A 288358-nucleotide genomic window follows, 5' to 3' on the forward strand; every position below is an offset into this window, starting at 1 on the left:
TGATGTCATACAAATTAGTGGATATAATCGGGGATATAATTTGCTAGCCGGGCAGGAATACATCGTAGCAAAATGAATCTGAATAGTTTTCGTTGCCTGTATCGTCCCGTCCCCCCCCCCCCCCCCCCCCCACCCCTGCTGGGGCGGTTCCACTGCTTTCATCAATTATGATAATGTCCGTCCGTGCGTCCGCGAGATGCGCACGCGACTGCTTTCCGAATTCCGTACATTCGGGTTAACGAGGCGCATCTTGACGTTACCATTCTACTAGATCGCATCTGTACATACTTGCCGATTTGATGCTTACGGTCTTGCTATCTAATCTAGGTATTTATTTAGTCTCTCTAAAAGCCGAGCTGAGTCTTTCTGATTCGCAAGGGTAAGCAACGAAATGTATGCCCATTTTTGGACATATCTACTTAAAATATTTATGCTAAGATTACTTATACTTATAGGAGGCGTTACTAAACAAATATTGCATTCGAGATCAAGAAATTGTACTGTATCATATTGTGTGGCATATCACTTATAGGTCTTTCAAAATCAAAATGCTTTTCATGCACTGTTCAACCATAATCTCTGTTTAGGAATCACGCAACGAAAGTAGTGTAGGTAGGATCTCTACTGTATTATTTTTCTTGTTCAGCTAAATGAACATCTAGAATCTAGATGTGATTCAGTACGTAATCAGACTTTTGCATTTTTTTTCCAGGTAAAGTCAAAGACAACGAAATATTTTCCACGGTAGAATCAACAAGCAACGCTTCCGAAGCAATAAAATCTAATACGAATTGAAAACCCATTTGTCGCGTTTGTTCGAAATCAATCAACGGTCTATCATCAGTTATGCATGGATGGACAGGCAGGAATGTGCGTACTGCAGTTTGTATGAAACTCGCTCGGCTAAGCGCTCGACGCTTCCTTCAGCTGAGCGTTGCATGTTTTCACGCCTTGGAAATTGGATGACAGCCATTTAATTGATTGGTCTTTAGCAGGCGTAATGTAAGTTACTCTTGACGGCGGTTACAGCGGCAGGTTAATTAGTTACGTAAATGCTTAGTTCATTTTAGCGTTTAAACTGTTTTTGGGACAGGAGACCAGGTTCAGGATCACAATCACACCTGATAGAATGTGATTATGAGGCAGGAATGAAAAGGCATTTATTCTAGTCAAACGCGTTCCGTTTGACTACCGTGGCGCAGTGATCGTATTAGTGGGAGGTCCCGGGTTCGATTCCCGGCAGGGTTTGGAATTTTATAATTTCTAATTTCTGGTCTGGTCTGGTGGGAGGCTTCAGCCGTGGCTAATTACCACCCTACCGGCAAAGTCGTGCCGCCAAGCGTTCCGGTACGATGCCATGTAGAAACCAAAGGGGTCCGGTTAAATACTCTTACTACTACAATACCCCTTTCAGCCCGCTTTCATCTTAGACTGCGTCATCACTTACCAACAGGTAAGATTGCAGTCAAGAGCTAACTTGTATCTGAATAAAGAATAAGTATATGCCTTTTTATTCCTGCACCTAATTTTAGTTGGCTATAAGGCCCGGTTTCCACCCAAACGGAGCGGAGAGGAGATGTGTTCAGATAACCAATCAAATTAAAAGATGTGATAAGTTTATCACGTCATGCCTCGTAGGCTTGTTTTATGCTGGACCTTCACATAACTGGAGGAATCGGGGTGTTCAGATTTGTTTCAGGATCCAATTTACAATTATTTGCCAAATAACAGTCAAATGCTGTTTAGGCAAATCTAACCGGCTATACTTAGACTAGCCGTGAAGCAGCTTACAACATTGACACACTGCTATGTTTAACCAAATGCTACCGGCCACACCTAACTAGTTAACCGGCTAAAACTGGGTGTAATCGCTCTTCGGCTTTTAGCCGTAAGAAATCGACTTTCAGCTCTTTTCCCATTGGAGCACTCTCTAATCCCTCTCTCCTGTAGAATAACCTAAAGGAACGAAGGATATGATACTCCAGTCTCCAGTTCTAATTGATAGACCTAATTATTTTATAAGAACATTGGAAAAGGATTTTTTTTGTTATCTTAAATAAACCCACAAAGTAACAGTGAGTGAAAAGTACAGTTACCATCATAAAGCGCGTCAAATTGTGATAAAATTATTGTCTAAATAGTCTCGTAGAAACGAGAGAGGGCGCCAGCGAGTGGAACGGCGCTCCTAATTAAACCATTCAGAGCGTGAAGCCCGCGCTGATTTGAGCATTAACATTTTTCATAAGGCGAATTAAAGTGGAATTAAACTGCATCTTTAAGTCTGCTCTCTGGAAAGGCCAGTGGTCTTTCTTTTTGAATTTTATTTGCTTAAAATAGCAATGAAACTTTATGACTTTCTAGTTTCTACGAATTAGAATTTACTGCTTTAACTAATTATATTAATTAGGTAAAAATAATATGAGATTAACGGCCGAATACTGAAAATTATTTTAATGCATAGAGAGAAAGTCCCAGTGCCAAGTTTCTAACAGAATAAACAATATTTATGATGAAATGAATATTGTTTACACTTAGAAGGCATTTCTTTATAAAATATGTTAAAATAGCATTAGTTCATTCTTATTTCGATAATTTAAAATCATTGTTTATAAAAACCTAAAACCCAGTTGTCCGGAGCTTAAAAAAAGCACAGTGACATTGAGGATGAGGATGAAATATGTCAACGTCAACGTCAAACAATCGTAAAATGTCAAAAAAGTGAGGTTATTTTGTTGTGGAAAAATAAAAATCAATAAAATAGAAGTACAAAGTAGAAATTATTTGCAAATTAGTAAAAAACTTCGATTTTAACAATGGCTCTAATGCCTCTACGTATGCAAGTGATGCGGGTGATAGCGCAGTGTGGTAGCTACTCCACACTGCTGCAACGATCCATGGCATACAAAAGTGCTATTTCCTTGGATACTCTGTATCCAAACAGTTCCTTGAAACTCTCTACACCTTCCTTTGTAAGTTAATTTCAAGTTTTAAGTGATAGGAACTCGTTCGCAATGTTCTTTGTTAAATTATAGTAGCAGTCTTTTTGATCTTTGATTTGTGTAGTTTGTACTTGGGAAGCTTGCAACCTTTTTACTAATAAGTACTTCAGATTTATTGCCCTTGGGATTTTAAAACAAACTTAAATCCACGTGGACGAAGTCACAGCCATCATCTAGTATCTTAAAATAGGCAGGTTTATTCAAGGAAAACAAAGAGTTCAAATTTCCCTTGGGTTTCACATAAGCCTTTCATGAAACAAGTAGTAGTAGTATAATTCAGTGAGACTGTACTTTAGATTTTGATGTCTAACCTGTGAAACCTGTAATTTTCCAGACACCAAATCCTAATGAAAAGTTTTCAGGCTACATACCTATGGAGAAACTTGAAATTAAATACAGCGCAAGCTCAGGTCCTGGTGGACAAAATGTCAATAAGGTTGGTAATCAGAAACATTTGAAATCCATATAAATATTGTAATCCATAGTCCATGTATGATTTGATAAGATAATTTCCCTTCCATGACATTAACTTAAATGACATGAAATTATTAGACATCTTATTTGTTCTTTTAAGATAAGACCACTGCATGTAATCCTGCAATAAAATGATTGATTGATTGAAAAAGTGTGTCTATCTGTCAGCTAGCTTTTAGCCCATCTGCCAATCAACCATTTTTGCTGAAAGGTATTGAAATATCCTGCATCCCAGTGAAGGAGAGGACATAAGCTACTTTTTGCCCCAAAAAACAAAAGGAAAAGCCTTCCCATGGTATTCTTAAAAAACCTAAATCACTAAACCTAAATTTTATGACTTCAGGTGCATACGAAAGTTGACTTAAGATTCAAACTTAGTGAAGCGGACTGGATTCCAGCTGAAATTAGAGACAAAATGATTCAACTTGTAAGTGGTACTCAATTTTTTTATAAAGAAAAAGTTAGTTAATGCAGACAGAAAGCAAACAAAAATTGGATTGAATACTTTTACTCATATAGTAATCATCATCCTTTGTGTCCTCTGATGGACTTAGGCACCACCATATGCCTCCATTTTTCACATGCAGACATATGTCAGCATCTTAAAATTGTCATTCAAACAGGCTAAAGTTTTTCCATCTATAAAAAAATCATTGAAATATGTACAAATACTTTTTGTTCAAACAAATTTTCAGAAGTGCTTTTGAATCATCAAAATAATCTCAATCTATCAGCCTGTATCAAGTGGTATGTCAAATGAAAGAGGAGAAAATTTTGAGTTTATGATTATAAATGTACTACAACATTAAAATATACCAGGCAACAGAAAAACAATTTTACTATAATATTTCAGCATTTATTACGATGACCATAGTCGGGTTTAGTTTTCAACTTTATCTTGTTAATTAACAGCACAGTAACAAACTAACCAAGGAAGGCTATCTGATCTTTCGCTCCGACGTGACCAGAACACAGCAGCTCAACTTAGCAGATTGTCTGCAGAAGTTGAGGAACATGATCCGAGATGCTGCAGCCACTAACAGGGAACCCTCCCCGGAGACTGAAGAGAGAATCCGGCAAAGGTAAGGGGTTTGCTGGACTTATTAGTGTAATGTTTCATATCTTTAATCAAAAGTTAAACAAGTAATTTAAAAAGTTTTCAAAAAACCCTGACTACGATTTGCATTGAATCTCTTTCAGCCTGCACATTGCTGTACATAAAATCCGCCATTGAATATTTTTTTAATTTATTGTACCCAGTGACATTCGCGCCATCAAGATGAATGTAATGACGGATAGTTTATCAAAATTGGTTGAGCCGTTGAATGGTTACAAGTAGACTTAGGAATGAAAAATATATATCCTTTTGGGCTTTGCCACAGTCAAGTAAAAATGTAATATTTGTAATTCACATCATGGTCTGTGAGTTTGTCTGTCCTGTCGGTCACAGCCAATTTATTCAGAAACTATTACAGTAACTATGTAGTAAAGATGCAATTTAGGACAAATACAGATTGTGAAATGACTAATACTTTTTATATCCTGAAACGAATTTTTTTTTTTTGTTCTGCATCAGAATAAATTCCATTCCATCAGCCTGTATGCATCCACTGCTGGACATATGCCTTTCCAAGAGCCCGCCACCAAACACTGACCTCCACCTTCCTCAGCCACCCGCTCCCTGCCACCATCGTCATTGGTTAAGCTGGCCAGAGGTCAGAATAAATAGTAATAAGAAATATCTGCATTGGTTCCAGGCATTTGAAGGCGTCCCGCCTGCGCGTGGCGGTCAAACGGGAAGATGCATTGAAGCGCGCTCAGAGGCAAGCACCCACTGTGGTGGACTTATGATTTTTCCCTTAAATTGAGCACTTCCAATCAACTGGGGGACTTTAACGACCAAAATAATATTTTCTCCCACTCCGCTCTTTTCTGTACAGATGCCAGCAATTTCCAAAAGAACGGTTATAGAAATTGCTGGACAGTTTCATACTGGTAACGAGGTTTTTTAGGTATACGTGATTGTTGCAAGGAGATTATAAAGGCTGAATTCGCATATTTTTTTCTAAAGTTTCAAAATACAATAAGACTGCTCACAGTCGAATTGTGCGAATTAAAATTAATATGGATTTTTCCTATTAGTTTATTACAATCTTTAAGTTGTTTAGTTAAAAAGAAGAATTATTATTACATTTTTACTTGGCAACTGCAATGTAAGTGTTTTTTGAATTCATTTGTTTATTGTTTCCTCACAAAAGGGAGAAAAGTACTGTAGGTGTAGCCTTAAATAGCAATCACCAGCCTCGTCGTCTTTAAAGTTCTATGCCCAGTGCACCATTTTGGATACAAAATGGTGAATTCTTTAACAGCTGTTGTTGTTTGATTTTTGCACTGACTACATATTAATGATTGTGATCTCAATAATTACAACAACAGCTGTTAATGTGTGCTCAATTCCAAATTAAATAAGGAAAACTCCTCGTTGATTGAAACTAAGGAGTAAACTTCATATAACTAATTTATCTTCATGTCATGATTAAAGAGTATCAACTAAAGTGAAATATGAAGGTCTGTGTATAGTTAACATAGCATTAAATTAGCTGTAGTAGTTTAATATTCTTACTTAAATTATGTACCCAATAAAACTTAAATTAGAAAGAGTCGTCTTTCATTTAAACATCCTCATATTGATGGTATTGGTCCTATTGGTAAATAATATTCCTATCTATGGTTATAGTATGGTATGTTATCTATGGTACAAAGAGCATTTTTTTGGTAATTTTATGTTTCCATGACAACAGAGTTTGGAAACAAAAATAAATACAAGAATAATTTTCTTTGAGAAAATAGCTCATTGTTCATTCACTGTGTATTATTGAATAAAATTATAATATTTTAACTAACAGTACCAAATATGTCGTACAGGGACCTAAGAAGTAAGTATATAAGTACTTAGAATTCCAATACCTAATAAATTATTTTACTAATCCAATATGAATCCAATCCATTTATACAAAATGAGAATTCACTCGCCATTTTAGCTTTATGTATCAACTAAAAAAGCACGATTTTAATCTTTATTGTAAGGATAAAGCCCATTAAAGCCGGGTAAACTATATTTTTGTCATGACGGTTGATACAGACTACAGAGAGGAAAAAAGAGGAACTTAAAATGTATGCAATATGCATAGTATACAATAGCCTCGATAGCTCAACGGTTGAGGAGCGGACTGAATTCCGAAAGGTCAGTGGTTCAAACCGCACCCGTTGCACTATTGTCGTACCCACTCCTGGCACAAGCTTCACGCTTAATTGGAGGGGAAAGGGGAGTATTAATCATGATTAGCATGGCTACTATTTAAAAAAAAAAAAAAAAAAAGTATGTAGGTACCACAGACAGTAGAATAATATGTCTTTATTGCCTCAGATTTCAGCGAAGCCATGCGTGCCCTCGGCTTTCCCCAGCAAATATCCCTGGAAAGCTTCCGCAACCCTAACTGGGAGCTGGTGGAAACTTGCCTGCGCTGGTTGGCGGCCAGGATCGAGCCTGATGCTGTACTGGCTGGCGGGAAGGATACAGTGGAACAACGGGTTGCTATGGTCACGCATGCTACTGAACTGTTTGTGAGTCGATGACCAAGTTAGGGTCACAGAATTCATCAAAACTATGCAGGCACTAAACTAAACCCAGTAGATATCTTTGAAAAGCGTAGGTACCTATGTATGTAGATTCTTTTTCTTTCTCAATTTTTTTTCATTAGGTTATAGGTAGGCAAGCGCTTGACCACAATCACTCCTGATAGAAAGTGATGATATGGCCTAACATGGGACGTGTTTTTAAGATACCTACCTGGATTGTGATTGATAGGAAACACATCGCGAAAGAGTATTCAAAATCTTAGCCATGCGTATCGCAATTTGTGAACCATTCATTATGGGAAGTCTCAAGAAATAGAAAGTTTGCGGTATCAACTAGAGACATAGGTACTAAAATTCTTATGTTTTACTTCTCTTTGCAATGCGTTACACTAAGTATAAAGACCGATTCACACCAAGCACGTACACGTGACACGTGCGTAGTGATGCGCGTAAACCCCTAACACACCTTGTTACGCACACGTCCACGCTTTACGCAAGCGGTGTGCCATGTTTCATACAGTTCCAACGCAATGGCACGCGCTACGTCTACGCTTACGCAGCCTGTGTGAACGAGCTATTAAGCTTTATAAAGTAATTTTCCCCCTATTTTTCAAAGCATTCCAGGGCAAATCTCAAGCTCAACGGCAAGAAGATCTACGGCGCGGATGGATGGGCGGTACGAGAGCTGCTCAAAGTGGCCAGCCTGCTTCGCTCCGCGTTGGAGACGCCAAGCCAGGACGACCAGCTCGCTGACTCCAACCCTTTGGTTTACGACGTCAGCAACCGCGTGAGTGACTTATTACCCACCAGTTACTTATTATACACTAGTAACTTATTACCCACCAGTTATTTACTATCCACCAGTAACTTACTACACACCAGTTATTTACTATCCACCAGTAACTTACTACACACCAGTTTCTTACTATCCACCAGTAACTTATCACCTATTAGCCAGCAACGGCTGATTTGCAGCGATATCTTCCCTTGGCGTTTAGAGTTAGCCAGTAAACATTCAGCCGCAAATTAATTCTACGGGCCAGTCTGTAAGGCTAAGTCAACTTATCACCAAATCTAAAAAGACGCCTTATCATCTGTTCTCAGCGAATTAAAATTTGCAGGTTAGCGAAATCAAACAAGCACGAGCATTGGCAACTGATATCACAGCGCAAGGGGCGTTCTTGTACGATCTTCTGGCCAAAGAACCGGAGAATAAGGTAACCTCTAAAACCTCGACTCGGCTTCTTAAGCAAATTCACGTGGGAGTGCGAGCGCGAAGTACTTACTTACTTAGTGAGCGAATTATTCGTAGAGATGCGTGCATGCAGTGGCGTGCAGCTCATAGAGGTATAAAAGTAATGCCTACCCTAGTTGTAATAGATCAATGCTTATTTTCCATTATGACCTGCCAGAAAATAAGTTCGTACCTTAATGCTTACCCTGGCTTTAAACTCTATGCACGCCACTACATGCATGTCATCTGAACCGTCGCTCTTCTTCTTACTGACTTTTGAACTGATAGAAAGACGTAATGTTACTGCCGCTGGATGCATTGCTGAATAGTATGGTGTACTTCTCTTTTTTGTTGTAAAAGCTTGGCTGGCTTGCTGGCAATAAAATGTGTTCAAGAATTATTTGAACAGAGTTAAGTTCTCGCCATCTTTTCGGTATAATCTGCATTATGGTATACAAATCTCCATAGGTCTCAAGTTTTTTTAACTATACATATTGTATTCAATCTCCAGGAGCACCGGGACAAGGCTCTATCTCGTCCTTTGGACATGTCGTCTCTGGAGTCAGCGCTGTCCCGTGCCGTGGAGACCCTCTCAGCGCGAGTGAGTGCGGTGCGGGAACAGATCGACAACGTGGCCTCGAGTGAGGCGGCGCTCGACGCTAAGCTGGAGCGACGCCGAGCGGAGCTGCAGCGAGCGGAGAAGCGACTGCACACTGTGCAGAAGATCAAGTAAGAACAATCTTCAATGACATGGCTCTCTATCGTTCGTCCTTCTTTTGAAGTCAGTGCTGTCTCGTGCCCTCTCGGTGCGGTGTTGGAGCGACGCCGAGTGGAGCAGCAGCGAGCGGAGAAGCGACTGCAAACTGTAAGATTAATCTTCAGGAGCAACGCAACAAGGCTTTATCTATTAGGTCTCTGGAATTTTTCGACCTGATTTACCAGAGATTTATGTACAATCAAATAGGTAATTTGTGACTAGCAATCCGTCCCGGCTTCACTCAGGAAGAATGAAAAGAAGAGCAACCGCCGAGTTTCTTGCTGGTTCTTCTCGGTAGGAACGGCATTCCGAACCAGTGGTAAATTATTTGACGATTCAAAAGCACTTGTAAAAGTCTATTTAAATAAAAATCTATTCTATTCTATTCTGTAGCTTTCTATTGGTGAAAGATTTCTCAAAATCGCTTCAGTAGTACCAGAGATTACTTCCTACAAACCAACTTACAAACTTTACCTCTATAATATTGCTGCTGTTTAACTTTGCCTTGTTTAGCATGAATAGTGCACCTTCTTCTGGCCTCTTTTGGTCCACAGGCCAGCGTATCAGAGCGAGCTGAACTCCCTAGAGAGTGAGATCGAGGAGCTGTGGGAGCAGTACGTGCTGCGGTACCGCTGCGTGGAGGCGCTCAAGCACCAGCTGAGTTTGCTCGAGACTGCTCAGGCTGAGGTATGTTTGTGGAACTATAACCTCAATAGCTCAACGGTTATAGGAGTGGACTGAATTCCGAAAGATCGGCGGTTCAAACCCCAGCCGTTGCACTATTGTCGTACCCACTCCTAGCACAAAGCTTTACGCTTAGTTGGAGGGGAAAGGGGAATGTTAGTCATGATTAAAAATGGTTAATATTCTTTAAAAAAAAAAACTACAGGGTTTACCATCAAATCTTTTTTCAATAGAAGAATATTGAATCGTTAATGTGAGAAAAAATGCGCAATTCTGGGACACGTGCTTTGTATGCTTAGGGGAGATTTTAAATCACGCCAACGTTGATAGAATTCGACGATCGAAACACATTAGCGTCAAAGTAAAATAAACCTTAAATACCTTGTTTTAAAGCTCAATTTCGTCAACTAAATTAAATTAAAAATCGACAATCAAATTGAAAATTAAAAATATGGCGAGCCCTTTCTTAAAATTTGTCACTATATGTGTAAGTAGTGACAGATTTGGACTAGTTTTTTATTATTTTGGGTTTCCAGGCCGCAGAAGAGCAACAAGCAGCCATCATGCAGCTAATACACAAATACGAAGCCGAGGATGTGCTGGGGAAACTAAGCGATTCTGGTATACTATATTTTCTTCACATGGGTATTTATTCCCCGACATAAAAAGATGGGCTGTCTTAAGTTTTATTGCTTCGTCTATTATGTCTATGGTGGTCGCCACACGTTGACACGATACGAACCTAAGGCATAAAGCAACTCACAATTATCTCACTAGATGACACCACAGGTAACTTCAGTTTGCAAAATGAAAATAGAAAATCCAGCCTGAATCGCGCTAACGAAGTTTTAATCCCAGAGAACTTTGTTTTTACAACGGTTGGACCAGCTGGACCTCGAGTATAAATCTATTGTTGTAGGCTCGACCGAATCTACTGACGTATTACGGTCGAGCCTAGAACAACGCCTCCAAACATGTCTGATTTTAGCACTCAAATGGGCTTTTCTTCTGTTTTCTCCCGTTTTTAATATAAGTAGGTAAAAACCTTTAAATCAAGTTATCCTAATATTATAATTAAGTATGCGTTCAATGTTTCCCAGATGAAGCGAACTCGAGTGAGGAGGAAAAAGAATCCGTGAAACAGCCGAGACCGGCAACGAGGCCCAAGACCAGACTTCGCATTAAAACTGCTGGTAATTTGTTTCTTATTTTTAGGGTTTCGTACCTCAAAAGGAAAAAAGGAACCCTTATAGGATCACTTTGTTGTTGCCTGTCTGGCCGTCTGTCCATCCGTCCGTCCGTCCGTCTTTCTTTCTTTCTAGTCGACGTGACGCTCAGGCTACACGCTCTGTATTGTCTGTGCAATTAAAACTGCCGAGAACTGCGCAGTCCAATCTTTAGCAGCTTTTGGAACTGCGCGGGATACCGTCTTACGGAGCGTGTCGCCGGAGCTTTAGGTTGCGCTTTTTACGCAAACGAATTTTGTTGATGTGACTTATAAAAGTGGCAGTAATCTAGTGAGGGACATGTATCCTAGTTGTGACAACGCATATCAATCGATTGTGATTGTTAAGCAACGTTGACCCAAGTCGGTAACTGAATGGGTGACCGACTTCAGAGGTCCGAAATTGGGCCTTTTCGTTTCCTCCGGGGCTCGGAGAGTACGTTAAGCCGTCGGTCTCGGTTATTATCACTAACATTTGATAATAACTGTAAATTAACCTAAGAGTTCTCTGTAGTCAAGTTATTAACCCGAAGAGAACTTCTCGTATTATAGGATTAATGGAAATGTGTCACGACCCTCAGTAATGAGGAATACAACTATAGAGGGAGTACTGTATCAAAGTATGTGTTCTTTAGGCGCGGGGCCGGACGCGCGGCGCGCTTTCGGCGCGATGCAGGCGCGCGACGACTCGCGAGACCTCGACGACAGCTCCGACACCGATCTCTCCGACACTCAACTCTACGGCGGTAAGTACCTACCCGTCAATATTGGATATTAGCCATACACGTCGCCAGAGGCCACAGCATACGGATTGATGGTTTAGACCGTCCCATCACCACTACCGGTTTTCCGTGTAACAGAAATTAGGTGAAATCAAATGGAATGAAAATTTATTAATCAAAAAACTTCAAGTACAAGGAGGTCGTGATGTGTTGATGATCTTCCAACGCTCCGGTGCGAGGTCGCCATTCTAGCACCTGGGGACCCCAACTTGACGATGCCTTGCAGTACTATGGTAGAAAGGTGAAGGAGAAACTTGGTCAAAAAGCTCTTGTGCACACTCTCCGAAATATATCTTGTAGAATACCGATAGACTGGCAACTTTGCGCCGATGTTCCAAACTTTGAAGACATCTCAGAGTTAAGAGTTAAAAGTAATCAATTGGTCTCGCCAGGCGGCGACGGCGGCGGGCGCTGGTCGCGGCCGCGGCCGGCCACACGCACGCTGGCGGCCGCTGACGACTACGCCGACCTCATGCATGGTACGTATCCGACGTTTGACAGCTTTGCGTTCAGTTACCGACTCATTTACTTGACAACGTTCCCACACAACACACGCACAACGAATCGAAGTGACCGCTAATTGTCCACGCGATGACAGCTAGCAGCAGCAGTACGGCGTCTTCCTATACCTATCCGTACAACTTTTTTTTTAAATAATAAAATAGCGAGCAAACGAACAGGCGGGGCCACCTGATTTTAAGTGATTACCGCCACCCATGAACATTTGCAGCACCGATGCGTTGTCGGCCTTTCTGGAATTTGTTGGTCCGCCCCTTGAATAACCCCACGATGTAGTTAGTCTAGTGGAATGTACAGAGTACGACTTTTTTCACACGTTTTTTCGCCATACGCCTTCAACGCATCCTTAGTTATGTTGGACATATCGCCCGCGGCAAAAATGAAAGTATTGGGAAGCTGATCATGGTTGGGAACGTGGAAGGCAAGAGACTGCGAGAATCAGTACAGACAACCTGTCTCGCAAGACTGCATAGCAGTTTGTTGGCGAGTTCGCGCTCAGAATGGTAGCAGAACCTGTCGACTCATCATATATTTTTGCTCAACAGCTGCAAAGGCAGAGGGCGAAGAGGGTTCTGAAGGATCCTTGGGCAGTTCCTCCGAGAGTGAGCTGCGCCTCACTAGCGCTCATCCCGGACGGACCTCCGCACTCAGCGACAACGAATTTTAGATACGAAGAGGAAAAAAGGGCGGGAAATTTCGTACTTGGCGGACTTTTCCTAACTTATAAATAACTACATACCTGGCATTTGGTAATCTGTGTAAAGCCAGAAGAAAAAAAAGATACTAAGAGCAATTACGCACCCATCCGATCCGAATCCGTGAAAATAAGGATATTAAAAACTCGGACCGAATTCGGATATTGCTTACGCACTAAACCGATCTCTGATCCAAATCCAATCCATGCTATTGAGTAGACATGTTTGACATAATATCTTTATCTACCTCATTTATGGTCTATTTGAATCCGAGGCACAACCGAGATATTCTCATGGATGACGGAAGTTGGATCTAGTACGTAAGCTACCATACAAATAGTTCTATGACTCCTTCGGAACTATTTTCGTGGACTTGGATCGGATGAGTGCGCAACCGCCCTTACTGATGATTCAGAGGATTATTATACTGGATGTAGACCATTCCTAATGTAAGGACTAATGATTGACCGGCTTACTAATAAAAACTTGAGTAATACTTACACATGGTTTTTTTTAATTTTTTTTATTCGAATCTTAGCCTTTGACTGCTATCTTATCCCACCTGATGGTAAATGATGATGCAGTCTGATGGGAGCGGGCTTACTTGGAAGGGATATGGCATAAATATTTATACGCCTTTCCTCGCTTAAGTTCTAACACCACGTGAAGTACCTATATTTGATCTTTATATCCTTCGAAATAAAGGGTTATTTAAATAAAAAAATGATTAGTTTGTGTAAAAATATAATTTATTCATTTCACAAGCAATATAAACTTGCTTTAAATATTCTAAATTTTAAACTAAATTTAGAGTATCTGCATCTTTTTTTCTTTTTGATACTTATTGCTCAAATAGGACGGAAAATGAATTTTAAATTAACAACTTAAAATTTTAGTGCTACCAAGTATATCAACCTCTACTTTAAACACTATGCGCAAAGCCAATAGTTAAAGTCACGAGGTTTGTCAGTTTTAAATTAAAATAAGTTTGTCTGTCCTTTTCTTATTACATTGGTAAGAAAAAGATGTGAATACTCTCAAATTTGGTTATATATGACGTTCCATTTAGAAAATCTCAATATTTCCTTATTATAACAATTTTATTAAAAGAATACATAAATATAAAAACAAAGTAACTACCTACATTAGGTAATAAAATATTTACATTATTAGCTACCACTAAAATTCGCTTATATGGAAATAATAATCTCAAAAACTACGCTATACATTACTTTAAGCTTTTATACAATATAATAATAACATAGAATATATTTAAAAAAATCTAAATGAACAAACTTGGTAACAAGAATTACAGCTAAGTATATAGAATCAGTGTGATTTAGTATGAGGTTTCAGACCTCATAGCTGTGAGCAGTGACGGATTAACCCTTAATCAAATTAAGCAATTGCCTAGGGCATCACGTCTGAGGGGGCACCAGAAGAAGCACAAAAAAATCCGTCCTTTGGGCATCACGTCTCACTCTCACGTCACCAAAAAAAGTTTCTAGGATTAATTTGAAAATTCGCGCGTTTTAAGTTGACATAGAGTCCGACCTAGAGTCATAACCCCACTCCCGCTTGCCCACTCGCTGCCCGCTTGTGCATTCGATTCGACAATTCGAATGCCACCGAAATCCGCAAGGCGCATTTCAATAAATAAATAAATTATGCTTTGTTAGGGTGCCGTACCTCAAAAGGAAAAACGGAACCCTTAACAAACGGATCACTTTGTTGTCTGTCTGTCGGTCAAGAAACCCATAGGGTACTTCCCGTTGACCTAGAATCATGAAATTTGGTAGGTAGGAAGGTCTTATAGCACAGGTATAGGAATAAATCTGAAAACCGCGAATTTGTGGTTTACATCATTTAAAAAAAAGGGGTTCCATTTTTCAAAATATTAGGGGTTAAAGTATGAAATTGCCGATTTGTACTAAAAATAAAAATTCTTTTTTTTTTAATTTAACATATTTATTTAATCAAAATAGTTACTATTATTATCTATACATTGCTGCCATCTAATAAGAAGCTCATTTATGCCTTTGCGATAGAACTCTGGTGATCTAGATTTGACAAACTGTGTGACAGCATTTTGCACTGCCTCCTGAGAAAAAAACTTTTTATCACGCAGAAAATTGTCCAAATCACAAAAAAAAATGGTAGTCCGTTAGAGCAAGGTCTGGCGAATACGGAGGGTGACGAATGGTTTCTAATTGCAGTTCCTGTAGAGTTAAAACGGTTTCTCGTGCTGTATGAAGTCTCGCGTTATCATGGAGCAATAATGGTGAAGATCGATTCATAAGTCGGGGCTGTTTCACTGCTAGTTTCGCTGTCATTGTTCGGAGTTCGGCGCAGTAGACATCTGCCGTTATTGCTTGACCAGATCAGAGAAAGCTATAGTGAATAACACCACGCTGAGACCACCAAACAGTTACCATTACCTTTTTATTGGTAAGCTTTGCTTTAGGACACTGTTGCGGCGTTTGACCTGGTGTCAGCCAATGCATTTTCCGCTTACGATTATCGTAAAGAATCCATTTTTCATCACATGTCACAATTCGATCCAATATTCCTTCATTTCTGTATCGATTCAACAAGGCAACGCAAGTTTCAACACGCGTTTCTTTCTGCAGATCAGTCAAATCATGAGGTCCCATTTTTCATATTTTTTTATTTTATTGATTTGACGCAAATGAGTCAATATTGTTGGTAAGGTAACGTTAAACCATGCCGCTAATTCCTGGGTAGTTTGGCTCGGATCGGCTTCCACCATCTCTTTCAAATCATTGTTATTCACCTGTCTTCCACGTGGTTCGTTCTTCAAATCGAAGTTTCCATCACGAAAGTGTTTAAACCAAAATCGCACAGTGCGTTCATTAGCAGTCCCCTCTCCAAACGCAACATTTATATTGCGAGCTGTTTCTGCCGCGTTAGTTCCGCGTCGGAACTCGTATTCACAAATCACACGAATTTAAGAAGTATCCATCTTTATTGTCTAAGCTGAATAAAAAAACAACTGAAAGTTGATAATCGAATGTCGCACATTTTTTAAAAGAAGAACTACATAGGTACCGTATGAAAAAAAGTTTCATTCAAAAATTTCAAACAATGAAGGTTCTATGTCAATTCGAAGTACCTATTACAATAAAACGGCAATTTCATACTTTAACCCCTATTAAGATAACTATACCGAGTGGGGTATCATTTGAAAGGGCTTTACCTGTACATCCTAAAACAGATTTTTATGTATAATAGCTTTTGATTTATCGTGCAAAATGTTGGAAAAAATACTCGAGTTCGGAACCCTCAGTGCGCGAGTCTGACTCGCACTTGGCCGGGTTTTTATTGTTGTAGCACCTACTCCACTTCTAAAGTACGTTACGTCTCATCATCTTATTTTACAAAAAACTAATGTTTTTAGGCAGTAAAGTTTTAAAAAGACCGATTCTAGTAAATATATACGGATAGGGGGGCCCACAGGCATAGATTGCTTAGGGCATCAAGTAGTCTTAATCCGTCACTGGCTGTGAGTCATAGCGTCACTGTAAAGTGAACCTAAATTAAGTTGTTTTAAAGTTAAAAATTCAGTAACACCAATTTTAGTTTCATAGTGTTTCCGCTTAGAGACGTACAGACGAACTTGCGCTTTAAATAAATATGTTTTAGGTCCATTTTACTTTAACGCTTAACTGTTTCGACATTCGGATTCTTTCCTTATACTTCGACTACTAAGACTTCTGCTTATGCCCAAAACTTCTCTCAAGAGTGCTTAATTATATTGCAAGAAATACTTACAAAACTCCTTGCAGATTGGTCTTGTAATCAACGATATTTATTATCGAGTAGTAGCACTAGATGAGTCATTCCCAAAAAAAGTTTTTGCGGGTCGCATCTCGCTTTTCTTTATAACTGGATGGCCATCTGATGTTTTTCTCTAAACTTATCTGCATCTTTCTCTTTTTATTAATATTGCTAAAATAGGACTCATCAATTGTATCTGTGTATCTGTCTGTGGCGTCGTAGCTCCTAAACTAATGAAGCGATTTTAATTTAGTTTTTTTTGTTTGAAAGATGGCTTGATCGAGAGTGTTTTTAGCTATAATCAAAGTTGAAAGTTATCAGCTCTTTTCTAGTTACTGTAACCTTCACTTGTCAGAGGTGTTATAAATTTTTAATTTACACTTAACTATGACAGCACGATTTTTGCTAGATCATTGATTGGCCCATCTAGTGCGGAGTATCAGAGAGATCGTTGGTCGTTGAACAAGTGTTTCTTGCAGTCAGTTAGTATTCTTACCTATATTTAAAGATATTTATAGATTTAACTTAAAAAAAATAGAACTAAGTAAAATGAATTGAGCAAATTTAGATGTGTTACATATATACATACCAATCGATATTGTTCTCCCTCGTTTGAGAATTTGGCACCGGTTAGGTACATCGGACTTTGAGTTCTATAATATACAAGCTAAAGACTAAGTTAATATTAGATCAAGTTAAAGCTACCATAACACGGACCACATTTCAAATAACTACCTAGAAAGATTTATAGAGAGTAATTTGACATTGCTCAGACGACAGTTAAACGAGACTGTATACCCCTTTATAAATCTCATTTAGCCGAAATATTGGGTTTTTTTATTTTTTTAAATAAAAATGTACAAAATGCTTGGAAAATCTGGCATTTAGGATCTCCAAAATACTGGCATCTTAAGTATTAATATTCTTACGTTTCAGTTGATAGCAAATGTTGCATAGGCTTTAGGGAAATGCCCTAAATCTAGAGAAGGAGAAAACGATAGCGTCTACGTCTCTTATCTGACATAAAAGTATTGCTTTTAACACATTAAGGGCCGATTTTTCAATCATCAAATAACATTTATCTGAGGACGTTTTGACAGATTTCCTATACAAAAACTGTCAAAACCTCAAATTTATTCCTCAGATAAAAGTTACTAGATCATTAAAAATCGGCCCTAAAACGTTTTTCTTTTGTATAGCTGAGACCTCTGTGGCAATTTACAGTGTAAATAACTATCTGGAATTGAGGAAAAACATTAGGTATTGTTGTTCGTGGTCCGTATTAAGTAGCACCAGACTAAGAATTATGATTAAGGTGGGTAGACGTAAAAAACACACTCTTCAAATATTTTTCTTTACAGAAAATCAGAATGTTTTACATCTACTTAAAAAACTGAGATTCAAAAGCGTACTTTGACTCTGGTCAGGTTTTATTTGGAATTGAAACATGATAGAATATTAATGTCAAAGACATTATCCTGTTTTAACTATGACTCAAGCCAAAGTACGTTCAATACATAAGTCTCTGGTGCATGAGACGGGTCTGCCCGCAAAATTCAAATTTTATTTATTTTTAAAGTAATACCAAAAAGTAGGCTTGCGGTATTTCAATTTCGCCAATGGCAGTATCATCCTTACAGGTTTATATAAAAATCTTTACTTGAAAGGGTCCAGTTTAAGAAATTAGCTATAGTATCGACTAATTTGTGAGTAACTCATATCAAACTCATTATTTTGACTAATTTCTTAAACTGAACACTTTCAAGTGAAGATTTTTATGTAATCCTGTGAAGATGATACTGCCATTGTCGGAATTGGAATGCCATAAGCCTACTTTGTCGTATATTAGTTTATAAATTGCGAAAACCCAAATTAATTTTGAATTTCGCGGGCAGACCCGTCTCATGCATCTTAATTGTAAGTTAAAACTAGATAAATAAAGCTTAAAACGATTCCTATAACACAGATATTTGACGATACAAAACAAGTTTACAAATTGTTCGTGTTAGTAATGTGGGGGTTAATAAGGTGACCATTTTTTGTTACTTGCAATAAACGCCAAAAAAAAAAAATTCTTTTGCTAATCCTGTTAGATACAATCTCTTAAGTAAATTGATGTTCTAAATCTAGTGTTATCCTTTTCTGCAGGGAACGTTGTGAAAGAGATAGCAATACATTTAGACCCAACACTTTATTAGCCACAATAAGGGCAATGTATCGAGTTTGGTGTCAAATAAAAAGGATTCTCACACGTTGGGAGCCGAAGCGTAACATCTTTTTTTTTAAACAACTTAAATTCAGCTTTATGTACTTGGACATATGGTTGAAATTGAAAGATGAACACGAGTCCTCCTATATAATATTAGTTATAGTGCCAGGGTTAGTATCTATCAAGTGAGTTAGTCAATATTTACAACTACCCTCGTAAAGCTATCGCGTTTAGTTTGGTTCGGTCACAGAATTCAAAATACGTTAATAGAAATGACATCCTGCTTTTCTATAATACCGGGATAGCGTATCGGTTTACCCCCGACTCTCCATATAAGCGAACTGATTTAATCACCTAGTACTACTATCGAAACTCCGGCCTAGCCGCACACGATTTGTGTGTGCGGCCACTAGTCATCGGCGCAATTACAAGTTCACGTTCCTTTACCACTTCCATAGGCTCTATTCTGAATTCTGTGGGTTCAATATTCTTACTCTATATTAGGGAAACTGAGTATTATAATATACAACCTAGTTATTATGAAACCCTTAATGATATTCGAAGGTTGTGTTCCTAAAAAAAGCGGTCAAAAATGCCTGGTTACGTCATAAAAGATGCGTCACTGTTCTTTAACTTGCGCCTATGTGCCTTAAGCTTTATTACATAAATTAAAAAAAAAACACGGAATATATTATTAATAAGCATTTGCAAAACTTAAGTACTTAATCATAATTATTATTTATTAATAATATTAATTCTATCTTTAATAATCATTACAAAGTGGGTTTGAGTATGGTTTACCTACGGGTATGTAAAATAGTCTATTGATATGTTATTTTAAGCCTATTATATTACAATTTACTTTGATAACATCATTTGTTGCGATATAAAAATGAAACTACATAATATCTTCACAACGTAAATACATAAAGTGGGGCCGGCGCCCTTTATCGGCGCACACCAATCATGATCATAGTGCGTCCTTTTCACTTCTATACAAATTGTGCAAGAGAGAGCGCCCTATGTTAACTCGACTCCCTGAACAAGGTACACACTAGGTCTCTTTTTCATTTTGGCAACCTTGTTCGTATAACGTCATAATTATAGTGCTTGTATGTAGATCGCCACAATGACTGATGAAGTGATGAAGTGATGGATTATGATAAGTGTGAGTGATGAGTGTGAGTGTGAGTGTGAGTGATGTGAGTGTGAGTGATCAGTGTGAGTGTGAGTGCGAGGTGTCGGTGGCCGAGCTGGCGAGTGAGTCGTGGTGCTCGGCCGCGTGCCGGCTCTCGTCGCACACCGCTATGAACTGCTCCGCGTAAGCCCTGGAAACAGGCAAAGTCAAAAACTAATCATTTAATCTTCATGAGCGATCTCCGAGACTCCCAACATGCACTGAGGGTGGCCAACGCGGAAATTTTACTTGGTATAAATCCTACGTAACTTCACGTCTTTCCTAGGACGTCAAATATCTATCCCCCGTTAGTAAAACAAAGTCAAATGTTTCCAAATAATCTACGTTCTTCTGACTGAATTTCGCACACGACTTCCGATCTCCAGGCAGACTAGCCAATTGAGTAGGAGGTATTAGGCATAGTGACGTTTCTGGAGTGTAGATCGCTTACCAGCAAGCGCAGTGGAGGACCTCCAACCCACTGGACTGACAATCGTAAGAAGATAGCGGGAAGTGGGTGGATGAGGAAGACGGAGGATCGTGTGTGGTGGCGCGCTTTCGGGAGAGCCTATGTCCAGCTGTGGACGCAAACAGGCTGATTGATTGATTGGGGATAGTGCATAAGTGTGTGTGTAAACATACATGCACGACAGAGCCACAGGTCGCTTGTGGTGTATTCGCTCGAGCGATCGCGTCAGTGGCTCATTTTTTTTTTTTTTACAACTACATTGTTAAAATGGTAAAATGCCCTACCTATCTAATCCCGTGTAAGTCCTCTTCAAGTCATCCACAGTAGGGTTCTCTCTGTCCGAGCGTCGCTTGCGATGTATTCGCTCGAGCGAGCGCGTCAGTTGGGAGTCGTCGCGACGTCCGCGGCCGCGCCGCTGGCGCTCCGTGCGCGCTGCCCGCGGCGACCGGCGACGACGGACGCGCTGAAATTTAAAAAAATGTAAATACATAATTTGAGAAAAAAATCAGAACTCTTCCTTTCGGCTTTGCCGTAGTTGTGTAAAAATCACTTACAGAGGCCTTTGCCGTTCAAAATGTATCATGTTATAAACCGAATAAACTTTATAATTAATTTTTAGATACATCACAAAACTTATTTAGCGACGCGGCATTAACCCTGCGTCACTTATCTACCAGCTACGGAACGCTCGTTGACTTTAGCGTCAGTCAGATGTTTTATTTGTAATACATGACTAACTTTAAAAAAAAAGGGGTTTTCCACGTTTTTTTTTGTGGTAGGTACCTAATCAGTAATCATCAGTACTATCACATGTCATCATTTTTGCTATATACATAAGTACATCATGGTGTAAGCGTAGTGTAGGTAAGTAATCACACTAATATTATAAAGGAGAAAGTTTGTATATGTGTGTGTGTGTGTGTGTGTGTGTGTGTGTGTGTGTGTGTGTGTGTGTGTGTGTGTGTGTGTGTGTGTGTGTGTGTGTGTGTGTGTGTGTGTGTATGTTTGTTACTCCTTCACGCAAAAACTACTGGACGGATTTGGCTGAAATTTGGAATGAAGATAGATAATATCCTGGATTACCACATAGGCTACTTTTTATCCCGGAAAATCAAAGAGTTCCCACGGGATTTCAAAAAATCTTGATCCACGCGGGCGAAGTCGCGGGCATCGGGTAGTTAGGTATATTATTTACATACCGCATCAGGCACGGGGTAGTACAGCGGCGGCGGCGCGTACGCGTTGGGCGGTAGAGGTAGCGTGGCGTAGCGGGGAGCGGGGGGCACCACCATGCTCATCGGCATCCGCCCCAGCTGGAAAGAGACAAACGTCACCATAAATACATGCTGAAACGGGCTAGCCTGCAGTGAATGTGAAATATATTTATATATTTTATTTAGGTATAGTATTGCTGTGTACACCTATTAGGGGTTGTCACTTAGATTAGTTAGGATCTTTTGTTTTTATGTTTGGACCATTTTTACTTACAACCTGTTGTGTGTACCTTTGAATAAATAAATAAATAAATAAATAAATAGCACATCCAATATCCATGATCATGATCAACCCAACACCGGCCTACTATTGAGTACGGGTCACCTTTTTCTGAATAAGAAAGATTTATGTCATAGTCCTCCACGCTGGCCGAGTGCCGATTGGCAGACACTGATGATGATGATGAATACAAATATTAACATCAGAGAGCTAAATCAATAAGTTATTCATAAAATCAATACTTTAGCCAGCTAAGGTCGTGCGTCGATTGTAAACAACAGGCGCGTCGGTCACGCCCGCGTGGTGGCATTCTCAACTCTGATGCCAGAACAATGGAATGTAGGCGATCCCACTGCCTAGACTCCGATACTCTAGATTCAGACCCACTTCCTGAATACTATGCTGATAGCAGTGATAGTTTTGGTGATAAGAGGTGATAGGCTAGTGGTTAAGATCTCCGTCAGCCTCCTAAGCCCTTATTTAGGGGGTCTGCCATTGGTCTGTTATTTATTATTGTTGAGTTTCACTCTCAGGAATAAAATCCGAGACGAGGAAATTCCCATAAGGATAAAATAGACCGACATAGCTCAAAGGATTAGCGAGCAAGATGGGACAGACGTGTTCTGGTGACACCGCGCACCGGTAAGCGCAGTGCGGGACCTCCAGCCCGCTGGACTGATGACCTGAAGAAGGTGGCGGAGAGCGGGTGGATGAGGAGGGCGGAGGACCGTGTTTGGTGACGTGCTCTTGGAAAGGCCTATGTCCAGCCGTGGACGCATAGGTACAGGTTGACGAAATGCAATCTAATTATTGTTTGGAGAAAAGAAGGGTTTTTAGCCCAATAGTCCGGCACTATTCGATTCGGATATCTATGAGGATTTTTCCCTCCTACGGAAAAAATCGATCAAATGTCGAAGGGTACAGTACCGTACGATCATCGTATAAAATAGGTACTTAAACATTTTTATGTAGAACACTGCAAGTTAATGACTTCACCATCTACATGTGATTTAGTAAATTATTTTTTTCGTGAACACATTTTAATTTTTTTATTGTGATGTAACCACAAATTCACGACTTTAATGTGCTATAAGACCTACCTACCTGCCAAATTTCATGATTCAAGGACAACGGGAAGTACCCTATAGGTTTTCTTGAAAGACACGACAGACGGACAGACACCAGGATTATCCTTATAGGGTTCCTTTTTAACCCCCGACTCAAAAAGAGGGGTGTTATAAGTTTGACGGGTGTATCTGTGTATCTATCTGTGGCATCGTAGCTCCTAAACTAATGAACTGATTTTAATTTAGTTTGTTTTGTTTGAAAGGTGGCTTGATCGAGCGTGTTCTTAGCTATAATCCAAGAAAATCGGCTCAGCCGTTTGAAAGTTATCAGCTCTTTTCTAGTTACTGTAAGCTTCACTTGTCAGGGGTGTTATAAATTTTTAATTTACACTTGTTTCCTTTTGAGGTACGGAACCCTAAAAAAAGGCAAGATTGCAGTCAAGGGCTAACTTGTCGATCGATAAAAAAAAATGTCATGTAATCCCAGCCCAGTATTTAGCAAGTGTTTGAGGTTGATTCTAGCCGCAAGGCGAGAGGTGAACCACATTCCGAAAGCGTCGTATCACAACATCGTAACTTCACAGCCATTGCTGATATTATTAGCTATTTAACGATCCAATAGATAGACTACTTACATTTCTATTTATAGATTTGTTTTCAAATCATGGTAGGTAATGCAGCTATTAATCATCTTCAGATTACGTTTTACAACACACAGAATTTGGATACAAACATACATACATACATATATACATACATACATACATAGATTGCTAAAACCATAACCCTTCCTTATGACTTTGCCACAGTCGAATATAAAATTGAGTTTGGTCCTTGGCTGATAATATTGAAATGAAAACCAAACCATGTACTGAGGTATTCTTTTAAGTCTATATATTTAATTATCGTCATTTAATCATCTTACAAATTCGACCATCAAAAAGTGTATTAATGTAATTTAAATGTAAATTAATGTAGGCACTAAATGCTTTGAATTTTTTGAGTTTGTGTTTCTTTAGAGCATACTTATGGATAAACTCTTTAAACCGAAGTTGCAAGAACTGATTAGCAAGCTGCAAGAACATTTGAAATGCTCTAGTTTTAGAACTCAATAATCAGGGGCAGTCAATTCTCATGACATTCAGCAGGTGTAAGGCTTGCGCAGACGCAGGTACTGGTAGCGGCGAGTTGCCAAGCCGTCGGGTTTCACCATCCACGCCGCATGCCTAGGCGTTGTGCAACCAAAAATATTGCCTACCCGTTGTTTTCGTCCGTGACAAACTTAGAATAAACTAATGTATTACGTTATTTAAAAGGATAAACTGATTAACTATATCCACGTACCTACCTAACCTAAAATTTTTTTTTTCTCTCGTCTGGCTTTACACTGATTAGCCAATGTCAAGTTTGTAGTTATTTACAAGTTAGGGAAACTATATGGACTTCGTCTGTGCCGGCGCCCGATGACACACACGCGGCGCCCCTTTAGAGTGCTTCCCAGTCAGTTCCACCATCAATAAACACCAGCAGAACACAAAAACCGGCCACTTCTAACAAAAAAACACTCCAAAAAGTCACAACACGCGTGCCAGCAAACGCCACCACAGACGAAGTCCAACCTACAATTACCTTAGCGCTAAAAAATTACGTTTAAAAACATTTAATATGCCTAGCGGTAATTGGTTTTTTAAACTGTACCTACAAAGTTTTATAGTAGTAGAGTAGTAGTTTAATTATATACGTGACTCATCGTTGATTTATGTAGTTTTTTAAATCCCGTGAAAACTTTGATTTTCTGGGATAAAACGTAGCTTATGCCCGTCTCCAGGATCAAGCTATCTTTGCGCCAAATAAAAATGATAATGACTTCGTTCAAAAGATCCAGGGCAAACGCAGTTGGAAGTTTTTTTGAAAACTACTTGTTGTATTGTATGAGATTTATGTCCCGCGACTTCGTCCGCGTGGATCCGCGTTTTTAAAGATCCCGTGGGAACTGTTTGATTTTCCGGGACAAAATGTTGCCTATGTCAATTACAGGGACGCAAGCTACCTCGGTACCTTTAATACAAATCGGTTAAGCGGATGGGTTTTTGGGAATCCCGTGGGAACTCTTTGATTTTCTGGGATAAAAAATAGCCTATGTCCGTCCCCGGGATAATAGCTAACCCTGTACCAAATTTCGGCAGAATCGGTTAAACTGTTAGGCCGTGAAAAGGTAGCAGACAGAAGACAGACACACTTTCGCATTTATAATATTAGTATGGATTTAAATCGAGTAGAAAACAGCTGATGTTCAGTTTCAAGAGCACTATCTTCGATAGCGTTGCGTAACACTTCCGGTTGTTGTCAGCTTTCTCGCCATGGGGAAGAGTTTTTGCCGCCATGCAATGATGCGGTCACGCAAGGTGCAATACACGTCCTATTAGATAACTAACTACCTACCTACTGTCCAATTAGTTTACATTAGTAGCATAAAATATAATGAACTCAAAGGGTTTACATCTATGCTGAAATTAAATTAAATTAAGCTTCTAAAAAGTTAATCTATGCGAATAATTATTACTGAAAGTCAATCCGCCAGGTCTTAAAAAACACGCAAACTTAACTTTTTAATTGACCTAGTATTTTAATCTAACTATTGTACAATTTTTTATTCAAATAGGTATCAAAGTTTGCTGGGCAGTCGACGCTGGTTTCAAGTTTCAACTAACAACTGAACGATTTGAGAAGGCCTAGGCAATAAAATTTAGACAGACAAGCGTTAATTTTTATTGAGATTAATATGTTTTAAAATGATCAAAAATTAGAAAAAACGAAAGCAATCCAATTTATTTATACTAAGGTATAAAAATGAAAGTGGTTAAATTAAAATCAAGTTTACGTTACAGTTGTAGTAGCGGGTAGACATGTAGATATTCAACGCAATCTATACTAATAAATAAAATTAAAGTGTCTGTCTGTAATTTCGAAATAACTACCGCATATTAAGGTCATATGGTTATTTGAACGATACTATAACTGAATCACACGTTTTTAAAAATTTTGTCTGTCTGTCTGTCTGTCTAAGGGAGTTGTGTTTTTCTACCTATGTACACCGAAATCTTCGAGATTTCTGAACCGATTTGCGTCATTTCTTTTTTAATCGATAGAGGAACTTTGCGACATTGTTTCATAAAAAATTTAGAGTCCAACTCTTCAATCCTGATGCTGCAGGGGATCTGACCAATCCACGCGGGCGAAGCTGCGGGCATCAGCTAGTATGTAATATATTAAGGTAATCGCTGACACACTTGACTGATTGGCACTTGGGAGATCGGGGGTTCGATCCCGGTCACTAACTCTATGTTTTTTTTTTACTCTATGTTTCAGAGTTATGTACGTTTTAAGCAACTTAATATCACTTGCTAGGTAAAGGAAAACATCGTGAGGGAACCGGCATGCCTGAGAGTTCTCCATATGTAGTCAAAGGTGTGTGAAGTCTGCCAATCAGCACGCCAGCACCGCACTGGTGGTGGACTATGGCTTAACACCTCATTATGAGAAGAGACCTGTTCTTAGTTATGGACTGGCGATGGGTTGATCATGATGATATAAAAACCGACCAAGTGCGAGTCAGACTCGCGCACCGAGGGTTCCGTACTTGGGTATTTTTCCGACATTTAGCACAATAAATCAAAAACTATTATGCATAAAAATAAATTAAAATCTGTTTTAGAATGTTCAGGTAAAGCCCTAAAGACAGACAACAAAGTGATCCCATAAGGGTTCCGTTTTTCTTTTTGAAGTACGGAACCCTAAAAATGAAAGTGGTTACTTAAATTAAAATCTAGTTAACGTTGGTTAGAGTAATGTAGTGTGTATAACATGCTAAAGATCCGTAGATAATAATAAATCTACGCAATATGGTAATCGCTGGCCCACTTGGCGGCGTGAGAAGTTTGGCGGGTCGCCGGTTCGAGTCTGCGACGTGACGATATTACCGTTATAATCATATTTTTTCGTGTAGGAGTTCTATCTCATACCACATGTAGGTACCTAATTAAAGATTTTTTTTTAAAGAATATTCGCCATGCCATGACTAATACTCCCCTTTCTCCTCCAATTATAAGAGTAGAGCTTGTGCCAGGAGTGGGTACGACAATAGTGCAACGGGTGGGGTTTGAACCGCCGACCTTTCGGAATTCAGTCCGCTCCTCAACCGTTGAGCTATCGAGGCTCTATGTCGAGACTTGCAGCTTAAAATAACAAAAAAAAAATAGAATCCCGATCTGCCGTGCCAAAAACGGACAAAAAATTCCTGAAAAGCCGGCAACGCATCGCAGTTCCTCTGGTGGTGCTGCAAATGTTCATGAGCGGCGGTAATCACTTAACATCTGCAGTGTTAAGTGCCTGGTTGTTTGCTAGCTATGTTTTTCTTTAAAAAAAACATATTTGAAAATTACGTCACACAGCCTCCATATTGTTTTTTTTTAACTCAGAATACTTTAAGGGGAAGGTGCAGGTATAACCTTTTCTTATTCCGTTACAAGTTAGTCCTTAACTGCGAGCTCACCTGGTGGTAAGTGATGATGCAGTCTAAGACGGAAGCGGGCTAACTACGTAAGGCCCGGGTAGGATTAGGTAGATTCTAATATACACAGATTCTGATACCACATTCATACCTATTTCCTCTATGCCGGAATAGATAAGCTCAATGCTGCAGTCTAAGATAGAAGCGGGCTAAGTACGTAAGGCTAAGTTACTGGGTAGGGCTAGGTAGATTCTAATATACATAGATTCTTACACATTCATACCTATGCCAGAATAGGTAGGTTCTCTGTGCGAAGTTGGGCGAGTCAACTAGGTAAAAAATAAATAACGAAAACAAAAAATGGCGGAATTGTTAAAAAATCACGCATCGCTGTGATACATTGGAAAGTTCTGCGTACGAGTGAAAAGGCAACAAATCACCGCATTTCTGCCCGTCTCGTCGGGCTAGTTGGCAAAGCGACTGTCCATCTGTCACTCACGTTTACGTATTCTGTGCTCACGTCTCCATAACTCACGAGGAAATCACCGATCTAAAGATTTTGATCAAATTCTCATTTATTTACGCACGAAGTTGCCTCAAAACTTGCCCTAAAATAGAGATTTTTCAAGGCACGTTTTTAAAATAAATACAATTTCAATACATTGATTAATTTACGGCATAGATAATGGAGAGATAAATCGATATACGGCTTAGTTATAGATCTAGAACAAGAAAGAATAGAATAATAGGCGTAATTATGTTTGTATGGAGTTGCGCGTAAGAAGTTTGTTTCATCCTCCGTCTGCAATCCGTCGTCGCCCTAGTATAGTATAGGTCATCACAGTAATTTTATTTGTTTTTATGGTTCGATGAAATTAAAATGTGTTATTTTCATGTTCATGAAATCAACTTAACAATTAGGTAATCGAAAAAACCCAATTATGTCGACATATAAGTTTACATCAATAATAATTACTTAGTACATAAATTAAGTAAGTACCTATTGCTCTATATTTTATTTTAAGAAACATACCTATTAAGAGTTACATAAAATTAATATTCTTGCAAGGATTGTGTTGAAATATCCAATTAAATTTATCTTTAGCAAGCCCGTAACAACTTATTATTAAATAGAATTTAATTTCTATCGGTTAGCAAGAGTTTATGATATTGTATAATGTTTTAACTACTAGCGAAAACAGAAAGAAATGAAACTAATTATAATTAATTAATGATTACATATAATATATTTGCATTGAATCCATTATTTATTCTACAGTTATATACCTAGATTTTTTATTCGAAGATAAGTTGGCTGCGATTTCACTTGATGGCGAATGACGATGTAAAAAAATCTTCGATGGAAAAAACGATTTATAAAGCTTTCTACAATAATATTACCTATTATGATATAAGCAGCCACTGAACATATTTAGTTACAAAATTATAATTAGGAAGATATTCTAAATACATACATCTATTATTGTAAAATGTACCTCTACGTGTCCCAAAAGCTTGCCATTTTCGAGGTTGAAGAGATCTATCTGACTTGGTAATATATAATTCCCACGAGCCAAGACGTAGTTTAATGCTTAGGCTTTATAACCTAGTTAAGCTGTAAGACAGGGGCGAGGAACCTTTATCGTCGACAAACTCAACAACAAAATAGTACCTAGTAATTGTTTTGAATGGATTAAGCGGGCTCAATAAATTATATCTATAGAAGGAAAAGTTGAATGACTGACTGACTGATCTATCAATGCGCAGCTCGAACTACTGTTCGGATCGGGCTGAAATTTGACATGCAAATAATATAGCTATTATGACGTAGACATGTGTTTAAAAAGGATTTTTGAAAATTTAACCCCCTACGGGTTTTAAAATATGTGTAGCCTTTTTCACGGAGGAATAGGAATCTTCTAGGTAAACTCGTAAGGCCGTACATCATCACTTTCCAACAGGCGTGATTGTGGTCAATCTTTTGCGTATAATATAATGAATAAAATAGTAGTCCATGCGGACGAAGTCACGGGCATAAACAAAGCCTCATCGCTGTAACTCATAGCACTTTCCATAATCAAAAAATAGTACAAGAGGTTTTTTTTCCAACTACTTACTTAATTGTAATTTTGAGACTTGTAAGATCAACTTTGCTTATGTTTTCTTTCGAATGAGACTTAGTTTGAAATTATATGTATATTACCTAGATTTAGACTGTAAAGGTTCTTAAGACTGCTACAAATAAATTAATCATGTTAGCACCAAAGGTTCACAGCCACTGCATGCAACAAGGACGCCAGAATCTGACCAGAATAGTTTGTGGTGTTTGTGGTCTTGTAGTTTGGACCGGAAACTGGAGTTTTTGTAGTATCTAGCTTAAAGTCGACACCTGTATCCGCCGGGGCCGCCATTTTAACTTAAAATAGCGATTTAATTGATCGATTATTATTTTTAATTTACCTTTTTAAAAGCTTTAAGTGCTTTAGAAGCCTTGAAATATTTTTAACTAGACCATGGCGACTTTTTCACAGACTTGTATGACTACGATTACATTAAATATGAATTATTTTCAAGTCGATACAAAATGTAAACAATCTATGCAGTCATGCAGCGGCAAGTGATTGACAGATGAGCAATTGTGCAACTGGCGGCACCAAACCACCTTGATACACTTGCTACATCGCTGTTCAATACACAACTGTTCAATACAACGATGCAAGCTGTCCGCAACGACAACGGCATGCGCTTGCGCAGCTTTATTTGTAAAATGTGACGAAAAGTTTGACTAACTTTACGCCCATACGCCTTAGCATTCCGGTGCGATGCCGTGTAGTAACCAAAGGCGTATGGGTTTGACAAAAACTGGCATGCACCTTAGACTGCACCATCACTTATCAGCAAGTGTGATTGCAGTCCATGACTAACTTGTATCTGAATAAGAAAAACCGCTGTGTATTCACAACATATAGTAGGTAGGTACTGCATCTAGCTACTTTACTGGCTCCACAACCCGCCTTTCTTGCGAGGGCTTACAGATTTTTGCAAGTTTTGTTTAATATACAGTATGATAATGAAATTGTTATGTCGCAGCTTACTTCACGTTTAGCATTTTTGGTAGATTAAATTTAATCTCTTTATAGTATTAAAAATGTATATTGATTGCATAACATTTGCTCTCTAAAATAAACAGGCAGGTATATGTATGATTTACGAACATATACAAACTACATCATATTATATGTCGAAAAGCACTGCTTACATGACACCAATACGCGGTGAAGGCGAAACATATTAAAGTATATTTGCTTTGAATTAAGAAACAAGCATTTCAACGATTTTGTAATTTATTACAGGTTTTAGATGTTAAACATGTGTTAAATCTATATAGTTTAAAAAGAATCGGTCCCGAAGACTTTCCGAAGTTACGCCTGCCTATCTCATTAATTCTCACTACATAAATAAAGCCGGCGATTCAAGCTCTACCCGTTGCACTGTTTTCGTACCTTCGTCTAGCACAAGCTTTACGCTTAGTTGGAGGGGAAAGGGGAATATTAGTTATGATTAACATGGCATTAATAAAAAAATATATAATATCCTATTTGGAATTTGTTCATCTTGGCATATTATTATAAACAAGCTGATGCCCGCGGCTTCGCCCGCGGGGATTGGTCAGATCCCCTACAGCATCAGGATTGCGGAGTTGGACTCCAAATTTTTTATGAAACAATGTCGCAAAGTTCCTCTATCGATTAAAAAAGAAATGACGCAAATCGGTTCAGAAATCTCGGAGATTTCGGTGTACATAGGTAGAAAAACACAACTCCCTTTTTGAAAGTCGGTTAAAAAAGTAGCCTATGTTACTCCCTGGTCCATTCTCTACTTGTCTGTGAAAATCCCGTCAAAATCGGTTCAGCCGTTCCGAAGATTACCCTTTTCAAACAGACAGACAGACAGACAGACAGACAGACAGACAAAAATTTTAAAAACGTGTGATTTGGTGTTGGTATTGTTCAAATAACCATATGAGCTTAATATGAGGTAGTTATTTCGAAATTACAGACAGACACTCCAATTTTATTTATTAGTAGTATAGATTGAATACTTGAAAAGAGCAACCGCTGAGTTTCTTGCTGGTTCTTCTCGGTAGGAATGGCATTCCGAACCAGTGGTAGATTATTTTGACGATTCCAAAGCACTTGTAAAAGTTTAATTGAGTAAAAATATTTTGTACTAGCTGATGCCCGCAGCTTCGCCTGCGTGGATTTAGGTTTTTAGAAATCCCGTGGGAACTTTTGAGTTCCCAGGACAAAAGTAGTTTATGCGTACCGCGCGACAAAGTCTTTACTTGGTAAATATACCTTCAATATCAATTTATAACCGACGACAGTTTCTAAATCCCATCCACTTTGGTGATCAGATCCCCTGCAGCATCAGGATTGAGGAGTTGTAATCCAAATTTTTTATAGCAATGTCGCAAAGTTCCTCTATCGTTAAAAAAAAAAATTACGCAAATCGGTTCAGAAATCTCGGAGATTTCGGTATACATAGGTAGAAAAACACAACTCCTTTTTTGAAAGTCGGTTAAAAAAGTAGCCTATGTTACACCCTGATGAATCCTCTACTTGTCTGTGAAAGTCCCGTTAAAATCGGTTCAGCCGTTCCGAAGATTAGCCTTTTCAAACAGACAGACAGACAGACAGACAGACAAAAATTTTAAAAACGTGTGATTCGGTTATGGTATCGTTCAAATAACCATATGAGCTTAATATGAGGTAGTTATTTCGAAATTACAGACAGACACTCCAATTTTATTTATTAGTAGATATAGATTTTGATTTATTTTTTTAATCTAAATCGAAAAAGCAACATATACTTTAGCAATCGTAATGGACGTGGAATTCGGTTGTTTCTAATGCCCGTGCAATTTGGTGTATGTACATTAGTTCATGCAATATTTGGAAACACGGTAAAGGTCGGTCCGTGGCCAATCGTACAACGATTGCTCGTCGACTTTACCACTTACGCACCCTGTAATACAATATTCATTGCATTTTACAGTCATCAACGAACATTTTGGGATCCCAAAATAAGGGACTACAAGCTTAATCCATATCCATACTACTATTATATGCGAAAGTATGTCTGTCATCCGTTTAGGTAACCGATTTTGACATTTGGTACAGATATATAGCTTGCATCTCGGGGAAAGATATAGATTATTTTATATCCCGGAAAGTCAAAGAGTTCCGATGGGATTCTTAAAAAACCTAAATCCGTGGATGAAGTCGCATGGATAATATATATCTATTATCTATAGATTAAGAAAACTTTGACTTTTGCCTAATACTGCAACATCTCTACTTAGTCCATACGCGCCTAAAAAGATCCCAGTAAATATATTTTCAGTTCTGTTCTGGAGTGTACACCGCGTACCGGTAAGCGCAGTGTGGGACGACCTCCAGCCCGCTGGACCGATGACTTGAAGAAGGTGTTGGGGAGCGGGTGGATGAGGAAGGCGGAGGACCGTGTTTGGTGGCGCGCTCTTGGAAAGGCCTATGTCCAGCAGTGGACGCATACAGGCTGATGGAATGGAGATATTTCAGAACTCGGCTGTTGGGACCTCGTATATATTAGCTTAGTTGGCCTTGTGTGTATGTAAATACCAACTTAAGCTTTCGGTTCACCCTGTAGGTATCCGTGAGAACTGTCATACTATGCCGCGGGCTTCGGCCGACAGTTGGGCAATAGTCTCATTAAGGCATTATTGTTTATTATATTAAATTCCACAGCACTTTGTTGTGAAAATGCATTCGATGTAGCTTTTAAAATTGATGCTTGTTTTTTTCGTTTGGCAGTGTTTAGAAATCGATTATTTCAACATTATAATTTTCAATTAAGTAGGCACATTTTGTAACTAACCCATTAACTAACGTCACTCGTACTGGCAGTAGGATTGGCTAGTATCATGGGCAATAACGGATTTGGGAACGAGCCGCAAGCGCGTTTAACTTTAATAGTCCGTACTCCGTAGTCCATATATAACGCTCTAAACTCTTTTTCATAACTAAATGGGCTTACGCTTGACTGCAATCACACCAAGCAGGAGATGATGCAGCCAAGGTGGAGCGCGTGTCCAGAAGGAATTCCCGCTTTTTTAGAAGGTACCAATATTGTAACTAGCGGAAGGGCATTCCATATTCTAACAGTGCGAATTAGAAACGAGGAAGCAAATCGCTTCGTATGGGTCCGTGGGATTTCGGCTTTGTAGGGAAGATGACCAGGCGATCCCTCGTAGTTTGATTGTAAAATGGCGAGGGGAGAACTAGGTCGAATAGTTCCTTAGCACACTCTCCGAAATATATCTTGTAAAACACCGACAGACAGCCAACATTGCGCCGATTTTACAAACTTTGAAGCTTAGAACTGACCAATGCAACGCTTGGTCGCCAATGAGTCGCCAATACACGTAAAAAGTGTAAGTACTTACCTATAAACCTTGCTGCCAATTCATATAAGTAGCCCGTCATTTGCGGAGACCTAGCGTATCATGGGCATTCATTTCAACGCGTGCGTAATGTGTAATCAACTTTAGAGTAATTTATGTAATTATCAATTAGTAATTACTATATAATTGACATATGACAGGATATATTTAGCGGCTCGGAATGAGCGCCATCCGCCTGGTCGCTAGTCTTGGCCTGTTTCGGTCTAGATTCTAGTCAGTCGGCCCTTCGGCAGGTGAAAGGGACGGTCCTAGCACCTAGCTCGCGGTAGGTACTGAGTACTGACGAATAGATAAATAAAATAATGACGAATAATGCAATGTTCAAAGTTTCAATACCGTTTTAATTACATCATTTATATGTGAACACCATTTTACTTATTCTAATAAAATCTAAATGTATTTAAAAGGAAAAGCTGACTGACTGACTGACTGATTTATCAACGGAAAGGATTGGCCTGAAGAGGAGAAAGATTGGCATGCAGATAGCTATTATGACGTAGACGTCCGTTAAGAAAGGATTTTTGAAAATTCAACTTCTAATGGGGTAGGTAGGGTGTGAAATTTGTGTAGTCCACGCAAACGGAATCGCGGGCATAAATTAGTTTTTAAGGTTCCGTACCTCCAAAGGAAAAAAGGAACCCTTACAGGAACTCTTGATTGTCTGTCTGTCTGTCTGTCCGTCTGTCTGTCGTGTCTGTTAAGAAAACGTATAGGGTACTTCCCGCTGACCTAGAATCATGAAATTTTGAGGATAGGTCTCATAGCATAAGTAAAGGAAATAATCCGAAAACCGTTAATTTGTGATTAAATCACAAAAAAATTAAAATGTGTACCATACAACCTACCTATATACGAAAAAATACATTAATTTGCTAAATCACATATAAATGATGCAGTCCGTCATTAACTTGCAGTGTTCTACATAAAAGTGTTAGGTGTATCTTGTACCACGGTATACGGAGCCCTTTAAGTGTGAATCCGATTCGCACTTGGCCAGTTCTTTTTTCATAAAGAAAATGTTTGGTACACATTCCACAGCCTAATATTCTCAGTTAGTTCAAAGTTTTGTACCCGATGGTACTAAGGTCGCTAGTACTACGGTTTACGAAACGCGAAGTTTCGAGACAGGTACCCACAACAGTTGCCGGCGTAGCAGCACGCACACAGACACACATGCTGAATGAAAGGTCAGGCCGCGACGAGAACCGTATCTAATAGCTGTAAACTTGACGAATAAGTATTGCTATTCGATAATGTTGCCACTCCTAACAGTCGTGATAAATGCAGTAATTTTGACAGCCTCCCTGTGGTAAGTGCTGTGGTCTTATTAGTAGGAGCTCCCGGGTTCGATTCCCAGCAGGGTTTGGAATTTTATAATTTCTAGCCTGGTCTGGTGGGAGGCTTCGGCCGTGGCTAGTTACCACCCTACCGACAAAGCCATGCCGCCAAGCGGTTTAACGTTCCGGTACGATGCCGTGTAGAAACCAAACAGGTGTGGGTTTCATGAAAACTGCCATACCCCGCATACCCCTCCCCACACATGAAAAAGGAGCCGGAAAAAAATTCTTACCCTAGCATGTAGGACGTAGGCCCGTAGGACGTATTCTGTAGAGTTAGAATGTTTTTTTTTAATAAGGAAATGCGGGGCCATCGAAGTTGTTTTAGAACTTTTTTGCACTTTTTTGTGACAGGAGCTACCTCAAAAACGAAACTAGTTAGGAATATGAAATTTCGGTATATTATGTACCATATACTCGTTTTAATCAACACACAAAGATTTATAAAATAGTTTGTAAGCTGTGGCCAAAACTTTGTTTGTAAGCTGCCATTTTTGTCTAGCTCAGAAAAGAAAGATTCCATACCCAAAATAATATGATGTTCATAATTATGTAAGGAACCCTAAAAGAGTGTCAACCGACTCGCACTTCACCGGTTTTAACTATTAACAGTTATTTACAATTTTAAACTAAGTAGATTGAATCGATTAAATGCGAGCTAGAATAATCCAAACAGACATCCTAATGCATAAAGATCCTAATGTATCTTTGATGTATTACAAAGATTTATAGCGCAGCGCAGCGCAGTGCGTACGTTGCGCAAACGCAGTTCACACGGTCGGTTGGCGTTCGCTACTATTCAGAACTGGTTGATTTTGATAACATTAAAGGTTAGTTGTCAAATCAATTTGATTTAAAATTTAAATGTGGTTACAGCATTTTATGTAAAGAAAATAAATGACCATTTTGATATGAAACTTAAGCTTAGGCCCGTTTACACAATTTTTGACACCACAAAAGATGTAAAACAACATGATATTTACGCTGCTTTTTGACCCCCGACCCAAAAAGAGGGGTGTTATAAGTTTGATGTGTGTATCTGTGTATCTGTCTGTGGCATCGTACCTCCTAAACTAATGAACCGATTTTAATTTAGTTTTTTTTTGTTTGAAAGATGGCTGGATCGAAAGTATTCTTAGCTATAATCCAAGAAAATCGGTTCAGCCGTTTGAAAGTTATCAACTCTTTTCTAGTTACCGTAACCTTCACTTGTCGGGGGTGTTATAAATTTTTAATTTACACTTATCATTAACTAAGCTCTGGAGGGAAGAACTTCAATGAAGCTAAGTTTTTTACTCTACATTAGTTGCGAATGTGAGCGAAGGACTCATTTGTTTGCTTTAAGTTTAGTACTACCTAAGCGTGTTATATTACAATAATTTTGCATGCCAGAAATGGCCGATGTGATACAAAATAAATAAATAAAATACCTTTAAATTTTACACCTGTAGTTACATGTTTTTCTGTCGAAATAAATGATTTATGATAAAAGTTTGTGTGATCCGTCAGTTTTCTAGTTATATATCTATGAAAAAAATAATTTAAAATTGGTATTTAGGCATTTGATTAAAAATGAAGAAATTCTTGTACACAAAAACTATTTTAGAGAAATCCGGACGGAAACACTGAAAACGTTTTGTTGGAACAATTATAAACTACTGAAGTAGATATTTCCTTTTGTTTACCTGCATAAGTAAGAAAGGAAATATTTATAGCAAGGATAAGGCTGTATTTGACTACAATTACACCAACGCTATACACTATTATTACGCGAGGATAGAGCGGTATTTATTATTATTACGCCATTTTATCCGCTAGAAGATACTTATTAATGGAATAAGTTTAATTTTATTATAATTCTGAACCTATTCACACTTGTCTTAACAAGATATCGATATACAGCACTAAAACTCGACTACTACCGGGGAACTGCCGATAGATAGCTATAGATATATAATATGAAATAGTTATTTTTGAACTGAATTTTTATTCGTATAAAATGTAGCCTGTCATCCAGACCATAACAACGAATCGATTGACACCTCATTCATCAAAATCGGCTCAGTAAACTACTGTACACTACACACATTTGTATTTATGTGTGTTCACACATATATGCACATAAATACAAACCTACTTCTCTTCTCTCTCTGGGCTGGTTTCCGCACTTAAACGTTTCCGTCTGTTGTGCGTCTTATACTAACACAAACCTACATACATAATAATATATGCATACACGTACATACATGTTACATAGACTGCTAAAATCATAACCCTTCCTTTTGGCTTTGCCGTAGTCTGGTAAAAAAATGAAGAGGGGACAAGATCGAAAAGCTCCTGAACATATTCTCCAAAATATGAGTACCCTGTAAAACACCGATAAGCCAGCAACCTCACGACGGCGATCAATACTCTAAAGTTTCGCCAGGGACCAACGAACCAACACACAAACACATTTCGCATTGTATGGGTAGTGATGGATAGTAATCAATTAGGTACACAGGATATCAATAATTAAACAGTAATTACTATATCAGCAAGCTAATAACAGGGTTGTACAGTCCATTGCTCAGGTTTCGCAAGTGGTCACGCAGGCGTAGCTGCAACCCGCAACCCGCAACCCGTGGCCTGCGGGTGAACGAACGGGTCACCATTTGAATGTCAAAACAGATATTACTTGCTATTTGCTTTGACATTTAGATCTGTCATTAAATTATTACTCCACTAGATAATGCTCGTGATTTCGTCCGCGTGGATTTAGATTTTCATAAATCTTTGATTTTCCCGGAGAAAAAACGGCCAAGTTCGAGTCAGACTCGCGCAACGAGGGTTCCGTGCTACAATCGTATTTTTTCGACATTTAGCACGATGAATCAAGAACTATTGTACATAAAAATACATAAAAATCTCTTTTACAATGTACATGTAAAGCTTTTTTATATGATATCTCACTTGGTAAAATTGAACCACATTAATTTTTTTTGTGATGTAACCACAAATTCACGGTTTTCGAATTTTTTCCTTTACATGTGCTATAAGAACTACCAACCTATGAAATTTCATGAGTCTATGTCAACGGAAAGTACCCTTTAGGTTTTCTTGACAGAAACGAACGGACGGACGAACAGACAGACAGACAACAAAGTGATCCTATAAGGATTCCTTTTTCCTTTTGAAGTACGGAACCCTAAGAATCAAAGAGTTCCCACGGCCCGGTATTTTTATACCTAAATCCACGCACACGAAGTCGCGAGCATTGTCTAGTCAATAAATAGTCTATCTTACTTGTATGAAATGGATACTTGAAGCAATTTTAATCACACAACCCAATTTACTAGAAATGTAACACTAACAGCAAGTGAAGTAAACGATTACTGGAATCGCTTGCAATAATTCATTGTTTCCACCTACTCTACACGGGTACAGCGATATATGCGTGCGCACAATGCATATTTCACTCGCCCTGTCTCTATTGCATGGGAATAGAGATTATTTTTCACTTCAAGTATCACGTGTCATAGAAAAATATGCGATGCGAATAGGGTTGACAAAATTCACTATTTTTCTATACAGGCTGTAATTAGATAGCTAGCAAAAACTTAACGCTATTATTATACTACCTAAACACAACCCCATACCAATAACTATTTTGCTTATGTTATAATACTTGTAGTTTTAGTGATTTACTATTTTTCAAATCCGTAATGTAAGTACTTATAGCTAAAACTCGGGCTCAATGCCTCACTTACCACGCGGCATTGATCCCGCGGCATCTATGTACGCAACGTTCGTTGACCTCTAGCGTCATTCAGATTCTGAATGATTCAGAACAGAACATTTCAGATATTCTATTTGCAATAACTACATTGCAAACTTAACAAAAAAACCAGTTTTTTTTAAAATTTCTAACAATTGTATGCAAAGGCGGCCTTATTGCTCAGAGCAATCTCCACCAGGCAACCTTTGGGGAAAGGTGTGGTAAGCACAGTTTGACGTGGTAGGTGTGGACTGTGGTGTTAGGGTAGTTGAAAGAGTGTAAGTACAATGGTACCCAATTTGAATAAATGATTTCACTTTGACTATGATGATATTGACAGCCCTACGTAGTCGCGAGTTAGCAATCGTAGATAGGCTTTTAGTACGCAATGTCCCGCTGCGGTTTTTCATTACGTCGCTTGCGCAAGCGCAGCGCGGCGCTGACGAAATATCGCATATCGGGTTCACACTTCACGCACTACGCGACCACCGACTATACATATACTGGATCTGTCAAGGATTTGTGGCAAACACCACATACCTACTAGTAACTAGTACCTTCTCAAATGTCAATACCATTCAACTTAATCCTAATAATATCCATATCTGATACAAATACTAGCTAATGCCCGCGACTTCGTCCGCTTGGATTTAGGTTGTTCAAAATCCAGACAGCAGCGCATGTAATGCGTTCCATAGAAAATCATACAATTTTAGCAGTAAGCGCTTCGTGCAGTGTAGGTAAGTATAGGACGCGCGTTTAGAACTCATATTGTTATAACTGGTCCAGGAACGGACGCTGAGTTTGTGGGGCTCTGAGCTAATACTACTTGGGGGCCTGCCTAATTAATCAACTAATTCCTATTTTTAACCCCCGTCCCAAAAAGAGGGGTGTTACAAGTTCTATGTGTGTATCTGTGTATCTGTCTGTGGCATCGTAGCTCCTAAACTAATGAACCGATTTTAATTTAGTTTTTTTTTTGTTTGAAAGGTGGCTTAGTTGAGAGTGTTCTTAGCTATAATCCAAGAAAGTTATCAGCTCTTTCTAGGTACTGTATTCACTTGTCATGGGTGTTATAAATTTTTAATTTACTACACCTGTGTCAAAAAAATTTCAATAATGATGACAGTACACGACTCACCGAAAAGATACAATATGAAGCCCATTCGACATGTGAATGACTGCTTTTGTAAGAAAATACATCGAAAATAAATGGCGAGGAGTATATTATTGTAGAACATTACAGTGGTATAGTATTGTAGGAGAGAAGAGCGTAATAGCGAGAAAATACATCAATTTTCTTAATTCACAATATTGCCCATTTTGTCAAAAGGGAGTTGGGGGCCAATGGTTTACCCAAGATTTAGAGTCAGGGTAGGCATTCAATAGATACTTACTGTGTGGCAACTCATAATAAAAATCAGCACAGAACCGTGACAACTAGGGTAAGCAGTGCTTTTATGCCTCTATGCACGCCACTGCTAGGGGGCCTATCTAGCCATGGGGCTCTTTGCTGTAGCCTTATAAAGATCCGTTCAAGAACTAGTCCCACATGTTGAAACTTGAAACGCAAAGTACGTCAAAGCAGTTGCCACTCGCGGCACGAGCGAAGCGGTAAGGCATGGTGGCCGCACCTGTCGGTCAGCTTTCTGTTTCGACGGCGAGAGTGGCCGACAGTAAATACCACACTTCATTCATAGCTGGACGAGGTACGTAACGGCCGGGTCACATTGTTCCAGTGCCATTCAAAACTCAAAATCTCGAAATATGAATTAATCTTTTGCAATAGCAAAAATTGGCAGTCAGTGGGGATTATCGACAGAAGTGAAAATTTAAAAATATGAATGTTATTATTTAATAATAATGATTTTATCGGCATTATTAGTTTACTTTTTACGCTTAGCAGGCTCCGATTGTTATTATTAACATTAGAAAGAAAGAAGAAAGAAAACTTTTTTATTTGATCACTACATACTTATATGTTAATATTATTATGTGGATGTACTAAAATTAAAATGTCCCATGTGACCAAATATAGGTCTCCCACTCAGCATAATGCTGCAGCAAGCTGCAGCGCTGGTTTTCAGTGGGAGCCTTAAAGAGTGAGGTCACGGACTACGAGTTACCTAATTTCACCTAATTTAATTTAAATATAAAATAATTATAATATAATAAAAAACAAAACAAAAAGACTAACGATATAAAAATTAAGGTACATTAAGACAAGCAAGAAAAATAATGAATGCAATCTAAAATTATAATCTAATAAATTATAAAGTGCGGCTTATGTGCTGTAACGCTACTGTGCTGATTGATCCAAATAGTAAATATGTAATATAATAATTAATTTTAATTTGTAATTTTTTGTTGCAAAAGAAGATATGTTTTCAGTTTAGTTTTAAAAATTCCAAGGGACATTCGCATTTGCCATCTTCTATGTCATAATTTTACTATCGGTTTAGATTTAGCAAGTTTTACTGATAAGAGCCGGCAAGTAATTTAGTAGTTAGTCTTTTTAAAAGGTATAATCTTATAATACGTATGTGTGAATGTGTAATGAGTATGTACCTCGTTAATTCTAATAAGAAATCATAATATTATCTTGTAGGTATCTCAATTCAAAGGTGTCAGCAACTTTCCTACGAATCAAAATAGCACTCTTAATTGATTCGTATGCGATAGGATATAAGATTCCACCGTATTATTATCCCAATATAATTCCTACCGTTATGTGAGGAATATAACGTTGAAAAAAACTAGAAATATCGAGATAATTCGAGACAACGTTAGCTATTTTTATTCAATGAGTGGAGAAAAGTAAAATCCGACTAGAATAATATACATCGGCCATAATTTACCGGCACGCTATGCCACGCAACTTTACGAGTAACTAAAAAATAATACGAAAACAGGAAGCAGTGGTGAAGAGAAGAAAGAAAGTAATACAGGTATGTCCATGGATGAGTGTGATGATGAAAACAAAGGCAATGAGAAGAACAAATTCGAGAGAAAAAAAGGTAGCATAAATTATATGAAATTAATACAAAAATTGAAAGAGATACATTTGTCGGACTGCACTTTCGAAGAAAAGATTAAAGCATATATTGGTTTTATTGAGGAGATTATGAAGTATATTTCGGTTTGGTTTGGGGATAATGACATCTGCACATGGCTGCTTTCTAAATCAAATTATGGGTAGTGAGAAAGACTTATTTTGTTAGGTTAAGAATTTTGTTGTATTGTTGTATTTAATTAGAATATAATAGGGCTGACATGTACTTTTAAATGTATTAAATAAATAAAGAAAAAACTAAAAAACCAACTTTTGAATATACTAATGAAGTTGGAAATGTTCTAGAAATAGAAAAACTAGAGTGGTAATGAGACCAGTGTTGGGAATAAAATGTTATCACACTAATATTATAAAGGCGAAAGTTTGTGTGTATGTTTGTATGTGTGTGTGTGTATGTTTGTAACTCCTTCACGCAAAAACTACTGGACGGATTTGACTGTGGAATGGGGATAGATAAGATCCAAGATTAACACATAGGCTACTTTTTATACCGGAAAATGAAAGAGTTCCCACGGGATTACAAAAAACCTAAATCCACGCGGACGAAGTCGCGGGCATCATCTAGTAATTTATCAGTGGAATTTTTTTTAAGGTGTTGATACTAATGTTTGACATAGACAAGGAATAATATTATTTAAAATAGTATATTGAGAAATTTAAAAATTATAACTAATATTTATGACAGTATTTTTATACATAGTTTATAAATACCATAACATAGGAAAGTTCTGAAAAAACTAATAAGTTTCATAAATATGAGAAATCTCACATTATAGGTAGGTTTTTTATTTTACATTTTTTTAGTTTTTTAAAGAATATTTGCCACGATAATCATGACTTATACTCCTCTCTTGTGCCAGGACTGGGTACGACATTATAGTGCAACGGGTTATAATAAAATAGCGAGCAAACGAGCAGGTGGGTCACCTGATGTTAAGTGATTACCGGTGCCTATGAACGTACTTAATAAACTAGGTAATGATGTAGGTAGGTAAATGGTGTTTTTGTTCGTGCCTGAGACACTTACCACTAACCCCTGCTGCCCCCAATGCCGCGGGTCCATTAACCCCCATACATACGTGTGCTCTTAATGAGCCAGTCATTTGCGTCGTATCAAGTATCAACTTGATACTTAAGCAGACTAGTTAATGTGTGACCTTCACTGCTAACTAACTACTCAGTTCCTCTAAGTAAAGTAAAAAAACCTCACAAAAACTGCAAGCATTGCTCTGTTTGGAGTTTCCCTACGTGATCAAATCTGGAATGAAGAGATCCGTAGGCGGGACCCACAGACCACCCGCTTTTTTTCTATGTTTAGGGGGTTTTCTATGGCGGGACCAGACCAACAATGCTCAACGGGTTGCGAAGCTGAAGTGGCAATGGGCAGGGCACATAGTTCGAAAAACGATAGACGTTGGGGTCCCAAGTTGCTGGGATGGTAACCTCGCACCGGCAAGTGCAGCGTTGGATGACCCTTCACTGGGTGGACAGATGACTTCAAACGTGTAGCAGGAAGCCGCTGGATTCAGGCGGCTCAAGACGTGTGGAAGTCCTACCAAGAGTCCTATGTCCAGCATTGATGTACGTCTCGGTTGATGACGATTATGATTATTGACGATAATTGATAATTGTTCGGAACCCAGTTACCAAGTAAAGTAAACTAATGGGCAGTTGCATGACAGGTAGTTAAAGTAAAGTTACGGTCACCGTTAACTTTAACCGTCAATAAAAGCAATAAAATGTTTCTACAAATAAAGAATCTTGAATCTTGAATTTATGGGTTGCTCAACTTAGGTTTTGTTAATTTTGGACCAAAATTTTATCCTAAACTTTAACCATAGAGGTATGAATAATTGAATAAACAGTTTGCATCATCATTATCTAGGTGCCTGGCACAGTTCAGACATATACGTTGTGCCAGATCCTTCTTTTTCAAGCAAATTGCGAAACGAACTCCCTGTGTGTTCGTTTCGCAACATACACAACAAGCAGTGTTCCTACTGGATTTCAACATGGGATTGCTCATGGGGCAGATCAAAAAATTACTAAAAAATCGGCGACACATTAGCGTTTGTTGACGCTCAAACGTTCATGAGCGGAGGTAATCACTAACATCAGGTGACCCTCCTACTTTTTAGCTATTTTAAATTACAAAAAATACTGATTTAAGCAACGCTGAAGGAAAATATTGAAGGAAACCTGCATGCCTGAAACTTCCCCTTAATATTCTCAAAGGTGAATGAAATCTGGCCATCCCCACAGGCCAACAACCTAAATCCGTCTCATTTGAGATGAGACCTGTGCTCAGTAGTAGGCCGGTGACAGGCTGATTGTGATGATAATGATGCAATCCATTTTTCTTTTTTTATGTTCCAAGTTCACGGTAACCGTAACCTTACTTTAACTGCCTTATATGTAACTGAGCCTTAATCGAATCAATTGAAACGGTAATTTTACTCGCACCTTTACTAAATAAATGACCTATAAAAAGTGTTGCGGCGGCACTCTGCTCTGATGCGGCGGCGCTAAGCATGGGAAACGATAAATTAGAAAAAGATCGTAATTTAACTTTAATAGAGATGGATAGATAGGTAGGAAATCTTTAGCGCCAAGTTATTGCCTCACAGTCAGTGGCATGCCATCATTTACCAGTCTTGTCTCTTTAATAGGTATAGATAGATAGATATTCCATAATCCCTATAAGGTAAGCACACAGTATAAAAACCGGTCAAGTGCGAGTCGGGTCTCGCTCTTTTAGGGTTCCGTCCATAGTCATCATGAACATCATAATTTGCATGTATGAAATATTTCTTTTCCAAGCTAGAACATCGCAGTAAACCTTGAAAGAAAACCCCAAAAAAATGTTCTACACACACAGCTTACAAACTATTTTATAAATCGTTGCTTTCAGTGTTTGTTGTTTAAATACAGTTTATTATGGTACATAATATACCGACATTTCATATTACTAATTAGTTTAGACAGATAGACAGACAGCAAAGTGACATTAATAGAGCCCCGTTTTTACCCTTTGGGTACGGTCACGGGACCCTAAAAAGAGACATAGTAGTTCAACGCCTTTGATCTCGTGGTAAATGACGACCACAACTATCCTTCAACGTGCGTGCTTGGATGAGCGTGCGTGCGATCAGCGTGCCATGGAGTGGACTTTGTTGGTAAGTTCTATCTGTAACGAGGAAATCCGTAGTAGAACCAAAGTGGTCGACATAGCTCACCAATTATCAAGCGCAGACTAAGACGACTTATACTGGAAGATAGCGGGAAGTGCGTGGATGAGGAAGGCGGAAGACCGTGTGTGGTGGTGCGCTCTCGGGAAAGCATATGTCCAGCTGTGGGCATAAGACATCCCGATAACAGGCTGATTGATTAGGGAGCTAACGGGTCATACATTCAGTAGTCAGCCGCATCAGGCATGTCATAAATCGTTCAATGAGCGATCTTTCACCAGTCTAGTCATTTCAATGTACCTATTCCATAAAGGGGAAGTTAGATTTCACAGTAACAATGCTGAATGGGTGAATGGTGATATGAATGGACCGCTAAAAGACAGCTTGAGATAAATGGAGTTCTCTTCATAGATAATTCGACAACCTCCCTGGCACAGTAATGAGCGGTGTGGTCTTGTAAGTGGGAGGTCGCCGATGCGATTCCCGGTAGAGCAATTTTTGAATTCAAATTCAAATTCAAAATATTGACTAGACTTTTGAAAGTACTTTTGAATCGTCAAAAGCATCTACCACTGGTTCGGAATGCTCTTCCTACCGAATAGAACCAGCAAGAAACTCGGTTTATTAACCCCCGACCCAAAAAGAGGGGTGTTATAAGTTTAACGTGTGTATCTGTGTATCTGTCTGTGGCATCGTAGCTCCTAAACTAATGAACCGATTTTAATTTAGTTTTTTTTGTTTGAAAGGTGGCTTGATCGAGAGTGTTCTTAGCTATAATTCAAGAAAATCGGTTCAGCCGTTTGAAAGTTACCAGCTCTTTTCTAGTTACTGTAACCTTCACTTGTCGGGGGTGTTATAAATTTTTAATTTACACTTTTTTTTTTTAATTAACCTACCTCAATGAGTAAAGGCCTTATTTATTTTTAACTAACTCAAGCTTGATATCTGGGTACTACCTACTCATTACGGGACCGGCTGTATAATTAATTACCAGCCTAAAAACAATTTATAATAAGAAACGTTCGTGGAAAAGTTGAAAATTAAAACTTCAGTTTTAATCTTCAGCACGAATTTATTCTGGCCATAGTCTGCCATGCTGGCCCAGTGCGGATTGGCAGACTTCACACACCTTTGAGTACATTATGCAAATTTTCAGGTATGCAGGTAACCACGATGTTTTCATTCACCGTTAAAGCAAGTGATATTTAATTGCTTAGAACGCATAATATAATTCCGAAAAGTTTGAGGTGCGTGCCCGGGATCGAACCTTGATCTCCCGAAGAGACGACTGACATCCTAACCACTAGGCTATAGGCACCGCTTTTCAATATACCTATCCATTCAATAAAGAGTAAAGAGAGACCTCACAACAACAATGGTGGATGGTTAGCGGACATACGGTGGCAAAGACACCCGGCTTTGTTGATTCGCTTTTTGCTGATATGAATGGACCGCAAAAACGACAGCTTGTGATGAATAGGGTGACCATGATACATGCCTGTAAAATGGACTATGCGATGAATGAAATTATTATAATATATTGTACAACAAATGTAATAATTATAATATGCGATGCCCTGTCAGGGCCTCATGTACGAGTATATGTAGCTTTAAGCTTCCACCATGAATTAATGTACATGAAAGCAAATAAGTAAATTCACACCTATTACACCTTATTTAGATAATACTAGAGGATACCCGCGACCTCTTCCGCGTGGATTTAGATTTTTGAAGATCCCTTGGGAACGGTTTGGTTTTCCGGGATAAAAATGTCTATATCAATAACATAAACTCAAGCTACCTCGGTATCAAATTTCATACAAATCGGTTGAGCGGACGGGTCTTTACTCTTTAGAAATCCCGTGGGAACTCTTTGATTTTCCGGGATAAAAGTAGCCTATGTCCGTCCCCGGGATATAAGCTAACTCTGTACCAAATTTCGTCAGATTCGGTTAAACTGTTGGGCCGTGAAAAGGTAGCAGACAGACAGATAGACAGACAGACAGACAGACACACTTTCGAATTTATAATATTAGTAAGTATGGATTAGCATTCATTTCTACCGATTATTTGTAATCTGTGACACAATCGTAGTAATCGTTATGTGTGGCACATCACTAAGGGGGAAGTACCCGTCCATGAAGTACGATATTATTTGTATGAACATTTAACTTAAACAATACGAAACTTCATGGGCGTCAGCTGTCAAAAAACCATTGAAACCGGGAATCTGGAAAACCACAGTCATATATATTAGTTCCCGGAAGGTTTCTACAAAATTCCATTGAGTATGGCTATTTAGTATTCCAATGAGAGACGAATGACGTTTGTATGGAGCGAGTGACGGAGAGACCCCTCTTAAACGCATGGCCACCCTACAGCGCGGCTTTCCCAGCCAGCGGCGACGCGGAGGTCATCGGCCTGCCATTGTTTATTACCACACTGTACTACACTACTGATTGCAGTTTACTTCTTCTTCGCAACCACGTCAGGTATCTACGGATGACTCGTCAAATGCCTATGTCGTAATACTTGAGCGCTAAGTATGAGCAGGCACAAGTAGGTATGTCATAGGTAGCTATAGTGAGCATAATATGCGTAAATCTGTAATCTGACTGACTGACTGATCTATCAACGCACAACTCAAATTACTCGACTGATCGGGCTTAAGAGGGCTCTCTCCATCACTCGTTTCATACAATCGTAGTTCCAATTTCATTTGAATATTAAGCAACCAAAGTCCATGAAATTTTGCAGACATATTCTAGAAACTAAATATAAAATATTCGGTTTCAAAGTTACGCGGTCTTAAGAATTTTCATACAAATCTTTGAGCCCCTGTAATTCTAAAACTACATATTTTTAGAAAAATCTAAAACACCACAGACACAGATATTAGTTTCTAGAATGTGTCTGCAAAATTTCATGGACTTTGGTTGCTTAATATTCAAATGAAATTGGAACTACGATTGTATGTAACGAGTGACGGAGAGAGCCCTGTTAAAGCATGCAGATACGAGTAGGTAGCTATTATGACGTAGACATCGGCTAAGAAAGGATTTTTAATAAAAATTCAGTCCTTAAAGGGGTGAAACAAGTGTTTAAATCTGTGCACTACACAACCTAGTAGGTAAATAATATAATTAACGAAATAAGTACCTACCTCTTATTTGACTTTTTTACTGTTGGCGTCAAATATCGATGAGAACACGAAATCATTGTTTTGCTTTTTTAGTTAAAGCGCGTAATACTTTAGTGATTATTAAGTTTATATTATATTGTTTTTTTTATTATATTACTACTAAGTAGTAAGTAGAAGTACCTTACTGAACTACTTACATAATGCCTTTGTTTTCGCTCACGTGGACCTAGGTTTGAAAATCATATGAGAACTCTTTGATTTTCCGGAGTAAATATAATATACCTACTTAGTAGCCTGTTTCTCTCCAGGTCTTCAACTACCTGTAGAACGCGACAGGTCGACATGGCGATTGGGGCATGAGGCTGGGGGACGGCCAGTACACCCGTGCGTCACCCGCGCTGTCCCGAACCGGGGTTGCGAACCCACGCCGATTGCCATGTCGACCTGTCGCGAACTATAAGTCGGATGTCTATTCAAACAAATCACGTTATGGCGTGACTGAAGAACAAACCAACAATATAATATGTATGTATTTAGTTGTATTTACAAATCGTAGTTCACCTAGGAGTGGAATGTTGCAACAAGCAAGTTAGGTAGGTACCGTTGGTTCAGGTGCCTTCAGCGCGGGTGTGAAATTTTATATCGAGCGACGACGTTTGCGGAGGACATGTTGCGTGTACTTTATGATTGTACATACACTTACTAATGAGCGATAGTTGGGAAACAAAGTTACTAGGAATATGTTCATACTCTATCTTTGTAACCAGAACGCTAGCAAAAACTTAACGATATTATTATACTATCTTAACACAATCCGATGCCAATAACCATTCGGCCTTATATTGTAGTTTTAGCGAATTAGTGTGTTCAAACCCGCATTGTATAGCGTGCAAAATTCGGGTCAATGCCTCACCTACGACGCGGCCATTGATTTCAAGTGGCCTATTCACGGAACGTTCGTTGACCTCTAGCGCCAGTCAGATGTTTTATTTGCAATATTTTATAAATAAAACGCAGGATTTTTAAAAAAACGATTTTATTTTATGGTATTTTATCAGTAATCATCAGTATACTATCACCTGTCTTCGATTTTACTAGCGTTCTGGTCACCCTGTCTAGCTTCGTAAATAGTCTAGATGTATATATATAAACTAGTTTTTGCTCGGTGCGCGAGCTGCTAAAGCAGCTCACGTGACGTGGTAAGGTAAACTTTATTATATAAAACCAAATTGATTTATTAAGATACATAATTCACCCCGAAAAACCCCACAAAATGACAGGCATTTCTATTTTTTGTAGAAAATGTAAGTCCGCCATCTTGGATTTGAAAATAAATGTCAGTATCAAAATCAGCACCCTGAAAAACCCTGAAAACGATATCCATCTTATTTTTTGTAAATTAGGATAATAATTTAGTAGGGTGCGTGGGTGCGCGGACCACTAAAGTGGTCCACGATTATGCAGAGTTTGTTTCACCGAGTAGACCTTCGGATCCTGATCATCTTTTGCCATGAAACCACTCTTCCATCTTTTATAGCCTCCGAGATAGACACCGACGAAATTTGTACGGCGGCCATCTTGTTTTTCCAAAAAATTCAACTTTTTCTATCAATTGTATACTACTTTCTTCAAAGATTGTGAGTTTCAACGAAATCGGTTGGAAAACAAAAGAGTTGCAAAAATCATATAGGCCGCCATCTTGTTTTTCTGAAATGTCATAATTTTTCCCTACTCATATCGCGCACCAAAACATATCTCCCATATATCAATGTATCGTTTTCTGTCTCTTTCTAGGAGAATGAGACATTCAATATTCGCCATACAAAATGTATGTAAAAATAAATTCCGCCATTTTGAATTTTTTTTCTATTCATCGAGTAGACCTTCGGACCCTGATCATCTCTTGCCATAAAACCACACTTCCATCTTTTAAACCCTCCGAGCTGGACACCGGCGAAATTTGTATGGCGGCCATCTTTTCTTCGCCATTTTGATTTTTTTTTCAGCTTTTTGGCAATTGGATGACGTCATGAATGACATTTGCTCAAGCACCCCCCACCTATCTTCAATACCTTAAGCGGGCCCTTCACCCGTCTCCGACATCCTCAATCATCAGTTGTCTCCATAATTTTGGCTTACTAAGTTTTTGTTTTCTATACGACAGCATCAGTGAAAAAAAAAATTTTCATACAAAATTTTACAGGAGTTTCTTAGTTGAAAATCTCGAAAATCTCCCCAAAAGTGGCAACACTGTTTCTATATTTCGATATTGCCGGCTGAGTCACACAATCGATTCATACATATTGACTTTCCAAAATGTTGCCAACTGCCTCAAAAACGTGATCAAAATTTCGAAAAATTAAAAAAAATACAAAATGGCCGCCAACTCGTTTCACAGAAAGATTTTACACGGTTTCATAATTTTCCTATTAACTACAGGATATACTGCTCCCGATGACGTTTCAATCTTTCCTCTCGCTCGCACCCACACGAAAGGGGATACCGTGAAAAAGACCGTGTCGAAAATCACTTTTACTTTGATAAGTTCCAGTGTTGCCAGTCTCCGGTGACAAAAATACCCAAATGTCATTTTTACGAGCAAAACACGTAATCACTCATACTCGGATTTTGCTAAAAGTGCGTATTTCTATTTTTTAGAATTTCCCGAAAATCTTGAAATTTCCCTAAAAGTGGGGTAATTTTTTTCCTCCAATCTATACCCCGAGTCTATACGTACAATCGCTTCATAGAAGCCGAATCGCTCCGATGTTGCCAACTTTGAGATATTCGAATTTTAAAATTGCGTTTTTTCGTACCTCGAACAAAATGGCCGCCATGACAGCCGTTATCTTGAATTTTTAAAAACCATTCCCGTTCTGTCAAAATACAGGATAATCGTGGGTGAAACACGAAAAAATAATTATCCTCGACTACCCCGTTTTGGATCTGTGACGCCGCAGTTTGGGGTCGAAAAATCAAAATTTTGAAAACGCTACAGCTCGGCTGCCATCTTGTTTTTCCAATTTTTTCTACATTTTCTGTTAATCGTTTACTACTTTCTTCAAAGTTTGCAAAATTCAACGAAATCGGTTGGAAAACAACGGAGCTGCAAAAATCACACCGGCCGCCATCTTGTTTTTCTGAAATGTCATAATTTTTCCCCAGAGGGTTCCCGTAACCGAACACAACTCCCTTACATCACTATATCATTTTCCGTCTCCTTCTAGGAGAACAATTATGTCAATGAGTGAGTGAGTCAGTGAGTGGTAATTGAGCTATATATAGTATAATAACTAGTGTTTTGCTCGGTGCGCGAGCTGCTAAAGCAGCTCACGTGACGTGGTAAGGTTAACTTTTATTATATAAAACCAAATTGATTTATTAAGATAATTCACCCCGAAAAACCCCATAAAATGACAGGCATTTCTATTTTTTGTAGAAAATGTAAGTCCGCCATCTTGGATTTGAAAATAAATGTCATTATCAAAATCAGCACCCTGGAAACCCTGAAAACGATATCCATATTATTTTTTGTAAATTAGGATAATAAGTTAGTAGGGTGCGTGGGTGCGCGGACCACTAAAGTGGTCCGCGAGCATGCAGAGTTTGTTCCACCGAGTAGACCTTCGGACCCTGATCATCTTTTGCCAAGAAACCACTCTTCCATCTTTTATAGCCTCCGAGATAGACACCGACGAAATTCGTACGGCGGCCATCTTGTTTTTCCAAAATTTTCCACTTTTTCTATTAATCGTTTACTACATTCTTCAAAGATTGTGAGTTTCAACGAAATCGGTTAGAAAACAAAAGAGTTGCAAAAAACACGTCGGTCGCCATCTTGTTTTTCTGAAATGTCATAATTTTTCCCTACTCGCCTCCCCCACCCGAACACATCTCTCCTACATTATCGTATCGTTTTCCGTCTCTTTCTAGGAGAATGAGACATTCAATATTCGCCATACAAAATGTATGGGAAAAAAAATTCCGCCATTTTGAATTTTTTTTCTATTCATCGAGTAGACCTTCGGATCTTGATCACCTTTTGCCAAGAAACCACACTTTCATCTTTTATACCCTCCGAGCTGGACACCGGCGAAATTTGTATGGCGGCCATCTTTTCTTCGCCATTTTGAATTTTTTTTCAGCTTTTTGGCAATTGGATGACGTCATGAATGACATTTGGTCGAGCACCCCCCACCTATCTTCAATACCTTGAGCGGGCCCTCCACCCGTCTCCGAAACCCTCAATCATCAGCTCTCTCCATAATTTTGGCTTACTAACTTTTTGTTTTCTATACGACACCATCAGTGAAAAAAAAAATTTTCATACAAAATTTTACAGGAGTTTCTTAGTTGAAAATCTCGAAAATCTCCCCAAAAGTGGCAACACCGGTTGCATATCTCCATACTGCCAGCCGAGATACACAATCGATTGATACATGTCGACTTTCCAAAATGTTGCCAACTGCCTCAAAAACATGATCAAAATTTCGGAAAATTTGAAGAAAATACAAAATGGCCACCAACTTTTTTTGCAGAAGCAAATTAGATAATTTTACAACTTTCCCATTAACTACAGGATATGCCGCTCCCGATGACGTTTCAATCTCTCCTCTCGCTCGCACCCACGCGAAACGATCGCCCCTTAAAAAAGACCATGTCGAAAAATCACTTTTTCTTTGATAAATTCCAGTGTTGCCAGTCTCCGGCGACAAAAATACCCAAATGTCATTTGTGCGAGCAAAACACATAATCGCTCATACTCGGATTTTACGAAAAGTCCGTATTTCGATTTGTTACAATTTCCCGAAAATCTTGAAATTTCCCTAAAAAATGGGGTAATTTTTTTCCTCCAATCTATACCTCGAGCCTATACGTACAATCGCTTTATAGAAGCCGAATCGCTCCGATGTTGCCAACTTTGAGATATTTAACTTTTAAAATTGCGTTTTTTCGTACCTCGAACAAAACGGCCGCCATGACAGCCGCCATCTTGAATTTTTAAAAACCACTCCCTTTCTGTCAAAATACAGGATAATCGTGGGCGAAATAGGAAAAACTAATTATCCTCGACTACCCCGTCTTGGATCTGTGGCGCCGCGGTTCGGGGTCGAAAAATCAAAATTTTGAAAACGCTACGGTTCGGCCGCCATCTTGTTTTTTCAATTTTTTCTACCTTTTCTATTAACCGTTTACTACTTTCTTCAAAGATTGCAAAATTCAACGAAATCGGTTGGAAAACAACGGAGCTGCAAAAATCACATCGGCCGCCATCTTGTTTTTCTGAAATGTCATAATTTTTCCCCAGAGGGTTCCCGAATCCAAACACAACTCCCCTACATCACTATATCATTTTCCGTCTCTTTCTAGGAGAACAATTATGTCAATGAGTGAGTCAGTGAGTGGTAATCGAGCTATATATAGTATAACTAGTTTTTGCTCGGTGCGCGAGCTGCTAAAGCAGCTCACGTGACGTGGTAAGGTTAACTTTATTATATGAAACCAAATTGATTTATTAAGATACATAATTCACCCCGAAAAACCCCATAAAATGACAGGCATTTCTATTTTTTGTAGAAAATGTAAGTCCGCCATCTTGGATTTGAAAATAAATGTCATTATCAAAATCAGCACCCTGGAAAACCCTGAAAACGATATCCATATTATTTTTTGTAAATTAGGATAATAATTTAGTAGGGTGCGTGGGTGCGCGGACCACTAAAGTGGTCCGCGAGCATGCAGAGTTTGTTTCACCGAGTAGACCTTCGGACCCTGATCATCTTTTGCCAAGAAACCACTCTTCCATCTTTTATAGCCTCCGAGATAGACACCGACGAAATTTGCACGGCGGCCATCTTGTTTTTCCAAAATTTTCCACTTTTTCTGTTAATCGTTTACTACATTCTTTAAAGATTGCGAGTTTCAACGAAATCGGTTGGAAAACAAAAGAGTTGCAAAAATCATATAGGCCGCCATCTTGTTTTTCTGAAATGTCATAATTTTTCCCTACTCATATCGCGCACCAAAACATATCTCCCATACATCAATGTATCGTTTTCTGTCTCTTTCTAGGAGAATGAGACATTCAATATTCGCCATACAAAATGTATGGAAAATTAAATTCCGCCATTTTGAATTTTTTTTCTATTCATCGAGTAGACCTTTGGGCCCTGATCATCTCTTGCCAAGAAACCACACTTCCATCTTTTATACCCTCCGAGCTGGACGCCGGCGAAATTTGTATGGCGGCCATCTTTTCTTCGCCATTTTGAATTTTTTTTCAGCTTTTTGGCAATTGGATGACGTCATGAATGACATTTGCTCGAGCACCCCCCACCTATCTTCAATACCTTAAGCGGGCCCTTCACTCGTCTCCGATATCCTCAATCATCAGCTCTCTTCATAATTTTGGCTTACTAAGTTTTTGTTTTCTATCTGACACCATCAGTGAAAAAAAAAATTTTCATACAAAATTTTACAGGAGTTTCTTAGTTGAAAATCTCGAAAATCTCCCCAAAAGTGGCAACACCGGTTGCATATCTCCATACTGCAAGCCGAGATACACAATCGATTCATACATATTGACTTTCCAAAATGTTGCCAACTGCCTCAAAAACGTGATCAAAATTTAGAAAAATTAAAAAAAATACAAAATGGCCGCCAACTCGTTTCACAGAAAGATTTTACACGGTTTCATAATTTTCCTATTAACTACAGGATATACCGCGTCCGATGACGTTTCAATCTCTCCTCTCGCTCGCACCCACACGAAAGGGGATACCGTGAAAAAGATCGTGTCGAAAATCACTTTTACTTTGATAAATTCCAGTGTTGCCAGTCTCCGGTGACAAAAGTACCCAAATGTCATTTGTACAATCAAAACACATAATCGCTCATACTCGGATTTTGCTAAAAGTCCGTATTTCGATTTTTTACAATTTCCCGAAAATCTTGAAATTTCCCTAAAAATGGGGTAATTTTTTCCCACCGATCTATACCTCGAGTCTATACGTACAACCGCTTCATAGAAGCCGAATCGCTCCGATGTTGCCAACTTTGAGATATTTAACTTTTAAAATTGCGTTTTTTCGTACCTCGAACAAAACGGCCGCCATGACAGCCGCCATCTTGAATTTTTAAAAATCACTCCCGTTCTGTCAAAATACAGGATAATCGTGGGCGAAACAAGACAAAACAATTATCCTCGATTACCCCGTTTCGGATCTGTGGCGCCGCGGTTCGGGGTCGAAAAATCAAAAATTTTGAAACGCTACGGCTCGGCCGCCATCTTGTTTTTCCAATTTTTTCCACATTTTCTGGTAACCATTTACTTCATTCTTTAATAGTTGCCAGTTTGAACGGAGTCCCTTAAAAAACAACGGAGCTGCAAAAATCACCTCGGCCGCCATCTTGTTTTTCCGAAATGTCATAATTTTTCCCCAGAGGACTCCCGAATCCAACCACATCTCCCCTACATCACTATATCATTTTCCATCTCTTTCTAGGAGAACAATTATGTCAATGAGTCAGTGAGTCAGTCAGTGGTAATTGAGCTATATATAGTATAACTAGTGTTTTGCTCGGTGCGCGAGCTGCTAAAGCAGCTCGCGTGACGTGGTTGGGTTAACTTTATTATACTAAACCAAATTTATTTATTAAGATACAAAATTCACCGCGAAAACACCATAAAACGACACCCATATCGATTTTTTTCTTAAAAAATGCATGTCCGCCATCTTGGATTTCAAAATAAATGTCATTATCATAATCAGCACCCTGGAAAACCCTGAAAACGACATCCATATCATTTTTTGTAAAAACGGGGTAGTGTAGGTTAATAAAGTAGGGTGCGTGGGTGCGCGGACCACTAAAGTGGTCCGCGAGCATGCAGAGTTTGTTCCACCGAGTAGACCTTCGGACCCTGATCATCTTTTGCCAAGAAACCACTCTTCCATCTTTTATAGCCTCCGAGATAGACACTGACGAAATTTGTACGGCGGCCATCTTGTTTTTCCAAAATTTTCCACTATTTCCATTAATCGTTTACTACTTTCTTCAAAGATTGCGAGTTTCAACGAAATCGGTCGAAAACCAATAGAGTTGCAAAAATCATATAGGCCGCCATCTTGTTTTTCTGAAATGTCATAATTTTTCCCTACTTGCTTCCACCAGCCAAACACATCTGTCCTACATTATCGTATCGTTTTCCGTCTCTTTCTAGGAGAATGAGACATTCAATATTCGCCATACATTTTCTATGGGGAAAAAAAATCCGCCATTTTGAATTTTTTTTCTATTCATCGAGTAGACCTTCGGACCCTGATCATCTCTTGCCCAGAAACCACACTTCCATCTTTTATACCCTCCGAGCTGGACACCGGCGAAATTTGTATGGCGGCCATCTTTTCTTCGCCATTTTGAATTTTTTTTCAGCTTTTTGGCAATTGGATGACGTCATGAATGACATTTGCTCGAGCACCCCCCACCTATCTTCAATACCTTAAGCGGGCCCTCCACCCGTCTCCGAAACCCTCAATCATCAGCTGTCTCCATAATTTTGGCTTACTAACTTTTTGTTTTCTATGCGATACCATCAGTGAAAAAAAAATTTTTCATACAAAATTTTACAGGAGTTTCTTAGTTGAAAATCTCGAAAATCTCCGCAAAAGTGGCAACACCGGTTGCATATTTCTATACTGACAGCCAAGATACACAATCGATTCATACATATTGACTTTCCAAAATGTTGCCAACTGCCTCAAAAACGTGATCAAAATTTCGAAAAATGAAAAAAAATACAAAATGGCCGCCAACTCGTTTCACAGAAAAATTTTACACGGTTTCATAATTTTCCTATTAACTACAGGATATACCGCGCCCGATGACGTTTCAATCTTTCGTCTCGCTCGCACCCACTCGAAAGGGGATACCGTGAAAAAGACCGTGTTGAAAATCACTTTTACTTTGATAAATTCCAGTGTTGCCAGTCTCCGGTGACAAAAATACCCAAATGTCATTTGTACGAGCAAAACACGTAATCACTCATACTCGGATTTTGCTTAAAGTGCGTATTTCTATTTTTTACAATTTCCCGAAAATCTTGAAATTTCCCTAAAATTGGGGTAATTTTTTTCCTCCAATCTATACCCCGAGTCTAAACGTACAATCGCTTCATAGAAGCCGAATCGCTCCGATGTTGCCAACTTTGAGATATTCGAATTTTAAAATTGCGTTTTTTCGTACCTCTAACAAAACGGCCGCCACGACAGCCGCCATCTTGAATTTTTAAAAATCACTCCCGTTCTGTCAAAAAACAGGATAATCGTGGGTGAAATCAAAAAAAATAATTATCCTCGATTACCCCGTTTCGGATCTGTGGCGCCGCGGTTCGGGGTCGAAAAATCAAAATTTTGAAAACGCTACGGCTCGGCCGCCATTTTGTTTTTTCAATTTTTTCTACTTTTTTTATTAATTTTTAACCAATTTCTTGAAAGTTTGCAAAATTCTACAAAATCGGTTGGAAAACAACGGAGCTGCAAAAATCACATCGGCCGCCATCTTGTTTTTCTGAAATGTCATAATTTTTCCCCAGAGGGTTCCCGAATCCGAACACAACTCCCCTACATCACTATATCATTTTCCGTCTCCTTCTAGGAGAACAATTATGTCAATGAGTGAGTCAGTCAGTGGTAATCGAGCTATATATAGTATAACTAGCTTTTGCTCGGTGCGCGAGCTGCTAAAGCAGCTCGCGTGACGTGGTAAGGTTAACTTTATTATATAAAATCAAATTGATTTATTAAGATACATAATTCACCCCGAAAAAACCCATAAAATGACAGGCATTTCTATTTTTTGTAGAAAATGTAAGTCCGCCATCTTGGATTTGAAAATGAATGTCGTTATCAAAACCAGCACCCTGGAAAACTCTGAAAACGACATCCATATCATTTTTTGTAAAAACGGGGTAGTTGAGGTTAATAAAGTAGGGTGCGTGGGTGCGCGGACCACTAAAGTGGTCCGCGAGCATGCAGAGTTTGTTCCACCGAGTAGACCTTCGGACCCTGATCATCTTTTGCCAAGAAACCACTCTTCCATCTTTTATAGCCTCCGAGATAGACACCGACGAAATTTGTACGGCGGCCATCTTGTTTTTCCAAAATTTTCCACTTTTCCTATTAATCGTTTACTACATTCTTCAAAGATTGCGAGTTTCAACGAAATCGGTTGGAAAACAAAAGAGTTGCAAAAATCACGTCGGTCGCCATTTTGTTTTTCTGAAATGTTATAATTTTTCCCTACTCGCCTTCCCCACCCAAACACATCTCCCCTACATTATCGTATCGTTTTCTGTCTCTTTCTAGGAGAATGAGACATCCGATATTCACCATACAAAATGTATGGGAAAATAAATTCCGCCATTTTGAATTTTTTTTCTATTCATCGAGTAGACCTTCGGACCCTGATCCTCTTTTGCCAAGAAACAACACTTCCATCTTTTATACTCTCCGAGCTGGACGCCGGCAAAATTTGTATGGCGGCCATCTTTTTTTCGCCATTTTGAATTTTTTTTCAGCTTTTTGGCAATTGGATGACGTCATGAATGACATTTGGTCGAGCACCCCCCACCTATCTTCAATACCTTAAGCGGGCCCTCCACCCGTCTCCGACATCCTCGATCATCAGCTATTTCCAAATTTTTCCTCGATTTTTTTTTTGTTTTCTATACGAAACCATCAGTGGAAAAAAAAATTTTCATACAAAATTTTACAGGAGGAGTTTTTGGGGAGAATCTCGAAAATCTCCCCAAATGTGGCAACACTGTTTACATATTTTGATACTGCTGGTTGAGTCACACAATCGATTGATATATGTCGACTTTCCAAAATGTTGCCAACTGCCTCAAAAACGTGATCAAAATTTCGAAAAATGAAAAAAAATACAAAATGGCCGCCAACTCGTTTCACAGAAAGATTTTACACTGTTTCATAATTTTCCTATTAACTACAGGATATACCGCTCCCGATGACGTTTCAATCTTTCCTCTCGCTCGCACCCACGCGAAAGGGGATACCGTGAAAAAGACCGTGTCGAAAATCACTTTTACTTTGATAAATTCCAGTGTTGTCAGTCTCCGGTGACAAAAATACCCAAATGTCATTTGTAAGAGCAAAACACGTAATCACTCATACTTGGATTTTGCTAAAAGTGCGTATTTCGATTTTTTACAATTTCCCGAAAATCATGAAATTTCCCTAAAAATGGGGTAATTTTTTCCCACCGATCTATACTTCGAGTCTATACGTACAACCGCTTCATAGAAGCCGAATCGCTCCGATGTTGCCAACTTTGAGATATTCGAATTTTAAAATTGCGTTTTTTCGTACCTCGAACAAAACGGCCGCCATGACAGCCGCCATCTTGAATTTTTTTAAACCACTCCCGTTCTGTCAAAATACAGGATAATCGTGGGCGAAACACGAAAAAATAGTTATCCTCGACTACCCCGTTTCGGATCTGTGGCGCCGCGGTTCGGGGTCGAAAAATCAAAATTTTCAAAACGCTACGGCTCGGCCGCCATCTTGTTTTTCCAATTTTTTCCACATTTTCTATTAACCGTTTACTACATTCTTTAATAGTTGCGAGTTTGAACGGAGTCCCTTAAAAAACAAAGGAGCTGCAAAAATCACGACGGCCGCCATCTTGTTTTTCTAAAATGTCATAATTTTTCCCCAGAGGGTTTCCGAATCCAAACACATCTCCCCTACATCACTATATCATTTTCCGTCTCTTTCTAGGAGAACAATTATGTCAATGAGTCAGTGAGTGGTAATCGAGCTATATATAGTATAACTAGTGTTTTGCTCGGTGCGCGAGCTGCTAAAGCAGCTCACGTGACGTGGTAAGATTAACTTTATTATATAAAACCAAATTGATTTATTAAGATACATAATTCACCCCGAAAAACCCCATAAAAATGACAGGCATTTCTATTTTTTGTAGAAAATGTAAGTCCGCCATCTTGGATTTGAAAATAAATGTCATTATCAAAATCAGCACCCTGGAAAACCCTGAAAACGATATCCATATTATTTTGTAAATTAGGATAATTATTTAGTAGGGTGCGTGGGTGCGCGGACCACTAAAGTGGTCCGCGAGCATGTAGAGCTTGTTTCATCGAGTAGACCTTCGGACCCTGATAATCTTTTGCCAAGAAACCACACTCCCATCTTTTATACCCTCCGAGCTGGACGCCGGTGAAATTTGTATGGCGGCCATCTTGTTTTTTCAAAATTTTCCACTTTTTCTATTAATCGTTTACTACATTCTTCATAGGTTGCGAGTTTCAACGAAATCGGTTGGAAAACAAAAGAGTTGCAAAAATCACGTCGGTCGCCATCTTGTTTTTCTGAAATGTCATAATTTTTCCCTTCTCATATCGCGCTTCAAAACATGTCTCCCCTACATTATCGTATCGTTTTCCGTCTCTTTCTAGGAGAATGAGACATTCAATATTCGCCATACAAAATGTATGGGAAAATAAATTCCGCCATTTTGAATTTTTTTTCTATTCATCGAGTAGACCTTTGGATCCTGATCCTCTTTTTCCAAGAAACCACACCTCCATCTTTTATACCCTCCGAGCTGGACGCCGGCGAAATTTGTATGGCGGCCATCTTTTCTTCGCCATTTTGAATTTTTTTTCAGCTTTTTGGCAATTGGATGATGTCATGAATGACATTTGGTCGAGCACCCCCCACCTATCTTCAATACCTTGAGCGGACCCTTCACCCGTCTCCGAAACCCTCAATCATCAGCTCTCTCCATAATTTTGGCTTACTAAGTTTTTGTTTTCTATACGACACCATCAGTGAAAAAAAAATTTTTCATACAAAATTTTACAGGAGTTTTCTAGTTGAAAATCTCGAAAATCTCCCCAAAAGTGGCAACACTGTTTCTATATTTCGATATTACCGGCTGAGTCACACAATCGATTCATACATATTGACTTTCCAAAATGTTGCCAACTGCCTCAAAAACGTGATCAAAATTTCGAAAAATTAAAAAAAATACAAAATGGCCGCCAACTCGTTTCACACAAAGATTTTACACGGTTTCATAATTTTCCTATTAACTACAGGATATACTGCTCCCGATGACGTTTCAATCTTTCCTCTCGCTCGCACCCACACGAAAGGGGATACCGTGAAAAGGACCGTGTCGAAAATCACTTTTACTTTGATTAATTCCAGTGTTGCCAGTCTCCGGTGACAAAAATACCCAAATGTCATTTGTACGAGCAAAACACATAATCGCTCATACTCGGATTTTGCTAAAAGTGCGTATTTCTATTTTTTACAATTTCCCGAAAATCTTGAAATTTCCCTAAAAATGGGGTAATTTTTTCCCACCGATCTATACCTCAAATCAATACGTACAACCGCTTCATAGAAGCCGAATCGCTCCGATGTTGCCAACTTTGAGATATTTAACTTTTAAAATTGCGTTTTTTCGTACCTCGAACAAAACGGCCGCCATGTCAGCCGCCATCTTGAATTTTTAAAAACCACTTCCATTCTGTCAAAATGCAGGATAATCGTGGGCGAAACCAAAAAAAATAATTATCCTCGATTACCCCGTCTCGGATCTGTGGCTCCGCGGTTCGGGGTCGAAAAATGAAAATTTTGAAAACGCTACGGCTCGGCCGCCATCTTGTTTTTCCAATTTTTTCCACATTTTCTGTTAATCATTTACTACTTTCTACAAAGTTTGCAAAATTCAACAAAATCGATTGGAAAACAACGGAGCTGCAAAAATCACATCGGCCGCCATCTTGTTTTTCTGAAATGTCATAATTTTTCCCCAGTCGAATCCCCCATCCGAACACAACTCCCCCACATCACTATATCATTTTCCTTCTCTTTCTAGGAGAACAATTATGTCAATGAGTGAGTCAGTGAGTGGTAATCGAGCTATATATAGTATAATAACTAGTGTTTTGCTCGGTGCGCGAGCTGCTAAAGCAGCTCGCGTGACGTGGTAAGATTAACTTTATTATATTAAACCAAATTTATTTATTAAGAGACACTATTCACCCCGAAAACCCCCATAAAATGACAGGCATTTCTATTTTTTGGAGAAAATGTGAGTCCGCCATCTTGGATTTGAAAATAAATGTCAGTATCAAAATCAGCACCCTGGAAAACCTTGAAAACGATATCCATATTATTTTTTTGTAAATTAGGATAATAATTTAGTAGGGTGCGTGGGTGCGCGGACCACTAAAGTGGTCCGCGAGCATGCAGTGTTTGTTCCACCGAGTAGACCTTCGGATCCTGATCATCTTTTGTCAAGAAACCACTCTTCCATCTTCTATAGCCTCCGAGATAGACACCGACGAAATTTGTACGGCGGCCATCTTGTTTTTCTAAAATTTTCCACTTTTTCTATTAATCGTTTACTACATTCTTCAAAGATTGCGAGTTTCAACGAAATCGGTTGGAAAACAAAAGAGTTGCAAAAATCACGTCGGCCGCCATCTTGTTTTTCTGAAATGTCATAATTTTTCTCTACTCGCCTCCTCCACCCGAACACATCTCCCCTACATTATTGTATCGTTTTTCGTCTCTTTCTAGGAGAATGAGACATTCAATATTCGCCATACAAAATGTATGGGAAAATAAATTTCGCCATTTTGAATTTTTTTTTTATTCATCGAGTAGATCTTCGGACCCTGATCATCTCTTGCCAAGAAACCACACTTCCATCTTTTATACCCTCCGAGCTGGACACCGGCGAAATTTGTATGGCGGCCATCTTTTCTTCGCCATTTTGATTTTTTTTTCAGCTTTTTGGCAATTGGATGACGTCATGAATGACATTTGCTCGAGCACCCCCCACCTATCTTCAATACCTTAAGCGGGCCCTCCACCCGTCTCTGAAACCCTCAATCATCAGCTCTCTCCATAATTTTGGCTTACTAAGTTTTTGTTCTCTATACGACACCATCAGTGAAAAAAAAATTTTTCATACAAAATTTTACAGGAGTTTCTTAGTTGAAATTCTCGAAAATCTCCCCAAAAGTGGCAACACCGGTTGCATATCTCCATACTGCCAGCCGAGATACACAATCGATTCATACATATTGACTTTCCAAAATGTTGCCAACTGCCTCAAAAACGTGATCAAAATTTCGAAAAATTCAAAAAATTACAAAATGGCCGCCAACTCGTTTTGCAGAAATAAATTACATCGTTGTACAACTTTCCCATTAACTACAGGATATACCGCTCCCGATGACGTTTCAATCTCTCATCTCGCTCGCACCCACGCGAAATGATCGTCCCTGAAAAAAGACAATGTCGAAAATCACTTTTGCTTCGATAAATTCCAGTGTTGCCAGTCCTCGGCGACGAAAATACCTAAATGTCATTTGCACGAGCAAAACACGTAATCGCTCATACTCGAATTTTGCTAAAAGTGCGTATTTCTATTTTTTACAATTTCCCGAAAATCTTGAAATTTCCCCAAAAAATGGGGTAATTTTTTTCCTTCAATCTATACCTCGAGTCTATACGTACAATCGCTTCATAGAAGCCGAATCGCTCCGATGTTGCCAACTTTGAGATATTTAACTTTTAAAATTGCGTTTTTTCGTACCTCTAACATAATGGCCGCCACGACAGCCGCCATCTTGAATTTTTAAAAACCACTCCCGTTCCGTCAAAATTCAGGATAATCATAGACGAAACCAGAAAAAAAATATTATTATCGATTTCCCGTTTTGGATCTGTGGCGCCGCGGTTCGGGGTCGAAAAATCAAAATTTTGAAAACGCTACGGTTCGGCCGCCATCTTGTTTTTTCAATTTTTTCGACATTTCCCATTAATCGTTTACTACTTTCTTCAAAGTTTGCAAAATTCGACGAAATCGGTTGGAAAACAACGGAGCTGCAAAAATCACGTCGGCCGCCATCTTGTTTTTCCGAAATGTCATAATTTTTCCCCAGTCGAATTCCCCACCCGAACACATTTCCCCTACATCATTATATCATTTTCCATCTCTTTCTAGGAGAACAATTATGTCAATGAGTGAGTGAGTCAGTGAGTGGTAATCGAGCTATATATAGTATAATGGTATGATGTCTAGTGTGTAGATCACACATAATAGAATCTGCGCGAAACGTTTGCGCAGATTTTGCTTGCACTATAGTTTTCAAAATCCTCAGTCCCTCGAGACGAAAGTCTGCGAACCAAATGAACTAAATGTGTTGCCAATGATAATTAAATAATCTATGACTTCGAAACATAGTCGCTGTCTATGGGTTTGATATTTATTAAGAACACGTTAGACTAGAGTCACTCAGTGGGAGATTGAGACAGAGCTAAGTTCGACGCGATCAAATCAAAATTGAAAAGAAGAAATTCCTTCTGAATCTGGTCTTAGATCTAGAACCACAGTTTAGGTATTAGTTACTTCCCTAAACAACTATCTACGACTCATATTATGAGCACTAAACCTACTTATTGTCCCTACTTAAATACTGAAAGTCTTCAATTAAAAGCAAGTAAAAGATAATTTTTAAACCTTTATTTACGGGCCGAGACGCCGGCTAGTTTGTTAGTCATAAAGAATTCAACATTTACTAGCAATTACGTCTAATGAGCATGGCGACTTGGAAAGCTCTGTAAAAAAGAGGAAATAAAAGGAATGAGTGCTGCAGTAGGGCGATTTCTACACCGGTCCCCGATGTCACTATAATCTATGGTAGTGTGGGGAAAGTCAGGGCTTAGGCAATCTGTGGAACAAATTATTCAAAATCCAAACATACCAGAATCGTTAGATACATAAGTAGTGTAAAAGCTTGTCAAAAGGTAGGTAAAACGCGATCAAACTAATAGAAAGAGAACCATCGCGTGCCAGACCTTAATAATTATGTGCACAGATTATGCGAAAATATGTTTGTTCATTTGTCTTTCAATCACGTCGCAACGAAGCAAAGGATAGGCATCATTTTTGCATGGATACAGCTAAAGACAGACTGAGTGACATAAGCTACTTTTTATCCCGGAAAATCAATGAACTACCACGGGGTTTGTAAAACCTAAATCCACGCGGACGAAGTCGCGGGTGTCAGCTAGTAACTTATAAACAGAATCTATATGCATGTCAAATTCTAGAGTCATTTGATCTTTATAATATCTCAAGCCTCAGTTTGAGCTGTGTGTCAGTCAGTCAGTATTTCTAATTGACATTCTGACGCGCTATAGCCAAGATTTTTATTTATTTATTCAGATACCTGCAATCACACCTGGTGGTAAGTGATGATGTAGTCTACGATGGAAAAGGGCTAACCTGGAAGGGGTATGCCAGTTCTTATCAATCCCATACACCTTTGGTTCATACCGGAACGCTAAATCGCTTGGCGGCACGGCTTTGTGTTTGTAGAAGCCTTAATAATGCGTAAGTATATATAAGCCTTGAGGAATAGGTACGCCGGTTTCTCGACCGGCCCCATGAGGCATCACCATGGCTAGGCTATGCTATGGGCGGGGAAAGCGGGCGCGCCCGGGGCTCCGAGTATGTGCTGATGTAACAGTGCAATGACTGCCCGACGGATTCGAAAGTATTACTATATCTAGCATTCCTTCTGTAGCCACGGAAATTCCATATACTAGTATTGTAAATGCGAAAGTGTGGCTAATTCTTCTACGCCAATCTCTAAACGAGACTAAAATGACAAGACACAACCTTTCTCAAACATCTGAAGCCCATAAAGCGATTAGGCACTCATCATTTTCATATTTTTGGCAATATTCATTAGAAATACTTTACTGTTTACTATCGTAAAATAATAGCTTGGGCAAGATTCCGTGCTGCTAAGGAGTTTTTGTAAAATTAAAGGGGAAAAGTGCGCTCACTTCGCTTGCGACATCACTCATAGTCTAGTGATAGTTTCCTGGGGTTCAAACTAACTGGGGGCCACAAAACCATACAAAAAGAGACCATAAAAGAAGTCGAGGGCCTCATTCAGTCCGCCGGACCTCCGACAGTCTCGCCGCTAAGATCAATGCTTGTTTTTCATTATGACGCGCCATTAGATACTTACGTAAGTAATGCCTGCCCTAGGAAGTCCTATGCACGCCACTGAATAAGACCATCTAATCAAATAGACACCGCCCTACCGGATAGTAGGTACATAGATCGCTTTGATCGCACTTTTATGATGCAATGTATAAAATTGCATTTTAAATTGGCAGTGCGTCCACTAATTCGTGTTTTGCCGACTACCTATTACAGAGTTATTAAACGTTTTTATATTATAAACTAAATTACATACCTTTGACGAGATTTATTTTTAGAGTTCCTTGAAAGGAAATAATTATAGAAAAGTTGCAACGAGTAACAGTCTGACTTGTTTGGAGGATATTTTCGAAAAATTCCCTACGATCTATATGATCACTTCGTTATCCACCTGTCGTGTCGGTCAACACCGGCAAGGGAATCGAAATAAGTGTACTAAAGTGAAGGAATTCTCGGTTTGATCTGAATCGACGATAATGTATTAGGCTATAGGTAACGTAAAATCAAAAAAAGGGTATAGGTGACGTAAAATCAAAAAAAAAAAATAGTGCCATTTAGGCCTACATGCGTCAAATGTACTAATATTTTACGCCTGCTAGTGACGTCGAAGCCTTGACGTTTTGTTAGAAGTTCCCTTCATTGTCGTAAACTGTGCCTATAGGATACTATCCGATTTAAAATCATGAAATTTGGCAGGTAGCGATGTCTTATTGCACAAGTAAAGGAAAAAATTTAAAAACCGCTGTGGTTACATCACAGAAAGATTAAAAAATGTTATTTCTTGTACGATGGTGCGGAACCCTTCGTGTGCAAGTCGACTCGCACTTGACCGGTTTTATTTTATGTATCTATAGTATAAGTGGGCCACCTGATAGTAAGCCCGAAGGATTTTTATTCGATGAAAATTTACCTAATCCTTGATTTGAACCCCTCCGAACAAAATTCTATTGCTATTCTATTGCTCAAAACACATAGGTTGAAATCTATAATAGAGCGCCCTTTGACTTTGCTTAGACTTAAGTTTCGGTTAAAACGAGACTTTATGCCAGCGGTATAACGAGCAAAGTAAAAGTGCACTCTATGGATCTCAGCCATAGAATGGCGTGTTTTAAATGTGTCCGGCTCATAATACTGTCTGTCTGAGTGTTGGCGTCTCGGGGAAATTAGTGATTTACTTCCATAATATTAACACAGTTGCGAACAATGCCACTTTCGCCGCTCGCGCCCATCCTTGGGCCACATTCCAGCGTTTACTTCATTCTACATCTCGGACGTGTTCACAATAACAACTACGCGTAGTTACGCGACAGGTTGAGATGGCAACCGGGGTGGGGAGGCCCCGCACACCCGCGCAGCCCTCGCGCTAACCCGCTGCGGGTGAGCGCTGGTGATGTGCGGGTGTGCGGGGCGACCCCCGTCTCATACCCCGATTGCCATCTCAACCTGCCGCATACTATACGTGCCATACGTGGTCCGTAAAACATTTCGCAGGTTTGTTATCTACTTTTGCGGTTAGCTTTGCGAGCTATTGCTAAAACAATAGGTAGATACTTATCTTGGTTTTCCAATAGCAACAATGTCCTAGTTTAGAATACTACACAAAGGTTTATTTTATAGTAAACATCTAATGTATATAGTACAGCATAGCTATAAACATCTATAGTAAACATCTAAAACTGCCGAGTTTCTTGCTGGTTCTTCTCGGTAGGAAGGGCATTCCGAAACAGTGGCAGATGCTCTTGACGATTCAAAAGTAAGTAGGTACACTTGTAAAAGTTTAATTGAATAAAAATATTTTGATTCTTTTTTTTTGAATGCTGTCCGCGTGGACTACATAAATTTCAAACTCCTATTTTAACTCCTTAGGGGTAGAATTTTCAAAAATTCTTTCATTTCTTTTAGACATCTGTATCATAATAGCTGCATGCCTTTCAGCCCGATTCATCTGGTCGTTTGATCTGTGCTTTGATACGAGTCAGCGTAGATATAGGTTTTTGAAAGTCCCGCAGGAAATCTTTGCTTTTCCGGTACAAAAAGTAGCTCAAGTTTGTTCCCGGGATATAAGGTTATCCCGGAAAATCAAAGAGTTCTCACGGAATTCCTAAGACTCATTTGCTTAACCGATTTGTATGAAATTTGGTACCGAGGTAGGTAACTTGCGTCCATGTAATTGACAAAGGCAATTTTTTATCCCGGAAAATCAAATAGTTCCCACGGGATGTTTAAAAACCTAAATCCACGCGGATGAAGTCGCGGGCATCCTCCAGTTCGTTTATAAAAATGTAAAGTAATACGGAAACCGTTGACGATTTTAAAAGCAGAGCAGCATCGCGTACGAAATTATTATAATTATGAAATCTTCTCGTAATTAAGTACAATTGAAGTTTAAACAGAATTAAATCGCTTCCTATTCCAACTTCCAACGCACGAAATTATTATGATTGTTTTCGTGCAAGAAAAATTCTTGAAGTGTTCTACATTATAACTCTTTCAATTTTATATAATCGGTTTTTTTTTTCATATCATCATTAGGTAAATAACTGAATAGATTTTTTAAAAAAATTCATAAATAGAAAGATAGATTAGATATTTGAAGAATTTTTCCTTTTATAGGGTCTGTACCCAAGATGGACCTTAGCATGGCTAAACCTCAAGGCTCCAAGCGAACAATGTCGTGGACAGCGTGGGCATCAGCTAGTATCGTGGGCAAGGCTATAAATCCGGAAAAGGTAACTGACTGACTGACTGCTCTATCAACAGTGCGTACGCTCAAACTATTGAACGGATCAGTTGGCAAGCAGATAGTTAAGAAATGGTTTTTGAAAATTCAACCCTTAATTTTGTGTAGTTCAGTTAGCTAGTTAGGTTTTTTTATTCAGATACATGTTACCCCTTGACTGCAGTCTGCAATCTTATCTGGTGGTAAGTGGTAAGTATATTACGAGAACGACATCGCGGTCAAGAGCTAGTTTTCTAATAACAATAATTCGTTCTTAGTAAGTGCTAACAACGGATTTCAAGTCGAGAGAGGCTGAGGAGGGAGCTATCAAAGACGGTTGAGATATGGTGGATATACAGCGAACTTTGACTTTGATATTGCAAATAAAACATCTGACTCATGCTAGAGGTCAACGAATGTTCCATAAATAGGTCACTCGAAGTCAATGCCACGTCGTAGATGGGGCATTGACCCGAGTTTTGCATGGAAAAAACTAAATCACTAAAACTACAAGATAAGGCAAATGATTATTGGCATTGGATTGTGTTAAGGTAGTATAATAATAGTTTTTGTTAAACTAGTTTTTGCTAGCGTTCTGCTTACATCCTGTATAATAGCTCTATTCACTAATTGATGAACATTTCAAGATTCAAGAAACGTATGAATTATGAGCGATTTGATCTCAGATGTGAATGCAGTCACAGCCAGTAGGCGCGCTGAGTGCAGTAATCCGTGGCTATGAGAGCGGAACGCGCGGCGCCGCGGCAAAAACGCTAGCGTGCGCGCCGCCTCTGGTTCCGTGGTTTTGGTTGCCTACTAAATACTTATGATAATGAAGCATTTCCTAAGGAAGCGTTTAGTAGTATTTATCCGGTGGACATAACGAAATGTTTCCTGTTTGAATAATATTTTTTTGCTGTCGGGACAAACTAATTTGGATATTGATTTGTAGGGGCTGAAAAATATGAATTTACTTAATCAAAATTAGTGATAATCCATCCATACTAATATTATAAATGCGAAAGTGTGTCTGTCTGTCTGCTACCTTTTCACGGCCCAACAGTTTAACCGATTCTGACGGGTACAGGGTCAGCATATATATCCCAAGGACGGACATAGGCTATTTTTTTTCAAAATCAAAGAGTTCCCACGGGATTCCCAAAAACCCATCCGTTTAACTGATTTGTATGAAATTTGGTACCAAGGTAGCTGCATCCCTGTAATTGACATAAGCAACTTTTTATCCCGGAAAATCAAACAGTTCCCACCGGATCTTTAAAAACCTAAATCCACGCGGACAAAGTCATCCTCTAGTTATTTGTATAACTAGAACAGAGAACAACAAAAGACTTTTATTTATGACTAGACGATGCCCGTGACTTTGTCCACAAGGATTTAGGGTTTTAAAAATGCCGTGGAAACTCTTTGATTTTCCGGGATAAAAAGTAGCCAACGTCACTCTCCAGGCATTTAATTTAATTGCTATACCCATGCGAAAATCACATCGATCTGTAAACCAACAAACAAACACACTTTCGCTTTTAGGTATAATAGGTATAGATACTTAGCGATAATTACATAGATTTGAAGTACTTAGTTAAGTAGTTTAATTTTCCTGAACACTGAAATGAGTCAGATATTATAAGAGTGAATCTGCCCATAGCCCTTGTTGCATGGGAATGTCTAACCACATTAATTACTTAAATAAAGAATGTTATGTTATGTAGTGAATATACATTATGCCATAATTACCTAATTACACTTGACCCATTCTAATTAACACAATTGAAAATGTTACATAACATGCACTTATTACATTAAGTTATATTATTTTAAAGTTACATAAGTTTCGCACACCAAACGTGTGAAACTAAACTCAAAACTTTTTTTTCGTACTGACATGACATCCATACTAATATTATAAATGTGAAAGTGTGTCTGTCTGTCTGTCTGGTACCTTTTCACGGCCCAACAGTTTAACCGATTCTGACGTTTGGTACAGGGTTAGCTTATATCCCGGGGACGGGCATAGGCTACTTTTTATCCCAGAAAATCAAACAGTTCCCTCGGGATCTTAAAAACCTAAATCCACGCGGACGAAGTCGCGGGCATCCTCTAGTAAACAATAATATGAAACTACTTTTCCCCAAAACAAAAAATTGTTGAACGTGTTCTTAATTATTAAAATTGTGTTCTTTTAATTAGATTTCCGTACCTCAAAAGAAAAAAAGGAACCCTTATACTTTATAGGATCACTTTGTTGTCTGTCTGTTGTGTCTGTCAAGAAACTTATAAAATCATGAAATTTATGTAGGTAGGCAGGTCTTGGAGCACAAGGAAAGGGACAAATCCGAAAACCGTGTATTAGTGCTTACATCACATACAAAAAAAAATTGGTTGATGGTGATGGTGATCTGATGATTAAAATAATACAAACTTGTACATAAGTATCAAAATCAAAATCAAAATCAATCCCATCGCTGGCTCACTACTGAGCAAAAATGTATGCATTAGGTATACCTATGTACTACAAAGAGATCGTTGTAGTTGTAAATGTATGAATGACTGACTATTATTTATTTACTCACGAATATAGACTTATTCAATACACAACATACTCACAAATAAAATAAATAGGAAAAAAAACTATCATTTCATTCATAGCATCGAGCAAGTAGGTAGGCATTTCACATTCTAATCTCTAGATAGGCATGTCTAGGTCACATATACAAACAAAACAAACGATTAGCATGACTGGTGCTCTGTCTATCTGTTCAGTTCAGGAAGAGAGGCTGCGGTATGCGGAATCGATCACCGATTAAACCTGTCTTATGTGTCTTTGTTATCTAAGATATACTATGTATTTGTTACTACTAAATGCTACGTTAATCCATACTAATGTTATAAATGCGAAAGTGTGTATGTCTGTCTGTCTTCTAGCTTTTTATGATCCATCAGTTTAATCAATTTTAATAGATACAAAGATAGTTTGCATGCCGAGGTAGTAGGTACATAGGCTCCATTCGCAGATTCAATGGGATTTAAGGAAACTTTAATCCTCAACGAAGAACGTAGATTATATTCTTATTATACCTATTGGTCGAAAAAGTATCATTTGTTTGGTACAGAGATAGGCCTTGTATCTTGCATCTCGGAGCATTGTCTTATAGGGCTACTTTTTATCCCGGAAAATCAAAGAGTTCCCAAGGGATTTTTGAAAACCGAGACTTATGCGGACGAAGTCGCGGGCTGATACTATTGTGACTATAAGTGGCCTGCAAAAAAACTTACATATCTATATCTATGTATATTGTATATAATATACTGTTTAGGAATGTGTTTTTTTGTTTTGACTATCATAGAGTAGGTATGGTGATTATATTACGTTAAGATAAGAGACGTCATGGTCTGCGGATTAGAATGAATGGATTGTTTCTAAGGGATCGCAAGTTCTATTCTTGTAAAAATAACTTGGAATTTAGTATTATACAGTTACCCAAAGAGGTTTATTAGAACCTAATAAAGAAATTGCAATAAATTTTATTCATTCGTATACCTATAATATATCAGCTCTTCAAATAGTTAACCATCAAAATAAGGGTTCCCCAATTCAATTGTCAATAACCGTTACCGTTCAAGTGTGGTCACTCAGTTAAACGCGTTGATTATCGCAATAATTATGGCGTTGTTGGGCATTGACGTTAACCTTAATGTAGCCGCAACACTGGCAGTGCGTTTTTAGATATATTAATTAGAATACCTATAATATATAATGAGAATCGAATACCAGTTATTCAGTGAAATTCTTGAAAAGGCAAATAAGGTGAATGCTAGAAAACGAATGTATAAGGAAAATACATGATGGAAACTATGAGGCCGGTTAGAAAATAGGTAGGTTTACGTGATTTAGCTTTTATGTCTATATCCTTATTTGGTTAGGTTTGCATTTGTGAGAAATGATGTTTAAACTCTGTTTATTTCTAAAGCTTTGAAAACCAAATGGGACCTGCAAAAATTGTACGATATGTAATTTTAAAGGGGGAGCAAAAACTCCTGATGAAAGTGGCTCGCCATTCTGCATGGCTCACTATTATTACCGTAATTCTCTCATGGTCCAGCCATCTTGACGCTCACCAATTTTTGTCGTCCTCGGACAGTTTCCATCATTTACGCAGGCCCTTAGAACCATGAAAGTATCATTGATTTTTTGTTTTTTTTTTTTTAAAGAATATTAGCCATTTTTAATCATGACTAACATTCCCCTTTCCCCTCCAACTAAGCGTAAAGCTTGTGCTAGGAGTGAGTACGACAATAGTGCAACGGCTGGGGTTTGAACCGCCGACCTTTCGGAATTCAGTCCACTCCTATAACCGTTGAGCTATTGAGGCTTACAGCTAAAACTGACCGTGCTAGCAGGATGTGCGGGCACCAGCATGACGGGCGGCTGGGGCGGCTTGCGAAGCTTGCGCACGCCCTTGCTCCGCCGCGGCACCGTGTTGGGCGGCGCGTGGTGGCGCCCCAGCCACCGCGTCACCAGCTTCTCCTTGCTGTTCGCGCTGCCGAACTCTGGTGACTCCTCCTGACGGACAGAAGAATCAGAGTCAGACACAGAATCAGAGACAGACAATAGAGTCAGCTCTGATTGCACTAAGGTACTCTAGCGACTCCTCCTAACACGCAGAACATTGTTCACGTTCGATTGCATTGAGAAGCAACTCCCTCTAACACACAGAAAAGCAACTGAATCAGATATGATTGCACTGAACAACAGACAGAAGAATCATAGAGTCAACTCTCATATCACTGAATTTGATGACTCTTTTTAAGAGACAGAAGAAATCATACGATCAGGTCTGATTGTACTGTGAAAATTTACATACAGAAAAGTAACTAACTGACAGAGAGTAACTTGAAACAGCTGTTGTGATTGCAATGAAGAACTCTGAGTCTTCCTAATGGACATAAAGTAACGTAGGGTCAGCTCTGATTGAATTGCTGATCTCTGATGACTGAAGAGTACAACCAACAGAAAGAAGATAACATAGGGATCTCTGATTGTACCTACTGAGAAACTCTGGTGCCTCAGGCTAACTGATCAACATGGAAAAGGATTATCTTCTTTTTATTTCTAATTAATCTTGAGGAGACCTATTGGTCATTAAATTACTCAATCATCAGTCATTAAAGTACTTTAGAGGTAGGTAAATAAAAATAGTTTCATATACTTACTTAAGAATATTGTTTTTACGATATGGTCACGCATTCGAGTCAAGGCGAACATGTTGTGAGGTTATTTTTTTCAACTAAATTGTCCTAACCCGATATTCCATAATTACTACGCAATTATAGACTACGACTTAATAATACTACAATTTTCTGTAAACAACCAAATTACTCGTAATCTATACGGGGCTTGTAGGCATCTAACAAGAATTTACTAACCATAAAACTTTCATTTATACAGATTCCATTCATATACTAAACAAGAAAGAAAGGCAAGGTATGCTTAGTTAGTTTTTGAGGCAACTTCTGCACAAAATTAACTTAGCATACTTAAAAATATAAATGTCTGTAAAACAAAGGAGTAAGAAATAAGCTAAGGCATCAAAATAAAGCGATTCGACCTTTTGGCCTCCCTGGCGCAGTTGTAAGAACTGTGGTCTTATTAGTAAGAGAACCCGGGTTCAATTCCTGGCAGGGGTTTGTAATTTTATAATTTCTAAATTTCTAGTCTGGTCCGGTTGGAGGCAGCCGGCAAAACAGTGCCGCCAAGCGATTTAGCGTTCCGGTACGATGCCGTGTTGAAACCAAAGGAGTATGGATTTAATGAAAAATGTCTTACCCCTTCCAGGTTAGCCCGCTTCCATCTTAGATTGCATCACTTACCACCAGGTGAGATTGCAGTCAAGGGCTAGTTTGTTTCTGAATAAAAAATATATTTACAGGTCATCGAAACGTACCTTTTTCTTCTTCATGGTATCCCTCTCCAGTTTTGCCTCTAACTCCTTGCAAAGCTCGTGCCCCCGAACCTTCTCCGCATCCTGAGCCTTCTTGATCTCATCCACGTGGAAGACACAAGGCTGGACCGGCTTGAAGGTCGGGTCGAACTGGTTGTGGTCGAACGGCTGCTTGGGCCTGAAGCAGGGGCAGACGCGCTTGGACAGGTGGTAGATGGAGACGATGCAGACCAGGCAGTGCACGGACGCGATGATGAGGAGTGCTATGTTGGTCAGCACGGGCGTCCATGCTTCCATTTCATCCTGGAAATCAATAATGGTTTAGCATACAAACAGGACCAGAAATTGTCCAGATACTTTCTATAAAAAAGAATAATGAAATTCGTCTAGTATTAAAAAAGCACAACGGGAGTGCATTAGGATTGGCAACTTTTGCGTCAGATAAAAGTATCGTGGGTTTGAACTTTTTTGGTTTTTTGATAGGAATGAGTTCAGCTGGTTCATGAGAGATGACATCGCACAATCTAATGCGTTCTGAAATAGTAGCTGTGTAAACTCGGTCACATTGAGTACATTTTACCATTTTTACTGTTACAATAGATTCCACGGTCAGAATTACAGATACTTATAACGATTATAAGAGCATAGCAATTGTTTTATTGTAGCAATCAAGTAGAGAGCATAAATTAAATTCATACTAATATTATAAATGCGAAAGTGTGTCTGTCTGTGTGTCTGCTACCTTTTCACGTCCCAACAGTTTAACCGATTCTGACAAAAGGTACAGAATTAGCTTATATCGCGGGGACGGACATATGATACTGTTTATCCCGGAAAACCAGTTCCCACGAGATCTTCAAAAACCTACATCCACGCGGACGAAGTCGCGGGCATCCTCTAGTATTATATACTTTAGTCATTATAAGAAAGCCCGATTTTAATCACAGTAGACCGTTAAAAAATTTTGAAGTAGGCGAAAGACTTGAGATCACTTTCAGCGGAAGTAACGTTTCGTTACTTCCCTTTGGCTACGGATTCCTAAACACTGTAACCATTAGCATTTTATGGGATTTTCATGGGAAACTAATCTAATCCGTTAAACTCATATCGACAAACGACGTCACACTCATCATTAGAGGAAACCATTTGTAACGAGAGTTCCCGCGCTCGGTCCAAGGTTGGAACCTCTGTTGCAATGATGAGCATGCGATGATATCAAAATAATGGCTCGTAATAGCAAAGCATCATCGCCGACTTCAGTGCGTGCGGGCTTTGAACTATGAACGTTGGAAAAATAAATATTGCATTTACCTTACGATATTTACTCGTACCAACAGGTATCACTAGGTACCTACGTATGATATTATAAATAAGAATGTGTGTTTGTTTATTGGTTTGTTAGTCTGTCCTTCAAGCACGCCGCAACGAAGCAACGGAGATTTTTTGCATGGTTTAGAGAGAGATACAGAGGGCATAGGCATTTAGGGTTCGTTCCCGAAGGGTGCTAACGGGGCCCTATTGCCGCTATTACAATAAATAATAAACATTTCAAAATGTTTGCCATAAAAATTAAAAAACCGGTCAAGTGCGAGTCGGGTCTCGCTTTTTTAGGGTTCCATACATAATTATGAACATCATATTTTCATAAACTAAACATATAACTCCAAAAGTAACAGGTGGATGCCTGAAATCCAAACCCCGGACTCCCCGAAAAGGAATTAGCCAGTAGGCTAGCTATCTATCACCGCTATGTTAATTTAACTCCAATACTGCTATTTATTCATTCCAATGTCCCATTTAACTGAAAATTATGAAATCAGTCCAAACATACCTACATAATGAAGTAGGTATTATTGAAATGTGCTATTATATTGATTGCATAATTAATGTTGTCAGAACAATAACCAGATTGGATCGCACCCGTCCACGCCTCTTAATACTCTGTTGACAAAACACTTAGCTGCGTACACTTGCTAACACAAGATTTACGTATTTTTTTTTTATGTATATAAGTACAATTTACATTACGCCTCCATTGCGCAGTGTGAAGTGCTGTCTTATAAGTGGGAGGTCAAGTGTTCGATTCCCAGTAGGGGTGATTTATAATTTCTAAATTGTCTCTGGTCTGGACTGGTGAGAGGCTTCGGCCGTGGCTAGTTCAAACTACCGGCAAATTGGTTAAGACGTCCGCCACCTATTCGGAAGGTCGGGGGTTCGATCTCAGGCATTCCCAGGTAAGCACCTCAAACTTTTCAGACTTACGTTGCTTTAACGGTGAAGGAAAACATGTGGAAACCTACATGCCAGAAATTTCTACATAAGCTTTCTAAAGGTACACTGAGTGGGGCGGACTATAGTATAGTGGCGTAGTAAACCATTCTCACTCCGAAAGGAGACCTATTCTCAGTAGTGGGCCGGTGATGGGTAGATCATAAAATTCATAAAGTATCAAAGCTAATATTTGCAAGCAAGTGTACTTGCCTATTGTAATAACTGGTGCATAATAAATCGCTTAATCCGAGATTAAGCCATAGATACTTGCGCCGGCGCATATCTAATCTTATTACTGTTCGTCTTTTGTCTTGGCTATTGTCAATTTGATCAAAAATTCTATTCATGTTTATTTATTCGCAATGAAGCAACCAAGTGGTCGTGTTTTAAATAGGTAATCAGATGTTAAACTAAAATTCAGGTTTTTAGTCATACAAAATACGCGTGGGAAGGATGTGTTAGGTATGCACTACACATCTTCTGATATCTATGGTGTAGACTATTAGGTATAGCCAGAAGAATACTTACTTGCAACAGTGCTTGTTGCCAGTGATGATCAATGGATCAATGGTGGGTGGTGACATGGTCGCTATATGATGTCTTTCGGTGTGTTCGGTGTGTGATGATGATGATTATGATGACGGTGACTTACTTCGAAGCTGGTGAGTGGTTCCTGCTGCCGCAGCGAGTCGCGGTGCAGGCCGGTGGCCGCCAGCACGGCAGCGCTGTTGCCGCACGCCAGGCAGAGCAGCGACAGCGCCAGGAATGCTGTCAGCAGACCGCTGCTGTTGACAACAACATTCATTTATATAAAAAAAACTTTAAAAGTGCACCTCAAAATTCTCGAAGTTTTGCATTTTGTGCAAAAACATCGTGAGGGACCCTGCAAACCTGAAAAAACTCTCCATAATGTTCTCAAAGTTGTGTGAAGGTTATACTTGGCCAGCGTGGTGGTGGCGAAAAAATAAATTATAAATTTTCTAAAAGTTCGCAATGTATTGCAAATAAAACGTCTGACTGACACTAGAGGTAGAGTGGACTAGTGTGAGTAACATAATACTTAATCACTATGTTAGTATTTAATAACTAAGAGGAATATAGTCCTCTGCATGAGTTTCCCCATCAGAGAACCATGCATTTTATCAGCTATCTAGCATGCGCAGGATGCTGTTGCTGCTTCCACGGACTCTGGACAATAGCGAGGCTGTTTTCTTCATGATGGCATCAAAGCCATCTGTCCGCGTCTTGATAAACATAACTGATGCACTACAAAACCGAGATTGCCGCAAATAGCCAATAATAATAGCGCTAAGTGTCTGCTTGTGTTCTAACTAAACCAACTCAACGTCTACATATACCTACGTCGTTAACACTTATTTATTTTACTCATTACTTGACGAGTAGTCAAGTTGGTCGAATCACGCTACCGTAGAAAGATAATAATATAAAGAAAATAAAAAGGCCTTATCAATCAAAAAGAAACCATCTTCGTGCAGTTGGCTGTTATGATGACTTGTGATGTGCTTGCTTTTTATGTTACATGATTAAACGCCATGACGACGCTACTAGCACTTTCGTAACGTACCCATTAAAATAAATGCATATCTATTAGCGTATATTATGTGCTATGTCTAACTAAGCTCTCTAAAAATATCTTTCTTTATAGTCGTATTCCTCATTGCTGAGGGTCGGCAATGCTTTCCATAAATCACAGTTAGTATAGTACGGGTTCTCTCAGAATAAATAATAATAATGCAGTATAGGTTCCTAAATCCTTTCGCATACAACTCACTAGGAAAACGAGAATTCGATTCTTAGGTTTTTACAGTTGTTATCAAATGTTAGTGATATTAACCAGGACTGACGGAGAAACGAAAATGCCAAAGTCCCCAAAGTCGGTTACCCATCCAGTTGCCAACTTGGTACGTTGCTTAACAATCGCAATCGATTGATTGATTGATATGCATTGTCACCAACTAGGCCACAGTTTTCCTAAATTATGGAAGGCTCGCGATGAATGAAACTCACCTTTATACACAGGCTTATCGTTTCCCATCTTCTTAATGGAGCTGAGACATGGACCTTAAAGGTCCATGCCTACTGACCGAAAAAGGGCAAATGCCTTCGAGATGTGATGCTGGAGGCAACTGCTGATTATCGTCTCTACTGAACACAGAACCAACAGCTCCATTTAAAAAGCACTAGGCGTAAAAAATCGTCTATGTACCATATGCTTGCAGAAAATCACTCCATCTCAGAAGATTGATTGTGAGTATTAATCAACTAGGTATCCACCAGGTATGTAATTTCAAAGAGACAAGTGCTAACATAGAGTAATTTGGAACACAATAGTGAACGATTGAACAAGCGGATAACAATGCTACGAGCTCACTTAAATCAATGGTTGGTGGGCAGATGAATTAATTAACTGGAGAAAGCGAACGGAGGACCGCCACGAGGCACTGATACTGTGATGATAGTGGCACAAATTACTGTGATGGTAGTGATAGAGCGAGGTAGTGTTGCTGGTATTCCGGCAATGATAGGATAGGCGGATACAATAAAATACCTCTGTATTATTCATAGGATAGTGATGGAGTCGTAAAGATTGGTTCTTATCTGCCTGGGTGGCTTGCTTGGATTTTTAGAGTAAGCTCGGGAAGCCGGACCAGCGGTCTCACATACAACGGACAGCTACTCGTACGTCTAAGTATGGAAAAGACACCCAGGAAGAAAAAGAAGATCTATCATCTAAAATCTTGATTTTTGTGGTGTTGCGTGGTAATGTGTCTTGTATGCTTCGCGGCTTGCTTTTTCTGCAGATTTAGTAGTGGAGGGGCAAGCGCAGTATATCGCATGCTTCACGTTGTACCATACAGATCTGTTCGTTGTTAGTGGTGATTAGAACAAGTGGATAACAATGCTACGAGCGCACTTAAATCAATGGTTGGTTGGCAAATGAATTAATTAACTGGAGAAAGCGATGGGTCGCCGCGAGGTGTTGTTACTGGCACGGATTACGGTGATGATAGTGATGGGGGCGCAATGATTAGTATACTCGTAGATGCATGAGTGGAAACGCGATACCTACTATCTATTGTGGATAAATTCCATACTTATTATGATTTACTTACTTATAAAAGCTTGCTTCACCTATATATTTAGTAGTGGGAGGGCAGGCAATGCAATATCACATACGTTGTACCATATAATGTAAATCTCTTAATCTCATAATAATCATTAGATCTCTTATTATTAAAAACTAGGGCCTCTAATATTAATCGTATACTTAACTAGAAAATAATATTCGCCGTTTGGTTAGTATTGGCGCGGGCACTGATGAATTTCTAAGCAGTGAAATTTTTATTAATAAGAAATAAATATTTCATTAATTTAAGTTACGCGTATATCAATTTTAATTTATTGAGTAGAAAATTACTTGTTTATTTATCAGAAAATAATAAATTCAATAAAAGTAATCAACAAATATTTTATTAGTAGCCGTCCTAATACATTAAATTAATAATGAATCATTAACTATCCATTTCTTACTATTAATATAAATGCGGAGGTGTGTCTGTCTGCTAGCTTTTCACGGCTGATCTGTTTAACGATTTTGAAAAAAGGAACGGACTTAGGCTATTTTCATACCGGAAAATCTAAGTTTCTATTAATTGAACAATAATATAATTCAGTTAATTGAACCATACTTAAATCCATCATTCTAGAGACGGGCTTAGGCTACATTTTACCTTGGAAAATCAAAAAGTTCCCATGGGATTGTTTGGTTGGGATGAGTGTGTTTGTTTGTTGGTTTGTCCTTCAATCACGTCGCAACGGAGCAACGGATCGACGTGTTTTTTACCCGACTGCGGCAAAGCCAAAAGGAAGGGTTATGATTTTAGCAGTCTATGTATGTATGTATGTATGTTTGTATCCAGATTCTGTATGTTCCGTGGTTCCACCGTAGCGCCTAAGGTGCGCCTAAGCTACCGGACCAATTTTGATGAATGAGGTGTCAAATTGATTCGTCGTAAAGGTCCGGGTGACATAGGCTACATTTTGTACGAAAAAAATTGACCTGACGGATGTTACATCAAGAAAAGTGGCGGTCTCCAAAAATTTTTTTTTGCTATTGTATCGAGTGGGATGTCAAATGAAAGAGAAGAATATTCTGAGTTCATAAATATAAATGCAGGTACTAGAACTTAAAATATATATCAAGCGACAGAAAAACAATTTTACTAGGTATAATATTTCAGCGTTTATTAAGACGATCGCAGTCGGGTTTTAGTTTTCAACTTTATCTTGTTTGCATGGGTATAGTTAAAGACCTGGAGAGTGACATAGGCTACTTTTTATCGCGAAAAATCAAAGAGTTCCATAAGAGTTTTTGAAACGAAAATCCACGCGAGCGAAGTCGCGGGCATCAGCTAGCCAGAATATAATTTATACAAATTGTATAACCACATTTGGAATGTCATAACCACGCCGTAACCGTAATCACACAGGAAGTAGGTTAATACATAACCTCTCGTATGTAAAAGTAGGTACTCTTATCTCTCGAGTAAGCAATACAGATCGCAAAAACCTCAATCAGATCGCGGCGAGACGAAGATGGCAGCACTTTACATCATATTAATTGCACTATTCCGGCTTACTCTGTTATTACATGCAGTCGTTGATATACTGAACCAAAGATATACGTGGCTTGAAAAATTCTACAACTTTAAAGCTTCAAGAAATCTCGACCAAGCGTGCAAATTGATTATTTGCGGATCGTCCGATAAATAACCATGGTGAATGTTCAGTTAGAAATCCCAAAATATAACATAGATATATAACACAATGAATAAACACTATTATTAATCTTTTAATGATATGTCTGCAATAATGTTTTTGTTGGAAGGAAAAATTGGAGGCAAAATGGTTCCTGCGTGGTAATTTGCTAACTCAGTGTTCAAAGTCGAATGATAGCCACCGAGCTCATTTGACATTGGTTGTTATAGAAAACCTTCAATGTATTAAAAATGAATGTCAAATGCTCAGTGATTATCATTCAGAGTTGAACACCAGACGCAAATGGTTGGACAATATAAATAAGTCGACAAGGCGTTACCCGAAGTTAAAAGATAAAGATTATTTTTAGATAAAGAAACTTTTCGTAAGATGACTGCCAAACTTCGTTTCGAAGAGGGTACGCGCTGATGGTAATGATGAACAATACCTATTAGGACACTTTTAGAAGTAACATAAGGAACTGAGAATCTTTGGCTTTTTGCATATCAACGACTTCAACGAGTATATCACTTAATATGCCATTTGAAAATAAACCTAAAGAGAATAGCAATAGGGTTATAATTGTATTGTGTTGACGTGATACATGATAACGTTAGAGAAACGGGTGAAAGCACATACGCAACACGTTCGCGCATCTGCCGGTAAATACGGCGACGCCATTAGTCTATTTACCTAAAGATTATTTTCTTACACGAGAAAAACCTCATAGCGGACGTAAATAAAGATATTACTTCCTTTACCTATCCACTAACTAATTTAACTAGCAACCCGCCCCGGCTTTGCACGGGTGCAATGCAGATTGGTTATTTCGTTATGATTTTTTTCCATTCCATCAGCCTGTATGCGTCCACTGAGGACATATTTTTTTTTTATTTACTATAGGCAAGCGCTTGACCACAATCACACCTGATGGAAAGTGATGATGTGGTCTAAGATGGGACGCGTTTACCTAGAAGGTGCCTATTCACTCTTGTTTTAAATATACCCGAATTGTGATTGGCCATAGGCCTTTCCAAGAGTGCGCCACCAAACACGGTCCTCCGCCTTCCTCATCCACCCGCTCCCCGCCACCTTCTTCAGGTCATCGGTCCAGCGGGCTGGAGTCGTCCTGCCCGCGTATTTCGTTATATTTTCAAAACAATAAGGCAGCATTTTCGATGAAAGCTCAAAATCGACTTGATTTCTTCCGACACCTTGGACTATTATCGTCATTTTATTTCAACAAATTCACACAAAACAATGTTAAACAATAGTAAAAACCTTCCTCTTGAATCACTCTATCTATTGATTAAAATGTGTTGTGTATTTTAAAAGATCCTCTAGGTACATAGCGACTTTGTTTTATGCTAAGTAGAGATTTAAAGTGAGCTATGTAGAAAGCTATGTTAGGTAAGGAAGAAATCCGCAGGAAAATCAAGATCACTTAGGTAATACTACCACTTTGTAACCTGTCATTTGTGTTTTGTAGTGTAATATAGTATTATACATACTCGTACATACATACTACTTACTTAGTCCCATTCACAAAGTTTCGAAAGGTTTTGTGAAAGTATACCTACGTGGAAATCAAGATAGGTAAATAACAAACGTTCAGAACTAAAAATACTACCACAGATGCTTGATTTATATATTTTTACACAAAAATTGTAGTTTAGAATCTGAATTGAGGTCCATTTGATACCAAATTCGCTAGATTTGTCGCAACTCAATTTTTCAGTTTATCATATCAGCCATATAGAGTTGGATAAAGCTGGCGACAACTTAGGGCACAAGGTTCACAATAATTAAAATTTAAAATAGATAAGCTATGAACTAACAAACAAACACACACATAACTGCCAAACACTACTTTCATGTAGTCAGGAAATAAAAAGATAAAGTTGAAAACTGAAACTCGACTGCGATCGTCTTAATAAACGCTGAAATCCTATTACTTATAGTAAAATTGTTTTTCTGTCGCTTGGCATAATTTTAATATTGTAGAACATTTATATTTATGAACTCAGAATTTTCTCCTCTTTCATATGACACTCCACTCGATACAATAGCAAAAAAAAATTTTGGAGACCCCCCACTTTTTTCATGTAACATCCGCTAGGTCAATTTTTTCGTATAAAATGTAGCCTATGTCACCCGGACCTTTACGACGAATCGATTGACACCTCATTTATCAAAATCGGCCCAGTACACACAGGAACACACAGAATCTGGATACAAACATACACACACACATATACACATACATACATACATACATAGACTGCTAAAAATCATAACCCTTCCTTTTGGCTTTGCCGCAATCTAGTCGGCTAAAAAATTACACGTCACGACACCAGCATTTTTACGAGTATCAAAGAAATAATGTAGGTACTTAATTCAGAAATGAGGCTAAACGGAAATGAAGTCATTAAACACGAGGATAATAAAACTATAAACAACGCGAAGTGGCAAAGACAATTAAACGGCAATAAAACGTTGATAATACATGCAGTAACAAACGGAACCGCGGAATCGTTCGAGTGAGTGAGCAAACAGTTAAACACGTAAAAACATATCGGTCAAGTGCGAAGCCAGTTGAAACTATGGTTCCGGACAATCCAGACCTAAAGTCAAAGTCAAAATCATTTATTCAAAGTAGGTACAATTGTACTCCTTTTGATGGTCGAAATTGTTAAATTTGTACGATATATTGGTGATAATTAATTACGTAACTTAAAACTAAATTAAAGTAAACCTAGGTAATACCACGACCGTGGTAATACTGTTTATTTAGTTATAGTTTCAGCCGGAATAAGTGTTCCGGCTGAAAACCAGAATTTATGATGAGTTGGGACTTGCCGTACCTCAAAAGGAAAAACGGAACCTTTATAGGATCACTTTGTTGTCTGTCTGTCTGTCTGTATGTCCGTCCGTCCGTCATGACTGTCAAGACGACCTGACGACGACTGACCTATAGGGTACTTCCCGTTGACCTAGAATCATTAAAGGGATGGGTGGAGCACAAGTAAAGGAATAAAACCGAAAACCGTTTTGTGATTACATCACTAAAAAAAAATTATATGTATTTCAATTTTCAAAGTAAGATAACTATACCAAGTGGGGTATAATTTGAAAGGGCTTTACTTGCATGTTCTAAAACAGAATTTTATTTATTTTTATGCATAATAGTTTTTGATTTATCGTGCAAAATGTCGGAAAAATTACCCTAGTACGGAACCCTCGGTGCGCGAGTCTGACTCGTACTTGGCCGGTTTTTTTAAAGAATGCAGCTAAACCTTTTGCAAGACATTTCAGTGTCAAAGAGAGTTTGACTATTCGATACAATGCGTTTCGCTGTTTTCTCGAGTAGATATCTAGAATAGAAACCCAGTGCCCAAGCCAAGCCACAAAACAAAAAGACTCCAGCAGTGAGCAAAACAAGTAAATACTGAATTCGGCATAATAAGCGGTTGTCGGTCACATTTTTTGTGGGAAAGTATTTTTATGTTTTTGTCTAACTTGGTTTGTTTATTTTTTGTGTCATCAAGATTATCTACTGTTGTTGCTATCTGTATATCAGCTATGGCAAATGTAATTAGTGTGATAAACTTGAAAATTATTTAATAAGTAGTTACCTCATGAATTGGTAAGATAAAAACTGTGAAATTCATCACTTTTACCGGTTGTTATTAATAATTTCACCTTTCTTTTGGTAAATGTAAGTTTTAGTATATTATAATGTTACGAAAAATTCGTAAGTCTATGGTTTTAACATAAGTGACAACATTCATTACTTCGTTGCTTCGAGTAATAGAACTCCAGAATTATATTTGAATACGACCCCAAACAGTCTTGCCAAAAGCTCGTGAAGAAAGACCTGAATGAAGCGAGCCTACGAAGGTCAAGAAAGTAAGCCGAATTAAGGGCAGACGAAGCGAGTCTTCTGGCGTAGCTTATACTGACTGACTGACAGTTATTTTAAATGGATTACGCCAGCAGACTATTAGAAGAAGCTAACAGACAAACAGACAGATACACTTATGCATTTAGGTATAATATTAGTTTGATTCTGAACGGCCGCTGAAAAGGGAGAATTTCTTAACAGAAAACCTGAATAACTTTTTCGGCACAACCCGGGATTTGAACCCCCGATTTCAAGATCCGCACCCAACCAGCTAACTATTTGACTGGATCGTCAGTACACTCGCGTGCATTAATGATGCTCAGAGTTCCGCCCGAGCGGGCTCCACTGTTTCTAATGAAACCCGCTCATTACAGACAAACACAAAAAACGATTATTACTCGTAGATGCTGCGATGGACGGCCATCAATCAAAAGGAAGATAACTGTACATTGTAATGTGGGAGAACATCAGGAAGTACAAGTTTTTCTATTATAAAAAATCTGCATGTTAATATTACGAACTCTTCGTTGATTCTCAATCAAATCCATTTCTTATAGCTAACTGTATTTTGTACTGTTTTAGAAATAGCCTCAGTACCTACCATCAAGATATGTGCAATTTTTTTTAACCTACTAAGCACGTTATGTACCTATTAGTAATAGTGAATATTCCGTTTCAATATCTATACTTACCTATACCTATGCCTAAAGACAATCATCATCATCATCATCCTTTCAGAATGCTTAGGCCATAGTTCCACCCTGCTAACTAAGTAAGTGCAGAAACTGCGGAGTGGCAGATTACACACACCTTTGAGAATGTTATGAAGAACTCTTCTTTCTTCGTGATGTTTTCCTTCTTATATTTAATTTAGCCGTCATAGATTAATACTGAACACGTCCGTCTACTATTTGGGAGGTCGCAGGCTCGATTTCGGGCACGTTCTGTTCGGAGTTATGCGCGTTAACCACTCATAAGCGAAAAATCGTAGGTCTATGGGTGACTTTATCGTGAGCCTCTCAAAGGCGTGTAAACTGTAAAGTCTGCCAACAATGAGAAGGGTAACCCCTTGGATGGCTTGATGATGACGAGAATCATGCTGCATGATAATCTGAGTTAAAACAGCGTAAAAAGCGGCCAAACGCACCAAGATTTCGAATAACAGAGCTCATAATGCAACCGGCTAATTAATTGTTTTTAAAATGGATATAATTGGCGTTGGTTGTTCCTACATATCTTCAATGCGTGTAGCTGCGTGCGGAACCTCGCGCACGCGAGCGCGCAGTGCACGACGCGCGTGCAGTGCGCGCCGCTCTCCAGTTACGACACATCTCACCTACATATGCCACCTTACTTTACCACTGTTGCCACTTGCCGTGTGTGTACCTTCACTAATATACTTCATACTTGTGTATCTTCTCTACCATGGTATCAATCAATTAGTAAAACATTCGATATAGGTAGTTAGTTACAAATTACAATTCGGGTATCTTTAAAACAAGTGTGAATAGGCTAGGTGAATCTTCTAGGACCTAGGTAAACGCGTCCCATCTTAGGCCGCATCATCACTTTCCATCCGGTGTGATTGTGGTCAAGCACTTGCCTATAATAATAGTGAATAAAAAAAGGTACAACCAGTGTCATTCGGAATGATGTAAGGATTCTAACGACACTTTATTACATTTCGTTACATTACTGTTTTGACATTTAGAAGTTATGGTGGAATAAAGAAACTGACATTCATAGATACTTGAACTCTGAAAATGTTACACTCCTTTTTAGGGTTCCGTAGGCTAAAGGTAAAAACGGAGCCCTATTAATGTCACTCTGTTGTCAGTCTGTCTTTCCGTGTGTCTGTCTGCGTGTCACAGATCTCTAACTCGTAGACGAAATAAGTAACAAACTTAAAATTTTGGTAAATTTTGGTTGACAAACAGACTAATAGAAGGAATACGTTTTTGTTACACAATCGGGGGGAGGTCTGGTCTGGTGGGAGACTTCGGTCGTGCCAAGGTACTATGTCATGAAGAAACCGATTAGGAGTATCTATCATATAATATAGGTTTAATAAAACTGCCATAACCCTTTCAAGTTGGCCCGCTTACAGCATAGACTGATCGTAGTCAACGGTAGTACTTGTAGCTACAAAGTATCTATTGGTAGAGATTTTAGTATTAGGCTTTAAGCTGCTTTTTACGTACCTACTGCTTTAGTACCTAGGTCCTATTTAACTTCTATCACCACGTAAGTCATTTTTAGGGGGTTTTGACATTTTCTTTACCATTCGCTTGAGAATCGAGAGACGCCAAATTAAGATCGGTCCTTGGTCAATCAGAAACCTCCAATAGGACTAAAAGTAAAATGAGGGAATCAGTTTACTTCCATAGTTGAAGCTACAGTGCAAGTTTTCACTAAGATTTGATCGAAAAGAAAACTCTCCTCAGATGCTAATTTTAATGGGGCGTTAAAAAAGCGACGCTTTTCTTAATAAAAGTAGCTCTACAATCTTTAAACGCTTACCCAGAAGAATTATTAAGTCCATAACAATCATTGATGCCAGCTAGCACGCCGACCACCCCGGCGACCACGGCAATACACCCCGCCCACAGTCCAGCACCAACCCTCGACAGCGAAGCACCCTTGACCACGGCCAAGGCGCCCGCGCCCACCAGCGCAGCCCCCAACACCACCTGCGACAACCCCAGCAACACCACCACCCGGGTCCCACCACTCACACTCCCGGCTTCAACACTTTTCGAACTAACACTTGGCTTTTTTTCAATAGACTTTCCACTTTTCTTTTTGGGCAGTTTCTGTGGCGTTTTACAGATCAGTTGCTCGGTAGAGTCCTCGGATTGCAAGCTGGAGACGGTGGGGAAGTTCCCCGTGACAACGGTCACATTCTCCGTGGAAGACTTCTCGAGTTCTTCCGTCATGTTCGCGTTCGGTGCATCGCCGGTTCGGGAGTTACAGACACTTCGCGGGTGACTCGTGCGCGCTCGGAAGACGGACTGCGCTGCGCGGGCGCACACACGCGGTGAAAGTTTATGTCGCGATTTCAGCGTTTGTTTTTGTTAATTATGTGTAATAAAACACTAGTTTCTGGTTATAGCTCTCGTATTTTATATTTTATTGGAAAAATGGCTATACAAGAATTTTTTATCGCGCAGGCACGTTTTAATTCGTGTTCAATTTGTGGTGTAGATACTTATTGTTTTTTTTTTGGTTAATCTCTCATTCCCGATCTCTCCTAAAAGAAATTGAGTTATGTGGGATTTCTACCCGCTAAAACCGCCTCCGTGGGTACCCTCGGCGCATATTAAGAGGTTCCGGGGTTGCCTATCTTGCGCGACGTCCTGTGGATTCATCCTGGAGGATGTACTCCCCTGGCTTCATGCGCTTGCGCCACAGCAGGCTGTTATCTTTCCAGGGTCGCCGGCTCCAGCTGCCAGCGACCCGGTGTCCCAGCAACCGGGACTACTGGATGGTAACTTTTCAAAAGTAGAATTTTTGTCATAAGTAGGTATCATTCCTCGAACTCCCACTACATATATAAACTCCTCAATTGACAGATCCTCTGGCATTGGAAAAATGAGCGAAGGCACATGACACATGAGAAGAGAGAGATTAGGATATTATTCCTTAAGAAGCTAATAATAATTAAATACCGACGGGACCTTATTACGGACTCCGACGTCCGTCTGCCCGTGCGTCCGTCCGTTTGTCTGTCAACGGGCTGTATCTCGTAAACCATAATAGGAGAGTTGAAATTTTCACAGAATTTGTATGAGTATCACACTTCGAACTATTCACACTAATATTATAAAGGTGAAAGTTTGTGTGTATGTGTGTATCTTTGTTACTCTTTCACGCAAAAACTACTGCACGGATTTGGCTAAAATTTGGAATTGAAATAAATTACACCATCATTATACCCTGGATAAGCACATAGGTTACTCTTTATACCGGAAAAGAGAAGAGTTCCCACGGGATTTTAAAAACCGTTATCAGGTTATCAGCTAGTTTGCTCATAATAAAAAGATTTGAGCGATATTTTTTTTTTTTTCATTTTTGAATACAACAGCAGTAATTGATAAGTTTAGTATTTATGAGCATACCTGCGAACATCCACCTGGCTCACAAAGCCGGCAATACTGATAAGTATACCTAATTGCATCGACATCGGCTGAGGCTTGCGTCGAGGTGAAAGCGTCCGCGAGCCGGACACGGAGCTATCTCCGGCATTTCATGTTACCTATAGATATTCTGAGCGATAATAGTCTCGTTGTCCGGACGTCCACCGGAGTATTCGAAGGATCGGAGGTTCGATCCCGGGCGTTATATAACGAAATTATAATATGTGCGATAGGGGTTTTATTGTGCACGGATTTTGTGATATAGTTTTTAACCGACTTCAAAACAAGGAGCAGGTTCTCTATTTGACTGTATGGTTTTTTGTATGTTTGTTATGCGAATCCGTCAAATATAAACCGATTTTGATATTGTTTTTTTGGTTTGGTATGTATGAACAATGAGGTGCCAATGTGGAGTCACAAACAATGATTTTGGTGTGGTGTGTGTGGTTATAGAAATCGTTTTTTTTTTATTTTTTTTTTATTTTTTATGTATTCGGATGTTTCCCAGACATGCACCTCTAACTTTTTGGAGTTACCAGCGTTATTATTATCACTTGCTTTAACGGTGAAAGCTGTGCTTATTAGTGAGCTGGCGATAGGTTGATCATGATGATGATTACGATTCTCCTACGTATCTCCTCTTTTGTGATTTGATCCCGTAGAGAAACTCCAAGGATCGCCCTATTCATCTCTCCAGTCTCTACCGCTAAGTGACTGAACTCTCGTACCTTTAGTGGAACCCTATAGCTTTAGTTTTAAGTTACGTAATTAATTATTATTACCACTATATCGTACAAATATAACAATTCCGACCATCAAAAGGAGTACAATAGTACCTACCTACTTTCTTATAGCGACCATGTCTCAAATTCATTTATTTATTTATTTATTTAAACAACTTTATTGTTAACAAAATTACAAAGAGTCTTACTCTTTGGAATTTTGTTACAGGTATACAGGATAGGTACACTTAATAAAACAAAGGGCGACCTATCACTAAAGTGATCTCTTCCAGGTATGTAGCTGAACTTAATTCAGCCAATTCCAATAATGTGGTAATCACAACTTTCGCGCTGGCTCTTCAGCGTAATCATAATTATCATAAACCTACTATCTGCATCAAATTAGTGTAACATAATAATATTTTCACTTATTTATGTAACCCTTATTAGAATTTCGAAATTAGAATCGTCGGTCGGCCTCGGCATCTGTACAGCCACTTCCGGTGCTAACGGTCACCGGAAGTGGTAACTCGAGACGGGGGAACCTCCCTAAGAGTCCCCGTTGCACCTGCCGAAATATGGGGCTCAAAAAATCAAAAGCGATTTTGGCTGGCTTAAAAACCAATAGCGTCTTGGACTGTAGAAATAAAATGATCTGTTTTGTATATAGCGGTAGTTTGCGGCGTTAGAATTCGTTATAAAAGAAAATAGTTTTAAAAATTTAGATTTCTCGAAAATTTTAACATGATTAATGACGTCACAACTCACAAGGCGATAAACGATAAATATTTTTAAATTTTTTAACATAAAAATATTTTCCTATATTAGAAATTATCTACTCTGTTTAAACTGTACCGAGGATATTATCCCACGTCTTGGTATAGTTATCTTACTTTGAAAATTGAAAATAAGTACTGATTAATTATTTGTTCACGAACTTAATTTTAATTTTATTTGTGATGTAACCACAAATTCATGGTTTTCGGATTTTTTGCTTTACTTGTGCTATAAGACTAGCACAAGTAAAGCACTACTAGACTAGACGGGTACCTAGGTAGTAGATACCTGCCAAATTTCATGATTCTAGTCAATGGAAGTACCCTATAGGTTTGCTTGACAGACACGACAGACGGACAGACAGACAGACAGACAACAAAGTGATTCTATTAGGGTTCCTTTTTCTTTTTGAGGTACGGAATTTAAAAAAAATTAACGTCGTTTGCCGTTAGCCCTATCAATAACACACGCACGTGCGTTACGTATATGTTACGTTATTACATTACGTCTCGTCACCAAGGTGATGCGTCTCCTTTCCGGGGGTGAAACGGACACCACGGGCACGGACGCCACTGGTTGCATAGCTCGTGCACGGCTGCACGGGCCTAGCACGAATTTACACATATCGCCTCGATATTAGATTTCGAGCATCGAATCGAAAACGAAATACTGTAACAATAAGAGATCCTCTCGGTAGGAAAGGCATTCCGAACCAGTGGTAGATGCTTTTGACTATTCAATTGTAGGTGTACTTGTAAAAGTTTAATTTTGAAATTCTATCATGCGCTGTGGGTGGATAGGTAGTGGTATTACAAAGAATCGAAAAGCTAGTTACAGTTCATGGTCAACGGTCGAAACGCTCTGCATTGTCAACATGCATCTAGTGGCTCGATTGTAGTAAAATGACAGCTACAGTGTCTCTATTGGCTGCAATGCATTGTTGCCTCAAGAATACTATAAATTCAGCACTACAACTGCGATTGTATTAATTTATTGATGCAAGTTTTCCAGATTATACCCACAGGTAACATATCGTAAGCCAATACGCTCGTAGCATGCAACGAAAAATTTATTTATACAAATAAACTCTTTCTTCAATCTTAAATTGGCATTATAGGTATATTTGACGTATTTTCGTGACGTGAAAAAAAACTTGTGCAAGTTCTTTTGAATCGTCAAATGAATCTACCATGATCTGTGCATAGGCACGTGGTTGTACCCAGCTATTAATTTCTATGAAATTAATCTCCATGAGATTACCTATCCAACTGTGCGGAAGATAGTATAGTGCATAAGTGTGTGAACAAACACAAGTGCACTCTCTATTCCCTCACTCTCATAGCTCGTGCTAGGACGGAGAGTCGATACGAGCGGAGAGAGACCAGGCGTAAGGGCCGACAGCTTTACGTGCTTTCTGAGGCACGGAGGTGAAACACCGCCCAGTAATCCAACTATATATAACAATCTGTAAACACCTCCGCCGATAAATCACCTACTTCATAGCCCACGAAATACACCGAATTAAATCTTTATACTACTTTTATTTTATTATTTAATTTATTAGTATAGATTACTAAACGTTACGTTTGACGTTAGAATATTTCGATTATCCAAATCTATCAACGCTTTCGAGAATCGAAACGTACAAACTTGTACTAAAGGCACAGGGCCATCAGAGAAAGTGTAGACTCTTACCTAATGCTATGACATTTCCGCACTTGCACATCATAGGTTTACATATTTACATAATTATTTTAATTTTGCTTCAATACCTACTAATTACACACAGTCATACCTACTCATACGGCAAGTACTTAAGTACCTATATCATATTATGATGATCGTAGGTTTTTAAATGAACGCCGCTGATGTTTTTATTTTATCTTTCTGCAATTAAAACTAAAAATTTGATATTTGAAGCAGTTTTCGGTTCTTTTTCGATCCAGCAAAATATACTTATTACTAACCTATCCAATCGTGTTTAAAAAGGAATGAAATAAAAACCCCAAAATGTTGTATTCATTATATTTAATATTAGTTAGTTAGATATTCCTTAATATAATATAAGTAGGTACTTATTACATTTTATAAAAACTAGACTATTTATCGAACTACTAGGAACTTGGATTAGTACACAATCTGATATCACAATAATTTATGTAACTACATAATGTACCTAATTAGAAAACTACATCAATAAAGAATGAAACCATTATTTCAATAATTTAGAAAAAAAATATGAACTAGTAATTTCTGTTAAAAAAATAAAGTTCTATTTCGAATACCTAAATAACATATCATAAGTAATACCTATTGTATTCTACTAGAACTAGCTTAATAATAATAATAGTAATATAATATACTACCAAATTACTAATGGACAGTTTACATTATCTTTAAATCAGGTAGGTAGCCTGCGTTAGATTTAGTAAACACCATTATTTATAAAGAAACGGCCAAGTGCGAGTCGGACTCGCGCACCGAGGGTTCCGTACTCGGGTATTTTTTTCGACATTTTGCATGATAAATCAAAAACTATTATACATAAAAATAAAAAAAAATCTGTTTTAGAATGTACAGGTAAAGTCCTTTCATATAATACCCCACTTGGTATAGTTATCTTACTTTTAAAATTGAAACACATTTTAATTTTTTTTAATGATGTAACCACAAATTCGCGGTTTTCAGATTTATTCCTGTACTTGTGCTATAATAGCTACCTACCTGCCAAATTTCATGATCCTAGGTCAAACTCAACGGGAAGTACCCTATAGGTTTTCTTGACAGACACGACGGACGGACGAACGGACAGACAGACAGACAGACAACAAAATGATCCTATAAGGGTTCTGTTTTTCCTTTTGACGTACGGAACCCTAAAAACATAAGTATCTAAGTATTAAGTAATCCTATTGGTAACATATTATATGATTGCAACTACAACATGGTATTTCGGAAAAGTGTAATTTTCCACTAACAATATTCAAACCTAATTATTTGACAAAAATTACATTCGATTCACATTGTTTCTTAATCTATGATACTGAACGGTTAACTCTACAGAACACTCAGTCCTCCTAACCTCGACAGAAACTAATTTCCAACTCTTGAAAATCTTTTTTTTTTCTCAAAAATCAAATTTTTTAACATAACACGTTGTAGTCGCAAAAAGGCGATATCATTTAATCACTTTTTATAATAACTACAATCAAACAATACCTTGTATAAATAGCTATCTAAGTATCCGGGTTTAATCACGTATTTAGTTGACGTGAGCCCTACTAGTTTCAAACCGATCTGGAGTCCTTATATATTTATAATGTAAATCTCTTACGATAGTTTAAATTTATAGTAAAATACATAGTATATTTTAAGAGGCCTGCGAAGGATGAACTGCCCATACAAACGTAATAATCAATCATTAGTTACGTCTTACCAGGCTATCTTTAATAAAATCAGCTGCCTTTTCAGCAATCATAACTACTGGAGCGTTTGTATTACCACGAATAATCTTAGGCATTATGCTAGCATCAACAACCCTTAAACCACTTACACCTTTCACCCTTAACTCTGAATCCACTACCGTCCCCATAGCTGCCGTACCTACCGCGTGCCAAGCCGACATGGTGGTCGCTTTGGCTATACATTTCTTTTTATTCGTATCACTTAACCCTTTACACTGCTCCAATTCAAAATCTAATACAAAAGCATTTTTAGACCTGAAATAAGTAGCATTGGCAAGCGAATGAGCCACTTGTATAGCTTCCGGGTAGTTCACTAAATCACTAGCATCGCTAAAAGTCCCAGAATATATCAATGGAACGTCTAAAGGATCATCCGAGTTCAACATCACCTTACCCCTGGATTTAGGTTTCAATTTCACAACAGCCAATGACAGAATCTCATAGTTTTGGTTCACTGTATCAATCTTTTCGCAAATCTCATCCTTAAATCCTAAAACATTTGAGCAAGCTGCGAAAAAATTTGAATTTAACGGCAGACAAGTAGGATAAATTGCAAAATCTGGGACGTTTGTGTTTATAGTATTGAATGAAATATACGCGCCTAAGTCTGAAGCTGCAGCTAAAGTTCCGCTTCTATCGTAAAGATATTTAATTGTGTTAAAATGGCTCATTCCCTCATCGACATTACATGTGCCATTTTCTGCAGCTAAATATGTTATTACCATGACATGGTCGTGTAAATTTTCACCTACCGGTAAATCTTGTACTAATTTTACTCCTACCTCTTCCAAATGCTTCTTTGGTCCGATGCCAGATAGAAGTAGTAATTTAGCTGAATTGAATGTCCCAGCGCTTACTATAACCTCTTCCTTTGCATAAAAATGAAACTCTTCATCATCTAGCAATACCCGAACGCCATGCGCTACATTATCTTCAATTAATATTTGAGTAACAAGTGCATCTTTTAAAACAAATAGGTTGTCTCTTTCGGATGCTTTATTTAATAAAGCTGTTAAGGAACTGTGTCTTTTGCCTTCTCTTATCGTGTGAGAAAATCTCCCTGCGCCTATAACGTTAGGATTCGTCATATCGGAGACGATTTCAAAGCCTATTTCATTGAACCCTTCGAGGAACCTATCAGTAGTGAATGAGGATTCAGTCTTGCCAGTGACCTCGATCTCCCCATCGAAGCCATGATACTTTACTAGTTCCGGGAAGCTGGTTATCCGTTCATCAGTCAAATGTTCCGTTTTCTTAAAGTATTGAAGAACATTGGACCAGTTCCAGTCTTCGCCTGCTTTTGAAGCCCATTCGTCGTAGTCCGCGGGGAAGCCCCGGGCGTAAATCATGTTGTTCATGGAACCACTTCCTCCTAACATCTTGCCGCGAGGTTGCTTTTGGCTGCCATCTTTTAGCGCTTGGCTTGAATAGTAATCATTGGTGGTAGTAAATTTCCAGTCGTAGAAGCTTTCTTTGAGCACATCTTTATATTCCGGAATCTGATAATGAAATAAAAATGAAAAACACAAATTCAATCTATGAACTTAAATTAGGTACAAGAAGAAGGATTATCATGTTTGATACTTAGTAGTTGATACTTTTAGTTTGGAAATGAACTCTACAAAATTAAAAGAATCGGTTAGGCATCGTCCATTTTGTCGCCATGATCTGTCCATACTTGCCACCCCTTTGTTTTTATAGTGATATATAGATTTCCCAAAAGTACCTATGTCCTTTCAGAGTTTGATTTGTAAAAACTACTACTACTAATGACAACAAGTGGTTCAAGGGAGAGTAAATGGCACAAGAGCACGTGGCACAGCCCATGAGATGGGCAAATCAAGTGAGTGCTGCGATGGATGTTCCCTTACACAACTGAACGACGAAGGCAGCTGTTAGGGAGAAGTGGAGACGTATAGCGTGTCCAACAGAAAAGCGAGGAACAAGACCGGTCTATCAAAAACAAAGAGACTGAGAAGACAAAAAATCCCAATTAACTCACAATACTCTCTAGCGGAGGATCAGGACCAGCTTCCAGCAGCAGAACAGTGTGGTGAGGCAGCTCGGAGAGCCGCGCAGCGAGCGTCGCGCCCGCTGTTCCTGCGCCAACCACTATGAAGTCGAACGCTGAACCATCTGGAAAGGTATGGAAGGAAAGGTTTTATGAAGGGACTAACATAAGCTCCAACACTATAGCCTCGATGGCTCAACGGTTGAGGAGCGGACTGAATTCCGGAAGGTCGGCGGTTCAAACCCCACCCGTTGCACTATTGTCGTACCCACTCCTGGCACAAGCTTTACGCTTAACTGGAGTGGAAAGGGGAGTATTAGTCATGATTAGCATGGCTAATATTCTTTAAAAAAAATTAGCTTAGCATGAATGACTGAGCAAATAATATCATATTTTGGTGGACTGATAGACGTTGATTTTTAGGGTTCTATACTCGTTCTATACGTTCTATACGTCAAAAAGGAATCCTTATAGGATTATTTCGTTTGTCTGTCTATTTGTCTGTCGTCAACATTATGGGGAAATCTAAAGCATGCACGTTCCCGCTATTGTCCTTCAGAAATGCTCGCCGCGACAGCACCACCGCCTCCGCATGTCGACTTCAACATGGCCTGTATGCAACAGAGAACTAACTCTCAAGATCTGCCTGCGGGGGCCAAGGCTCTTGCAGCAGGCACTGTGACGCAGCAAAGAACTGCAGCGCGGCAGCAATGCTCACCCCGGCAGGACCACAGGAAACACATGTCGGCTCCAACATGACCTGAACATTGAATAAGTTAGCCTTGCTATGTAATATTTTTTTAAACTTCAAGCCTCTTCAAGCTAAATTAATTTGATTTTTTATTGAACTTAAATAAACACAACAAGATCGAGTTTCCTACCCTCTGCACTAGGAAATACTTGTATTAAGAAGGTAGTTTTTTATTTATTTATTTAAGGGTTTACTAGCCATTTAACATAAACTTAATAACTCTAATAAATACATTGGTTTTTCTATCATGCTCAACTAGGTAAGTACAATAAATCATTTAAAAGTAAACACTGCATGCAAATCAGTAGTTCCTCAGGAGTACAAAGTTTTATTAATTTAAAAAACCGGCCAAGTGCGAGTCAGACTCGCGCACCGAGGGTTCTGTACTCAGGTATTTTTTTGTCATTTTGCACGATAAATCCAAAACTTTTATGCATAGAAATAAATAAAATCTGTTTTAGAATGTACAGGTAAAGCCCTTTCATATGATACCCACTTGGTATAGTTATCTTACTTTGAAAATTTGAACACATTTTAAATTCAAACAAAAAAACTTAATTAAAATCGGTTCATTCGTTTAGGAGCTACGATGCCACAGACACACACGTCAAACTTATAAAAAAAAACAAAATATGTAGATTGTAGGTAGTAGGTACTTCCGAGTCAGTGGAGTAAATTACCAAATTACTTAACTATTTATAATGACATTTAAATATTAGCAAAAACTAATTAGGTAGATATCTAATAATACTTGTGGGTACCCATAGCTACCTATCTTCTAAATTTTTACTTTGTTAGGGTTCAGTTTAGGATAGGAGAGGATCACTTTGTTGTCTGTCTGTCTGTCCGTCTGTCGTGTCTGTCAAGGAAACATAAAGAATACTTCCCGTTGACCTAGAATTATGAAAGGAAAAAAGTAGTTTTAAAATTATAGGGGCTCAAAGATTTGTATGAAAATTTTTAAGACCGCGTAACTTTGAAACCGAATATTTTAACAGAAATCTGGAAAACCACAGACATAGATATTAGTTTCTACTTCTAGAATATGTCTGCAAAATTTCATGGATTTTGATTGCTTAATATTTAAATGAAATTGGAACTACGGTTGTATGAAACGAGTGACGGAGAGAGCCCTCTTAAGAAGTAAAAATGATGGATTTAATTTAAAAATGCCTTGAAATCAAGGGCAACTTGTCATCTAATAAAATAATAAAAAACACGGTAGGTAGGTACAGCGAAATGCGAACTTAACTTCAACAAAAAGAAACAAGTAAATAAGTAACATACCATTGTTATTCACACTTCCTTCAAAACTGAGCCGAAATCTTGAGAAAACAATTTTATTCACTTGCGATTTCTTATCATTTATCACACAATATTTAAACAGATGTAATTTTTTAACCGACTTCAAAAAAAGGAGGAGGTTCTCAATTCGACTGTGTATATATTTTTTTAATGTTTGTAATTTTTATCTGCGAAACATTTTTTGATATTCGTGCATTGCAAATGGCATATCATCTAAGTCTACGATCACTCTAAAAGATTGAACTCGACTAGGTACGAGTACCTACTTACAATTATACTAGAACGAGGAAAAACTACGGCTCCACTAAGTGTTTATCTAAGTACTACAACTCAGTTCATCATAATAATTCATTGGTAATTAAGTAGTATTTTCCATAAGTACAGCGGGCAGGGCAACGAACCCCTGATAATGGTTAATGATACTTATCTTATGCACAATGCAATACTAGTAGTTTTGCAAGTACTTAGGTAACAAGGAAGAGACGTGTTACTAGAGCGAGCAATGCCCCGAAAATTGCCTCAACCCTGCTTTTTGCCCGAAGTAATTAAAGGTAAATTCTATTGCCTCTATAATGGGGACTGTTCTGAAGAGTTGTTTGACCTCATCCCATCCACCTTCCAACCGCACCGTACGCAAGCAATTTCACCCTCACCACCTGCACCTGGGCGCCTGGTGCACGTCGACCACCCGTTGTGCCTGATCATTTTTTCCCACGCACATGTAAACTGTGGAATCAACTCTCTTCTGCGATGTTCCCGTTAGGTAACAACTTGGGGTTATTAAAGGGGCGGACCAAAAAAATCCTGAAAGGCCGGCAACGCATTGCCGGTTCCTCTGGTGCCGCCCCGCCTGCTCGTTTGCTTACTATTTTTATTTAAAAAAAAACATTTCAACAATTTACCAGAGAGAGGTTACATCCAAAAAAGTGAGTATCCAAAATTTTTTTGTTATTGCAGCGAGTATCATCAAATGAAACAGAAAAAAAATCTGTGTTCATAAAAATAAATATAGTACAATGTTAAAATACACCGAGCAATTTTACTACATCTATCCCTATCTATCGGAAGTTCGCGGGTCTACTACCCGCGAACTTCCGATTAGGAGTGTTTGACAGAAAGTTCTGAAGGTCTATAGTAGATAAGCAGTAATGGTAAGTTTTAAGACTTCGGTTTTCTATTCCTATTCGTCGAGTGTCTGGACTCTGAAGGTCGATCCTGGGCACCTCAAACTTTTCGGAGTTACCTATGTGCTTTTTAGCACCTTATTAAGTAAAAAGGTATCACTCGCTTTTGAAGGAAAACATCGTGAGAAAACTGCACGCCTATGAGTTCTCCATAATGTTCTCAAAGATGTGTGAAGTCTGCCAATCCGCACTTGACCTGCGTGGTAGAGTATGACCTATAAACCCTTCTCATTCTGAAATGATACTATGGGGAACTCTCAGATATGCAGGTTTCCTTACAAAGTTTTCTATCACCGTTAAAGAAAGTCGTATTACTTTGCTTAAACGCACATAACTCGTAAAAAGTTAGAGGTGCGTGTGTAGGCTGACGTTTAGGCGACTAGGCATATCACCCCTTTTTACCCGACTGCGGCGAAGCCCAAAGGAGAGTTATGTGTTTGACCAGTATGTATAGGTATATGTATGTCGGTTTCTATGTCTTCTTGTAACTACTGAACGGCTCAAGCGATTTTAATAAATAATACGTCATTAGACTCGTCTTGATAGCGCGAGTGTTACTGGGTACCTTAAATTCTTAGAGTCAAAATGGTGGATTTTATGTGCGAGCTCAAAAGAAAAAAAATCTAAGACCTTCGAGTGGGGTATCAAAATAAAGGGATTTAAAAGGCGAGTTCGAAAATATATACAATGTATATTTTGAAAGCAGTTTTGTGTGATAAATCAAATAAAATGCCCGTTTCTATGTCCGGTCATAACAACTCAACGGCTCAACCACTTCATTTTTCGTAGTTTTGCACTAGAAACCAGGAAATAAATTACGTACTTATTTAAATATTTAGCCAACTACTCAGGACTATTAGTATATTACATATTTATGATCTTATCCAATGCTAATTTATAGAGTACAAACCTTGATTTTAGAGTTTGTTGTACGCAATCGGGGTTTTTTAGTTTTTTTTTTATTCATATTGCCAAGTTACAATAGGTAGGTAGGTACGTATATTACAAGTGTAAATTAAAAATTTATAACACCCCCGACAAATGAAGGTTACAGTAACTAGAAAAGAGCTGATAACTTTCAAACGGCTGAACCGATTTTCTTGGATTATAGCTAAGAAGACTCTCGATCAAGCCACCTTTCAAACAAAAAAAAACTAAATTAAAATCGGTTCATTAATTTAGGAGCTACGATGCCACAGACAAATACACAGATACACATGTCAAGCTTATAACACCCCTCTTTTGGGTCGGGAGTTAAAAATCAAACTTACCTTAACCAAAATTTCTTCAGAAGTTTTTTAAGCCTAATTATTTCGTATTCGACTTCTAAGATAAGTGCTACGACTAAATTCTAGGCATTCAAGTTTGTAAAGTCTGTATTTATATGAAGAGCATTTAACCTTTGTGGAAAATGAACTGATAAATAATAATCACTTGGGGTCAAATTTCCTATTTTCCCAGCATATTAATATTATACAGAAAATAGATGACGGGTAGAATGTCTGTATAATCTACGCTTAACAGCGCTCCTCCGTCACTCGTTTCATACAATCGTAGTTCCAATTTCATTTGAATATTAAGCAACCAAAGTCCATGAAATTTTGCAGACATATTCTAGAAACTAATATCTGTGTCTGTGGTGTTTTAGATTTTTCTGAAAATATGTAGTTTTAAAATTACAGGGGCTCAAAGATTTGTATGTAAATTTTTAAGACCGCGTAACTTTGAAACCGAATATTTTAACAGACATCTGGAAAACCACAGACATATCAGGGGGCACGGCAGTGCCCCCGCCAAGACGAGCCAAACGCGGCGGCCGGGGCGCTACGTACCTTTTTCTCGAAGTGTTTCGCCGTATTTTCGACCCGTCATAACTTCGGTCTGGATGACGCTAGAAAGCTGAAATTTTCAGTATAAGGTGTCGTTAGCAAATTTACCAAATATACCAAATATCAAATATCTAGCTTTTATGGTTACAGATTTATTGATACCTAAAATACGCCGATTTCGTCCCTCACTGATGATCATCAAAACCTCTACTCAAAACCTCTAAGGTACTTCCCGAAGTCCTAGAAGGCTGAAATTTGGTATGTAGACTAGAAATTGCATACAAACTACAGGAAAATTGAGAAATTGGAATTTCCCCCCCTCTACGCCTCTTATGAGAAAAGCAAATCTGTAAATTCTGTCGCTAGAATGCTGATATTTTCAGGATAAGATGTCCTTGGCAGATTGATTAAACGCATTGAGTATCAATTGTCTAGCTTTTAAAGTTTCAGATTTATTTACAGTCAAAACTTCTAGTCTGTAATTCTAGGGTACTTCCCGAAGTCCTAGAAGACTGAAATTTTGTATGTAGACTAGAAATTGCATACAAACTACAGGAAAATTGAGAAATTGGAATTTCCCCCCCTCTACGCCTCTTATGAGAAAAGCAAATTTGTAAATTCTGTCGCTAGAATGCTGATATTTTCAGGATAAGATGTCCTTGGCAGATTTATTAAACGCATTGAGTATCGATTGTCTAGCTTTTATAGTTTCAGATTAATTGTCAGGCAAAACTTCTAGTCTGTAATTCTAGGGTACTTCCCGAAGTCCTAGAAGACTGAAATTTGGTATGTAGACTAGAAATTGCATACAAACTACAGGAAAATTAAGAAATTGGAAATTTCACCCCTCTACGCCTCTGTATGGGGAAAGCAAATCTGTAAGTTCTATCGCTAGAATGCTGATATTTTCAGGATAAGATGTCCTTTGGCATTAAGTAGGAATTTCAAGAATTATGAACAACAGATAAATTAAGAAATCGAGTCCCCCTTCATCCTCTCGTATATGAGATGCATATCTGTAAAATCTGTTGCTCGAATTCTAAAGTTTTCAGGATAAGATGTCCGTGGCAGATTTATCAAACGTTCCAAGTATCTTTGTTTCCTGAAGCCCTAAAAGACTGAAATTTGGTATATCTGCTTCAAAATTGAGTTGCAAGATTCCCCCCGAATAAACATATTTGCATACGAGTACATTGCAAGTTGAATAAAAGCTTTTAAAAAAAGAGGTAACGATAGAGAGTGGGCCATGAAAATGATGTACCTACAAAAAATAGATCTAAAAAAATCTAGGACACCTGCCAAAAAGAAATGAAATCCCACCAAAAACATTTCATGTAAAAATGTAGCCAAGACTCACAAGTTCATAATGTTTTCACTGTTAAAAAGTTATGAGATCTCTAGTAGAGCCAAGCCCCTAGCTGAGCTTAGATTTCTGCTGGCCATGGGACCTATCCGAAGTCCAAAGTAATATAGCTCTTAAATGTTCTTGACTGTATCACATTTATAACAATAAATAACAAATCACTCTACTTACAAGCTCTGATTCTACAAACCCTATATCTTGGTAAAAAAAGTACGGCTTGGCCGTTTACAGTTCATGGATTTTTTATCTGAAATGACATTTAAGCCCGGAATAGCTTCTGCGACCATCACGAAGTACAATACAAATTAGTAATTGTCGAACAAACTATTCCTTAAGGCCTTAAAATATGTTATGTGATGTAATAGTTTTACGAACATTAAACGGCCAAGCCGTCCTTTTTTTACCAAGATGTAGGGTTTGTAGAATCAGAGCTTGTAAGTAGAGTGATTTGTTATTTATTGTTATAAATGTGATACAGTCAAGAACATTTAAGAGCTATATTACTTTGGACTTCGGATAGCTCCCATGGCCAGCAGAAATCTAAGCTCAGCTAGGGGCTTGGCTCTACTAGAGATCTCATAACTTTTTAACAGTGAAAACATTATGAACTTGTGAGTCTTGGCTACATTTTTACATGAAATGTTTTTGGTGGGATATTAGTTTCTAGAATATGTCTGCAAAATTTCATGGACTTTGGTTGCTTAATATTCAAATGAAATTGGAACTACGATTGTATGAAACGAGTGACGGAGAGAGCCCTCTTAAGTATATTGTTTTATAATCTTCGAAGGTAGTGTTAATTAAACTTTTACAAGTAGGTAGGTACCTACTTACTACTTGTTACTTTTGAATCGTCAAATGCCACCTATGAATACCACTGGTTTGGAAAGCCTTTCCTACCGAGAAGAACCAGCAAGAAACTCGGCGGTTGCTCTATTTTAAATAGTCATTTTTATTCATTAAATTCATGTTACTGTTACAATAATGTCTTTCAGACAGGGTGTGACAAGCCGGGACGGTTCAGCTAGTTGAGTAATAAAATATTATCTTAATGATTTATTAGTACCTACCTACCTACTTATCATAATTAAAATAATATTTATCCTATATTAATAGAGATTAATAGACGATTAGACGGATGACCGAAGATCTCTGTATATAAATGACCTAATTTAGAGCAAGATCACCGCCAGACCTATGTATTTTCTGAGGTTTTGGGATTTGTGTGGTGGTGCGTATCGCTTGCTTGGTGGCTTTTCTTGCAGGTTTAGCAATGGGAGGGGCGGGCGTTGCATGTCGCATGCTGCATGTTGCACCATACGGGTTTGTCTGGTTAAACGGATTACACCAAATTAAGCTTTCGGTTCCTTGTACTTATATTATGGACTTCCGCAAAATAACGCCTGCATCTATACAACAGATCTAGTCTAGTCGCATGGTTTTGGGATTTGTGTGGTGCTGCGTGGTGGTGGTGCGTATTGCTTGCTTGGTGGCTGGCATTTCCTGCATGTTTAACAGTGGCAGGGCGGGCGGTGCATATCGCATGCTGCATGTTCCACCATACAGATTTGTCTGGTTTAGCGGATTATAGAAAATTAAGCTTTCGGTTCCTTGTATATCATGGACTTCCGCAAAATAACGCCTGCTTCCATACAACTGATGTAGTCTAAGATAAGATAGGTACGTACAAGTGCAGACCTTGGATATGCCTTGCGGTACTAGAAGTTTATTGCACTTCAATGATAAAATAGATGTTACATAAGAATCACGTGATTGATTACGATAAGCGTTTTTTATCAAAATTCTAAGGTTAAATCATCTCAAACGTTAAAGGACAAGCTACAGTTAAAAAACCGGCCAAGTGCGAGTCTGATTCGCGCACCGAGGGTTCCGTACTCGGGTATTTTTCGGACATTTTGCACGATAAATCAAAAACTATTAAGTATAAAAATAAATAAAAATCTGTTTTAGAATGTACAAGCAAATACTTTTTATATGATCCCCCACTTGGTATAGTTATCTTACTTTGAATTTTAACATACATTTTTTCGGATTTCAGATTTTTTTCCTTTACTTGTGCTATAAGACCTACCTATTTGCCAAACATGAACCTAGGTCAACGGAAAGTATACCCTATTAGTTTTCTTCACAGACACGACAGACGGAAAGACAGACAGCAAAGTGATCCTATACGGGTTCCGTTTTTCCTTTTGAGGTACGACACCCTGAAAATAGAATTTGAAAAAACTAAATTTTACCTACTTAGCGATTCTAATGGCTCCCATACACAATGACCCAATCTGTACTGAGGTACTTGCTCAGCGTGCTTACCAAGGCCGCGACGCGAGCGTCCATAGTTGGACTTTGTTAAAGTTATATGTTGTGTATAGGTACATATGTATTGTTATAGTTATATTTGCTATACCTAGTTGAATTTACTTTGGAATTCGAACAAATCTCAGAAGATCTTGGCGCAATTAGCATAGGTAGATTCATTGTAGGTACACGTTTACCGGCACTCACCGAACTCAATGGACCAATGTGTATTAGCTCACAAAAAAAAAGCAAAATTGACCAGGGTTGGAACTTGGATTTCAAACTCAAAAATGCCGCTAACTGTTGACATAAAAGTCCATTTTATATAAAATAAAACGTTATGATAAAGAATCAAGTTGATCATCACACTAGAATATTATAAAGGAGAAAGTTTGTATGTGTGTGTGTGTGTGTGTGTGTATGTTTGTTACTCTTTCACGCAAAAACTACTGGACGGATTGGGCTGAAATTTAGAATGGAGATAGATTATACCCTGGATTAGCACATAGGCTACTTTTTATCCCGGAAAATCAAAGAGTTCCCACGGGAATTTTATAAAACCTACATCCACGCGAACGAAGTCGCGGGTATCAGCTAGTAATTCTAATTCAAATACTGCAGTAAAACCCACAAAAACCTAATTTTAAAAGTATAGTCTCACTCATGAATTTATTAGTAGGTAAGTAATATTGGTATCTATAGTAGACAGTACAAGCTAGAGAAATTGTGTCTCATGGGAAGTTGTCCATTGTCCAGTAGAAATTAGAAATCCTGTCTCCCTTAGAAACTAGCAGTCCCTAGCGATCGTAACAATGAATATGTGATGCACTAAAAACACAAATAGCCATAAAAAGGTAACAGATAGACAGACAGACAGACGGACAGACAGATAGACAGACACACTTTCGCATTTATAATATTAATATGGATGGATCTGATTGGTCCACTGAAAACATCCCCGCCCAACTCCGCTTTGGTGGATACCGGTGTATTAGGTGAATTTTCTTTTAAATTATTTCTTTTTTTGGTGTCGGTTACTTAAAATTGATAGATTTCTTTAGATAGGTTACTAATTTATTAAACTTTACATATGTTTTTATTACATTCCTTTATAAATTCATATTTAACATTATATACAACTCTTATTTTACATATACTTATACTATTTATTAGCTTATTCACATAATTATATCCTCGGAACTTTGAATGTCACATTCTGCAAATTCGTTCTAGCCTGGAATAGAAAACATAACACTATATAAGTACACATACATGGAATAAGACAGTACCTATTAAATATATCAGGAGACAAAAAGCCACCTTGTATCACTAGAAAGCTTCGTAAATCATTGTTTTTAAATTTTTTACTGTCCACAACAAGATAAAGTCAAAAACTAAAACCGACTGCGATTGCAGTCGGTTTTACTAAACGCTGAAATATTATAGTAAAATTGTTTTTCTGTCGCTTGGTATATTTTAATGTTGTATTAGTTACATCTATATTTATGAACTCAGAATTTTGCCCTCTTTCATTTGACACCCCACTCGATACAATAGACCTCCACTTTTTTTCATGTAACATCCGTTAGGTAAATTTTTTTTCTATAAAATGTAGCCTATGTCACCCGGACATTTAAGGCGAATCGATTCACAGCTCATTCATCAAAATCGGCCCAGTAGTTTAGGCGCTACGGTGGAACACACAGAATCTGGATACAAACATACATATACACACATACATACATAGACTGCTAAAATCATAACCCTTCCTTTTGGCTTTGCTGCAAGTTTCAAGTATGTAATAGTCCCGGATACGATTCAAATTGCAACCATTCCTACAGTTTTAACTTCAGAGGGTACTTTATCAAAAGATTTTTTTGAATCTCCGAAACTCCAAATGCCATAATATTATAGCTGATTAACTACCGAACTCTAATACACATTTCAAATAACACTATACGCGAAAACAGTCTTTAATCTCGATAGTATTTTAGAAATCTTACACTATCTAACCAGGAATCTTATCTAACCGAACGCTAGCAAAAACGATGACAGGTGATAGTACTGATGATTACCGATAAGATACCACAAAAAAAAATCACGAGAGAAATAAATTAAAAAAACCCTGTATTTTTGAAAAGTTTACAATATATTGCAAATAAAACATCTAACGCTAGAGGTCAACGAACGTTCCGTAAATAGGCCCCTCGAATGCCGCGCCATAGGCATTGACCCGAGTTTTGCAGACTACATCTACAAGAACATCCAAATGGTTATTGGCATAGATTGTGTTAAGGTAGTATAATAATAACGCTAACTTTTTGCTAGCGTTCTGGTTATACCCAGTATACTCCAACTATAAGTAAAATAAGTACCTTAAGAGACATGATTGGTTTCTGTCCGTCTTCTTGCACAAAAACCGATATATCCTAAAAGGATCGGTCCCACGGATAGTCCGGTTCGAACGTTGACTGTCGTTACTCGGGAACCGGGTAGGTCTATTTGGTAATATCTGGAGAAAAATAACAGAATATTTTATGCCTTATTTCCAGAACTTTAAGGACGTAAAGTTTCAAAAAAAATATCATCAAAACTGTTACAAGAATAATCAAGACAATTATTTCTTATTTTAAAAAAAATAAGTCATTTCTTATTTAATTAAATAAGTGAGCCGTGATAGAATATGGTTAGGACGTCCGCCTTTTATTTCGGAGATCGAGGGTTCGATTCCGGGCACGCACTTTTAACTTTTCAGAGTTATGTGCGTTTTAGGAAATTAAATAAACTCTTTAAAACTAAATATGACTTGCTTTAACGCTGAAGAAAAACATCGTGAGGAAACCTGCATGCCTGAGAGTTCTCCATAATTTTCTCAAAGGTGTATGCAGTAGGTATGTCAGTCCGTACTTGGCCAACTGCAGCGTGGTGAACTATGGCCAAATCTTTCTGATACTGAGAGGAGACCCGTGCTCTGTAGTCCGCCGGCACGGGCGATGGGTTGATCATGAAATGACTACTAACCTAACATTCCATCCATATGCATTTGCTACTGATACATAGAAATCTGGCTCATTCAGCACCATGTACTTCTGCAGGTCCCTAAATTCTGGATCGTTTGGATTGCTCAAGGGGTATAAATTCATAATTTCAGCTGCCGAGGGCTCCTCTTTACCGTGCGGTATATGCCGACCCACAAGTACTACTTTCTTGTAATTTTCACTCTTGTCTTGTATGTGAAGCTTGACGTTCAACAACTGATGCCCGTGGCCCTCCATTTTCTTCGTAACCACACACGCAATCAAACTATCTTCACAGAAAAAATCACAGTGGAATAGTCTAGATAGGCGATGGTCGGTGCAAACTTCATCAGATGGGTTGATCTTAAGACAGGAGCCGCCTAGGAAACTATCCTCAAAGAACGGCTCCAAACATTCTAGTTCTCTACATACGTAAGCCAAAACGTATCGAGTTCGTGCCGTTTTGTCTCCCAAATTAAGGTTAACTGACATTTGCACCATAGAACGCCCGGATGCTTCTTGTGGTTCAATTTCATTAGTCTCCTCTTTTTCTCTGGTTTCTAATTGCCGTCTGTCTTCTTCATCCAGCGATCTTTTTCTTTTCCGATCGTTGGGGAGTTTAGTTTTTGTTTTTACTCTGAAGAAGTTGCGAAGTATATCTATGATCTTCGTCTTCTTTGCAGAAGTTTTACTTTCATCGCTTGTAATTTCGACAGTCTCTTCTGGTGTTTCGATGGTTAAGCCGCCTTGTTTTACTGTTATTGCGACATCACTGGTCTTCCTCTCGGTGGGTTCGACTTTGTCTCCAAGCACGCGTCGGCATTTAAGTATGCCGGCTTTATTTTTTAATATCCCAAGGCGAGATAAACCCATGATATTTTCTTGAGTCGACAATAGGTAGCCATGCGGTCCAAGGGCCGAGTTTGGCTGGTACTGCATATGGCGTAAATTGTACCACGGTACGGAACCTATGACCTGCAAATTGTGTAAATTATTAACATTCTTTTATGTTAATCAAACCTAAGCACAACAAACTTTTCTTGCAGATCTTTTACCTCTCCATACAATCGTCTCTTTTTCCCCTGTCCTCTACAAAATGAAGTTTGAAAAGGTAGTTTAGTTGGGAGTTTTGTGAAAAGGTACGGCCAAATGCTGCACCAAAAAGCTCGATCTCTAAGTAAAAACTTTTCGTATTTCTCTAAATGTTTGGAATTGACGACTGAGTTAATATTCTCGGGGTCCTCGCTCATGGCTTCGTGGGTCCAGGCCTGTGCGAAGATGGCCAGCGAACATCCGTAGTTGTAGGCCACTTTGATTGCCTGAAATAAAAAAGGGGTAAGAAAAGTACTACAAAACGACTGTGGAACATCTATTATTAAATTATTTTTATTAGAAGTCTATAATTGTAGTAGAAAGCAAGGCTAGGCCAGCACGCTCCAACTATCTCATCTCATCAAGATCTAATATCTTATCGTGACTCACCTTTAAAATTGTCATCAAGCGCAAGCCTATCAGCAGGGCGATACAGAACACTCAATTCAGTAAGTTATAGTACGATAAGTTGTATTTCCAATTGAAAATGTATCTTATTGTAAGATATGATGGTAGATAAGATGTATTTTCAATTGAAAATATATCTTATCATACGATTCCCTTCTCGTATCGTATCTTACCGAATCGAAGTGTTCTGAATCGCCTTGCGGGTCAGGTATGGTGTTCTGACTTCTGGGACACCTGACAGAAACGAAGCTGTTCTCTATCAAGCTCTCATAGGGGACAACCATAAACGCTCTCAGCCAATAGGTGCCGCAGTCATTCACTCGGTCATTCACTTCACTTTTTGCCATGGAGATCTCCTTTTCCCACATAGATGCCTATACGCCCTGAGGAAACTACTTAATTTCCAGGAAAGAGCTACCGTGTCTGCCACCGGCCAGAAATCCGACGAGGAATAAATTGGCGGTGATCGTAATGGATCGAAGATAGTCGATGCAATACAGGCAAAGACCTGCACAGATTCAAAAGAAGAAAGAAAATTCGCTCCCCTATCCAAAGATAAAAATAGTTTCGCTCCAGCATAATATTCAAGTCCGTACTTGTTGCGTGTTAAACTGCCCTCCGCCGTAGAAGTTCCGCCCCCACACGTCGATGCCGATGTACACGTCCACGAGCCGGTCTCCCGCGTGAGCCACGCTGGTCTGTATGTCCTTCTCCGACCAGGAATAGTTTGTGAAGAAGCCGTCCACCACGTCGAAGAAAGCTCTGTAGAAAAAACATAAAAGAATTAACTAGATTTGGATTGAGAACATAATTGAAGAGCTGGCAAACCAGATGGTACCTAAGTATGATTAAATTTTAAACTGGCAATCAAAACGGTACGATCAAGTCTACAGAAGATACAAAATTGGACTCAATTTCAGTACAGTCAAAGTCGACTACAGCAAGGGAACTCTCGGTTTGATCCTGCATCGATGATGTCAATTACTGGGCTATTTTGATGTAAAATCATAGAAAAATAGGGCTACTTTAGACCTGCGTCAAATGTACCTACTAATATTTGACGTCTGCCAGTGACGTCGAAGACGTTTTGTTAGAAGCTCGTTAACTGTCGTCATATTATCATCATCATCATCATCATCAGCCTGTGGACGTCCACTGTTGGACATAGGCCTTCCCTAAAGAGCGCCACCACACCCGGTCCTCAGCCTTCCTCATCCAGCCACTTCCCGCCAGCCGCTTTATATCGTCGGTCCATATTATTATCCGTCGTCATATTATGGTGTCGCGGTCGGTTAAATCGGCTCAGAACAGGACAGGACACGGACGCTGTAACTAAATCCTATACAAATTAGGCTAGAAACCCCCTCCTTTATGTGGGTGTGATGAGGAAGAGCAGACGAAGGAGTACATCATCCGCTGCCCCACTCATGTCAGGGTTTACCGAGGGATCTTTTCGACCTCTCTGCCCCGACTGTCATATGGTTAGGGAAATTGAACCAGCGTAAGTGCTAAATTTAAAAACTATAGTTATCACTAACTTGTTCTTCTCGTTAAGTCCGTTCTGCCAGCTAAGGTGACCTTCAACGGTGACGCTGTCATACCAGATGAGCACGGGGTCTTCCAGCTCCTGGTGCAGAGTGTCGTGCAGTGTGCGGACGAACTGCAGCAACTCCTGGGGTTTGGCTATCTGAGAGCATTCACGTTGTAAATAATAAGCATGTTCTTTGTCTTCAATACAATATATTGTTAATACAAATACAGGTGGACTGTATTTGTATTGTATTGTATTGTCTACGTGGATATAGGTACGTACTGATTCATGTACGGATCTCCTCATTTCTGATTGGCCTATCCCCATTTACCTTTACCCATAGGTAGCAACCAAACCATGTCTCGAATCCATTATATCATCAGAAATGAGGAGATTTATAGGAGAACCAGAGTAACCAACATAGCTAAACGGGTTGCGAAGCTGAAGTGGCAATGGGCAGGACACATAGTTCGAAAAACGTCGTTGGGGTTTCATGGTGCTGGAATGTTGCTCACTAGGTGGGCAGACGACATCAAACGAGTCACAGCAAGCCGCTAGATCGCGCTGGCGCAAGACCGTGGCAGAAGTCCCTACTAGAAACCTATGGACCTACGGACGTCTACCGGTTGATGATGATGACGATTATCCAGAGATCAGAAGTGGGATAACCTTGTTCTCCACGTTGAGCAGCCAGCCATCTAGCTTCAGTGTGTTGGCGATGGCCACGAGAGCACTCGCGAAGTTGGCGCTCTCCACCTCCGATGACAGGATCTTGTCCCACAGGGCGACGCCTTCCGCCCACTCCGTAATCACTGTGCCTGATGACAAATACATGGTACTAGGGTTCTGGCTATCAATAACTTTAGGTAGGTAGGAGTATCAATATAGTAAGCAATTAAAAAAATAAAAAAAACATGACTGGCTTTCCAAAAACCGGTCAATTCAGAGTCAGACTCGCATACGAAGGGTTCTGTACTATCATACATGATTATATCGTTTTTGTTTATTTTTTAATTTACATAGCAGTCATTTTGAGATTTTTAATACTTGTTTTTCTAGCAGCAATAGATATGAACATTCTGTGAAAATCTCAACGCTCTACCTATTACGGTTCATGAGATACAGCCCGCTGAGACAGACGGACACGGAACACTCATAAAAGATAAGTGTAGTGCGTAGATTATTTACCAATAACTTTGACCCCATGTTCATGCCCAACGTTGATCCAGCCCAGCGGTGGGATAGTGATGAAGTGGTGGCTGAAGTAACAGAAGATATCGATGGCGCCCCAGTTGTAAAACGTGTATGCGTCGTAGTTGCTCGTGCCGTCAATGTAACTAGAAAAAAAAACCACTACCCTGAGTACCTATTGATCCACACTTTTTTATCATCACACCATCACGGCTTCGTTACAGTCGAATTAATTTTATTAATTACTCAAAACTTGACACAAAATGGGGAAATCTGTCATAAGCTGGCAACATTAAATGAAATTAAAAAGCTGGAATCCAGAGTAGCACAGTGCACACAAAAAAGTCTTGTTTTGTTGTGAAATGTAGAATTATGCCTAAGTTTTAGTCCTGTGTCAATCGTTCATTTTCTGCGATTCGGTCGTTCAAGTACTGATTACAGCAACGACTGAGATCTTTTCGGTCGTTCATCAGTCATCAGTCATTTTTTCAGTACTTCGGTACTTCGGTCCAATCAGTCTCTTCGTTCCTCACGAATGTATCGGTATTCGGTACTCAGTCTCAGTCGTCAGTCTCAGTCGTGAATCGGACGATGAGACTCCAAGACGTCTCGATTGCGCACGCTCGTTTCGTATAGTTTCGCGTTTCGTTATAGGTCGTCGGACGACGCGGGTTCAAAATCGCTGCATTATTGTAATATTTTTCCCGATTGTATGCACTGTTATTGATGTAATTACCTATCTTTTTAATTGAGCTTTTATTTTTAAACATGTTTAATCATTATGTTAAGATTTATAGATACTAAAACCTTATGCATCTCATATACCTACACGTGTTGCCTAAATGAAGTAGGTAGATACCTACGATTTTACAATGAACATAACAACAAGGGTAAATATTGGGAAAATATACCTACCTAGTCCATATCTATATATTACTAGCTGATGCCCGCAGCTTCGCCCGCGTGGATTGGTCAGATCCCCTGCAGCATCAGGATTGAGGAGTTGGACTCCAAATTTTTTATGAAACAATGTCGCAAAGTTCCTCTATCGATTAAAAAAGAAATGACGCAAATCGGTTCAGAAATCTCGGAGATTTCGGTGTACATAGGTAGAAAAACACAACTCCCTTTTTGAAAGTCGGTTAAAAAAGTAGCCTATGTTATTCCCTGGTCAATTCTCTACTTGTCTGTGAAAATCCCGTCAAAATCGGTTCAGCCGTTCCCAAGATTAGCCTTTTCAAACAGACAGACAGAAAGACAGACAGACAGACAGACAAAAATTTTAAAAACGTGTGATTCAGTTATAGTATCGTTCAAATAACCATATGACCTTAATATACGGTAGTTATTTCGAAATTACAGACAGACACTCCAATTTTATTTATTAGTATAGATTACTTACTATTACTATTTTACTATGATCTGTAGACCAATCATTTCTTTCAATATGCTTTAGTTTCATTCTTCGTTCTCGGTGGTTCTCGGTTCGTGGCGACTGGTTGAACCGGATCGGTCAAAAACGACTGATTCGTTCATCAGTACTTTTGCGCGACCTCAGTCAAATGACCGAATCGGTCGTGACTGACACAGGACTACTAAGTTTCGTAATTACTATTGAATTAATATCAATAAAACAAAAAACTCACCTATCGTCATGATATCCATTGGCCATGTCATGGCAAACGAGTGTTTTTGGCAACTTTTTCCGATCATGGTGTTCAACGTCTTCCGCTTCTGACTCATAATGACAGAAGCTTTGTGGCGCTTCGAGTGTATTTTCACCAAAAAACGTATTTATATCACAATTTCTGACTACATTTTGGCTATGGGGTTTTATTTCTTTACATAATGACCTCCAAATTGGCGGATCTTGAAGAAACGATGCAACTTCCTCCAAGGTATCTAGCGGCTTACAGGTTAACTCTGTTTGTGTCCAAGTTTTCTTTCCAGACATTTTTTAAGTTATTAAATGAATGATTTAAAAAGCGGATTAACTATTTTTAAAAAGATGCTTGTTTCTTACATGCTAGGTATTTAATAAAAATTAGTTCAATGTTTGTGTTTATTTACCTAGATAAGTTTAATCAATTTGAGTTTGACAGGTATCTGAGTGATGGCGCGTAATTCAAATTTCAAATCGCCACTGTGCCAAAATGTTTATTTAGGGTAAATACAAAATATAAAATATTGCACAAATTGCACTAGCTTAACCTATAAATACTGAATACTGTGCCGATATAGCATGTTCTCTAAGCTTTTATAGTCCATTGTTTATTGATTTTATCTTTATTTCAATATAAAACTAGCTCTCCCACCCTGTTTCAAAATATAATGATTACCTAATTATTATTATTATTGACCTCGTTCTAATTAGATTTTGCAATCAATTTATTTATTTGCTACAAGACAATAAAGACCAATACTAACAATTATTAAGAAATTGGAATGCAATATTTAGTATGGCGTACCTGTAGATCTAGCTGTACCCGGCTATTATGCGCCCAATAGAATTATTTTAACCTTTAACCTTTAAAGCACAATGTCAAAAAAAGATTGATTATGTACTGTCATAGTTAAAATGAATAGAATTCTATTGTATGTCTAGGTAGGTTCGTTTGTTCTAGTTTTGATAATAGAGTCAGGATGTGACCTACATTGAGTAAGTTGATAAGGCTAACCATTTGCACTTCATTCCTGCAGTTCTTTTGTCTTCGTTAATGCAATTTGTTATTTAAATATAAGTAGTTACCTACAAGCATATCATAAAATTTTTAATATTTAAGCATATTTAATTATACGTAGGTAAGTATAAGCTAATTATTATATTCCAATAAGTGCAACATCTAGGGTAAATTGCCGCAAACATGGGTAAAATGATGTTTAGATCTAGCAACACTAAGTATTAATTTGTCAATAACGATTTGACATTGACATTTGACGTCAATGAATCAAAATGATAATGAACAAAATACAATCGAGAATTTAATGATTTGATTAATTAGTAATTATTACTATATCAATTACTAATAATGTTCCGATAATTTTGTGTTATCATTGGCCTCATAAAATAACGTCCTTTCAATCTTTGTGATGGGCGTTCATCATACGTATTAATGCATTATGCCACATAATCTCTGGCTTACAAATACCTTTCCAAGTCCATAAATGTACGTGTACCGGCGTGTGATATATCGTGTGGGTTTCATACTAAAAGCTAAGCATAGTATATTTCAATACAACCGCATACTTACATTGATTTATTTTTTCCGGTAAGTTAATTACTTTAATCTCTACTTATTATACTTAATCTTACAAGAAATCCATGCTCACAAGTTGTGACAACAGTAGTTAAACAGCTGTTGCGAGTCACTACAGCTGTATATCTACTGTTTAATATTAATTTTATTGGTAAGGGATTAGTGTTCAAATACAGAGCAGCAGGATTGTCATAATCTGTTGAATCAAATTGATGAATCCTTGATAGATATTGAATTATAGTCCTTCATCCATTAATACTCAACGGGTAAAGGTGCGGACTGCAATCCGAAACTGAAACTCCGCCTGTTGCACTATTGTTGTGCCTACTGCCTACTCCTAGCATAAGCTATATGCTTGGAGAGGAAATGGGAATCTTAGTCATGAATAGCATTGCTAATATTCTTTAAAAAAAATACTAAGCACTTCTTAACATTATTTTATCTTTTCACAGCCTAAATGGCAAATTCAATGACACAGTATCCAATGGGTACAGCTGCTCGCTACGATAGTCATACAACGATAAATTGACCATTACAACATAGCGAGAACGCGCCCTTTGTCACCTGTTATAATTAGTTCCTTAATAAATAAGAGGGCCCCACAAAAGTATCAGCACTTAACAAGTGTTAGTTAACACTTAATAAACAGTTTAAATTCATAGTTAAGTTTCTCTAGAACATTTATATTTGCAGTTATAGTTGTAGTATTGTTTAATGATAGTTCTCTACTGTTACAAAATTCAATAGGTTGTTTGTATGTTAATTTATTTGATAAAACATACATAGCTAAGAGCGGTAATAGCTTAGTGGTTCAGAGTTCAGACCTTGGTCTTATTGGGAGGTCGGCGGTTCGATACCGGGCAAGCATGCACCTCTAACTTTTTGGTGTTATATGCATTCAAAGGAAGTAAATATCATTTGTTTTAACGGTGAAGAAAAACATCGTGAGAAAACCTGCATGCGTGAGAGTTTACTATAGTGGTTCTCAAAGACTTGTGTTAGACTTTGGCCAAACACTTCTCATCCTGAGAGGAGACTCGTGCTCAGTAGTGAGCCGGCGATGGGTTGATCATCATGATGATGGTGACATACATAGACTGCTAAAATCATAACCCTTCCTTTCGGCTTTGTCGTAGTCGGGTAAAAAAAAAAACAAGGAAGGATATAGTCTGACGCAAATACTGCTCTAACTCATACAAAACTTGGCAACAAAAATTGACTGGCAATATTCATCATCATCATCATCTCAACCCATCGCTGAAAAGCTAGAGCTGTAAGTTGGGAATGAACTATAGACTCCCCGAGTAGGAATTTGAAGTCTTTAACTACATACTTGTGTTGTGTAAAACTAAACTAAGTACTTATTACAGTATACAGAGTATTAATATGCTGAATTTGTAAATACTAAAAATATTGAAATTAGTGCATAACTGTTACAGTGTTTCCTAGGCATTATAATAATTATTTTCCTGTTTGTTTCAGAATTTTCAATAATATAATGTGAAGTAACCTGATAAAATATTACTAACAAATAAATCCAAATGCCTAAATGGTTACCAATACATAGGCTTTTACAACTGAGGCTCACCAGATATGCTTGGATCATACTATGTCTTATAGCAATCATACAATTCTTTGCCACATACGGGTATTACAACTATGAGCATTTGGAAGAGGAGAATTTGAACAAATATTTGTACAAACATGTGAACCCGAAATTGATGATCAAAAAATCAAAACCAGAATGTAAATATGAGGGAATACTTCAAAGTACAAAAACTCTGCATACTTGGGAAGCTACAAAGACATTCAATGATTTTATACCTAAAGGAATAATGAATGGCAGCTATGCCCCCGAGGATTGCAACCCTATTTTCAGTGTTGCCATATTAGTGACATATAGAAACAGGCAGAGTCAGTTGGATATATTTATTCCATATATGCATAATTTTTTAAGAAAACAGAATATACATTACAAGTAAGGAATATTTTTACTACAACTTTTTTGATGTGGTCTTTTTAGATTGCATATATCATAACTCTTAAGCCATTATCGAGCTGCATAATATAAGTCTAGTATATAATTGCAAGCAGCACAATTTTATTATACATTTATTACTCTTTCAGAATATACATTATCGAACAGCAAGACGACAAACCGTGGAACAAAGGATTGTTATACAACATTGGAGCGAAGCAAGCCATCGCAGAAAACTTCCCCTGCCTTATCCTGCACGACGTAGACTTGCTACCGCTAGACGAAAGCAACTTGTACGCATGTCTGCACCAACCCAGACATATGAGCGCTAGTATAGACAAGTTTAGATTTGTCCTGATCTACAAGACCTTGGTGGGAGGTGTTCTGGCTATTACTTCAGATCAGTATAAAAAGTTGAATGGGTTTTCGAATCGGTTTCAAGGCTGGGGCGGTGAAGATGACGATTTTGCTACACGGATAATGGAAAATAAATTAAGTATTTTGAGGTAATTATGATTTTACTTCAGAATCATGAGCTCATGTTTTGCGCAACGGATCAGCCTGGCTGTCCAGCGCGGAAATGCAGCCAGTATTCTTGGCACCATTCCACGCGGATATGATTAGTACAGTATATTAGTTGGATAAGGCTAGCTTTAAGTGTTATTGTAATATTTTCAATTTTAAAAAACTGGCAATTCGGACTCGCACACGAAGGTTTCGTACCAGTGTACAAAATATTACACTTTCATCTGCAACACTGCAAGTTAGTTACTTACAGCGCCATCTATGATGTGATTTAGGAAACTAATTACTTGTTCGTGAATACATTTTTTTTTTGTATTATAAGACATTACTTGTACAAAAATCTATTTTGTTATTCAAACATTCTTGTCTTTCATGTCTTGGTGTACAATAAAGAATATTTTACTTTTACTTCCTGCTAAATCTCATGATTCTACGTCAACTGGAAGTATCCTTTGGGTTTTGATTCCCTTTTCTGGTTAGACACGACACATAGACAGACAACAAAGTGACCCTATAAGGTTTCCTTTTTCCTTTTGGGGTACGGAATCCTCAACACTCAAAATATAGGTATGATATAATTTTTGTTGTTTTTTTACAGATTTCCCAACTACATGTCGCGTTACACGATGCTCCTTCACAAGCAGGAAGCAAAGAACTCCGCTCGATACGACATTATGAGCGAAAACACCTCCAAAAGAAACAGCGAACACGACGGCTTGAACTCCGTACACTTCGAGACCATCAGCGTCAAACCACACCGCCTCTTCACTTTGATAGGAGTCAGGGTATGAGCTTAGGTATACCAAAAACTTTTTCTAATCTGCAAAGCGATTCTGGTATGCATCAATCATTTTATTACAATCGCAATTGTTATGATTGGCTGAATTTATCGTATTCTTGTTGCAACAATGCATTGTAGCCAATAGTGAGCGAGCGTCCATCAATCAAAGTTGATTGCAATCGTGATACTAGCTGTCATTTTACCGTAATCTAGCCCCTGATATTTATAAGGGGATTATGTATATCATGATTTCACACACTAAATTGATATCAAAATTAAAGTATGATTAAATCTAATAATGATGATTTTAATGAATCATATTTTTATACACTTTCATTGCCGAAATGCTCAAAGTTTTGCTAAAAAATATAGAATTGAAAACACCAATATTAATAAAATTCAAATTTAATTCATACATAACCAAAATCTTATGGGGTCTATTAGATGTGTTTTACTGTCAGTTTCGTCAGTTATCATTAACCTACAATTTCGTGTCATCATGACTTGCATCAATCATTCATCAGCTATGACTATTGAATTGACTGATGCAGAACCCACTGTTTATACTTACAGTGTTTTAAACTTTTAATACTCAAAATCTAGCAACATTACCAAGATGTTCCTACCGGGATCCATACCCACTATCGTTTGGTAAGGATCCACATTCTAACCCCTAAATTAAAAAAAACCTTTAGTCAGTAGGATAAGAAAGACTAACATCAGCGTAAAATGAACCTAAAAATCCTTGATTTAAAGTCATGTATTCAGTACCACCGATTTTTGTTTCTTAAGGTCCCTTGGGACACTAGCAACGAATTTGAACTTTCGAACAACGCTATTAAGGTTTATATTACTTTGACGTTAAAGTGATTCGATTAATTATCGATTCTATCGACATGGGCGAGAATTAAAACCTCATACTAACACTACTAACAAAACTTAGCAAAATACAGCCTATATTCAATAAACCACAGAATACTAATGCTGAGATCTATAGAGTGCACTTTGACTGGCTTAAGACACGGTTAAAACGAGACAGCGCTATACCGCTGGCATGAATCTGTCTCACTTTAACTGAAACTTAAGTCTAAGCAAAGTCAAAGTGCTCTCCATAGATTTCAACCTAAGTAATTACTATGCTAAGAAGTGACCTTCATTCCCTCCGCCAAAGTGATGGCACGGCTATCTTTCCTTCCTAGCCTATCGTTGTCTCGCTCAAACCTCAGCCCTACATACAACAAATCAACTTGTGTGCGGACAGGCCGGTGTACCGGTAGTAGTGATATGTAATTAAATCAGTTCGATTGTATGGAATGATGGGGGTGTGATAAAACGGTCACCTTTGACCCGAGTAAGGGTATGACTCAACTATGATTTTAACTTACAGGAAACTTTGAGTGAGATTGTTTAGACTTTAGTCAGGAAACACCAAATAGATTAATTGATAAATATTCGCATTATGTAGGTACCTATAATATGTGTGTGTGATTATAGTACATATAAAATTATATGTTACCAGCTAAGCCTAAGTTTAATACAGACTAGTTTGGCCTAGGCAAAACTTCAACCCAAGTTTAATGCAAGCTAGTTCTGCCTAGGCAAAAGCTTAACCTGAGTTTACTACAATCTACTTTTGCCTAGGCAAATGTTTAGCCTGAGTTTAATACAAACCTTTCAGGCTTGGTTGGTAACATACTACATTATTTTAACCTCATTTTAACAATTAACGTTACTTTAAAATTCAAAGTTTTCACAGTTAACAATTATTACTTTAATTATTGTTTATAATGGTTTAGGTAGCTGTACAGTGTGCTTCATTTTTGGTGTGATCTTTCTATTAAAATTAATAATTTATTAGTCCAAAAAAATAGGTAGGATACCTACCAATAGTATTTATAATTTTTGTGATAGTGTTTTACTTCACAAATTATACTTTTAAAATTAGAAATATATTAAAAAAACTGCTTTCTTAAGAAAAATGTCTCTTACGACAGCTTTTTTCTTCTCTTTTGGTTGAATACTATCCAAGATAAATAAAACACACTGTATTATTGAATTATTTGCCATTTATATGAAACTAACATTAAAAAACTGGACTGTACCCATGGTTTAACCAGCTAAATATAAGTCAAACCAGTCAGTTTATGTTAATTATAGTAAGTTATAAAATCAATCAGAACTGGCGAATTTCAGTTTTAGGGCTATAATATACGTCTAGTAACTCAATCTTTTATTTAGTTTTTTAAAACTTAGTTAAAATTATTATATGTATAGATTATTTGTGGTTGTGTAGTTGTGGCAGCTTACCAAAAAAAACATTAATAAATTTACACCTACTTAATTTTTTTTTAAATTATTTATTGTTTCAAAAGTTAAAAAAGGGTCGAAATGAAACGAAAAATTAGAGAAAACTTAATTTTTAATAAAGATTATTAATTATTATGTATTTCAATTGGATCCAGGATCTCTAATTGGTTTAACCATTAAATTACACTGCCTTTTTTCAAAATTAAGTTATATTCTTATCGAGTATAGTTTATTTGTGTGATAGTAGTTTCTTAGTACTGATTGTGTTTTAGCATTAACTTTATTTAAGTTATTGTAGTTATGTTAGTATTGTTTTGTTCCTAAATATACCTACTTATTTTAATCAATTAGGTATTAAGGTCATATTTAAATGTGGATGCATGTACAAGTAAAAATCAATATGAATGGAACTCGTTTTTGATCTCGAATAAAAATATTAAAAACAAGTCGTAAACTTGACGAAAATCAAGGTGGAAATAAATAAACGAATTAAGAAAATCAAAAAATTTAAAAAAAAAAAAACAATTTTGTAAACATTTTTGATGTGTGTGTGATATTTTTCGTTTACTTTTTGATGTAAAATTAGTTAGATAGGTATGTTAAAATGTAAATTGAAATAAAAGTATTTGCATGTACTCATATTTTTATTTAAAATACTTACCTAATATAGTTATGACATAAGAGATACAAAATTAAAAATGACTTATTGCAATTATTTAAAGCAGTGCATAATAATAATAATATTAGTAAGAAATATGATTTTATTATGGAAAAGGTATTATTCTAGAAGTTTAGGAAGGTATTCGTTCATTTCTCCCCAGTTGGAGCCTTGGTACATCGATATAGGCAGGGTTTGGACCATGCCGAATACTTGGCCACAATTTTCCATTGCGTTTTTGATGCAGACTGGAAAGAAATCCATCGGTATATTATTTCAGAAGGTATTATTTTAAAAAATTAAAAATTTTATACAAGTAGTAACAATATGGAATATAACAGGACGTAGTATATAAATAAAGACATTTATATTAAAAAAAAATGCTTTCCTACACTTCAAGAAAATTTCCGAATTCGAGAAAATACAGATATAAAAAACTCTGACCGAACTCGAATATTGCTTATGCACTAATCCGATCTCTGATCCAAATCTAAGCTATTCAGTGGACATCTTTGACGTCATATGCCCAATTTGAAACCGAGGCACATGACACATCCGAGATATTCTCACGGCTGCGGAGAGAACTCGGATTACTCGGATAAGAAGTCGGAGCTAGTGCGTAATACAAGTAGTTCTATGACTACTTCGGAATATATTTTTACGATTCGGATTAAAAATAGGTACGTAAAATCCACGTCCTTTGTTAGTTTTCGGTGTAAATTATCGATTAAACTAAAAAAGCACGTCAAATCATTGTGACGTCACATACCAGTATTTCATAGAAGTTTGCATACTAAGCGCGTGTTTTGACGTCTGTTAAAAAGATACTGATTTGACTAGTTGTGTGGAACACCGGGTTATTAGAAAAAGGGAAGAAGACATTAACCAGCAGCAGTATCCAGGTGTTGCTCCCGAACTTCCCACACCAACTCGTCGTGAATCTGTAATAGTAAGTGTGCTTCCACTCGCGGCGAGGCTAGCCGCAGACAATCAGTTGACAGCACCATCGCCATTTTGCACAAGTCTGCTGCCGTTCCTGGTAAAACCATCCATCATCAACAACATGGGCAGATCATTATAAGGGCTTTTTGGGCTGCAGCCCAGAGTGCAGTGACTGTAAAGGACCCCCAGCCCCCGTTAGACAAAATTGACAATATCTTAAAATTAAAAAAATCGTATCATAAGGTTAGCAACCCTCAAATCAATTAAACCGTGTGCAGTGTGCACGCCTATCGCAGTTTTGGTTGTATTCTCCAAGGGAACCCCCCCCCCCCCCCCCCCCCAAGTACTAGCCCAGGGCCCCACAAACACATGGTCCATCCCTGTGTAGTGGACTTTTACCACGGAGATCACGATCCTCAAACACGTAGAACCAATAAGTATAATTATCTATAGGTGAGAGAATCCCTCACCTTGTATTATAAAGTTGACAGCCTGCCTTTCAGCATGGGACTTGGCTTGGAAGTCAGAGCTGGTGATGTTTTTGAAGGTCCTCGCCCTTCCACTGGCGGTGGTGAGGCGACCTTCCTGTCTGGAGCACTGCGCTACCACCGACCTGCCGAAGCTCTTCAGCGATGGAAATGTTCCTGATCAGGATGTTGAGAAGTATGAAAGGGCAGAAGCTGGTTCTTATTGCAAAGGATTTTCAGATGGGTAGCAAAGAAAACGGGGTTTCGTAGGATTTTATTAAAATAACAAAAGCGATTGCTTAAAAGGTTTCCTATATTCCTATTTCCTATTCATACCTACTCAATAAATGCTACTAAGAATATTATTTCTGCAAAGGATATAAAATACGTACGCACATCTAGCTTTTCGATTTTATACCTACATGTAGGTACGTTTTAAACATCGATGTATATGGATGGACCCTTCGAAGATAAAAAACGCGCTCAAAAAGTCAATAGAATTTGCAAAAGTCTCTTGACTTTGTCAATGACGATGACGTAAGATTCAAGCGTATTTTTGCGGACGGAATTGTATGGGAAAGGCTAATCCATACCTATACATCGATGGTTTTAAACAATTAAATACCTATCATACCATGCAGAAACTTGCATGCCTGACAGTTCAACCTAATGTTCTCAAAGGTGTGTAAAGTGTGTTAATCTGCATTGGGCAGCGTGGCGGATAGTGGCCATACCCCTCAGTAGTGGGTTGGTGACGGGTTGATAATGATGACGATGATAATCTATAGTACGCGACAGCTCGAAATGGCAATCGGGGTGGGGACGGCCCGTACACCCCGTACACCCCGTACAGCCCCCGTGCTAACCCGCTGCGGAATAGCGCGGGTCCTGTCGCGAACTATAGGGTGCAGAATGTGTACTGAACTGTTGAAACTGCTCATGATAGAGAGCACTTGATCGTAGCCGAGGTTGAGAATCTCCATCAGCTTGCGAGTCCCCGCGCCGTACAAACTCGCGTACACCATGCGCTTGGTGCGCTCCCGGTCTTCTGGGAACACTTCTGATTCCGGCTTGTTTAGCCTGGGGACCAGATTACAAGCATTCTGATTTCATATCTATGAACTATTTTAATGATAGCAGAACGTCTTTTTTGCTCTGATAAAATCAGAAGTAAGTACAAAAAAAATTGTTATACATGTAGCGCTTGCCACATTCATAAGCAGAATCGCTTCTAAATTCAATCAATCAACAATGATGACTCGATGCACGAACCCAAGCCTGATTTCTCACGACGTACGCACTAGATGGCAGCACGAGTAGCTTAATCGGAAGCTCAAGTAGAACAAGCAACTCTCAATCGCATTGACGGAGCGTTTATCAATCTACACTATATAAATTATAGGCGTTACAACTTACAACGTCTAAACGTCGGCCCAGCTAGCGCTTACCAAGCACAACACCGCTCGGTGGGTAATTTCCCTATTGCTACCTCGAGCACACAGACACCACTCCCGTACATACATAACAATTTTTTTTGTACCTAGAAATCGAAAATTGGGGAATCAGCAGAATTGGAATCTGCGTTTACCTGGGTATCGCGTACAAAATGCCTGCTGGAATGGAAATTCATATCTCAAATTTCGGCACGTTGGCAGCAAGCGAACTCAAACCTGGCGGTCAAAGGTGCGATATACCTACACCCAGGGAGATGCAGGTTTCAGGTTAACAATTTTCAGGTAAATGTTGAGTTAAATAGACAGAAAGTTTGCATCCTTAAATTACTGCACCTATGGTATCAGTCATCTAATTTTTCTAAAACTGAGATGGAACTTGAGTCTAACAGCTGAACTCAAAATATGCAAGTATAGAACTATAGAGTATTAGAACTTACCACTTGGCAGCCAAGACTCGGAACAGGTCAGGACTCTTCAAAGCAGAGAGTAGGCCGGTGTCTGCCGCAGCTTGAGCGAACACTCTACACTCGATGTGCTTGAAGTCTGCTGCAAGCAGCGTGTATCCAGGCCTGGCCACGTATACCGAACGAAAGTTCAGGGCCTGCGGATCTGATGAAATTAACCATGGATGTACCGCTTGACTAAGACTGCTCGTGGAATAGGGAAACGGGGGGAAATTTTACGTCAACCGTCGCCCTCCCTTACAAATCACGAGCCATCTCAGTGAAACTACTCGTATATACCTAGCCTATAGTTAGAATACCCAACAATTGAAAAATCCTACCTAGAACTAGCACCCCACCTCATTTACAGTATCTATAATTACTCATCTATCTCATACGTGAAGAACCTCGCCCAAGAAACTCTTTCACGCACCCAAATGGATGTAAAGGTATTGGTTGGCTAAAACTTCGATGGTGGTTAGATGGGGTATTGCTGTTGGAAAGTCTATATACGGCTTTATATCCATGTTAATATTATCATTGAATGTTGTCTATACTTACTTGTTCTCTTTGGTTTCGCCCTCCAAACATGACGGACGCTCTCTGTATCTTTTTTAATTAATATTTAATATAATTTGAGACTGGTCAATAAAAGTGTTTATTTCGAATAACCCGTGCATCCATCACAAGCTCAGTTCCACGCTCTGCTCATCAAATCAACAGGTTATGTGTCCCAGAGTCCAGACAAAGAAGTGTAACCGAACCGAACGGAAGACATTTTGTGTTGAGCATTGAGATTGTATGCCGGGTCAATGGATTCGTCGGAGTCATGTACGGGTGATTTAACCCGCATGAACAACTTTGAAAAACTCGACGGTTCTTCGAATTTTCACACTTGGAAATTTTGTATTAAAAATGTTCTCATACTGGAAGGATTGTGGGACGCAGTTGAGGGACGGCACGATGACGCGGTGCGTCAAGCACGTGCTCTTGCACGAATATGTTTATCCATCAAAAAGGACTTATATCAATATGTAAGGAATGAGACTTCGGCTGCTGCAGCTTGGAAAAAACTTTCTGAAGTGTTTGAGGATCGAGGCCTATATAGACGTGTCCTATTGCTGAGGAAGTTGCATCGGATTGAGTTTGCTGATTTTAGTTCGATGAGTTTATATATACAAAATGTCACCACATTAGTTCAGCAGCTCCAAGACATTGGAAGGACTATTGAGGATGCTGAGGTGGCGGAGATACTTCTCAGCGGACTTCCGTCTGACTATGATACACTTGTTTCAAGTTTATCAACAGTTACTGTCACAAATCAGATTTCCAGTGAACTCGTCAAGGCTCGACTACTTCAAGAATACTCAAGAAAAACTTCTGTTAATACCGCTGCTTATATAAGCAACAAGAATGGAACTGTCTCTTGTGATTTCTGTCACAATATTGGTCACAGAAAATCCAGGTGCTTTAAGCTTAAGCGTATGAAGAAGAATCCGAAAGCTGCTAGTGCCGCGACTAATAACCTAGTGTCTGCATTCATAGCTCAGTTACCATCACAGGACTTTTATTTGGACAGTGGTGCTAGTAATCATATGGTTAATAACCAATGTTATTTTAAAAAATTTATACCATGTAAACTTAGCGTCAAAGTAGCCAATAATACTGAAATTACTTGTGAAGGTCGAGGGCATATTGATTTAGAAGTTAAACAGCAGGTGAGTCCGTTATCATTGTCCAATGTAATGTATGTTCCCCAACTTTCTTGTAATCTAATTTCCGTATCAAAATTAGTTGAGAGTGGCCATGAAGTTATATTTGATAGGAGAGGCTGTCTAATTTATAACCATAAGAGCAAAACCACTGGTGTTGGCAACCTAATTGCATGTGCTGTACGTTGTAATGGTTTATATAAACTAAACGTTTGTGTTAATGTGAAAACTAACAATTTCTCGCCCATGGATCACTCCTTGTTCCTGGAAGGTAGCCAGGAATCACCGAGGGCCATAGTCGCAGCAGGTTCTCCAGCGGAGTTGTGGCACAGACGTCTAGGACACCTTAGTCTCCGAGGTATGAAATGTTTACGGGATGGTGCATGTGGTGTGATGTTTCAGGATGAAGACTTAAACAACTGTGTGGCATGTCTTGAGGGGAAGATGTCGGCCGCATCTTATCCGCAGGGACAGGCGACGCGTGCTAATCGACCACTGGAACTCATACATAGTGACGTCTGCGGCCCGATGCAGGAACCGAGCTGGGGTGGAGCGAGATACCTAGTGACCTTTACAGATGACTACACTAGGAAGACTTTTGGATATCTCATGAAGCACAAATCTGAGGTAATGTCACATTTTATCACTTTTAAAGCACATTCTGAGAAACAGTTAGGGTTGTCAATTAAAGTTCTAAGGTCCGATAGAGGTGGTGAATATTTTAATAAAAACTTCTCTGATTATCTGAAAAGGGAAGGTATTGTACATCAGAGTACTGTCCCTTACTGTCCGCAACAAAACGGGGTCAGCGAGCGCCTTAATCGTGTGCTGCTAGACAGAGTTAGATGTATGCTTAGCGAGTCAGGTCTCTGCAAGCGTTATTGGGGAGAGGCAGTTATGACTGCTATTTACTTAAAAAATAGGGCTCCCACAGTAGCTTTAGAGGGACGTTTACCTGAGGAGGTTTGGAGTGGATCTAAGGTAGATCTCAGTCACCTTCGGGTGTTTGGCTGTGTTGCATACTGTCTAAATCCATCACAGAAACGCCAGAAATTAGATGCTAAGGCAAAATTAGCTATTTTCGTTGGTTATAGTGAGAGTACAAAAGGCTATCGTTTATGCGAGCCATCTAGTCCTAATACTGTGATATTATCCCGTAGTGTAGCTTTTATAGAGAATAAGTTTTATTATGATAATGGACCGAAAATTTCTGATGATAATTATTATTATTCTATTTTAAATGACAATAATTTAATGAATAATAATGTTGAGGCAATTGAACGTCATGATACTATTGTGGAAATTAACAATGAAACTAACAATAATTTAACAAATGTTTCAGATGGAGTCCATGACGATGACCACCAGACATTAAGTGAGAGCGAGCCCATCTCAAGTGGCGAGTCTGCTGATGATGGACGTGATGAGCGTCTGACATCATCTAGCCAGGTGTCATGTGGAGGGGAAGCTGTGCAGCCGAGTAGTGAAGCTACAATTGGTTTGTCCGGTCGTCCTATTCGTGAAAGACGTCCACCACGAAGGTATGAAGACTATTCAATGCTAACTCAGCATACCTTATTAGAGGAACCACAGTCTTATGCGGATGCTATCGCTTCACCACATTGTAACAATTGGATTGATGCGATGCACACTGAGCATGACTCCCTGGTGTCAAATCAGGTATGGAAGTTGGTGAGTAGACCTACTAACGCGAATGTTGTCAAGTGTAAGTGGGTGTATAAACTAAAGCATGATGCTGATGGAAAGTTTGATAGATTTAAGGCGCGGCTTGTAGCCAGAGGTTTTACTCAAAAGCAGGGAATAGATTATAACGAAACTTTTTCTCCTGTAGTTCGCCATTCATCTATGAGAATTTTGTTTTCATTGGCTAATGAAATGGACTTAGAAATAGATCATCTTGATGTAGAAACTGCATTTTTGAATGGTAACTTAAATGAGGTTATATACATGGAACAACCTGAGGGTTTTCGTAGTAAGAACGATAATCGTGTCTGTCTTTTACAAAAGAGCATATATGGTTTAAAACAAGCTAGCAAGATGTGGAATGTAAAAGTAAACAGTGTACTTGTAGATAACGGTTTCAAACAATCTCTATGTGAACCATGTATTTACACAAAAAGATCTCACAATGACTTTGTTATCATAGCTTTATATGTAGATGATTTCTATGTTTTTTATTCTAAGAACAGCTCAGTTAAGATTGAATTGCTGAATGTTTTAGAGAAAGAGTTTAATGTCAAGAACTTAGGTCCGTTGAAAAATTGCTTAGGCATGAGAGTCACTAGAGATAGGTCAAAGGGAACTTTGTGTTTAGATCAAACTGAGTATATTAAGAAATCGCCCTCCAAACATGACGGACGCTCTCTGTATCTTTTTTAATTAATATTTAATATAATTTGAGACTGGTCAATAAAAGTGTTTATTTCGAATAACCCGTGCATCCATCACAAGCTCAGTTCCACGCTCTGCTCATCAAATCAACAGGTTATGTGTCCCAGAGTCCAGACAAAGAAGTGTAACCGAACCGAACGGAAGACATTTTGTGTTGAGCATTGAGATTGTATGCCGGGTCAATGGATTCGTCGGAGTCATGTACGGGTGATTTAACCCGCATGAACAACTTTGAAAAACTCGACGGTTCTTCGAATTTTCACACTTGGAAATTTTGTATTAAAAATGTTCTCATACTGGAAGGATTGTGGGACGCAGTTGAGGGACGGCACGATGACGCGGTGCGTCAAGCACGTGCTCTTGCACGAATATGTTTATCCATCAAAAAGGACTTATATCAATATGTAAGGAATGAGACTTCGGCTGCTGCAGCTTGGAAAAAACTTTCTGAAGTGTTTGAGGATCGAGGCCTATATAGACGTGTCCTATTGCTGAGGAAGTTGCATCGGATTGAGTTTGCTGATTTTAGTTCGATGAGTTTATATATACAAAATGTCACCACATTAGTTCAGCAGCTCCAAGACATTGGAAGGACTATTGAGGATGCTGAGGTGGCGGAGATACTTCTCAGCGGACTTCCGTCTGACTATGATACACTTGTTTCAAGTTTATCAACAGTTACTGTCACAAATCAGATTTCCAGTGAACTCGTCAAGGCTCGACTACTTCAAGAATACTCAAGAAAAACTTCTGTTAATACCGCTGCTTATATAAGCAACAAGAATGGAACTGTCTCTTGTGATTTCTGTCACAATATTGGTCACAGAAAATCCAGGTGCTTTAAGCTTAAGCGTATGAAGAAGAATCCGAAAGCTGCTAGTGCCGCGACTAATAACCTAGTGTCTGCATTCATAGCTCAGTTACCATCACAGGACTTTTATTTGGACAGTGGTGCTAGTAATCATATGGTTAATAACCAATGTTATTTTAAAAAATTTATACCATGTAAACTTAGCGTCAAAGTAGCCAATAATACTGAAATTACTTGTGAAGGTCGAGGGCATATTGATTTAGAAGTTAAACAGCAGGTGAGTCCGTTATCATTGTCCAATGTAATGTATGTTCCCCAACTTTCTTGTAATCTAATTTCCGTATCAAAATTAGTTGAGAGTGGCCATGAAGTTATATTTGATAGGAGAGGCTGTCTAATTTATAACCATAAGAGCAAAACCACTGGTGTTGGCAACCTAATTGCATGTGCTGTACGTTGTAATGGTTTATATAAACTAAACGTTTGTGTTAATGTGAAAACTAACAATTTCTCGCCCATGGATCACTCCTTGTTCCTGGAAGGTAGCCAGGAATCACCGAGGGCCATAGTCGCAGCAGGTTCTCCAGCGGAGTTGTGGCACAGACGTCTAGGACACCTTAGTCTCCGAGGTATGAAATGTTTACGGGATGGTGCATGTGGTGTGATGTTTCAGGATGAAGACTTAAACAACTGTGTGGCATGTCTTGAGGGGAAGATGTCGGCCGCATCTTATCCGCAGGGACAGGCGACGCGTGCTAATCGACCACTGGAACTCATACATAGTGACGTCTGCGGCCCGATGCAGGAACTGAGCTGGGGTGGAGCGAGATACCTAGTGACCTTTACAGATGACTACACTAGGAAGACTTTTGGATATCTCATGAAGCACAAATCTGAGGTAATGTCACATTTTATCACTTTTAAAGCACATTCTGAGAAACAGTTAGGGTTGTCAATTAAAGTTCTAAGGTCCGATAGAGGTGGTGAATATTTTAATAAAAACTTCTCTGATTATCTGAAAAGGGAAGGTATTGTACATCAGAGTACTGTCCCTTACTGTCCGCAACAAAACGGGGTCAGCGAGCGCCTTAATCGTGTGCTGCTAGACAGAGTTAGATGTATGCTTAGCGAGTCAGGTCTCTGCAAGCGTTATTGAGGAGAGGCAGTTATGACTGCTATTTACTTAAAAAATAGGGCTCCCACAGTAGCTTTAGAGGGACGTTTACCTGAGGAGGTTTGGAGTGGATCTAAGGTAGATCTCAGTCACCTTCGGGTGTTTGGCTGTGTTGCATACTGTCTAAATCCATCACAGAAACGCCAGAAATTAGATGCTAAGGCAAAATTAGCTATTTTCGTTGGTTATAGTGAGAGTACAAAAGGCTATCGTTTATGCGAGCCATCTAGTCCTAATACTGTGATATTATCCCGTAGTGTAGCTTTTATAGAGAATAAGTTTTATTATGATAATGGACCGAAAATTTCTGATGATAATTATTATTATTCTATTTTAAATGACAATAATTTAATGAATAATAATGTTGAGGCAATTGAACGTCATGATACTATTGTGGAAATTAACAATGAAACTAACAATAATTTAACAAATGTTTCAGATGGAGTCCATGACGATGACCACCAGACATTAAGTGAGAGCGAGCCCATCTCAAGTGGCGAGTCTGCTGATGATGGACGTGATGAGCGTCTGACATCATCTAGCCAGGTGTCATGTGGAGGGGAAGCTGTGCAGCCGAGTAGTGAAGCTACAATTGGTTTGTCCGGTCGTCCTATTCGTGAAAGACGTCCACCACGAAGGTATGAAGACTATTCAATGCTAACTCAGCATACCTTATTAGAGGAACCACAGTCTTATGCGGATGCTATCGCTTCACCACATTGTAACAATTGGATTGATGCGATGCACACTGAGCATGACTCCCTGGTGTCAAATCAGGTATGGAAGTTGGTGAGTAGACCTACTAACGCGAATGTTGTCAAGTGTAAGTGGGTGTATAAACTAAAGCATGATGCTGATGGAAAGTTTGATAGATTTAAGGCGCGGCTTGTAGCCAGAGGTTTTACTCAAAAGCAGGGAATAGATTATAACGAAACTTTTTCTCCTGTAGTTCGCCATTCATCTATGAGAATTTTGTTTTCATTGGCTAATGAAATGGACTTAGAAATAGATCATCTTGATGTAGAAACTGCATTTTTGAATGGTAACTTAAATGAGGTTATATACATGGAACAACCTGAGGGTTTTCGTAGTAAGAACGATAATCGTGTCTGTCTTTTACAAAAGAGCATATATGGTTTAAAACAAGCTAGCAAGATGTGGAATGTAAAAGTAAACAGTGTACTTGTAGATAACGGTTTCAAACAATCTCTATGTGAACCATGTATTTACACAAAAAGATCTCACAATGACTTTGTTATCATAGCTTTATATGTAGATGATTTCTATGTTTTTTATTCTAAGAACAGCTCAGTTAAGATTGAATTGCTGAATGTTTTAGAGAAAGAGTTTAATGTCAAGAACTTAGGTCCGTTGAAAAATTGCTTAGGCATGAGAGTCACTAGAGATAGGTCAAAGGGAACTTTGTGTTTAGATCAAACTGAGTATATTAAGAAACTGTTAAGGCGATTTAATATGCAAGATTGTAAACCTATTGCAACACCTATGGCTTTAAACTCAAAGTTGACTCTACCTAAAGATGAAAGTGCTTGTATACTTGATGAGACCTATAACTACAGGCAGCTGATAGGTAGTCTTATGTATTTATCTGTATGTACTAGACCTGATATCACTTTTGCATGTAGTCAGTTAAGCCAGTTTAACAACAGCTTTGATAGCTCCCACTGGATTGCGGCGAAGCGTATTCTTAGGTATTTAGCTGGTACAATTAACTACTCTTTATGTTATGTAAAAAGTGTTAACTTGGATATAAGAGCATATACCGATGCCGACTGGGGTAATGACGAAAATGACAGAAAATCGTTTACTGGTTTCGTCATTAAGCTGGGTAATAATACTATTAACTGGGAATCACGTAAACAACGCTGTATTGCACTTTCGAGTACAGAAGCAGAATACCTAGCTATAGGTGATGTTTGTAAAGATGTTTGTTTTATAAAAAACTTGCTTTCAGAAATAGTACATAAGGAAGTTCCTTGCACTGTATTCAATGACAATCAAAGCGCACATAAGCTTTTAGAATGTAAGGAATTTTGTCATAAAAGAACGAAACATATTGATATCAGATATCATTTTGTTAAAGACTTAATTAAGAATGACTCTATTTCAGTAAAGTACCTTTCTACAGACAAGATGATAGCTGATGTATTGACTAAACCTCTGTGTGTACAGAAACATTGTAGCTTCATTGAGAATATGAGTTTGAAAATGACTGTCTCTACATAGTAGAATGTTATTTTATATGCATATTTGACATACATTTTTTCCTTAATGTAGAAGTGACAACTACTACCTTTACATAGTAGAATATTGTTTTTGTATACATTTTTTTGGACTTACATTTATTTGTATCAATGATTATTTGTATAGTATTGGACATAATATGTAAGCCGTAAGGGGAAGTGTTGGAAAGTCTATATACGGCTTTATATCCATGTTAATATTATCATTGAATGTTGTCTATACTTACTTGTTCTCTTTGGTTTCGCCCTCCAAACATGACGGACGCTCTCTGTATCTTTTTTAATTAATATTTAATATAATTTGAGACTGGTCAATAAAAGTGTTTATTTCGAATAACCCGTGCATCCATCACAAGCTCAGTTCCACGCTCTGCTCATCAAATCAACAATTGCAACGGATTAGTATAAAAAGTTGGAAAATTAGCTCAAATATAGCGATTAATAGATGAATTTAATGAAGTACGTTCAGATCCCATTAAAAATTATGGAGCTTTTGATGATAATGACTAGACTCACCTTTATCGTCATCGTTGGGGAAGAGGACCAGGTTGAACTGCATTTTAGGGATGGCTTGCAGATTTGGGTTGTTGGAAGCTATGCGGCCCGTAGCTGCCGCTGTCTGGTCCCTATCAAAACATTTATTACCTAAGTCGTTTTATCTAGTGACAGATCGAGGGTTATCTAGATTTTTCCTAGTTGAAAATGACCTTTCCATCAGACCAACCAAAGAATTTTGAAATTAAAGTTGCTAGGGATAGAATCCAGGATCTTTGTCGCAGTCAAAAGACCGCAGCACTTATTAAAAGGGCAGTCATTAGAATTTAAAAATCTTTTGCATTGAACTTAGACATAACAGAGCTAATTTAATGGTGGAAAATTCTGCAGAAACTCTTTGATTTTGCGGAATAAAATAAAAAGTAGCATATATATTTAAGTATATCCGCCTCCGGGATGCGAGTGAACTCTGAGCCTTTCGTTAAAATTGGTCAAGCGGATGGGCCATGAAAAGGTCTTTGACAAGTACACTTTTCTATTCATAACATTAGTATCAGTAGAAATATGGATTACCAAGTAAGCTTAACGACTCCATCTTGGACGTGTTGCGCGATCCCCGCGAGGAACGTCGCGTGAGCTTTGTGCAGGTGGCGGTATTCCAGAATCAGCTTCGGTAGCGGATGTACGGTGATTAAGGAACGCAACTGATGTCAAAAAACAAGACTAAGTGTAGCAACCGCACCAAGCATTAAGAATAAAGTTCGATAAAACTTCTAAGCAAATGTTTTATGTGGCGCAGACAAAAGGATTTAAATCCTCAAGCTATAATAGTTGGCGCAGTTGGTGGATTTTTGTAAGATTGGACAAATGACATTCAAATAGTGTATTGTGGTACCCATTTTGAATTAATGCTTTGAGTTTCAGTTTGATTGAAGTCCTTGAGCCTAAATATACTTGGAGCAGTCAGTAGGAGTACAGTTAGATTGGAATCCTTTAGCTAAAATAGATTTGGCGCAGTCGGTAAAATTTTAGTAGGATTTTAGAAAATTGACGAGACTACGAGTAGGTGGGAAGTAAATGTTTGTCTAAAGGATTGATGAAGTATAATTTGGAGCATATTGTATACTTTTTGCTTGGTGTCTTGTTATTTACCATTGCCTCTGATGTAGATTTAGCTCCCTTGCATATCGTCTCCCTTATCTTGATATTGGACGTGGTATCAAGCTGCAACTCGTCATAGATCAAGGCCCGAACTTGCACCGTAGAGTTTATCTGGAACACCTTGCCGGCTGCTTTGTGACACCGGCTCTCAATCTCTTTTATGCGAGTCAGCAAGATGTCCTCCATTGACTTCAGTTTGGTTAGATCCACGGATATACCTCGGTGTTCCATATCTACCAAAAAGGAATGGTCAAAAAAACGAGTCAGGGGAATAGAATAGAAAGCTAGTCAGTGAGTACCTAAATTGCGCAACTTCTAGTAGGATGGACGGTAAGAATACCAGGTATCCTAGATGGTCCTGAACTTAATATTTTTTGGAAAGGGATTGGAATATGGTAGTTAGGCACATTTTTATTTTGGATAAAAATTTAACGGTGTCTCTTCCTTTCTTTTAAGAGCAAACACAAAATAAAGAAGTCAGAATTGCTAGATTTATCTCAATTTAGAAAACGATTTAAATTGCCGAATTGCCAAACGGTGCTGAAAATCAAGTGAAATGATATATACCAACTTGGGAAAGGGATTGCAAAATTATCATGATTCTTCCTGACATTCTATGCTATTCTAATGAGTTCAGCAATGACCTGCTATGACAAAAATCCTAGAAAATCTGCTGACCTGACATAATTGGTAAGATCTTCATTTCAATATCAACAAAGACCTTCCAAAGCCCCTGCTCCAGCAATAGACACTTCAGCTTGGAAGAACATTCCTTGAGAAGTGTCATGTACCAAGCCACCTTCTGTAACGTGCACTCCGTGGCGATGGTATATTCCGCAGTGTAGCCAAGTAGCTTTTGCATGTCAGAGAAATTCTCTGGGGGTTCGTCAGGATTTATTAGGCTTGCGCCAATCTACCGAATAACATAGCAAACTTCAAGATATATCACACATGATCAATCAATCGCTGGCCAACTACTGAGCACTGGGTCTCATCTTAGAATGAGAAGGGTTCAGGATACAGTAAGCCACGTTGGCCAAGGCGGATTGGCAGATTGCACATACATTTGAGAACATTATGAAGAACGTTCAGGTTTGCAGGTTTCCTCACAATGTTTTTCGCCCACCATGACCACCCGGAGGCGGATGATTGTGGCGAATTGACCACCAGGCATCATGGCAATACATCACACATAAGTACCTGATAATGATTCTTGATTTAAGGGGGTGATCTTGTAGATTGAAAACGGTTTATTAGATGTTTTTGTGGCAAAATCAGATGTTATAGAAGCAGGCGTTATTTTGCGGAAGCCCATGATATACAAGGAACCAAAAGCTTAATTTGCTATAATCCGCCAAACCAACGAAATCTGTACATGGTACGCAGCACCACACAAATTCCAACACCACTCGACGCGCGTTTCGCCTTACAATGTCTAATTGCAAAGATTTGCAATTAGACATTGTAGAAAGGTCTACATCTCCTGAGGATGCTCCGGTGTCGGGGCGAAACGCGCGTCGAGTGGTGTTGGAATTTGTGTGGTGCTGCGTACCATACAGATTTCGTTGGTCTGGCGGATTATAGCAAATTAAGCTTTTGGTTCCTTGTAGATAATATTATTATTTATGCAATAAAACAATGGATAATAAAAAAATTACCATGTAAAAATCAATAGATATTGGAAAGCCAATTTTTACCTTCGCATCGATTATGTTGAAGCTATTTGGATTGATGTCATATTGGTACATCAAATATACCAATACGCTCTTAGCATCAAAACTAACAATTGCGTTACTTGACAAGATTCGACACAATACATTCCTGAAAGATTTGTAATATGTATTCCATCACAAATATATGAAAACTTATGAACATCTTTATTCTTGCTATACTCTACCCACGGAGAGAAGTTAGTATAGGGCTCTCTCTGTTACGTGATCCCATACACATGACAAAGACAAAAACTCAGTGGGCGTTAACCATTTTGAGTCCTCAACCAATCAAACGAAACTGTTTTCGAATTGAATTCCGAATATTTTTTGAAACATTTCCGAATCGAATTTCGAATGTTCTTTGAAAACATGTTTGTGATTGGTGACTCAAAATGGTTAACCCTCATTGAGTTTATGTCATTTGTATGGAATTACGTAACAGAGAGAGCTTTATGCTAATTTCTCTCCGTGTACTGAGTATAGAAATCAACTTACGTGATACCATCAACTTGACCTTCTGTGTAATAGAAGGTATCTTGGAAGTGGAACATGATTCCTTCAGGAGAACAAGTATCTTCGGTGTGCTGGTCGTTTAGTTGGCTGAACCCATTGCTGTTGAAAAATTGACTACTTTTGGCACTGGCAAAATTTTAGGCGGAATGAAGAAAATAACGTTAAGTAAACAAAGTTGCAAAAGGTCCCTGGAAGCATTTGATAATATTACGGTCGCCCTCAGAATTCGAGTAGCAATTCCGCGAAACTATTGCATCAAACACCCATAGCTCTATAAACACTCCACACACACCTAACGCATCTGTGTATCACCGTGCCATACGAATATGGTCATTAGGGTGCCAAATTTATATGGGACCACCTGCAAACTGCAAAGTATAACCCTTTCAACCAAAAAAAAAAATCCAAATCGGTCCAGGCGTCTTTGAGTAATCGGGGAACATAAAAAATAAAAAAAAAAAGATTCCGACGAATTGAGAACCTCTTTTCTTCTCTTTTCTTTTGAAGTAGGTTAAAAATAGCTTCTTACCTATAAACCATAGTCATTATACCTTCCTCTTGTTCAAACTTTTCTAGATCACATATAATTGTGGAAATATCAATTAAATTGTTTATAATTACTACTTTATACGTTACATCTTGCACTGGTATCTGTGATTTTATTGGCACAACAAATTTAGCTTTAACTTTTTTCTCTTTAACTACTTTAGCATTAGTTTCCTTAATAGTTTCGGTTGTCCCTTTAGACTTAGCTTTTTTGTCTTTCAATTCTTTTACATTTGGTTCTTTTATAGGTTTCGTATTGACTTTTAAATTAAAGTCTTTTATCGATTCGGTTTTTTGATCAACATTATTATTGTTGCTATCTGCAGATGTAGTTTGGTCATTTTCAGTATTTATTTGATTTTTAACAACATACTTAGGTCTCTTATATTTCATAACTCCGTCCTTGTTAGCCAGTTGTGCTTGTATAGACCTTTTATTCTTTTTTCCTTTGCTAATAGTTTCCTCCATTTTTGGATTGTTACTGGCCTGTTCTTTGACTGGTAAAGTCTCTTTATCTAAGGTATTGGTTATATTTTCTTGGTTGTTGTGACTAAAAATGTATTCGTCAGTCACAATGTTTGTAGGATCCATGTCATTTAACCAATTTTTAACAGTTGTTGTGTATTTTTCTTTACGGAAACTAATTTTTTCATTACCGATCTTAGGTGCGGCTATTTTTGCCTTTTTAACGTTTACCTTAGCATTTTCTACTTTAAGTTTTCCTTTTTCAGTAACATTCTCGTTGCCTTTAACTGCGAATTCATGTTTAGATGAATATTCGTTATTGTCAACAGTTTCCAAAGCTAATACTTTATGAGATGGAGCATCTCTTTTATTTTTATCCTTATCTGTATCTTCGAAATATTGTAAAATATCGGTGTCGAACATATTGTCCCAGGTTATATCATCGGATGTTTCATTTACTACATTACGAGAATTTTCTGTATGATTTGAATATTGCAATATTGTAGACGAATCACAGTTAGTAACATTTGTGTGGCGTACATTTTCTTTTGTTACACCAATGTCATTATCCAGAACTGGTTTTAATAAATCTTTAGGTGAAGATACTAGTGATACAGTATTATTATTTAGGTTTTGTAAATTCAATTCTGGAATCGAGGTATTATCACTGTTATCGGTAACCAAATCGTTAAATATTGGTAAAGTTCTTGAAGTTTCTGAATAATTAAAACTGAAAATATTTTCAGTGTTTATTATAACATAATAGTTAAATATTCAATTTAAAAAAACCATTTTATAAAAGAATAGATAGTTAAATGATTTTAAGAATATTACCCGTAGGTGCCTAAATCTTGTTTAGGAATAGATGGCGTATGATTGATGTGGTACCTACACCTACCTTTAAGGGGCTATTCACACCGGAACAGGAGAAGCCGGCACGGGCCGGCAGTGACGAGACGAGGCCGGCCGAGCCGCGCCAAGAGCACTACCTACCAATACCATTGACAAGACGCGCCTGACCGCGAGCTGCTTCGCAGCACCGCGAGTGGCGGCGGCCGTGTGACCTTTTCGAGCTTTTCAAGCGATACTGGTCTCTGATCAGATAGATTTTAAAATTATTTTACACTGAACGTACTCGCCGCACTGTTGCCGACCGTTGCTCTTCCGGTGTGAATCGGCCCTAACACAATTTTCCAACAGGTGATATTTTGTCCTATGATCTTCCGGATTTCCTACCCCACCCTTAAACCGTTGAGCAAGTAAAGTCTGGACACAATTATTATAATCAATGTTTGGTACCTACCTCAAAACTCTTTTATTTTGATAGCGAGAATGCGCAGGTGGATTTACAATTGGCCTTAAATTATTACTGGTTTTTCTTTCTAGAAACAAAAAAAAAATTGATAATAATAATATGTCTAAAATCTCTTTTATGACTAGGCATAACAGTTGCAAAATAATAATTGTTACAAATTACCTTTTTTTAAATGCAATAAAGCTGACATCACTTTTCGTCCATATGGAGATAAATATCGTTCATATTTGAGAATAATTTGTTGATCACAAGGATAATACCCATTTTTCCTTTTGTCCATCTTTTAGATCGTGTAATCAATTTTTTTAACGAGATACGAGATAAGTTTTTAAGTTTAACGCCGCTTTATTTTTACTGTAACGAATTTGTGATTTCAAAATGAAATTCCCTCGCTAAATGGGGAAGCGGATATATTTATGGTTTACATTAATTTCTCTATTAAAAAATAAGCAAAGATCGAATATCATACAGCCTGAAAAATCCATACAAATTATGGACCTATTTCTTTACAAAAATAATAGTAGTTATTTTAAATTAATTTGATTCTCTAATAATGAATAATAATAATAATTTTACACTGCAAAAAATATTTTTATAAATATAAATCTGTAGAACTTTCAAGTGTCAAGTGTCATTTAATGATCTGTCAGAAATTCATCTGTCAAAAACAGAAAATTACAAAATCTTGCGAAGCGAGCTAGTCCTATAAAAATTCCTATTGTACTTATTAAATACAAATAGTGTAATATCGATAACAGGAAAATTAACATTTTATTTAACTAGAGCACACATTGTGTTAATGATTCACATGTTTCGAAGTAACAATGGCAATGGCCGTGAACGTAGAGAACTCCGACACTCTATCGCCAAATGAAGAACCCAAATTGAAATATGATCGAATGGGTAATGATGTGCAAAACATACTACTTAAAGACGCAGTAAGCTGTATTTGTGTGCATACAAAGTTTATTTGCCTCGGGACCCAATGGGGTGTGATACATTTGCTCGATCATGAAGGAAACACGGTGCCAATATCTCAAGACAATAACCAGAAAGATTTGCAAGCTCACGCGATCGCCGTGAACAAAATCTCAGTAGATCTCAATGGAGACTACATCGCAAGCTGCTCTGATGATGGGAAAGTGCTGGTATATGGGCTATACACTGATGAAAATACACATAACTTGACTCTAGGTAGAGTTGTGAAGTCTGTGGCGTTAGACCCTTATTACTTCAAGTCTGGATCTGGCAGAAGATTCCTTACAGGTAAAACTCAAGCAGCTGGTTAACAGGTCATTGTGGTTTTGATAGATCTTTATTTAATGATGGATGTTAATGTTTGACTAATTGATCTTTAAAAAAATTATCCTGATTTGTGCTTATGCACATGAAATAAATTTTTAAGTTTTGGTGGACTCATAGATCTACACAACATAATATATAAATTCTGTATATATATTTTTAAGTTTTTTCGTACTTGTTTTATGATGTAGATTAAAAATATTTACATAAGTTTTAATTCTCTCAATTTCAGGGGACAACAAATTGATGCTTTACGAGAAAACGTTCTTAAACCGCTTAAGGAGTACAGTACTTTGTGAATGTGAAGGCTACGTACAGGCAATCTCATGGCATGAACGCTTCGTAGCCTGGGCTAGTGAGGTAGGTGTGCGAGTATATGACCTTGTGGCGAGATGCTCCCTAGGACTTATTCAGTGGGAAAAAAGTCCCAACCGCTCCATAGAAGACTTCCGCTGTAATCTTCTCTGGTCAGCTCCTAAGACCCTCATGATTGGCTGGGTTGACACCATCCGAATATGTGTTATACGCAAGAGAAGCCAAATTGAACTACAGACTCGTGACGTAACAGAATATCTAGTTGATCCAGTCCACACATTCCAAACAGATTACTACATCAGTGGCCTAGGCCCATTGGACGACCAATTGGTATTACTCGGTGTTCCAAAAGAATGTGATCCTGAAACTGGGAAAGCCCAAAGACCAGTTCTTTTACTAGCTGACTATAAAGACTGTGAATTTTGTGAAGTTTCAACCGACAGCCTCAATATAAGAGGTTACGAAGAGTATTCATGTAATGACTACTATTTGGACATGCTCATAGAAGAAAATAGATTTTTCATAGTGTCTCCAAAGGACATTGTAATAGCGAGCCCCTATGATATTGATGACCGAGTGAACTGGTTGACTAAAGAAGGAAGATTTGAAAAAGCTATATCAGTATTGGAAGAAGTTGGAGGGAAAACATCTGAGCATTCAATTGTAACTGTAGGAGTTCAGTACTTAGATCACTTAATGTCAGAACACCTTTATGAAGAAGCTGCCATTTTGTGTGCAAGAATATGTAAAAATGATAAAGTTATGTGGGAAAATCAGATTCTAAAGTTTGTTGATGTGAAGCAACTGAGAGCTATCAGTGCTTACGTTCCTAGAAACCCCGAGCAATGTTTGAGTCCACAGATTTATGAACTTATCTTTTGTGAATACTTAAAAGTGGACCCAAAAGGGTTTTTAAAACTTGTTCAGGAGTGGAGTCCTGCGCTGTATAGAACCCCAGTCATTGTAGATAAAGTATTAGAACATTTAATGAATACAAAAGTTGAAAACATCTACTTGGAAGCCTTAGCTTTACTTTATTGTTACCAGAAAAAATATGATAAAGCACTGACAACATATTTAAAACTACAGCACAAAGATGTATTCAAGCTGATAACTGATTATAACATGTACTATGTGATATATGACAAAATTCTTGATTTGATCACTTTAGACTGTGATAGAGCTATCACTATACTCATCCAGGGCAGGGATAAAGTTCCTGTTGAAGTGGTGGAAAAGCAACTCGAAAATAATGATGAATATCTGTTTAAATATTTAGATGCATACAGTAAGGTTGAGTCGAATGGACGATATCATGGGAAACTTGTTCGGCTGTATGCAAAATACGACAGAAAGAAATTGTTGCTATTTCTGAAATGTAGCGACAACTATCCGATACAAGAAGCTTTGGATGTCTGTCAAAGCAATGAGTTCTATCCAGAAATGGTATTTCTTCTCAGTCGAATAGGCAATACAAGAGAGGCTTTACAAATAATAATAGAAAAGTTGCAGGACATAAACCAGGCAATTTCTTTTTGTCAAGAACACAATGACAGAGAGCTCTGGACGGATCTCATTAAACATACAATAGACAAACCTGAATGTGTAACGTTACTGCTTAAAAGAATTGGCAATTATGTAGACCCTAGGATGTTGATACAAAACATTCAGTCTGGTTGTGAAATTAAAGATCTGAAAGAGTCCCTGGCTAAAATGATGTGTGATTACCATTTACAAATGTCTGTGCATGAGGCATTTAAAGTAATTACATTAAGGAACTATTTTGATTTGCAAGAAAAACTCATTGTGAATCAGCAAAGAGGAATATCAGTTACCGATGAGTTTCTTTGCAGTGTGTGCCAAGGACGTATTATAATAAGAGATCTGTCAGAGGCATCAGATTTAATAGTGTACAAATGTCGACATTCCTTCCACATAGAATGTTTGGCAGACGGGGTTAATCAAGACCACTGTAGTGTATGCAGTGCTGTTAAAATGTGACCGACAAACTGCTCAAAATTATTTGTAGATAGGACTGTGTATATTAAATTAAATATTAATTCTATTAGTGTACCTGATAAGGCCCAAGTTAATGAACTAATTTAGTTTTTTACGTTTATGTTATCAATTGTGTTGTTACAGTGCTTTTGTATTGGCATAAATCATTTTCCTCATATGTAATTAATTTGTGATGCATATTCCAATTTTGCTACAAAATGTTATTTTCTGAATACCTAACATTTTAATAATAGACTACTTAATATAAATTCTATAATAAATTTGAATATCCCAATAATATATTTTTCGTTTACTTTTTAATAGATAATAAATAAGTGCATTGTTATTTGGTGCTCGCTGCCCTGAAAGATCCTAGTAACTTATCAGATTGAACTACTTGCCTACGAACCTGCATAAATATTCGACCTGTATGAATGCTAGGCCTCATTCGCACGAGAGCTTTTTTAAGGTCCGTTAAAAAAGCGTTCAAATAGAACAAATGCATTCCCAAGTATCTGTTCACACGTCAACGCTTTTTTAAGGCGCACTTTTTATTTTCAGCGCAACGCGTGCGAATTTGGGCTTAGACTACGACTTTTGTTTCTGGTCGGTGGACTATGATAAATAGAGGTACAGCCAGGAAAGTTTCAAGAGGGTAGACTTGAGCACCGACCAGAAACAAAAGGACTTGAGGTAGACCCATACCATAGAGAACTTTGAGAAGCACCCTGCATGAAAGGCATGTCATAGTCTGTGGCGCTCACTAGTGATGGGACAATGATATAGTTTGTGTTTTTTGTTTTTTACGGCGTTTTTTACTCGTATATTATAAACGTTATAATGTAACTATCTATGGGGTCTAGTAGAAAAAGAATAATTGCAAATAATTCACCAAAAATACCTATGTATACAAGTTTACTAATATTATGTGTGATAATAATAATATGTAGTTACCCAGAGCAAATCTTTTTTTTGCGCCCAAGACCAATAAGCATAAGACTCAAAATCCAAATGTCATTTGAATTTCGCGAAACGAAACGTAAAAATTGTTTATTCCCATGTGGTGAAAAATGGACGCGCATTTAAGTCTGCGAGGTTTTTAAAATGTTTTCCTTTATCAATCGGATGTGTTAGACATTGAGATAAAGAAGGATTGTGTTAAAGCGTTGTGTGAAAATGACAGATATGCCTCCTTATCTCGCGGTAAACGATGAGGAGGATAATGGTGAACCTGACAGTGATTCCTCGGACTTCGAAGACGATTTGCCCCTAAGTTTCAATAAACCCAGGCATTATGAACCTATCAAAGGGGAAGAGCGTGAGGAGTACTCTTGGAGAGTCAAGGAGAAGGTAGGTGAAGTGTGCTTGTTTGATAAACATAGCCCCTTCAAATGCGTAGCTCAGCGACATGGTATGCCAATTTAATAACAAACCCACATGTGAATACTACAGTCTACAACTCTGAACGATGCGTACTATTTATTTATTCATTGATGTTGCTATTGAATTCAAAATATTATTGAAAAATCAGTAAATGTGAATTCACAAAGTGAAATTGCATTTAGCTAATGGGAATGCAGTAACAAATTACGCAGTCTACTAGTTTACGATAGTAAATTCATGTAAACATTGAAAATATCAATACGTAAAATCATAATTTCTTTACTATAATTTTTAATTTTTCTGTATTTGAAATTAAAATCTAATAAGATAAAAGTTAAGTAACAAGTGTGTATTAAAAATATTCACATGAAATATTTATTTAAACTGGAATGTCTTTCAATTATTTTTAATAGAAAAAGCCTTGTGAATCAGCATGAGCTTCACTATAAATGAATGGACAAACAGATATTATGTACATAAGAATTTGTTAAAACCAATATAAAGAATTTTTTCATTTACAACTTATTAAATTTTTATTTTTCTGTGAAATAATTCTTATGCTTGATATGCTATTCTGTAATCTGGACCTTTTTAGTTGAAGTTTTATCAACTTCTTCTGTTTTAATTAGTTTTTGCATATTGTTGTAAGTGTTTTCAACATTCATTCAAGTTATTGTTAACTGCTGATTCCTGAGACTGTTCATGTGAATTTTTATAAATCCAGTGGAGAATCTTTGATTTTCCAGCATAAAAAGTAGACTCTGTCACTCTCCAGGTCTTTAACTAAACCCATGCAAAAATCACCTCAATCGGATCAACAGCTCCATTGCAATGTGATTGAAGGATAAACTGAACAACACAGTTTCACATTTATAATATTATAGTAGTGAAATTTAGGTCTTTCAATGTAATCAGAAAATACATAATATTATATTGATTTTTGAAATTTTTTATTCAGATACAAATTAGCCCTTGACTGCCATCTCATCTTGTGGTAAGTAATGATGCAGTCTATGATGTTAGCGGGCTAACCTGGAAGTGGTAGTATGGCAGTTTTTTATTAAACCCATACACCTTTGGTTTCTACATGGCATCATGCCGGAATGCTAAATCACTTAGCTGCATGACTTTGGTGGTAGGGTGGTAACTAGCCACGGCTGAAGCCTTCCACTAGACAATTGAATAGAATAGAATAGATTTTTATTGGACTAAACTTTTACAAGTGCTTTTGAATCGTCAAATAATTTACCACTGGTTCGGAATGCCTTTCCTACCGAGAAGAACCAGCAAGAAACTCGGCGGTTGCTCTTTTGAATTGTTCAATAATTTGCTTGTTTTGTTCAAAGTACAAGACTCACTGTGTGGCATTAGTGCTGTGCCTCAATGTGGGTGTGGATCCTCCAGATGTCATCAAAACACAGCCGTGTGCACGCATTGAGTGCTGGATTGGTAAGTGTTGTATAGAATAGAATAGACATATTTTTTACTAGACGATGCCTGCAACTTGTCCACATGGATTTAGGTGTTTATATATCCTGTGGTAATTTTTGGATTTTCCGAGATAAAAAGTAGCTTATGTCCATCCCTGGGATGTAAGATAACTAACTCTGTACCAAATTTCATCAAAATCGGTTAAGCTGCTGTTGGGCTGGGAAAAGCTAGCAGACAGACCGATAGACAGACACACTTTCGCATTAATAATATTAATATGGATTCAAATAAACTTTTACAAGTATATATGTTGGAATCACCAAATGCGTCTACCACTGGTTTGTAAATTGGAATGCTTTTCCTATCCTTCTGAGAACAACCATCAAAAATTCAGCGGTTGAAGAAACTCCTTTCAAAGATTCAATGTACAATATTATACCCTGTATACAAGTAATTGTAGTCCTGTGCATTGCTTTGTGTTTGTTTTGCATTTGCGTGCAGGTTTCCTCATGATGTTCACCTTCAGTGTTAAAGCATGTAATATTTAACAGGGTCTTGGACTGTAGTAATAAAATGACGTGATGCTATTTATGGAGCTAGAATTCATTATTTAAGAATTTAAAAAAAAATAGATTTTTTTTTAAATTTAATGTTACCTATGTTAAAAATTTCGAAAAATCAAAATTTTTAAATTTTATTTTAATAATGAATTCTAGCTCCATTAATGACCGCTACACAAAACATTACATCATTTTATTATTAGAGTCCAAGACCCTATTGCTTAAAATGCTCATAACTCCAATTGTGTGCCTGGTAACGAATCCCCTACTCCGGAATAGGAGGCCGACATCTTAACCACAAGGCTATCAGAAGGCCTAAAGCATTAATATGATCTAATTGATCCTCAGATCCTAACTCTCTATCACCAACCAAAGCATTGGAGAGCATCGGCAATGCTTTACAGACACAGTATGAGCGGTGGCAGCCGCGCGCAAGATACAAACAATCCCTGGACCCCACCATGGATGATGTAAGTTCCCTTCATTTATTTGAAAACTACCTTCGTCAGCATGGATTTAGGTTTTTAAGAATCCTCTGGGAATTCTGGAATTTTCCCAGATAAAAATAGCTTATGGCATTCTCCAGGTCTTCAACTATACCCATGCATAAAATCACGTTGATCCATTTCTCTGTTGCTACGTGATTGACGGACAAACCAATAAACCAGCACACTTTCGCATTTATAACATGGGCAATGAACCTACAGTTTCATAATCTAATTACTTAGTCTTTTCACAGATAGATAGAAAGTGCCTATTAAAACACATTGTGAAGCAAACTAAATGGTAGGTGTTACAAGAAAAAGGAAGGGTATTTAGTCGGTAGGAGTCTGGCACTATCCGGTTTGGATGCCCATGAAGATTTTCCCTCCTATGTGAAATAAAAGTTACACCTGTGTATGTGTGCAAGAAATCTTATTTTTGAATGGCGCGAGTGAGATAGCAGGAGCCTCTGTTTAAAATCTTTGTTTTGTATGCACAAATTATGAGTGTGATTGTATGAGTCTCTGTTTAAACGCTTAGTCAAGCAATAAGGTCTGTATTTCATTGGTGTATTTTCGGTTTTAGTCAACATTAAGCACAAACGAATTTTGCGGATGAGACTTATAAAAGTGGTAAACCTCCTCATGAGAATTAAAGTGCGATAAGTATCACAATATCTAGAACTTTTGGCGTGCCAATTTACGCGTAATTAGAGCAAGGCCAGTAAAACGGGTCAACGATATGACGCACCTTCACAGTGCTTATACAAATAATTAGCTAATTCAACGCCTATCCTATGCCTAAAACATTATTTACTAGATGATGCCAGCGATTACGTCGTGGATTTAGGTTTTCCAAACATTCTAGAAACAAATATGTGTATGTAGCTAGTAATATCTGTAAATATCTGTGGGTAGTAAAATGTGTCATTTTAAAGTTCGTCATGCTGAACTTATTGCCGGCCCACTACTAAGCACGGGTCTCCTCTCAGAATGAGGTGCGTTCAGGGCATAGTCGACCAGCTGGACCAGTGCGGATTAGCAGGCTTCACACACCTTTGAGAACATTATGGAGAGCTCCTTACCGTTAAATTAAGTAATATTTAATTGCTTAAAAGTTAAAACGCATATAAATTCAAAAAGGTCAAGATGTTTACCTGGTTCAAACCCCCATCTTCCCCAAAAAAGACAGCTACTAGACTATCCCTGTTATAAAATTACACAGGCTCAAAAATTTACATAGGTACAAATCTTTCAGCCAACGATGTCACTTTAAAATTACACATTTTTATGAAATCTGATAAACCACAGCTAAGATTTTTTTTTAGAACGTGTCTAGAATATTTCATTGAGTTTGTTTGCTTACTTACTTAGTATTCAAACAAGAACCAAACAGGAAACTAAAGGCATAACATATAATCAGTAGGTTCCTGTAGTAATGGAGCGCTGTGGGACGGGCGTGTTGATGTGACCTGAGAGCTCAGTGATTCATCAACTTATGACAACTGTCACCCTCCCACACTGCAGGAGCCTATTCAGTTATGCGCTATACCTATACCTTTATTTATGCGCGCTGGGGCGCGTGTTATGGATACTTCTCTTAAGCGAAAGTGATGTCTTAGATTTGTCAATGTTGTTTTACTGATCAAGAAGCATTCAGTTATGCGCTATACTTATACTTTTGTATTGAAAGCGCTGGGGCGCGTGTTATGGATACTTCTCTTAAGCGAAAGTGACAAGTCTTAGATTTGTCAATGTTGTTTTACAGATCAAGAAGCTCTGCTGTTCGCTGCGTAGAAATGCAAAGGAGGAACGAGTTTTATTTCACTACAATGGACATGGCGTACCCAAGCCTACTTCTCAAGGAGAGATATGGGTTTTCAACAGGGTAATACTACATTTACATTAATGACAATAATATGATTTATTCCAACAACTTGAACAATTACCATAATGTTTCAACAATTAACACAAAACAATATTAAACTAGCTAAATTTTTTTTTAATTATTTTCTTTAACTATGAATTCCAGCCCCATAAATCACCGGTATTCACAAAGTCACACCATCTTATTACCAATTAGGGTCCAAGACCCTATTATGTAATCTTTCTCAAGTTCACTTACTGATTCAAACAGGATTTTCAAATCAAATGAAAATCATTTATTTAGGCTTCAAGACTGGAGCCAAAGTTGTTTAGAAAATTTTGCATTGCATATGAATTAATAGATACGAGTCTAAACTGATCAAAGTTTACAACGCAAGTATTATTTCCAGTCATACACCCAATACATCCCACTGTCGATGTACGATTTACAAACGTGGATGGGCGCGCCCTCGCTCTACGTCTACGACTGCTCCAACGCGGGCGTCATAGTTGAGAACTTCAAACAGTTTGCCATACAGCACGAGAGGGACTATGAGGTGAGAAATGATTTTAATTTCAGAGTTAATATTCATTTAATCAATTCTTGATGTTCTTAGCTAAAATTGCTTACCTCACATAAAACATATTTTGCCACAGATGCAATCAAGTTCAAAAGGTGCAGACGCCAACAGCACACCAGCGGTGTCATATAAAAACTGCATCCAGCTAGCGGCGTGCGCGGCTGGACAGACTCTGCCCATGTCCCCTGAGTTACCTGCAGATCTGTTCACGGCGTGCTTAACTACTCCCGTTAAGATGGCTATCAAGTGGTTTGTGCTGAGGACCCGGCTGCGCGTCGCCAGGGCCGACCTCGTGGACCTTATTGACAAGTACGTTTTTCCTTTTAGAGCAGATCCTGCCCAATTCTCCTGAGTTACACATCTGGCTACGCGAATATCATTCCCCCATCTATCAGCTTTATGCACAGTTCTGGAGTACCAACATAAATAACACGTGATAACGGAACACATTGTGTGGGTACACGTGTTCAAAGGGGACCCTCGTACTGCGGACCAACCTGTGAGTCCCTAGAGACGAGCTCCTGGATATTATAGACAAACATTTATTCACTACCTTCATTGATCACCCTTTGAAACTGTCGATTTAAAAAAAAATTCTTGCAGGATACCAGGCCAAGTTACTGACCGTCGCACGATGCTGGGTGAGCTGAACTGGATATTCACTGCCATCACAGACACCATCGCCTGGAGCTCCCTGCCTACAGAGCTGTTCCAGCAGTTATTCCGCGCCGACTTGCTCACGGCCAGTCTCTGCCGGAACTTCCTGCTGGCTGATAGGATTATGAGGTGATCATCATCCATCAGGTCTGGGTCTTTACTGCCATCACAGAAACCATCACCTGGAGCTCCTTGCCTACAGAACTGTTCCAGCAGCTTGTTCAGCTCCGACCTGATCACGGCTAGCCTCTGTCGGGACTTCCTGCTGACTGATAGAAGCATGAGGTGATCATCATCTGTCAGGTCTGGATCCTAACTGCAATGTATTAATCTGAGCTGATGTTCTCACAAATCAGCCTTTGCTGGAAACTGCTGTACTAAGCACCATCATTACTTCCTTAACTAACTTAATCAACTATCTGCAGTCACGGTAAAAAGTCAATGTTGATCTAGATCTCTATCATGGATAATTTACGATGCCACTACGATTTGTCCAGAAGCTAAACTGTAAGTTAAAGTTAAAATAATATCTTAAACTTAGTATGGCCCTAAAATCGTAGAAGGAAAAGACTATCTGATGATTGCTTACTCAAAAACATCATTCGTAATTTGATTCCCCCCTTACAGATCTTACAACTGCACGCCAGTATCTTCCCCTGCCCTACCGTCTCTAGCGAGGCACCCGCTGTGGGCGGCGTGGGAGCACACTCTAGACCTGGCGTTGGCACAGTTACCAGCGTTACTGGACAGGCCACATCACCACAACTACCACCATTCACCCTTCTTCCGGGACCAGCTCACCGCCTTCCAACTTTGGCTTGACCTTGGCAACTGTGAGTATACTGAAAGATGTTCCCATTAAAAGACATTTAAAATTGTGCAACCCTATTAAATAACTGTGTGCTAAAACTATCATAGATATTCTCATCCTTTGTGTCTTATGGTGGTTTTGAGTATCAATACCGGATTTATACAATTTGGCGACCTCTCTGGCGCAGTGGTAAGCGCTGTGATCTTATTACTGGGAGGTTCCAGGTTCGATTTCCGATGGGACGTATTTTATAATTTTTGGTCTGGTCTGGTGGAAGACTTTCCGCCTAGTTACCATCCCACCGACAAAGCCGTGCCGCCAAGCGATTTAGCGTTCCAGTACGATGCCGTGTAGAAACTAAAGGAGTATGGGTTTAATAAAAACTGCCCTACCGCTTCCCGGTTAGCCCGGTTCCAGCTTAGACTGCGTCATCACTTACCACCAGCTGATATTGCAGTCAAGGGCTAACTTGTATCTGAATAAAAAATATAAAAGTTTTCGGGTTTATTCTATAGGGTCCGTACAGCGTCCACCGCCGGAACAACTGCCAATGGTGTTACAAGTGCTGCTCTCGACTTTGCACCGAGTCCGAGCGCTACAAATCCTGTGTCGCTTCCTTTCGCTTGGAGCGTGGGCAGTTCGCGCAGTGTTGGCCGTGGGCATCTTCCCATACATGCTTAAACTGCTGCAGGCTTCCGCTCCCGATCTGCGCGCCTCGATGGTTTATATTTGGGCAAAAATTGTTGCTTTTGACCCGGTGAGTGACTGAGACCACAACCATTTTCATATCTTACTGTTTTATCTTATTTTATAATACAAGCCTAAATTAAAAATTTATAACACCCCCGACAAGTGGAGGTTACAGTAACTAGAAAAGAGCTGATAACTTTCAAACGGCTGAACTGATATTCTTGGATTATAGCTAAGAACACTTGATCAAGCCACCTTTCAGACAAAAAAAACTTAAATTAAAATCGGTTCATTAGTTTAAAAGCTATGATGCCACAGACAGATACACAGATACACACATCAAACTTATAACACCCCTTTTTTTGGGTCGGGGGTTAAAAATAGCGAACAAGCGAGCAGGCGGGTCACCTTAAAGTGCATGGGATGGGTCTGAAATTAATTAATTCTAGTATCGACTATTCTCACAAATTAGTCGATACTAGAATTACTTTCTTAAAGTGGACCCTTTCAAGTAAAGATTTTTATATAAACCTGTGAGGATGATACTGCCATTGTCGCAATTAAAATATCATAAGCCTACGTTGTCGTATTAGTTTACAAATTGCGAAAACCAAATTAAATTTGAATTTCGCGGTTAGACCCGTTTACCTTAAGTGAGTTAGTATTTAATTGTTTTTTTTTTAAAGTATTTATGATAGTAAAATTTTATGTACAGACGTGCCAAGTAGATCTGGTGAATGCGAAAGGCCACAAATATTTCCTATCCATACTTCAAGACCCTACAGTGGATGTAAGTATTGTATGAAATAGTTTAATTGTTATATGTATAGCTTTTCAATTTCCACCCACATATTTGTATGAATTTTAGACTGAGCATCGAACACTAGCTGCATTTGTTTTGGCTGGAATCGTAGACAATTTCCCCGCGGGGCAAGAGGCAGCTTTACAGGTAAATCTAAATAAATAAATAAATCTTTATTATCTTAGCAGAACATTATTTACAGACTTTGGTGTGAGGCCCTGCCTCCTGATGAAGTGAAAACTGTGTTTCATCTATAAACCATTTATCTATGAACTTAAATAGCTTTGCTTTTTCGAAAATAATTACTATCCATTTTTATGAGGTTAAAAGACTAGACTGCACGAGTACAGTATATGAAAATGACTTGTAAATTACTTAAGTGAAGTAAAGTAAGCAAAACAAGTTTCACTACTAAACTTTGTGCTGTTTTCGATGCTGGCTTCAACAGTGACTGAGAAATCTCTCAATAACATAGGAATTGTGTACCATTGTCACATTTATTGATATTGGTACTCCACTATGGGACTTTTTAGGTTTCTGTACCCATAAAATATAAGGTCGCCATAAAATTAATTAAAAATTTACTGTTGTTGGGTATTTGGTGATGGGGCGATAATAATTAACACTTGTATCTGTCCATGTGGTTTATTCTCGGCTGACATATATGTAAAGCGCGTTCGCCCATACTTTAGCTTACAAGCTACACGTCGCTACTTAGTCAGCCCTACAGTGTTATTTCTTGTACCATTGTACGGAACCCTTTGTGTGCGAGTCCGACTCGCACTTGACCGATTTTTTTTTATTGATGGCAGGGGTCAATGATATCCGCGTGCCTGGAGAAGCTCCGCGAGTGGGCGGAGGCGGGAGGGGTGTGCGAGGAGGGCGGGGAGGCGGCGCTGCTGCAGTGGGCGTGCATCGCGCTGGGGCGGCTGTGGCGCGGCTGGGACGAGGCGCGCTGGGTGGGCGTGCGGGACCGCGCGCACGAGAAGCTTGCTGCGCTGCTGTTGCACCGACGACCCGAGGTATGATGGTCGAGCCGAGTTTCTTGCTGGTTCTTCAGCAGAGGTTTGGAGTTTTTATAATTTCTAAATCTCTGGTCTGGTCTGGTGGGAGGTTTCGGCAGTGACTAGTCGCCATCCTACCGGCAATGCCGTGCCGCCAAGCGATTTAGCGTTCCGATACGATGCCGTGTAGAATCCAAAGGGGTAGGGGTTTAATAAAAACTGTTATGCCAGGATAGCTCGCAACCATCTTAGACATCATAGTTAGATATATCATCATTTTCCACCAGGTGAGATTGCAGTCAAGGGCTAACTTGTATCTGAATAAAAAGACAATCTAACGTTTTAAGAAACGTCTCATTCAATGTACATCAAAGAATGCACATTCCTTATAACAATTGTAAAGAATTACAATGGAACTATACTTACTAACGCACACACGTATGCACGATAATGCTGATAATATTGTTATAGAAGAGCGGTGTCTTCTGACACAGAAGTAATAAACAAGGCTCTGCACTCCTAGAGATATTGTAAACATAAGTTACGTGAAATAAACGTTATTTATTTATTTAATCCCTCTAGGTGCGTGCAGCTTGCACGTTCGCGCTGGCAACGTTCGTGGCCGCGGGCGCGCAGGCGGCCCAGAGGACCGACCACGCCAACGCGCTCGACCAACTCGTGGCCAAGAAGCTGGCTGAAAGACTGCACGTCGACGCGTCGCCACTGGTGCGCGCCGAGATATTGGCCGGTAAGTGCACTTTCTCAACTATTGTCTTCTGTTCCATTATTGAGGGTCGTCACCCCTCTCTATGTATAATATTCTATTCCATCAGCCTGTATGCGTCCACTGCTGGACATAGGCCTTTCTAAGAGCGCGCCACCAAACACGGTCCTCCGCCTTCCTCATCCTCATTAATTAATTGTTTGAAATGAAATGATATTTTTTTATTTCATGTGCCATTACGACATTATATTTTAACTAGACGACGCCCGCGACTTCGTCCACGTGGAGTTAGGTTTTTAAAAATCCCGTGGGAACTCTTTAATTTTCCAAGTATAACAATAAATTATTTTTGTTTTCCGTTTTCTAGCACTCCAGTGGATAGTCATGATGTTCGAGCAACATTTTATTGCTGTGTACATACAAGAAAGAATGAAAAGGAGTAATAGGTGAGATTTACCTATTGTTTTGCCAAAATATCAGTCAGAAGTCGAAAGGTTTTTACGGTTTTACTTTACCGTTAAATTTATTACTAGTTTGCATATTGAGTTTGTTGTGGGCTCTTCTCAGGCCTAGGCGAGTTAAGGACCCTTGTGGCTTTAGCTTTAAGTTTACGTAATTATCGCCACTACATTATTATCTTACAAATCCAGCCACTGACTATCAAAAAGTGTAAATTTTGATATATCAAATCAAATACTTTCTTCAAACTAGGTTTTTTTGAAGAAACTATTTGATTTGATGTATCAAAATCACCGTATGAATTGTGGTACATACCCGTTATTTGCATCATAATATATTGAGAGGCATTGTGAGAGGAGCCCCGTGCTCTGTAGTGGGCCGATGATGATGATGATGTACGCAGGGACAGCGGGCACCCGGAGCGCGGGGGCCGCATCGACCCGGCGCTGGAGGCGTACGCGGGCGCGGGCGCGACGCTGCCGCGCCCCGCGACGCATTCGCACGCACATTCACCCGCCATCTCCCGCCCTGCCATCGGTAAGTGCTGTACCATCCTATTAATAACAATATTATATATTTTATTGTTTATAGTATTACATTATTTAATTATTTACATATATTTCCGTATTTTAGTATTACACATTAATGTATATACTTGCACCACCTACCTCCATATCTATAGCTGTTCCTTTGCACCATTTTACCTGCCTGGAAGAGATCGCTATTCTTTTGAAATCTATAGAGCACACTTTGACTTTGCTTAGACAGATTTATGGCAGCTGTATGACGCTGTCTCGTTTTAACAGTGTCTTAAGTGATAAGTCTGAGCCAAGTCAAAGTGCGCTTTATAGATCTCAGTTTAAGTGTCAATTTTAATTCCCGCTACGCTCAGTGGAGCAGTTCAAATCGCCACAAAAAATAACTGTCATAATAACATTTTGTATCTCTATCATCTTGTAAACAAATAATAATCGAATCAGTCGACATCAGAACTGGAATATACCACAACCCCCTCTCCTACTTGAAGTACTGTTGGTACTAATACAGCGTGTATTTTCTAGGTTTCGGATCAGTATTCTTGGACCTTTGGAACCCACTGTGTGCCATGGCTCGGGAGCCCCATCCTCAACTGGCTCAAATGGCGGCCGAAATCGTCGCCTACATATCCAACCAGGTTTTATTTTTTATTTTATTTGTTACGGAACCGCTCATAGAACTACACCAACCCGATTACACCCAGAATTTAATGCAAGTTTTACCCCACAGGTGGACAGCGTGGGCCGGGAGGTGGAGAAACATACGGGTTCTCACAGCAACTCGTTACCTCCGTCGCCTAACTCGCGCCCAATGCTACACTCCCACGATTCGCGCACACTGCCGCACATGGGTAAGTGTGACACACACATACAAACCGCTGTTAGTAAACTAAGAACAAACACTATAATGGCAAAACCGCAACTCCATGCCACACAAGACGTTGAGTAATAAATTGTAATCGTCATTCGTAAAACTTTTTTCACACCACTCGCTCCACAATGCCTTATTACTGACCTATTATCTAAAGGTAAAAAAATTTTCAAAAGAAAAATAAAACCGACTTCAAAAACCAAAAACACTAAAAAGTAGAAAATAATTTTTGTTTAGCTACACATGTAATGTACCTAGGTATGAAGTCGAGCGAGCATATTAAAACAAAATTAGAAATCCAAGAGTGAAGCTCGCCCGACTTCATACCTAGGTACATTACATGTGTAGCTAAACAAAAATTATTTTCTACTTTTTAGTGTTTTTGGTTTTTGAAGTCGGTTTTATTTTTCTTTTGAAAATTTTTTATTTCACAATTTTTAGTGGCCCCACTGTACTATAATATGCTATGCCCAGTTAAAACCCTACTGTTTACTAAGCCATTACAGTGATCGCGAGCAATTTGCTCTTATCCATTGAGGAGTTCTGTTCTCCATCTCCGAAGATATTCATCAGATCTTCACCAAATTTATATGGGACCACCTGCACAGTATACCCTTTCAAACAAAAAAAAAATTTTCCAAATCGGTCCAGGGGTCTTTGAGTAATCGGGGAACATACATAAAAAAAAAAAAAAAAAGATCCCGACGAATTGAGAACCTCCTCCTTTTTTGGAAGTCGGTTAAAAATAAGTCATAACAGTAAGTTGTACTGAAATCCATTATAGCTTAAGGGGTGTAATGTAGCGTCTAAGGAGGTTTTAGTGGTCATGCTGCTATTGCTGTCTCGCTTTGACGCTCGGGAGTTGCTCTAAAATCTCACGTTACGCTTGGGATTTATCCCGGCGCCCGTGACGTAAGACATTACATTACCCCCATGTTGAATAATCTACTATTAACATATATTCAAGTAAATATCAGAAGAACATAATAATCATCGTTGTTATTTACCGGACTCCTGTGCAACCCAAACGAGCGTTATATGATTGATTACGTTTTCATTCATTCTTAGTTTAAGACTTCAGTAATATTGATTTTATTACTTATCCAAAAATTCAAGAGTAATTTCAAACTACATCAACAAATTGTACTGGTCACTGTTTGATGGGATATGAAATAAATATTTTTGTGTATGTTAAGTAATTTTATGTTATGTAATTTTATGTGTATTTCTATTGCCACTGTAACAACATATAATAAAAATTTTAAAATGGTCACCAAAAAAATCTTGTTCGATGGTACGGAACCAACTTATTTTACTTCTCAGGCCATCGTCGCGGCAAGTCAGGACTACCGCACACAATATCGGAAGACTCCGTGGCGCACAGAGACCGCGACTCCATTTCTTCTACTTCTAGTGAGTATACTAATGTTCACTCCAGCTTCTCTAGTGCCAGATGTTATCGCAATTTTTCCAATTGAATGATAATAAAACATGATGGCTAGTAAGAGAAGATTGCAAGTGCAACAAACTGTCATTAAAATAGAAGTAATCATACAATGGATGAATTTCTCAATAATACAGTTGTAAGGAAGCAGTCGGCATTGCATTTAGCAACCCATATAACATGTTTGCAATAAGCATGATTTGTTTACCTCATCAGGTCAACCCCCAAAAAAGACAATAGTGAGCACGGAGTTTGTGCAATGGGCCACATCTCAGTTCTCCCGCGGCGACGCGTGCGGCGAGGCCGGCCCCTTCAGCGCGACGGGCTTTGAGCCGCGGGGGGAGGACGGGGAGGCTACGGGGGAGAAAGGGGACTGTGAAAGCAGAGCGCATCACGAGCGAGTGTGGAGGAGGGCGCGGAATAGGACCATACGGAGAGAGGCCAGAGGTAAGCCAAGTCACGGAACTTGAACTTTCAATTTGAACTGAAAATGATGATGATGACACCAGCTACACGATTGGCATATAACATCAGAGGGACAGAGATTGTGAATGATGTTAGTTGCAACAGTTGATACAATCCTGTTGTTAGTGCTTGCACGAATTTAGTCGCCCTTTAGCACGACGGGCTTCGAGCCGCGGGTGTGGGGGAGGACGAGGCTGCGGAGGAGAAGGAGACTGCGAGAGCAGTGTGCATCACTGCAAGTGCTCTGGCGCATCATGAGTAAGTGTGGAGGAGAGTGCGCAGTAGCAGCATACGAAGAAAGGCCACAGGTAATGGCAAGTCACGAATCTTGCACTTTCACTTTCTGGTTTCGAAGGGCGGAGCCTTCCTCACAGTAAATGGGGATGTCCCAATGCGAGATATAAGGTGGACTGTGATATCTGTGTGTGTTTAGGACTCCAAAGCCACAAAAAATATCATTTAGGCAGCTTGCCTTTCTGGATTTAAGATGAACAATCCTTTTTTAAACAAAGAAAGAAAAATTCCAAAGTAAATACCTGTTTTACAGCGTTGCGCGGATCGAGGCCACCCCGGTTGGAAACCGTGGCGTTTCACTCGCGCTGTCCGCTGCCGCCGACCGTCGTGTTGTTTCATCCCTATGAGCAACACGCCGCTCTTGCTTCACGCGAGAACTTTGGGTAAACTTGAAACTTGCTCTAATGCGTTGAAACAGACAAATTTATATGGCCAAACATGTAGCACGCAATATGCAAAATGCTTTTATTAAGCATGATTGTCGTTAAGCGCATGCCTATGACGCAATAAATTAAAAAAAATGTTATTCCAGTATCTGGGACTGGGGTACGGCAGCAAAGCTATGCGTGGGCGCGTGGCGTCGTTCGTGGGGCCGCATAACCTCACTGGCCTACCTCAACGCGCATCATCACGCGCTATTGGCCGTCGCTTCACATCAGGGACATCTCGCCATATACAGGTTAGGCCGGCCTGGAATCCATCGTAACGACAGAAACTAGAAATGTTTCGGTTTCAAATTTGGTTCACACAACACCTCTCCGATGGGTGCCTACAGGCTTGGGTTAACGAGTCGAAATAGTAATTCTAAACCCGAGCTTTGCGTTAGTTCTGAATGCCATGCTTATAAAATCTTATACTTTGTTAAACAAGAGTGAATAGGCACCTTCTAGGTAAACGCGTCCCATCTTAGACCACATCATCACTTTCCATCAGATGTGATTGTGGTCAAGCGCTTACCTATAGTGAATAAAAAAAAAATATGAATACGCCGAAGGATATTTAGTTAAATTATTATCAAGCTATAAATTATATCACAGACCTTCAGGAAGCAGTTCGGAGCCCGCCCTGGTGTCCGCGTGGCGCGCGCTCGACGTGCGGCCCGCACCCGACTACCGCCCGCCCTCCGCACAACCTATCTACAGTAAGTAAACTTCCGCATTACCTATCTACAGGAAGTACAATTCCGCACAACCTATCTCCAGTGAGTACACTTCCGCACAACCTATCTGCAGTGAGTACACTTCCGCACAACCTATCTGCAGTGAGTCTAGCTATCTGCTTCAAAGTTAAATATGGGATAGCTTTGAAATTAATTGTATATGTGTTAAGATTTTTAACAAAAGAATTATGGAATTTTTAATATAGATTAAATTTTTTTGGCTATCTTAATCTCTATCTTTAGACTGATGGGGGTAATTTTCGCAGGTCTGGCGCAGCTGGTGTCAGAACAGTTCGCGCCGCCAGAAGAGCGTGGTTCTACGCGCTCTTTGCATGACAGTACCAGCCGTGAGTTATAAGAAAGAAAAAAAAAACTAAAAAAGCTTCTACTCAATTTTTTATTCACATAGTTTTAAGTAAGTAGTTTCTTTTTTGTAGTTTCAGCTTCTCTTTTACACATGCGGTGGTCGTTAAGTAGGTAGCAATCGCGTTTATGCAATGTATTATTTACTTATCTAACTTTAATTTCACTGAATGTAACCAGTTTGGCCCGAATAAAAAAAAACGTTAAAAAAAATTAAGCTCGACGCTATTGAAAGTCGAATGTAGTTTTCATAGTGCCGCACTTGTATCATAAATAAGTGTAGTTTTTATGGTTGGCCAGCAGCTGGCGCCAGTAACCCGCCCCCCACTGGCACGCTGGTGCGCTGGAGCGCGCGGCGTCGCTCCCTCGCGCTCGCGGGACAGTCCGCCTCGGTGCGGCTGTGGGACGCGCATGCGGAGTTGCTGCACGCTGAGATACCCACCGGTGAGTACCCTCTATTGGACCCCAGGCACGGACCTCTAACTTATTCATATTCTTTGTTAGATGAGGCCCGCGACTTCGTCTGCGTGGATTTAGGTTTTGAAAAATCCCATGGGAACTCTGCTTTTCCGTAATAAAAAGTTGCCTACATCAATTCCCGAGACGCAAGCTACCTCTATACCAAACATACAAATCGGTTAAACGGATGGACTTCTGAGAATCAGTTTGGAACTCTTTGATTTTCCGGGATATAATGTAGCCTATGTCCGTCCCTGGATGTAAGCTAATTCTGTACCAAATTTCATCAAAATCGGTTACTATTGGGCTGTGAAAAGCTAGACAGACAGACACGCTTTCGCATTTATAATATTAGTATGGATTTCGCGTGTCACATGAAGGCACAAGAATAATACACATGAGATCCTGTAAAGGTTTGGTGGTTTTGGGAGTTGTGTGCGTTTTAAGCAATTAAATATGACTTGTTTTAATTGTGAAGGAAAACATCGTGAGGAAACCTGCATGATGTGGATCATATTTAAGCTTGTGTATTGTACAGGTTGTGAGGCAGCGGCCACGTCCCTATGGCGCGGTGGAAGATCGGCGCGATTGGTGTGCGGGTTTGGTGACGGGTCAGTGCGCGCGTGGGACGAGCGTACCTGTCGACCAATCACGACGCTGCATCACCACTCTGCGCCCGTCCTGTGCGCCGCTCCGAGGGACGATCTCTACACGCTCGTCACTGGATGGTTAGTTCTTATGCTTAGTAAATTTAGTGTTTAAATTACACACTAGATGGCGCCACTTGTATAATACATCGCGATGGTACGTTTTTAGTTTATTTTTATTTATTTATTTACAGACTTAATGAAAAGTGAACAACTCTGTAGACCAAAGCACTAGATAAAAACTGAGACTGCTGTTTGCAATTTGCAACCCAAATAGACCCTAGTCTGTGCTAGGGCTGACAAAAATCATCAGCCTTAAAAGATTGTTTGATTTAAAGACTTAAAAAATCAATGGTTATTAATATCTCACACAAACCTATACTTGCATTTTTGTTAGTTGTACTTTCTTCAATTGGCTCATAATAATGAGTGCACACCTCGACCAATCAACTCTGCATCACCACTGTGCGCCGCTCAGTACGCATACCATCCAGGGACGATCTCTATACGCTCGTCACTGGGTGGTACGAGTTTCCAGCCAGTACGCTTATGTAGTGTTTAAGTCGGGAACTAGATGACGCCATTTGTACTGTAGAAAGCGCTTGTATGTTTCGTTTGGTTTTAACAACTCATTAATTAGCAATGTTTGTATCATAGCACGGAGGGCGAGATTCGAATCTACGACACGCGCAAATCGAGTCCAGTGGAGGTGGTGAAGGCCCCCGGACCTCTGGCTGCGCTCGACGTGCATCCTCGCGCTGCGCTGCTCGCCTGGTAAGCTGCCGTTGATTACTTCCCGACAATCGCGAACAAACCTCTCCCGCGATCTGTGTTTCCTACCAATTACAATCCGGGTATCTTTAAAACAAGAGTGAATAGGCACCTTCTGGGTAAACGCGTTCCATCTTAGACCACATCATCACTTTCCATCAGGTGTGATTGTGGTCAAGCGCTTGCCTATAGTGAATAAAAAAAAACATACATACAAACGGGTGGAATGCACAATCTACCTTTGTTAGGGTTTCATATCTGCAGAGAAATAAAGAACCCGTTTAACTCGCTCGCTTTTGGTTGCCTGGAAGAGATCGCTAGGTAGCGATAAGGCCGCCAAATTGTACCTACCTGCCTATATTTTGTTGTGCTTTGTATGTGTTTTTTTCTGTACTAATTTTGTGGTGTACAATAAAAGTATATTCATTCATTCAACCCTTGTAGGGTCATTTCGTTGTCTGTCAAAACCCGTCAAGGGAATCAAAACCCGTAGGGTACTTCCCAGTTCCTGTTAACCTGCAATCATGAAATTTGACAAGTAGTTTTGACACTCGGGTATTTTTTCTACATTTTGCACAATAAATCAAAAACTATAATGCGTAAAATTAAATAAAAAAAATATATTTTAGAATGTACAGGTAAAACCCTTTCATATGATACCCCACTTGGTATAATTATTATCTTGCATTGAAAATTAACGGGAAGTACCCTATAGGTTTTCTTGACATGCGACAGACGGGCAGGGGGACAGACAGACAGGCAGATAGATAGACAACGAGGTGATCCTCAACGAGAACCCTAAAAAGGGTAAAATACCAAATTGTTATGATTACAGTGGGTCTGTGAACCAGTGCATCAGCATCTACGACCTAAAAGGCGCACCGCTGAACACGATCAAGTTTCACGAAGGTTTCATGGGGGCTCGCATAGGACCCGTTTCCTGTTTGGCCTTTCATCCACTAAGGTAAATTACTATTTTGTTGAACTGTATTGACTGTGGAAATTTCTACAAGAGGCTTATGTCCAGCAGTGGACGTCTATCGGTTGGCGATGACAATGACGATTTCTTCTGTTTGTGTTTAATAGTTTGTGAATACGTCATATTATGTAAACGATCACTATTGTACACTGAAAAGTATAGCCATATTTTTGTTTCCTTTTGCTAGATGTGCGCTGGGCGTGGGATCGAAGGACTCGACGGTTTCCGTGTACGTGTCGGAAGCGCGCCGGTGACCCTCGCTGTACGGGCTCGCCCTCTCGCTGCCCTTCCACCAGTGACATACGGACACAGGTATGTATAGATGTGCGTTGCCACCAGTGACATACGGACACAGGTATGTATAGATGTGCGCTGCCACTAGTGACATACGGACACAGGTATGTATAGATGTGCGCTGCCACCAGTGACATATGGACACCGGTATGTATAGATGTGCGTTGCCACCAGTGACATACGGACACAGGTATGTATAGATGTGCGTTGCCACCAGTGACATACGGACACAGGTATGTATAGATGTGCGCTGCCACCAGTGACATATGGACACCGGTATGTATAGATGTGCGCTGCCACCAGTGACATATGGACACCGGTATGTATAGATGTGCGTTGCCACCAGTGACATACGGACACAGGTATGTATAGATGTGCGCTGCCACCAGTGACATACGGACACAGGTATGTATAGATGTGCGCTGCCACCAGTGACATATGGACACCGGTATGTATAGATGTGCGTTGCCACCAGTGACATACGGACACAGGTATGTATAGATGTGCGCTGCCACCAGTGACATACGGACACAGGTATGTATAGATGTGCGCTTCCACCAGTGACATACGGACACAGGTATGTATACATGTGCGCTGCCACCAGTGACATACGGACACAGGTATGTATAGATGTGCGCTTCCACCAGTGACATACGGACACAGGTATGTATAGATGTGCGCTGCCACCAGTGACATACGGACACAGGTATGTATAGATGTGCGCTGCCACCAGTGACATACGGACACAGGTATGTATAGATGTGCGCTGCCACCAGTGACATACGGACACAGGTATGTATAGATGTGCACTGCCACCAGTGACATACGGACACGGGGTTTTAAAACATACTCTTTCCGCTCACTGAGCTGTTTTGGTCTGAGGGTGACATATTAATAAACCTATAATAATTTCCCTTGCAGGTTGTACATTGTACAAGTAGCCAAACGGATCGAAGGCACCTCCCGTACGCCGCTCCTAACTGTTAACTACATTAACCCATTATAGCCTAGCGGTGCCACTTGACACCCAATTTCATATGTTTAGTTTTTTGTGCCCTGCTCTTGTAATAAGAAGTAAAATCGAGTGGTTTGTTGTTTATGCCATGCTTGAGAGAGGTAGAAATCACTTCACTTAGTTTGTTTTGACCCATACGCTTTTTGTGACCTGTATGAGCGTCGGTAAATCAGTGTTGTAAAATATCTGCCAATAATGGATGCAGTGTTCAAGTAAGTGGACCATATTTTTAATTATTTTGAGTAATGTAATACTTTTAAGCATTTAAACTTGATGCCGAGCCTTTCATTGACTTGCTCATACAATAAAACTGTTGTATATTGTTTTACTTTTTTGTTTATAACAAGTTAAAAGATACGGGTGCCGTACGGAACCGCTAGGTCGTTATCGTGTCTTTTCATATTATGTATAACTACAAATCTAATTTATGTATCTTTATGTGTTACCATGTGTAATGGCATTTTTGTTTCAACAGGGGTTGTACATTACATGAGGCACTTGCCATACTTGCAGAAGACGACGAACTCGAGCTTCAGTTGCTTTATATTGAACCTCCAGACCCTGCAATCCTATCTGACGAAGATTCGGCCGACGAAGATGAGGGTGGTTTCATAAATAATCTCACAGGTCGGCAACTCAATGCTAGATGTGAAGTGGTACTGGCATCTAGATCTGAGCCACGAGGTGCTGGCCGTCCATCAGCTTCCAAAACATCCAAAACTGGCAATCGAGTCTCTGACAGCATACGTTATGACGGGAGGAATCATTTATTGGTACCCGGTGGGTCACGACGCAAGTGTGGGTTAGAGTCTTGCCATAGTCAGACTAGGCTGCAGTGCAATAAATGCAACGTGGGGCTCTGTGCGGCCTGCAACCTACAGTTTCACACAAACAATACGTAATTTCATGGAAATAAATATAAATGTTCATATAATATACTGAAACTTTTAATCAATTTTTAACCTTAAAATATAAAAGACTATATCCCTTAATAATTCTTATCAAATTGTGTTAAAATATTTAGGTGACAATCAGTTAAAAGGAATTTACGAGACATTTTGAAAAGACAAGGTATTAGCCTAGCGGTGTCAGGCGGCATCCATGGTTATTTCCAGAAGTAAGGCTTGAACCAAAATTCTATTGATCAGATATGACTAAGAGGGTACATAAGAACAACATATCAAAGAAAAACTCAATTCTGAGACCTTAAAATAATTCAGGCTATAATGGGTTAAGCTGATATAAGTCGCACACACACTCTAGCGTGACGAACACGCACACACGTACAAAACAACCAGGAAATATATTCATACTACCTGAAAGCTGAGACTTCGTCCGCGTGGATTTATATTTTTAAAAATCCCGTAGATACTATTGGTTTTCGAAAATTAGAATAGTCTGCGTCACTATATACAGTATACACACTCCAGTCTTGCGAAACAAATTAGAGTGACTATCATGATGATCAACACATAGCCGGCTCACTACTGAGCACGGGTCTCCTCTCAGAATGAAATTACTTTCATGCGCCATTTTAACTTTGTGTCAAATGTCATGTCAAAAGTACGGATTTTAGTCCTTATTCCAAAGGTTGACATGACAGTTAACACAGAGTTAAAGTGGCGCGTGAGAAGTAATTTTGTATGGACTTTTTTCCTTTATTTAAAAAACTGAAATCAATTATATTTTATAACAAAAATAAACATAATAGTTATCAATAGTCTTTGGACGTGTGTGCGTTAATATTATATGACTTGTAACATTCTTAACATAAGCTTAGACCGCGACTACTTATTTGATGTGAAATCGACGCTTTTGAGTTTTTTCAAAATATGTAACTTATTTAAATATCTTTTTTCTTTATTATAGCTACTTTTAAAGCACTTTAAGCGCTTTAGGTCCAATATCCACCAAAGCGGAGATGGTCGAAGATGTATTTAACAGACCAATCAATTTATTGATACATGTGAAACAAGTTGTAAATAAATAAATTTAATAATACGACTAGCCTGCCAAATAATGAACTAAAACATAAAACTTTTCGCATTCGAAAATGCGCCATGCGGCCATATTGATTTTTTTGCTGTTCAAGTTTATAGTCACTGTTACTCAAGATTATGTAAGAATTCTAACGATACGCCATAGACATCCGGATCTGTTGAGGCGTTTAGAAGTTATGGTGGAATAAATAAACTCACAAAAGTATGCACATACATACATACATACATACTTACATGAACCCTGATAACATTACATTTTATTTTGGGCAGTCGCGTGGTATATTGAACACATCTTTGCTCTGTACCGTAAGTGGTGGACACCGGGCCTTATAAGGACCTTCACACATATTAATATAATATTTATAGCTCTAAATATACTAATATTTAATCAAGCGTTACATAGACACCATTTAGTTATATGTGATCCAAGATACCAGTTTCGCCAGACATTACTTATTTTCTGAGAAACAAAATGTGTGGAATAGAGTAGTCTTAGTGTGAACTTTTAACATACGTATAAGTGCTAGCTCGTGCCGACGGCTAAATTAAAATTGTCGGCTGCTTAAGATTCTTAAAAACGTTACTCACTTAGTCTTAGTGCTGATATCATAATATAGAAATTACGCTCAGATTCTAAGTAAGATTAAAAACGTTTTTTTTTGAGCTTCAAAACGTCTGGCGGAAATTGCCGCCGACGAGAAGTGTCTGGCAGTATTGACTATAATTTAATAATATTTTGTAAAACATAATATTTAAAAATCTGCTCTCAGGTTTTAACAAAGAATAATATTATTACGTAGGTAAGTTTAGCAGCTGATAGATATATATTGGTCGTCGGCACAAGCTAGCAGATATGAGTACGTTAAAAGTAGACACGAACACTACTCTATCCCACACATTTTGTATCTCAGAAAATAAGTAACGTCTGGCGGTCCTGGGGTCTTGCTCTAATAGGAGCAAGTGGGTTTATTTGTACCCACCGACGTGCGTACTGCATAGTGCCATATGCAACCCCAAAACAGTCAGCCAAAATACTGAAATGATGGTTACTATTGTTAGACCATTCTAAAAGGGTCACTTTTGACATTGGACAAAAATTCTTAGACTTTTCCTACCTTGACACTGTTAGAGTATTTTTAAAAATTGATTTCAGTTGTTACAAATCATATAAAATTTATTGAAGGTAGTTTATCACAATTGATTATTTGAGTCATATATCATCTGTTGCTAGGAGGCCACCTTGAGTGAAATTACTATTACATTAAAATTAAATTAATACAGGTTTTTTTTTTTTTTTTTTTTAAAAGAATATTAGCCATATTAAATGACTAATATTCCCCTTTCCTCTCCAACTAAGCGTCAGGCTTGTGCTAGGAGTAGGTACGACAATAGTGCAACGGGCGGGGTTTGAACCGTCGACCTTTCGGTTTTCAGTCCACTCCTTTACCGGTTGAGCTATTGAGGCTCTAAAGGCTTTTGACCTGTTGTTGTTATTTCCAGGTTAACCAGGTTGTTATTTCAGTCTGCCTTCGAAGCCGACCTACCTAGCTACGTCCGCCTATGATGTGTGGTACCTCTAATAATAATAGATAATGTAATATCCCGGTGGCTGGAGGTATCTTCAAAAACGATTATTTCATTCTTTTTCACAGAACAAATTTTTATATTATATTCCTATGTTATATTACCTGAATTTTGAAATTTTGAAAATTGACTCGGTATTTTTACTCTGTGTATCAACTGTCATGTCAAAAGTACGGACTAAAATGTTCACCTGTCATTTTGGTTTATATTCCATCCCTGGAAAGACGTATGGGGCTCTTTCGGTTAAATGATGGAACGACAAATGATGGAACCAAAAGTCTCAGCGGGCGCTTACCATTTTGAGCCACCATCCATCCAATCACACTTCTTTCCTTGGATCGGGTATAGTTTAGACTTTAAAAATTGTATACACCAAAATTGGGCTCAATACTTTTTCGAAATGTCAAAAGTGACCCTTTAAAATGGTTCTACTGTATTTTTTTTTACTGTTGAATCCTTATTTATCAATGCATTTAAGATTTTCAAAAAGACACCTTAGAAAAATATTATGTTTAATGATTTTTTTAATAATCAAAGTGCGAATTCAATATATTCTGTTGAAACGCTGAACAAATCTATGATGTAGCTAAAATGTGTTCATTTCAGATCAATATCTTCAGTGATACCGCAGTTTAACAAATATACAGTTGGGCAACGCCTACCACAAGTGACTGATGGTTATGGTGACGAAATAAGCGATATGAAATAAATATTAGATTATGTTGTGGAATACAAAATTTGTCATAAATGAAATAAAGAATGATAAATTGATCTTTTTATATTAAATAGTTTAAAATAATGTAATCTTATATGACATTCGAACACTGTGACATTAAGCTGTGATAAGCACTTTTGTGTTAGTCCTTTGTTGCTTTATCCAAGTACATACACTATACAGTACCCGGCAGGAAATATTGCACATCGAACTTTAGAAAGCGATAACGGTTTCGTTGAGCGATGTCTCTGTCATTGAGACCAACCAAACGTCAAACTGGACCTCGTTTGCGGTAGAATGACTGCTACAATGTCACGATGCAATCACCTATGATTGGTTGACGCTCGCTAACTATTGGCTACAATGCATTGTTGCAACAAGAATAGTATAAATTTAGCCAATAACAACAATTGCGATTGTAGTGATTGATGCAGGTTTTACAGAATAAAGCTACAGTGTGAGTGAGCGAGATCAAACTCTGCGAAGCAGAAATTACTTTCTAAAGTTTGATGTTGAATAATTCCCACCTTGTACCTGCTGTAGCAGCCATGCAGCGAATGATAACTAATGAATAAAAGGCCGCTACATATTATCACGTTGTATTACATGAGCTATTATTTACAATATGTGCCGTGGTTATAATTAGAACTGTGGTAGGAAAACGAGGGCCGGAGCTTGATGTTAGACCGAGGTGTTGCGGTCTTGATGTTTCTGAAGTGAATTGGTGAATGTGTTGCCCGGGGTTCGCCAAGGCCAGCAGGATATTCGAATCGTTCCGAATTCAAATTGTTCCAAGTGGCAGCTGCAAAGTGTGTTGTTTTCTTCGCAGTTGCCAGTCTTAGAAGAGGCCGCACGCCTCTACTCTGTGTAACTGTTTAACTGTATGTTTTCTAAACTGTGGTATAATACAAATGGCAGTAAAAATAATACGGGATGAAATCAATGCAAGTTATTTAGCCAAATATATCGCTGTATATTATCCACGACATTGTATATCATACAATGACATATACATAATATTATAGTATATTATACGGACCTTACACACGGTGTTTTGTTTACATTATGGAATATAATGGGAATCAGTACCAAATGAGAATTCATATTAACATTATAAACAAGATTATACCCGCGATTTCGTGCGCGTGGATTTAGGTTTTAAATATCGTACGCGGACCAATCAAAAGCTCAAACTCCCATAAAAACAAAGTAGAATTTTGCTCTCGCTATCTCCTAATGCCAATTTTAGTTTTTCGAATAGGTATATGATTTGTAAATAAATTATTAATTGATTTGTAGGTAAACTGACTTTCCTGGATAAAAAGTAGCCTATATCTGTTTTCTGGATTCAAGCTAGCTCTACCTATATTAAATTTCGTTTAAATAAATAAATTAACTTTTATTTCAGGCCATTAGACCCATAATTGTGTAAGTATGACAAATCACTTAAAAACTATGTTAGTAGGTACTTATTTCTAGCTTAACAACTAATTCTATAACTAAAACTAAACCCCCCCCCCAGCAAAATCGGTTTAGCGGACGGGCCTCAAATGGTAACAGACACACTTTCGGATATATATTATTGGTACAGATACGAATGTAACAGATAGTCTACTATCTGTTATTTTTCTCTGTCCATCCGACTAACCGATTTTGACGAAAGATAAGGAGATAGCTTGTATCCCGGAAATAAACACAGGGTATTTTTCATCTCGGAAAATCGCCCATGGGAAAGGTCACCGAAAACAATTTTTTCATCACACCTATTCAGGAAACAAAAATTGCCATTAGGGGATAGCTTCCTCTCTTCTGATTGGTTCGCGTTCGTGCTTTAGTGTTTTTTTCTTACAGTGATGAAAAATGTATCTCACTTGGGGCCAAAATATTGTGTTAGCCTTCTAGGTACAAAACACCACTTTGGCTCCATGTAACACAAATAACACTTTCTTTATCTCATTTGGATAAAGATCTCATACTGTTCCAAGCATAAAAACACTGCTATAGTTGTATATAATACATAATTACATAAGTAAAGTTTAGTACATAGTGTCGCTATGTTATAACTTATACCACGATGCAATATTACAAGTTATTTAGTGTTAATTGTATAAGGGATGATTTATGTTAGACCGTGCCACGTCCGACGCACGACGATCCACGGATTGCAATTTTGTAAGAAACGTGACACGGACGAGGCTGCGAAGACTCGGACATGGCAAGGTCTGATGTGCTCTCATACATTTTCCGATCTGTGTGTCTCGGACGTGGCACGGCTCGAGCCCGGCACGGTCTAACCTAAATCATCCCTAATTAGGGCTCGCTCGCAGGCGGCTGGCGCCTCGCTACACTGAGCTTAAGCTTCTGTCCCATACATAACATAGTTACACTTTCGCATTACCTTTACTCACTACACAGAATTCAATGTCTATACTCTGTTCAGGCAAACGAGCTGATAGGGAAGTCATGTCATCTCTCTCTTGCAAATGTGCAAGAGAGAGTGCGCTATGTTAGCTCACAGTTCACGACAGGGAATCTTGTAGCGAAACTTCCTTCATCTGCAATGACAGGCGTCAAATGTTACCTACACGTGACGCTAGGTAGGCTATGAAAAGACTAGAATATCTTTGATTTCGCGTCACCCCTAGCCCAATAACACTTTAGCATGGAGGTAAAATGGACCTTCACTACTTTCTTTTAAACCTATCTTCAGCCAGTCCTCCCTGTGAGTTATTCATTCTTGTGAATGGTTTATACAAGCCTTTCTACCAACCTTGTAAATTAAGATCGAAATTGTGGAACAAAATTACTTAATCTAAGTACGGCTTAAGAATTGGAGTAAAGTTAATGCGAATTACATATTTATGGGACTATGTTAGTGTTAAAACCATCATAATAAATATTCTTAGACGAACTACTTAAAAATCTCTTTTAGGCACTTGTCCCACCGCCAGCGAACAAACGTACATTCTATGTATGATTCCGTGTTAAGAAAAGGGATAAATATATTAATAGTTGATCGCGTACACTGTCGGCGAGAACTGTCTCTTCGTTAGTTTATCGCAGCGACAAGAGCTATCAAAAAAAAAGCTCGCTCAGCGATGCTAGGCAAGGCAAGGCTTGGCGGCAAGGCTGTCTTTACTGTACAGATTTTTTAATTTATCCTGATAATGATGGTTTTATCACAAGCTAGACATTCTAGAGGTATGCATTTCAATTAAGAAGACCATCTGCAATGTACTTCGTAACTTGGTACTTTGCAGCAAGTTCGTAACTTGTGTCCTTGGTACACTGACTTTTACAAATTCACAAGTACAGAAGTTTTTAAAGAATGCTAACAAAATATTATAATTAAATAAGTAAATGAAATAAGCAGAACAAAAATTAAATCTCGAATTCAACTACGGGTCGACATTACGTTTCAAATGATTCTCTTTTTCCCTTGTTTGATGGAATTTTACTCTTCTTAGTTGAAACGCATTGTATATTTAGCACTGTAAGCAGTACTTAGCGAAACGTTAGCATTTTACGGTAGCACGTCTCATCGAAAAAGTGTTCAAAGAGGTGCTACGCGATATATTTACGATTACTGTAGAGTGTACTCCAAGGCAGCTTGTGTTCTTAGCATTACCCTTCCTCCTTTAGCTTTGGGTAACGACGCAGACTAGCAATCGTACAGTTGGGTCATTTATTGTAGACCAGCTGGTCGAGTGCGGCAAAACCGTATCAGTCATTATTACTTAATATATAATATGTAATCTGTGTAATTTGGCTTAATTTCTGGTATTCTTGTTGCAACAATGCATTTTATCCAATAGTGAACGAACATCAACCAATCAGAGATGACAGATATAGTGTGACGATCACAATCACCACTAATTAACCTACACTGGCTCACTATTGGCTACAATGCAATGTTGCGACAAGAATACCATAAATTCAGCCAATCACAACAATTGCGATTGTTATAATGATTGATGCAGGTTTTCCGCAAGCGACTTACATAGTCGATTGAGCATCACTCGAAGAGACAGGTTGTGTACAACTGAATTTGCGCCGAAACACTTAAAAGGTCACAAAATTTATTTCCTTAAGAATGTAACTATGACTTTAACGGCGGTATCTCCGTTCACTCGTTCCATACAAACGTAGTTTGGTTATATGAATATTACCCAATCAAACTTATAATTTTGTAAACACGTTTTAGAAACTAAATTCTATGTCTGTGGTTTGTCAGATTTCCGTAAAAGAAATTAGTTTTTTAACTACATGGGTTCAACGATTTATATACTACAACTTTCCTTGAGAATGTGCAACTTAGAAACTGAAAATTTTAATAGAAATTTGGAAAACCATAGACATTCATAGAACGTACCTACGAGATTGATGGTTAGTATTCAAATGAGAGCCAAACTACGTTTGTTTGGAGAAGTCTACAAACAAACCTCTCTTAAGAGTTTGTGGAGTGCAAACTGTATGATTGCTAAGCTGTGTTTACACCCGAGTTCACCGTTTATCAGTCAGTTGATTCATAAACAATTATTTTTACGTTCCCAAATGAAATGTTCGTGATTAGTGATCAGAAAGTTCCTATAACTCAATAGTTACTAGATGCCATTTTTTTATTGTTTAAGATTTAAACTACGTAACATAACAGCTGATTATTTTGTGTTCTTATGTTTATACATTTATATAGATTTAATATTGAACTAAGTTTATGTTCTTTCGAAGTTATAACTTATAAGTCGTTACTGAGCACGCAGCACAGCGCAGATCGTGTCATTCAAATGTGGGCTTTAAATTATGTAGTCTGGATACATTTTTCATTGACAAGACTCTTTATAAACTTGCTGTCTTGCAAATTATTGCACCTTGCAAATTATTGCACCTTGCAAATTATTGCACTTCGTGATAGATGTATCTTCAGAACAAAATCTTAAGAGGTTTCCTTAGAGCGCTCCGCAGCATACTCCATACATACGTAATTTGGTTCTAACGTGAATATTAACCGATCATCTTAATGAAATTTTGTACTAGAAACAAATATGTGTCTGGTATGACAGATTTCCGTTAAAAATGAAATAAAAACCAAACTACGTTTGTCTGTGGCGCGCTATGGATAAAAACTCATTTTCAAATTTAGTACATATTTGAGACAGTAAAAGTAACATAGGTGTTGAGAATTTTTTTTTGGAAATCAAATTCAGTGATGTATTTCAGAACTTGAAATGTATAGAGTACTCGAAATTTTACACAGGCTGAAATATATACAACTATTTTGACTGTTTAGAACTTTAGACTCGGGGCTTGAAGGCTTCATTTGAATGACATGCAGATGTGCTTTACTTGAGCAGTGCGCGAGTCAGCGATGACCTTTATTTAGGTTTACGCCGAACGAGTGAAGTCATTGTGAATGCGTATGTGTAGGATTAGGTTAAAGCATTTACCGATTTATTTACTCTATACGAATACATAGGTGTCAAATGAACAAAATATTATGTATCTTATCGGCTACACAGCGGAAAAACGGTTAACGCGACATGTTATTTAAAAAATCGGTCAAGTGCGAGTCGGACTCGCACGCGAAGGGTTCCGTGCCATAGTACAAGAAACAACACTTTAATTTCAAGGTGGCTATTTTGAAATTTCCATTATTTGTTGTTAAAGTCGCAATGGAAATACACATTCTGTGAAAATTTCAACTCTACCTGTAATGGTTCACAAGATACAGCCTGCTGACAGACAGACAGACAATGGAGGCTTACGGAACCCAAAAAAGCTGCATATACATTACTGTTGTGTATCAACCGTTTGGAATGTGACTTGGGGATTAGACTTCATATTAAAAAGTATGACTTTTTGAATATGAAGACACATGACACATCACAGTAATGAGTTTGTGCCTTAAGAGTGCAACTTACTTCCTCATTTATTTATGCAAAACAAAACATGCACTACACCATTTCCTCAATTATACTGTGGTTTTTGTAATAAAATGTTAATATTATCTAGTGCAAACAGTAAACATAATGTTTACTGTTTACAGTTTTGGCAGTTTTTTAATGTGAAGATGATAGCTAATGTACTTATATAAATTATTGATAGAAAGCTGAAAACAATGAATTTTTAAATGTTAAACTTAGTTTTATATTTATTCATCTTTATCATCAGTACGTTAATATCCCATGGCTGGACAAATCTCTCTAGGACAGATTTATTGAGATAAATCCTAAAAGATTTAAAGTGAGAGTAGTTGGTTGCACTCAACGCGAGGTTGGTTGAACGAAATTGTAAAAATTGTGTTTTTGTCTATAGACGTATGATTTACATCATCGCTTTTACATAATATTATGTAACTTAAAATTGTACATTTTACATAATAATATTGTTGTTGTTAAAATAAAACTTGATACACAGTCAATTGTTTTATTCAATTTTAATCTTATAACTAAATTCTTACATACTGACTAAACTGTGTCTGTCTGTCTGTTACCTTTCATGGCTCTACCACTGAACCGACTTTGAAAAAATTGGTTTGTACAGCTTGCATCCTGGTGGTACTCTTTATAAAACATGGTCATTTTTTTGATACAATTTTTCAAAACCTATCAGGTAAATGAAATGACTGGCATTAGGTAATTAACACATGATTAATGGCTGTCTGTACCTACGTGTTCAGAGATGCTAATTAAGATTGAGGAGTAGTGTACTAGATTACTAATAGAAACTGAATTATTTAAAGAAATATGTGGGAAAATGTTTACAGTATTGCTAGTGATTTATAAAATTTTTCGTCACCATTTTACTAACAATAATATCAAGTAAATCCACATCACTTTTTAAATTGTTCAATTTATACACAGTTTTCAAATCCTGGATATTAGTGAAACTGTTCAAACTAGTTAGCGGGCACTGTTCTCCATCTATTTCCTTAACAATATCTTGACTTACATCACCATCATCATTGATTAGAAAACAGACTAGTAAGCTATTGTCTTTTTCTATACCAAACTTGCTTAAACTCTGCGATATATTCTTCGTAAGCGATAAATTGTACAAAAGTTCCGAATGTACAGTCTTGGTAACCATAGTCTGTGTTTTCTCGGATAATACCGCACGGTTAGCCGCTACTGCCACTTGAAACACATCCAGAATCAAACTGGGTTTAATTATAGAGCATTTCCATAAACCTTTAATAACATTCTTCCTTATAGTTTCCACATTCTTTACATCTTTGAAAAGGTACACCTTGAGGCTCGTATTGGTGTCTGGATCGAGGTCACATTCGTATGGTTCTACGGACATTATTGCACTGTTTTAAAATCCTTACGAACTGTAATTAAATTAAAATTACCGAAGTGAATCTTTCATTAGTATTTCATTGATTTCTTTAAGTTTATTAGCTATTATTTGTTTCACAGCAACTGCAGATTGGAGGTTATTTTATTGTTTTGCTGTCAATCACCGATAATGTGTCAACAGTCAATGTCATCTTCTCGTTTTTTTTTCTCTCTCGTCTGGCTTTACAAAGATTAGCCAATGTCAAGTTTGTAGTTATTTAACAAGTTAACAAAGACAAAGGGGGAAAAAAAAAGAAATTCCGATATTACAGTAGGCACAGACCAATAACATTAATCATAATATGACAATTGACATAGGAATTAGGTACCTATTTCAAACAAACATCAAACATGAATTGATTTGAATTGTTAATATTATTAATTGTAGTGTGAATTTAACAAGTCTTCTAGAGTGTTTTTACAATATAAGCTATAGTAAGGACTCTCTCATTGTGTTCGCTAGTTTTAGAAGTGTTTTTGTAACGAATAGTCTTCTCCAATCTTGCTTGTATCAATCCAGCCTTATCAGTGTTGATAAGAGAGAAAAAATATTTTAACAATAAGTTCATTCGTATCTCACGTATTTCGACAGAGTCTGTAATCACACGTTTTAATAAAAATGATTATTTCAAGAGTAAGCGCATTGAAACATGCAAGAATTCAAAGCTTGCGATGTTTGTCAACAATGCAACAAGTGGAGAATGCGGGGCCGGTGGTGTTCCACAAGCTCGGCGGAGAGGACAGCGGTATCGCAGTGTACGGTCTAAACAGCCCTAAAGCTAGAAATGCTTTAGGGTTTGATCTGCTAGAAAGTATGAAAGAGGTGAACCAGTTGATAAGGGAGGACACGAAAATCTCAGTTGTTGTACTGCACAGTTTGGTTAAAGGCATTTTTTGTGCTGGTAAGATTCAGAATATTATTCTGGTTAGGTTATGTTCTGCTAGGATAGGGAACACAATTCCGGCATCTAATATGGGTCCATTCCACTTTTGATATGGGTAACTACCTTGTCAAGAGTGAATAGGCATCTTCTAGGCAAGCGAACTCCATCACTTGCCAGCAGGTCTGATTGTAGCCAAGCGCTAGTTAGTCTATAAATTTAAAAATAAACAAATGTCAGATGGGTGGAAATAGTTCAACGAAAGACTTTGGGAATTTTTAAGTAAAATGTAAGAAAATGTAATCACTGAAACTACAAAAGCAGAGCTAAAAGATTTTAAAAATAGGAACCAATATTAATATAGAGCACGACAGTTCTTAATTCTAAATTAATATATTCCTGCCAATTTTTTTACCCATTTGTCATGTTACAAGTATAAAAAATAATCTTTTTTGTTGAATTTGAACAAGCTAATTCTTGTCAATATTAATTATTCCTCAGGAGCAAACCTCAAAGAGAGATTCAAAATGAATGACGATGAAGTAGCGACCTTTGTGCGTACTCTCAGAAATACGTTCATTGAAATAGAAGACCTTCCCATGCCCACAATAGCTGCCATTGAAGGGGTGGCAGTAGGGGGAGGCCTAGAACTAGCGTTAGCCTGTGATATAAGAGTAGCTGCAGAGACAGCCAAGCTGGGCTTGGTGGAGACTGGACGAGGCCTCATACCAGGCGCGGGAGGCACACAACGTCTTCCCAGGGTCATACACCCTAACATTGCCAAGGAACTGATTTTTACATCAAGAGTGGTTAGTGGGAAGGAGGCTAAGGAACTTGGTATGTTACTGAGATCATGTTTTCTGTTATGCATTAATAAATTGTAGTGCTTGCTATCAGATAAACCAAAGACATAGACTAACTGTAGAACAGAGCTACTGTCTACAAAAGTTAGAGGTGTTTACCCAAGATTAAACCCCAGACCTCCTCAATAGAGAGGTTGGCAACCATTAGGGCTATCTACGCCTTGGATATTGGGTACTCTCCCCGTACCATTGGCGTAAGTTCTTGAGCCACAGTTCTTCTTCGGCCAGGTGGTCTTCTGCTATTATCTCCTGAATAACAAGCTGAAGGAGGTCATATTTGCAATTTCTCATAATAATGTACAATTTCTTAAATGTAGTAATGTACAATGATGATGTAAATAATAAATATTCATAGCAACTACATCAGTCATATAAAAATGTAACATACCTGTGCCAAAGTACATAATGTTTTAACAACAAGTTGTATTAGCGTAGTTATAACAATACATTTTTTCCTTGAGTGCTTCAGATAATGATTCGCTCAATAACTTTTCAAGGTTTTATGAAGCAAATATAATTTTAATATTTGATTTGAAGATAACTTCAATAATATGAAGTTTGCTTGATCCTAGAAAAAACAATTTCAAGTACTTACTCATAGTTATTTGTATTTTCAAGGGTCTGACTGAAAAGAATCTATCATCATCCTTAACCGATAGAAATTCACTGCTGGACATAGGTCTCTTATTTATTTATTTATTTTCAGATTCTTACAATGCTAACAGCAAGCAAATGCCAAACCGCATTGCAAGTCATGACTATATTATAATTAATTATTAACAAATATTTTCTATTACTACATATACGTCTATTCTATATTTGACATTTAATTATTAGAAATTTTCACGAAATTAGTGTGCCACTGAGATACAGCATAACCCTGCTGTAAGTACCATAACCCCTCGTCTAGCTAAAGCCACAAAAAATCGTGGAAACCTATTTCTCTCTTATTTTTATTTTTTTATTTCTCTTTTTCTATAGAGACCTATAGAACTCTACTGTGGTCTCTTGTAGGGATTTCCACTCGCAATCGTCTAGCGCCGCCAGAATCCAGCGGCCACCTGCGACTCGCTTGATATTTTCTGTCCACCTTGTGGAGGTGTTCCAGTACTGCACTTGCCAGTGCAAGGTCGCCAATCCAGCACCTTGGGACTCCAAAGTCTATCAGTTTTTCGAACTATGTGCCCTGCCCAGTGCCAACTATGAATCTATCATTGATTTTTTTTTTTTTTCCTTTAAATCTGGCTTTACTCTGATTAGCCAATGTCAAGTTTGTGATATTTTCAAGTTATTGAATTTATACAAGTATGGACTCCGTCTGCGCCGGCGCCCGCCGACATACGCGCGGCGCCCCTTTAGAGCGCTTCCCAGTCAGTTCCACCACCAAAAAACACCAACTAACACAAAAACCAGCCACTCTTAACAAAAAAAACACTCCAAACAAGCACAGCACGCGCGCCAGCAAACGCCATCACAGACGAAGTCCCATTGATTTGGAATGGTTTTATTTTCCATGTTATATTTAACTAGCTTTTTCTGTGACTTCAACCGCTGTATGGCTCATCTGCTCAAAGAATCTTGATGGTCGACACTCGACACTAACTTGTGTCCTGGTGACGATTACAGGATATTTTTTATCATGGAAAATCAAAGGATGCTGATAGATTCCCAAATCTAAATTATTACATATGTATATTACTATGCATATTATAAACGCAAAAGTGTGTTTGTTGTTGGTTTATTGGTTTGTCCTTCAACCACGTCGCAACGGATAGACGTGTTTTTTTTGCATGGTTACAGTTAAAACCTGGAGAGTGACATAAGCTACTTTTTATCCCAGAAAATCAACAAGTTCCCACGGGATTTTTAAAGACCTAAATCGCGGGCATTAGCTAGTTAGTACTAAATATTTTTTAAATGCCACAATTATACAGGTTACATAGTGTGGAGACCACAAGAAAACAACTTTTTGAATATATTTTTTTTAATGTGCACCTATCTTTCAGGAGTGGTGAATCACGTGGTTCCACAGAACAGCACCAACACTGCGGCGTACGAGAAGGCCATCAGCATAGCGCGCGAGATCATATCCAACGCGCCCATCGCTCTGCGCTGCGCCAAGCAAGCTATCAATGAGGGGGTGCAACTCAGCATCAAGGTTCGTTTGGACCTTTGATAATGTTCACCCACAGAGAAGAAGTGTAAGAATTGAAAACTGGAAGAATATTTGATAATTAACCCATATTCACAAACATTACTATGAGGTCTCATAGTGAGCTCAAACACATAGTTTCCACCAATCAGATGTCTGTATCACATCAATTTACAATGATCTGATTGGTGGAACCTACACTATGCATTCGAGCGCACTGTGAGACCTCATAGTAATGATTGTGAATACTGCTGTTAATGTACCTATTTAAAATTAATAATTTACTGCAGGCATTTATTATATTAATAGCTGCGATAGCCTAGTAGTTATGACGTCCGCCTCCTATTCGAGAGGTTGGGGGTTCGATCCCAGGCATGCACTCTTAACTTATCCGAGGTATATGTGTTTTAACCAATTAAATATCTACTTTCATGGTGAAGGAAAACATTGTGAGGAAATCTGCATGTTAGTTTTCGATAATGATCCAAAAGTGTGTGAAGTGAATCTCCACTAAGCTGGTGTGGGTGGTGGCCAAACCCTTCTAAGAGGAGATCTATGCTCGGTGACTCAAAAGTGTGTGAAGTCTGGCAATCCCCACTTAGCCTAGCGTGGTGGCCAAACTGTTCTGAGAGGAGATCCATGCTGGGTAGTGAGCCGGTGATGATCATGATAATGATAATAATGAATGTATTGCAGGATGGATATGAAGTGGAACAGAAGTGCTACGAGCTCAACATCCCGACAAAGGACAGGCGCGAGGGGATGCTGAGCTTCATTGAGAAAAGGAAACCACAGTACAAGGGACATTGACGCATTTATTGTTCAAATAACAAATAAATAATAATTGTTAGTGTTACAAACATCCACACACAACTACTAATAAAATAAATAATTAGCTGTGCTAAGGCACTATAACTAGGTAATATGGCAAACTAGCCTTCAGGTACCATTGTATGCTCTTGACATATGGAAAAGCTGCTAGAATTTGATTGCACATGGGGCAAATGTGTTGATATGATGCAACGACACGACGCAATACATTGAAAATATAATAACATCAACAATTCACACATATGGAATGTTAGCACATTTCAATTGACTTAGTCAATTTGCCCAGCAGAATTTAACCATTGTGGTAAGGTGAGAAACTTTTGTAATAGAAATATTGAGTTAACAATAAACATTTTTTCTCCCTTTTTACACAACCCAAGCCATACTAGGCAATGTATGTTTGTGTGTGGACAAAGCTTATAAGCTTGTTGTTATTGTTATTTAGCATGTTAAAGACATGGTCATAAATATTAATATATTTTTGTATTTATATTGTTATATACATATCAATTTGTTGTATTTAAGTATTATTAAAATCATAATTTACAAATTTAAAATGATAAGTTTAATAAGAATGTACTAAGTACATTAAAATCTATTTTTTTACAATGTATCAAGTTGTTATGGAAGGTGCCATAAAAAGTTATTTTGCAAGTATAGCAATTGAATGTTTACATTTTGTATATCTATTAAAATAAATGCTACATAAAATCTTAGTGGTTATTTCTTACTATTAAAACCCTTTTATAGTGTATAGTTACACTGTACAAACATATTATATATCTAACAGAATTAGGTACTTAATCTTTGTCCTAGATTTAATATCCTTGATTTGAGAAGCTAAAAGTTGTTTTATTGTATACCCAGGCACTCTTTCAGTTGCTCCTGTGTATCTTCTGGACCTGTGACTTTGTGCCCGATCGTTTTAGTGTCATTGTAGATTTCATGATCATTGCCACCGCGCATGGTCTTGTCTCCAAAGAAGTGGATCTCCCAGAAACTGTCCTTAATCACATGTCTGAGACAGTAAGTCTTGTTCCACCCTGTGGGAAAGACATCTATGCTGATCTGCCCTCCGAGCGCAAATGTTAGTTTGGAGTCTGCGAATTCTTTTTTCAATTCTTCAACAAATTTCGCTCGAATCTTATGTTCTGTATCGAAACGGGAGAATTCATCCCGTTCTGCTTGGTTGCAGGAGCGGCCGACCGGGCAAATGTTGATCATACTCGAGCGAAACTCGACAAAGTTGCCCCTCTTAGCAGGTAGCTCCAACTTTGACATGTAACCGAGAGCAAAGTTGATGACCTTTTGGAGTGTTTCCTCTCCGATAAACTGTAAAATGCTCTGTGAACTTTGTAACTTCCCTTGCCGGTACGCCATCACGCCATTCTCACAAAACATGTAATCAAACTGATTAGTCACATGCTCGCCGCCCATCTGCTCGGCGATTTTAGCGTAATCCGAGCCGCTGACGAGACCGATACACACTTGAGGCTTTACCTTTTGGAGCAGGAAATTCTTGAACTCCTCCGTAATTACTTGCCGGGGTTTCGTCAGCGTACCGTCGACGTCGAATAAATACAAAATATTCTTCCGAGCGGCCATCGTAGCTTTTTAATTTCCTTATTTCTTTACACGAGTCACTTTAGTTCAAATTTTGGAGGCAAAAGAACGAGGTCAATAACTATAACACCTGCAGCGATCTTTCAAACTTTCATGGAACACCGCCCTTTACCACCTGTTTAAATAAGTTTAGTGAGAGATAACCAACAAATGCTTCGTATATTTCGAGTCAACACGTAAGCACTCAGCCCACAGCCACAAAATCGCAGTGAGTCAGTTGTCAGAAATAAAATCGGATATTTGTTTGCGTCGTTCGATATGGGAGGATCGCCGCGCGTTGTTATCGCGGTTCTATTATGTTTTATTATCAGACACACGGTGCTATCTAATAAGGCACGTAACGTTCTAATACTTCTAGGTGAGTGAACTAATTTCAGGAAATACTTAGGTAAGTATATTATTTTCCGTCTATTGTTTTCGGAAAATGAACCTAACCTACAATTTGACCTTAAACTACAGGTCAATGTCCTTTTTTTTTTTTTTTTTTTTTCTTCTCGTCTGGCTTTACATAGATTAGCCAATGTCAGGTTTGTATTTATAATTACAAGTTAGGGAAACTATATATTATGTATAAAATAATGAAAAATCGGGATTTGGAATTGGAAAGGAAAAGGATTTTTTTAAAATAATTACATAATATACATATATCTAAACATATACATAAATAATAATATAATATAAGTAACTATACATTAACTATATCTTGATATCATTATGTTCTATGAACAAAGATAAAACTTTGTAAACATTAAATGAATTTGTGTATAACAAACATAATATAGATGTAGGAAATGGAATGTGCAATGATTCGAGATTAGCAAGAAAGTCAGTTCGATCATATAGAGTGCATGCAAAGAAAACATGGTTCAAATCCCCATACTCCCCACAGGAACAGTGAGGATCGGGAACAATTTTCATCCTGTGTAAATGCGCCGGGGTACATACATGACCCAGGCGCATTCTACACAGAATAGAAGTAACAGTTTTTGAGAAAACTAACTGGCTGAACCATGGTTTCCTCGGAATGGACGTCTGAATTTTTCTATAATGTTTACCCACTGAACCATCGTTACTCCATACCCCATCCCACGCTTCATACAAATATACTTTGGATAAATTTATCAAATCAGAACAATAATTGGTGAATGGAACAGTATCTCCAACACGTATCGCCTCATTTGCCAATTGGTCAGCTCTTTCATTTCCGGGAATGCCCACATGGCTTGGAACCCAAGCCAACACAACATCACAATTTTTCTGTGAACACTTATATAAAAGATCTCTAATGCCAAAAACAATTGAAGACTGCTTATGGGATTTGAATGGAAATCTATTGATAGCTTCTAGAGCACTGCAGGAATCAGAGAATATGACTGTTTTTGGTATCTTTAAAATTAAAACATATTCTAAAGCTTTAAGTAAACCATAACATTCACCCGTGTAAACGGAAGCTTCAGGTGGAAGTTTAACTTGTTGTATACCCTTATATTGTGAATGATAGATCCCAATGCCAACGCAACTCTTATCCTCATGTTTAGATGCATCCGTGAACACATAATGCCAGTCAGGCCATTTATCATTGAGAATGTTTATAAATTCCTGTTTTGAGTTAGGGTTATTTTTTAATTTGGATCCTATGTCGAATTTAATTTCCGGGACAGTAATAAGACCCTTGTAGTTGTGTTGGTATAGAGGAAGAATAATACTTCGATGAGTGGGAGCTCCCAAACTTTCATATTTTCTAAGACTGTTTACAAGACATGGAGAATCTCTATTAGTCCAGTAGTTACCGGTATCAACCTGATAAGCAAGTTGACGTATCTTTAAAAACAAAGGATGAGAACTTAGCTGTAATGTACGGAAAAAGTATTTATCACAAAGGAACTGTCTCCTTAGATATAAGGGCGGATCACAACATTCTACCTGAAGACATTTTATTGGAGTTGATTTCATCGCACCCGTAACCAACCTCAAAGCCTTTGCCTGGATTATATCCAGCTTTTTAACTGCAGTTTTATTACCAGGATGTAATAGGAATGTTCCATAGTCTAAAACACTTCTTATTAAAGCATTGTATAGCAGTCTCATTGTAAAAGGATGAGCACCCCACCATACTCCTGTAAGACACCTTAAAATATTCAAATTTTTCTCGCATCTTAATAAAACATATTCCCAATGTGGAATTCCAGTAAGTTTAGAGTCCAATATTACACCTAGAAATTTCGCCTGATCTTTAACTGCTAGCGGAATTCCATTGTAATTAATATGAGGAGATGGTAGATTTCGCTTCCGAGAAAATACTACAACAGAGCTTTTAGATGGTGACAAATCTAGACCATTATTATGTAACCAACATTTTAAGGCATTTAACGCTAAGTTTAACAACTCACTAACATTATCTAAGGATGGCCCAGCAACATACAAAAGCAAATCATCTGCATATTGAAGCACATTTGCATATCTATTTACAGAAATGTCCAAATCGTAAGTATAAATGTTATATAAAATAGGGCTCAAAACAGAACCTTGTGGCAAACCCTTCCACACAGTTCTATAAATAAATTCATCTTCGACCGAATCTAGCGAATACTTTATATATCTTTCGTACAACATATTTACAATAAAATTAATTAATAAGTTAGGAATATTCAGGGCAAGCAATTTATGTTTTAGAATTGAAATATTTACATTATCGTAGGCGGCTTTTATGTCCAGGAAGGCAGCAACCAATGACTCATTTTTAGAGAAGCTTAGTCTTATGTCTGTGGTAAAAATGCTTAAGCTGTCAATAGTACATTTACCTTTCCTAAAACCAAACTGGTTTCTCGATAATAATGTATTATGTTCTAAAAACCATTCCAGCCTGATTTTAATAAGGTGTTCAGCAGTTTTAGCTAATACTGACGATAATGCTATTGGTCTATACGATGTTGGATCTGAACTCGGTTTATTCGGCTTCCGTAATAAGATCAAAGTTTGGGACCGCCAGGATTCGGGGACGATACCCGCCATCATAACGTTGTTGATCAAAGAAAGGTAGTACCTGAGACCATTGTCGTCAAGATTCGATAAGAAGGAATAAGGAATTCCGTCTTCACCTGGTGCAGAGTCTTTAGTCGTTGAAAGTACGCCTTTCAATTCGTTAAGTGTAAATGGCGAATTTAAATCTACATTACAATTATTAGACAATATGGGGGTTAAGGCCATGGGACATTCAGGTACATAAGGAGGACCCAAACGATCCATGACTTGCTCTGCTAGAACTGGAGATATTTTATTCTGTTGGGAATCTTTAAATGCAGATCTAAACCTTCTTATATTTTGCCAAACAATTGATGGTGAAACATTAGGACTTAAGGATTTACAAAACCTGTGCCACCCTTCATATTTTTTTACCCGAAGTAGCTCCTTAGTAGTATTAGCAATTTCTAAGTAACGCTCAAAATTGTCATCAGTCATATTTTGGCAAAATTGCTTCTCTGCTTCTTTTCTTTGCTTAACTGCATTAGTGCATTCTACATCCCACCATGGTGGTGATGGAATAAATTCCATACCACACCTTTTTACAGGAAAAGTTTCATTTGCAGCTTCAATTAATATTGTAGATAATGCTTGTGAGCATTCTAATATGTTAGAGTGACTAATTTCTGGTAAATTATTGATTTTCTTTTCTACAGCTACACTATACAGACTCCATTTAGCGTCTATCAGTTTATGTTTTATGCGTGGCTGTCTTACATGTTTTGGAGGTTTTTCAAAAGGGAAAGTAATGATTAAAGGGTAGTGATCACTACCACCAGTAGATTCAGCGGGAGACCAGATGAGAGATGAAGCAAGATCAGGAGTGCAAATGGACAAATCAGGAGCACTAGGTGTCCGTGCCAACCGAGTGGGAGACCCAGTATTCAAAATGCACAGATTATGGGAGCTTATTAAATCTAACAACTTTTCTCCATAGAAGGTTGATGTTGCACAACCCCATAATTCGTGATGAGAGTTAAAATCCCCTAAACATAAAAATGGTTTCGGTAAAAAATTAAAAATTTCACTAATTTCATTAAATATATCATTATTAGGACGAGAGAAATATACAGATACATAACATATACTATTTACAATAACTGCAATAACAGACAAGTTATCGCTATGTACAGGAAGAGTGATAGGTGTGAATGTCAGAGTATTTTTGATGAGTATAGCCACTCCACCATACCCATCAGGTCTGTCTTCCCTGAGACAAACATACCCCGGCATTTTGAATAAAAATTCCTTTCTCAACCATGTCTCTTGGAGACAGATGAGAAAAGGATCATGTTTATTTATGAGATGTATTAAGTCTTGTTTTCTACTGTTGAGACTCAAGCAATTCCACTGAATCACTCTGGCTCTGTGATCCATTATTATTAGATATTTGATATAAGGCTTCAATTACTGTGGCAACGTGGGACGGTGTAACTATATTCGATTGTGATAATAATTGAATCAATATTTTAATAATGTCTGCCATTTTCATGTTATTTTCAGTACTATTGTTATTAAAATTAAACTTCTGTTTAGGTAAAACAGGATCTCTTATTATTTCTGAGTGGGCAAAGTGGTCATAGCCTTTGCTAAGCTTTGAGGGTAATCTTGGCTTTGCGAAGACTGTTTTTTTATATGAATGAGGCACTGAGTTTGAAGTGGATGGAATGTTGGATTTTTGAGGACCATGTATATCCTGTGGTGGAGAGGATGATACAGGTGTTGAAAACAAAGCTTCAGCATATGACATGTTTGAAACTGGTGGATGCATTTTAATTGCTTCCATATAAGAAATACAACTTTTGCTCATGGTTTCTTTAATTGCTCTTTGTCTGTTATGTTCTAAACATTTTTTATTTATAGCTTGATGCGCTCCCTTGCATAAGCAACACCGGTAATCCTCCTCTTCCACCTGACAAGTATCACCAGAGTGCCCTTGGGTACATTTATAACACTTTGGCACTGACCTGCACTGATTTTTCACGTGGCCAAAACGGCAGCATCGGTAGCACTGCACAGTCGGATAAATATACAATTCAACAGGTAAAGCCGTGTAACACATGTATACCCGGGTAGGTAAAATTTGGCCATCAAAGGTTATTATTACTGTCCCAGTACTAATGAATTGGTTTGTATCATTTACAACGATTTTTCTTTTGATCCGCCTTATTTTAATGATTGGACCACAACCAAGTGGAACACTCATGTTAAGTAATACCTCTTCTTCGGACCAGTCATTAGGTACACCTTTTACTACACCCATGCGTGTGACATTAAAAGTAGGTATAAATGCCCTATATTTTGCGGATTCAAGAATTTTGTTTGTCAAGAAATTATTGGCATCCAAGTAGGAAGAAAAAGCCATACTAATGCGATTCCTTCCTACCCGTTTCAAGCTTCCGTTCACAACACCATTGAATTTATTATGTTTTAAAAAGCGACCAAAAGTTATAGGATGCAGAGTAGTCGAGCTATCACTATTTTCGCATTCTTTTTGTATATGCACTACATATGGGGCACTATCGGATTGTTGGTAATAAGTACGGCCAATTGGCACTCGAGTTGGTAGTGAGGAGGTTCCATTATTATCGGTGGGGTTTGTAGATTCAGTAGGGTATGTCGGATTTGGGTTAGCCTTGTTATTATTACTATTATTATTAATTTCAAACTTGCAATCGCAACTGTACTGTTCTTTTCCATCTCTAGTTTTTGTTTTCCTTTTTCGTTTATTACATGTTAAACAAATGCGTGAGAATATTTTCCTTTTAAGAGTTTTGTCGACATTGGACACGACAGATACATCAGTGTCCATTGACGACTCAACCGCTGCTATTAGTATATCCATTTTTGATGTATTATCCAATGATCCCGAAGGATTTGACCCCCCTGGATCGGGGGGCCGGATGTCCATAACGTTGAAATTTAAACTATACTAAATTTTAAAACTTACCTATATATACAGCTATCTACTATGAAAATGTCACTAAAACTACAATATTTACACTATAAAACAACACCAATCCCTTTCCAAATTGTATTAAAAAATTAAAGGAAGAAAATTTCACGTCCGCTTATGTACGCAGTTTCCCGCCCTTTTTTCAATGTCCTTTTGACATTACCTTGAAAATGAAAAGTACAGTCGCCAAAAAAAAATCATTCGCCAATTTATTTTATTCAAAAGACAACGGTTTTAATATAACCTGGGGGAGTGAAAGCTCATATTTTCTATTCCTCTGATAGTTGAAATTTTTGTAGAAATCCATAAATATAAAATTGTGTCTGTCTTTTATTTTTTCACGGTCCATGCGTTAAACCGATTTTGAAGAAATTCAGCACAGAAATAGCTTGCATCCGGGTAAAGGTCAGGCTACTTTTTATCTCATGAAATCATTTTCAAAAAGCTAAATCCACGTAGATGAAGTCATCATGTAGTAGTTATAATAACATGAATATAAATTAGTAAAAAATCAGAATCAGAATAGGTAGGTACCTAGGTAACAGGATAAATTAAAAAGTTTTTTTTTTTTCGTTTTTTATGTCAATGAACAAATATTTTGAAACTCAAATTAAGTTCTTACCTACTAAAAATAAATTGTTTTTGGTAGATTGGTACCTAGATCAAATATTTACAGGTGCTTTAAATAATTTCGGTTCTTTCAGCGGACGATGGCGGATTCGAACTTGGTGCATATTTAAATAAAATCTGCCAAACTCCGAACATCGATGCACTCGCCAAACGTGGTGTCATCTTTAACAACGCTTTCACTTCCGTCAGCAGTTGCTCTCCTAGGTAAAAGATTTAAATCATAATTATTTTACAATTTCAATTAAAAATTTAATTGACTCTATAGTATTGTCCCATAATAAAGATTTATACCGCTACATCTAATCTATCGTATCTGTAACCGCAATCAAATAAACGGGAGATCAAAATTCTAACTACACTTAAACCATGTACATAGTTTGTAACTATGTAAATACTTAAACTATGTACTATATAAATACTAAATAGAAAAAAATTTTAGTCGTGCGGCATTGCTGACTGGCACTCCAAGCCATCAAAATGGGATGTACGGCTTGCATCATGGCGTTCACCATTTCAACTCCTTCGACAATATCACCAGCTTGCCAAATAAGCTGCGAGAAAATGGCATTTATACTGGTAAGACTTTTACTAATCTATTTAAACGGTAGATGCAATAGTTTGAAATTAGCAAGAAACAGTTAGGTAAAAATTTTTTGCTATAATCCGCCAACAGATCCGCCAACGGATCTGTTGGCGGATTATAGCAAAATAATTTTTAACTGTTTCTTGCTAAACATGAACTTCCGCAAAGTAACGCCTGATTCTATCCAATAGTTTGAAATTAGACAAGCGGGGGATTTAAGATTTGCTGAGCCTATAAAAGTTTAGCTTAGCTAATTATCAACTTTCGTGATGCAATTTAACCTCCAAAAAGGTATATTCTCGAAATCTATTTTTTTTGTAAATTTTAGGTATAATCGGGAAAAAGCATGTGGGTCCTCATGAGGTGTACCGCTTTGACTTTGAACAAACAGAAGAAAATAATCACATCAACCAGGTTGGACGAAATATAACATACATCAAGCTCCTCACCCGAGAATTTCTTGCTGAAGCTAACAAACAAAACAAGTAATACAAGACACCTTTTTCTAATTTTAATATTTTGCATTAGATTTTTTCACAATCACCTCATGAGAAAATATACCTTTGCCCAGCAACAAGACATTAATAGGCTGTAGTGTTCCGCTATTCTTCACAGATTCGTATTGGATATGTGTACCTAGCAACTTACGTCGCGAGTCGCGACGGACTAGTGTCCAATTATCTTCATAAAATGTATAACTCCAATCGCCTTCTGTTACCTCATGACACAAAACAGTAACCTCTTTGGGTTCTCATGTCTGAATCTGGTGTTATATTACAGACCATTCTTCCTGTACGTCGGTTTCCACGACCCCCACCGATGCGGGCACAGCCACCCCGAGTGGGGCCCGTTCTGTGAGCGGTTTGGCTCTGGCGAGCCTGGCGCGGGCCGTATCCCCGACTGGCAGCCGTGGTACTACCAATGGGATGAGATACAGCTGCCGTACCATGTTCAGGTAAACTGGAAGGTTGATGTTTCAAATTCCACCCGTTGCAATATTGGCGTGCCTACACTTCTAGCACAGGCTTCACGCTTGTTGATGGGGGAATATATAATGTTACATGGCTAATATTATTTGGCAAAAAAATTGGTTTGACAGTAATAAGGTTTTTATCCTGAATTTAGCTTAAAACTTTCTTTAAGATTTCCTAAGATGCTTTGGCTCTCCTTTTATTCAAACTCTCTGCCCTGACTCTGCTTAGCAACCCGATTTGCCGAATTATTCAGCCTGTTATTTTATAGTCCAATGCCTAGCTATTATTGGTCTACTAAGAATACGTTTTCCCAATGTTTTTGTACGGCAAAGTTTGAAAGTTGGGACACACTATCTGCTCTAATGGGAATAACCTCCATTTTGTCACTCAATGCTACCAAGTTCAATGCTGAAAACGTTACTCCTTATCTAATAATATTTGTTAAAGGATACTGAACCAGCTAGAAGAGATATCGCCGCACAATATACAACCATGTCACGATTAGATCAAGGTAATCAGACCTACATGGGTTTACATTTATCACTCCTTACAATATAAATAATCGATTAGGGATTTGAAATATGTGCAATTAGCAATAAATTAATGTCCTTCGGTTTTATATAGGTGTGGCACTTGTCCTGAAGGAATTAGAAGCAGCCGGTCATAAAGATGATACTCTAGTTATGTACACATCCGACAACGGTATACCGTTCCCATCTGGCCGGACTAACTTCTACGACCCTGGTCTCCGGGAGCCTCTAATAATGTCGTCCCCTGACCCTGACGCGAGGAGGAATGAGGCATCCAGTGCCATGGTCAGTTTACTGGACGTCATGCCTACTGTACTAGATTGGTTCGGAATCAAAGAGGAACAAGAAATGAGTAATAATATATGGGGCGATGATAGTCCTAAAAGTTTGTTGCCTATTTTGCAAAAAGGTGCGTTTGATTATTCTTGTTTTTATAGTACATGTTATGTACCTAAATACGATTATATTAGCTTATTATTTCACAAATCAGTAGATCAGTAGATCTAGTACCAAAGTTTGACAGCTACAATAATATAATGATCGTAGGTACTCGTATACTGACCAATACTACTGGCTAGAATGCACAGTTGCAGGAAACTCTTAAAAACAATCAATTCCAACAATTACGATTACTGCAATGATAATCACAACTTGGTTGCCTTTTAAATAATATGATTTCAGAACAGTATTTAGAGAAAACATAAGATAAGAGCAATGATTTCCCAGATAATATAAGAAAGTTAAATTTCTAGAGCCGAAACCCAATGACCAAGATGTAGTATTCGCGTCACAAACCCACCACGAGATCACAATGTACTACCCGATGCGCGCGGTGCGCTCGCGCCGCTACAAGCTCATACACAACCTCAACTACGGCATGCCTTTCCCCATCGACCAAGATTTATATGTATCACCTACTTTCCAGGTATGTTTCAAAATACATAAAATTCAAGTAAATCTGTAAATTGAATTTGAGTTAGTATATCATAGCACCACACCAGGTAGGCTGAGGATATCAAATGAGTCTCAAAGGGGGTCGCTGGATACAAGCGTCATAAGACCTAGGACTGTGGAATTAGGTTTATGACACCTAGACAACCAACCGATGGACGCCTATTTCCAGTAATAGGCGTCCATGGGTTGAGCCCTGAAACTATGACGGTAATGACGAGTCTGCTGAAGAATGCCATTTACAAGAAGACAACACATAACATTACACAAAACTCATCATTTTCAGTATCTTATGTTTATAAGATTGTTTATTATATCTTCGCAGGACATTTTGAATCGCACTCGTAGCAAGCAGCCCCTGCCGTGGTACAAAACGCTCAAGCAGTACTACTACCGCCCGCAATGGGAGTTCTACGACTTACGCGCCGATCCTTTGGAACTCAAGAACTTGCATGGTAATATGTGTTACTTAGTTGTTTCGGTTTAGTTATTGGTAAAAAAAATATTATCTTCATTTCGAATTTATTTCACAAAAATAAATAAAATAAAAATAAATGTAGGTGTTTTGACAGTTATTTAATTTTTGTTACTGACTGTACTTGCAATGGCATGGCAACTGTTTGGCAAAGCGTGGCGAACATGAATCTGTAATATAGCGTAGCAATCCCGATGGCAAAATTCTTTATTGAAGGTGGCAATTTTAAAATAAAACTTTTAGAAAGCTTTTTTGTAGGTATTCTATTCAACTTGACTTCAATGACTAGGTACCAAAGCTTGAAGGGTAGGGCAATTTTACATAAGTTTTAATCAACCTTTATCTCTTATCCTTGCCATCATCCAGGTAAGCCGTCTCTGGAGGGCGTGGAGTCGTCTCTCCGGGCGCGCCTGCACGAGTGGCAGCGCCGCACGCAGGACCCGTGGCTGTGCGCGCCCGGCGCCGTGCTCGAGCGCGCCGCGTGCCAGGCGCTGGACAACGGCCTCTCGCACTTCCTTCATCACTGATTATATTATTTAATAGATGATGCCCGCGACTTCATTCTGCGTGGATTTAGGTTTTTTAAAAACCCCGTGGGAACTCTTTGATTTTCCGGGATCAAAAATTACCTATGTCCTTTCCCGGGATGTAAGCTAACGCTTTACCAAACGTCAAAATCGGTCAAACTGTTGGGCCGTGAAAAGGTAGCTAAGTATGTAGTTATTTTTTCTTTTTAAAAATGTTCTTAAATAACCAGAATAAAAATCTAGATACTTAAGAAAATTAATGATTTAAAGATCCTTCAAATAAAAACTACATTTCTCTTTGAAAATTAAATGTGAATCTTGCCTAATCATAAAAATGATCAATAATCTGTGATTTAGTATAATTTATTTTTCAAATATATTTAAACACATGTTATGACTTATGACTTTGTCTACAATTTAGCATTAAGTAATATTTTTAGTATTTAAGAGAAGAGTTTATGAATTGTTCTAAATAATTGACATAAAAATAGAGATGTTTGTGAAAATAAAAACTTATACTTAATTTGCATAATATTCTTTTTATTTGCTTGGCACTTTCAAATAATAATAACCTACATAAAATGTATTTAATACATTAACTAACTGTACAAATAAATTATAAAATGACACTTGCAACAAATATGTGACTGTCCTTATAAATGCAAAAAATCAGAAAATAACAAATTAATACCTACTCAGTTAAGCTGTTGATCCTTTACATCTACACAGATCAGAATATCACAAATTATTCAACAAAATTTTATATTATTAAATTATACACAATACACTAAAATAAATGATTTAAAAGTAACAAAACATTTTAATTTTTGGTAACTTAATCATAATGAAGACTAGACGTTATTCACATTGGGACAAGACATAATATTTTTGACTAAAATAATATATTCATGGTTCCTATTGACTAAATATTCCTATACGCTATGTATATTCTCTTTATATATATAAACATTTAACTGTTATTATTAATAGTCCAGATAAAAGTCGTTAAGTTCTTCCAGGTCAGCTGCTAGGTTCTGATCAAGAGCATACAAGTTCTGCATCATCTTTTCAGTCTCCATAACCTGCAAGAGGAATATTATGAATGTTAATTTCTATCTAATGTCTGCTAAAAGGAATGCTGTGCTGTTAGAAAACATGCAATATTTTTACATTTATCAGTTGTTTGTTAATCAATCACACTGCCACAGTACTGTGTAAAGTACAGTATCCATATATGATGCGCTTACCATAAGACCAATCTGTTCAAGCCTTTTGCTCTTCATAAGGTAAGTTCTAATGTAGATGTGCAGGTATCCGTACACAGCACAGCAGAGTGCTATCACACCACACAGCTTCATGGTAGCTTTCCAGCTGCTAAACATTTTCTCCTGAAATTAACAATCAATTAAATTAAACTGTAAACACACCAGGTGGTATTTACTAATAATGCAGCCAAGGATTTCCCTTTTGCCTAGAAGTTGCCAATCCATATTTAGAATTTTCACACTAGATCGTTCATCGTACGCCACAAAAGATAATACTAGACTTCTTAGTTCTTACCTAGCGCATAAAAGAGACAGCGATTGTAAAAGAAATCTAAGGATAGTTCAGGGTAACTTACGGGTTGGATGGCGATCAGCGGCATTTCTTCCGTAGTTTCGGCCATTTAGACCGAGTTGAGAAATGCAGATTTGTATGCAATAAATAATCTTGTTTTTACTCTATAGAACAATTCGTAAGAAATTCGCTGTTTGCATTGAAAAAGCGAAATACGCCAAAAAATATGAGCTTCGAGTGCTTTGCAATTGTAGCTAGGTATTTAATAAATAACAACACCGATCTATATTACCGAATAATCATTTTTGTCACAAGTATCGATTTTACAGGTAGAAATTCAGATTCACTTCATCAATTCAATTTACTGCACCCGGCAAAAATATGACAAAAATTATAAATCACAATCAACTTCAAAGAGTCGGCGCTTTTTTTTATGCGCGAAACATTTTTTTTTTCTCTCTCGCATGGCTTTACACTGATTAGCCAATGTCAAGTTTGTAGTTATTTACAAGTTAGGGAATCGATATGTATAAGTATGGACTCCGTCTGTGCCGGTGCCCGCCGACATACACGCGGCGCCCCCTTAGAGCGCTTCCCAGTCAGTTCCACCACCAACAAACACCAGCAGAACACAAAAACCGGCCACTTCTCATAAAAAACACTCCAAAAAAGCACCGCACGCGCGCCAGCAAATGCCACCACAGACGAAGTCCGCGCGAAACATTACAAAGAACATCAACAGCGTTTCGTAGTGATGTGAATTTTTAGACAAAAACGTGACTACCATTGCGTTACGCTATGTTTTAGTTAATCTGTGAGCGTGTATTGTACATAGGTATTTTATCCAGAGCCGTAAAATAAATTAAAAAAAAGATCATTTTGTCTTTGTCAATGTTGTCAGCGTTGTCAACACAGAGTATTACTTGTCATTATAAAACAAATAAAATAACCAAATTATGTTATTGGTCTGTGTTAAAACTTAAAAGTTAAAACAATGTAAGGTTAGGATTTAGAAAAATATTTTACAAAGGAAATATTTCGTAGTTATTTTAGTAAATTACGTTCTATGTGCTTTCAATAAAATGGCAACGAATTTTGTAAAATATTCGCAACTTATAAACAACTCTACGAAATACGCACAGCGAATGAAAAGGTTATCCAACAGAATCTTCAGCGAAGTTGCGATTCCTACTAATCCTAAGTCAATGAAAGTTGTGAAGATCTTCTCAGCTAGACCGCTCCACACTAATGAAGAGGTAACAGTTCACAATAATATAGAAAAAAACTTGTCTCGTATTCTCAATTGCTGAAGGTAGTGAATGAACCCTTTCCAGATTGACGATCCACAATGATAGGGGATATTTTTTGGGTAATAATGAGATGGACTCCTAAATCCCTTCGCATTTGATTTGACTCAAGAGTCAGAAAATGGGATTTTGATTTTAGGTTTAAAGATTATCAGATTTTAGTGATAGGATCAGGACAGCAAACTTCACTTGCTTTATGAAGCACTAGGAACTGAAAACCAATTTCGGACACCCATCCAGTTAGTTACTGGGCCAACATCGCTTCACCAGCATAATATAGACACTGTTGTTGCAACTAGGCCTATAAAATAGCAATCTTATTTCCAAACTTGTGATCATGTTTTTGTTTATGTACATATTTTGTTATAACTATTGATTCACAGATTTCACTCTCTTTTATTTTTTAGATCATCCACTACTACCCTCGGCATGTGGAGACAGGCAAGTTGATGATGAAACTGCGAGAGTATGGTCTGTTCCGAGATGAACATCAGGACTTCAAGGAGGAGATGAAGCGCCTCCGAGAGTTGAGAGGCAAAGTCAAAGGCTGGAAGAGAAAGATGAACTTGGAAGAAAAGCAAGCTTAGATATAATAGAATCATAATGCACTTTGCTTCAAGACCTGCAATTTTTTGTACTGAAAATGCAAGTGATGTAATAGTAAGTTTGACAGCCTCTCTGACTCAAAGCAAGCCCTGTGGTCTTAAAGTGAAGGGCTAACTTCTGGAATAAAAAAAGTTTCGTGTTTAAGCAAGCGTAGTGTGGGATGCCCTCCAGCACAATGGACCGACGATATAAAGCGGCTGGCGGGAAGTGGCTGGATGAGGAAGGCTGAGGACTGGGTGTGGTGTGGTGGCACTATAGGGAAGGCCTATGTCCAACAGTGGACGTACACAGGCTGATGATGGTGATGATGATCAGCATGGCTTAAAATGTGTGGATGTTTCTTTTATATTTATTTGATGTATCAGCATTTCTTAAAGCCGAATCTTGGTAAAGATGTCACAATCATTTTCAGTATGGAAAAATGTGGCTGTGAGTTTGAATAACAGAATAATAGATTTAGTTATTAATTATTTGTAAATAAAATATATTAATAAGATAATTGTGGTATTAATTGGATTTTAAAAATAAAACATAGTAAAAATAGCCATCATTTATTTGATTACAAAATCTTTCGTCAGGAAATAAATTGCTACATAAAATATTTTAACACGAAATGCCTCAACCGAGGGCTGAGGCGCGGCCACGCATACATACACTCGCCACCAGGCGCTGACCGAGTGACTAGTGCATGCGAAATTAGTTCCTATCACCTTCACAATATGCAATATTATAACATGCACGTTAGCTGGCCCGCTAACGTAGCTTCGAACCTAAATACCTACAAATACATGGCTAGGCGTATACTGGCAACAGGCGATGCAATAAGGGTCAGATCTACAAAGCGCAGTTTGACTTTGCTGACTTAATGCACTGTTAAAATGAGACAGCGTTATACATTGCCGACATAAAATCTGTCTCGTTTTAACTTTAAGTCTGAGCAGAATCAAAGTACGCTCTATAGATCTCGGCATTACGTCTCGACAACGTTGATACATATCGAGCGTTGAATGAAATACTACACAGAGTAAAATGGACCTTATGTGCCTTCTTTTAAAGTTGCATCTACTGGTATTGGCATTACTCACTGATTTTTATTTAGCATAGATTTGTTTGGGGCAAAACAAGGCAATAAAGGTCCCTGTTCATTATAGCGGAGCGGAGGGGAGATGTGTTTAGCAATTTTTCTCCGCTCCACTGCGCTTCAATGGACAGACACCCTAACGACGATGTGTGACGGCGACTAAGGTCTGTACCTACATTGGTGGTGAGGATGCGGAGAACATATTATATCTTTGCCTCACTATGGGCAGACACAAATTCAGTGGATAGATGCTGTTTTCACACAGCATCCGATCCGAACCCGAGAATTCTCTATACAAAGTAGCCGTAGTAGGTACTATTTGTACGAGTGGTTGCGGACTAGACTGAATTTAGTTTTGTGAATTAACCACAATATTACATCTATGAACCCTTGCAAATTGCTTCTGGACGCAGTGTGAAATCGACATTCAGATTCAAACCGAGTTATCTATATATCAACTATTTTGGATTCAGATTGAATGCCGTGCGAAAAGAGCGCACACTCTTTCACTGAAGCGAAGCGGACACGTATTCAAGATCAGGTCATTGTTAGATAATTTTATCATTTAAGTACAATGTACATATTATATCTCCGTTCCGCTCCGTAGTGGACAGACACCCTTACGATGCAACCGCGGCCGGCATGTCAGCATACGCCCAGCCTAACCATCAAGCCACAGACAACTCCGATAGAATAGAAAACATTAATCGTAACCAATAACTTCTTAAAACATCCATTTAATATACGAGTAATTAACGTAATTAGTTGCCAGTGCAATAAGCCCCAGATCACTTGGTCGGGTCTATCTATTATACATACAGTGTGATCTGCGATTGTGAGAGGCAAGTTATAATTTAACGCCCGCTCTGTTACTCGCGCCGCGAAAACCGCGAACGCCGCGAAATCCACGAACGCTACGAAACAATAGCGTGAATCGCGCTTCGTGGTGTTCCCTATCTAATTTCGGTTTTATAGTCCATGGCGAAGGTACTACGAATTAGACTGCATAAAACTAAAACCGAATGTAGACGGACATATTTTTTTGCGTTTCACGCGCGAGCGTAGAGCAGGCTTAACGAACATGCGAACAGTGACGCTTTACCATCGCGACATACTTGCAAAGTCAAGCGGCGTTTTACTACAACTAAACTTTATTACGTTCAGCATACGGTTGAAATTGGATTGATGAAAAAAATCGGTGTACATACATAAAAAAAGATCGGGCCGAACTGAGAAATCACCTCCTTTTTGCCAGTCGGATAAAAACATGGAAGTTTCCCATGTTTAGTTTTCATTCTTATTTCAACCGTAAATAAAGGAGAGTTTCAGTTGTCGCTTTGACTCTACTAGTGTGCTCCGTCGGTTAGGCATCGTTCTTCCTACGCTGATGTCGGTCGCGCGTACCATTCTTACTATACACGCTGCAATTTTAATGGTTGTCTTCCCGAGGCAGAACGATTTGCCCTCAGTCGTACTATCGAAACAGAGTTATAAATGGAAATGTTTTTGTTTTGAAATAATTAAAAAAAATGATCAACTCGAACGAGTGAGAAACAATAGTAATTCACTAAATATAACGTAAATAGTAGGTAGGTACATCCACTGGAACCGCTCTACCGATAAAGTGAAAATGTTTAGAGCAAAATAAGCTCTCGCGTGTAGTGATACGGCATAAACTAGCCTGCACGCACGCGGTATTACTATTGGTCCGAGGTCTCTTTCGAGTTTTTTTGGCATTTTTGATTCTAATATTTTTTTATACTTATAAATCGATTGTAATATCATGACAAAATCATTTCGCTTTGGGGAAACAACCATTAAAATTTCAGTTTGTATATAATTCGATGACAGTTAAGTCTTTAACTGCCTACGTGACGATGCAGTCTGGCTGAACTATAGAACCAACTTAGATTTAAGATAGTTAAAACGAGACAGATTTATGCCATAACACTCTTGTTTTTTACTCTAAGGCTGAAATCTATAGAGGGTACTCAGACTTTGGTGTCAGTTAAAACGATAGATAGATTTATGTCAGCGATATAACGCTGTTTCGTTTTAACTGTCTTTAAGTTTGAGCAAAGCCAAAGTACGCTTCATAGATTTCAGACTGAGTCCAAGAAAAGTCAAAGTATGTTCTGTAGTTCTCAGCCTAAGATGGAAGCGGGCTAACGTGAAAGAGGTATACCAGACACATACCCCTAAACGGCTTTTATACGGCATCGTACCGGAACGCCAAACACCTTGGCGGCACCTAGACCACGATTTACAGTTCGATTCAAACGAAACATACATATATTCATGACAACATTAACTGGGTTTGTAAGCGAAGCATAGTAGAAAACCTTCCGCAGTGTATATTATATTACCATGTACGTTAAGATACTGTTATTTATTTATTTATTTGCTACACTATTATCACATCTCACAAAAGGTAGAAAATATTACAAGTGGATTGTGTAAAACCTCAGGCCTGGCGCCCACTGGTGGTAGGGCACGGCAAGAGATCCTTCGGCACTCCTACATGTAAATGACGGCATGCTGCGACAGCCCTAGGCATGCTATGACGTTCGCAGGCATGCTGAGGCATCCGTCCAAGCTAATGACGTGTGCGGGTCTCGGGCTCTGTCTGGTTTCAGCATTCCAAAAAATACGAGGCATCCTGAGGGATACCGAGGCGTTCCAAAGGCTGCCAACACGGTATGCCTAAGCTTACAGCAGAAATGTTTTTGAATCGACGACCATTATCATTGAAATTAAAATCTAAGCGTCATGTAATTATGGTCTGTTATTTATTATTCGAAAAATCCCTTGCCGTGCCGTGCCGCCTGTTACCTCCGGGCCCTAGAGTATATAAGCAAGCTATAGAGCGCTTACAAATGTTCTATATACATACTGACTAACAGATGTCACAGTAAGACAGTCAGTCTGCTGTGCTTTTACTAAAAGCGGCTAACTCCAAAAAGTAGTTTTTGAGTTATAGCCAAAAACAAGAATTTTCAAAAACTGATGATTCTAAAAAACTACCTACGTAGTTTTAAGGGATTTTATGAAATTTTTGGTTTAAAGTTTTTTAGAAACATTATTTTTAGGGTTCCGTACCCGAAGGCTGCTAAGGACCCTATTATCAAGGCTCCGCAGTCCGTCCGTCTGTCAGCGGGCTGTATCTCGTGAACCGTAATAGGTGTTGAATTGAAATTTTCACAAAATGTATTTCTATTGCCGCTATAACAACAAATACAAAAAAAAATAACCATGATACAAAAGTTTTAAAATTACATATAATCAAAAAGTGTTATTTCTTGTACGATAGTACGGAACTTTCGTATCAGACTCGTATTTAACCATTTTTTTAAAACTTCAGTATTGTTTGAATATAAGTTACAAACTACTTTTTGGAGTTAGCCGCTTTTGATATAGGAGCGCTAGTGTTGCGCTATATTTTATCGTGAAGTTGTATAGATGAAGTTATCATAGACATAAGTTATTCTCTAAATGTTTGTCAATGTTTTTGAGCCTTAAGGTTAGGATGGATGAGGATTAGGACGATCCTACTCGTTCACAGCCTACGGTTCATACTCTAAAGTGCGCTCTATACTTAGCTTATATCAACTCGAAGTGTGAAACATAGTTTTGTGTCGATGAACTATTTCCTTAAGTAATATTACCGTCGACACTGACTTACGACGCACCGTTTCAGAAATAGCCTAATACTAGCGTTAGTTTAAGATTTTATATTTCACCAACGACTGTCGAAACTCTAGTCAAAGTAAAATGGACTTTAGTCGCCTTGTTTTACAGCTCAAGTTCATCTATACATCTACAGCAAGCGATCCAAGTGGAAACCTTGCTAAATTAAAATAGGTGATACTGAATTTTTTACTTTAAATCAAAGTACATGAGGTCCATTTTACTCTGACGTTTTCTATTTCGACGGTTACGTTACAGAGTTTGTAGGAATTTGCTCATTTCTGGGTCATCATCATCATGATTAACCCATCGCCGGCCTACTACTGAGCACGGGTCTCCTCTTAAAATGAGAAAGATTTAGGCCAAAGTCCGCCACGCTGGCCAAGTGCACATCATGGAGAACTCTCAGGACTGCAGGTTTCCTCGTCATGTTTTCCTTCACCGTTATAGCAAGTGATATTTAATTAATCTTAAAATACGCATAACTCTGAAAAGTTATAGGTGCCTCGAATAGAAGGCCCGACATCTGAAACAAGGTCATTAACACATACTACCGATTATAGTATTACAATTCACTTATATAAATTGACATGTTTTGGTATTTATGCAAAACAGCTAAATGTCAAAAACTGTCATGTAACATTTAAGATGGCGTTCATTATTATCATAAATTAATTAAAAGTAGTGTTCGTACAGTGCTTGCGCGTCAGTAAGTCAGCGACGACCTTTAAGTATCAGATGGTGAATACAAATATTTTCCTTATATCTCTTTGTCTTCTTATTTTTATACAATATTATGTCGTGTGGTAAGTGGAGAATGTCCTTAGGAATAGCGGTGATCCACCAGAAGTCGATATATCATGATTTTAGGTCACATATTATACAAAGTGTCACCAGAACGCTAGCAAAAAGATGACAGGTGATAGTACGTGATTTTTTTTAAAAATGCTGTTTAAAAAAAAATTAAATGTTCACCATATATTGCAAATAAATCATCTGATTGACGCTAGAGGTCAACGAACGTAAATAGGTCACTCGGAGTCAAAGCCGCATCTTAGGTGGTGCATTGCCCCGAGTTTATACTAAATCACTAAAACTACAAGCTAAGGCAAATGGTTATTGGCATTAGATTCTGTTAAAGTAGTATAATATCGCTTAGCTTTTGCTGGCGTTCCGGTTACACCCTGTATAGATTCATATTACTATAAATAATCTATGTTTCAGGCTAACAATTTATTTATGACGCTGACACATTGCTCTGTTTTGGTGCTGTGAAAGGGAAGATGAGTGGAATTTGCCCATTCCAAACAGGACCACATTTTTATCGTTGTCAAGGCATATCTGACGATTGACTTGCGGAAAATTTCGATTTAGCTGCCTTATCGCAAGAAAATTTTAGTATAGAGTTAGTACCCGACAGGAAAGATTACACATAGAAAGAAAGAAAGTTAAGATCATCAGGGCAAGGTTGCCTGGCTGTCAGTTTTCTATATATTTCGGAAAATGTACTAAGAAACAATCGATCTCGCCATGTATTTATCGGACAACGAGACATTCAAACGACGCAAAAGACGCAAAGGTCTTCAGCCCTACATACTAATTCCACGGAACCAAATCAAGAAGGAAAGAAACCAAGCGAATTGCTTTGTACGAGACAAAGCACGCTTGGTTTCTTATACGCACTGCTAGAATATGGAATGCCCTCCCGGCTTCCATTTTCCGCGCTAGCTATAATAGTGCCTTCAAAAGAAGAGTGAATAGGTAGGCACGCTGCTCCTTAGGCTGCATCATCACTTGCTATTTGGTGTGATTGCAGTCAAGCGTAAGCCTGTAGTTAAAAAAAGCAGTTTATAGACAGTTTTCTCTGCTATTAAGACTAAAAAGTCAACGACAAAACGTCACATACGTATGCTCACACCTATGTGACGTTTTTTCGTACCGTACCGTACTCATACCGTATGAGTGACAGAGACGACGCTCTACGAAGTCGAAGCTGCCGATTGTCTCTTTCTAGAATCCGATGTGTAATCTTTCAGTACGAGTACCAGACAATCATGTGCGTCTATATTTTATGTCTATACTTTTGAACTGATGAATAAGTTCTAATTCCTCAGATATACACTATTTACGATCCAAAAATCCATCATTATTGGAATTATTTAATGTCAAATAAGTTATTTTAATATTTTACACATTTGCATTACGGTGGATAAACAAAGTACTTTACAAATAAAAAATAAAATATTTTTCTGACTAGACTTTGATGAAATCTTTGACAATAACAAATCAAAATCATTCCGTATTTCCTTAAACAAAGTTCATGAAAGATAAAAAAAAAATTATTAGCTTATAAATAAAATTAAAAGATTGAAAAGATATGCATTTACATTTAAAAAAATCATTACATTAAAATTATTATTTAAAAAAACAAGTCTTTGAACACAATTTGTAACCTCCATAACTCATGTCAATAATAAACAAGTATTGTTCAAAAATTAAAAAACACGGTTGCCATGCCATATTGATTTAAAAAAAATATAGCCAGTGTCACTCAGGATAATTTAAGGATTCTAACGATACCCCATACATCAAAATCTATCCAGGCATTTAGAAGTTACGGTGGAATAACGAAACTAACATACATACATCACGAACCTAGAAAACACTACACTCCTTTTTTCGTAAAAACTAATCAAAATGACCGCGTTAGGCTAGGTGCGCACGGGCGGTTAAATTACCGCCTGGTCAAATAGCCACCTCGATTTATCAGTAAGAGGGAAAATCCGAAAACAGTGAATTTGTGGTTTTATCACAAAAAAACTTAAAAAGTGTTATTTATTGTACGACTAGCTGATGACTTTGTCGCGTGTATTTAGGTTTCTCAAAATCCCGTGGGAACTCTTTGATTTTACGGGATAAAAAGTAGCCTATGGCACTTCCTGGGTCCCATGCAAAAAATCACGTTGATCCGTTGCTCCGTTGCGACGTGATTGAAGGACAAACTAATAAACAACACATTCGCACCCTTCGTGTACGAGCCCAACTGGCACTTAACTGGTTTTTTAATTATATAGGAATGCGCTTAAATGCAATCACACCAAATAGTAGGTGCAACCTAAGGTGGAACACGTGCCTAGAAAATGGCTGTAGATTGCCGCACTATGTATCGAGGCATTTGCCGACGGTCATTTGACCGCCCGTGCGCGCTTAGCCTTAACCATTTCTCCTCACTTGCACACTATATCTGTGTATAGTTTGTAACTGAGAGAATTATTCCCTCTCACTTCATAAGTATAGTGTATGAGTGAGAGGGAATTAATACGGCTATTTTCGATTCGGTTCTATATTGGCAAGAGTTATGGTCGCCCAGGTGTAACTGCCGTGTTAAAAAGAGCTGGCAAGTACAACACATTCACACATTGCGCTTGTGTAATGTCTATGAATAAATGCTAGTGTCTTGAAAGTATCTCTATCTTCCTCACACGCGGCCAAGCTTATGAGGGCAACAGAGAAAGTTATTATTGTTTTTATAAAATTATGAAATTCAGGGTGTTTTTTTTTGTTTTTAAGCCCATCCTCAGTAGATTGACGGTAGTACCAATCTCAAAATAAACAATGATTGTTTATTTTGAGGTTGGTATGTTTTCTGAAAAAATTGGATAGGGCAAAATATTAAGAGGGCAATCTCTATAATATGTTTTTTGCTATTTCATGCATCAAAATAACAGTGATGGAAGTAATCTTTTTAAAATTATTAGTTAAGGTTGTCTGGAAGAGATCGCTATTTAGCGATAAGACCGCCTTTTTGTACCTACAATTTAAGTTTTCTTTTTTGTAACCTGTCATTTGTGTTTTGTGGTGCAATAAAGTATATACATACATACATATTTACAGAGATGCATTATTTATAGCGTAGAAACGATATTGATCGCTAAATCCACGCACACAGCGCGCTGAAAACAGTAACCTCTTTAAAATGATATAAATCATTTTTTTAAACATGCTGTAAAGTAAAATTGCGTTTGTGTGAGGTGAGTACTGTGAAGGTACCAGCTTTAGTTAACGGACCTATAGTAATTGTAATTTTCCTGATGCACATATGTTTACTGTAGAGTGTAGATATAGTATTTAACGTAAGAATGTAAAGAAGTGACAAATTGAATTATTGTAGTTGGATGGACGCACGGCTGTGTAGATCCAAGTTCTCACTCTCGGTGTAGAAAGTCATCGATTTGCAAGGATGATGAATTGTAACTTGTAATCACCCGGGCGCACGGCTGTGTTGAGCCAAGTTGTTGCCACCATGTAGTCCTTAAGATCTCCAATTGTCCTTGAAGTGAAACTGACTGATGAGTTGAATGGACTCGCACGCACGGATGTGTAGAGCCAAGTTCTCACTCTAAGTGTAGTCATTGAAACACTAACGCAGGAGTTTCTATGAGTTTTATCACCTGGGAGCTCGGATGTGTAGAGTGAAGTTGTGAGCACTATGGGGATAGTTGTCTAAATCGTCAATCTCTAGGTGAACGTAAAAAAATGACTGATGAATTATATTGAACCGGGCGCATGGCTGTGATTTCGTCAAGTTGTTGTCACCGGGAGTTCTTAAGTCGTCCATCTCTAATTGTCCTTGAAGAACGAATGTATGGAAAGTGACTAACGAATTGTTTTGACTCGGGCGCACGGCTGCGTAGAGCCAAGTTGTCACTCTAAGTGTAATCAAGTCCTCAATTTTCAGGTGTAAGGATGAGCTGCCGCTATCTTGTAGTCGCCTGGGCGCACAGCTTTGTAGAGCCAAGTTGTAGCTGTTGTAATCTTCAATCTCTCGGTGTAAGTATAGTGACTGATGAGTTGTATTGACCCGGGCGCACTGCTGAATAGAGCCAAGTTGTCAGTCTAAGTGTAATCAAGTCATCGATGTTCAGGTGTAAAAATGAGCTGCTGCTGTCTTGTATTCGCCTGGGTGCACGGCTGTGTAGAGCCAAGTTGTGACTGTTGAAATCTTCAATCTCTAGGTGAACGTACAGTGACTGATGAGTTGTATGACCCGGGCGCACGGCTGTGTAGAGCCAAGTTGCGTCGCTCTAGGTGTAGTCGTTAAAGTCGTCGATAGCGACTCGGCGGTGTCTCTCGGGCGCGGCGGCGTAGGGCGCGGGCGCTCGCGAGGCGGCGGCCTGGCGCTCCGCCTCAGCCCGAGCCCTGAGGCGCTTGATAATACGCAGTCGTTCTAAAGAGTTGGATGCGTACGCTTCGCTACCCGGTTTTAGAGATTGCGAGATTTGGGACGCCAGCTGTGGAGGATAATAAAATAGATAAAGATAAATTATTTGCTCAAATATTGACACAGAAATAATAATTTACATCTGTTTCTTTCTATGACTTACTTGGATGGGAAAGGATAATACTAGTCATGGTTAACATGGCTAATACCCTCTTGAAAAAGTGTTTGTCAAAAATAGTTTCCCCATCATGGCGCACTTACCGCGGCGTGCAGCGCGTGTTGGCGCGCCAGTAGCGCGACGTTCAAGTCCGACACACACTGAGGCTCGACGTGCGCGAGGAACTTGCCTCGCAGCCGCTCGTCTTTGGTCTTTAGAGTGACGCGGTTCATGCCGTGCTCTAATGGCTCCACCACCACGATGCACAGGTTGAAGTGGCCCTGAAACCACGAACATATTGAAGAAAGCTAATATTGTGTATAGAACGCACGTAGCCTATGTCACCCAGACTATTATAACGAATCGATTGACACCTCATTCATCAAAATCGGCTCAGTAATTTAGGCGATACGGTGAAACACACATAAATACAAACCTACATACATAAATTGCTAAAATCATAACCCTTCTTTTTGGCTTTGCTTTTTTTTTGACCCGACTACGGGTCAAAGAAAAAGATTAGGTGGTTACCTTGATGGTGAGTATGTTGAAGTCGTGGCCGGAGTCGTTGTAGACGATGGACACGAAGTCATTGCCGATGTACTTGCGCTTCTCGTTGCAGTGCGGGTCCCGCGCCGAGCTGGGCATCGCTGTCGCCACGTGGAACAGAACCTGTAACAACGGGAGAGGACTTATCATCATTTCCGTCTTCCTTGTCTGTCTTCTGTTAAACTCTTGACAGAGCGATAGTGGCATTCACTGCAGTCAGAGTGAACTGAGTGAGGGAACTCTCGGTATGATCCTGAATCAAAATATACAGGCTGTAACCAGAACGTTAGCAAAAATTTTGCGTTATTATTATACTCCCTACAATCCAATGCCAATATCCATTTGCCTTATCTTGTAGTTTTAGTGGTTTAGTATTTTTCAAACCCGCATTGTATAGCGTGCAAAACTCGGGTCAATGCCCCACCTACGACGCGGCATTGACTTCGAGTGACCTATTTACGGAACGTTCGTTGAGCTCTAGCGGCAGTCAGATGTTTTATTTGCAATATATTGTGAACTTTTTAAAATACAGGATGTTTAAAAAAAATTGCGTAGTTCTTTTTATGGTTATCTTATTAGTAATCATCAGTTTTATATAATTTATAAATACCTGCATGATGTCATCATTCCATACGTAGGTGTACCGGCCGTCTTTGCCACCTTTTTCTAGATTGAGGAACAAATTAGGCTCTTCCGCGCCTTCTAAGGGCACCAGCGTTCCCAGTAACCTCAAGAAATCCATATACCTGAAATACAACAAAGTTTAACAGATTAACTTAGGGGTGTGACGGTTTTAATTAAATCTCGGTACTAGATGGTTTAATGTTTTTTTTTTTTTTTTTTGACGTGACAACGTCTTATAATTCGATAGAGCCGGCTGCACGCACGAAAAAACATGACAAACATGACTCATGCGGCGTTACCTCACTCTGAGGCGTTCCATGCAAGGCTTGAAGTGCAAGCGAGAGCGCGGAACGAGCGACAAAGAAGCACAATCGGCCTTTGTTGTCACGTTCAACTATCGTCAGTAAACCGACTTTACAGACAACCAATTTTTTTTACTAAATCTTTTGTGTTAGTGCATAGTGATAATGTAACTAGTGTAAGTTCTGAAAGAACACGTGAACAAAGTGTATTATAGTATAGAAAGGTTTATTTACTTACCTAACGCTGCCGTATTCGTTTTTTAAAATTGCAACTTCATCATCTTGCTGTCCCGGCCCCACGTATAGGACTCCCACCTGAACATTTATATCAGAGATTAGACAGACAGGCATATTATGTAGTATTCTAAAACTGGTTTTCCGGGTCGACCTGGGTAAGATTGACTGATATAATTGAATAATCAACGGTGTAAACAATTTTTCGACCTAGTTGTTCTTTACACCGCTGGGTTTTAGTGGGTATTTTGGCCGGCGAGCCCCACATATCCTCCCCGTTTCCGGGAGGAATGCGTAAAAGCATTTCCCAGCGATAAAAAAAGTGTAGATTGTGGCGCCTAGTGTTCTGTACTCGCTAATAAGGATATCTGGGCGTCTACTTGTACCTTCCATATTCTACTGGCAGTAGATAGAAGAAGACAGATGTCATTCTTCTATCTACTGCCACAGACAGATGATATTCTTGGTTGCGAAGACAATTCAAATAATTATAAGATATTGTCTACTGTATATTCTTACCTTGTACGTCTCAACGGGCGGTACCAGATCGAGGTTCTTGATGGTCCTTTCGTGGTGTTCCCCCGACACTTTCAGCGGCCGCTCGCTCAGCGCGCTGGGCGGCGCCGGCGCCTCGCCTGCGGTCAGACCGGTTACCATACATTTTATACCTACTTCATTACAATTTACAATTAAAGCTTTAATAGATCAATAGTTACGCACAACAGATGGAATCGTGTAAGGCTAGCACGGGTCTGCCCGCAAAATTCAAATTTAATTTGATTTATCGCAATTTGTAAAATCATACGACAAAGTAGGCTTATGGCATTCTAATAGCGCCAATGGCAGTATCATCTCCACAGTTTTATATAAAAATGTGGTGTCCACTTGAAAGTGGTGTCCAGTTTAAGAAATTAGTCAGAGTATCGACTAATTTATGAGTAACTCACGTCAAACTTATTATTTTGACTAATTTCTTGCTAATAAGCATATTTCAATTTAATTCAATTTCAATCAGATCAAGTTAAAGGCAAGTCTAAAATTAATTAAGTTACCTGGTACAGAGGGTGAGATGGGGTAGGTGCTCATGTTATGGTACAGCTGCAGGAACACAAATGAAGGGGAAACTCCGCCGCCGACGGTTGCTGCACTTGCCCCTGTACTGCTGGGACCACTCGTGATGTTCCTTATATCCCTAGGGAGAAAATCTTTATGTTATGGCGTAGAAATGATACACGTGACATTTAAATGTATTCGTATTATCCATTCTTTCATAGGGCACTACGACACCAGTGGCAGCGCAACCAACCGGGCTACCAAAAAAATGTATACAGCCCTGTGAAACTTGGCTGCGCACCCAATTTTGATGGCGCAACCAATCGGGCAACCAACGAAACGTGTTCAACTCTATGGAGGGTAGTTAACCTGGTGTCCGCTTGGTTGCGCAACCCATCCAGGTTCCTTTTTCAAAGGGCCTCTGTGTAACATACAGGTTGCTTACGCGTTGAATTTGAACAAAAGGTGATGCAAAATTGATTAAGAAATATTAATTAAACAATAGTATGTAAGATTTCGATATAATTACTGTTTAGTCCATAAGGAGTCGATCATAGCCTGCTCAGAATAAAGACGTCTACCACAACGCCGTTGTCCATCACGCGAATCTCGTCGGTTATAAGCTATACCAAATAAATTATATCAAAACTAGCCTGTTTCTTCTAGTAGGGCTCATGACGGAGATGGTGTTGGATCGCTTGGATCGCGCTAACGGCGGCAGTTCGTCCCTCCCGAGGTCACTCTTTTCCGTCCGACTCGTGTTGTGCTCGTGCGACTGCAGCACCACGCGGCTGTCGCTGCTTGTCTGTGAACGGACAAGACTGTTGCAATTACAGGTCGGTTAACAAGAGAGGTCGGTTAACCAGAGAAGTCGGTTAACAAGAGAAGTCGGTTAACAAGAGAGGTCGGTTAACCAGAGAAGTCGGTTAACAAGAGAAGTCGGTTAACAGGAGAGGTCGGTTAACAAGAGAGGTTGATTAACAATGGAAGTATGGATTTTACCTTTTGTAATTGATGGTGTGCGGTCGTGGACGTAGAGTTGTTAGTTTCGGTGTGAGTTTCTCCTTCGCTCTCTGCTCCAGACGTGCCTGTATCAAATTTACCCGTTAAACCGTTAGGTCGGAAATTGCTAAAAAACGAAACGACTATCGGCTCTCTTCTGTACGCACGCTTTACTGTTTTTTTTCTTGAATTCATTTATTGTTTCCTCTCAAATGGGAGAAAAATACAGCCAAAATCGTATAGCTTGGTTTTTTATTCAGATACAAGTTAGCCCTTGACTGCAATATCTCCTAGTGGTAAGTGATGATGCAGTCTAAGATGGAAGCGGGCTAACCTGGAAGGGATATGGCAGTTTTCATTAAACCCATACTCCTTTGGTTTCTACATGGCATCGTACCGGAATGCTAAGTAGCTTGGCGGTACGGCTTTTCCAGCAGGGTGGTAACTAGCCACGGCCGAAGCCTCACACCAGACAAACTCTGTATAGTTCTACTAGCCATGCGGAACTCACCGGGGTCAGACTTGTACGTCATAAGGTGCGGGTGCGGGTGTGCGGGCTGCGGACTGGTTCCGCACATCTCCTCAGGAATGGCCTCACACGATACCCGCATATCGCTTTTTTTATTCGCCTTCTTCGACGCATGCATTGCCATTGGCGCGCTCCTGTACATTTATAAGGTAAGAGGTACATACATCATCTGTATATAAAAAAATATTGCGTGTAATCTTTAAGCGCAGTTGAAGTGAAACTAATCGAGCGTGGGATTCCATCATTGAAAATAAGCCGGTAAAAGTTTCTTAACATGTTCATTATGTAGTATGTGACTTTTAAGGTACTGCAACCTGGTACTATAAAAAAACCTTAATAACAGGATTATCTAGGAGCTGTTCTGTTTGGCGGCCATTTTAAGTAGCCAAAGGCAGATCTGAGTTACTTTCAAATTGCGCCTAAAAAGTATTACTTCAAAAAATTGTACGGGATTTTCTGATCTCATTTGTACGTTAAGAGGGCATACGCACGTGGGTTCGCAGCTAGGCAGCAGTATGAGGTCGTCCACGTCGACCGTCAGCTCACAGTCTTGCAGCTGCAACGAAGGCTCACGAGCGACCGCGCCCTTCCACGACGAGGACATCTCCGGCGACGAGTTCGACCGACGCACCGGGTGACGGGATTTACCCTGCGACACACGGAATTAACCCCCATAAGTTACATTCCGAAGAACAACTCATAGGTTGATAGAAACAGTACCGTTTTGATAAACTAAAAACCCAAGATTTCGTTGGATCACCAAATCAAGTTTAACAAAAAAAATCTAAGTCTCACGCCAAAAGAAAGAGAAAGAAAGAATGAGCAGAGAGCGCGCTGGAGAGAAACTACAATAATTGCATTGATAGAAGGCGCTGTATAGTCGAAAATCCAGAATTTGAACCAGGTAGGTAGGTAGAGTAGGTTAGGTAAATAGGTAGGTTAAAGGTGCTCGCTATTTTAATTTAAAAAAAAAAGTAAGCACAAACTCACAGAATGCAAGTTTTCAGTTCGTGGCTACCACTAGTTATCTGATTGCAGAAAAAGACTCACGAAACAACAGAACAAACCTAGCTATAATGTAGCTTACCTCTGGCACGATTAGCAGCATGTCGTCATCGTCTGTCGTGCTGGACGAGCTCTGCCGCTGCGGCGAGCCGGGGATGTTGATTGGCTGCGTGCCCAATCGCGCGCTTGCCGCAGCGTTCGCCGATTGGAGCGATTTCTTATCGCTGCCTACTACTGTGTCGGAACTGGACAGAGAATAAAGGGGGCAGTTAACTGAAGCGCAGCGGAAATGTGTTCAGCAGACCAATCAGCATACGCTTGTGTATGTACACACGCACGCACGCACATACGCACGTATGGTGAACTCACCTGGATTTGTGCAAGTCAGGCGCGTGTGAGCGTTGTGAAGCCGACCGCGACATCCGAGGCGAGCCTTCCGATGTCTAAACAAATACAAAACTCTTGTACATCTCTTCCACAAAGGAGAAAAATTCTAAGATACTTTACAAAATTCAAATTCAAAAATATTTTCATCACATATTAATAATAATTAATGTGTCTTTTTCTAGATTTGTCCTTGAACCACGCTACAACAGAGCAATGGGTCGATGTGGTTTTTTGCATGGGTATAATTAAATACCTGGAGAGTGACTCATTATCCTGGAAAATCATAGTTTCCACGGGATGTTTAAAGCCCTTAATCCACTCGAACAAAATCCCGGACCTCAGCTAATTTTGAAATAAAAAACAGTCATACCAGGTCAGGTCGGGAGTCCCCGATGCCGCTGGAGAGGTCAGCACTGAGCGGCGGTGACAGTAAAGCTAGCACGTCTTGCAGCGGCCACTCTTGTAGCTGCGACGAACTCATCTGTGGGAATATACGTCAGTTATTCGATGTTTAATCCTACGGACTCGTACGAAGCGATTTACTTCCTCGTTTTTAATACGTACAGCTAGATTTTTTTTTGATATTTCTAGGCTATCTGCAATCAGTCATTTCTGCTAGAATATAAGAATATGGTATGCTCTTCCAGCATCCGTTTTCCCCGTAAGCTATATTGGTACTTTCAAAAGAAAAGTAATAGGCATCTTCTGGGCAGACGCGCTGCACCTTAGGCTGCATCATCTTCTGTTTGGTATGATTGCAGTCAAGCGCAAAGCCTATATAGTAAGAAAAACATGTAGATGTATCTCGCTTACCCGAGACCAGCCCGCACTGTCGTCCTCGTACATACAAGTAATAATCGGCAGTGTATGAGTGTATGATACTCACATGGTTCTGCATCCTCAACAGCCACGACACATCCCCGGTGGGCGAGCGCACGTGCAGCTCCGCCCAGCGCGCGCACCAGCACGGGCAAGACCCGGCCGCCGTGAGCTCGCCTACCCGGGACCAGCCCGCACTGTCGTCCTCCTGCGACGTCAGTGACGAGAAAGAAAGAAAATACATTTGTTTGTTGCTGGTGTCACAGATAAAAACAAAGCAAACGAATGTAACATTTTTATGTGACACCACCCCAATGCCTGCATCATATAAGGTCTCTCCCCTCGAAAAAACTTTTAATACGTAGAATACCCGATTTTTAAGATTTGTAGCTCTTGACAAATTGTATTTCACTTTGAGCGGCAGAATTTCCAGACTACTTTTCTAATTCTTCAAACAAAGTTAAGTGATATATCCGAACTACTTTATAAAGACGAAAAAATAACACTCACCACTTCTTTGGATATCTTTTCAAACCGCTGCGTAAATTGATTAAGGGCATCTATGATAGGGTCCGTGGTCTTGTTGTTTTCCGCAGAGTTTTGTCTGAAACCGACGCGATATTGTAGTCAAAGTAAACAAAAACTTGTCTCACGAAGTTACGTAATACAACAACTATTGCGAACATAAAGTAAACATCGACGAAGCGCCAAATAAGTTGGTGAGAAAGTTATTTAAGCCTTGGCTAAAATTTTGATGCAAACAAACAGCTGTATTTGGAGTTAATTTAATAAATAGTATGGAGTGCTCAAATCACGACAAATTGACAGATATGCCAACTCTTTGTTTTAGCCGACTCGAGTGAAGCATTTTTATATTTAAATTTTTTGCAAGAAAATTCAACACTTCAGACACTGCACCCGATTATATCTTTTTCGCAAACAAAGGACCAGCGTACTTTTTTCGAAGCGCAGCGCACAGCATTTTTAACTGCCAAACCATTATCGACTTTGCTTATATTGAAATAATATCAAAAATGAAGTAACACCATTACTAGTCGGACTTTCCCTTTTCCTTTTAATTTCGGGATAGCTGTGTCAATTGGTTTTTGATATTATTTCAACGTCAGCAAAGTCAGTAATACTTTGGCCAGTTTGCGTCGGCTCTAATTCGCCTCTGCAGATGTTAAGAAATGTCATGATTTGAAAAATATACTTATTCAGCCATTAAAATTGATAGATCAACTCCATTGAAGGGTTGTTTGCTCAAAAATTTACACTTGTGACTCTGGTGAAAATTAACATGACGACTAAACTGTGCGTCTGTGAACAATCAGTCTTAAAAACAAGTAGAACAAGTGTATACGAATCTAAAAGAAACACATTAATATTAATCGTGCAAATGGACGCATTTTTGTAAGCTGACAAATTGTTTGAAGCGAGAAAAAAACATTGGCATACAAAGCCGAAAATAGAATTTTTGAAGATAAAATAGGGCACGGAAAGGAAAAGTGGAACACGGAAGAATGAAGATGGGTTTTTTGGACTCATAGGATTTGTTTTATATCCCTAAAGACGTTATAAAAGCGAAGTGTGTTTGTTAGTCTGTTACCTTTTCCGGGTCCATCATTTAACCGACTTCCGCGAAATTTGGTATAAATGTATAGCTTGTATCCAGGAGACAGACATAAGTTACTTTCATCCAGAAAAATCAAAAAGTTCGTAAGGGAATTTAAAAACGTTACTCCACAACGAAGTCACAGGCATCATTTAGTAAAATCTGAAAGGTATGCTGGGATAGACAGGCCCCAGGAGGGAGAACATACTGGGGTATAGATTTAAGGTAGTTATGGTCAGGACTCGGAGGAAGGGAATGTTTGGGCCTAGCCAGGACTTGCAGGTGATGTTGTGATAAGTACGCAGGTGGAAGGGAATATAAGGTCATAGCCAGGAGTTGGAGCAGATATTTTGGTCAGTATTCAGGGGGGAGAATGCCCCAGCATTCTCAGGTTAAGTCAAGATCTAGGGCAGATATGGCCAGGACTCAGGACAAATGGAACGCTAGGCTGGTCTGAGGGCAAATATGGTGAGTACTCAGGAGGGAAAGAATGCGGGGAACTGGTGTTTAGCTAGGATTTAGGTTGGATATAGGGGCGGTAGTGGGAAGGGATGCTGGGTTATGGGCTCGGGGCAGGCAGGCTGCGGGGCCGACCTGGTGGTGTGTCCGCTGGAGGGCGGCTGCAGCTCGGAGATGGACAGGGAGGAGCAGGAGGTCTCCGTGGAGCGGCTGTGCTGCAGCGAGTACTTGCTGTAGCTACACAAGTACATGTCACGTCACCCGAGGCACCGACACCAGCGGCTCAAGCTAGAGCGTACTTTGACTTCTCATACTTTCATGATCAACCCATTGCCGGCCCATTACTGAGCACAAGTCTCTTCTCAGAATGAGAAAAGTTTAATTCACAGTCTGCCACGCTCGACCAATGCGGATTGGCAGACTTCACACCTCTTTGAGTACATGGAGAACTCTCAGATATGCAGGTTTCCTCACGATGTTTTCCTTCACTATTAAAGCAAGTGATTATTTTATTGGTCAAAAACGCACATAACTACAAGTTAGAGTTGCGTGCTCTTTACATAAGGGTTAAAACGAGACAAAGTGTCTGTCTGTCTTTTTACGGTCTATGTGATTAACCGTTTTTGAAGAAATTTTGTATAGCGATAGCTTGCATGCCAAGACATAGCTAACTTTTAGTCCCGGAAAACAAACGAGTTACTACGAGATTTAAAATAAAACCAGATCTTAAGTCTGAGCAAAGTCAAAGTACACTCTATAGATTTCAGCTCGTTTACATTTTAGGTTTTATGTACACATATTCGCAGCCATTTTGTTATTAGCCACGCTTTATGAAGACTTAGTAATTCTTTCCTGTTGCATGTAAACATAGCATTCAGTCCGAATTAGTATGATATATCACAATAGATTACGATAGAAGGTACCACAAATGCCAAAGCAAAAGCAAAGCTGTTTCGAATCCCTTTTTTGTGAAAAGGTTGTTCTATTTTAATTTTATAATTGCCGACATGCAACCATCCATAGATCGGAAAATGTCCCTTGGTTCCTACCAATTCAATTCTCAGAAGTACATTTGTTTGAAAATAATTATTTATTATTTCAATAGTTTGCATTCGATTGATGTCATTTTTATTACTCCACGTCTATTGTATGGTGGAGTGTGTGTGAGCAGTGTGTAGGTATGTGTGTGCGTGTGTGTTATGTGGAAGTGGGTGTGCGTGTGTGTGTGTGCCGGCGTGTGTGTGAGTGTGGGTATGTGGGAGTATGAATGCGTGTGGGTTTGTTTGCGTGTGAGTGTCCGTGTGTGTATGCGGGTGTCTGTGTATGTGTATGTGTGTGCGCACGTGTGTGTATGCGTCTCACCGTTTGACTTCAGGCGCGTGGTTGGCGTGAACTTGTAGATGGTTGTTGGGCGGCGGAGCAGGCTCGGCGCTGTCGTTCACTTGTAACTGCAAATTTCAACTCGATAACCAATCATATACAGAGGGGACGCGTTATTTCTTACGTCTTAAGAGAATAAAAAGTAGGGTCGAAAGTATCAAAAAGTATTGATATATCCATACTGTCAATTTAGCTTGGTTTATTATTTAACAGAATATACACTGTAAAAATAAATAGAAGTGTTACCGTGGGCGCGGGTGTATCAATGAAATCGTTAAATAAAGGCGGCACGGGTGCGGGCAGGGGACTGGCCGCGCTCTCTGCGTGCTGACGACATAGCGTGGCGCATCTGTAACAACGAGCTTTTTCCATTACTTCACGGCTCTGGATCCTAGCCTTTTGTGCAAGTAATAACTACAGTAATAGTTTTAATATACATCAAATATACCGACAGGGAATGAACCTGCATCGCTCTGAAGCTGTATTTCGGCGCTACAAGTATGAGTATCAGGGAGACAACAAAGACAATCAACCAAATTAGGAGTAGTTTTCAACGCATCAGCGATAACGCTCAATACATACATACAATACAATACATATGCATAATACAACTCTCATCTCATATAATAATACATCTCTTAACGACATAGCTTCTTCCAGTTGTCAGTACAAGTCCAAATATTAAACAATTTGACAGAATATAAACGAATTCAATACATGGGATTATCTGAATACAATTTCAGCATATTTTATCCAAACAATTGTCTAAAAAGTCTGAGATTAGTAATAAATTCACAATGTATACACTTATTAATATGAAATTGTGAGCTTTCACCTTTCGCATAGGCCCTGTTTGATGGAGTTCTGCAAACAGCCGGACGTAGTGATGGTGACCAGTTTGTGCCCCACCAGCCACGTCGTGGACTGACCGCCGTTGAACAGGAACTCTGCCGTGTCACTCCTGCGTAATAAACCATTATGGGAAAACTTACATATTTTGACTTATTATGTAAATAACTGGTACATACCACGATTAATTTGATATTTCTACTTGGTTGCAACACTGCAGTCCTGTCGTGAACACGACTCATGCACCAGATTAATCGTGGGGCAGACCCGTTATTTGCATTATTATGATATGTCTATAAACCACGAAATAAGCCTAAAATGTAAAGATTTTAGGCTTATTTGACTGCGATGTGCTAAAAGAAAAAAGTGATGTACAAGAATTTCGATGTCTTTTTGTGAATAATGCTCCAATCTACAATCAAGTTGTAATATTATGGAAAAACTGATTATAGCTGAGCGATTACAGCAAAATAACATGTCGAATCACAAAACAAATATCCAGGATAGTCAAGTTTTGTCTTTGAAGCCCGTAACTTATAAACATATACTGTTAGTTAAACAGATGGTTACCTTTGCGGTTTAACGCTGCAAGGTGTGAAGGTGTATCTCGCGAGCAGATCCACGCAAGTCTCAGTGAGCTCCACGTGGAAGGCGGCTGGGGCGCCGCGCGAGCCCGACAGCGGCGCGCGGGACACCGCGCGGGAACCCTGCCAACAAGGGTCACTTAGCGTAATGCTATGCAGCTTTACGAACACCTCGTTCTGTAGGCAAAACCATCAACCATTGACGCATGTTCGCCACAAGTTCACCCTCGTTTACTTTCCTATATCTATTCTGAAAGATTGTAACCCCAATATGCAATATTTTTTTAAAAGAATATTAGCCATGCTAATCATGACTTATACTCCCCTTTCCCCTCCAATTAAGCGTAAAGCTTGTGCCAGGAGTGAGTACGACAATAGTACAACGGGCGGGGTTTGAACCGCCGACCTCTCGGAATTCAGTCCGCTCCTCAACCGTTGAGCTATCGAGGCTCTTATTGATCATTATAAGTATAGGTCGTTATGAAATACTCGCGTATTTCGCAGAGCCCCTATGAAAAAGGACCCCGGATGGATTCTAAACTAGTTCATCGAATAAATACGTGAGTATAACCGTCACGATAGTTCTAACGTTAAAATAAATTGATTGAATTAAATGAATTGATTTTTGCTTTATTGATTTTTTGGCTAGCTTGTTCGGTCAGAAAAAATCGGTCAAGTGTGAGTCGGACTCGTACGCGAAGGGTTCCGTTTAATCGTACAAGAAACAGCACTTTTTAATTTTTTTGAGACGTAACCACAAATTCAGGATTTTCGGATTTTTTCCTATACTTGTGCTGTCAGACATTGCTACCTGCCTTTCATGATAATAGGTCACCCATTGAAAAAAAGTTTTTTTCTTTCTTTACTTTCTTTCTAAAGGTTTTGATTTCCCCAAATTGACAGACACGACACACAGACATAAAATGAAGTGATAAGGGTCCTTTTTTTGAATCTTCTGGACTCTAAAAAGGGAAGAACATAAAAAAGTGACCTTACCAGACTAGAGCTGCGTTGTCTGTTGGAGGAGTCTTCGTTAATGGCGCTGTTGCCGGGCTGGTAGTTGTTAGTCTTGAACGCCTGTTGCTCCTCGAACGGCATGATGATGTAGTTGTGCAGACCCTGCCCGCAAAACATTCCATTGATAACACTGATGTTACAATAAAATGATATTTATTTATTTTATTGTAACATCTATATGTTATGTATCTATTGTAACATATGTTGATATGTCTAATATGAGTGCAATGATGTACTCCTTCACGGTTTTCAGCTTTTTTCCTTTACTTACCTACCTACCTGCCAAATTTCATGATTCTAGATCAACGGGAAGTACCCTATAGGTTTCCTTGATAGACACTTCAGTCGGACAGACGGACAGACAGACAAACAGACAGACAGACAACAAAGTGATACTATCAGGGTTCCGTTTATCCTTTTGAGGTACGGAACACTAAAAAGGCAGCCATATGGCGACATGTTATTGTGTAATGCACTCACATGTATGATGAATCGCACGAAGTTCCTGCGGTAAGAGAGGCGGCACTTGAGGAACCAGGCTGCGATGACGTGATGCGCCAGCGACACTACGTAGTGGTTGTAGCGCGACGGGTTCGTGTAGGGCAGCAGGATGGCGAACACCGACATGTACTGGTCTTCCACGAACGAGGCGAACACGCGCGGCAGCCGCGTTAACGCTGTGAACAATTATTACAGATACCAGAGCTAGACTCAATTTCTAGCCTACTTTACGTACTCTCCATATTTCCATCAACGTATTTGGTGCAACCAGTGTTAAATCCCATAAACAGCACCACATTACAAAAATTAGTAAGAAACGGGTTGTCCTAGTCAGGTTTTCAAAGATAAAGGTCCTCAATTTGTAGTTAAGTTTAAGAAGCAGTTTTTTTCATCTAAGATTTGCCTACCACATTTATAACAATTCTCAGTCAATAACTGAAAAGGGATATATGTACTAGTAAGATCTTCACCAACAATGAACAACAATTACATGGGAAAAATAGAATGGAAAAAATTCCAGTACTTCTGGCATCATCTTTACCATGGTGTCACGTCTACAGTATGGGCCTGACGATGGAATTTGTGTCGGACGTCTTGACAGGTCCAGCAGCACTCCTGGTAGCATTTTATCATTCCATTTCATGTCTCTAACAGTCTTGATGACTTAGAAGCAATATGTAAAAGTGGTCTTACTCGATAGGAACTCCAGCATGGGGCTGGCGATGGCCTTGGTGTCAGAGATCTTGGATAGGTCGAGCAGTACTTCTGGCAGCATCTTCACCATCGTATCACGCGTTTCTAACGTGAATATCGTCAGAGCGTTGATGAATGGCTGCGGCGTTCGGAGCACTAAAGGACAAAAAATATATTCAAAAAAAGACTCGGCTTTCCATAAAACTAGCAGCCATCTTTTCGTAGTATACACAAATAACACAGAAGTAGGTTTTTTAAAATCTGATTAGGTTACAAGATGATGCCCGCGACATCGTCCGCGTACGTTTCAGATCTTCAAACATTTCAACATGGGAACTCTTTAATCTTCCACGATGAAAAGTAGCCTATGACCTTCCCCGGGATCCAAATTATCTCTGTGCCATTTCGTCGAAAGTCAAACTCAGTTAAACGGATGGGCCGTAAAAAGCTAGCAGATAGACCAGTCATAATTTCGCATTTATAATATTAGAATGGATTACTACTCGATGTTCTTATTTTTACTAGTCTTGAATGTGATGAAATTTTCTATTGTTATCGATATGGTACATTCCACATACCCATTCCATACTTGAGAAGACACCTGACAATTTTCTGTTGCGTTTGTGGCTCGAGGTAAGCGTGGTAAGACGCCAAAGCAGCGAGGGCAGGTAGCGCCGCCGCGTGTAATTCCGATACTAGAAGCTTTCGACCTGGTGGACCTGTTCTCAGAGGCTCGGGTACGCACAGGTTACGGTCCGATACCTGAAAAAATTAACGATTAACAACTTACAATACTTATTGATGGCATTACCATAGTGACGGTAGCAAACACTTACGAATCCGGGTAGACGAGCTATCCGAGTAAAGCCACAGTTTGGTTGCTCTACAACTATTGTTACCGACAGTGGACAACAACTCATATCCGAGTCTCTCAAACATATTCATCTCATTGGGACATATTCAGCCAATACTAAGACTTTGTTCAATCCATACTAATATTATAAATGCGAAAGTGTGTCTGTCTGTCTGCTACCTTTTCACGGTCCAACAGCTTAACCGATTCTGACGAAATTTGGTACAGGGTTAGCTTATATCCTGGGAACGGACATAGGCTACTTTTTATCCCGGAAAATCAAAGAATTCCCACGGGATCTTTAAAAACTTTAATCCACGCGGACGAAGTCGCAGGCATCCTCTAGTGTCTTAATACTTTGTCTTTGTTTTGGGATGCAACTTTGTTCTTGTATCACATATCACCAGATCAAGGTAGTTGTGCCATGTCTTGAAAATTATAAAACATTTCATAGGTATGTCACAATTTTGTGTTTGAGTCATATTTACCATAGAGCAAAGTGTAGAGGCGAGCAAGTCAAGATCCTGCGCGCGGCGGCCCACGGCCAGCGCACGCGCATGCAATAAAGGTGGCAACTCGCGCAGTATGTGCGCTAGTACTGACCAATCCGCTTCGCTCGCTAACGCGGCGGTTAGCGTGCGCGCCGCGCGGCCCACCGGTATTGGGCATGCACCCTGAAATGATACCAATATACAATGTTGAAACAATTACTTTGCCTACTTCCGCAGTTTTTACGTCTTATCTAAGATCGCTGATAGCTTAGATAGCTAAGACGTCGGTCTTCTATTCGGGAGCTCGGGGGTTCGATCCCTTTTGAATTTCCGGAGTTATGTGCGTTTTGAGCAATTACTTTAACAGTGCTTTAACGGTGAAGGAAAACTTGCATATCTGAGATGTCTCCACAGTGTTTTCGAAGGTGTGTGAGGTCTGCCAATTTGCACTAGGATAGCGTGGCGGACTATGGCCTTAAGCTCTTCTCATTTTGAGATGAGACCCGTGCTCATTAGTGGGCCAGTGATGGGTTGATGATGATGTCTTATACGAAAGGCTTATGGCGCATTACCGGCGGTAGTTCCTTTTGCGTAGCGGGCTGCGTCCCTCGCGGCGCCGGCGGCTCGGCGAGCAGAAAGGGCGAGCAAATCGGCCGCGCGCGAGCCGCCGCCAAGCCGTGGACTGGTTGTTTGTTTTCATAGCAAAACCCCACGCAGTTCAGTGAGTTCGCACGTAGGCCGAATAGCATGTCCAGGATCTGCCGACAGTACAAAAATAACAATGTCGAATTGATGTCCGTTGTCGTCATAGGTTGGGGGGTACCAGGACTCTTCGAAAATCACCTTCTGGCATGATGGATTGATGATGTGAAGGGGGTAGCAAGAAGTGGTCAGATGAGGAAGACTGACAAGCTCTTTACTCCTTTTTCTTCTTCTTCTTCTGTATTCTTCTTAGACCGTCTGCGATCCACTATCGCCTCCACTTCACATTTTCTCGTCAAAACCTATAGCCGCCAGATACAGCAACAATTTTCTGACTGGAATTGAAATAGCATCCTCCAGGTATACAATGTGTTTCCCTAGGTGGATGATACGTTTATGCATTAGAGAGGTGCAAAAGCAGCTATGTGCATCTGAGTCTCGACTGTCTCCTGGCACAGTCTTCAGATGTCTGTGCCCTATAGGTTACGGTTGTACAACTCTTTGCTTACCTTGAGCCGTATATCAGGATGGTGGTGCAGCAGCGCCGGTCGTCGGTAGTGGTGGTCCAAGTGTTCGAGCAGCACCAGGAAGGCTCGAGCGGCGTGCGTGGCCGGCGTACGCAACAATTTGTCGTGCAGCAGATCCAACAAGCCGGTCGCCGCGAGTCGCAAGTCTGAGGTGTCCGCGTCCGCGGGGATTGATACTTCTGTTACGTACATGTCGAACGGACGGTTCAGTATCTGGGGAAAGTGTAAACGGGATTTTATTACTTATATTGATTGGTTTGGGATAGTAACAAACAGATTCAAAAGATTTAGGATTTTTGTGCACTGTATCCGATCCGAAGTCCAGAATATATTCTCTAATTCGGAGCATTGTTCACAATTCAAATTAATACAATGTCTATGTGGAGTTTATATCTCCTGTTTTGTCGAGTTACAGCTTATGGTTCCTTGTATATTGTAGACCTCCGCAAAGTAACGTTTAAACGTAATGTGACGGAATTACATTCGTAATTTTCTCACCTAAATCTATATCTGCGCTACAGAAAGTATGTAATTACTATTACAATTACTTTTATACATAGTACATAATATCGAATATTTGAAACCACCGAGTTTCTTGCTGGTTCTTCTCGGTAGGAAAGGCATTCCGAACTAGTGGTGGATGTTTTTGACGATTCAGAAGTACTTATAAAAGTCTAATTGAATAAAAATATTTTGAATTTCTAATTTTATGGTGGTACCTTCTCGAGCTGGTCTATGAGGTCCACGCAGGCGTCTGAGGAGCACATCTTGGCCAGGTCGGGCAGCGCGCGCGCGGCCGCGGCACGTATGGACACGTCCGCGTCCAGCGCGCACGCGCCTGCCACCGCGCCGCCCACGCGCTCCGACAGCTCCTCGCCGTGCGTACACCTGCGGAGTACGGAATACGCATACATTGCGTTTCGTACACCATTGCTTACAAAAAAAAAAAACAATCACGTGCGTGTCAGACTCGCGCACCGAGAGTTCCGTACTCGGGTATATTCCGATATTTTGCACGTTAAATCAAAAACTATTAAAAAATATGCATAAAAATAAATAAAAATCTGTTTTAGAATATACAAGAAAAGCCTTTTCATGGGGTATCATATACCACACTTGGTGTAGTTATCGTACTTTGAAAATTGAAAATACTAGTTATTTATTCATGAACACATAATTTGTTTAATTTGTCTAATTAAATGTAACCACAATTTCGCGGTTTTCGGATTTTTTTCCTTTACTTGTGCTATAAAACTCACCTACCTGCCAAATTTCATGATTCTAGGTCAACGGGAAGTACCCTATAGGTTTTCTTGACAGACACGACAGACAGACAACAAAGTGATCCTATAAGGGTTCCGTTTTTTCTTTTCAAGTAAGGAATCCAAAAAAGGCATATTAACTGCAACGGCACTATACCTGTGTCTCTTGATGTAGGTGAGAAGCGTAGACAAGGCATGCAACCGCACGGGTAGCCGCGACTCTAACCGCACGTATCGCTCTGCTATCCGCAGCGCCGCGCTCGCGTCTCCTCCGCCCAATGCTGATAACCTCTCTGATATTAACCGCATCGTTGACGCCTCCTGACATACATAACCAGCATAAGTGGATATAGCTATATTGTTTAAATTTTGCGCGCTCACGGTAAACGACCCGAACTAAGATGTTAAAGGGCACGCGAGCGAGGAAACTAAAATTGCTGCGTGTTAGAAAGGGAAAACGTATACCTAGTTAAATTAATGCAGCAAACAAGATAGATAGATAGATAGTGCAATGAACACAAGTGAAGTGAGTAGAAGAAGCGTTACCGGTCGGTCATGTCCGCATGAGTCGATGAGGTCCAGCAAGGCTTCGGTGTCGCCTAGATACTGCCCGGCTTCGTGCAGCTGCTCTATAGACGTGATGAGCGCGTGTACCCGGTTGTGAATCAACTCGTTGGGCGGGTCAAACGTTTCTGTCGAGCATACAAACTGTTGTTTTGGTGTCCAACAAACAAACTTTTTTTTACCATACATATTTTTTAAAATTGCGATTTACAATTATTTTTTTAAATTTCTATTTATTAAACTTATAGAATGTACAGGGCATTTTTGTTACGTTGAGCGCCACAAAACCACAGTCGGTTTTACCGGGCTTAAACATTTACTTAAATTTTTACCAACTTCTGCTGGCCCGATTTTTTTCTTGCGATGTAATGAAATGATTCTTACATGAAACTGAGTCGATCAGCACTAAAAAGAATTTAATCAATTTATATTTTGGTTAAAACATTTACTATGCCATAAAAAAGATTTTGACGAATTGAGAACCTTCTCCTTTTTGAAGTCGGTTAAAAATGGTTTTCACAAAAAAAAAAGACCTAATGTTTCCTAAGAAAGTTTCCCTGTATCTTCTATGGTTTTAGATTTCATCATACTGTCCCAGTTAAAAAAAAAACAGACTGTATAGGCACACGCTTGAATACAATCACACTGAGTAGTAAGTGATGATGCAGCCTAAGGTAATGGTTGCAGCCAAGCACTAATCTATAAAAAAAAACCCAGATTAACCCGAAAAACCCAGAAAATTTTCGGGATTCATCAATTCAAAAATTGCAGAATAATACATACTGTCTTGTTGCAGCACAGCTCTCACGATATCTAGTACTAGGTCCCAGGTCACTTCATGCAACTCCATGGGCACTCGCGCCACGAGGCTCTCTAATGCTACCACCACTTCGTACGTCACTACTAGGTGACGACCGGTTAATGCCTGCAATTAATAATAATTGCATCTGTTGGAAAAGTCTAGAAACAAGCTATAAAAGGTAAAAATTGTGTACCCTTATCCGCTACAAACCCTGGCGTCATACCCATTTGTTTCTTTATACTCGTACTCCGCATTGCTGAGGGTTGTGACCTCTTTTTGTTCATCCTATAATGGTAGGAGTTCTCTTGAGATAATAATGCGGCGGTCCCAGATCCTTCCGCATACAACTCGACTAAGAGAACCGGATTTCGACTCTTAGGTTAATTCACAGTTATTATCAGATGTTAGTGATAATAACCGGGACCGAGGGCTTAACGTGCTCTCCGGGGCACGGAGCTAACAAAAAGGCCAAATTCAGAGCTCCAAAGTCGATCACCCATCCAGTTACCGACTTGGGTCAACGTTGCTTAACAATTGGAATAGATTTATATGCGTTGTCATAACTAGGCCACACGTCCTTCCAAGACCCATTTAGATATTGTATGTATGTGTATTGTAATAAAGGCTTGACCAAACCAAAAATCACCAAGGATTGTGATATGGTTTGTTACTAATGATAATGATCAAAAATAGGGTTGTCACCTTGAGGAACGCGGGCAGCACTGCCAGGTAGGACACATTCAGGGTGTGCACCCTCCTGGGCCCCCACAGCGCCATGGTGATGTAGAACACGGCGCCGCGTGCCAGCCCTGCGCTCTCGTCGTCTTCGGACGTGGCTTCGCCGGCCGCGCGGACTAACTCCACCATCTCTTGCAGCGCCGCGTGGCCCATGTCCGCACCAACCACGCAACGCATCAGCTGCAATGTGGGGGGCAATATTAGTAACGGACTAATGTAATATCACCAACATGAGGGACATATATTAGTAACGTGGGGGACATCATATTATCAACATGGGGGTATCGATTATATTAACATGGAGGACATAATATTACAAACATGGGGATAATATTATTATTACCAACACAAGGGATATAATACAGGCAGGACAATAAATGACTCTTTCGCAAATTTCAATGTTGTATACAACATTTTTAATTAACTTCTTGCACATTACTTTTTGCACATTCTAAGAATAGTGAATACATTTTGAAAGCTCGACATATTTGCGCTACGTGTCAACTATCATGTCAAAAGTACGATTTTAGTCTTAGGGCCGGGGCACATATGGCGAAGCGCAGCGCAGAGCATTTTTCACAGTCAAAATATTATTGACATTATCCTCATTAGAATAATATCTAAAATCAATTGTGCATCCGTGCGAATACTTGCGCATTCGCGCGCAGTCCCGCGCGTGCTCGCGCATTATCTGGTACAAATTCACGAGATTAGAAAACTTCACGGGCATGCTCTGCGCTGCGCTCCGCCATATATGCGCCGGCCCTAAGTATTTAGTTTCGGTACTTTTGAGAGATGACAGTTGACACATAAAGCAAATCTGGGGAGTGAGTTCACAAGATTTATGCATTATATTATAATATTTTTTAAGACATGTTAAATTGTGGGCCGACCTTCCAACTGTTCTGGCAGTAGTTTTCAATAATGACAGTCCTGCACAGGGCTGCCACGAATGTCCCGAGTGCTTCTCGCGGTAGGATCGAGTACGAGACCACGGCCTCTAACAGCGAGAGGCAGCCCTGCACGACGCTCGCATCGCTCGAGTACACGCATAGGTGGCATGCGTTGCTGGAAGACAAGTTGTAGTGAAAATGTGCGCAAAATGGACCAACCAAGTGCGAGTAGGGCCTCGCTCTTTTATGTTTCAGTACAAAATTATATTTTGGTTATGAACTACTTTATGAATCGTTGTTTTCAGTATTTGTTGTTTAAATACTACATAATATACCGAAATTTCACATTCGTAACATGTTTATAGCTCGTTCACACAGGCTTCGTAAGCGTTGCGTAAGCGTAGACGTAGCGCGTACCATTGCGTTGTAATGTAAAACACGGCACACCGCTTGCGTAAAGCGTGGACGTATGCGTAACCTGGTGTGTTAGGGGTTTACGCGCGCCACTACGCACGTGTCACGTGTACGCAATTGGTGTGAATCGGCCTTTAGTATTTAAGACAGACCCTGTCATTAAATGGTCTAAAACTGACCACTACCCTAGGGAGGGCCATACTGGGAATCTGTTGACTGAACTATTAGGGATTTTTGAACTGAAAACTTTTTTAGTACTGTTGTGATATGAAACTGAATGTGATGAAAAACGATAGCAAAAAGAGACCAACAGAATCAGGCAGAATACATAATACAGTGTCTCCTATTATTTTATACTTTCGTTACCATAACTTGGGGTTGTACGTCTAAACCCTAAACGGTTAGTATAGCATTGATTGGCACAGATTGAACACTTAAGTTAAAACACACACACGCATAATGTAAATGCTGAGCTTAAGTTGAAGTTCCATGAGAGATAGTACTTACTTCACAATTCCATGCACAATATCTTCATCCAAATAAGCAGCGTTGAATTTAACAATGTTGATGATGAGGTTCACAAACTCCACAATGTGCGCCGGCACCTGGAGCTGCGGCAGCCATTCCAACAGGAATGGGCCGATCTGGAATAGACAAAAGTTATTTGATATGCAAGGCTGCAATGTTGTTATTTGTGTTTTGCAAGCGTTAGGATACTTTGTGAGTGGTTCAAAAATAGAATTCTAAGCATAGCAAGGAATTCAAAAGCATGAGACGCAAATGACTTTGCACTCAAATCAAGCAGCTTCTGACATAGGTGCTGCATAGATCCCATTGCAACACATGCAGAGTATTAGCTAATCAATACTAATATTATAAATGCAAAAAGTCTGTCCAGGTTTTCACAGGTCATCCGTTTAATCAATTTTGATGAAAGGTACAGCTAGTAGATGGCTTGCATCTAGGCTATTTTTGTTCCTGGAAAATTAAAAAATCTCACAAGATTTTTAAAAAAGTAAATCCACAGATAAAGTGGGCATCACTACTTGGTACAGTAGCCAGCAGGAAATATTGTACATCAACCTTTAGAAAGGGACTTCAGCTTATATAAAATAGTATTTAGTGTTAGACTTTTCATAGTATTTTTACATTTTAATAAACTCACCATTTCTTCAAGAAACTTAATGTCTTTTCCAGTATTAAGCAGGGTGTATAGAAGCTTGAAACGCAGCTGGTAGTCCTCAGGAGGGTGGGTGCTATGGGTCCTCTGGAGATATTGGAACAGAATGGTGCGCATGATGATCAGGTCAGGTTGGCCCTCCGCGATGCAACGCAGGAGGCCCAGCGCTGCGTGGCGGGCTTCGGTGTTTGGGTCTTCTAGTAGGTCTCTTGTGCATGTCCATATTTTTTCTACTCCACCCTGAAAATTTCGAAAAAAAAATTGTGCTGGAAGACTAAACAATTCTAGTTTTCAGTGATGACTTGGATCTGAGGCATGGTCGTTAGCTATGGGCTAAGAATAGAAAGTTGTGCGCTAAGAAAGGTCATTTAACAGGCGATGCAGAGCACAATACTTGGCCTTTGGAATCTTGGAATTTGAATGCCTGGAGTGGGAGACCCGTGGAAGCAAACCAAACATGTTGAAGTGGCATTGGGCGGGGCACATAGTTCAAACATTCAATAGACATTGGGCCCCCAAGATTCTAGATTGGAACCTTGCCCCAGAAAACACAGTGAATTAGACAAGAGTCAGAGAGCCACTGGATTCAGGCGGTAATTTTACTCAAAATGAAATGTGACAGTAAAACTGTGTGATATTGATAATTGAGAATGTATTGAGTACATATTTACAAATGAAACTAATTGATTAATTTTCAATCTAATATCAAAAATCTCAATTTTTTAAATGAAATCAATAATCTAGTTAAAATAGCAGTTTGCCAGCTATATTTAATGATTTCAAAAGGTTTTCTCAGAAAATAATTACAGTTTCTTGTAAATAAACTAGTGATGTATAAAATGCAATGTAAATTGTGTTTTAATAAGACGGACAAATTATACAAAACTCACAAAAGTAGAAGAGATCTAATAAGATGTGTGATCTAGTGTGACATATGTGATACAGTATTTTTAAGTATTTACTTTAGATGCAATATAACAAATCAACAACTTAACATATCTACACATAAATAAGACTTGTCTTGACTGACTGACTGTTCTATCACAGTGTAATAGCTGGGGTTAGTAACTTGAAATTTTGACAGTAGGTTCCTTTTATGATGTGGACACTCACTAAGAAATAATTTTTGGAAATTTCATCCCTAAGGAGGATTAATAGGGGATTTCAAGTTCTATATAGGTATGAAAATTGGTATTTGGGTTTTCGGATAAAAATAAAGTAGTGCTTCAGGATTTTCAAAAATTCCATTTGAGTGATGCTGGGGTTGATCAGCTAGTTTTATATAAAAAATCATTGGAAATTAATGTAGCCTATGATAGTACAGAATGAGTATATGTGCAGGTTTTAGTTCTTGCAGAGTTTATACTTTGTGGTACAGTCCTATTCTATGGACTAAACAACACTGAATACATTTACACAGTTATGGTATTATAATTTGCATTATCTTGCCATTAATTAGCTGGAAATCATGACAGCAACAAAACATGTACATAGAACAATGCAATTTTGTGACAGTTATAAATAATTGCAACAGATTCATGTAAATTGTAAGAATAGCAAACATATGGAATTTTCGCATATAAATTGCAATAGAATAATAAGAATTGCTTTCTAAAATTAATATTTTACTTAAAAACAGCACAGCGATAGTTGTTTTAATGAATAATTGCAATAAAATAGTTATTATTCACTAAAACAGTTATTTTGACCAAAATTGTGTATTTTAGTCAATAGATGGATTTTAATGATATTATTTGTACAATAACCACAAAGGCCCAAATGATACATTGGTGCTAGAAATACAATAGTGAGCCCAAGGTTGTGCAAGACACACAAGCAAGTATGCAGACAATATGACTTACTTCTTGTACTCGAATCTGCAGAACCTTCTCCCCGACCTCCTTGATAGCTCGCAGGCGACGGTGCAGCGGAGACTCCGGCCCCAATTCACGCCGTAGCTCCGGAGAAACCACCAGCTCGCTGGTCGCCGCTACGGGCGCTGCACCGCACAAAACACACAATCAACCACATATCACACCTTACCGGCGGCCCCCCGACTCTACAAAACACGATACCCACCCGTAGCACCCTTCTTGAAGAACACTTTCAACTTTTCTTGAAGGGACTTTGTGTCCCTGTCTCTCGAGCCCATTGTACTGCACCGCGCGATCCGGTGTCGACTCGATGTTGTCTTACAGCTAGAACTAGGCGCGGCGATTACCTATGCGTGTGAAATTGGAAATAAAAACTCATATTTGTTGAAAATTATTCTCACTACCGCTGTGCTTTGCTATTCACCATCTGACAGTTTGATAGCCCTCCCTCCGCACAGCTGACAGATATCAATTCGTGAATTCATTACACGACGAACAAAACAAGAACAGACACCACAAATACTTTGTGGCATTATGAGCACATAATCACTATTTTTTTGTGACGATAAACATGGAATATTTTCGTGATAAAAATAGGTGACAATAAATTATGTAGTAAACAACGCGACTTTGTTTTCCAATTTCTGAACGATAATGTATGTCAATGTTTTTAAACACTTTCCGCTGCTCTAGAGTCGAGTCTTTTTGAACCTCATGTTAATATTGCCACAGTAGCACCTACAACTACTCTCTGGTACTATTTAACCCCCGACCCAAAAAGAGGAGCGTTATAAGTTTGACGTGTGTATCTGTGTATCTGTCTGTGGCTTCGTAGCTCCTAAACTAATGAACCGATTTTAATTTAGTTCTTTTTGTTTGCAAGGTGGCTTGATCGAGAGTGTTCTAAGCTATAATCCAAGAAAATCGGTTTAGCCGTTTGAAAGTTATTAGCTCTTTTCTAGTTACTGTAACCTTCACTTGTCGGGGGTGTTATGCATTTTTAATTTACACTTGTTTTAGGTAAAGCACTCTTAAATACAATTTGCTCATTATAAACTGAAAGGGGTTTACTAGTGTCTCCGGTTTTTTGACGACCTCCCTGGCGCAATGACCGTTGTGGTCTTATAAGAGGCCCCGGTTTCGACATCCGGGAGGGGTAATTTGGGAATTTATAGTTAATTTCTAAATTGCCTCTGATCTGGTCCGGTAGAAGGCTACGGTTGTGGCTAGGTACCATCCTAACGGCAAAGCCGTGCCTCCAAGCGATTTATTATTCGGTGCGATGCCGAGTAGGTACAAATTGATAATCGTTTAATAAAAACTGCCACCCTCTGCTAAGTTAGCCCGCTGCTATTTTAGACTGCACTATCACTTACCACCAGGTGACATCGCAGTCAATAATAACTTGTCATCATCATGATCAACCAATTGCAATTAGAGTCTTATGCTGAAATCTATAGAGCGTGCTTTGACTTTGCTCAGACTTAAGTTTCAGTTAAAACGAGACAGATTTATGCCAGTGATATAACGCTGTCTCGTTTTAACAGTGTCTTAAGTATAAGCTAAGTCAAAATGCGCTCTATAAATCTCAGCCTTAGACTTTAGGCCATAGTCTGCACGCTGGCCCAGTGCGGATTGGCAAATCACACACTTTTGTGAACATTTTAATAACTTGTAGATAATAGAGTTAAAAAAAAAAGCCAAGTGCGAGTCAGCCTCACGCACCAAGGGTTCCGTACTACAGAAAAAGTACTTAGGTAAAACGATAAGTATCACTTTTGTTAACGAAACACAAGACTAACTTTGTTTTAGAGGTTTATAATTGTTAATATAAAAAAAAAAACCACGATAGAACGTTGGTTTCATATTTCCTGTAATACCTATACATAAACTTCTACTGACCATAATTTTACATTTTCGATTGGTAACGGTATTTTGTCGACATTTTGCACGATGAATTAAAAACTATTACCTAATTATATGTAAAAATAAATAAAAATCTGTTTTAGAATATACAGGTAAAGCCCTTTATTGTGATACCCCATAATATGATATACCTACTTAGTTATCTTATTTTGAAAATTGAAAATAAGAATTATTTGATCACATTTTAATTATTTTTTTGTGCTGTAACTACAAATTCATGGCTTTCGGATTTTTCCCTTTACTTGTGCTATATGAGGTACGGAACCCTAAAAACAACTGACTGCAAACTGGCTACGTTATGCGAAGTTTATTTATAATATTTGGCCTTTATTTGGCATCACAATAAATCCACATCACTTTGGTGTTTAGACGTTTAACCACAGGGCTGTCCACGCTTAGTTATGTACAAATAGCGTAGTGTATAACAAATTGTAGCTCACTTAACTATCAGTAGCAAGGTTTAGAATTATGGTCCCAGGAAAAATAAAAAAACCGTTTAAAAATATCTTTTTAAGAGAACGCGAGAGGCGCTCCCCAACGCTTTAATACAAACGTAGTGTGGTTCTCATTTCTATAAATTAAATTTAATGAAATGTAGACACGTTCCTGTGCCTGTGGTTTTCCAGATCTCTATAAAAATGTGTAGGTAGTTCTATAATTACACGGGCTCAAAGATTTACAATCAAATAGGTACGCGTTACGTGTTACCCCACGTAGAGCACCCAACGTACCTAGGGTAACGCGCAGTTCATATGGTGCGAGAGTTGCCTGTGAATTATCCTCTGGTTGTACAAGGTTAAGTAGGTACCTATACACTGTTACAGTTGGATTTTGGTAAAAATACTTCTATGCAACTATGGAGGGAATGCAGGTATTTTCTTACCATGTGTAAAATAAAAGTTAACTGCTCTACCGGGGTGGCGCTTCTAAAATCAATAGCTCTACCAATTGCGGGCATAACAGCAATCTAGAATGTCGAACCTTACTTCGAAACAAAGTAATCAGAATAAAGCTCGTACCGACAAATAAATGTCAATAAATTACGCACTGCGCAGGTTCAAGGTCTGAGTTTTTAGTTCCTCTGACGCAAACCTGTACTAATTTTCATATAGTTGTTCAAGTCAACTGCAGTTTTATAAAAGTTTCGTGACGCAAATTGTACCTAAGCTGGCTTCGGCAGCCCTAGCGAGCCATCTGTCGCTGTCACAGGTGAGCGCAAATTGTCGACCCTCGTCACGGGGTCAAATTAAACGCGCTATATTACCCCGCGTTACCGTGTTACCCCGCGCACCCTTTTCATACGGCGCTATAACTTGCGTGACAATGTGATTTATACCCATCTGCTTATATTTTTAATAAAGTGTCAGATGCTATTTTACCTAAGGCCTCATTCGTACGAGAGCTGTTTTAACGTCCGTTAAAAAGCGTTCAAATAGATGTATTCCCAAGTATCTGTTCACACGTCAACGCCTTTTAAACGCGCACTTTGTATTATCAGCGCAACGCCGGGTTTTAACGCAACACTTTTTTAACGCTCGTGCGTCACCAGTCATAGTCATTCTTTTAAGTCCGATTTACATTGGTCAAGGACAGTGTGGAGTGAGTCACTGTTCTTTTCAACTCACCACTGTCCTTGATCAATGTAAATCTGACCTTAGACCAATGGTCTTAGGACGTTCCATTCCAAAGCTTTTGCAACGCTTTGTCGATGAAAAAGCTGTGGGAAAAGTGTTGTCGCATAGATTGTGCTTGGCCTGCTGGTAAGCAAAGTAATGAAGTCGCAAAGTTTCAAGCTCTTGCAACTTTTCACTTATGAATTTTTATTTGAGAGGAAAATTCAATTTGTCTAAGTATCATTTTAAGTACTTTTTGCATTATAGGCTTACGGTTTCTTTTTTATTATTTACGATGGGGAGCCGAATAGGATGGAATGTAGATCAGTCGATCATTTTACAGGTACCTACTTAAAAGTATTTATTAAATAGGTACTAGCAATCAGCCCCGGCTGCGCTCAGGTGCAATTTAAAGTTGTAATTTTATCGTGAAATAATATAGTTCAAACCCACGGATTACAGATTTTACTTTAGTATGTTTAGTTGTCAGTCAATACTGCAGTTATTACAGAATTCCGCCCGCCCGCGACTTCGTCCACGTAAACTACAGAATATTATAGGTACATATAATTATGTCTAGTTATCTACTTCTCCCGTGTAGGGATATGTAGGGAGGTCCTGGGTTTGATTCCCTGTAGGGGTTCGGAATTTTATAATTTCTAAATCTCTGGTCTGGTGGGAGGCTTTGGCCGTGGCTAGTCACCACCTTTACAAGCAAAGCCGTGCCGCCAAGCGATTTAGCGTTCCGGTACCAAATATACTGCCATACCCATTCCAGGTTAGCCCGCTCCGATCTTAGATTGCATCATCACTTACCACCAGGTGAGATTGCAGTCAAGAGCTAACTTGTATCTGAATAAATAAAAAAAGGACTTACTAGTTGCCTATAAAATCTAGATAGACTAGAATACATTAGATCAGCCGTTCAATCGCATGCAGGCATCGATGTATGCAGGTATCGACGTTAGCTGTAAACGTAGTGCAGTATGCAGGTGCAGAAGGCTGGATTGTTTTCTTTGTGAAGAGCCATTAGCCGCGTCCCGGCGCATAAATATTCACAACTGCAGCAATAAAACTCCGCAGACTGAGTCTGCTGTGTCCGTTCCACTCCGGACTAATGCGTCATGCTTGTGCCTGTAGTGGCTTGACTAAGTGGCAATTGTATCACATATCACAAAGCCTCGATAGCTCAACGGTTGAGGAGCGAACTGAATTCCGAAAGGTCGGCGGTTCAAACCCCACCCGTTGCACTATTGTCGTACTCACTCCTGGCACAAGCTCTACGCTTAATTGGAAGGGAAAGGGGAGTATTAGTCATGATTTAGCATGGCTAATATTCTTTTAAAAAAAAATCTAGAAGTCTCCGTTGACTTTTACGGGCTAACATTATAAACTGTGTGTCTTTGTCTATTGGTTGGTTGAAGCGTGCTTGTTTAATTGGGATTTTCAAAACAAAAGTGAACATCTCCCTGGAGTTAACCATATAGGTACCTATGCTTGAGGGATATGCCATTTCGCTGTGACATTGCCACACATTCATGGTTTCCATATTTTTTCCTACTTGTGCTTAGAAGCAAAACGACTATCAAAATCATAACTCTTCCGTATGATCATAGATAAACAATTAGTGTAAATTAAAAATTTACATATAACACCCCCGACAAGTGAAGGTTACAGTAACTAGAAAAGAGCTGATAACTTTCAAACGGCTGAACCGATTTTCTTGGATTATAGCTAAGAACACTCTCGATCAAGCCACCTTTCAAACAAGAAAAACTAAATTAAAATCGGTTCATTAGTTTAGGAGCTACGATGCCACAGACAGATACACAGATACTCACGTCAAACTAATAACACCTCTCCTTTTGGGTCGGGGGTTAAAGAAAGAGTTTATATGTGTATGATTCGGGTAATAAACCGATCCGCGGTGTAATAATCGAGTTCTACGTAGGTACATCATGAGCACAAATAGTGTTCATTAGCGGTCGAGCGCTGCACAAATAATATCTCTGCGGCACTTTGATGAGGGCTTCATTACACCTAATCACGTATTCCGTTTGGGCGCACGGGGCGCGAGCGGACGCTGGACGGTAATGTCAATTTGTTGGAATCCCGGACGGAAATTAAATACTATAATGGAGGAATGTAAAGCTAAGGTCACACCTGCGCGTCATGAAATAAGAAAGTTTTCTTTCTTTCTTTCTTTCTTTCTATCATGAACGCAGGATGCGGGACGCGAATTTATATACGGGCTTGCTACATGCACGTAACGCGTTTGTGTGCATATGAGAGGCAACCACCGCGCGGCTGACGTTCCCACGCCGTATTTTCGTTGGTCGCGCGCGTAGGTTCAGATGATGTTATAAGTGCAACTAGTTGATCCTGGCTGCGTTCGGATTTTTAAAAAACGGTTTACCAACGGTTAAAATTAATTTAATAGTGTTCATTAGCGGTCGAGCGCTGCACAAATAATATCTCTGCGGCACTTTGATGAGGGCTTCATTACACCTAATCACGTATTCGGTTTGGGCGCACGGGGCGCGAGCGGACGCTGGACGGTAATGTTAATTTGTTGAAATCCCGGACGGAAATTAAATACTACTATTAAATTGACAACCCCCTGGTGCATTGGTGAGTAGTGTGATCTTATAAGTGGGAAGTCCCGGGTTGGGTTCCCGGCTGGGGCAATTTGGGAATCATAATTTCTAAATTGTCCTGGTCAGGTCTGGTCACTGGTGGGAAGCTTCGACCGAGGCTCTTTACCTCCCGCGCGGTGGTCGCAACTACAACAGTCGGGTAGGTGAATATTATGTATAGCTTCGCGTAGTGGAAGCTCCCGCATCACGTCTCGCATCCAGCGTTCATGACGCGCAGGTATGGCCGTAGATTAAAGAAGAAGCGGACATTTTTCTGTTAGATTTTATATATAACTACGTATCTTAATTATTCTTATCATCTTCCGTCAAATTAATAGCCAACAACGCGATGTTCAACGGCGTTTCTCGTTAAACGTAGATATAACACGATCAACGTACACCGGCATTCACAAAGCCGTTTGGCGTTTGACGATTTCAACCCCAATTCAATTGGCATTAGACGTTAACCGTTCAAGTGTGGCGCGATAATTATGGCGTTGTTGGGCATTGACGTTAACCTCAATGTAGCCGCAACATCATAATAATATTGTGCCATATTTTATCTAAGGCCTTGACTATCAAATACAAAACAAGATGAAAGCGCAATTTGTCTTTGCTCTATCATGAACCTTTTTTCTTTTTATTACTATAAGACTCATCTGGACAACAGTGTAGCCTGTAGGTATTTCCCAAATCTGTACACCAAAGTCCGCAGCTTTAGAAACTTCCAAACTGCAATTAGTGAGTCCACAGTGTCGCAGCGCGCCGTACTGCAGCTTGCAGCAGTTTTGTTGTTTGCTGCTTTATTGCTGCAGGGCTGCTGAGTTATCGGCGCGGGCTGTAATGGCCGTTAGCAAACAAACTGTCGTTCTACACCTGTACAGTGTACACTACTTATCTAGTACTAGCTGACACCCGCGACTTCGTCCGCGTGGATTTTCGAAATCCCGTGGGAACTCTTTGATTTTCCGGGATAAAAAGTAGCCTATGTGCTAATCCAGGATATTATCTATCTTCATTCCGAATTTCAGCCAAATCCATCCAGTAGTTTTTGCGTGAAGGAGTAACAAACATACACACACACACACACACATACAAACAAACTTTCGCCTTTATAATATTAGTGTGAAAGGCTCCCATACAATTTGGTGCTCTACTGTTTTCTATCGCTACGGATTGTAAAAGAAAGGAGTAAGGTACTTACGGTAGGTACCCTACTTCTTTAGGACTCTCACACGAAGAATTCCGTAACCATCGTACAAGAAATAACACTTTTTAATCTTTTCTAATTTGACGTCTGTCCACCTACAGAGGTTCCAACTTCCAACGCTGCGCTTGCCGGTGCGAGGTCGCAACTTTGAGACCCCAACTTCTAACGGGTTTTCGAACTACGTACCCTGCCCATTGCCACTTGAGCTTCACAACTCGTTGAGCTATGTCGGTTACTCTGGTTCTCCTACGGATCTCCTCGTTTTTTATTTGATCTCGTGGCAAAACTCCAAACATAGCTCTCTCCATCGCCTGCTGAGAGATCCTCAGCTTACTTCTATGCTCCAGTTAGCGATCATGTCCCGGATCCTTAAATCATCACTGGCAACACGCACTGTTCAAAGATTTTGGCCCTCAAGCACTTATTATGATAAGAAGAATAAAATTATAATAACTAACAAATTTTGCATGTTTATGAGTTAATTGCAATGCTAACGTAATTTTATTCAGACAAAGAACATTATCTCAATAACTATCTTACTATCAGATCTTGATCTTAATAATAGAAAAACGCGCAGGCATAGTTAAGTAGTTTATTATAAAAATATTTTTTACAAGACATTATCTGCGTGGTTTTAGGTTTTAATTGTATCAATCGCCTTACAATCGTTTCATAGTGCGTAGCGTACCTACGTTAAGTAGGTAAACAAGTGTAAATTAAAAATTTATAACACCCCCGACGATCCAAAGTATTTGAGTTTTCCAAAACATCATTTTCAAATAAATAATTATGTATTTATTCAACGTCCATCTTGACAGCTTGACATTTGTCTATTGACATAATATTAAAAACCTAACGGTTATCTAACCTTCTTATCTACAAGAAAACTAGAAAAGAGCTGATAACTCTTAAACGGCTGAACCAATTTTTTTAGATTATAGCTAAGAACACTCTCGATCAAGCCACCTTTCAAACAAAAAAAAGTAAATTAAAATCGGTTCATTCGTTTAGGCGCTACGATGCCACAGACAGATACACAGATACACAGATACACAGATACACAGATACACACGTCAAACTTATAACACCCCTCTTTTTGGGTCGGGGGTTAAAAAATATAAATACATAAATAGAATAAATTAAATAAAATGTACGGAAACAACTAGGTACTTTGTCTACTTATATAAAGAAACTAAAATATTTATAAAAATGTTGGCCGGTATAGTCAGGTTGACTATATGTTGACTCCGCCGGGTGGTCTCGCTTGATCATGTCGGCAGCCTTCTCGCCGATCAGGATAGCCGGCGCGTTAGTGTTCCCACTGGTGAGCGTGGGCATGGCGCTGTTGTCGGCCACGCGCAGGCGCCGCACGCCGCGCACGCGCAGCCGGCTGTCCAGCACGGCGCCCAGCGCAGCGGTGCCAGCGTAGTGGAACATGGTGGACACCGTGTTCAATGCGTAACAGCGCCAGTACTGTCGGCTGCCAAATTGCAGACCCTTGCATCTGTCAATTTCAAAATCCACTATCTCTGCACCGACACTTCTAAAATAAGACGTTTTCATAACCTGGACGTAATCCTGCAAGTAACTCGCCAAATCTTCCAAATCTTTATCCTCAGAAAATGTCCCTAGGTTCATAATAGGTGGGTCATATGGATTTCTGCTACGCAACGTCACCCGTCCCCTCGATTTGGGATGTAGAATATTCAAATATCCTAACAGCATATTTCTACCTTTGCCCGCCTCGAGTAGATGACGACACAAGGACTCCTTTAGTCCATTGTTAAATGTGCACAACTGGTACGGTACTTCCGAGTCATTGGGAACTATGAAGTTGAAAACTTGATACTCTGCGCAAGAACGAGATTTATTAACTGTGACATAGCCTACTACAAGAGGAATGGGGAATTGATGAGGATTCAACGGTTTCGGCGGTGCGTTGGAATTCTCCATTTTGAAGGCCACTTCAACCACAGCATGATCCTGCAAGTTCATTCCGACTGGGAGATCGCTCCTCACGTTTATGTTCATCGACTCTAGATGTTGTTTTGGTCCAACACCAGACAGCATCAGAAGCTTGGGAGTATTGAGTGCTCCGGCAGATATGATAACTTCCCTTCTAGCTAAAAGTGTTAGTACTTTACCCTCAGCAGCGATCGCTTTAACTCCGATTGCGTTATTGTTTCCATCAAACAGAATTTCGGTGACAAGTGTATTTTTTAGAACATGCAGATTTGTCCTGCCTTTGTTCGCTCCTAGGTTCGTGTAGGCAGTCGTCTGCCTCAGTCCGTCCGCAATGGTGAACAGTGGTAAAGTGTAACCTATGCTGTTCTTACCGTTTACGTCGAACACAATCTCATTGCCCGCTTCCTTGAAAACATCTAAATACTTGAATGCTTCCTGTCTGTTTTCTCTGGTGATTCCTAAAAATCCACTAGTGCCATGGAAGATAGCGTCAGGGGAATTTAGTACAGCTGGGTCTTCGAGTCTTTCGCTTTTCATGAAGTAAGGGAGTACGTTCCGGTAGCTCCAAGTGTCGTCTTGCGCCGCTCGCGCCCAGGAGTCGTAGTCCCCGGGACAGCCGCGCACGTACATCAGGTAGTTCATACTGCTGCCGCCGCCCAGAACTCTGCCGCACGTCAGGTTCAACGCCTTGATGGTGTGAGACTGCGCCGTGTAATTATCGTTCACAGAGGTGAAATTCCAATCATACTTTGTGTGCGGCAGGTAAGGAAATAGAGCCGGCATCTGAAAATACAATTGCAGTTAAGGTAAAGGTTGACCTTTATAAAAATTGAGATAAGTTGCAGAACAGAACAGAAAAACTATCTGCCTTTATCTTTTGAAAAATATTTTTGTGCTTAGTTTGCAAAGTTATTTTCAACGATATCTACCCCATAAAAATATTTTTGTCTTCCATTTGCTTCTATTGCCCCTGAAATGAAATTTTTGTAACTTTTTAGTAATTTACGGGTTTGGGCCGTCGATTTACACATTATTTGAAGAATTTGTGTTTACTAATTCAGAAATTATAAGACAGACGATCGGACACGTGCAAATTCATCCAAGTAGACTCGCTTCGTTCTGTCAAAAATTGAGATTAGTTTCAGGACCTTACCATGGACTCGACGGGCGGGTCGCCTCCTGCATCTATCACCAGCACGCTGTACTCTGGACACTCGGACAGTCTGTCGGCGACCACGCTGCCGGCCGACCCTGCGCCCACCACTATGAAGTCGAACTCTGACCTTACCATGGACTCGACGGGCGGGTCGCCTCCTGCATCTATCACCAGCACGCTGTACTCTGGACACTCGGACAGTCTGTCGGCGACCACGCTGCCGGCCGACCCTGCGCCCACCACTATGAAGTCGAACTCTGACCTTACCATGGACTCGACGGGCGGGTCGCCTCCTGCATCTATCACCAGCACGCTGTACTCTGGACACTAAAGTAAAGCAGACAGTCTGGAGGCACATGTCCAAGCATTTGCGGATGACATACTTGTCATAGCAGCCGATCACAATGCAAAGGAATTGAGCAAAAAAGTCAATGATGCTCTAAAAGAAATAGCCGATTGGGGATTTCAGAATAAAATGCGATTTGCAGCACATAAAACCCAGGTGGTACTTATAACGAGGAAAATCAAATATGACATACCAATATTTAAATTGAACGATATTCCACTAGAAATACAACCCTCCCTTACTATACTAGGATTGACAATTGACCCTATCCTAAACTTCAGGAAACATCTCGACAAAATATATAGCAAAACAACTAATATTTATAAAGCCGTTGCCAGATCAGCCAAGGCAACATGGGGCCTGAATCCGGAAATAGTACGTACTATCTATGTTACTGTTATAGAGCCAACAGTTTTGTATGCAGCGAGCGCCTGGGCACCAATCGTTCACAAACAATACGCCAGATCACAACTCCTCAAATTAACCCGTCTTTTCGCCATAAAAATTTGCAAGGCGCACAGAACAATTTCTGCGAATGCAAGTTTTTGCTTGAGTGGAATATTACCTTTAAACATGCGAGTGGAAGAATCAGCTATGCTTTATGAAATCGAAAGGGGCATAATGCCACAAACATTTCCGGATTGTCGCATTGAAAATAAAGTGAGCCCATTTCTTTTGCCACATCCAGCTGACAGATTTCCTATTCCATACGACATAATAAATACAACAGAAGAACTTGATACCATTTCGAATGAGGGTCCAAAAATCTTTACAGACGGAAGCAAAATTGAAGGAAAAGTTGGGGCAGCAGTATCTTGGTGGGAAAACGGATGTGAAGTTAAATATTTTACAATGAAACTTGGAAACCACTGTTCAGTATTTCAGGCAGAGCTGACAGCAATTCTTCGTGCTCTAAGGGTACTGTTGATTAAGAAAACACCACCCAAAATCGCAAATATATTAAGTGATTCGAGGTCAGCCTTACAATGCATCGAAGATCCAGATAATCTGCATCCCATAGTTTTTGAAATACGGAAAACTTTAGAGGACCTGAAAGAAGCCGGCGGGCTGGTCAATATGTTCTGGGTTAAGGCACATGCAGGTATACCAGGTAATGAACGGGCCGATGAAATAGCTAAAAAAGCAGCCCTCACTAAAAAATCTGCCCCTGTGTATGATGCACTCCCGGTCTCCTCAGCAAAGTGGATCCTGCGACAGGAGACATTGAACAAATGGCAGAGCAAATACACCACTGAACCTCAAGGCGCTGTTACGAAACGGTTCTTCCCGGATATTCGTCAAAGCTACCCAATAGTAAAGAAGTTAAAAATGAATAATCAGCTGGCACAGCTATTAACCGGACATGGTGGCTTCGGCGAATATCTCCATAAATATAAGTTAAAAGACAATCCTTTTTGTAATTGCGACGGCGTTAGCCCGGAATCGGTAGTACACGTAATATGCAAATGTCCAAAGTTTGCTTATGACAGAGCCAAAGTGGAACTGATGATGGGTTACGACGTATTAGAAGAAAATTTTCGTAACATAATTGCTAATAGTAAATGTAGAGAGATATTTTTGAAGTTTGCGCTAAAAATTATTCGGTCTGTTAATAAAAATAATAAAAGCACTTCCATATAAAACTAATCATGTTACTGTAATCTAAGATCTGTAGTACAATAATGGTTAGAAAGAAAGTAATAATTTGATATTCTATAAACAGCATATATGATTATATAAACAGTAAATTATATTTTGTAATAAGTTAAGTAATAATAATATAGTTAACTTCTATTAAGTAATTAAATGATGTGAAATGCAACGATAGAGGATAAAGAGCTGGCAACTTAACAAAAAAAAAAAAAAAAACAGGTTTAAGCTTAGATTAAGTATATTACAATATTAATATTATAAGTGATAGTTTTTAAGGTTGTTGCACTGTAAATAGCAACAGATAAAATAGTTATATATTAAAAAAAAAAAACTCTGGACACTCGGACAGTCTGTCGGCGACCACGCTGCCGGCCGACCCTGCGCCCACCACTATGAAGTCGAACTCTGACCTTACCATGGACTCGACGGGCGGGTCGCCTCCTGCATCTATCACCAGCACGCTGTACTCTGGACACTCGGACAGTCTGTCGGCGACCACGCTGCCGGCCGACCCTGCGCCCACCACTATGAAGTCGAACTCTGACCTTACCATGGACTCGACGGGCGGGTCGCCTCCTGCATCTATCACCAGCACGCTGTACTCTGGACACTCGGACAGTCTGTCGGCGACCACGCTGCCGGCCGACCCTGCGCCCACCACTATGAAGTCGAACTCTGACCTTACCATGGACTCGACGGGCGGGTCGCCTCCTGCATCTATCACCAGCACGCTGTACTCTGGACACTCGGACAGTCTGTCGGCGACCACGCTGCCGGCCGACCCTGCGCCCACCACTATGAAGTCGAACTCTGACCTTACCATGGACTCGACGGGCGGGTCGCCTCCTGCATCTATCACCAGCACGCTGTACTCTGGACACTCGGACAGTCTGTCGGCGACCACGCTGCCGGCCGACCCTGCGCCCACCACTATGAAGTCGAACTCTGACCTTACCATGGACTCGACGGGCGGGTCGCCTCCTGCATCTATCACCAGCACGCTGTACTCTGGACACTCGGACAGTCTGTCGGCGACCACGCTGCCGGCCGACCCTGCGCCCACCACTATGAAGTCGAACTCTGACCTTACCATGGACTCGACGGGCGGGTCGCCTCCTGCATCTATCACCAGCACGCTGTACTCTGGACACTCGGACAGTCTGTCGGCGACCACGCTGCCGGCCGACCCTGCGCCCACCACTATGAAGTCGAACTCTGACCTTACCATGGACTCGACGGGCGGGTCGCCTCCTGCATCTATCACCAGCACGCTGTACTCTGGACACTCGGACAGTCTGTCGGCGACCACGCTGCCGGCCGACCCTGCGCCCACCACTATGAAGTCGAACTCTGACCTTACCATGGACTCGACGGGCGGGTCGCCTCCTGCATCTATCACCAGCACGCTGTACTCTGGACACTCGGACAGTCTGTCGGCGACCACGCTGCCGGCCGACCCTGCGCCCACCACTATGAAGTCGAACTCTGACCTTACCATGGAGTCGACGGGCGGGTCGCCTCCTGCATCTATAACCAGCACGCTGTACTCTGGACACTCGGACAGTCTGTCGGCGACCACGCTGCTGGCCGACCCTGCGCCCACCACTATGAAGTCGAACTCTGACCTTACCATGGACTCGACGGGCGGGTCGCCTCCTGCATCTATCACCAGCACGCTGTACTCTGGACACTCGGACAGTCTGTCGGCGACCACGCTGCCGGCCGACCCTGCGCCCACCACTATGAAGTCGAACTCTGACCTTACCATGGACTCAACGGGCGGGTCGCCTCCTGCATCTATCACCAGCACGCTGTACTCTGGACACTCGGACAGTCTGTCGGCGACCACGCTGCCGGCCGACCCTGCGCCCACCACTATGAAGTCGAACTCTGACCTTACCATGGACTCGACGGGCGGGTCGCCTCCTGCATCTATCACCAGCACGCTGTACTCTGGACACTCGGACAGTCTGTCGGCGACCACGCTGCCGGCCGACCCTGCGCCCACCACTATGAAGTCGAACTCTGACCTTACCATGGACTCGACGGGCGGGTCGCCTCCTGCATCTATCACCAGCACGCTGTACTCTGGACACTCGGACAGTCTGTCGGCGACCACGCTGCTGGCCGACCCTGCGCCCACCACTATGAAGTCGAACTCTGACCTTACCATGGACTCGACGGGCGGGTCGCCTCCTGCATCTATCACCAGCACGCTGTACTCTGGACACTCGGACAGTCTGTCGGCGACCACGCTGCCGGCCGACCCTGCGCCCACCACTATGAAGTCGAACTCTGACCTTACCATGGACTCGACGGGCGGGTCGCCTCCTGCATCTATCACCAGCACGCTGTACTCTGGACACTCGGACAGTCTGTCGGCGACCACGCTGCTGGCCGACCCTGCGCCCACCACTATGAAGTCGAACTCTGACCTTACCATGGACTCGACGGGCGGGTCGCCTCCTGCATCTATCACCAGCACGCTGTACTCTGGACACTCGGACAGTCTGTCGGCGACCACGCTGCCGGCCGACCCTGCGCCCACCACTATGAAGTCGAACTCTGACCTTACCATGGACTCGACGGGCGGGTCGCCTCCTGCATCTATCACCAGCACGCTGTACTCTGGACACTCGGACAGTCTGTCGGCGATCACGCTGCCGGCCGACCCTGCGCCCACCACTATGAAGTCGAACTCTGACCTTACCATGGACTCGACGGGCGGGTCGCCTCCTGCATCTATCACCAGCACGCTGTACTCTGGACACTCGGACAGTCTGTCGGCGACCACGCTGCCGGCCGACCCTGCGCCCACCACTATGAAGTCGAACTCTGACCTTACCATGGACTCGACGGGCGGGTCGCCTCCTGCATCTATCACCAGCACGCTGTACTCTGGACACTCGGACAGTCTGTCGGCGACCACGCTGCCGGCCGACCCTGCGCCCACCACTATGAAGTCGAACTCTTCAAAATCTGTTGACAGAAATAATATTCATCACGGAGCACGCGTCTCTTCAGCAGCCCACAATGAGAAGGGCTAGTACTGTTTGATAGTAATTGTATTCTATTTGACTTTAAATGTGTAAAATATTGCATGGCGTAAGGCTAAATTTGGCTGTACTTATTATAAGCTTAGATTAAGACCAATGTATATAACCCAAATTTGCAATAAATTGATTGCTTGATTGATTATTCCTATTTTCAATCAAATAGTAATTTTGTTAAATTAAAGTACGATTCAAGTTTAAGAAAAATCCGATTTACATTTCACAGATTTTGCACACTAATAATTATTTAGTAGAAAGTTAAGGACTCTAATCATAAATTTCCATCTTATTGTACCAACTTTCTTGCAAATAAATTATCTTATCTTATCTACATTAATTTATACAATAAACCTTGCTTGTATGATTAAAAAGTCGCGCGTGATGTTATCACGAATCACGAAAGTGCAAGGTTATTTCTGTCTAGATGTTTTACGTATTATAAGAGAAACTTGAATATTATGATTATTCGGTAAGCGAGGCAGTAGCTAGTGTATTGGGTATATCGATGCGTAGAACATTGAGTTCACTTAACCTTATTCACAGTTCTGCTTCGTACCTCTGACAACAGCTTGTTTCGGGAACAAGTAAGCTGTCAGCATGAGAGTGGCCACGACGCTGAAAGCCTGCTGCAAGCGGAGTATGGCTTGCACGGCCATCGTGGCACTCCTTCAAGAAAAACGACTGGAAAAAGAACAATTAATGTCAGATCCTCCTTTTTTACTGAACATGGCAGAGATATTGAACCCAGGTCCCAGCCGTATGAGGGCCCCGAAACACTAGTTCGGATTGCTCCCTCCACCTCACCCTTTCCGCAACATGCAGTCCGCCCAGGAATTGCATGTGGCGGAAAGGGTGAAGTGCAATCCGCTCGGGTCTAAGGGGCCTCCTAATAAAAATTAGACTATGGAGGTATAGCCTATGCCCATCCCCGAGATGCAAGTTATCTCTGTACTTACCCGTCAAAATCGTTTAAGCGGGCCATGAAAAGCTAGCAGACAGACAAACAGACCAATTTGCATTTTGGAATTGTAATATTAATAAAACTAATTAAAAAATTATGTTATTATCATGCTCCTCTGTTACTGCAATTGTTCATGGGCGCGGTGGTAATCACTTAACATCAGGTGACCCGCATGCTCGTTTGGTCGCTATTTTTATATAAAAAATAATGATCAACCCACCGGGCCGGCCCACTACTGAACACGGATCTCCTCTCAGAATGAGAAGGGTTTAAGCACATAAATGGGCTTAGATAGTCCGCCACTAGCCCAATTTTTTACTTTCAATACTTCACAAAAATACAACTTGTTAATTAACTTACTTGCTGAAAACGTGAAGACTGGATCTTATACATATATGTAAATCAAAATTTAAAAACTTTGAACTATAATATACTTTGCTTTATCAGGATTGTTGCTAAAAAATTAAAGTACTTTGCCGCACACAAGAACCCAAAGCGGAGCGTACAATCGGACTGATAAATTATAGATACATAAAAAAACACGATATCCTCAAACTAACAAAAAAAAAACTACAAATTAACTTTAGTGCCGATTTAGTTGCGTTAAACAGAACATACTTAATTATTTTAAGGGTTCCGTAGCTCAAAAGAAAAAAAGGAACCCTTATGCCATAAGGCTAATGTATATCCTATAAGGCTAATAGGATGACTTTGTTGTCTGTCTGTCTGTCAGTCTGTCCGTTTGTCCGTTTGTCCGTTTGTCCGTCTGTCCGTCTGTCGTGTCTGTCAAGAAAACCTGTAAGGACCTAGAATCACGAAATTTGGCAAGTAGGTAGGTCTTATAGCACAAGTAAAGGAATTAATCCAAACACCGTAAATATGTAGTTATATCATGCAAAAAAAATGCAAAAGCTTTAATTAATTCCATTCCAAAAAAAATGTGTTCACGAAAAATTTAATTCAATAAATTACATATAGACCGTTATTAACTTGCAGAATTCTAGATAAAGGTGTTGGGTATATCTTGTAAGATGATACAGAACCCTTCGTGTGCGAGTACGACTTGCACTTGACTGGTTTTTTTACTTGTTAGTCCTTTCAACTTGCGATCGCGGGCGGAAATATTTTTTTAACCGACTGCACCAGATGGAGGGTAAAGGTTTTTGGGTGTAGATATAATGTATGTATCTAGTACTACTATGTATGTATGTATTTATGAAAAACTAGATCATGTCTGCGTCATCGTCCGCGTGGATTCTGAGTTTTTTTTTAATGAAAAGATATTGAAAAGTTCCCAAAGGATCTTTAAAGTAAACAAGGTCACGAAAAAAAGAAAGTTGTCCATTTACAATAAATAGACTAGTTTGATCGCTATCATGCAAGTAATTTAGCAAGTTTAGTATTATGCCATTTTGGCAGCTAATATTATCTACCTATTATTCGGATGCTCATGATAATTACTGTTTCGCTAAAAACAACCGATATTATGTTTATTCAAACCTACATTTACCTACAAACCTTATTTTTTTAATTTGTTTATTCGTAATCATCAGCGTACAAAATTATTTTCACAAACAAAAGATACCTTAAAATTATAAAAAATATATAGGTATAATAACAGAATAGACTTGAAAAATAAAAGGAACGGCAGCCACTAAGGCAGAAAGGGCCAAGAGGCGCAAATATGAAAATATAGAAAATAATTTCATATTTGTGCCTTTTGGAGTGGAGACCATGGGTTCGTGGGGCGAGGATGCCAGATCCTTTTTTAAGAACCTGTCATCCCGTCTTGTGGAGTCCACGGGTGACCGGAAATCTGGCAGTTACCTTGGTCAGCATATTAGTCTGGCCATTCAACGAGGTAACGCAGCCAGCGTTCTGGGCACCCTGCCTCGTTACAGTGATTTGGATGATATTTTTGTTTTATAATTTTTATATTTAAGTATTTTTAACATTTGTGAAAATCTGTATTATTACTTTCTGAATTAAACAGAATAGACTTAGAAAATATTATATAATACTTAAAAAATAAAAGATTACAACAGCGTGCATGTACCTACGTGTCTATGGTCTTGATATTAGGTATTCACCACCATCATCATGATCCCATCACCCATCACCGGCTCACTGAGCAAGAGTCTCTTCTCAAAATAAGAAGGGTTTGACATAGCCTTCCACGCTGGCCAAGTGCGGATTGGCAGACTCCACACACCCGTAAGAATATGGCGAACTCTCAGGTGTGCAGGTTTCCTCACGATGTTGGCATTCACCGTTAAAACAAGTGATATTATTTACTTAAAACGCACACAACTTCGAAAAGTTAGAGGTGCGTACTCGGGATCGAACCCCTGATCTCCAATTAGGAGGCGCACATCTTAACCACTAAGTTATCATGCACACAGCTATTTTAATGTTCATACTATCCTGAGTTTTATAAAGTCCCTATGAAAAAGGACCCCGGATGGGTTCGAAACTAGTCGGGCTAATATCAACTAAATACGTGAGTATAGCTGGTATATCCTAAACTTAAATGCACAGACCTAAAAATCCTGTAAGAACTCTTTGATTTTTCCGGGATAAAAAGTAGTCTATGTGTTAATCCGGGGTATAATCTATCTCCATTCTAAATTTCCGCCAAATGTGTTCAGAAGTTTTGCGTGAAAGAGTAACAAACATACACACAAACACACAAACTTCCGCCTTTATTATAATATTAGTGTGATTATAATGAGACTATTCACCGTGAATTGTGACCTCGATAGCCTTGACTTATAAACAACACTGTCATAATATGACTACTAAAGTGTGGCAAAAATATAAGTCTTCCTGTCCATTCCCTGTCATATTTAAATATTAATTTTTATTTAACAGGGCTCTCTCCGTCAATTACTCCATACAATCGTAGTTCCAATTTCATTTGAATATTAAGCATGGTTGCTTAATATTCAAATGAAATTGGATTGCTTATTTATGAAAGCTGTGCCACATAATATATTACCAGTTATACCTGCGGTGGTTACGGACCTCGAAAGAAGAGAAAGGAAGTTCATTAAATTTTAAAGAAAAGTTTAATTTACCCCATACAGCGAAGCCCGTCGCTTACTCCATACAATAGTAGTCCCAATTTCATTTGAATATTAAGCAACCTAAATCCATGAAAATTTTGCAGACATATTCTAAAAACTTATATCTGTGCCTGTGGTGTTTTAGATTTTTCTAAAAATATGTAGTTTTAAAATTATAGGGGCTCCAAGATTTGTATGTGAATTTTTAAGACCGCGTAACTTTGAAACGGAATATTTTAACGGAAATCTGGAAAACCAAAACCATAGATATTCCGTTACCGTATACCGTTCCCGGAACGTTTCTACAAAATTCCATTAAGTATGATTGGTTAGTATTCCAATGAGAGACGAACTACGTTTGTATGGAGTGATGGACAGACCCCTCTTAAGTTTAATTATTCAACTAATTTAAATTCTAATCTTAATAGTTTTTCGAGTAAATTGCTTAAATTTAGAATAGGATAGGTGTAATAGGATTTTTAACGGTTTTTTGAACTATGTGCCCTGCCCATTGCCACTTGAGCTTCGCAACCCGTTTAGCTATGTCGGTTACTCTGGTTCTCCTACAGATCTCCTCGTTTCTGATTTAATCTGGTAAAAAAACTCCGAACATAAGTAGCTCTCTCCATCACCCGCTGAGGGACCCTGAGCTTTCTTATGAGGTCCAGTTAGCGATCATGTCCCGGATCCATCTTATCATCACTGGCAACACGCACTGTTCAAAGACTTTGGTCTTCAAGCACTTATTAACCTTATTATGATAAGAAGAACAAAATTATAATATCTAACAAATATTTTTTGCATGTTTATTAATTACAATGCTAATGTAATTTTATTCAAACAAAGAACTTTATCTCAATAAGTATCTTAATATCAGACCTTAATAATATAAAATGCGCAGGCATAGTTAAGTAGTTTACTTATTTAAAAAAATATACAAGAATTTATCTGCACGGATTTAGATTTTAGGTTTTTAAAGTATCAGTAGTCTTAGAATCGTTTCATAGTGGGTAGCTTACATTAAGTAGGTAATAAGAATATAAATAAATAAAATAAATTAAGTAAAATGCACAGAAACTAATTAGAATTAGAGTAATTAGAGTAGAATTTTATCTATTTCTTCTTCTTCTAGAGTCATCTCAAATCGAAGGTTACCGAAGCGGAATTTACATTCATTTACATGACTTTCATGCATATTGAGATTAATGTCACAAAAATAATTGCAATTATTTATGTATGCACGAAATTAGACCTTTACACGCGAAATTGCTTTTGAAATCAATATCATGAAACTGATTTCATGCCACTAAATTCGTAATATAGGCTAATATGATTTTGTTTACCGCTACGATAAAGAGTGACCTTGTACCTACTCATGATAAACCACTGCTGAAGGTTCTTAAGCCAGGATGTTCGTCTACACTCTACAGGCTACAGCCCGGTCTTCGTTTGCCTTTTATATTCTCTTGTATTCTAAGCTCCATCTTCTTATCTACTTATATAAACAAACTAATATAATGTAGACCGGTATAGTCAGGTTGACTACACATTGACATTTGACACCACCGTGTGGTCTCGCTTGATCATGTCGGCAGCCTTCTCACCGATCAGGATAGCTGGCGCGTTGGTGTTCCCACTGGTGAGCGTGGGCATGGCGCTGTTGTCGGCCACGCGCAGGCGCCGCACGCCGCGCACGCGCAACCGGCTGTCCAGCACGGCGCCCAGCGCAGCGGTGCCAGCGTAGTGGAACATGGTGAACACCGTGTTCAATGCGTAACAGCGCCAGTACTGTCGGCTGCCAAATTGCAGACCCTTGCATCTGTCAATTTCAAAATCCACTATCTCTGCACCGACACTTCTAAAATAAGACGTTTTCATAACCTGGACGTAATCCTGCAAGTAACTCACCAAATCTTCCAAATCTTTATCCTCAGAAAATGTCCCTAGGTTCATAATAGGTGGTTCATATGGATTTCTGCTACGCAACGTCACCCGTCCCCTCGATTTGGGATGTAGGATATTCAAATATCCTAAGAGCATATTTCTACCTTTGCCCGCCTCGAGTAGACGACGACACAAGGACTCCTTTAGTCCAATGTTAAATGTGCACAACTGGTACGGTACTTCCAAGTCATTGGAACTATGAAGTTGAAAACTTGATACTCTGCGCAAGAACGAGATTTATTAACTGTGGCATAGCCTACTACAAGAGGAATGGGGAATTGATGAGGATTCAACGGGTTTGGCGGTGCGTTGGATTTCTCCATTTTGAAGGCCACCACAATCATAGCATGATCCTGCAAGTTCATGCCGACTGGGAGATCGCTCCTCACGTTTATGTTCATCGACTCTAGATGTTGTTTTGGTCCAACACCAGAGAGCATCAGAAGCTTGGGAGTATTGAGTGCTCCGGCAGATATGATAACTTCCCTTCTAGCTAAAAGTGTTAGTACTCTACCCTCAGCAGCGATCGCTTTAACTCCGATTGCGTTATTGTTTCCATCAAACAGAATTTCGGTGACAAGTGTATTTTTAAGAACATTCAGATTTGTCCTGCCTTTGTTCGCTCCTAGGTTCGTGTAGGCAGTCGTCTGCCTCAGTCCGTCCGCAATGGTGACCAGTGGTAAAGTGTAACCTATGCTGTTCTTACCGTTTACGTCGAACACAATCTCATTGCCCGCTTCCTTGAAAACATCTAAATACTTGAATGTTTCCTGTCTGTTTTCTCTGGTGATTCCTAAAAATCCACTAGTGCCATGAAAGATAGCGTCAGGGGAATTTAGTACAGCTGGGTCTTCGAGTCTTTCGCTTTTCATGAAGTAAGGGAGTACGTTCCGGTAGGTCCAAGTATCGTCTTGCGCCGCTCGCGCCCAGGAGTCGTAGTCCCCGGGACAGCCGCGCACGTACATCAGGTAGTTCATACTGCTGCCGCCGCCCAGGACTCTGCCGCACGTCAGGTTCAACGCCTTGATGGTGTGAGACTGCGCCGTGTAATTATCGTTCACAGAGGTGAAATTCCAATCATACTTTGTGTGCGGCAGGTAGGGAAATAGAGCCGGCATCTGAAAACACAATCGCAGTTAAGGTAAAGGTTGACCTTTATAAAAATTGAGATAAGTTGCAGAACATAACAGAAAAACTATCTGCCTTTATCTTTTGAAAAATATTTTTGTGCTTAGTTTGCAAAGTTATTTTCAACGATATCTACTCCATAAAAATATTTTTGTCTTCCATTTGCCCCTGAAATACAATTTTTGCAACTTTTTAGTAATTTACGGGTTTGGGCCGTCGATTTACACATTATTTGAAGAAGTTGTGTTTACTAATTCAGAAATTATAAGACAGACGATCGGACACGTGCAAATTCATCCAAGTAGACTCGCTTCGTTCTGTCAAAAATTGAGATTAGTTTCAGGAGCTTACCATGGATTCGACGGGCGGGTCGCCTCCTGCATCTATCACCAGCACGCTGTACTCTGGACACTCGGACAGTCTGTCGGCGACCACGCTGCCGGCCGACCCTGCGCCCACCACTATGAAGTCGAACTCTGACCTTACCATGGACTCGACGGGCGGGTCGCCTCCTGCATCTATCACCAGCACGCTGTACTCTGGACACTCGGACAGTCTGTCGGCGACCACGCTGCCGGCTGACCCTGCGCCCACCACTATGAAGTCGAACTCTGACCTTACCATGGACTCGACGGGCGGGTCGCCTCCTGCATCTATCACCAGCACGCTGTACTCTGAACACTCGGACAGTCTGTCGGCGACCACGCTGCCGGCCGACCCTGCGCCCACCACTATGAAGTCGAACTCTGACCTTACCATGGACTCGACGGGCGGGTCGCCTCCTGCATCTATCACCAGCACGCTGTACTCTGGACACTCGGACAGTCTGTCGGCGACCACGCTGCCGGCCGACCCTGCGCCCACCACTATGAAGTCGAACTCTGACCTTACCATGGACTCGACGGGCGGGTCGCCTCCTGCATCTATCACCAGCACGCTGTACTCTGGACACTCGGACAGTCTGTCGGCGACCACGCTGCCGGCCGACCCTGCGCCCACCACTATGAAGTCGAACTCTGACCTTACCATGGACTCGACGGGCGGGTCGCCTCCTGCATCTATCACCAGCACGCTGTACTCTGGACACTCGGACAGTCTGTCGGCGACCACGCTGCCGGCCGACCCTGCGCCCACCACTATGAAGTCGAACTCTTCAAAATCTGTTGACAGAAATAATATTCATCACGGAGCACGCGTCTCTTCAGCAGCCCAGAATGAGAAGGGCTAGGGCTAGTCTACCACGCTGTCCACATGTCAACACCTTTGAGAACATTCTCATTGAGACGTCTCTCAGACATGCAGGTTTTCTCACAATGTTTTCCCTCACCATTAAAGCAAGGTGATATTTAATTACTTACTTAAAAACGCAGATAATTCTGTAAAGTGGGAGGTCCCGGGATCGACCTTGGAAGTGTATTGGGTATATCGATGCGTAGAACATTGAGTTCACTTAACCTTATTCACAGTTCTGCTTCGTACCTCTGACAACAGCTTGTTTCGGGAACAAGTAAGCTGTCAGCATGAGAGTGGCCACGACGCTGAAAGCCTGCTGCAAGCGGAGTATGGCTTGCACGGCCATCGTGGCACTCCCTCAAGAAAAACGACTGGAAAAAGAACAATTAATGTCAGATCCTCCTTTTATACTGAACATGGCAGAGATAATGAACCCAGGTCCCAGCCGTATGAGGGCCCCGAAAGATTAGCTCGGATTGCTCCCTCCACCTCACCCTTTCCGCCACATGCAATCCGCCCAGGAATTGCATGTGGCGGAAAGGGTGAAGTGCAATCCGCTAGGGTCTAAGAGGCCTTCTAATAAAAAATAGACTAGAGGTATATCAATATATGGGATGCAAGCTATCTCTGTACCAAAAAGGTGATGCCCGAACTTGATCTACGTGAAATTAAGTTTTCATAAATCCCGTGGGAACTCTTTGAATTTTCCGGCACAAAAAGTAACCTTTGCTCATCCCCGGGATACAAGTTATCTATGTACTTACCCGTCAAAATCAGTTAAGCGGATGGGCCGTGAAAAGCTTCCAGACAGACAGACAGACACACTTTCGCATTTGTGAATTGTAATATTAATAAAACTATTCAAAGAATATAAGTCCTCAGTAAAAATAAGTACCTATGTATAAAATGTTCATGGGCGGTGTTAATCATTTGCTCTGCTCGCTATTTTTATTATTACCCGACTGCGGTAGAGCCAAAAGGAAGGGTTATGATTTTAGCAGTCTATGTATGTACGTGTGTATGTATGTGTGTGTATGTTTGTATCCAGATTCTGTGTGTTCCACCGTACCGTAGCGCCTAAACTACTGGGCCGATTTGATGAATGAGGTGTCAATCGATTCGTCGTAAAGGTCCGGGTGACATAGGCTACATTTTATACGAAAAAAGTGACCGGAACGAAAACGGATGTTACATGAAAAAAAAGTGGGAGTCTCCAAATATTTTTTTTGCTATTAATATATCGAGTGGGATGTCAAATGAAAGAGGAGAAAATTCTGAGCTCATGAATATAAATGTACAACAACATTAAACTATACCAAGCGACAGAAAAACAATTTTACTCTAATATTTGAGCGTTTATTAAGACGATCGCAGTCGGGTTTTAGTTTTCAACTTTATTAAAAAAATCATAACCCATCGCGCCGACCGGCGACCCCACTACGTACTGAACAAGGATCTCCTCTCAGAATAAGAATGCTTTAGGCACATAAATGGGCAGAGATAGTCCGCCCCTGGTCCATATTTTTAACCGAATTCGAAAAAAGGGCCGCCTCGAAGAAAAGGCCTGGACCGATTTGGATAATTTTTATTGTTTGAAAGGGTATACTTTGCAGTTGGTCCCATTTAAATTTGGCGAAGATCTGATGAATATCTTCGGAGATGGAGAACAGAACTCCTCAAGGATAACAGTAAATTGCTCGCGATCAGTGTAATAGCTTAGTAAACATTAGGATTTTAACTGGGCATAGCATAAGTACAGTGGGGTCACTAAAAAATGTGAAATAAAAAAATTTCAAAAGAAAAATAAAACCGACTTCAAGAATCACAAACACTGATTTTTGAAGTCAGTTTTATTTTTCTTTTGTTTTTTTTTTAATTTCAATACCGCACAAATATATAAGTATCTAAGTACAACTTGCTAATAAACTTACTTGTTGAAAATGTGAAGACCAGATCGTACATATATATATACGAGAAATATTACATAAGACAATATCAAAATTTAAAAACTTTAACATATACTTTCTTTATCGGGATTGTTGCTAAAAAAATAAAGTTCTTTGCAACACATGAACCGAAAGCGGAGCGTGCAACCGGACTGATAAAGGTCGGTGCGCGAATCTGACTCGCACTTAGCTGGTCTTTTTTTATCACACTAATATTATAAAGGCGAAAGTTTGTATGTGTGTGTGTGTGTGTGTGTGTATGTGTGTGTGTGTGTGTATGTTTGTTACTTCTTCACGCAAAAACCACTGGTTGGATTTGGCTGAAAATCAGAATGGAGATAGATAATATCCTGGATTAGCACATAGGCTACTTTTTATCCCAGAAAATCAAAGAGTTCCCACGGGATTTTTAAAAAACCTATATCCACGCGGACGAAGTTACGGGCATCAGCTAGTACAAAAATACGATTTCCTCAAAGTAACAAAAAAAACTACATAATAACTTTTACTACTTTACTTTTTTACTTTTACTTTTTTATTTTTACTTTTTAGACGATGCCTGCATCATCATCCGCGTCGATTTTGGGGTTTTTAATCTGGGAACTCTTTGATTTTCCGGGAAAAAAAGTAGTAATAAGTAGCCTATGTTAATGTGTGGCTAGCAGACCGAAAGACGGACACGTTTTCGCATTTCATCATCATCATCATCATCAGCCTGTTGACGTCCACTGTTGGACATAGGCCTTCCCTATAGAGCGCCACCACACCCGGTCCTCAGCCTTCCTCATCCAGCCACTTCCCGCCAGCCGCTTTATATCGTCGGTCCATCGTGCTGGAGGGCGTCCCACATTACGTTTGCTTAAACGCGGTGTCCACTCAAGGAATTTCCGGCTCCAACGGCCATCGCCTCTACGACAAGCATGGCCTGCCCACTGCCACTTCAGCTTGCTAATAGTTTGGGCTATGTCAGTGACCTTGGTTCTCCTGCGGATCTCCTCATTTCGCATTTATAATATTAAAAATATGGATTGTTGCAAGGATATTGAGAAGTCCCGAAAGGATCTTTAATAAACTTAGCCGAGCGAACGAGGTCACGAAAAAAAGCTAGTCGCGCATAAATAGACTAGTTTGATCGCTATCATGCAGGCTAAACAAGTTTACTATTATGCATTAGGAAATTAGCATATAGCTATTATTATCTACCTGTTATTCGGATATAATTAGATCTTTGCTAAAAGCAACCGATATTATGTTTTCTCAAACCTACACTTTTTTTTTAATTTGTTTATTCGTAATCAATAGCGTACAGTAGCGTACTAAATAATTTTGACAATCTTAATCTATGTTTTACATGAAGCCACAAAAGATTACTTAAAATATAAATTACTAGCTGATGCCCGCGACTTCGTTCGCGTGGATGTAGTTTTTAAAAATCCCGTGGGAACTCTTTGATTTTCCGGGATAAAAAGTAGCCTATGTGCTAATCCAGGCTATAATCTATCTCCATTCTAAATTTCAGCCCAATCCGTCCAGTAGTTTTTGCGTGAAGGAGTAACAAACATACACACACACACACACATACACACACACACACACACACACATACAAACTTTCGCCTTTATAATATTAGTGTGATAAAAAAAGACCAGCTAAGTGCGAGTCAGATTCGCGCACCGAGGGTTCCGTACTCGGGGCAGGCGAGGCTGACGGACGGACGGACGGACAGACGGACAGACAGACAGACAGCAAAGTGATCCTATAAGAGTTCCATTTTTCCTTTTGATGTACGGAACCCTTAAAATATTAACAGAATAGACTAAGAAAATAATATATTTACCAAAATAAAAGATTACAACAGTTTACATTTTTATTTTATTTATTACAAGAACCACTCACAGAATTACACAATCAAATTATAAAAGTTATTTCTTAAATTTCACAGCTCTCGTGTAACTCAATTTACGGGCAATTACAGCGTGCACCGATAACAATAGTCATACATACAATAAACCTAAAGAATATAAAAAATACCTAAGCTTATAGATCTTAAAGTAATTACAATAAAATGAATACCTACTTAAGTTAAATAATCTAAAAAAAAAATTAAATTAACATATTTACAACCGAGGAATCAAGTGATTTGAGCAACTTGAGTTTAAAAGCCAACTTATCACAAAACAGATCCATGGTCTTGTCCTTGACTAAAAATTCCTTGTATGTACTACTAAACCTTGGTATTAGCGAATATCGACCTAGATTAGTTCTACTGCTTCGGTGAGTGAACAGAGGAATAGGATACCGCGGTATACGGGAGAGAACTTTGAAAGATATTTGCCTCAACAGTTCCGAGTTATCCATGGTTTCGTTTGCAAGTTTGTGGAAAAATACCATGTCATGAACTTTGCGTCTGTCCGAAAATGAATTTAATTTGGAAAGCTTAAGTCGAGAGATATAAGATAATCTTTTGTCTTGTCCGATAGAATAAAACTTGGTGAATCGTCTCTGTATGCTTTCTAGACGATCCTTATATGTACTTGGTGGCTAGGGTTCCATATCACCGAGCCATATTCTAGTTTGCTTCTGACAAGTGTAGCGAAAAGTATTTTTTTAGTTTTAAGACTTTTATATGGCTTAGCATTCCTAAACAAAAAGCCTAACATTTTACGAGCCGATCTACAAATGTTTTCGATATGTACATTGAACCGTAATTTGGCGTCAATGGTAATCCCCCAGTTCGCGAACGGCTTCAAGTTTTTGAAGTGAGCAAATGTTAATCATATATTTGCCTTCAATTAAAGTACGACGACGCGTAAAGCTAGTGTAGGAAACATTTGGCTGGATTTAAATCCATGCCATTTAATTTGCACCAACCGGCAACTCTACCTATGTCACCTTGTAAGGCCAAAGCGTCGTCATCTGTCAGTATTTCTTTAGCAAGTTTTAAATCATCCACGAAAATTAAACACTTGGAATTAAAAATACAGTTAGTGATGTCGTTTATAAAGATGTTGAATAACAGTGGTCCCAGGATGGATCCCTGGGGAACACCCGACGTCACTCTGTATATTGGGAAGAATGACCTTTAACAACTATGTATAAATATCTATCAACTAAGTACGATGAAAGCCATGATAAAAGCGAACCATCCAGGCCCGAAGGAAGAAAGTTTTGCCACCAACAGTTTGTGATTAACCCTGTCGAAAGCCTTTGAGAAGTCTGTGTATATAGCATTCACCTGATGACGGCAATCCAAAGAAGCTGTAGCGAAGCTTATGAAATTTGACAGATTTGTGACAGTCAATCTAGTCGGTCGATTCCAGAAGTATTTGGGATTACTTGCCAAATTAACTTCGATTGATTCAATGTATCTGTTACAGCACTCCTTAATTAATTGATTGCAGTCAGTTCTTAACGATTCAAACTTAAGTTTATCTAAAGGATTTTTGTAGATTTTAGCTTTACCCCTATGCTTATTCTTTAAGCTTCAACGACATTAGTTTATTGCTATACCAAACTGGGATCTTTTTATTTCTAGGTTTACTTTTCAGAACGTGTTTTTCGATGATTGAGTCTAATTTTTCATAGAAAATGTTTATCATAGTATTGACATTATCACAGTTACCAAATAAATCTACCCATTGTTGTCTAAGTCTTTAATTATAGCACAACAGATAGCCTTGTGGAAGTTATACTTTTCAACAACTTTTCTTAGCTAGATCTCCTAGTCTTAAACTTACCGATAGAGGTGGGTGATGAATATCAACTATGCTGATGGGACTGAGATTTTTGTTAACTGTAACTTGAGTAAAATTAGATAGAACTAAATCGAGTAGACGTTCGTTAGCGTTGAAAATGGCATTAAATTGTTTTAAGTCATGTTCTTCAATAAAATCTACGAGGATAGAGTCATGACTGCAACTACATGATGGGGACAAGTAATTTAATTCTTAAGTAAGGTATAAGGTTAAGGTAAGGTAACTTTGACCATGACAGACTACCTATATTAAAATCGCCTATAAGAAGCACGTGTTCATTTTCGTTTATTATTTTAGAGCAATTTGTCAACAAGTGTAAATTAAAAATTTATAACACCCCCGACAAGTGAAGGTTACAGTAACTAGAAAAGACCGAAAAGACTTTCAAACGGCTGAACTGATTTTCTTGGACTATTCCGCGCCTACGATCTTAAAGTATCTGAGTTTTCCAAAACATCATTTTCAAATAAATAATTATGTATTTAGGCAACGTCCATCTTGACAGCTTGACATTTGTCAATTGACATAATATTATGAACCTAACGGTTATCTAACCTTCTTTTCTACAAGAAAACTAGAAAAGAGCTGATAACTCTTAAACGGCTGAACCATTTTTTTTGGATTATAGCTAAGAACACTCTCGATCAAGCCACCTTTCAAATAAAAAAAAGTAAATTAAAATTGGTTCATTCGTTTAGGCACTACGATGCCACAGACAGATACACAGATACACAGATACACCGATACACAGATACACAGACACACAGATACACAGATACACACGTCAAACTTATAACACCCCTCTTTTTGGGTCGGGGGTTAAAAAATGTATGCATGTATAGAGCGCAAATAGCAATATGATTAGGCTTATCATGAATTACTATGTCCACCGTCACCCATAGGTCTTCTACTTAGTTATGTATTCGAGTGTAAATATTTTCGTAGGGAAGGTATTCTTAAAATTAATTTGACGAGTCACAATTTGTTGTCTTATTTTATAGTTTCATTTGATATTTTAAGGATAATTTTATAGTTATTGATGATAAATTGTCTATATTGTTATTTTACAACTTCTGAATTAGCACAAGACATAAGTTTTTGATGTGATGTTGTATATATTTAGGTCACTGGACTAGATTTAGATGAACGCCATTTACAAACGGAATACGTGATTTGGTTGCCAGCAGGCCAGCGTGGTGGACACTGGTACAACCCTTCTCATTAGGAGAGGAGACGAGCTCAGTAATGGGCCGGCGATGGTTGATGATAAATATAATCAGTGGAACTTATTAATGGGTTCAGTTTAATTAAACCACTAATCCATTTCCGCACAGTCGGTTCATTTCGTCTCATCATTATTATGTGTTTTTTCAAAAACTGTCCATCGGTTAACAGGAACCGTTCCATTAGTCTGGGAGCGAGCAGCTGTAGCCGGCACGCCACTTGCGCATTAAGGCTTGGACAAACAAACAGCGTGGCGGCAGTGCCGCGCATCTTACACAAAAACCGGTCAAGTGCGAGACGGACTCGCACACGAATTGGAGGTTCCACCGGTGCGGCTTTGTATGGGCGGCGGTAATCACTTTGTAATTTGTGTAGTCCACGTGAACGCAGTCGCGAGTATAATCTAGTTACATATCACTTGCTTTTAGAAAGAAAAAATCGTGAGAAAATCTGCATGATGTATGAGAAATGTGTAGATTTCTAGTCTAGTCTACATAGTATTCGTTAATGGTCGCAGCCGTTATGTGACTCCTACATACGCTTCGTATTGTGAACGCTGTGTAGTTGAGTTGAACTTTATTTACGTAGCGTTGCGTATGTCGCTTGCGTCGCGCGTTTGGTGTATCCAAGGCTTTATCGCCTCGGCTACATTTAAACAGACAACAGCCTATCCGTAGCATGATCACCAGCGATATATTTACAGGTAGGCATTTGTTTAAAGTGTGACCACTATTGTCAATTCCTAAAACTAATTTTCTATTTCATTAATGTCCAATAATCCTTTGATTCTAATCCATTTATTCCGTGTAGTCTGTAGTACTTAACTGAATTCAAAAATAATTCAAAAAGTGCATCTATTGGCTTTTAGGTCTTTTGTAAGGACTTTCACAAGACGAGCTCTTGCACCGCTGGATATGTAAAGAAAATCATGCATTGAATTATAAATCTCAGAGATGCATCATGTAACATCATAGTCAGGCGTCTAAAAGCAAATCACCACTCATCATCAATATCAACCGATTGACGTCCATTGCTTGCGCCGCCTGAATCTTCCCTCCCTGTGACTCGTGACCGCACGGAAACCTCAACCATCTCAATTCTCAACCTGTCGCGACTTATACGCGACAGGTTGAGATGGCAATCGGGGTATGAGACGGAGGGACGCCCCGCATGGCATCTCTGAGATCTATATAATTCAATGCATGATTTTCTTTACATATAATTAGGTATAAAGACTTCTGGCTGAATGATCTATCAATGCACAACCACTGCTGGGGTTAGAAACTTACGTGTTCGACTAATTGTATAATTGTATAGTTTTTATTATTGTATAATGGACATAGCGGGTCTTCTTTGATGAAATTCTCTTTTAAAATGCTTAAGCTATTTTTACTCCAAATCCAATTTAGGGAGAGACGCGGTGCGACGTCGAAAACTTGCTGGGGAAGAAAATAAAAGTGGTAAAGAGCAGAGCGCCGTCAGAGCAGCCATTTGTCACGGCGCCGCGCGAGCGGACATTACCCGCAGAGCGTGGGAGCGCCGCATAAACATTAACACGAATTTAATCCTTTAGAATATAAAGCAATTTTTAAAATTTCCATTGTCACACTAATATTATAAAGGCGAAAGTTTGTATGTGTGTGTGAGTGTGTATGTTTGTTACTCTTTCAGGCAATCCACGCGGACGAAGTCGCGGGCATCAGCTAGTTAACAATAAATTGCATTTAAAAGTCCAAGTCTGGTATACAGGCTGTAACCAGAACGCTAGCAAAAAAATACAGGTGATACTGTACGGATGGTTACTGATAAGACACCTACCATAGAAAAAACTATGATAAAGAATTTAAAAAATCCCTGTATTTTTAAAAGTTCACTATTGTGAACTTTTAAAAATACAGTCTTTATTAGTCTAGTATTGTGTACTTTTAAAAATATATTTATTGCAAATAAAACATCTGACTGACGCTAGGTCAACGAACGTTCCGTAACTAGGTCACTCAAAGTCAATGCCGCGTCGTAGGTGGGGCATTGACCCGAGTTTTGCACACTATACAATGCGGGTTTGAAAAATACTAAATCACTAAAACTACAACATAAGGCAAACGGCTATTCTTGTATTGTATCAAGGCAGTACATATTTTAATATCGGTAAGTTTTTGCTAGCGTTCTGGTTACATCTACACTCAAGAAACTTACAACTAACTGTGTGAAAACCTAAATATCTACACGCAGGTCGCAGGGGTAGTCGTGGGCATGATCTAGTTAAATATATCTAACACAGTTTCCTCGGTTCAAACGTTTGTGACCGCTCCCACTTGACAGGGCTATCATCCCGCATCAAAGGTCCGAGTGACGCCTTTGTACCCGCGACATAAAATACAAACCGAGTGACCCTTCGCCAAGAAAGGTACACACTACACACGAGACCAACTTCTACTACAACCGTGTTAAAACACAGCATAGCGAGAGATAGAGTAGTCCGAAGCCTTTGGTCTCGTGGTAATGACGACCACGACGACCCTTCAACATAGGGCTCTAACTACATGGGCACGTTCGGGTCGCTTCTTCGTCCTGTACATTTACGGTTACGGTTTTCGTAAAGCTAACGCCATACGTGAGTAAGCCATATAAAAGCCAAATGCCTGAGTCTCGCCTCTCAGCGCTTCTTTATAAACCGTGCATATATAACTGACAACTTCCTCAGAACGCAGGGTTTGCAGGACGTAAATCGCCTCCGATCTCTTACGCCACGGATGTGGACTCACGTCTCGATCTCGGGGGCGTATGGACTACTCAACCCATTTGTCCTAATATAGTCCTAAGATGTGTTCCGGGGAAAACCCTGCCCCCTGAACTCTCGCGCCACTCGATTAGCGTCCTTCAAATCTCAGCTGACAGGCCGGTATACCGGTAGTAGTAATAGGTAATAAAAACAATTCGCTTGTATGGTGTGTCGGGTGTGAGGCAGTAGGGACTCGGGGAGATTGGAATGGAAAGTTAGCCGTGCGTGTAGCGAGGTAAAACAAAAGTAAGTAAGTGATCCGTGGGCAAACAGCGAATTTTGACATTTTCTTTTAGTCGCCTTTGAATGGGACTAACTGAGGGTAACTGGGGGTACAAGGAAAGATACGGACAAAGTGGCAGGGTCCTTCCCTTATCACCGACCTCTACGCTTTGAACTCTGATGTAATCTTGACAAAGCATTTTGGTCTATGTGTATGTGTAAGTACCTACTCTTACGGTCGTATTTAGGTACCTACATTAGAGCAAAGTAAGGTTTCTTATCAGATTTTATGTCAGAGCTAAAGGTCATCAAAGAGCTCCCTCTGCGTTGTATTTCTCATTGTTGAAGGTCGTGGCCCTGATTAATCATAATTTATTTTCATTTTAGCGCGCACTTGTCCACGATCAAACCTGATGCAAGTGCAGATATTCTAAAATGGAATGCGTTTGCTTAGAAGATTTATAGTCATCGTTGATTTAATGAATTCCGGATTGTAATTAAGTATTGGTAGATCACGATAGTATACCTACCTAAGTATTCCAAATACTCTAGCCATGCTTATGAGACACGATGACATGCCCCGACTCGGGAGCATCCTCAGGAGATGTAGACATTACAATGTCTAATTGTAAAGCAATTCGAATCTCGCGGAAACTCTCTGATTTCCCGGAATATAGAGTAGCCCATATGTTAATCCGGGGTATAATCTACTTCCATTCTCAATTTCAGCCAAATCCGTCCAGTAGTTTTTGCGTGAAAGAGTAACAAACATACATACAGACAAACTTTCGCCTTTGTTATAATAAAATTAGTGTGATATGATTACTTGGTTTTTAATGTTAAAAATGACGTTGGAAATAAAGTCGTCAGAAACATTTTAAAAGAATTTTAAAAGCGTTTTCCATCCGGTTCTTGGTGCTCTTATTTCACAAACAGTTATTCAGTAAGTACATTATTAAAATGAAGAGTAATTTTTGCGCCAGTATTTAATATCGGATTAATCCCGAAACGTGCAGCTGTAATGAGATTATGTGCAATGGAAAGGATAAAACAAGATGGCGCGACGACGCTTCAAAATGGCGCCCGGGCTGAGGATTAAGTAATTATTCCGTGAATTATTTAAAATAATATGATATTAATTTATGCTCCTGCAGTTCCTTTAAAAACTACATGTTTAATTTAATTGAGTTTCAAACTTTAACTTTCAAACTGAAAGTTAGAGGTTGCATATACCTAATATTAGCTTTTAAAGGCATATTATATATACCGAATTCGTCACCTCAAGGAGACGTTTCTACAATATAGGTACGTAGGTACGATATTTCAGTTGATTAGGCCGTTGGAAAAGCGTACCTAATTCATCTCTCATTAAGAAACGTATAGAATTCGCGCCCGAGATCGAACCAAAATTTTGTTAGAATGTATACCAGAACGTTCAGAGAAAATACGATGTACTTACCTACTCTGCCATCTCAAGATGTGTTAGAGCAAAGCAATTGGAGAGAACAATCCCCTATTCTTGGTGCGCGAATCAAGAACATAATAAGCGTGAAAATAGAAATTTCATTACACTTGCCTGCTTCTGCAATTTGCATACAGAAGAGTGCATAACTCGCGAATAACGGAGTCGCCTGCCTTCTTAGCTGCGGAGATGGTGGCACGGAATGAGAACAACATCCTATCCGATTTAAGCGCCTTTTGAGGGCCCGCTTCATCGAAGCGATGACTCGTTGGCGAGTAGAACCTAAAATAGTGCTGCTTTTACGCATGTCGGAAACAATGTTAGATATTTGTGCGTGTCACCCTTTCCTTTTAATTGCATCTCACCCCAAGAGAGGCCAGATGATGAATTTTTGAGATTCAAGATTTTTTTAGTGATAAACGGTAAAGCGATAATTGCTAATCCACGTTTGTAATTACGCATATTTTCTAAATGATTACTTTTATTTACACACTAGCTGATGCCCGCAGCTTCGCCCGCGTGGATTTAGGGTCTGAAATCCCGTGGGAAAGTTGTCACAAAGTTCCTCTATCGATTAAAAAAAAAATTACGCAAATCGGTTCAGAAATCTCGGAGATTTCGGTGTACATAGGAAGAAAAACACAACTCCCTTTATGAAAGTCGGTTAAAAAAGTAGCCTATTTTACTCCCTGATCAATCCTCTACTTGTCTGTGAAAACCCCGTCAAAATCGGTCCAGCCGTTCCGAAGATTAGCCTTTTCAAACAGACAGACAGACAGACAGACAGACAGATAGACAAAAATTTTAAAAACGTGTGATTCAGTGTTGGTATCGTTCAAATAACCATTTGAGCTTAATATGAGGTAGTTATTTCGAAATTACAGACAGACACTACAATTTTATTTATTAGTATAGATACTAAAGACATTTGAAATAATTAATGTAAAGTGTGGCATAAAGTTGTTAATTTTCCAATTTTCTAGTTCGTTGTATAGTTTACTAGATGCTGCCCGCGACTTCGTCCGCGTGGATTTAGGTTTTCTTCATCTCTCGCAGCACTGCAGTCCCGTTGTGATACAGTTTTACCACTTTTATAAGTTACGCCGATGTACCTGCGCAGAAATCTTATTTTAATAGCGTGCGTCCGTCCACTATTGGTTGTTGCCTACGTGCCATATCTAGTCCAAGCGAATTATGAGCGAGATAGCGAGAGTCTCTGTTGTTCTTGTGTTTAAAATCTTGACGTCAAACAGTAGGGTCTGTATTTCATTGGTGTACATTGGGTCAGCGTTAGGTTACCCTTTAGTCGATGCGACTTATAATATGGTAGGTACGAGTAGTGTATTATGTAGTGCACAGCAAACAACTTGGACCTGTAAAGGTGTAGTGGAAGAAAGTTGGCGAATCCGGGGAGCGAAAGTCGACGTATCAACCAATCGCGTGCACCCGCGCTGACTGATCAACCAATCAGGTTCACGCACCATTCGCGTCAATGCCCAAGTTGTTTGCCAGGCATTGTACTGTACTTCTTCCAAGTTTCCCACTATCTCTTGAAGCATGTCTACGGAGCTGCGAGCGCGCAGTTAGTCGAATTGAAACAGAATTGTATGTAAATGGTAGACTTCGCTCCGTTCTGCCGTACTCCGTCCGAGGCTGCATCGGTATAACCTGGCGCTGGCTGCAGGCCAATGGAAGTTGAATTTAAAACACAAACTAGCTACAAACGTAAATATTATAAAGTTAAGTTGGATGCTCGTAGCTGATTCGGCTGGCTGATTTTGCCGCAGTGAAGTTGATCAATTCGTCTATATATCGCAGCGAAATGGCATAAGACGGGGTTGGCCATATCCCTTAGGTATATGGCTAACTCCTGGTTTATGCCATTCTTCTGCGACATATATCAATAAAGTAAAAATAACATGGTGCCTGGTGCTCTTTGACCGTCCGTTGTGCTACATCCTTTTTTCCACGCACATGCAAACTGGAATCAACTCCCATCGGCGGCGTTTCCACTAGATTATAACATAGGGTTATTTAATATTATGGGGTATAAATAAAAAACTTATTGGGCTCGTCCGGGATTTGAACCCGGGACCTCTCGCACCCTAAGCGAAAATCATACCCCTAGACCAACGAGCCGGTTGTTGTTCACTATCAAATTTTCCTTCATGATTAAAGCAAGTAATATTTGATTGCTTGAAACGGATGTATAACTTCAAAAAGTTAAAGGTATATAGTACGCGATAGGTCGATGGCAATTGGGGTGAGGACGCCCCCGACAGCGGGCGAGCGCGCGTGACATGCGGGTGTGCGAGGCGTCTCCCCGCCTTATCGCCTTATACTCCGATTGCCATCTCGACCTGTCGCGAACCATACATGCCCGGGATCAATATTCGGCCCTCCCGAATAGTAGGCCAATGTCTACCACTACCATTACTACTAACTAGACTATCACCGCTTCATAGATCTACAAATACCGCTCTCGAAATATTTCTACTTGGATAAAAATATAATTTCTGATACTTCTGTCTTTCCAAAATGATATTTTGTTCGATTCCACCGTCGATCGTCAGTATCGGCTAATCCAGCATGGCCGGTATCCGGGGCCAATGTTCCAGGAATTCTCCGCAACATTAACTCTTGGCTCACCCCCCAGCCGAGACTTCTCGCTGACGAAGCAATATTATCTTTTATTCGCTCTATTTCACACTCCCATTAAAACCGATGGATAAGAAAGTCATTTGGAACCTTTTACGAGTATATTTTTAAAGCCTTAAGAAGCCTTAAGCCTCAAGAAAGACTTTTTTAAGGATAAAACACTGAGTAATCTTAATGTAAAAATGATGAACAAGTTCTTACTGATACTAGTAGTGAAGGAAAGATGGAGCCAAGTATTTTTTAAATATTCTCATGAATCATCCAAACTCATTTGGTAAATAGTAAATGCACTATTAGGTACGTCTAAACCAGAGAGGGTTTTCTCAAAAAAAAACGTAACAAGTGTAAATTAATACGTTATAACACCCCCGATAAGTGAAGATTACAGTAACTAGAAAAGAGCTGATAGCTTTCAAACGGCTGAACCGATTTTCTTGGATTATAGCTAAGCACACTCTCGATTAAGCCACCTTTCAAACAAAAAAAAAAACAAAATTAAAATTGGTTTTCTTTTGACCGAATTCCGGTTAGAATTTAGATGGATAGGTTCTTAACAAGTGTAAATTAAAAATTTATAACACCCCCGACGATCCAAAGTATCTGAGTTTTCCAAAACATCATTTTCAAATAAATAATTATGTATTTAGGCAACGTCCATCTTGACAGCTTGACATTTGTCAATTGACATAATATTATGAACCTAACGGATATCTAACCTTCTTTTCTACAAGAAAACTAGAAAAGAGCTGATAACTCTTAAACGGCTGAACCAATTTTTTTAGATTATAGCTAAGAAGACTCTCGATCAAACTACCTTTCAAACAAAAAAAACTAAATTAAAATCGGTTCATTCGTTTAGGCGCTACGATGCCACAGACAGATACACAGATACACAGATACACAGACACACAGATACACACGTCAAACTTATAACACCCCTCTTTTTGGGTCGGGGGTTAAAAATCTGGGCGGTTGGTGCACATCGCATGTTGCACGTTGTAGTACATTACAGAATTCTTTGATTTTCCGGGATGAAAAGTTGCCTATGTCAATTTCCGGTATGCAAGCTACCTTTGTATCTTTCATATAAATCGGTTAAACTGTTGGGCCGTGAAAAGCTAGCAGACAGACACACTTTCGCATTTATAATATTAGTATGGATAATAAGCATGTAAGCATGTGTTGGTTTCTTGTATATCACGGACTTCCGCAAAGTAACGCTTGCTACCATCCAACAATAATATTGTGGTTGTGACAAAATTGCTCTTCCCCATCAAGTTAAGGTAAACAGGGTATGTAGGGGGGGAGGATAATTATGTAATTATGTCTGTTTGGCGGCCATTTTAAATTGTCTCTGGTCTGTGTAATTCATATACAGCGTGTTCTGTAATTACTCGCTCATTAGCCCTGTTTGTTATTTCGACAACACACTTCCTGGAATTAAGAATAATAAGTCGGTAATTGGTTTTAAATAAGTAATTGAATCTACTTTTGATGTTGGTCAATCGAAATGAAAGTGAAGACAGACAGACAGACACACTTTTGCAATTATAATATTATAGTAAGAATGGATTATACCTACAAGTCGGTCTGTTTATTTTAACGACGCATCTGTTGAACGGTTTTTGACGATATTAAATTGTACAGAGATAGTTTGCATCCCGGGGAAGGACATAAGCTACTTTTGGTTCCGGAAAATCAAAGAATGACCACGGGATGCTTTAAACCCGTAAATTCACATAAAAGAATAAGGCATCTATCTATCTGGTATAGTGATTGAAGACTAATCTAGTCCAAGATAAAGATTCTTGTTCAGATTTCATTATGAAGCCTCATACCCTGCTTGCTATGCTGATGCTGTTAGATAGACCAAGTTAGAAGAATAAGGTATCGTTATTCTTTGTTAACATTTCACCCGTTGGTGGCAACATGATAAATGATGCAAGGGAAATTTAAAATTGCAGCTTTTCTATTAAAAGTTTACCGCGAGTGGGTCGCACAAGGCGACAGGAGACGGGCGGCAGCCATTATAGCATACTAGATGATACCCGTGACTTCATTCGCATGGATTTATGTTTTAAAAAATCCCGTGGGAACTCTTCGATTTTCGGGATAAAAAGTTGCCTATGCCAATTTCCTGGATTTGCATCCAGGAAATTGGCATAGGCTTGAAGCTACCTCTATACAAAATTTAATAACAATCGGTTAAACGGGCCTTTAAGAATCCCGTGGGAACTCTTTGATTTTCCGGGATAAAAAATAGCCTATGTCCTTCCCCAGGATGTAAGCTAACGCTGTACCAAATTTCATCAAAATCGGTTAAAATGCTGGGCCGTGAAAAGCTAGCAAACAGACAGATAGACAAACAGACACTTCTCTTAAGAGTCGTTGACACAGTGCGAGCTGCTGATTGGACAGTAGACAGACAGCTGCTCGAATTATGTACTCATATGTCAGTTGCAGATAGCAGAGTGACATTAATAGGGCTCCGTTTTTGCCCTTTGGCTACGAAACCCTAAAAACGTGATACCTATCGTACCGGGACGCTAGATCTATGGGAAGAGATTTTATTTTTTATATCAAACCAAAACAGTAAAATTGCATCATTAAGAGGGCTCTCTCCGTCACTCGTTTCATACAAACGTAGTTCCAATTTCATTTGAATATTAAGCAACCAAAGTCCATGAAATTTTGCAGATATATTCTAGAAACTAATATCTATGTCTGTGGTTTCCAGATTTCTGTTAAAATATTCGGTTTCAAAGTTACGCGGTCTTAAAAATTTACATACAAACCTTTGAGCCCCTGTAATTTTAAAACTACATATTTTTAGAAAAATCTAAAACACCACAGACACAGATATTAGTTTCTAGAATATGGCTGCAAAATTTCATGGACTTTGGTTGCTTAAAATGAAATTGGAACTACGATTGTATGAAACGAGTGACGGAGAGAGCCCTGTTAAACATAGAAGGTACTTACAATAGATAAGCTGGCATCAAACGAGTCGCTACGTCAGATAATGTAAGCTGTTCACGTTTTGTTGTATCGCGGCGCAATTTGAAGCAGTTCGTGCTCGTAGAGGCAGAATCGTGTAGAGACAATGCTACAGAAAAGATGCTCTATATTGTTCGCATACTGCGTGCTGCTGCATGGTGGTGGTGCGTAGTACTTGCTTTTCCACCATGTGTAGTAGCGGGAGGGTGGCCACCCACCCTGCAGAGCGATACTTTGTTTTTAGTGGTTATTAGTAAAATACACTCATTGTTCCTTATGATTTATAATTTTAGTTACTAATATTTCACGGCAAATAGCTTCATTTGTCGTAGCCCTGTCTGCAATAACTTACATGCACCTCTCTACGCTACAACTAGGTACAACTAGCAATTAAGTACTTAGGTGTTATTATGCAGTCTCTAGTATTTTAACGCCAATTAGAGTAACTTTGATTTTTATTTTCCCCGACCCAAAAAGAGGGGTGTCATAAGATTGACGTGTGTATCTGTGTATCTGTCTGTGACATCGTAAACTAATGAACCGATTTTAATTTAGTATTTTTTGTTTGAAAGGTGGCTTGATCGAGAGTGTTCTTAGCTATAATCCAAGAAAATCGGTTCAGCCGTTTGAAAGTTATCAGCTCTTTTTGAAAATTTCCATGGGAGCGACGCCGCGAGCAGCTAATCCTATCCTTAACATAAAGCCATCTTCTTCTTCTTTGTTAGCCCTTATTTATCCATTGTTGGACATATCTAGATATAACTAACAATATATAATTGAAAGAATATATATATGAAGATATAAAACTAAATGAAATCCGCCCAACATTGTCCAAGTCGATGCTAGAAAGTTTCCCGCTGACTTCGCAACCGCACGCTCCGACCAACGGACATGGAGAGACAATGAAATTCTACGGTAAAAATAACTTATCTGATTTCCGGGCAATCGAACACAAATTCAATCTCAATAACTTTATTTTGAAGATAGAAAAGAGTTCAGATTAAATTGAAAACAATAGAGGATCATCATCACATCGCATTGTCATCTCAAAGTCAACGCATTGACGGCCTATTAGTTAGCTGGAGAAGGGTATATAATAGGCCATAGGTGATAGTTCGCAACGCCTGACCAAGTGCGGATTACAGTATTCACATTACTAGACATTGGGATTACTGTAATTTACAGTAACCCAACCCAGTGAACGAGCTGGTGGTCCCATGTTAAGACCGCCGCTTTATATGAGCAGTAGCTGACGCCCGCGACTTCGTCCCAGTGTATTTAGTTTTTTGAAAATCGCGTGGGAACTTTTTGATTTTCCGGAATAAATAGTAGCCTATCTCATTCTTGAGGTCTTTTAACTAATTAATAAAATGTAAACTATATCAAGCGTTCAAATAGATCTTAATAGATATGCAAAATTATAAATGTGTAGATTTAATAATTTCTGAGTTATGGGGGCCAAAAGTAGCTTGAGATGGTTCGTGTAAAATACACACTGGCCGTCTGTCGCCGTTCTTATAAGATTCTTATTCGAAATTGGCCTCGACACACACCGTGTGTCTTGATCCATGCAAATTTCACGCCAATCGGTTGCTACCTTGCGGCGTGATTGAAGGATAAACCAATAAATGAACATAGTACACAATTTATAATATGGATAGTGATGCGCCGGAAAAAATGCAATATACTTAACCTAGTGAATTCGCACTATTTCTAATCACCAAATTTTCTGAAGCTAGTTAGGAGTGTCGAACTCGGCGACGACGCATGGACAAAAATACAGACATACAGACACACCTAGTGAACGGAAGTTTTTCGAAACCAAAGTGTAATTTCAATCTAGTTTCAATTAAAACTGTCTAAAAGAGGAGGCAATTATCGGCAGCGGTGGCGGTGCCGTGGACAGCTGAGGGCAATAAAACATAGAAATACCTACCTTGCCGTGAAATCGTTAACAAGTGCCACGCGAATACCGACCTTACGTACCAGATAATAAGAGGGAAAGAGGAAATGGTGTAAAAGCCTTTAAAAGTAGTGCTTGGCGGCGGCCCAACGGCGAATCTGCAGAGATATCTCCAACTTACGTGATAGATTAACATCGTTCATTGTTAGGTGCAGTTTTTCACACAGATTTACTTTTGGAATAATAATTTTACTAAGGTTAACGGCCCATGTAAATCACTAATCACTAACCATTAAAAGTATAAATTGTTACGGCTATTACTCACTTATCTTATATTATCTTACTTTGAAAATTGAAACACATTTTATTTTTAATTTTTAATGATGTAACCACAAATTCGCGGTCCTGTATCTGTGCTATAAGACTTACCTACCTGCCAAATTTCATGATTGTAGGACAACGGGAAGTACCTTATAGGTTTCTTGACAGACAGACAGACAACAAAGTGATCCTATAAGGGTTCCGTTTTTCCTTTTGAGGTACGGAACCCTAAAAATGTGTTTGTTTGTTGGTTTATTTGTTTGTTGGCTATAGAAGCAGCCATGTACAAGAATGCGGCTGCATCGCAGAGCCATGCGTCTCGCGGTGGTGTTGACGGCACACGAGCAGCTGCGTCGTTAGCGCTCCGCAAATATTTCATTTAACAGGGCTCTCTCCGTCACTTACTCCATACAATCGTAGTTCCCATTTCATTTGAATATTAAGCAACCAAAGTCCATGAAATTTTGCAGACATATTCTAGAAACTAATATCTGTGTCTGTGGTGTTTTAGATTTTTCTAAAAATATGTAGTTTTAAAATTACAGGGGCTTTAAGATTTGTATGAAATTTTTTAAGACCGCGTAACTTTGAAACCGAATATTTTAACAGAAATCTGGAAAACCACAGACATAGATATTAGTTTCTAGAATATGTCTGCAAAATTTCATGGACTTTGGTTGCTTAATATTCAAATGAAATTGGAACTACGATTGTATGAAACGAGTGACGGAGAGAGCCCTCTTAAATCTTACCAGCTTTCTTGGTATAGCAGCGGAAATTCGCAGCTATACCCAGAGAGCTTTAGTAAATAGATGCGCATTAGTATCTAGGTAAGAAACAATTGTGCGCAACGAAATACGGTTTGAAATAAATTGTGGCTCGTTCCTTTTTTGGGTTGGTTGTACCTATTTATTTTGTGATATAAGTATCATATATAATCATTTTCTAAAAACCTTGTTTAGAAATTAAACCTACATAGAACATATTTAGACATTTCAGATAAGTAATAATAAGTACTTAAAGAAAACACTAGCTGCTGCCCGCCACTACGTCCGCGTGGATTTAAGTTGACAAAAATCCTGTAGGAACTCTTTGATTTTCCGGGATAAAAAGAAGCCTATGTCACTCTCCTAGTCTTTAACTCGCAAAAAGTCTCGTCCTTCCTACCTAATCATAGGGCCGTAGTGTGAAGAATCTTTTATATTACATTTGTTTCGGGAGAGTAGGCCTTTTTAGAGCATAGGCCTTATTTGTATCAAGTACCTTATTATGGATAGTGATTGCTATATGTACCTACTTGCAAGTTTTTTTACATTATTGGTCCACATAACTTTAGTTTTATTATTATGCTTATATAAGTTATCCAGCTCTAGGCTAGTAAACTCCTTCTCAAAATTGTCTTTAGCAAAATGCAAAGTTACAATATAATTGATGTCGCAGCGCGGATAAACGGAGTGTCGGAAACTTCGTAGTAAGTCGTAAAGCAAGCTGAAGTTAGTCTCAAATTAAATTTATTTATTATGCACAACCTTGCCCCGAACTACCCTAACTTACTTGACTTTAAACTACAAAAGAATTTAGCCAATTTTCTGGACGTCGCACGTCGCAACTTGCAGTACAAAAAGTTGAAAAGTGAGTTAGCTTATTGTATATATTCCATTTTCATTTTACAGAACTAGTTAAAAATAAATGAAACCCTACTTTTTTTGAAATTGATAAAAAACCTCAAGATCTATAACTTGAGCACTAACATAATTTGGTACAGACCTAGGATGGATATTGTCTACTTTTATGCCGTAAAATTAAAGACATCCCATGGGATTTTTAAACATGAAAACAAATTTTTCTTTAGCAAAATGTAAAATTATTATTTATTTAAGGTTCTAAGCAAGTAATTCTCTTGATTTTAGTATATTTATAAGTAACTAGCTGATGCCCGCGACTTCGTCCGCGTTGATTAAGGTTTTCTGAAATCACGTGGGAACTCTTTGATTTTCCGGGATAAAAAGTAGCCTATGTGCTAATCCAGGTTAACATCTACCACCATTCCAAATTTCAACCAAATCCGTCTAGTCGTTTTTGCGTGAAGGGGTAACAAACATACACACACACACATACACACAATTTTCGCCTTTATAATATTATAGTGTGAAGTGTGAAGTTACCTTTATATAATAGTTTAATGGCTTTCATGGTGAAACAAATCGTGAAAAATCCTAATGCCTTAGAGTTCTCCACAATATTCTCAAAGGTGTATGAAGTCTGCCTACCCCATTGATGTTGGAAGCGCCACTATTCGCACTTGGCCAGCGTGGTGCAATATGACCTAAACCCTACCCATTCTGAGGAAAGACCTGCGCTCAGTAGATTGTAGTATAAAGTCAAAAGGCTGGCATAGGATGAAAATGATTAGGATAGAAATATTATGATTCAATTTTTTTTTTAATTCAAATACTCACAAGTATATTTCAATCGTCAAATTCATGTACCACTGGTACACAATGCCTTTTCTACCGAGGAGAACCAGCCAGAAACTCGACGGTTGCTCTTTTCAAAGGATCGATTTACAATATTATGACTCATATCATGATTCACAACGTTACCAAGTTAATTTAAAACTGTATAAACGAAAGGTCTGTTAAAACACGATTAATAAATCTAATGAAATGAAAACCGAACTCTCCGCCGCAATACGCTCGCTCGCGCTAAGATAAATGTTTTACTTGCGAATTTGATTCGATGGAGTAAAGTTTTTAGTTAACTGTTATTATTATTCGAGTCTGTAGCTTAGCTAATATTCAGACTTAATGGACTTCAACGCTTCAATGCTAAAGCATCGACGTAATAAGATTAGATCCTCACTTTAAATCTAGGTAGGATATATCTAAACCTAGGTATATTATTTTAATTTATAAAGAGGTGAAGTGTGTGTTTGTTGTGTGAGTGTGTAGCGTCAAATGTGCCTACATTTGACGCTAGGTAGCCTATGAACCGCCTATGTTTCTTTGATTTCACCTCACCCATAGCCTAATATTTGATTTATCGTCGCGTCAGGATCAAATCGAGAGTTGCCTCAGTTTAGTTCATTTGGTCTCACTGAGACTCTCAAAAATTAGCGGTACGAAAACCGCGGGCATCTGCTAGTATGACAATCGGGTATGTCTGTACATTGAATGGCTTTTCACACGTTTTCCTGACTAATTGTGACTCCTGTATAGTTATATTAAAGCGCGCCATAAAACCGACGAACGCCATCTGGTTCCATCGCGTGAAACTGCTAACTCCCTTGAATTACAGAAACTCGGTAGTCCTGGAATATAGGTACATTTCTGTTTTTCACTGTACTTTTAAGCTACTTTATTGTATTTATTATACAATACATACTTTATTGAAACCCGGATAAGTGTGACTCGGACTTGCACACGAAGGGTTCCGTAACATCTTACAAGATAATGTACTTTTTAATTTTTAATATAATATTTAAAAGCTTAGGTAGTAAACGTAGGCCGCTACGGCGTAGCAGCCTCATTCGAATTTCTACGCATAGCTACACAGACTGTTGAATTTAAACCCTTCCTGTGCTTCGTTGTATACCCGGGGTTTAAATTAAACGTTTTCTTTTTTAATGAAATTCTCTTCTTCTCTTCTTTCGACGTCTTTTGATTTTAATGCTCAAGTATTAGAGGCGCCGGGATAACCTAACCCGTAGGTATAACTGGTAATGTGTGGCACAGCTTTCAAAAATAAACGTTTTTTCTGTCTTTCATTCTTTCTTTCTTTTAAATTAGTGAAGATTCAAGCTGTCCTGTTAATGCTTGTCAATAAATCGCGGCGAAACAATCGAATCGCTTTTATAACTGTAGTCGGCCGCGGCAAGCAGTTAAAAGTTTAAACAGATGCCATTTGCGCAAAACTCGCGGTTGGAACTGGAACACTGAATTGGAATGGAAAAACTAAGGAAATACTTAAAACTTCACAGTGGTTAACTTTTCATACGACGCAAATATAAAGAATTAAACATAAAAGTTTTCTTAACTTCAACCTAGATCTAGATCGCCTGAATTTGGGATTAATTTTAAACCATTGCACCGATTTTAATGAAATTTTCTACAGACTTAGGATACATTCCGGGGAAGGACATAGGCTACTTTTTATCCCGGCAAAACAAACAGTTCCCGCGGGATTCCTAAAAATTCATCCGCTTGACCGATTTGTATGAAACTTAGTACTGAGGTAGCTTGCGTCTCTTTAATTGACCTAGGCAACTTTTCATCCCGGAAAATCAAACAGTTCCCACGGGATCTTTAAAAACCTACATCCACGCGGACGAAGTCACGGGCATCCTCTCGTATTTAATATTATAAATGCGAAAGTGTGTCTGTCTGTCTGCTACGTTTTCACGGCTCAACCACTGAACCGATTTTATTGAAATTTGGTACAGAGTTAGCTTACATCCCGTGGACGGACATAGGCTACTTTTTATCTCGGAAAATCAAACAGTTCCCGCGGGATTTATAAAAATCTAAATCCACGCGGACGCGTGTCGCGGGCATCCTCTAGTTTGTTATAAAACAATAGATGTCCACGGGACTTCCACACGCCACAGTGTTGGGCAGCCTGAATCCAGCGGCTCCCTACGACTCAATTGACATCGCCTAGATATACCTAGTGTGAGGTCTCCCAACACTGCGCCTTCCGGTGCGAGGTCGCCGTTTTATTACCGTGGGACCCCAAGGTCCATGGTGTTTTCGAACTCTATGTCCTGTACATTGCCACTTCAGCTCCACAACCCGTTAGCTATGATGGTTACTCCGGTTCTTCTACGGATCTCCTCATTTATGATTTGATCACGTAGAGTAGCTCCAAGCATAGCTCTCTCCATCACCCGCTGAATGACTCGGAGCTTTCTTATGAGGCCCATATTATATTAGCCATCATGTCTCGGATCCATAATAATATGTTATCACTGGCTGTGTCACTGGCAACACGATGCCTAAAAAGGTTTTTTTTTAAATATTTTATTTACACGCTTTACAGCCTAAAAAGATATTTCCATAATATTAAAGTAAACCAGAATAGCAGGGCAAAGCAAGCGAAAAATAAATATGCATTAAAAATATTTAAGTCGCAATTTTCATCGTAAAAATTCAAAGGAATACAAGCCAAAAGCGGGAAATGAAAATAATTAGAGACCGCCCGCGCCCGGGCGAAGCTCATCCATATGTATGGGGTTCCGTACTTTCTACACCAAATGCTATTTACGGAGGCGACTCCTTTACATTATAATCGTTATGTATTTGTCCTAATTCGAAGAAAAGTTTCGTGTAACTAGTTATTTTTCTTTTTAACCCCCGACCCAAAAAGAGGGGTGCTATAAGTTTGACGTGAGTATCTGTGTATTCTTTGGCATCGTAGCTCCTAAACTAATTAACCGATTTTAATTTAGTTTTTTTTTGTTTGAAAGGTAAGCCACCTTTCAAACAAAAAAAACTAAATTAAAATCGGTTCATCGAGAGTGTTCTTAGCTATAATCCAAGAAAATCGGTTCAGCCGTTTGTAAGTTATCAGCTCTTTTCTAGTTACTGTAACCTTCACTTGTCGGGGGTGTTATAATTTTTAATTTACACTTGTTCTTAAAGTAGCCCAAAAATACTTAAAAATTGGTTAAAATTAGCATGGCCCTGCCAAAAATCGTAAAAATTACGTACCATACAGCCATTTGGAATGATGTAGGGATTCTAATGATACCCCATACATACAAATCTGTTCAGGCATTTAGAATAAGTTAAGTTTGTAAGGAAGTAATCTCTGGAACTACTGAACCGATTTTAAAAATTCTTTCACCAATAAGACATTATTCATGAGTGACGTAGGCTGTATTTTATTTTTAAAAAAAATAGAGATCCCTACAAAAATTTTAATAATCTACCCGTGCGAAGCCGGAGCGGATCGCTAATGCTTGGATAAAGAAATTGACATACATAAATATATACATACAAACGTAAACCCTGAAAACATTACACTCATTCTTTTAGGCAATCGTGTTAACAGGGCTCTCTCCGTCACTCCTTTCATACAATCGTAGTTCCAATTTCATTTGAATATTAAGCAACCAAAGTCCATGAAATTTTGCAGACATATTCTAGAAACTAATATCTGTGTCTGTGGTGTTTTAGATTTTTATAAAAATATGTAGTTTTAAAATAACAGGGGCTTAAAGATTTGTATGAAAATTGTTAAGACCACGTAACTTTGAAATCGAATATTTTAACAGAAATCTGGAAAACCACAGATATAGATATTAGTTTCTAGAATATGTCTGCAAAATTTCATGGACTTTGGTTGCTTAATATTCAAATGAAATTGGAACTACGATTGTATGAAACGAGTGACGGAGAGAGCCCTCTTAAAATATAGGATTGCTTCGTATCTTTCCAAAAACACTTTAGTTCAGTCAGTACTTTTGATGCTAACTTTTCTTTTTTCGTTGGAAAAATATGCCAGCTTCCACGCAATTAGCGTATCGAGTACACACGAGCTATTGAACATGCTTCCAAGCTTCATTGCACAATATGCTAATGTGTTTCTGATGACTGGCTTTGTTTGCGTCTGTTTAGTGGTTAGCGTGTTACTATGGATGACGAGGCACTTTCTAGGTTTGGTTCCCGGGTAGGGCCAATAATTGTTACTTGGTAGGTACTGATTCTAAGCACACCTAAGTTTTAGAGTACTTATCGCATCTTTTTCTTACCAATGTAATAAGAAAAGGACAGACAAACCTAATTTAATTTAGGACTGACAAACCACGTGTCTTTAGGTGACAATCGTGACTCGTTTTTTTAAATTTGTAAAGTGTACTAAAGTTTTGTCTTCAAACTTAAAATTCATTTTCCTTTTCTTAGCAATATTAAAAAGAAAAAGATGAAGATACTCTAAATTTAATTTAGTATATATTTATATTGCCGCTTTCATAAGAAATAATATAAAAAAAAAATTTAACAAGTTTTATTTTTGTACGATGGCACGGAACCCTTCGTGCACACGAACTCCGACTCGCACTTGACCAGTTATTTAAGCATGATTGTCGTCAAACGCTAGCCTCTACGTAGGTAGTAGGTACGTACTGAAATAGCAGCTTTTAAATTTTTTAGGTCTAGAATTGTTCACTCACAACCACATAATTACACGGCTAAATAAATTATTGTTACGCCAACGCAATCAATTAAGTATCGAATGCAGTTTATTAAATCAAATAACGCAATGCGGCACTGTTGCACAAACAACAACTAAATCAAACTTAGTTGATAGTCTATTTTTACATCTCTATCTAGATCTAAAGCAAATTTCAGCAAATCTATCCAGTAGTTTTTAACCCCCGACCCAAAAAGAGGGGTGTTATAAGTTTGACGTGTGTATTTGTGTATCTGTGTATCTGTCTGCGGCATCGCAGCGCCTAAACTAATGAACCGATTTTAATTTAGTTTTTTTTTGTTTGAAAGGTGGCTTGATCGAGAGTGTTCTTAGCTATAATCCAAGAAAATCGGTTCAGCCGTTTGAAAGTTATCAGCTCTTTTCTAGTTACTGTAACCTTCACTTGTAGGGGGTGTTATAAATTTTTAATTTACACTTGTTGAAAGATTAACATGCTCTTTCGCCTTTATAATATTAGTGTGATTCATTTTGTACTTTGTAAGAACACACACGAATACCTATTTCAATTTATTTATTTGTCGTATTAAGGTTCTTTTTCGCTCCAGCAGCCAGCAGCCAGCAAACACGAGTGGTTACAAAATACAAATGGCGCTCCCAAATAATAAAACGTGAATTGGTTAAAATCGGTCCGGATTTATTTTACTGCCAACAAAATGTAGGTACGGAGGTTTATGTGCGCGGAAGGGTTTGGCTGAATTGCGATCTTTTACTGCCCTACATGATACTGTCTATAGCTGTGAACAGCAATTAGTTAATTTTAAGATTTGTTTATGAAATCAAGGAGATTTCCGGGATAAAAAGGAAGTTAGGTGATAGATCCAAAAAATCATGTCGATCGGAAGCATCCTTGCGGCATCATTGAAAGCTAAACCAAGTAAATACACATTTTTACATTTATAATAGGTACTAGATAATGCCCGCGACATTGTCCGCGTAGATTTAGATTTGTTTAAATCCTGTAGGAACTTCTTGATTTTCCGAGATAAAAAGTAGCCTATGTCCTTCCCCGGGATGTAAGCTAACTCTGTACAGAATTTCATCAAAATCGGTTTAACTGTTTGGTCGTTAAAAGCTAGCACACAGACAGACAGACACATCTATAATATTAGTATGGATCAGTATGGATAAGTAGAATCTTCTTATTTTTCTAGATTGTACTAAATCGTGGCTCTATTTACATAGTGCTAGTAGTCTTAGGGTAGAGAATAAAAAGGATTTATATTTTGGCCGAACGGAATTACGGACAGTCGCTAGGTAGGTACTTAGTTTTCGAAACAAATTCCTAAGGGTTTGTTGAACGCGCATGTATGATTTGAATAAAATAGGAAAATTGGAGTAAGCCGAAGACGATCGACGGCCGATCGAGCAGAAACTAAACAGTTAAATCTGGAATGGTCCACCTGCGACCATTGCCTCGACGAGCGTCGCGCGACTTGCGAGGAGCTATTTATTTTATTGCTCCATGGAAACTTCCCGGTTATGCTCAGCTGTACCTACTTCTCTTTACAACAGGTATGCTATATATCACATACCTATGTGGCTACATACCTTAAATTAAAAAAATATTTTATCATTATCACTGCATATCCTTATGAAAACAATATACCTTTCGTTATGTCTGTATGCGTTGATTTTACAGGTTGTAATCTATATTCATGTATAAAATCATGTCGATTCGTTGTTCCGTAATTATTACGGTGTGATTGAAGAACAAACCAACAAGCAAACGTACTCTGTACTCTTCAGTACTCTTCAGAGTACGTATAAAGGTAGTGTTAGGATAGGATAACTTGTCTTAAGAGTGTATTAGATGTTTGGTAGGGACTATTTCAAAATTTATAATTTCAAAATTTATATTTCTTTCTTTTCGTCCAGCCACCTTTCTGGCAACGACAACATGCGGCGTAGAAACCGATAAATTCTATAGGTTTAAGTCAATGCACCTTAACCCCCCCCCCCCCCCCCCCTCCCCCCGTCATATCATCATTTACCAAGTATCAGGAGATAGCCGTAAACAACGCATTTTCGCGATTTCAACGATTAACAAAATAAAAGCATTAGGCCTATAAAACATTTAACGTGATTCTTGTATAAACTGAAACTGCAAGATTAACCTATTCCTTATGTTTTATGCCCATCTCTGCCAGTGCTCGGAGTACTTTAGTAGGCAGGTATGACCTCGTACTACGAAGGTGCTACGCCAGTGCTACGACGTGATAAACTCGAGCGCGCCGTAAACCGCGGCTCGAATTGCTCTAGTGCTCCGCTTTGACGACGCTCTCAGGCACAAGTGGGTAGTTTGAACATCATCCTCTTCCAAAACATGTTCTGATTCGACTAAAATACTGTTGTTTTTTTAGGGTTTCGTATCTCAAAAAGAATAAGGAACTCTTATAGGATCACTTTGTTGTCTGCCTGTCTGTCTGTTGTGTCTGTCAAGAAAACCTATAGGGTACTTCCTATAGGGAATCATGAAATTTGGCAGGAAGGTAGGTCTTATAGCACAAGTACCTAAAGGAAAAAATCCTAAAACCGTGTAAAAAAATTAAAATATGTCCAAGAAAAAAAAATACTAAATCTAATGTTCTACATACATATCTATGGTTCTACATAAAAGAATTACGTATATCGTGGACGATGGTACTGAGATGGCCTTGCCATCCGTCATACGGTTTTATGACTGTCGGAAATTTGAAGCCTTGCTCTTAAAAAAACAAAAATCTCGCACGAAAAGAAATAAATTAGTTAAGATTCTGAGTAATTGTAGGAAAGGAAGTATAAAAAACAAAAGGGCAAAATAAATTGCTCTAAAGCTAAATTGCGTTAGGGTCGGTCATAAATTAGATAAAAGTCGTAAATTTTAACTTAGAAATCTCTACAAGTGTACAAAATTGTAATCACGTGTTATGCGAGTGGTCTAGGCAAGGCAAGAGCGTGAGAAAGCAAAAGGTACGGCCCATTAAGGGATGTTCGAAATACATTTTATTTTCAGCCAATTAGCCATCAGCCAGGGTAATTCTGTGCGCAAGAGTGAACCAATCAGAAACCGAAATTTCGCTGGTTTTTTTTTCATTTCAGATCATGGGCGTGAACAAAAGATATCCGTGTGGACGTTTTAAGTCTACACTGGGGGACCGAGAGGGACATTCGATTGAGGTCTGGCTCAACGTGCAGTAGAGCCTAACAGTGAATATTAATTAAGTGTAGAAATATATTGCAATTGTATAGTTAATAATAGAAAAATTATAAATAGAATAAAATAGTGTGTATCCGGGCCAGCAGAAGCTGATATATGGTGATGTACTAATTTACATTTAATTTTAAACTAGATTATTTGAAAATCAGTTCCAAACATCTTGAGTAAAGAATTATTTTACAAACTAAATTAGAGATGATATTATTATTTGGATATTAGGAGGTGTTACAATATTGTGTATAACTATTAGATTTGCATCCAAAATTATAGAAATGGGACATTTCTCTTTGTGGGACTAGGATTCAAATATATCTAGAATAAATAATGAATATATTATAATTTACGCATAATGTGTGTCCTTAAAATTTACTTTATTATAGAAGTAAGAATTATAGATAATATCTCTATTAATTATGTGGGCATGTGTGTATTTTAGATAAAATGATGTACATAAAGCCGAAAGGGTTTTTTCGTTTGAATATTGCTTTTCCCCTTTCAATAATTAGTATGGCTTAGGAAGCAATATTCGGCCAGGAATTAATTAATGTAATAAAGTTACTTAATTCCCAGTCTAAATAATAAATTCAGTTTCTCTTCTTTATTTGTTTTTAAACTGAGTGAGTAGTAGAAAAATCTATTCACCAGTAATAAATTATATGAATATTATTTTCCTCTTTTATTGCTATATTTAATTATACCTATATGAAGTAGTGAATATTGAAAGGAGATTCAAGTTAAAGATTTATTAGTTATGGTTCATTTGATTTTTTGATATAGCTCAAACTTAAGTCACATGTGTGCATATTTAATTTGATAACCTTCAATATTGACTTTCTCTCTCTAATACCTACCTAAATTAAAGTACTTACTATGGAACTAAGAGATACAAATTTCTTCCATCTTACATTGAAATTAGTATTGAAATTGAGTAAATAAATTAACGTCATTTAGTGGAAGTTGATCACAAAAGTTAGGACGAAGCATCATTATCATCATCATGATCCATCTTTTATATGGTTATGAATGAACTAGAACATTTGAGAGAACTCTAGGGATGTGAAATTCTCACGATGGTTTTTCCTTATACTTCTATTTTCACAAAACGATTAGTACCTAATTTACCAAGAATGCTCTACACTACTAAAGATAATAGAGTTGGCTGGGTTCGAATCTCAGGCTAAAGACAAAGGGACCTTTTTACTTTCGAGTCATAGCTAAATTTCATCTACTTACCCCGAACGAGACAATGGAGTACACGCTGCCTCCAGAGGGCAGATGGCGAGGCAGGTAGGTACCTTTTTTTTTATGGTGTACCGATCTTTCCCAAACAGCATTTTAGGTAACATTATCTGTTAAAACCGACGCCAGCTGAATTTGTGAATCACCGAGTTTTTGAATAGATAAAAATACTAGTTTTGCTGTACTTTGTAATTCCTTTGCTTGATATTATATGGTACATGGTTGATTGGTGACGTACCAGCAGCGAGATTCCGGCACAAAGCAAACACGTCATGTCTTTATACAGCTGGACTCTCCGAACTAATAAATTGGCCAATTTATTGACAATCAATCAAACAAATATATAAATATACAAAAATACCATGGTTTTGGGGCGAGCCCAGAGCTCATTGAAAAGAACCTAGGTTTCCGTACCTAGGCAAATTGAAAACGCTTCGCAGCGGAATAGGAGAGTCCAAGTGCTGTGCCCCGATAACAATGCTAAAAGACTGAGATTTCAGTGTAGGGCTCCCCCCGTGCTTGAGGAATGCCGGTTGGTCTCAAACCGATGGCCTAAATAAGGCAAATACACGTATCAACTGATTTTCCACACTAACAGGACGTTCTAAATTAGCAAATCTCTCCACTCATTATATCTATTTTGAGGAGTTGAAATTTTACATTAATTTTTTATAATTCAATCCGTGTAAACCTGTTAGCTGGTCGAGAAGTCTACGTGTTCACCCAACGTACTGTACCAATTAATTACTTGTAAATAACTCATGACTTAAATACCTAGGTGTTTCTATAATTCAGCTGAGTTTATTTCTTATTTTATCTCTTCATAATGCCTAATCTTAACCACTAGTATAGACGATCACAGCGTACCATCACAGAAACTTGATGCCGAGTGACCAGGGATCTATGTACGTATTCGAAATAACGATATGACTAGATTTACATTAACATAAAAATAACACAACGTAGAAATTGTGATTGGGTATTTGAGAGAGAAAAATTTATAAACTTACATTGCTATTTATAAATTATAAGTTTTAAGGACACACTGCATGTTGTTTTATATTTATATGTTGTACATTTACATTTATTTATGTATAGGGGGAGCAGGAGAGCAGAAATAAGCTGTATGTCTTATAAATGTAAAATTTACAGGTTTTCAGAAGACACTACAGAGATCGAGCTATTATTCCTTGCTTATTTCTCAGACTTAATTTTTTTCAAACTCTGAGAATACATATAATCGAAGCAGACCCAAACATGTGATTGCAATTAGTATCAGTATTATATTAGTATTAAAAATACGGCTTCGCGACTTATGAAAGTTATTCAAATAAAATTTAAAACAGTACCAAAGTAGGTAAAAGAAATAGGGTCAAATTGAAAAAAAAAAAGGATGTCTTCAGGTAGAAAAGGACGTAGAACAAAGCAAGTAGGTGCGGGGCAAAGCGATGTTAGTACCGTAGAATCGAGCGAGCAAACAACGACCTTAGGGAATGCTACATTAGAGTTGATTTTGAAAAAAATCACCGAGTTCGAAGCAAAATTACATCAGTTAAATTCAAATACCGGTTCAAATGAAATCGCGAGCGTCTCTTCACACGAGTCGAACGGGATTAATGAAAATGAAAAATCTGATAGGCAGGGGTCGAATCTTGAAACCGCGAGCACAAGTACATTATCTGAGACCCGGAATTTATATGTTGTACAGCCGTCAGTAACTAAACCAAATTTCGACGGAAAACCATTCACTAACCCCATCGTTTTTCTTAAACGATTAAAGAAATATATAAGGGCGGTAAATGGATTAGATCGCGAAATAGATATAGCGTTAGGTTGCATCTCGGGGCATGCTCGGAAGGTTATGGACTTGTATTCAAAGGGCTGGACTACGTTCGCTGACTTCGAGATTGATTTTAGACGAAATTATTGGACCGAACAAATTCAGGAATCTATAAGATATAAATTGATTAATGCGGTATATTCAAGCGATTCGGGAATGTCGATGTCCGAACATTTTGCTGAGCAAGCAGAATCAATGCAGTCATTAACTATTGCGTTTAGTGAGAGAGATTTGGTCAATTCTATTATGCGACATTATGCTATAG

The 288358-nt window shown here is 39.0% G+C and overlaps 16 protein-coding genes, 2 long non-coding RNA genes, 1 other non-coding gene and 1 pseudogene across 34 annotated transcripts; 11 read left to right on the forward strand and 9 right to left on the reverse strand.

Annotated features, from left to right (window-relative positions):
* The first annotated feature begins 2689 nt into the window (after window positions 1–2689).
* LOC123871564 (peptidyl-tRNA hydrolase ICT1, mitochondrial) lies at window positions 2690–6133 on the forward strand. Its single transcript, XM_045915438.1, has 5 exons — window positions 2690–2969; window positions 3334–3435; window positions 3817–3900; window positions 4386–4555; window positions 5231–6133. The coding sequence occupies exons 1-5, from the start codon at window positions 2814–2816 to the stop codon at window positions 5322–5324; spliced, it is 606 nt and encodes a 201-aa protein (XP_045771394.1). The 5' UTR covers window positions 2690–2813; the 3' UTR covers window positions 5325–6133.
* A 158-nt stretch (window positions 6134–6291) lies between these two features.
* LOC123871553 (clusterin-associated protein 1) lies at window positions 6292–13510 on the forward strand. 2 transcript variants are annotated; one of them, XM_045915418.1, is made up of 11 exons: window positions 6292–6409; window positions 6901–7097; window positions 7729–7899; window positions 8234–8329; window positions 8858–9075; window positions 9658–9790; window positions 10324–10408; window positions 10888–10980; window positions 11648–11758; window positions 12187–12273; window positions 12859–13510. In XM_045915418.1, the coding sequence occupies exons 1-11, from the start codon at window positions 6388–6390 to the stop codon at window positions 12978–12980; spliced, it is 1335 nt and encodes a 444-aa protein (XP_045771374.1). In that variant the 5' UTR covers window positions 6292–6387; the 3' UTR covers window positions 12981–13510. The 2 variants fall into 2 exon arrangements, with proteins under 2 accessions (XP_045771374.1, XP_045771375.1); XM_045915419.1 differs by lacking the exon at window positions 12187–12273.
* A 6647-nt stretch (window positions 13511–20157) lies between these two features.
* LOC123871552 lies at window positions 20158–89448 on the reverse strand. Of its 2 annotated transcripts, none has more exons than XM_045915417.1 (7): window positions 88969–89448; window positions 78418–78547; window positions 75498–75797; window positions 73943–74116; window positions 21861–21974; window positions 20946–21124; window positions 20158–20343 (listed from the first exon to the last, which is right to left on the reverse strand). In XM_045915417.1, exons 1-7 carry the CDS (start codon window positions 89382–89384, stop codon window positions 20232–20234), a joined length of 1425 nt encoding a protein of 474 aa, XP_045771373.1. In that variant the 5' UTR covers window positions 89385–89448; the 3' UTR covers window positions 20158–20231. The 2 variants fall into 2 exon arrangements, with proteins under 2 accessions (XP_045771373.1, XP_045771372.1); XM_045915416.1 differs by having other exon boundaries at window positions 78418–78550.
* A 2775-nt stretch (window positions 89449–92223) lies between these two features.
* Window positions 92224–114059, forward strand: LOC123871573. Its single transcript, XR_006797284.1, has 4 exons — window positions 92224–92234; window positions 101720–101724; window positions 105139–105144; window positions 113927–114059. It is a non-coding gene; the product is annotated as an uncharacterized LOC123871573 (long non-coding RNA).
* Window positions 94902–102146, reverse strand: LOC123871544 (oxygen-dependent choline dehydrogenase-like). Of its 2 annotated transcripts, none has more exons than XM_045915400.1 (4): window positions 102070–102146; window positions 98192–98318; window positions 97550–97683; window positions 94902–97046 (listed from the first exon to the last, which is right to left on the reverse strand). In XM_045915400.1, exons 2-4 carry the CDS (start codon window positions 98313–98315, stop codon window positions 95505–95507), a joined length of 1800 nt encoding a protein of 599 aa, XP_045771356.1. In that variant the 5' UTR covers window positions 98316–98318; window positions 102070–102146; the 3' UTR covers window positions 94902–95504. The 2 variants fall into 2 exon arrangements, with proteins under 2 accessions (XP_045771356.1, XP_045771355.1); XM_045915399.1 differs by lacking the exon at window positions 102070–102146 and adding an exon at window positions 99597–99902.
* On the reverse strand, window positions 107377–116148 carry LOC123871540. 2 transcript variants are annotated; one of them, XM_045915395.1, is made up of 10 exons: window positions 116014–116148; window positions 115192–115571; window positions 113543–113691; window positions 113024–113172; window positions 112362–112510; window positions 111420–111585; window positions 110379–110642; window positions 109328–110298; window positions 108682–108818; window positions 107377–107540 (listed from the first exon to the last, which is right to left on the reverse strand). In XM_045915395.1, the coding sequence occupies exons 2-9, from the start codon at window positions 115497–115499 to the stop codon at window positions 108683–108685; spliced, it is 2292 nt and encodes a 763-aa protein (XP_045771351.1). In that variant the 5' UTR covers window positions 115500–115571; window positions 116014–116148; the 3' UTR covers window positions 107377–107540; window position 108682. The 2 variants fall into 2 exon arrangements, with proteins under 2 accessions (XP_045771351.1, XP_045771350.1); XM_045915394.1 differs by lacking the exon at window positions 116014–116148 and having other exon boundaries at window positions 115192–115657.
* On the forward strand, window positions 115312–122841 carry LOC123871557 (beta-1,4-N-acetylgalactosaminyltransferase bre-4-like). 4 transcript variants are annotated; one of them, XM_045915426.1, is made up of 4 exons: window positions 115312–115443; window positions 118285–118780; window positions 118930–119286; window positions 119904–122841. In XM_045915426.1, the coding sequence occupies exons 2-4, from the start codon at window positions 118344–118346 to the stop codon at window positions 120094–120096; spliced, it is 987 nt and encodes a 328-aa protein (XP_045771382.1). In that variant the 5' UTR covers window positions 115312–115443; window positions 118285–118343; the 3' UTR covers window positions 120097–122841. The 4 variants fall into 4 exon arrangements, with proteins under 4 accessions (XP_045771382.1, XP_045771381.1, XP_045771383.1 ...); XM_045915425.1 differs by lacking the exon at window positions 115312–115443 and adding an exon at window positions 116674–116814; XM_045915427.1 differs by lacking the exon at window positions 115312–115443 and adding an exon at window positions 117339–117428.
* A 287-nt stretch (window positions 122842–123128) lies between these two features.
* On the reverse strand, window positions 123129–141317 carry LOC123871539 (DNA polymerase I-like). Its single transcript, XM_045915393.1, has 14 exons — window positions 141097–141317; window positions 140923–141001; window positions 139138–140349; window positions 138591–138707; window positions 138081–138204; window positions 137062–137296; window positions 136375–136616; window positions 135796–135926; window positions 135244–135353; window positions 126352–126523; window positions 125386–125540; window positions 124464–124637; window positions 123938–124087; window positions 123129–123299 (listed from the first exon to the last, which is right to left on the reverse strand). The coding sequence occupies exons 1-14, from the start codon at window positions 141212–141214 to the stop codon at window positions 123172–123174; spliced, it is 3147 nt and encodes a 1048-aa protein (XP_045771349.1). The 5' UTR covers window positions 141215–141317; the 3' UTR covers window positions 123129–123171.
* A 271-nt stretch (window positions 141318–141588) lies between these two features.
* LOC123871679 (vacuolar protein sorting-associated protein 41 homolog) lies at window positions 141589–144849 on the forward strand. Its single transcript, XM_045915589.1, has 2 exons — window positions 141589–142200; window positions 142469–144849. The coding sequence occupies exons 1-2, from the start codon at window positions 141759–141761 to the stop codon at window positions 144550–144552; spliced, it is 2526 nt and encodes an 841-aa protein (XP_045771545.1). The 5' UTR covers window positions 141589–141758; the 3' UTR covers window positions 144553–144849.
* Window positions 144850–145588: 739 nt separating this feature from the next.
* LOC123871587 (regulatory-associated protein of mTOR) lies at window positions 145589–165271 on the forward strand. Of its 2 annotated transcripts, none has more exons than XM_045915462.1 (29): window positions 145589–145899; window positions 147279–147381; window positions 148272–148393; window positions 150174–150293; window positions 150682–150828; window positions 150929–151161; window positions 151456–151638; window positions 152137–152342; window positions 152836–153077; window positions 153726–153800; window positions 153879–153959; window positions 154625–154834; window positions 155399–155564; window positions 155908–155986; window positions 156403–156536; window positions 157061–157173; window positions 157266–157386; window positions 158730–158819; window positions 159067–159297; window positions 159863–159992; window positions 160142–160288; window positions 160647–160750; window positions 161035–161115; window positions 161432–161575; window positions 162129–162318; window positions 162895–163011; window positions 163844–163972; window positions 164175–164299; window positions 165203–165271. In XM_045915462.1, exons 1-28 carry the CDS (start codon window positions 145726–145728, stop codon window positions 164239–164241), a joined length of 3939 nt encoding a protein of 1312 aa, XP_045771418.1. In that variant the 5' UTR covers window positions 145589–145725; the 3' UTR covers window positions 164242–164299; window positions 165203–165271. The 2 variants fall into 2 exon arrangements, with proteins under 2 accessions (XP_045771418.1, XP_045771419.1); XM_045915463.1 differs by having other exon boundaries at window positions 161435–161575.
* LOC123871589 (EKC/KEOPS complex subunit Tprkb-like) lies at window positions 149690–177053 on the reverse strand. Its single transcript, XM_045915464.1, has 4 exons — window positions 176333–177053; window positions 169176–169181; window positions 158898–158904; window positions 149690–149702 (listed from the first exon to the last, which is right to left on the reverse strand). The coding sequence occupies exon 1, from the start codon at window positions 176895–176897 to the stop codon at window positions 176364–176366; it is 534 nt and encodes a 177-aa protein (XP_045771420.1). The 5' UTR covers window positions 176898–177053; the 3' UTR covers window positions 149690–149702; window positions 158898–158904; window positions 169176–169181; window positions 176333–176363.
* Window positions 165467–166198, forward strand: LOC123872058. The gene is made up of 2 exons (XM_045916190.1): window positions 165467–165508; window positions 165772–166198. The coding sequence occupies exons 1-2, from the start codon at window positions 165492–165494 to the stop codon at window positions 166196–166198; spliced, it is 444 nt and encodes a 147-aa protein (XP_045772146.1). The 5' UTR covers window positions 165467–165491.
* Window positions 177054–177240: 187 nt separating the features above from the next.
* On the forward strand, window positions 177241–181795 carry LOC123872101 (enoyl-CoA hydratase domain-containing protein 2, mitochondrial). Of its 2 annotated transcripts, none has more exons than XM_045916237.1 (4): window positions 177241–177834; window positions 178315–178650; window positions 180683–180877; window positions 181525–181678. In XM_045916237.1, the coding sequence occupies exons 1-3, from the start codon at window positions 177552–177554 to the stop codon at window positions 180850–180852; spliced, it is 789 nt and encodes a 262-aa protein (XP_045772193.1). In that variant the 5' UTR covers window positions 177241–177551; the 3' UTR covers window positions 180853–180877; window positions 181525–181678. The 2 variants fall into 2 exon arrangements, with proteins under 2 accessions (XP_045772193.1, XP_045772192.1); XM_045916236.1 differs by having other exon boundaries at window positions 177242–177834; window positions 180683–180834; window positions 181525–181795.
* On the reverse strand, window positions 181626–183487 carry LOC123872102 (phosphomannomutase). The gene has a single exon (XM_045916238.1). It carries the CDS (start codon window positions 183262–183264, stop codon window positions 182512–182514), a length of 753 nt encoding a protein of 250 aa, XP_045772194.1. The 5' UTR covers window positions 183265–183487; the 3' UTR covers window positions 181626–182511.
* A 25-nt stretch (window positions 183488–183512) lies between these two features.
* On the forward strand, window positions 183513–194009 carry LOC123872100 (N-sulphoglucosamine sulphohydrolase). Of its 2 annotated transcripts, none has more exons than XM_045916234.1 (10): window positions 183513–183640; window positions 189964–190093; window positions 190329–190465; window positions 190801–190957; window positions 191253–191427; window positions 191894–191957; window positions 192071–192385; window positions 192729–192901; window positions 193253–193382; window positions 193769–194009. In XM_045916234.1, exons 1-10 carry the CDS (start codon window positions 183541–183543, stop codon window positions 193927–193929), a joined length of 1542 nt encoding a protein of 513 aa, XP_045772190.1. In that variant the 5' UTR covers window positions 183513–183540; the 3' UTR covers window positions 193930–194009. The 2 variants fall into 2 exon arrangements, with proteins under 2 accessions (XP_045772190.1, XP_045772191.1); XM_045916235.1 differs by having other exon boundaries at window positions 183551–183670.
* Window positions 194010–196447: 2438 nt separating this feature from the next.
* LOC123872103 (28S ribosomal protein S33, mitochondrial) lies at window positions 196448–197898 on the forward strand. Of its 2 annotated transcripts, XR_006797408.1 has the most exons (3): window positions 196448–196742; window positions 197201–197458; window positions 197503–197898. XR_006797408.1 is itself a non-coding variant. In XM_045916239.1 (2 exons), exons 1-2 carry the CDS (start codon window positions 196569–196571, stop codon window positions 197378–197380), a joined length of 354 nt encoding a protein of 117 aa, XP_045772195.1. In that variant the 5' UTR covers window positions 196448–196568; the 3' UTR covers window positions 197381–197898. The 2 variants fall into 2 exon arrangements, 1 of the variants encoding a protein (XP_045772195.1); XM_045916239.1 differs by having other exon boundaries at window positions 197201–197898.
* A 25-nt stretch (window positions 197899–197923) lies between these two features.
* LOC123872105 lies at window positions 197924–200932 on the forward strand. The gene is made up of 2 exons (XR_006797409.1): window positions 197924–198373; window positions 200736–200932. It is a non-coding gene; the product is annotated as an uncharacterized LOC123872105 (long non-coding RNA).
* Window positions 200933–207174: 6242 nt separating this feature from the next.
* LOC123872099 (tuberin) lies at window positions 207175–232072 on the reverse strand. Of its 5 annotated transcripts, none has more exons than XM_045916233.1 (38): window positions 231653–232072; window positions 231436–231572; window positions 229559–229813; window positions 228901–229037; window positions 227980–228154; window positions 227051–227266; window positions 226330–226471; window positions 225529–225674; window positions 225140–225303; window positions 224440–224608; window positions 223703–223933; window positions 223064–223249; window positions 222489–222674; window positions 221726–221909; window positions 221148–221303; window positions 220434–220630; window positions 219933–220055; window positions 218923–219059; window positions 218339–218464; window positions 217750–217852; window positions 217486–217571; window positions 216259–216360; window positions 214560–214653; window positions 214117–214257; window positions 213601–213711; window positions 213213–213286; window positions 212926–213088; window positions 212330–212487; window positions 211821–211972; window positions 211310–211395; window positions 210961–211112; window positions 210307–210446; window positions 209774–209889; window positions 209259–209335; window positions 208705–208840; window positions 208077–208217; window positions 207650–207826; window positions 207175–207458 (listed from the first exon to the last, which is right to left on the reverse strand). In XM_045916233.1, exons 1-38 carry the CDS (start codon window positions 231723–231725, stop codon window positions 207252–207254), a joined length of 5556 nt encoding a protein of 1851 aa, XP_045772189.1. In that variant the 5' UTR covers window positions 231726–232072; the 3' UTR covers window positions 207175–207251. The 5 variants fall into 5 exon arrangements, with proteins under 5 accessions (XP_045772189.1, XP_045772185.1, XP_045772184.1 ...); XM_045916229.1 differs by having other exon boundaries at window positions 214117–214266; XM_045916228.1 differs by having other exon boundaries at window positions 218923–219113.
* Window positions 232073–239948: 7876 nt separating this feature from the next.
* On the reverse strand, window positions 239949–255682 carry LOC123872059 (annotated as a pseudogene).
* Window positions 255683–268794: 13112 nt separating this feature from the next.
* On the reverse strand, window positions 268795–268866 carry Trnap-agg. Its single transcript has one exon. It is a non-coding gene; the product is annotated as a tRNA-Pro (tRNA).
* Between the last annotated feature and the right edge of the window lie 19492 nt (window positions 268867–288358).

This window comes from Maniola jurtina, chromosome 14 (genome assembly GCF_905333055.1).
Source record: "Maniola jurtina chromosome 14, ilManJurt1.1, whole genome shotgun sequence".
In the NCBI taxonomy this organism is placed as follows: domain Eukaryota; kingdom Metazoa; phylum Arthropoda; class Insecta; order Lepidoptera; family Nymphalidae; genus Maniola; species Maniola jurtina.

What these genes read in the sequence shown, in the direction of transcription:
- LOC123871564 (XM_045915438.1), top strand. Translation starts at nt 2,814, where the DNA reads ATGGCTCTAATGCCTCTACGTATGCAAGTGATGCGGGTGATAGCGCAG. An exon ending in AACTCTCTACACCTTCCTTT is followed by an intron (nt 2,970 to 3,333) that starts GTAAGTTAATTT and finishes GTAATTTTCCAG; the next exon opens with ACACCAAATCCTAATGAAAA. An exon ending in GAAGAGAGAATCCGGCAAAG is followed by an intron (nt 4,556 to 5,230) that starts GTAAGGGGTTTG and finishes CATTGGTTCCAG; the next exon opens with GCATTTGAAGGCGTCCCGCC.
- LOC123871553 (XM_045915418.1), top strand. Translation starts at nt 6,388, where the DNA reads ATGTCGTACAGGGACCTAAGAA. An exon ending in TCGAGACTGCTCAGGCTGAG is followed by an intron (nt 9,791 to 10,323) that starts GTATGTTTGTGG and finishes TTGGGTTTCCAG; the next exon opens with GCCGCAGAAGAGCAACAAGC. An exon ending in ACTTCGCATTAAAACTGCTG is followed by an intron (nt 10,981 to 11,647) that starts GTAATTTGTTTC and finishes TGTGTTCTTTAG; the next exon opens with GCGCGGGGCCGGACGCGCGG.
- LOC123871552 (XM_045915416.1), bottom strand. Translation starts at nt 89,384, where the DNA reads ATGACGGAAGAACTCGAGAAGTCTTCCACGGAGAATGTGACCGTTGTC. An exon ending in ATACCATGAAGAAGAAAAAG is followed by an intron (nt 74,117 to 75,497) that starts GTACGTTTCGAT and finishes TCTGTCCGTCAG; the next exon opens with GAGGAGTCACCAGAGTTCGG. An exon ending in CCGCACATCCTGCTAGCACG is followed by an intron (nt 21,975 to 73,942) that starts GTCAGTTTTAGC and finishes GTCTCTTTCCAG; the next exon opens with CTGGGGCGGATGCCGATGAG.
- LOC123871544 (XM_045915399.1), bottom strand. An exon ending in CCCGCAGGCAGATCTTGAGA is followed by an intron (nt 97,684 to 98,191) that starts GTTAGTTCTCTG and finishes ATACCTTTCCAG; the next exon opens with ATGGTTCAGCGTTCGACTTC. An exon ending in ATCCTCCGCTAGAGAGTATT is followed by an intron (nt 97,047 to 97,549) that starts GTGAGTTAATTG and finishes TTTCATTATCAG; the next exon opens with ATTCCGGAATATAAAGATGT.
- LOC123871540 (XM_045915395.1), bottom strand. Translation starts at nt 115,499, where the DNA reads ATGTCTGGAAAGAAAACTTGGACACAAACAGAGTTAACCTGTAAGCCG. An exon ending in GGACTTAACGAGAAGAACAA is followed by an intron (nt 111,586 to 112,361) that starts GTTAGTGATAAC and finishes TTTTTTCTACAG; the next exon opens with AGCTTTCTTCGACGTGGTGG. An exon ending in GCATATGGATGGAATGTTAG is followed by an intron (nt 108,819 to 109,327) that starts GTTAGTAGTCAT and finishes ATTTTTCTCCAG; the next exon opens with ATATTACCAAATAGACCTAC.
- LOC123871557 (XM_045915426.1), top strand. Translation starts at nt 118,344, where the DNA reads ATGCCTAAATGGTTACCAATACATAGGCTTTTACAACTGAGGCTCACC. An exon ending in AAACAGAATATACATTACAA is followed by an intron (nt 118,781 to 118,929) that starts GTAAGGAATATT and finishes TTACTCTTTCAG; the next exon opens with AATATACATTATCGAACAGC. An exon ending in AATAAATTAAGTATTTTGAG is followed by an intron (nt 119,287 to 119,903) that starts GTAATTATGATT and finishes GTTTTTTTACAG; the next exon opens with ATTTCCCAACTACATGTCGC.
- LOC123871539 (XM_045915393.1), bottom strand. Translation starts at nt 141,214, where the DNA reads ATGGACAAAAGGAAAAATGGGTATTATCCTTGTGATCAACAAATTATT. An exon ending in ATAATGACTATGGTTTATAG is followed by an intron (nt 138,708 to 139,137) that starts GTAAGAAGCTAT and finishes ATTTTTCAACAG; the next exon opens with CAATGGGTTCAGCCAACTAA. An exon ending in ACACCTGGATACTGCTGCTG is followed by an intron (nt 123,300 to 123,937) that starts GTTAATGTCTTC and finishes ATTTCTTTCCAG; the next exon opens with TCTGCATCAAAAACGCAATG.
- LOC123871679 (XM_045915589.1), top strand. Translation starts at nt 141,759, where the DNA reads ATGGCAATGGCCGTGAACGTAGAGAACTCCGACACTCTATCGCCAAAT. An exon ending in TGGCAGAAGATTCCTTACAG is followed by an intron (nt 142,201 to 142,468) that starts GTAAAACTCAAG and finishes TCTCAATTTCAG; the next exon opens with GGGACAACAAATTGATGCTT.
- LOC123871587 (XM_045915462.1), top strand. Translation starts at nt 145,726, where the DNA reads ATGACAGATATGCCTCCTTATCTCGCGGTAAACGATGAGGAGGATAAT. An exon ending in TGGACCCCACCATGGATGAT is followed by an intron (nt 148,394 to 150,173) that starts GTAAGTTCCCTT and finishes GTTGTTTTACAG; the next exon opens with ATCAAGAAGCTCTGCTGTTC. An exon ending in CATACGGAGAGAGGCCAGAG is followed by an intron (nt 159,298 to 159,862) that starts GTAAGCCAAGTC and finishes CCTGTTTTACAG; the next exon opens with CGTTGCGCGGATCGAGGCCA.
- LOC123871589 (XM_045915464.1), bottom strand. Translation starts at nt 176,897, where the DNA reads ATGTCCGTAGAACCATACGAATGTGACCTCGATCCAGACACCAATACG.
- LOC123872101 (XM_045916236.1), top strand. Translation starts at nt 177,552, where the DNA reads ATGATTATTTCAAGAGTAAGCGCATTGAAACATGCAAGAATTCAAAGC. An exon ending in TAAAGGCATTTTTTGTGCTG is followed by an intron (nt 177,835 to 178,314) that starts GTAAGATTCAGA and finishes ATTATTCCTCAG; the next exon opens with GAGCAAACCTCAAAGAGAGA. An exon ending in GGGTGCAACTCAGCATCAAG is followed by an intron (nt 180,835 to 181,524) that starts GTTCGTTTGGAC and finishes AATGTATTGCAG; the next exon opens with GATGGATATGAAGTGGAACA.
- LOC123872102 (XM_045916238.1), bottom strand. Translation starts at nt 183,264, where the DNA reads ATGGCCGCTCGGAAGAATATTTTGTATTTATTCGACGTCGACGGTACG.
- LOC123872100 (XM_045916234.1), top strand. Translation starts at nt 183,541, where the DNA reads ATGGGAGGATCGCCGCGCGTTGTTATCGCGGTTCTATTATGTTTTATT. An exon ending in TAACGTTCTAATACTTCTAG is followed by an intron (nt 183,641 to 189,963) that starts GTGAGTGAACTA and finishes CGGTTCTTTCAG; the next exon opens with CGGACGATGGCGGATTCGAA. An exon ending in AGCTGCCGTACCATGTTCAG is followed by an intron (nt 191,428 to 191,893) that starts GTAAACTGGAAG and finishes TATTTGTTAAAG; the next exon opens with GATACTGAACCAGCTAGAAG.
- LOC123872103 (XM_045916239.1), top strand. Translation starts at nt 196,569, where the DNA reads ATGGCAACGAATTTTGTAAAATATTCGCAACTTATAAACAACTCTACG. An exon ending in CGCTCCACACTAATGAAGAG is followed by an intron (nt 196,743 to 197,200) that starts GTAACAGTTCAC and finishes TTTATTTTTTAG; the next exon opens with ATCATCCACTACTACCCTCG.
- LOC123872099 (XM_045916228.1), bottom strand. Translation starts at nt 231,725, where the DNA reads ATGGGCTCGAGAGACAGGGACACAAAGTCCCTTCAAGAAAAGTTGAAA. An exon ending in TCATAGACCAGCTCGAGAAG is followed by an intron (nt 223,934 to 224,439) that starts GTACCACCATAA and finishes CACTTTCCCCAG; the next exon opens with ATACTGAACCGTCCGTTCGA. An exon ending in TCTTCTCAAGTATGGAATGG is followed by an intron (nt 221,304 to 221,725) that starts GTATGTGGAATG and finishes TTTGTCCTTTAG; the next exon opens with TGCTCCGAACGCCGCAGCCA.